At 34.5% G+C, this 288358-nt stretch overlaps 2 long non-coding RNA genes across 3 annotated transcripts; one reads left to right on the top strand and one right to left on the bottom strand.

Moving 5' to 3' along the window:
• The first annotated feature begins 54698 nt into the window (after nucleotides 1-54698).
• LOC127546645 (uncharacterized) lies at nucleotides 54699-128837 on the top strand. 2 transcript variants are annotated; one of them, XR_007950038.1, is made up of 3 exons: nucleotides 54699-54777; nucleotides 126928-126998; nucleotides 127744-128837. It is a non-coding gene; the product is annotated as an uncharacterized LOC127546645 (long non-coding RNA). The 2 variants fall into 2 exon arrangements; XR_007950037.1 differs by having other exon boundaries at nucleotides 127739-128837.
• A 7028-nt stretch (nucleotides 128838-135865) lies between these two features.
• On the bottom strand, nucleotides 135866-177185 carry LOC127546644 (uncharacterized). The gene is made up of 2 exons (XR_007950036.1): nucleotides 176989-177185; nucleotides 135866-136248 (listed from the first exon to the last, which is right to left on the bottom strand). It is a non-coding gene; the product is annotated as an uncharacterized LOC127546644 (long non-coding RNA).
• Nucleotides 177186-288358: the final 111173 nt, after the last annotated feature.

Below are 288358 nucleotides of genomic sequence, written 5' to 3'. Positions count from 1 at the left end.
ATGCTTCTCCCCACTATTCATAATTAAAAGAAAGAAAAGAGAGGCTATTCTCTGGAGCATACATGGAAACACACAGAAACGAATTACAAAGAATATGGAGTAAGAAAGGAGTCACAATAAATTTGCATTAGTAATAAAAGTAAACCTTAACAATTCATCAAATTTTAATATTTTTAAAGAACTTCACACACACGCACATACACACATATATACACACACCTGGATCTTACAACAACCTTATGATTTGGGCTTTCAAGTTAAGAGAATGTAGAAACTATCTAATCCATTTTAAATATGAGTAATATGAGATCCCAATAGTTTAAGTAATTTACTCCAGGACACACCAGCAGTAATTGATAAAACTGTGATTCAAACCCAGGTTCTTTGATGTCTAAAACAGTGTCTTTTCAATTCTCAAGGTAAGTTCAATTAGAAACAGGATATGAACCTATGATTTCATTTGGTATAGCAAATGTCCAGATGAAGAAGTTCCCTCTACCAATGCAGGTCAGCACATTCTCTGCAACTTATATATGTTTAGGCAAATGCCTAAAATAGAAAGGTGTTGAACAAATGGCTCATGAGTAGAGGGCACCCTACCACATTCCTGAAGGCAACCCATACCAGACTGAAATTTAATTGAATCAGATTATATGTAATTATAATATGACAAATTAATAAAAATATAATAAAACAATTTTTGCATTACATTTTAAAACTAAATGCATATGTGACATGCATGGATCCACATTTCTGTGGACCACCAGAGGCCCAGAGTACTGGGAGCATAAATCATTTGCTCAGGATTGGAAAATTAGCATAAGTCAGTAATTGGATTTAAACTCAGTTCTTTCTACCTTTAAGGCTAGTTTTCTATCTACCATGCCATACTGCTCCTTACAGGGGTGCTCTTATTATTCCCATTATATATGTTGGAAAACTGAAGCGTAAAGAGGATGAAACATTTGTACAGGGTCACACAGCTATTAAATGTCTGGGGCATGAGTTCAAACCAAGTCTTTTTGACTTCCAGTGCTGTACTCTATTATAATCTAGTATCTCAGGAAACCAATGAAATCATGACTAGCATTTATTGCCCTTTACAGTGATAGAAGAACTCTCTATTTTAGATCATTTCAAGTCTGTGTTGTCATGGATTGTAATATTCCTTTTAATAAATGACCACTGCCATCTCTCTTAAGATTGTAACAGTAATAGCATAGTTAATTACATGGCAATGTTTCCTCTGTCTGAAATAAAGGACTATATTAGTTTCAGTTTATTAATGGCATTAATAATTTATTGATCGATCTTCCATTCCTCATGGGAAGGAAAAAGAGACTCAATAAAGCATCCAGAGACATGTATGCTAGTCCCAGTTCTAAAACTGATTAATTATATTACTTTGAAAAAGTCACTTCTTCTTCTTTCTGGACCTCAGTCTCCCCAACTGTAGAATAAAAGATTTGGACTAAATCACATCAATTCACTTAAACAAATATCTCTTAACTGTCTACTCTCTTTTCTAAGCAATGAAAAGTTTTGAGTCAGAGGTGTGACATTTTATCTTCTATGTTCCAAGAGACTTTCTAGCTTTAATGTGCTAGGTTCTAAGTGCTATAGATTCTCTGAGTCAGGAATATCCTGCTGAGCACTAAGTTTACCATAAATTCTTTTGTAAAAGGGTCTTCAGGGCCGCCAATTAATAGGCACCAAAGTAAATTAGGACTTGGGGTAAAAGGGACAATTTTTAAAAACCCTTGACTGTTACCTCCTAATGGCCCATTCTTTCATTTGCCACATGATCTACTTGCCCAAGCTCAGTTTGAACTAAGGTCATATTTCTGTTAATTAAATTTGTGTGGGAGAGAGTCCCTTAAATTCTGCCACATTCATTTTCTCAAGAGGAAAAAATGCAATGTTATTGATTTCCATTTGCTCTGGAATTAATATTACACGCGTTAACCAAAATGGCAAATGGGCATGGCTATTTGCTGCAAAATTACCATCCAGGCTATAAGTTCAGGGCAAGTGGAGGATTTCTATTTGAACAAGGTTTGAATCAGGATATTGCTCTTGGATGATGTCTTTATCTTTCATCAAAATCAACAGAGAAAATTCTACAAACAATAATTCCACAGGGATTAAGCTCCTACTATGTGAATAATCCTAAAAAAATCTTAGAATAAGAACTAACAGACCCTCAGAAATGCTCAGCCTGTATCTTTCAGATTCAGGTACAGATTCAGAACTCTTTCTGCAATTTTCCTTCTTATGGTCATTCAGCTTCTGCCTGAAGAAATCTGCTTGAAGGTATAATGGTTTTATTAATTCACTATTTTCTGAGTGCACGGATAGAGGACGTATGTGACCTGATTCTTCCAAGATCGTCACCTCTGAGGAGATTGGCTTTTGGTCAATGCAGACCTATTCTAATTTGAGAAGACAAATCCTATCTTCTGTATCCCCTCCATGAGCATGAGTGTTCTTAAGAAGAGTTAACCTATTTGCATGGTAGGTGGGCGTATGTGTTCTGTCTGTTTTTGAGGACAGGAAGAATCTGGAAACAGTGGCAGAAAAGTCATGCTTGGCTTAATCCTCCAGAAATGTTCATTTCTCATTTATTTGCCTTCTGCCTCTGCCTCACTGCCACTTCAACTTCCCAGGGTATTTTTCGTTTTGTTTTGTTTTATTTATTTGTTTGTTTTCCAGATGGCCAAGAAGAACTACCTGATTCACAAAGAGATGCTGAAATGGCAGGAACTTGGCACATCTTCTGACAATGTACTTATGGGCACTGATACTCTGGTGGGACCACAGCCTGTTCTGAGGTGACAGTTAGATCATGGAAACAAAACAGAGCTGATACCCCACTATTAACCCCTCCATTCCAGTTATAGCAATACAGCCTATTCTTTGACATATAGCCCAATTTCCACCTCCTCCAGGGAATATTCCAAGGTCAAAATGACCTCTCATTCCCCTGAATTCCTATGGCTCTCATTATCCAACCCAGTCATTTAGCATGGACATTTTTCACAGGGTTGCTGTGAAGAAAGACATTTGTAGACTTGAAAATATAATACGAATCCAGAAGCACTTGCCACATGTTCCCTTGGTGAAATATCTTCACACCATAAAAATAAACTGGATTAGAGCTTGAAGGGACTTTATAGATAAGGGCTCTAAACATAAGGTTCACACATCCTTAGGGGATGTGGGAAGCTTTTCAAGGAGCTCTTGGACACATTTGGTAAATAACTATATTATTTCATTGAAATCAATCTTTTCATTTTAATGTATATATGCATTGTAAACTCTAGCATCTATTTTCTTTCAAACTGAACAGAGTAGGGGAAAGGAATGGAATGAGTATTTATTAAACACCTACTATTAGGCCAGACACTATGCTAAGTATTGTATAGATATTTTCTCATTTAATAAAGAAAGATTTGCTAAATGCTAATTTACATTGCCAACTTAAATTGCTAATGCCAATTTATATCATGCTTAAATTGTGCCAGGCATTGGCTCTTTATAATAATCTCATTTGATTCTCACAATGACCCTAGGAGGTAGGTATTATTATTTCCATTTTATAGGTAAGGAAATTGAGGCAAAAAAACAGTTAAGGGACTTTCTCAGGGTCACAAAGGTAATAAGTGTCAGAGGCTAGATTTGAACTCAGATCTTCATTTTTCAGAGAAGCCAAACTGAATCTCAGAAAGGACTTCTCCAAGATCCCAAAAGTAGTCCTCAATGTCACAATTGAGGATTCAAACCTTTTTCTTCTGTCTCTAAACCTACTACACATAACTACTTATGTATTAGGCTTATATCCCCATTTAGATTCTAAGAACTCCTTGAAGGACCACATTATCTATTTGTCCAGAGATTTACCCATAAAAGGCAGGAATGGCCTGTGTATATGGAAGAACTGGGTTCAAAGCCAGGCTCTGCCACTAAATAACTGTGCTACAATCTTCCCCCATCTAATCTTTCTTCATCTTTGAAACAGGGATACCATTATACTCATTATATTTCATGGGGTTGTTGCAGAAGGAAATAAAAGAATGAATATGAAACTACTATAAAACCATAAAGTTATATGTAAATATCAGCTCTGATTATTAATATTCTACATGTCCCCCCCGAGTAGCTAAGATAAGGCTGTTGTATATTAAGTTGGCTTAATAAATCTTGGTTGAAGTGAATATTGGTCAAGTGGCTGCATGCTGAATGCCTCTCACTTTTGATTCTGCCAGGAAAAGTGATAAAGTTGCTTCTCTTTGAAGCAAATGCCACACTTCTTACCTCTAAATGCCACTATGACTGAGAAAATATTTCCATTTAAATAACCCACAGGGATCAGCCTAGATTCTGTTGCCTGGTTATTTATGTATGTTTGTAAATACCCTCTGAAGCCATTTCACGCTGGTGGCAGCCCATTTAGGCTGAGTCTCTAGGTGGCCAAAGCAGATGGGCATGGGTAATGTGATCATTTCTGCTGCTTATGGATGGATGCCAATCAGCCAGGAAAGGTGAAGGGAGGGAGTATGTACTTGGGCCAGTCTCTTCAACTGCTCTTATTTTCAGTTTCAGGATAACTCACAGAAAATCAAATCAATTAAAAGTGATCTCCTCAATGGTAGAATTGTTCAAATGAAGGATGAAGATGATAGAGGGAAAATCATGTGGTCAGGCAAGAGAGTGAACTTTGGAATTATCCAATAACTCTTGTGAGGTGAAAGTTCTCTTAAGTGGAAGAGAGAGACCATGACCAGAATTCATGGTAAAATTTCATTGTGTGATACCTACCACTGTCAGTGGCCATTACCAACTGCCACTAACAGAGAGACACAGAGCCTGAAAGTGGTAATACCTGCCAGATCACCAGTCCTGCTTCCAATCCCATGCTCACAGTCAATATCTAAGGAAGCAAAGAAAAGACAAGCAATCTGGGAACTGCTTCTGAAGACATCACTGCCACATCTACAGAAGACCCAGCAAGTAAAGTTCTTGGTGCTGTCAGGTAGATCAACATCAGATATTTTATCAATGGAAATTAAATCCAAGAAAAGGCATTACCATCTACTTTGCTACTGCCCCCAAGGACCAGAGAGGTTCTTCTGACTTGCACCTGAAATCTTATGTGTTGTCTCCCCTTGTTAGACAGCAAGCTTCTTGAAAGCAAGAATTGTCTTGCTTTTTTATTGGTATCCCCATGATTAACATAGTGCTTTAAAAACAGAGGCTGTTCGTCCTTAGTTTCAAAGAGGACTTAAGGATGTGGAGTTATGTCTTGATTTGCAAGTGAATTGGATTTAAATGAGGCAGAGTTACACAAAGTTGTTGACCTCACTTTCTCTTCCAGTCACTGAAGTCTAAGTGCAAGACAAAACCCAAGATGGCAGGCAATGGCACATGTACAATGGAAGATCTTGACATTTTCACTGTCTGATCAAACTCTATAAAACCTGCTTCTTCTACCTTCATGGCCCTTGGAACAAATTGTTCTCATCTGCCCATTCTACTAGGGGTTAGACATTTCCCTCATTCACCAAATGAGTTTGAAACCTTCCAGTTACCTTTAACCCATTTTAACTCATCTGCTGATTGTTACACTGGGGTGTGGCTATTGCGCATACTATAGTTTCTTGGAGACATGATTGAGAGTTGGGTGAAAGTTGGACCAAATGTAGATGAACAGCCCTGAAAAATCCTTTACACTAGAAGGACTAGTCTTCCCTGAACAGTCCACAAACCTATTTGTACAGTAAATGGATAATAAATGATTCATTCATTTTTCATTTTACTTTTATTCTGCAAGACACCTCTTTTCCCTAAAATTCATTCCCATCTTATCCAGATCATATGTGGCTCTCAAGATCACTCTTTTTTCTTCCTAATAAGTTAACCTAAGTAATCTAACTTATGAAGAGTCTTACCAACAGAAATCCATAACCCTTTAAAACACTTAGTTTCCATCATGTCTGTCTCCAGTCCAGACAAAGGAATAATCTATGTGGTTGTTCTAAATAACACCACCCAATTGAACTGAATTTGTTCCAGGTGTCAAAAATTCTAGTTACATGTTAATCTGTTACTAATTAGCCTTGAATCTTTAAGCAAACCAGATTCTCATCTTGAGCTTAATTTTATTAGTTCTTAGAATAGGGATAATAATTTTTGCCCTGATTCATTCTAAGACAGGTTTGGGGTTTTGAAATAGGTATAAAAGCATTGTAAATTCTAAGTCACTTTAGAAAAAGTGAACTTATAAGGTTATAAATTGAAAGTAAGAATGGTAGCTAGGTGGCATAAATTTGACAAAGTATTGGGTCTGGACTCAGAAAGAACTCCAGGAAGAATACTTAACTAGCTGTGTGACTGTGTAGGTCATTTAACCTCAATCTGCCTCTTACCTCTAAAGTTTTCTTATCTCTAAAATGAGGACAATACAACTTTGATGGACTTGGCTCTTCTCAACAATGTGGTGATTTAAGGCAATTCCAATTGATTTAGAATGGACAATATCATCTGTATCTAGAGAAAGAACTTTGGAGACTGAATAAGGATAGAAACTTAATATTTTTTACCTTTTATTTTGTTTGTTTTTTTGGTCTATTTTTTTGTGCAACATGACAAATATGGAAATATGTTTAAAGGAATTGCACATATTTAACCTATATCAAATTGCCAGAAGTTTAGGGGGAAGGAGAAAATTTTGGAACACAATATAAAAATGAATGTTGAAAACTATCTTTATATGTATTTCAAAAAAAATGCTGAGGAAAAAAAAACAAAATAAAGATAACAGCATCTACTTCAGGATTGTTGTGAGGATCAAATGAGTAAACATTTATAAAGCACTTAGCCTGGCACATAATAGGCACTATCTAAATATTTGTTTTCTTCCTTCTTTGGTCAGCTACTTCAACTAACTTATGTTATAGAGTCATGACCTAGACTTTATAGATATTTTGACCTAGATTAAGGTTATACAGATTGCAAAGAAGCAGATCTGGGATTTGAACCCAAATCTTTCAACTACAAATACATTGCAATTTCCATAATATAAACTTTCACTACTTTTGTTTCATTTCAGGAATTAATTAAAGGTTCTTAACCAATATCAAATATGAACTAGAACCTAATACAATAAGGGAGAAATTTGAAAGTAGAGCAGAAATTTGATTAAATCTCCTTGGGGTAGGGTATAATTAAACTTGAGAAGTTGAGAGCAAGGAAGAAAAAGGGAAAGTTGACTCTCTAGAAGAGAGAAAACAAGAGCTACATTAAACTGAGAAGAAGAATTTGTTGGATAAAGGAACCACAAAATGGCTGCTGTGACATAACAAAATATAGAAAGTGATCAACAAATAATCAGGGACATGACTCTTTTCAACAATGAGGTGATTCAAGCCAATTCCAGTAGACTTGTGATGGAGCAAGCCATCTCCATCCAGAAAGAGGACTGTTCTCAGTGAAGGTGGATCACAACATAGTTTTTTTTTTCACCTTTTTGTTGTTGTTTGCTTGCTTTTTTGTTTTTTCTCACTTTTTTCCCTTTTGATGTGGATTTTATAAGAATTGTACATGTTTAACATATATTGGATTATTTGCCATCTAGGGGAGGGAATGGTGAAGAAGGGAGAAAAATTTAGAATATAAGGTTTTGAAAGGGTGAATGTTAAAAATATCTTTGCATATATTTTCAAAATAAAAAGCTATTATTTTAAAAATAAAATGAAATTTCCTTAAGAATAAACAAATAAATAATCAAGAGGAATCCCAGAAAATTTTTTTTCAATGGTAATTGAATGATCTTGAGCAAACTCAAGATAGTCTCATTTTCTGGGCCTTTCAAAATTCTCCTGGGCTCTCCTACTTCATATTCTTTACCCCTAGAAAAATGTTTTGGAAGAAAATATCTCCCTGGACACTTCAGTTTAGTACTTTCAACAACGAGCATTTGAGTTCTTGGGCTAGGTACTGATAATACAAAGGCAAAAATAAAAACTATCCCTATTTAAAATATACACTAAGTTAATATAAAGTCATTTGTGGTTGTGGGAGGGACAAAATGTCAACAATGGTTGGAAATATTAGGAAAGGCCTCCTATAGAAATTATGCCTTTGGGAACTTAAGATTCTATAAAATAGAGGTGAGAAGGACATGGCATATCCTATTTAAGGATAAGGGTTTGAAATTTCAGTGATCAACAACATCCCACACTATAAAGTAAAGGACATGCAGTTTCTAGTGTCTCCTGAATTACTGACTAGTGTGTGTTAAATGACTTCTGTTGTGTCCCTTTCTCTCTGTGCCTTGTTTTCCCAACTATGAAGATATAGGGGCTAGCACTTTGTTGTTGTTCTGTTGTTTCAGTCATTTTCAACTTTTAATGATCTCATTTGGGATTTTCTGCTAAGAAAAATTGGAGTGATTTGTCATTTCCTTGTCCAGCTCATTTTATAGATGAGGAAACTGAGGTAAATAAGATCCTGGCTTGACAAGGATACTTGACAAGTAACTATCTGAGACCAGATTTGAACTCAGGAAGAAGAGTCTTCCTGACTTCAGGTTTGGTGCTCTACTCATTGCTCCACCCAGCTAAAGGGAAATCAAAGGGAAAAGCAAGCAGATCAGGTTGTTGTAACACAGGATAACTGAGAAAGATTAAAGTGAAATCAATTTGGAAAGGCAAGAGAAAAAACAAGGTCTTTAAATGCTAGACTAAGGACTCTGTATTCTATCCTAGAAGCAATGGGGAGCCACTGAAACTTCTTTAGTATGTAAGGGACATGTTCAAGCCTGCAATCTAAAAATATCAATTTGGCAGTTGTATAGAGTATGGAATAGAGGTGGGAGAGATTGAAGGCCAAGATAACAATGTGGATGCTACTGTAGTATTCCAGGTAAGAGATGATGAAAGCCTGAACTACTACTATTAATATTAATAGCATTATTGTTAATTAGCCAACATTTATACAGTGTTTAGGATTTGTGAAGCACTTTAAATATATTAACTATTGTCTATGGGAGTTTTAAAAAGAAGAATGTTTATGATAGATAGAATCTCTCATTGTTGTAGAGGTAGAATCAACTGTATTTAGCAACTACTCAGCTAGAGGGGGTGAGGGAGTTGGAAAAGTCAAGGAGAATATCTAGAAGTAGAAAGTAGTTAAAGATCAAAAGCCACCAAAAGGCCAAGAATAATGAGGTCTGATGCTTACCTGTGTATACTTGGATTAAGTCACTTAACCCCACTGGGCCACATTTTTCTCACCTGTAAATTGAGGGATTGGACTAGAATGTCAATAAGCGTCCTCTTAGCTCTATAGCTGTTAGGAGAAATCACATACAAAGAGAAATTTTGATTGTTTGGGTCAGAAGTCAGAGATTCAGAGAGCTAGAATGCAATATCAGAAGTAGAAGACATTAAAGATTATCTAGTTTAGTCCTATCTCTTTACATTTGGGAAATATCAAACCCAGAGGGGAAAAAAGAGATATATTTAAAGTCATAACTTCTAAGTAGTGGAGAAGCTAGAAACCAGGCTTCCTGTGCTGTCCAACAGCTGATCTTTATTTCTCATCCCCATTTCCTCATTCTCACCCTAGGGGTTGGTCATGAATCACATTAAGCAGCATTTAGGATTTCCAGTCACATAGGGATCTCTACCCCTGCCCTGTGTTTAGTGCATTGACATTTCTGAATGCTGAATGAGAGACAGAGCTTTGAGAATGCAGGAAAACAAGAAGCAGCTTGAGTACCATATAGTGTGGCCCATATTCACTGAGATCAGAGAGGAACCTGCAAACAATCAGTTCCTCACCTCAGCTGTTGTTCATCTACTCAGAAACAATGTTAGTCAGGAGTGTGCAAAAAGATATATAATCTACTTCCCAGGATTCAAGAGATTATCCTATTTTGGACTTCCTCCTGAATTCTAGTTCTCCATCACTAACCACCTAATGGACATTTCCAGCTGGATGTATTATAGGCAAACCAAATTCAGTATGAACAAAATAGAACTCACTCATGATCTTTTCCCCAAAATTTACCCATTTTCTGAACTATTGTATCAATAATATCATCATCAGTGCCAACTTCTTAACCTTAGTAATATCTTTAATTAATCACTTATTCACGACACATATGCAATTAGTTTCCAAATACTGTCATTTTTTAACCACATTTCTCACATCTTTCCACTCACATAGCCACCACCCTAGTCCAAGCCTTCATCATAATAAGTTAAAAGCTAGCATTATTTTAATGTTTTAAAAGTTACAGAATACTTTACAAATATTATCTCAAAAGATACTTACATCAACCTTTAAAAGGAGGTGCTATTATAATTTCCATTTTACAAATGAAGTAATTGAAGCAAATAAAGAATTATATACTTGCCCAGGATCAAATACTTAGTGTTTGAGGTCTAATTTAAATTCAAACCCAGTGCCCCTTCCAATCACCTTGTTCTCCTTGCCTCAAATCTCTCCTCCATCCTGTACATGCCTCATACAATCACTAAAGTTGAGGTCTACTGTACCCCATTATTCAGTAATTTTCAGTGGCTCCAAATTGCCTCTAGATCAAATATAAATACATCTCTTAAGCATTCAAAGTTTTTCATACCCTGGTCTTTTCTTACTTCTCCCTTTTCTTTATCCATTATCTCTCCTACACACATTCTGTGGTCTAAGCACACTGGTTTTGCCATTTCTTACCCACGGTGCTTCATTTCATACTTCTTTTCTTTCTTCTGGTTGTTTATCAAGCCTGAAATCATTTACTTCCTTTATACTTCTTGGAGTTCTGGGTTTCCTTCAAACCTCAAATTGAGGCATTATGATCTACAAGCCTTTTGTAGCGGCCTTTACTTATTGTGCCTTCCATTCTGATGCTAGCATGATTCCATGTTTTATGTATCTTCTCTCCTATTAGAATGCAAATTTCATTGAGGTATTGTTTCATTTTTGGTTTTGTATTTCCAGGTTTTCCCATACTATGTAGTATATACTATATGTTTAATAAATGCTTATTAAGCGATTATAGAGTGCCCAATTTGTGAATGAGAGACTAGAATTCTGATCTTAGCTTAGCCACCAGCTAACTACTTGTGTAACCATAAGAAGTCACTTAATCATTATGGCCCTCAATTTCACCAGCACTCAAAAGGGCAAAACAACAATCCCTGCCCTACTGTTTCCCCCCACATCCCTTATGATCATCCTGAAGAAAAAAATGGGATATAAAAAGCATCTTGAGAAACTTAATAGTATTATGCAAAGCATGTGATCCACAAACTCCAATTTATCTACATCTCCAACTAAACATAACCAACATTAGTACTTGAAGAAGAGAGTTCCAAAATAACATTTTGTAACAGAAAATACTGAGTAATCTCTAAACTTATATCAGATTCAAGAGCTGGCAGGAACCTTAAACCACAGAATCTAAGTGTTAGAAAGAACCTTAATACATTGGAACCAGAAGAAACCTTACATTAATTAGAACAACAGCTAGACAGAATTTTAGAACAGAGAACATAAGAGCTGGAAGGGACTTTAAAATATAGAATGGTGAAATAGTTGAAAGAAATTTAGAAATTATTTTTACATTTCCCCATTTTATATGAAATTGAGTTCCCAACAGGGAAATTAATTCTGCCAGCATTATGAAGGTACTGACTGGCAGATCCTAGTCTTAGACTAGGTAGGTTATTATCTTAATTATGGATTAATTATTATAGTTCCAACTTTCACTTTTCCATCTTGAAGTTTGTCAGATGAATGCACTGAAAAACATCTTCTCAAAATTACTACCATCAAATCGGGTTCAGAATTCAACCAACCCACACCTGCTCTCCTTATGGGCATAAGGACCTGACATTTCCCAGGAAAGTCTCTTTGTACTTGCCACTCAATGTCATACTAGGATAAAATCTCTCTAACAAACTTCCTTGCTATCAATACAAGTGCCTTCATAGGATCAATCCAGCAGTTTATTTTACCATTTGCTTTACTACTGTCATTATTAGTTAGTACCCAGAGCAAATAGTGAATGACTAATGAAGTTTTATCTATGGGTACCAGAATTTTAATTTGCATGTATATAGAACATCCAGTGTGTGGGCTTTTTGTGTGGTCTTTCACTACTTTCATTTAATAGTGTGGGAGGAAATTAGTCGTTCCCCCCTCCCACCAGTGCCAGAAGCAACACAACAACAGAGATGAGCAATTGGATAGGGACAGATCTCCTCCAGCTCGGAAAAGCAGCAAAAAACCATATGGTTCAGACTGCACCTGGCATAGGCCTTTAAATAAAGGAAAAATTTCAATGGGCAGAGAGAGAGTGTCACACTTTGGAAGATAAGCACAAATCATAAAGGATGGAGAGAATGGGATGTGATTGAAAAATGCCAAGTTTTTCAGTTTGGCTGAAAAATAAACTTTATGAATAAGGATAGTGATTGAATTAATGCTAAAAAGTCAGGTTAGGTAGATCCTGCTATGGAGACCATTAAATGGTACTTTTAAAGATGCTAGAATTAGAGAGGAAGAGACATTAGAAGAGAGGCAGTTTTACACATATATATACATACATACATACATACATACATAGAGAATATTATGTGTCCATATAATTAGTAGCCTCTGTAATTATATATGTAATGTATTTTATTTATGTATTTAAAACATGCTAAGGACAACAACAAATAAGAAATGTAAAGAAAATTTTAAAAAATGCTTTGATCTGCATTTAGACTCCATCAGTTCTTTCTCTGAAGGTATATAGCAATTTTCATGATTATATTATTGAGAATAGCTAAGTCATTCATAGTTGAACATCGTGTATATTGCTGTAACTGTGTACAATGGTCTCCTATTTCTATTTACTTCACTTCCCATCAATTCTTTTAAATTCATGTGTTTTTTTTCCCTAAAAGTATCCTGCTCTCATCTCTTATAACACAATAATATTCCATTACAATCATATACTGCAACTTGTTCAACCATACCCCAATTGATCAACATTCCCTCAATTTCCAATTCTTTGCCAACAAAAAGAGCTGCCATAAATATTTTTGTACACATAAGTTTTTTTTTTCTTTTTAAAAATCACTTTGGGCTACAGATCTAATAATGGTATTGCTGAGTGAAAGGATATGCACAATTTTATATTCCTCTGGACATGGTTCCAAATTGTTTTCCAGAAAGAGTAGACCAGTTCACAACTCTGCCAACAATGCACTAATGACCCAATTTTCCCATATTCTGTCCAATATTTGTAATTTTCCTTTTCTGTCATATTGATCAATCTGATAAGTATGAGGTGGCATCTCATTATTTTATTTTCTATTTCTCCAATCAATAATGCTTTAAGGACTTTTCTCAAATCACTGTAGGTAACTTTAATTTCTTCTTAAAACTTCCTATTCATATATTTTGACCATTTTTAAAGACTTGTATTCTTATATGTTTTAGTTAATTTTCTATATATTTGAGAAATTAAGCCTTTACTAAGGAAACTTACTATAAAAAAATTTCCCCAGTTTCCTGATTTTCTTCTAATCCTTGCATTGATTTTGTTTGTTAAAAAAAAATAATAATTTAATGTATTTGTAATTATCCATTTTAAATCCTGTAATCCTATTTCTTGTGTGGTCACAAAATCTTCCCTTATCCATAGCTCTGACAGCTAAACTATTCCATGCTCCCTTGATTTGCTTATGATGTCATCACCCTTTGTGTATAGATTATGTCATTTACTCTCCTATCCATTTCCATTTTATGAATGAGTTCATTCACATTCATAGTTATTTCATAGTTATCATCACTACACATACACACATAAATACATATATATATATATATATATATATATATATCCAACTTTTTGCTTGTTTATCCTTCTTTCTCTTTCTTTTCATGCTGTCTCTCCTCAAAAGTATTTTGCTTCTGACCACCATTTCCCTCAAACTAATTTCACTTATATCAGCCATCACTTTACTTAACTCCCATATCCTCTTTCTTTATATAGGGCGAGATAAGTTTCTATGCCCAATTAAATACATATTATTCTTTCTTTCAACCAGTTTAGATGACAATATAGTTTGTGTTGCCTTCCTTCCCCCTCTATCTTCTCCATTGTAAAAGCTCTTTTGTGCCTCTTTTACAAAAGATAATTTGCTACATCATATCATCTCACTCACACTACTCAAGTGCATTCCTCTAGTAATTTTGTTTTTTTAAGATATTATCCTATCATAGTCAACTTCCACCTATGCCCTTTGCACTCCTAACTACCTTAATAAAAGACAAAGTTCCTAGAATTACAAGCATCATCTTGCCATGTAAGAATATTAAGAGTTTAACCTTGTTAAATATCTTGTGATTTATCTTTCCTGCTTGACTTTTTATGCATTTGAAAGTCAAATTTTCTATTCAGCTTGGCCTTTTCTTCAGGAATGCTTGAAAATCCTCTATTTCTTTAAATATCCATTTCCCCCAGGTAGGATTATACTCCATTTTGCTGAGTAGGTGATTTTTTTACTTTAATACTAGCTTCTTTTGTTATGCCACAGTTCTCTTTTATTATCCTGACTCAGTTTCCCTAATTATCCTGACTCAGTCCTGTCTTGGGTTTCCCTGCTTCTCAGTTCTGCAAAGCCTCCCCTCCCTCTTTATCAGAATACATGATAAGGATAAAAGATCTTATGCTTTAGAATATCAGAATGCCTCTCCCCATCCTAAGGTATTGAAATGTCAGATACTGTCTTATCAAGATGCCTGGAATTGGGTTGTAATATTCATGGAAGTTTTCATTTGGGGAATCTCATTAAAGAGGTTATTGGCAGATTCTTTTGTTTCTAATATAAGTTGTGGAGAATATCAGTTCAATTTTTCTTGATGATTTCTTTTAAAAAATGATGTCTAGGGTTTTTTTTAATCATTTTTAAATCAGCACTCTCAGTCCAATAATTCTTAAATTATTTATCCTCAATTTATTTTCCAAAATAATTGTTTTTCCAAAGAGATAGTTAATGTTTTCTATTATTTTTTATTCCTTTAAATTTTTATTTTTAATTTTTCCTGATCTTTCATGGAGCCATTTGCTTCCCCTTGCTAATTCTAATTTTTAAGGAATTTTTTTTTTTGGTGGCTTTTGTACCTCCTCTTCCATTTACCCAATTCTAAGCCCTTTTCTTCAGGGAATTTTTGTTCCTTTTTTTCCATTTGGCCAATTTTTGTTTTTTAATTATTTCATCTCTTCAGTATATTTTTGTAGATCTTATTCTCTTTGACCAATCCTTCTTTCTAAGGAGTTCTCTCCATTGCCTCATTTGTCTTATTTTTTTTAAGATGTTATTTTCTTCAATATTTTGGTATCCTCTTTGCCAACCTATTGACTCCTTTTTCATGATTTTCTTGCATCACTCTCATTTCTTTCCCCAATTTTCCCTCTATTTTTCTTATTTGATTTTTAAATTCATTTTGAGTTCTTTGGGGAATTCTTTTTTTGTTTGTTTGTCTGTCTCTTGTAGGACAGGGCTAATTTCAATTCACATTTTTCTTTGAGGTTTTACATGTAGCTATTTTGACATTGTTGTCTTCTTCTGAGTTTGTATTTTGATGTTTTCTATCACCATAGCAGCTTTCAATGATTGTGTTATTTTGTTGCTGTTGTTTACACATTTCATAACTTTTAACTTTATGTTCAAGTTGGACTCTTCTCCTGAAGTTGCACAGGCACTGTCTCAGGCTTTAAGGTTTTATGCAGCTATTTTCAGAGTTAATTCTGGGGATATGTGTCATTCTTTCTGCCTTAGAACTGTGTCCAAAGTCCCTATTTCTGCTAATGTTCTAAAACAATTAGCAAGTATTATCTGTGATGCAGATAAGCCCTATAAAGCCAGGGCCAAAACAAAGATGCCCATTATGACCACTATTATATCATATAGTACTAGAAATATTAGCTTTGGCAATAAAATAAAAGAAATTAAAGGAGTCAGAATAGACAATGAGGAAACAAAACTATCACTTCCTTAGAGAAGACATGATGGCATACTTCGAAAATAACAGAAAATCAACTAAAAATCTACCTAGCATAATTAGCAATTTTAGCAAAATTGCAGGATATAGGATAAACCCACATAAATCATCAGCATTTTTTATATGACCATCAAAGTTAGCTATAAGAGATAGAAAAAGAAATTTCTTTTAAAATAACTATCAACAATATAAAAAACTCAGAAGTCTAACTGCCAAGAGAAACCCAAGAACTACATAAGACAATTACAAAACACTTTTCACACAAATAAAGTCATATCTAAATAACTGGAAAAATATCAATTGGTCAAGGATAGGCCAAGCCAATATAATAAAAATGACAATTCTGCCTAAGCTAATTTACTTATCCAGTGCCAAACCAATCAAGCAACCAAAAATATTATTTGGTAGAGTTTTTAAAAAGTAGCAACAAATTTCATTTGGAAGAATAAAAGGTTAAGAATATCAAGGGAATAAATGAAAATAGATATAAAAAGTAGCCTTGAAATGTTTTTCTTTCTCAGGAAGTGAATCAACCTAGCTGAGTAGCTGAGTATCTTCATTAAGAAACACTATCCCCTAAGAATTTACCCTAACAATCCACAAAGGAAAAAACAAATTGATGAAAAAATATTATGTACAACTATGACATGAAATTGAGTTATTCAATAAGTATAAAAAAATTGATTCTGTAGGTGGTCAGTGAGCTGCTCCTAAAACAGAAGAGAAGGATGAGAGCGAGTAGGATAACCTTTAGGAAATTGTGTCATTCTTTTAACAATCTCAAATTTCTTCTTGATTCAGTCTTTTTTGACAATAATATTCTTCCACTGTTGCATTGTTCATAGTAGGAAGGGATTTAATAAATGTTTACTGAATTAAGTCAAATTTTAAGTAAATTTGTAGATCAGGGAAAGCAAATACCTACATAACCCACAGGGTGACTTTGGTTATATTATATCTTTAAACAAATCCCTTTACTTAAACTAGACTGTTCTTAGAAGACTTTTTTTCTTTTTTGCAGTTTTACTACCTCTGACCTTATGCTATTTTTTATTTCCAGAATGTTTTCTACTTTTTTTTTTCCCCATACTTTTCTAAATTCTTTCCATCCTACCTTTCAAAGCTTTCTTCAATTTTCACTTTAGGATCTATAACCCACAGTCACCACTCCCTCTTTTTTTTTTTTTTAATTTTTATTTAATAATTACTTTATATTGACAGAATCCATTCCAGGGTAATTTTTTTTTTTACAACATTATCTTTTGTACTCGTTTCTGTTCCAATTTTTTCCCTCCCTCCCTCCAACCCCTCCCCTAGATGGCAAGCAGTCCTTTATACGTTGGGCCCACTCCCTCTTTTGAACTCATATTGTGGGTAGACATTGACTGTACCATTCAATCAATTGAATACTAAAGCAGAAAGGGATTTACAATATAGAATATTAATGGTTCTTAGAATATAACCCATTGAAATTATTATGTGAGAATTTAGCAGTCACCTAACCCAACCCTATCACCCAAAACAGAAGTAAACTGAAACTCACACAGATAAAGGAATTTCCCCAAGGTCATACAATTAGTAACTAACAGATCAAGGTCTAGAAGCCAGTCTCCTGGATGCTATTTCTATGAATTTTTTACTTTTCCATATAGCCTCAAGTTGTCACTTACCACTTATTGCCTTGCATAGTTAGTTATCTAGCCAAATATATACATATTATTTCTCCAACTTCTCCAAAATTTGAACTGGGAGGAAATGAAGTCCCTATTCCTAAGGATATCATCAAGTGGAGCCAGAATGAATGACTACTTTTAATAATGCAAGAAAGATTTCTTCTTCAGGTCTGAGTTGTATTAGATGATGAAGCCCCTCACTCTGAGATCCTGTGATTTTAGACAGCAAATTCCTTGAGAGTAAAGACTATAGCTTGTACTTGATATTCTTAACCATTGGTATCGACAAAGGGCCTTACACAAAGTATACATTGAAGACTTAATAATTTGATTAATTGACTATCTTTCCTCCATTCATTCTTTCTCCTTTTTCATTTTCCACCCTCCCTTCTTTCTTTTTCTTTTTCCTTCCCTCTTTCTTCCTTTCTTTTTTCCTTCCTTTCCTTCTCTCTCTCTTTCTCTCTCTCTCTCTGTCTTGCTCTCTCGCTCTCTCTCTGTCTTTCTCTCTCTCTCTCTGTCTCTGTCTCTCTCTCTGTCTTGCTCTCTGTCGCTCTTTCTCTCTCGCTCTCTGTCTCTGTCTTTTCCTTCCTCTCTCTCTCTCTCTCTCTCTCTCTCTCTCTCTCTCTCTCTCTCTCTGTCTCTGTGTGTATGTGTCTCTTTCTCTTTCTTTTTCTCTCTGTATTTCTCTTTATATATATATATTTCTCTTTATCTCTCATAGTTGGGGATAAGTGACTTGCCTAGAGTCATACAACTAAGAATTAAATGTCTGAAGTTGGATTTGAACTCAGATCCTCCTGACTTCAGAACTAGTGCTATATTAATTATGCTATCTAGTTGCCCCACCAGATCTCAAATTATATTAAAAAGCAATGTTCATCAAAACTATCTGGTACGGGCTAAGACATACTAAGATATAGAGTTATGGATTAGTGGAATTGATTAGGTACAGAAGAAATAGTAATCAATGACCATAGTAACTTGGTGTTTGACAAATCCAAAGCTCCAGTCTGTGGGATAAGAATTCACTATTTGACAAAAACTGCTGTAAAAACTGGTAAATAAGATACAAACTAGGTATAGGCCAATATCTCATACCATGTACCAACATAAGGTCAAAATGGGCACATAATTTAGACACCAAAACCAGGCCTCTAAGTAAAGTAAGACTCCTAAAGAAAGAAGAAAATTAGCACAGTTATAGAGGAGTTAGAATTGTAAAATGCACATTGTTAGAGAAAATCAAATCCAATCCCATAATCTATAGACAGGAACACTGATAGACAGTATGGGGAATTGAAATTTTCAACCAAGTAGTTTGTAGGTAAAGGAGCCAGGAATCAAAACCAAGGGTTCTGACCAGAGCCAAAGGTTCCAATCATCCCTCTGATAGTTGCTAATCATATGACCTTGGGGAAATTATTTTGCCTCTTTGAGCCTCAGTTTCATTATCTGTAAAAAAGAAGGAATCACATTAGATGGTTCTGAAGTCCCTTCATAGCTCTTCCAATGAAAGACTAGTGTTCTGGTGGCGAATGGAAATTGAGGTATGCCCATTAGCTAGAGAGGGCTGAATAAGCTGTAGTATATGAATGTACTGGAACACTATTGTACATTAAGAAATGATGAACAGGCAGATTTCATAAAAAACTTGGAAAACTTATATGAACTGATGCAAAGTGAAAGCAGCAGAAGTAGGAAAACATTGTACACAGTATTAGCAGCATTATGAATTAAGAATGACTCAGCTCTTCTCAATAACACAATGATCCAAAACAATTATAAAGAACTCACAAAGGAAAATGGAATACAAGTGCAAATAAAGAACTGATGTACTGTGAGTGAAAATTGGAAATATTTTTCACTTTATTCTTTTTTGAATTTTTTTCTTTTGATCTGTTTCTTCTTTTACATATATGACTAATATGGAAATATGTTTTACATGACAGCACATTTTTAGCCTATATCATATAGAGTAATATTTTTGGAAGAAGATAGGGGTATGAGGAAAAGAGAAAAAAAATTAAGCTCAAAATCATGTAAAATGAATACAAAATGTCATCTTGACCTGTGATTGAGGGTGGAATGAGAAAATAAATACTATTTTAAAAAAGGAAAGCTTCCAGCAACAATGATTTCCAGGTAAGCACAAATGCTTCTCTCTCTGTTCTTGGGACTTAAAACAATCCAGACCTCAAAGTTGGGACTCTTTATAAGAGGATTAAAAAAGTGATCAAGTAAAGAGAAAAATCTGGTGAGAACTTTTTTTGGGGGAATAAGCAGTCCAATTTTAAGATGTCTAGTTATCTAGGAAGCTCTTCCTATGCACCTGTATTTATAATCTCCTGTATTCTATATGACCTAGGGAAATCTTATTTTGGACCATGCCATAAACTCCTGGTCTTAGACACAAAATATATCAAAAGTCTGAACAAAGATGATTCTTTGTCATAAGAAGGATACTGGAATTTTTGACAGCACCTTCAAATTTCTCTATTTTCTTTGGCACATTTGTGATAAGAGTCAAGAGATTCTATCACTTGATATTCATAGGGCTCTGATTGACCCCTGGGGTCTAGTAGCACAAGATTAACTAATCCTTCTTCCATTTTATATTGCATATCAGATCCTTAATGGTGACAATCATGTTTTCTGTTCCACACTTCAAATCTTTTCTTCTTCAGAAACAACTAGTTTCTTCAACTGCTCTGTATTTGCTGAATATTTGTATTTATATATTGGAGGAAATATAATTTTAGAGATTTGAAATCCAGCCAAATACAAACTGTGTCATCATGGGCAAGGCCTTCCCCTCTTTGAGTTTCAATTTCTTCATATCCAAAATGGGAGTAATTGTCCCTGAACTGATGACTTCCCAAAGCTATTGTGAGGATCAAATGAGATAATGGAGAAAGGTCTTTCGAAAGTGCCATTTAAATGGCAGCTGTTATTATAAGCTTGGCCCCATATAACCTTAGACAGACAGGTGACTTTTTATTTTATTATTTCTGTCCTTTGTAGGAAATGATGCCATTACCAGGAATGACTTCATTCGATTTTTGATAAGCAACAAGCCATCTTCCCATAGCTTCATTAAACTAGAAAGGATCATAGATATAGAACTGGGAAGGATCTTATATATTATCTACTGCAATTCCCCTCACTTGACAGATGAAGGAACTGGGGTTCAAGCTTAGTGACTTGTTCAAGAATACATAAGTATTACATTAAAGGAAACAGCAAAGATTCAAACAAGAAATGGTAATTCCATATTCATGGTTTTTTCCACCATAGCAATCTACTCTATTTTCCAGTTTTATGAGTGAGTAACTGAGAAGAAGAGTTGATTTAACCAATGCCTCATGAAACAGGAACCAGAACCCTGGTCTCTTGACCTCCATTCTGGTGTTCTTTTCCATACCACAAGCTCTTTACCATATATTCTGTAACTTCCAAAATGTCTCAGGATATTTTTAGAAGCCCAACGTGGCAACATCATACAAGAAAAGCACCAACTTTAGAGGCAATCAATCAAAAGCTTTTAATAAGTACTTGCTGAGCCTGAGCTTGAATCCTACCTCCTTAAAGCACCCTGTACTATTCAGGACTAAGTCATTTCTTCTTTCTGAATCTATTTCCTTGTACAAAAATTTTGGCCCATAATATTCCTATTATTTTACAAGGTTGTTGTGAAGAGCAAACTAAAAAAAATGCATATGATGTTTTTTCACCATATAAAGCTATAGATGTGTTAATAAATATTATGTAATATATAGCTACAGGGGATTGTGCCGGAGATAGAGTGCCAAGCCTGAAGTGAAGATGAGCTTTCCTAAGTTCAAATCTTACTAACAGATGCTTACTAACCAGATGACCCTGAGTAAGTCACTTAATTGATTTTGCCTCAGTTTCCTCATCTGTGAAATGAGCTGGAGAAAAAATGGCAAACCACTCCAATATCTTTGCAAAGAAAGCCCCAAATGGGACCACAAAAAGTTAAATGACTGAACAACAAAAACAATCAGAGGTATCTTAGTATTCTTCCACTAGGGTAAAAGAGAGGATTAAAAAAAAAAAAAAAGGAAACACCAATACTCATAGCTCTTTGTGAACCACACTCCCAAGTGTTATAACACAAAGCAGAGGGGAAAAAAAGAGCACCAAAGTTATGTTGCTCTTTGTAGAACACTGCCACAGGAGTCAGGTTCAAATTCCACCTCTGGTGATACCCGTGTGATCTCAGGCAAGTCATTTAACCTTGCTAGGCCTCATTTTTCTCATCTTTAAAATGAAAGGGTTGGACTAAAAAGCCTCCAAGGTGTCTTCCAGTTCTTAGTCTATGATCCTATGCTCTTATGATCTTTTTCTTTTTTTCCTGTTCCAAATAAACCTGTAATTTCATAGGTGTAGGGACCTCCTAGGAAGGGAGATCCTTCAATGCAAAGCATGGCATTGCAAAGCAACAACTGTTCTGAAATTCTGAGAATTGACCAGAGCACTGAGAGGTTAATTAATTTGCTAAGGGTCATATAGCCAATAAACTCCTGAGGTGAGAATGGAACCTCAGTCTTCCTAATCCTATGACCATCTGTTACATCATGCTGTTTCCATTATTGATTATCAAAATAAGAATAATCTAATTTGCATCCATTATGTCTTTCAAAGAAAAAACTAATAAATGTCCTATGAAATTTAGGTTTGTATCTGCTTGAAATAATTTTATTGAATTTAATATTTATCTACATTTAAGATATTTCTAATATAGAAAGTAAAAGTCCAACCAAAAATTGTTCTCATACCTTCCAACATGATTCTGTCCCAAGAATATAATAGGAATATTGAAACAGGATAATATTGTGATATATTAAAATATAGTTTAGGATTAACATTCCAGAATATATATCACTCAGTTTTTTTTTTTTTACTTCAACCACTATCCTTAAGAAATCCTTCCTACAATTAGTATCTTAACTTTGAATTTCCAAAGAGAAGAAATTCTCCCTAAGTGGGTCACTGTGCTAATCACTACCAGTAGGTAGAATGAACCCTTCTAGACAAAAGTTATGTTTGGTTATCACTTTTACTCTATTTTAAAAGAAGGCCCTCAACTTTTTTCTTGCAACTTTCCTGAAGGGATGTTTGGAAAGAGTTCTAGGGTAGATAAAAAAATTAATATTTATAGTAAAACAAAAAAGATTTTTTAAAAATATATTTCCGTATCTCATTCCATTCTCAGAGCAACCCTATAAAGAAGGTCAGGTAGATAGAGTCAGTTTACAGATTTTAAAATTGTGAATGAAAGAAGGGAAGTGTCACCTAAATTCACCCTACAATTTAGTGACAAAACTAGGATTCAAACTCAGGTTTTCTGACCTCTAGGCTCAGTTTCTTTCTACTATACCTCCTCAAGGAACAGGTTTCCTGGGCCAAAAAAAAAAAAAAAAAAGAAGTGATGTCAAACAAACAAAAAGTACCTAATTGACTGTGAAGGTCAATAAGGCATTTAGCAAAGAGATTGAAATAATATCTGCACTTAATCAATAATCAGACTGTTCTGACTTTGGTAAGTAATTGGACAAATCAGATGACAGGAACATCAACAAAAGTACCACCTTCCTGCTGATTGGCATGCAAGCATGTGATTCTGACCGGTTTATTTCAGGGTGATAAATTATGCAATTAGACATCCGTCACTACTGATATAAACGCTCTTGAAAATGATGATGGGTTTGTATCCCCCACCTAGCACATGTGGAAAATCAATTACGGCACATTTTTAATATGATGAACTGCTGGGGAGAGGGCATGTGGTTTTTCTCATTTTTTTCTTGGAATTTGACAAGTAATTATCATTCAGCTCAAGAGGGCCTGACACTATAACAAAAATGTCTGGGGCCTTGGAGATGGTTGACCCTGGAATATGGTATTCACTTCTGGCTGTCACATTTTAAGAAGGAAGCTGACAAGCTTAAGGGGCATAATGATAGGGATGAACTCAGAACCATGAGGTTGGCCACAATCCGACTCTGTTCTATAGTCTATGTTCTAAGCTGCCTTCCAACTCTGAAATTCTTTGTTCTATGTTCTAAAGCTGCTTTCATACTGAAATTCATGATCTCGTGTAAACTCATGGTCATCTTATCCATTTATCTGTGATTCATGGGATCAGAGGGCTTAAAACTTAAAATGACCCATGAGGACTATTTAGTCCAATCTCATTATTTTCCAGATCTAATTATTGTCATCTCTGAGGCTCTCCTTATGCTGAGGACCCAGAATGTTGATCCTAGGTTCAAAGTACTCTATGGGTCAATATATTGAATCAGAAACATAACTCACAAACCCTCTTTGATGAATTACTTTTACCACTAACCGGAGGACATGTTTTTTCAAAGCAAAAGCCATTTAGTGAAAGAATATAGTAAATGAATTGACAAGGAAAGTTCCCCCCAATATATATATGGAGAACACTAGATTACGATATCACCAAGTGGGCAGAACACACATAGAACATACACAAGCAGAGAACATGTATAGAGGCCACTCAAATGGACCAACATAATCAGGGAATATGCATTAAAAAGCACAAGTTAGAAACTCCTGTGGCCGTGGATACACTTATGGATTATATAAATAGAGGGATTTATGTGACCTGAGCAACTCACTACTCCAATATCACAAAGCTACTGATAACTTCTGATGACGTTGTTGTACTGCTCTCTGATCCTGTTTTTCCATTCCTCTCTACTGGGGTCTGGTCTCGACTAGACATCTTTGCTAGTCACATGATTTCCTAACTATTCTCTACATTACCATTTGCTGAGTTTCAGCTCTTCAGAGACATCTGCTGGACTATTCTCCAATTAAGTGAAATATAATTTTTAGGAAATCTTTCCATAAACTATTGCACCTAGCTAGGAAAAACTATCAAAGGTTAACTGGATACCAACATTTAAAACTGTTATTCTTTTAACTGCCATTGTCTGATGATGATCAAAAATCCATGTGCCAGACAATTATCTGACTCTGAGTTAGAAAACTTCTTAGAATTCCTATTTGACCCTTGATTAAGAACTTGTACCACTGTCACCAAAATGCTTTTCAAGGGCTTTCTCCTCTGACATGTACATCTACAGAAGGCCTCAGTGGAGGCATGAGTTGAGCCTTGCTCTTAAGAACTGCTTTGATTGCCATGAAAATAAACCTAGTTGAACCATACAAGGTCCATATTTTTATAGTATATATTTGCCATAAAAAAAACTTCTGCCTTCTGTGATGTATTTTGGCTAACACCAATTTTAGTTTCTTTACCTACATAACCTGTGCTTAAATGCCATTTTTCTGATTTCTGATTCAAAAAAGTCAAGTTCTTTGGTAAAGCTGATAATGAAAATATTACTGAAGCAGTGGATGTATTTATATAAAAACAGCTCAGTTTGCCTGTAGCAGAACACTGCTGCTGTTAGGAAGAGGTAGTCTCCTCAAAACAGCTTTGCCACACCTGGGGAAATTGCCTTTGCCATCCTGTGTTTGGGACAAAGATGGAAGTGAAACTTCCATGTGTTTAACAACTGCCACCAGAAGGTAGTTTCTCCCATATTTCTACAAAGAAGAACCAATGTTCACTGCACAACAAATCCTGTAGAAAGATCAGGAGTAAATAGATGCCTAATGTCAAAAACATAGGATCCTATTTTGAGCCTATGGTTTTTTGTCCTGGTTGGATTCCATCTGGAAAATTGGATGCCATATTTTGGGGAGCCCATTGGTGAGCTAGAGTGTGTTCAGAGAAAGGGCAGAAGGGAGGGGACAGAAACTATGCGATTTTAGGATTATTGAAGAAAACTATGAATGGAGAAAAGAAGAATCCTAATATCATAGATTTAGAACTGAAAGGGAACTAACTCATCTTTCATTTAGTTCACTCTCTTCATTTTTCAAAAGAGGAAATAGAATTCCAAGCCTGGTGTTAGAGAGATGGGTCTTTCTGAGTTCATATCTGGCCTCAGATGCTTACTAGCCTGGACAATTCACTTTATCCTATTTGTCTTAGTTTTCTCATCTGTAAAATGGACTAGAGAAGGAAATGGCAAATCACTTCAGTATCTTTGCCAAGAAAACTCCAAATGGAGTCACAAAAGTTGGACATAATTGAAAAAAATGACTGAATAATGAAGGCTGAGAGAAGTATGTGACTTGTTTATGCCCACAGAAATGATAATTGTGAGAAGTAGGATTAAAATCCAGTTTTCTTTCCTCTGTAAAACATATATGGGATATTATTCCTGCCTTCAAATGTCATCTTAGGGAGTTGACTGAAGCTCTTTAAGGCTAAGTAACTTGCTCATGGTCCTACTGTAACAAAGAGATAAATAGAATTTATTTCTAATTGTACCTTTGTAGATTCAAAATGATTTTTTAAAAATTCTTGACAGGTTTTAAAACAAAGAAATGGACTGGCTTGAGAGACCTTTAAGTGAAGACAGGATGGTCATTGATCAGGGGTATGACAAGATATTTCTGCTTAGGTAGATGGACTAATTATCAATGAGGGCCCTTTCAATTCTTAGATTTTATAAATATAGGGATAAAAATGATTCTAACACAATGAATCTGGGAGAGGAAGCAGAGATGTTCTGAGCATGAGTAACAAGTAATACATAAGAGAAATGAATGAATTAGATTAGACAGCACAATATATATCAAGGAGAAAATAAGAAGTCTTTCTTACATATATTAATAACCTATCTTCCATTCTGCCATTGTGTGCTAAGGAGAGGGGGAGAAATGACTTCTTTTCAAAACCAGGAAAATTAAAAACTCCTAAGATATGCTTATAAAAATGACATGTAAATGTTGAATCTAAAACCAACCTTCAACATCTCAGGGATACAATGAATACTGACTGTGTTTTGTCCAAAATAGGGTGAGTCCAACACCAGATCTGGAGTTGAAAGTCCTGAGGTCAAATCCTGACTGAGCTATTTAGTAGTTGTGCAATACTGGACATGTCAATGAAATTTCTTTCCAGGAAAGGTAAAATATCTGAACTGGAAAAGATTTTAGACCATAGAATGCAGACTGTCAGAGCTGAAAGACATTGAGTCTTGATAGCAGAATCAGATGAGTAAACTGAGACTCAGGAAGGATAAATGAATTACCCCAATATTAAGTAAGTAGAAAGTGAGATTCTAACCCAGATCCCATGGGCCAAGTTCATTGTCCTTTACAATGCAGCCCACAGAATATATGTAGCATTTTACAAATTTAAAAGACCTATGAGAATTTATTGGATTTTTAAAAATGCTTCTTTGTCCTCCCTTTCAACTGTATGTGCATGCTATATTTGCCATACAGTATTCTGAGTGAGTTTTCATTTGACAGTTTTCAAGTGGGAAGGGAGGAAAGACTCAGTGCTTGAGCAGCTCCCTATAGAAAGGAAATGAATCAGAGCCTATTGAATTGGCTCACAAGATGAACAGTCTTCACACAATTGGGTTATTAACCCAGAGAACCTGAGTAGGAATAAGAACTGGAGATGTAAATAGTTGAAGAAGAATAAATTACAGGGGAGTCTGAAATGCAGTCCTGCCTGACAGTGGTTTCATAGATCCCAAAGGTTGCAAAAACCACATTCTTGATACAAAAATCAGTTTCCTTTAAGGAATTCAGCCTTTTGCTTCTTATTTATTGAAGTTCAGATTCAACCAGAGAGTTCACTTGCCTGGAATCACGTAATAGCCAATTAGAATGCATATACTGTGCATTGCTTAACCTACTTCACAATCTAGTCTAGACTGGAATCATAGAAGGGATATTAGAACAGACATACAAAGGATCTTATGGCTGAAAGTAGCCTTGGAATGCAGAACACAGAAAGTAAGAGCTAGAAGGAGTTCCTTATTAATTTTAGGGCTCAGTCAGCACAGGTCATCACTAGAGAGCTGAAACCTATCAGTCAATTTACTAAGCATTACATGTCAGGCACTGTACTTGGATACTAGGAATGAAACAATACCAGCTTATAAGGGGCTCACATTCTAATGAAGGGAGAGGACCAGAGTTCAAGCCTCTTACTGCCTATGTGATTTATTTTTTTAAAATAATAATAGCTTTTTATTTTTCAAAATATCTGTAAAGATAGTTTTCAACATTCACCCTTGCAAAAACCTTGCATTTCAAATTTTCTTTCCTTCCATCCCATCTCTCTCCTCCTCTAGACAGCAAGCAATCCAATATAAGTTAAACATGTGCTATTCTTCTATACATATTTCCACAATTATCATACTGCATAAGAAAAATCAGATCAAAAAGGGGGGAAATGAGAAAGAACAAAAAGGAAACAAAAAAAGATGAAAATATTACGTGGTAATATACATTCAGTTCCCATAGTCTTCGTTTTGGATGATGATGGCTCTGTCTATTACAATTCTATTGGAAATGGCCTGAATCACTTCATTGTTAAAAAGAGCCAAGTCTCACCAGCCCTGAAGTCAAGAGAACCTGAATTCAAATCTGATTTCAGACACTTAACACTTCTTACCTGAGCAAGTCACTTAACCCCAATGCCTCAGCGAGAGAGAGAGAGAGAGAGAGAGAGAGAGAGAGAGAGAGAGAGAGAGAGAGAGAGAGAGAGAAGAAGAAGAAGAAGAAGAGAGGAGAGGAGAGGAGAGGAGAGGAGAGGAGAGGAGAAAAGAAAAAGAAAGAGCCAAATGTATTCCAGTTGATTATCACATAATCTTGTTGTTGCTATGTATAATCTTCTCTTGGTTCTACTCACTTCACTTATCATCAGTTCCTCTAAATCTCTCCAGGACTTTTTAGAATTAGCCTGCTGTACCCTTTGATCCAGCTTATATTCCAAAGAGATCTTAAATGAAAGAAAAGGACCTGCATGTGCAAAAATGTTTGTGGCAGCCCTGTTTATAGTGGCTAGAAACTGGAAATTGAATGGATGTCCATCAATTGGAAAATAACTGAATAAATTGTGGTATATGAGTGGTATGGAATCCTACTGTTCTGTAAGAAACGACCAGCAGGATGATTTCAGAGAGGCTTGGAAAGACCTACATGAACTGATGCTGAGTGAAAAGAGCAGGACCAGGAGATCATTATATACTTCAACAACAGTACTATATGATGATCAATTCTGATGGAGGTGGCTCTCTTCAACAATAAGATGAACCAAATCAGTTCCAGTTGTTCAGTAATGAAGAGAATGAGCTACATCCAATGAAAGAACTCTGGGAAATGAGTGTGAACCACAACATAGCATTTCCACTCTGTTTTTGTCCACCTGCATTTTTGTTTTCCTTCTTAGGTTATTTTTATCTTATTTCTAAATCTGATTTTTCTTGTGCAGCAAGATAATTTTATAAATATATATACATAAATTGTAAAAAAAAAATAAAAGAATCATTGTGCTGATCATTTTTATAGACCAATAATATTCCATTACATCCATATACCATAACTTATTCAGTCATTTCCCAATTGATGGGCATCCACTAAGTTTCCAGTTCCTTGCCACTACAAAAAGGACTGCTACAAACATTTTGCACATGTGTTCTTTTCCCTTTTTTATGATCTCTTTGGGATACAGAGCCAGTGACATTGTTACATCAAAGGGTATGTTCAATAGCTCTTTGAGTATAGTTCCAAATTGTTCTTGAGAATGGTTGGATCAGTTCACAGTACACCAACAATGCATCAGTGTCCCAGTTTTCCCACATCCTCTCCAACATTTATCATTATCTTTTCCTGTCATCTTTATGCCTATGTAACTTTTAACAATCTTTTCATCTGTCAAATGAGATGTTTTGACTAAATAAACTCCAAGGTCTTTTTAGCTCTAAACCCCGTGATACTATAAAACTTTAAAAAATAAACTACTCTATCCCTTATATTTTACACATTTAAAACAAACAAACTAAAATCTATAGATGTTTAACGTCTTCCCCAAGGCAACACAGGCAGAGTTTAACTGCAAATATGTTGACAAGAGTTCAAGGCAGAGAGAATGAATTCATTTTTCTGCCATAAAAGTTATGAGAAGACATGATTAACCATACAGATAACAAGCTCTCTGATGTACTTTGTATCTGGCCTCCTGATCTGAGTGAGCTCCTGGCCTGTCTCTGCTAAAACTATTTCCTACTTATGCCTTAAACTTTTGACTTTCATTACTGAAAAAGTCTAGGTGTTGGCCTGACTTGGCCTTCTGCTCATGTTTCAGACTTGACCTTCATTCCACTGATGGGAACTGTTCTTCCCCACTTCCAGCTAACCACTAGTGTATGGCCTGTGCTAGAGACCACAAGAAACTATGTGGTTCAGTGGATAGAGTGAATGGCCTGGAGTCAAGAAGACTCCTTGTCCTGAGTTCAAATTCAGTCTCAGAAACTTACTAGCTGTGTGATCCTAGACAAGTCACTTAACTCTGTTTGCCTCAGTTTCTTCATCTATAAAATGAGTTGGAGAAGGAAATGGCAAGCCACTCTAGTATCTCTACCAAGAAAAACTCATATAGCCACAAAGAACTGGACATGACTTAAAAACAACTAAAAACAACAAAAAAGCCATAAAATTCTCAGGAGGTTGGGATAAAGAATGAAATCACTTATTCTTTTAAATATTTTTTCATGGCGAGGGGAGGCTGTTATTTGTTTCTTCACCTTTCTTTCATATCAGATGTCAGGGAAGCATGACTGACATGACAGTAATTTTTAAAATGTGGCAATGGAAGAGGGAAAACTGAGCGATTTTTTTTTCCAGCAGCAAAAGAGATGAGGCTTTAGAAAGCAGGTGGACAGATAGAATCTGAAGGGCATACCAGAATCAGATCACAGTGACTGTGGGGAATTTGATGTCTAAACATTGAACTTGAATGTGAGAATCAGTTGCCACTCAGACTTCAAAAGCCCAAGAATCTGCCAAAGGTCAGAATGTCAAAATGTCAGAAGTACAAGGCAGCAATATTCTGTTTTCCCAGAGGCTTAGATCACTTTATTCCAGATACATTCTGGCCTTGGCCTGTATGGTCACAAGTGAGCCGTACTGTCTTCAGCTGACGCAAGTTTCTCTTTACTCAAGTTCATCCTTCATGCAGCTGTCAAATTGATCTTCCTAAAGCATAAGATTGACCAGGTCAACCTCTCCCCATTCAATCACCTTCAGTGACTCCCTATCACAAACTTCAGGATCGAATATAAAACCCTGTTTCATGTTCATAACCTGGCCCCCACCTACCTTTCCAGTTTTGTTGTACCTTACTCCCCTTTATTTATTCTGTTCTCAAGTGACATTGTACCCCTTGCAGTTCCTCAATTAAGACACTCCATCTTCCAAATCTAGGCATTTCCACTATCTCTGATGCCTGGAATATTCTCCTTCTTTATTTTCACCTCCAGGCAAAAAAAAAAAATGATAAAATCCCATCTTCTACAAGAAGTCTTTTTGGTTCCCTTTTAATGCTAGGGCTTTCCCTCTGAGATTATTTCCAATTTATCTTAAATATATCTTGTATGCATTTTGTCTCCTTCATTAGACTGGGACCTCCTTGAGAATGACTTTTTCTTTCCTTTCTTTTAAATGCCCACCTGTTAGCATCATGCCTGACACATAATAAGTACTTTAATGCATTACTAATCTGTTGACTGACTGACATAATTACTACCCTTTCTGCATACAAGTCAACAAAGTCACTCTAACCTCTCCTGCCCTCCCCCTTCTCTTTCTTCCATCTTCATCTACCTAAATATAGTAAGCAAGAGTCAGTACAATTCTTGGAATTACACATATTGATGGAAAGAGCCTTCACAGAGAAATCAGAATACTTGGTCTCTAGCCTTTGCTCTTCAGCTATTTAGACAAAATAGTTTATTTCTCTGGTCTCAGTTTTATCACCTGTAAAATGAGTATAATAATAAATTGGCCACCTGCCTTAAACAGTTGTTGGGAGAATAAATGTGATAATGCCCATGAAAATATCTTGAAATTATACTCCTCCACCAAAAAAAAAAAAAAAACAACTATATAAATATAAGGAATTGTGTTGTACAAATAAGATTTCAATTTAACTAATTAGAAACATATTTAGAGTCCAATGGCTAAGCAATACTCCCTATGGAAGAACAAGATGATTGACTAGTATATTGAAGACAGTACTTGGAAAATAATACACAGGAAAACAATGAAACCAACAGTTTTCTTGCAGCTTTTTTTTCTTAAGGTCCTCTAAAAGATTTCTCTAGGGTGGTTTCTCTAAGGTGGATCAATTAAAAAATCAACAGCCTTGACAATAATAAGGTAATGACAGTAGTTCTCTCCCATCCTCAATCAGCAGTAGGAATCACCTGCAAGCCTCTGACCTCTTTTCAACTATTTTTGACATCTGTATTTCTCTGGCTATCTATACATAGTAAATAATACAAAACATCAGAGGACATAGTCTCTATCCTTGAGAGCTCACCTCAGTTTCTTCCACATGGATTATGACTTAAAGTTGGCAGGGAATTTAATCATAGTAAAACTAAAAGTCAGTGAGTCCAACTCTTCCATTTTACAAATAATAATAGATAGCATAGCATTTTAAGGTCTGAAAAGTACTTTGCATATATTATCCCATTTCATCCTGATGAAGATATTAAGATTGAGAAATGGCAAGTGATTACTTCAATGTCATGCAAATGTTACGTGATAGAAAAGGGCTTCAAACTCAAGTTCTCCAACTTTGAATTCAATACCTGTTTGCCCGCAACACATTTTCCCCCAATTCTAAGAGTTCATTCCATTACTTTAAGTAATTTTTTTCTAACGTTCTGACCTTCCTGAAGGACACTTCCTGGCTTTCCTACCATCACCATCCTGACTGAATCTCTGTCTAGTTCTATTCTATATATGATTTGGGGGCTCAACATATGAACTTTTAAACAATTAGAGCCATTATGGAACTTAAAGGGGTTTCACAAAAGAATCATACAAATTAGTAATGCATTAAGCAATAAGTTTTGTATTATAACACATCTTAGAAGGCTTATGACAAATCAAAACTCTTGGGACAAGAACATGAAGAAAGAGGAGGATTGAGGATGGAAGATACAATGAGGTTGATCTCCTAGATCTGAAGTGTGACCTCTTCCCCTACAGGAATGCTCTTCAGCTGGATCCCCTCCCCTTTGCCACTCTAGTCTTTCCTGACCTCAGCCCTTACCCTTTGAGTCTTTTCAATTCTTCTTCATCTTCTACAATTTAGAGTGGGGAAGTGGAGAGATGACAGCAGCATCCTAGTCCAGATATAATGTTATGATGAAATGAAGCCCTTATAGATCATTGATTAGTTAACAAAATAAATCACATAAAAATTATCCAATCTCAGACACTATGTGATGTTGGGCAAGTCACTTAACTTCTCTTTGTCTAAGACAAAGTCTCTTAAACTGTGGATTGAGACCCCCATATGGGTTTATGAAATTATGACTTATTATAAGTAAATGTTTTATATTTCATATACCTACATACCCAGGATCAAGTAAAAAACTCAGGCAAAAAGGAGTCATTAAGTGGGAAAAGTTTAAGAAGCCCTATTCTAAAAGGCAAGGTGGCTGAGTGGATAGGATACTGAGCTTGAAGTCAGAAAGTCCTAGCTGTGTTATTATGTAATTCTAATTCTTTGCAACTCCTTTTTGGGGTGTTCTTGAAGTGGTTTGCCATTTCTTCCATCTCATTTTGCAGATAAGGAACACGTTTAAGTGCCCAGGATCACACAGGTAGTAAATGTTTGGATATGAACTCTTTAAGTCTTCCTGATTCTAAATCCAGTACTCTTTTCTCTATGTCACCTAGCTGCTACTAGCTTAATCCGCTAGAGAAGGAAATGATAAAACAATTCAATATCTTTGTCAAAAAAAAAAAATTGCCATGGACAGTGTGATCAATGGAATCACAAAGAGTTGACTACAAGTGAACAACAACCACAATGCTTGCTATATTATATATTTACTTATTTTGCTATATATTTCCTGCTTATATTTAAATCTGTTTCAGGAAGACTGGGAAGTTTTGCTAGTCATTGGACATGAGTTTGACATCTCTGTCCTTGACAACTTTTAAATAAAATGACTTGCCTGAGGTCACCTGGCCAATATATTGGAGACAGAACTTGAATCCAGATCTTCCCAGTTTTGAGTCCAATTTCCAACCACCAAGCCATATAACCTCTCAGTGTCTGGACTTGCTAATTTTACCCACAAGAATTTAAAAAATTGGAAAGAACCTTATCCTTAGCAAGTTTAATAACTCAATTCTTTCTTTTTTTCTTGTTTTCTTTCTTCCTTTCTTGTTTCTTTTTCTTTTCTTCCTTCCTTCCTCCCTCTATCCCTCCGTCTTTTTTTCTTTTTCTTGCTTTTTTTCTTTCCTTCTTTCTTTTCTGTCTCTTCTTTCTTTCTTTCTTTCTTTCTTTCTTTCTTTCTTTCTTTCTTTCTTTCCAGCTTTCTGCCTTTCTTTCTGTCTTTCTGCCTTTCTGCCTTTCTTTTGAATAATAATGCAATTTTTTTATTTTTTTAACTTGTAAAGCTTTAAAAAAAAAAAACACATGCATAGATTTTGTTTTTGCACTTACCCTTGCAAAACTTTGTGTTCCAATTTTTTTTCTTCCTCATTTCCCCCCACACCTCTCCCTTTTATGGCAAGTAACTCAATATATGTTAAACATATGCAACTCTTCTGTACCTATTTCCACAATTATCATGCTGCATAAGAAAAATCAGATCAAGATTTCGGACTTCCGGCCAAGATGGCAGAGAGGAGGCACACAGCTGTGTAAGCTCCGCACTTTCTCTCACTATCCATTTCATTACAAGCCTCTGAATTAATGCTTGACTGAAAAAAAAAAAAAGAAAGAAAGAAAAATCAGATCAAAAAGGGAAAAAATGAAAAAGAAAACAAAATGTAAGCAAACAACAAAAAGTGAAAATACTATGTTGTGATTCATATTCAGTCCCCCCAATACTCTCTTTGGGTACATACAGCTCTCCCCATCATAAGGCCATTGGAACTGGCCTGAATCACCTCACTGTTGAAAAGAGCCACATCCATCAGACATGATCATCATATAATCTTGTTATTGCTGTGTCCAATGTTCTCTTTAGCCCAATTCTTGTTCCTGGCAGGGGTGATTAATTCTTGAAGATAGGCTGTTTTTGGTCCTACATCATTTTATCATCAATGATATATCTGAGGTTCAAGATCAAATGATGAGATTGATGTATGCACAAAATGTTGGTATTCAGTCATGTGAAAAATTCACAATGGCCATTCTCTTTGCCAAACCGTAGGTACATTTAGGAGAAGAGATTACAGACAAAATGAAGAGATAGATGCCAGGAATGATAAATAAGAAAAAGATTTCGAAAAGTATATAGTTAGCAAGGAAAGAGGTTTTAACTATTAACAATGAGAAAGACAAGTTCTCTAATAGAATTCACAATTTACCAGGAGAAAGGAAATAGTCCATGAGGTAGGAGGATACTATTGACTAGCCGGCTAAATCCTAAAAGGTATTTAGCACCCTAATAGAGTTTGTTACCTATGAAAAGGAGAAAGATACCATGACTCATGGGAGAGGGATGGAAGAAAACAATACCATGAGACCAAAATGCCATGACAGGCTAACCCAAAAAGCATTCATCAAAAATGACATAAGGGGGACTTCCGGTTAAGATGGCGGAGAGGAGGCTCACAGCTGCATAAGCTCCACGCTTTCTCTCACTATCCACTTCATTACAAGCCTCTGAATCAATGCTTGACTGAAAAAAACCCACATATAGTTACCAAGAGAAGCCATCCTTGAGATCCGCCAAGAAAGGTCTGTCTTTACTGGAGGGCTGGGGCAGTTTTAGATTGGGCGCAGGCAGCGGGCAGCGGCAGTGAGAGCACGGGAGCAGACTGGAGAGGGGGTGGGGAGTAATCGCAGCCGTCTCTGTGGGGAGAGCTTCGCTACAGGTTTGGATACTTTGCTCCGGCAGCAAGTCAGCAGCCCAGCAGAGAAGCTAAAAACACCGGGGCTGAAGAACACAACCCCAAACAGCTGGAGTCTCTCAGGACCTGGCCGCCCCCCCTCCTTCCCGCCCCCACAGTGACTCAGCACACTTTGGGATCTCAGAGCGCAGGCGCAACACAGTCCTGCTAGTGCCTCACTGCTGCCCCCTGCAGTCTTCCATCTCATTTTGCAGATAAGGAACACGTTTAAGTGCCCAGGATCACACAGGTAGTAAATGTTTGGATATGAACTCTTTAAGTCTTCCTGATTCTAAATCCAGTACTCTTTTCTCTGTGTCACCTAGCTGCTACTAGCTTAATCCGCTAGAGAAGGAAATGATAAAACAATTCAATATCTCGATATTGAGGAAGCTCGATAACACACCCAGTCCCCCCCCCCCCAAAGAAAGACTCCAGTTTTTTCTGTTTTTCTTTGGTAGTTTGTCTTTGATTATTGGACAGAATGAGCAAGAAGCTGAAGAGGACTTTAACCCTTGACAGCTTCTATACAGATAGAGAGCAGACTCTAAATCCTGAGGAGACTAAAAACAGGCAGTCCCCAGGTGAATCCCCAAAGGAGGAGATCATCTGTTCCTCAGCACAGATGAACCTCATAGAAGTGATTAAAAAGGCTCTCACAAGGGAGCTAGAAGAAAAATGGGGAAAGCAGAGTGAGGCTTGGCAAAAGGAGAGGGAAGCTTGGCAAAAGGAGAGGGAGGCTTGGCAAAAGAGCCTGGAGAAGTCAGTTAAAGAGAGAGTGGATAAAGAAGTAAAATCCTTGAAAAATAGGATTAGTGAACTGGAAACAGAAAACAGCTCTCTAAAAAACAAAATTGGCGAAATGGAAAAAAATTCCACAGAACAAAAGAACTCAATGGGACAATTAGAAAAAGATTTTTAAAAAGTGAGTGAAGAGAATACTTCACTGAAAATCAGAATTGAACAAGTGGAATTGAATGACTCGAGGAGACAAGAAGAATCAGTCAAGCAAATCCAAAAAAATCAAACAATGGAGAAAAATGTGAAATACCTTCTGGGGAAGACAACAGACCTGGAAAACAGATCTAGGAGAGACAATCTGAGAATCATTGGACTCCCAGAAAAACATGATGAAAAAAAGAGCCTGGACACTATTTTCCAGGAAATTATCAAAGAGAACTGCCCAGAAGTCATAGGAACAGAGGAAAAAATAAACATTGAAAGGATTCATCGATCACCCACTGAAAGGGATCCTAAAATCAAAACACCAAGGAATATAGTGGCCAAATGCCAGAACCCTCAGATGAAGGAAAAAATATTGCAAGCGGCTAGAAAAACCCAATTCAAGTATCAAGGAGCCACAATAAGGATCACCCAGGATCTGGCAGCATCCACATTAAAAGATCGAAGGGCCTGGAATATGATATTCCGAAAGGCTAAGGAACTTGGTATGCAACCAAAAATAACTTACCCAGCGAGAATGAGCATCTTTTTCCAGGGAAGAAGATGGACATTCAATGAAGTAAGCGAATTTCATCTATTTCTGATGAAAAAACCAGAACTTAACAAAAAGTTTGATCTACAAATATAGAACTCAAGAGAAATCTAAAAAGGTAAAGATTGATCTTGGGAACTATATTTTGACTATATAGATGTATAAAGAATACATGTATACCTTGTTCTAGAAATTGATGTGGAAAGGACATTGTATCAGAAAAAGGGTAAAGTGGGGGTAGTACATCTCATGAAGAGGCATAGGAAACCTATTATATCTGAGAGAAAGAATGGAGGGGGATGAATATAGTGGGTATCTTACTGCCTTCAGAATTGGCTTTAAGTGAAAAATCTTAAGACATATTCAATCTATGGTAAAACTTCTCCCATCTCATTGAAAAGTGAGAAGGGAAAAGTGAAAAGGGAAGGAATAAGCTAAGCGGAAGGGAATACGGGAACTGGGAGGGAAAGGGGTAAGATAGGGGGAGGAACTCTAAGGCGGGGGGAGGGATACTAAAAAGGGAGGGCTGTGAGAAGCAAGTGGTGCTCACAAGCTTAATACTGGGAAGGGGGGGAAAGGGGAAAGAAGGGAGAAAAGCATAAACCGGGGTTAACAAGATGGCAAGTAATACAGAATTGGTCATTCTAACCATAAATGTGAACGGGGTAAACTCCCCCATAAAGAGGAAGCGGTTAGCAGAATGGATTAAAAGCCAGAATCCTACAGTATGTTGTTTGCAGGAAACACACCTGAAGCGGGGAGATACATGCAGGTTAAAGGTAAAAGGTTGGAGCAAAATCTACTATGCTTCAGGTGAAGTCAAAAAAGCAGGGGTAGCCAAACTGATCTCAGATCAAGCTAAAGCAAAAAATGATCTAATTAAAAGAGATAAGGAAGGACACTATATCTTGCTAAAGGGTAGCATGGATAATGAAGCACTATCTATATTAAACATATATGCACCAAGTGGGGTAGCATCTAAATTCTTAAAAGAAAAACTAAGAGAGCTGCAAGAAGAAATAGACAGTAAAACTATAATAGTGGGAGATCTTAACCTTGCACTCTCAGAATTAGATAAATCAAACCACAAAATAAATAAGAAAGAAGTCAAAGAGGTAAATAGAATACTAGAAAAGTTAGATATGATAGATCTCTGGAGAAAATGTAATGGAGACAGAAAGGAATACACTTTCTTTTCAGCAGTTCATGGAACCTATACAAAAATTGACCATATATTAGGACATAAAAACCTCAAACTCAAATGTAGTAAGGCAGAAATAGTAAATGCATCCTTTTCAGACAACAATGCAATGAAAATTACATTCAACAAAAAACCAGGGAGAAGTAGACCAAAAAATAATTGGAAACTAAATAATCTCATACTAAAGAATGATTGGGTGAAACAGCAAATCATAGACATAATTAATAACTTCACCCAAGAAAACGATAATAATGAGACATCATACCAAAATGTATGGGACGCAGCCAAAGCGGTAATAAGGGGAAATTTCATATCTCTAGAGGCCTATTTGTATAAAATAGAGAAAGAGAAGGTCAATGAATTGGGTTTGCAATTAAAAATGCTAGAAAAGGAACAAATTAAAAACCCCCAGTCAAACACTAAACTTGAAATTCTAAAAATAAAAGGAGAGATCAATAAAATTGAAAGTAAAAAAACTATTGAATTGATTAATAAAACTAAGAGTTGGTTCTATGAAAAAACCAACAAAATAGACAAACCCTTAGTAAATCTGATTAAAAAAAGGAAAGAGGAAAATCAAATTGTTAGTCTTAAAAATGATAAGGGAGAACTCACCACTAACGAAGAGGAAATTAGAACAATAATTAGGAGTTACTTTGCCCAACTTTATGCCAATAAATTCGACAACTTAAATGAAATAGAAAAATACCTCCAAAAATACAGCTTGCCCAAATTAACAGAGGAAGAAGTAAATATCCTAAATAGTCCCATCTCAGAAAAAGAAATAGAACAAACTATCAATCAACTCCCTAAGAAAAAATCCCCAGGACCAGATGCATTTACATGTGAATTCTACCAAACATTTAAAGAACAATTAACTCCAATGTTATATAAACTATTTGAAAAAATAGGGATTGAAGGAGTCCTACCAAACTCCTTTTATGACACAGACATGGTACTGATACCTAAACCAGGTAGGCTGAAAACAGAGAAAGAAAATTATAGACCAATCTCCCTAATGAATATTGATGCTAAAATCTTAAATAAAATATTAGCAAAAAGATTACAGAAAATCGTCACCAGGATAATACACTATGACCAAGTAGGATTTATACCAGGAATGCAGGGCTGGTTCAATATTAGGAAAACTATTAACATAATTGACTATATCAATAACCAAACAAACAAAAACCATATGATCATCTCAATAGATGCAGAAAAAGCATTTGATAAAATCCAACATCCATTCCTAATAAAAACACTTGAGAGCATAGGAATAAATGGACTTTTCCTTAAAATAGTCAGGAGCATATATTTAAAACCATCAGTAAGCATCATATGCAATGGGGAAAAACTGGAACCTTTCCCAGTAAGATCTGGAGTGAAGCAAGGTTGCCCACTATCACCATTATTATTTAATATCGTATTAGAAACACTAGCCTCAGCAATAAGAGTCGAGAAAGATATTAAAGGAATTAGAGTAGGCAATGAGGAAACCAAACTATCACTCTTTGCAGATGATATGATGGTATACCTAGAGAACCCCAGAGATTCTACCAAAAAGCTATTGGAAATAATTCATAATTTTAGCAAAGTAGCTGGCTACAAAATAAATCCCCATAAATCCTCAGCATTTTTATACATCACCAACAAAACCCAACAGCAAGAGATACAAAGAGAAATTCCATTCAGAATAACTGTTGATACCATAAAATATTTGGGAATCTATCTACCAAAGGAAAGTCAGGAATTATATGAGCAAAATTATAAAAAAGTCTCCACACAAATAAAGTCAGACTTAAATAATTGGAAAAATATTAAGTGCTCTTGGATCGGCCGAGCAAACATAATAAAGATGACAATACTCCCTAAACTAATCTATTTATTTAGTGCTATACCAATCAGACTTCCAAGAAAATATTTTATTGATCTAGAAAAAATAACAACAAAATTCATATGGAACAATAAAAAGTCGAGAATCTCAAGGGAATTAATGAAAAAAAAATCAAATGAAGGTGGCCTAGCTGTACCTGATCTAAAATTATATTATAAAGCAGCAGTCACCAAAACCATTTGGTATTGGCTAAGAAATAGATTAGTGGATCAGTGGAAAAGGCTAGGCTCACAAGACAGAATAGTCAATTATAGCAATCTAGTGTTTGACAAACCCAAAGCCCCTAACTTCTGGGAAAAGAATTCATTATTTGATAAAAACTGCTGGGATAATTGGAAATTAGTATGGCAGAAATTAGGCATGGACCCACACTTAACACCATATACCAAGATAAGATCAAAATGGGTCTATGACCTAGGCATAAAGAACGAGATTATAAATAAATTAGAGGAATATAGAATAGTTTATCTCTCAGACTTGTGGAGGAGAAAGAAATTTGTGACCAAAGATGAACTAGAGACCATTACTGATCACAAAATAGAAAATTTCAATTACATCAAATTAAAAAGCCTTTGTACAAATAAAACTAATGCAAACAAGATTAGAAGGGAAGCAACAAACTGGGAAAACATTTTCACAGTTAAAGGTTCTGATAAAGGCCTCATTTCCAAAATATATAGAGAACTGACTCAAATTTATAAGAAATCAAGCCATTCTCCAATTGATAAATGGTCAAAGGATATGAACAGACAATTTTCAGAGGATGAAATTGAAACTATTACCACTCATATGAAAGAGTGTTCCAAATCATTATTGATCAGAGAAATGCAAATTAAGACAACTCTGAGATACCACTACACCCTGTCAGATTGGCTAAGATGACAGGAAAAAATAATGATGAATGTTGGAGGGGATGCGGGAAAACAGGGACACTAATGCATTGTTGGTGGAGTTGTGAACGAATCCAACCATTCTGGAGAGCAATCTGGAATTATGCCCAAAAAATTATCAAATTGTGCATACCCTTTGATCCAGCAGTGTTTCTATTGGGCTTATATCCCAAAGAAATACTAAAGAAGGGAAAGGGACCTGTATGTGCCAAAATGTTTGTAGCAGCCCTGTTTGTAGTGGCCAGAAACTGGAAAATGAATGGATGCCCATCAATTGGAGAATGGCTGGGTAAATTGTGGTATATGAATGTTATGGAATATTATTGTTCTGTAAGAAATGACCAGCAGGATGAATACAGAGAGGACTGGCGAGACTTACATGAACTGATGCTAAGTGAAATGAGCAGAACCAGGAGATCATTATACACTTCGACAACGATATTGTATGAGGACATATTTTGATGGAAGTGGATTTCTTTGACAAAGAGACCTGAGTTTCAATTGATAAATGACGGACAAAAGCAGCTACACCCAAAGAAAGAACACTGGGAAACGAATGTGAACTATCTGCATTTTTGTTTTTCTTCCCGGGTTATTTATACCTTCTGAATCCAATTCTCCCTGTGCAACAAGAGAACTGTTCGGTTCTGCACATATATTGTATCTAGGATATACTGCAACATATAAAGGACTGCTTGCCATCTAGGGGAGGGGGTGGAGGGAGGGAGGGGAAAAAAAATCGGAACAGAAACGAGTGTCAATATAAAGTAATTATTAAATAAAAAATTTTAAAAAATGACATAAGGCATGGACAGATTTATAGGGGAAATTTAACTACAGGCTTTTAACACAATTTGGCTTTCTGATTTTGGGGGTTATCCATGATAGCCGCAGTAGATGGGATTTTAAGGTTGAACTAATCCCCATCAGTGCCCTTCCCTGCTTGCCTCACAGAATTATCAATACTTCAGTCTTTCTCTGACAACCCCACCTAGTGACTTAGGACTTCATCAATCAAAGCTGTGAATTGCTTCCCACAATCCATGTAGCATCCCCGGGTTAGCCCAATCATCCAGGCTTCATCTCCAGATTACAGCATCTGACAAATAAATTTACATTGTCCAAGGTGGGAAGAGGGGCGGGAATACAGTATATGTAAACTGTTTCCCGATTTGCTAATGCCTTTCTTTCCCTGAGAGATTACCTTCCATCTACTCTTTCTGTATCTTGTATGTACCTAGTTATTTATATGTCTCCCCCATCAAAAAATAAGCTTTGTGAGAACATTTTTTTTCCTTGCTTTAAATCCCGAGCATTTAAAACAGAGTGCATCACATAGAAAATGCTTTAAAAATATTTGACTGACTACAAATGATAATGGTAGGAAGGTATTGATTGAGTCTACCACCCCCAAGTCATTCTCAAAGATTTAATGGGGGGGGGGGGGGAGAGTGTGTTTGTGTGAGAGAGAGGGAGACAGACATACAGTGACATAGAGACAAAGAATATCGAGAACCACAGAAATGACCTAAAGAACAGCTGTGTGAAGTTCTTGTTAATAAACAAGTCTACACTAAAAGCATTAGCATTCTTTTTTCAGTTTTATTATTTTTTATTTTTTAATATTTTTTTTATTTACAAATATATGCATAGGTAATTTTTCAGCAGCGACAGTTGCAAATCCTTTTGTTCCAACTTTTTCTCTCCTTCTCCTCACTCCTTCCCCCAGATGGCAGGTTGAGCAATACATGTTAAATATGTTAAAGTATAAGTTAAATACAATATAAGCATATATGTCAAAAACAGTTATTTTGCCGTATAAAAAGAGTCAGACTTTGAAAGGCCTCATTTCTAAATTATATTTGAAAATTGACTAAAATTTACAAGAATTGAAGCCATTCTCCAATTGATAAATGATTTAAAGGATACGAACAGACAATTTCCACATGAAAGAAATCAAAACCATTTCTAGTCATATGAAAAGGAATGCATGCTCTAAATCACTATTGATCAGATAAATGCAAATTAAGACATTAACTCTGAGGTACCACTACACACTTCTCAGACTGGTAAGATGACAGGAAAAGATAATGACAAATGTTGGAGGGAATGTGGGAAAACTGGAACACTGATGCATTTTTGGTGGAATTGTGAATTAATATTGGTGGAATCTAGCCATTCTGGAGAGCAATTTGGAATTATGCCCAAAGGGCCATTAAAATGTGTATACCTTTTGATCCATCAGTGTTTCTACTGGGCTTATATCCCAAAGAGATCTTGAAAGAGGTAAAGGGCCTACATGTGCAAAAATGTTTCGTAGAAGCCCATTTTATAATGGCAAGAAACTGGAAACTGAGTGGATGCCCATCAGTTAGAGAATGGCTGGATAAGTTATGGTATATGAATGCTATGGAATATTATTGTTCTATTAAGAAATGATCAGTGGAATGATTTCAAAGAGGCCTGGAGAAACTCACATGAACTGATGCTAAGTGAAATGAACAGAATCAGGAGATCATTGTACATGGCAACAAGAAGATTATATAACGATCAATTCTGATGGGCGTGGGGCTTTTTTCAACAATGAGATAATTCAGGCCAATTCCAATGATCTTATGATGAAAAGAGCCATCTCCACCCAGAGAAAGAACTGTGGGAACTTAGGGTGAATCATAATATAGCATCTTTACTTTATATTGTTGTTTGCTTGAATTTTATTTTCTTTCTCATTTTTTCATTTTTGATCTGATTTTTCTTGTGCCACAAGAAAATTGTATAAATATGTATGCATGTATTGCATCTAACATGTTTTTACCATGTTTAACATATATTGGATTACATGCCATCTAGGGGAGGGGATTGGGGAAGGGAGAGGAATTTGGAACACAAGGTTTTTGTATGGGTCAATGTTGAAAAATTATCCATGCATATGTTTTGAAAATATGGATATAGCTTTCTAAGACGTCAAGTGCTGACTGAAGGAGTTTCCTTACCAGTTCTCTATACCAAAGAAATAAGAAGTACAGAAAAAAGAAAGAAAACAAACCAAAAAAGGATAATACAATGATATCCTTCAATCATTCAATAAATATTTATTAAGTAGTTACTATGTAGGTGCTGGGGATACAAAAAGGATCAAAGAATAATCTTTGCCCTTAAGCTTACAATCAAATGGGAAAATCAACATGCAAAGAAATATATAAAAAAGCAAACTATATGAAGAGAATATAGAAAATAATTACAGAGTAAAGGCACTAGAATACCTTTCATATTGATCCTTAAGTTTTCCAGAGTTTATTTGGATCAGAACAACTTCAGTTTCAGGGCCTGTTGACAAAGAAGTGGTTTTAGTCATTTTGATTCCCAGTTTACTGGGAATCCATATTAATGCCTGTGGGACCCTTGATTTAAACTAACAATCAAGTAGAGTGATTAAGCTGACATGAGAGAGGTCATATTAGAACTAGCCTCACCTTCACTCCAAGGGAATTGTGAAGTCTTTCATGGTTTGTAACTGTGTGGCTAGGTTTGTTCCTTATTATATTAATGACCCATAGCAGAAGACAGAGAGAAAAAAATCTAGTGGATGTTCAGAATATGAGGAATTGAATTCCCATCAATTGATTTTAGGAACTAAAAGAACACAGCATTGCAAAAGGGAGTAGTGTTGAAAGTTTGAAGAGGAGGGTAGAAGCTGATCTCTAGCAGCCCACTTAGTTCTTGGGGCATCCTGTCTTATGTAGTGAGAAGTCAAGGTAAAGAGAGTCTGAATAGTTTATTGGAAGTTCATTATCAGAGAAGACTATTGGGTTAATAATGCCTATTTAAAAGGATGATGGATATACTGTAAATATGGATTAAATTGAGGCATAAGTAACTATATCCTTTTGACTACAGGGAAATTATACCATTGAAGAGAAGAGCAAACAGATCTAAAGAAGTGGTCAAATCCAGTATCTCTTTTTCATACATCCTCACTATTATGTACTCAGTTATGAACTATGATTAATCATTCTCATCAGTATCAGTTATTTTTAATCATTTTTTTCAATTAACAAATATACCTCCCCCCCAAAAAAAACCTACAGCCAGATATCACCACATTGGCCATATCCAAAACTGCTTCTTCTCATGCTACACCAATATTAATAACTGCTGGCCTCCTGAGTGATCAGATATCTATGACCTAGATCAATAAGGCTTTTCTTCTCTCTGAGCACTAAATTATTCCTGAATTATGGTAAAGATACCTAAAAATACAAAAAAAAAAATAACAATACAAGATTTGGTTAATAGACACTATTCCCTCATTACAAAGGTCATGTGGCCTTCTTTACACTGTATTTTCTTCTAACTCCAGCCAATAATTTCAGGCAAATACTTGGAGCTATTTAGGGGATAGTCCCATTTAAATAAATTAGTGCCAACAATATGTCTTCTAGCTCTTGAATGGGATGGAATGGGGACGTTTGAATTTTTACTTCCAAGGAAAGCTTAGCATGAAGATGGTCATTATAACCACCTGAGAGAGGGCCTATGGATGATGGTTCAAAGAAGTCTGGTAGAGGGGGTGATTAGTCTTCCCCTCTGGAGGTGGAGCTGAGAAGGCTGGAGAGTAGGAATTATAAGCTGATACACACATTCTCTAGAAGTTCACATTCTGGATATATTACTGCCAAGGGCCTTACTTTACCAAGATATGGATTTTGACCATGGAAATACTTTACTACTAATTGACATTACAGTTTGGCAATGTATACAACTAGTTGTGGGAAATTTTCTTTAAAAAACTTGTGTTCTATTTATTGAAGTTTGTCAAAACTCAAAAGAGAACTTAAGGTGGAAATTGGTTGCTTTAATAGGACTGTAACACAGGCCTGGAGGTGTTTTATTTTGCTCTCAGACTTACTGCCAACAAATATAATGAAATTAAATAATCATTCTTGGAACTCTCAAGCTTTTCATAAAAATCTTCATGCTGGACCCGTGATTTTATTAGGTCAGGGAATTCCTAAGTGAGGAAACCTACTCTATCAATTCAGATAGGCAACTTCTCAGTAATATTTAGTCTTATAAGGCTGACGATAGTGGATAGAGAGAGAGGGAAATACAGAGACAGAGACAGAGAGAAACTGAGAGACACACAGATGGGAGACAGAGACACAGAGAGAGACAAAGAGACAGAGACAGAGAGAAACACAGAGACAAGAGAGCGAGGGAGATACAGAGACAGAGATAGAGAGAAACTGAGAGACACATAGATGGGAGAAAGAGAGACAGAGACAGAGACAGAGAGACACACAGAGAGAGACAGAGAGACAGAGGCAGAGAGTGACAGAGAGAAACACAGAGAGACAGAGAGAGTGAGGGAGATACAGAGACAGAGATAGAGAGAAACTGAGAGACACACAGATGGGAGAGACAGAGACAGAGAGACACACAAAGAGAGACAGAGAGACAGAGACAGAGTGAGACAGAGAAAGACAGAGAGAGAGAGAATCTCCAAGGTCCGTAGATGGCTCTGCCTTTTAACTGCTTTCCTTTTATTAATGCAATCATGCAATCTTGGTATTCACCTTCTCCCTCTGGAATAAGCCTTAAGCCTTCAGGGATGTGGGTGGCCCAGGTGTCTCCTTACCTTTACAATTAGCTGCCCTGAGACACATTAACCACATACATACTTGAGGTAAGAAATTCTACACCGTTTTTATTCTTGCAAACTAGAAAAATCAGAGGGTCTCTAGAGCCTTTGTTCTTTTTTGTAATTATGCAGTACTCGAAAGAAACAAATCATTATGTCAGAAAGAACTCCCCTGGATATATTTCCCTAAATTCTTTGACATGGGGACTAATTAATGTTAATGGGAGATATAATCATCATACTGATAGATAATATGATAGGTAAAAAAATAGTAGCTAACATTCAGATGGTATTTTAAGGTCTATGGACATACTTTAAATATCTAATTTAATTTGACCTTCATCAAGAAGAAACTGAGTCTGTGAGAGGTCAAGCGATTTGTTCAGAAGTATAGAGCCAGTAAATGTCAGATGCAGGACCCATGTCAAAATTTTCTTGACTTCAAATGTACTGAATCCACAATTCTATCTATCCACAACACCACCATGTTCAACAATAATGGTGAATACCATGCACTAGGAGAAAGGGTATTTAATGGACAATTTAGGGGACCCCGATCTGAATCCTAAGTCTGATATTTATTAGAGGCATGAGCATGAACAAATCATTTCACCTTTCTGAACCGCTGTTCTTTCATCTGTCAAATGCAGACAATACTCCTTGTATGACCCTAAAAAGGATGTTTTGATGAAGTTTTAAAGCTAGAGAAAAATGTTGATGATTATTCTCATCCTTATTATTACAGCTTCCATTTGTATAGCTCTTTATAGAAGATGAAGCACTGACCTCACAACAATCCTCTGAGTTGGCCAGCTCAGGTAAGATTTGAAAATATAAGTGATTTATCAATGTGACCACTTTCTAGTCAACCCAAATAATATTTTTTCTGCCCCTTAGGAGCTGCTCTTCTTGAATAGCATCACCATCATCACCACCCCCCCAAAAACAATTTCAAGACCTGGTGACCAGCTTTCTAGGGGTGGTTCTCAGAAAATGGAAACAGAATTTGTCCCCTACTCAGTGGAGAAACTGCTAGCTCTGAAGTCAGGAGATTCATGCTCAAGAATTGAAACTTTGATGGCTTTCCTTGGATGATGTTGGGCAAGTCACTTAAATCCTCACAAGCCTTAGCTTGCAATCATGACGAAATTCTACAGCTAAATGTCATTGCATTTTCCTGCAGTTACATTGTAGTGGCATTGTCTTTAAGAAACTAGTCACTTCCATGCCATAATGAGCTATGACAGGGGCATTCTATCATAGGAATACAGCTAACATAAGAATGTAATTATTCTCCCCATTTTGCAGGTGATGAAACTAAGACATAAAAAGTCAAAATTCTGCTGTTTTCTAACTGTAAGACTTTGGGGAAATTAATTTCTCTGGGCCTCAATTTCCTATTGTGCAAAATAAAAGAGTTGAACCTGATAGCTTCTAAGGTCACTTCTAGCCTAAATCTATAATCCTATGATGGGATTATCATCATGGAAGAATCAGGTTAGGAACACAGATTTCCTATGCAGGATCTTCTATTCCACTCATAGATTTTACCCACTTGAAACATGAGTTGAGATCTGTGCTGTGGAAATTCTTGTCTTATTCCATAAATTAAAGATATATATTTTTTAAAAGATTAGATATGGACTCTGCTTTCATGGAGCTTATAGTCTAGTAAGGGAGAAAGATACTAATGCCAATACAGATAATACAAGTGTATTAGAAACTTACAGAACAAAGTCTTTGTGCGGAGGTAGGAAAATAGGTCCTCAGAGCATCTGTTACATTTGGACATCAGGTTTCTAGTATATGGCAATGGGATATTTATGTAAAATAATTTGTAAAACTTAGTGCCTTCTATAAACATCAACTATTAATGTTTTATAGGTCAGAGAAAAGGAAAAGAAAAGAAAATTCCATCAGAAATAGGAAAGAAGGAAATAAGCATTTAATAAGTCCCTATTATGTGCCAAAAATACTGTGCTTAGCATTTTACAAATATTTCCCAAATATTATCAGCCACATTGACAAATGCTTACAATAGCTTTGCAAGCCGTATAAATCCTAGTATTATTATTCCCATTTTACAAATGGAAAATTGAAGCAAACACAGCTTAATGACTTGCCCAGAGTCACACACCTGTATCAGGTAAGTATCAGAGGTCAGATCTTACTGTTTCAAGCCCAGTGTTCTATTCAGAGAACCCCCTCTGCTTCAGGAATTGTTTTTCTGTGCAATTCTTACATCATAATTACCTCTCTCTTAACAGTTTCTTTGAACCGTTTTTGTGAGGTCTGGAGCCCAAACTTTTGGTTTTGGTGGCCTTGGGGTAGGTTGGAGAAGAAATATGAAAAACATACTCCCGGCCTGGTGGGAAAGAAGGGGATTTGTCACATATCAAAAGAGCTTGAAATGTAATCGGAAATTAACAGATGTTCATCTTGGCCCAATTCAGATCTATTGAGTACAATGCTTCATCTCCATTATCTATATCCCAACATGCTGTCACAAAATTCATACAACACTGTTTCATAATTAAAATCAACGATTATTCTAGTCAGGAAAGAAAATGAAGATTATTGCTTGCATGTGAGCTCTTTTGCTGTAATTATAAGCACCTGGGGGCAGGCATTAACTCACAGTTGCTCCTTTGCATATAGCACCTAGTACTTTGTGTGTGGAAATACTCCCCAGACTGTGGCAACAAAGAGAAATGCCTTCAGTTTAAAGATGGAAAAAGCTAAGAAGCCCACAAATATGACTATTTCTTGGCAATAGTCTCATGTGGTATAAAGAACATTAGAATAGAAATTAGGGAAGCTAAATTCTAATTCTAGCTTGGCCACATTATCCCTGAATTAATAGTTATTTAGTTCATTGCTGCCTTTTTTTTTTTTTGATAGATAAGAAAATCAAAAGATTTTCTGGTTTTTCCAGAAGGGGAAGAGACTGGCTGTGAAATAAAAGCAGAATCCAGAAGGTCTTAACTCTCAGGTCAATGTTCTTTTTACACTTGGTCCTTTGCTATTCCCCTTCCCAACTTCCCCACCCACCCACCACCATTTTTACAAGTGAAGAAAGGAGACTCAAATGAAGTGACAAAAAGGTCACAAGGCAAGTTAGGGTCAAAGGCATAATTAAAACCCCATTTTCTAGCATCCAAGTTTTGGTCAAAAGAGTCAATGAGAGCTTTCTGGAATGAATCACAACAGATTTTCATTATTGTTTTCTTATGAAGCATGAAAAGTTGCTTTATTAACTAGAACACAAAAATGCAGCCTTCCAGAGATTTCAGAATTCAGAGCAGAGTCCATTGCTAATTGCAGAAATAAATAACTGATGCATTCAGTTCCCTCCCCTTTAAAATTATTTTGTTTTTCTACTTTGCAAAACATATTCCAGTTACCTGCTGAGATGTAATTCGTCATTCACAGGGGAAGCCCAATTGTCAACCACAGTTTAGCTGGAAACCGTATCTTTTCCAACGTAAATGCTTGGATATAAGGGTAGATAAAAGGTATGCGATAAAAAATAATTAAAGCAGCTGTGTTTGAACAGGGGGACTTTTGCACAATCAGAATGCACTATTCCATGCAAATGAATTAAAAGCAAGAAAAATCAGAAAACATGACTGAATCCTAAATCAACAATCTAACCCTAAGGGGTAGAAGGTCCTGAAACCTTGGGGAGTCTTAAACTTCTGAAATAAACAAGGTAATGTGACACTCCTTCCTTGAGGGATATTGCTGTCTCCCAATGACTTCATATTGTGATTCCTGAAGTCTTTGTTTCATGTCTGCAAAGTGGTGGGGTAGGGAGAAGAATAAAGGAATAATATTCAGCAGAATAGAAAGAATCCTAACCTGATAGTCTGAAGACCTGAATTTGAATTCTGCCACTAATATGCTGTGAGAAGGAAGTGAAGAAAAGATGTCCTGAAAACTTTGTAATTAGATATTTCAGGGACATTTTTTTAAAGTATTAGTTTTCAAATATTTGTTAAAAAAAAACAAAACTCTAGATCAGGTCATGTTGTTTCAGTCCTGAATTCGCCACTTCCTAATCATCAATTAATCAGCAAACATTTATTTAATGCATACTGTGTTCCAGGCACTGTGCTAAGTGCTGAGGATGAAAGAGCAAAGAATGAAATCATTCCTATTCGCAAGGAGTTTACACTATAATGTGGGAGACAATAAGCATTTACAATGAACATATACAAAGAACTTAAATACAAGGTAGCTTCAAAGAGAAGGACAAATCACAATTTCTTTGAGCCTCAGTTCCCCTATCTCTAAAATGAAGGTGATGTTGTCTTTATTGCTAGTGAAATTGACTAACGATAAAAATGAACAAAATATTATTTATCACTGGGACATCCAATCCATTGGGGTATCTGGCCAACTTTGGTTTGTACCACAGACCAAGAGAATGCAAAGAAAATAATTTTTAAACCCAACTTTGTCTTCTGATTGGCCTGCCAGTACAACATTTGGACTTCCCCTGGCCAAGGCAAAGCAAAACCTACTGGTGGATATTTTAATGAGGAGGTGGGCTAAGAGTTCTCATCTCTTCCTTATTACTTCATCTTTGGAAGATGGGAGATGACTAGGGAAAGTGGGCTAGTAATCATCCAGCCAGCTAGAAAAACTGTGTTAATCAGGATCTCCCTGGCTTACTCTTCCCTTTGTAGATCCACTCATCCCCAACTTTATTTAGGGGAAAAGCAAAGACAAAAGGGCATGGCTCTGAGGGAGGATCTAGCTTAGGCTGGCTTCCATTTACAACAGCCCTGTCCAGAATGGTTAAATAGCAGATGCCCTGGACTGGGAATGATTACCTTATTCTATTATGCCCTTCATAAACTGCCTGTCCTTGAGAAGCAGAGTGTAATAAAATGAATGGATTCATAGACAGATATTGGTATTAAATAAGACAATCTAATATTAATTCTCCTCACCTCTACAACCAATATTGCAGAATACTTATGTGAGCCAAATGTGATGATTTCTGTAAGAATGTCACATAATATGAGCACAGGTACGAATGTAAACATATAAATGTATTATACACATATACAATGTGTATATGTGTGTGTGTGTGTGTGTGTGTGTGTGCGTGTGTGTGTATTTTTCATTATTCTCCCTTCCCATATATATGCCAATTTGGGGAGCATTTGACAATCTCTTATCCCCAACTTGTGGGATCTCTTTGTTTTTGTTGTTAAAGTGCAAGCAAAATAGAAAAACAAATAAGTGTTATTCATTACTTGGATGATGTGGAAGTTAGAAATAATGAGCATTGTTCAGCACATTCTGTCATATGAAATAATGCTATAGCCTGTAGATGAATTGTGTTTCTAGTTTCCAGTGACTCACATGTTCTGATCACAAGACAGTATCCATGTGTCCATCCCACATTCCTAAGGACAAAGATCCTAGTTCCATTTTTCAAACCCTTTTCTCATTTCATGTCTTCAAAACTTTCAGAGAATTGTGATTTAATTAATGGGTCACTAGGAGTGGAGCTTCTTCATGTAAACTGGCACCCTAGAGTGATTAATTAAAAATTATTATCCCTTACTAGATTAATTTGAATGAGGAAGGGACATTTGTCTCAAGAAATTGTGGACTGAAGAATATGTTTCTGTACCTTTGAGTATTTATAGGGAAAAAGGCACGTGAACTTTAATAAGATTGTGCTTGAAATACTGTTTAGAACCTCAAAATATCAGAAAAGAAAAGGAAGGAACAGAGAGGGAAAACAATTATAAAACTCTTACTATATTCCTAGCACTGTGCTAATTGTTTTTTACTAAATATTACCTTCTTTGATCCTCACAACAATCCTGTGAGATAGGTACTATTATTTCCCCTGTTTTACAGTTAAGGAAACTAGTACAAAGATTAAGTGACTTACTGAATCACACAGCAATAGTAGTAATAATAATAATAATAGCTAACATTTATATAGCAGTTACTATGTGCCAGGCACTGTACTTTACAAATATCATCTCATTTGAAACTCACAACAATCCTAGGAATTAGGTGCTATTATTATCCCATACAGATGGGAAAACTGAGGCAGACAGAGATTAAGTAACTTCCCCACAGTAAGTGGCTGGATTTGAACTCAGATCTAACTCTTGATCTAGCATTTGGTCCTGTGCAACATCAGCTGCCTCAGGACTTCAGAATATCAAACCTAGAATGTCAAAACCGAAAGGGTCTTCTGACATCATCTTCATTTCAGAAATGAGGAACATGAAGTAAACGGTTTGGCTGAAGTCCACAATGATTTGGTAGAGGCTGGATTTGAACTCGGCTCTCCTGAGAGTCCTCTGCTTTATCCTATCACCATTATACATCTATACAAAAGCTGTAAATTAAAAAAATAAAAAATAAAAAACATACAAACAACCCAAAGCATGCAAATATAAGTCTGATTGCAGCCCATTTAAGGGCACGTTGAAATTCTTTAAAAGACCTGGAACTTGTTCCCAAGAGATCACTCATTCGTTTGTCAAACTCTCTGCTCATGTACCTGCTTCTCTACCTTGGCCCCTTCCTTTCCCTTCCCTTCCCCCGCATGCCCCGGAAAACCTAAGTATTAATTGAAGAGTGAATTTGCTGCTGCCTTCCAGAATCTCTGCTGATGAGCTGTCAAAAGCAAAGGCACCGGGGACTAAATGCAACTGCCAGAAAGAAATGACATGAGGCTGTCAGAGCCCCAAGCTGTGGGGCTGGTGACTGTGTGGTCAGGGAAACCCGCTCTGGGGAGCTGACTCCACATTTAAAAGGGAGTCTGATTACTTGCAGAAAAGCAGTCCTCTGGCAGGTAGGATTAGGAAACACTAAAAAGGAAGGCAGATTCAGACCTGAGCCTGCCAGCCTCAGTTGGACGGGGTGATCAATGCTCTCCTGACAAGCACTTTTTTTTTTTTTTTTTTGCTAGGTATGCAATTCTTTTTCCCTTGGTCATTTTGAGTCCTTGGCCAGAGAAGGAGGCTTACTGATTTCAGAGGAAACTCTCACTTCCCAGCATTCTCTTCCTCCTAGTTAGAAAAAAGAAACCCTCAGAGTCCCACTTTCATTTAGGCATCCAACTAAAAAATCCTCAGCAGTAGCTTTCACCCCCAGAAACCTAATCAGCTTCGATCTGCCCAGATTCTCCTGCCTCTCAGAGGCAGAGACCAGTAGGATCGGGACAGGCGCTTGCTCCCCTGGTTCCTGCCCACTCCTGAGAAGGCATAAAAGTTGAATATTCTCTCCTAGACCAGTGCCTAAAGCACTGCCTCAGAGAAAAATACACATGCTCACATAAGAAAAGATCAGGAACTTCAGGGGTAAGAGATTCTAGGGGTTTCCTCTCCAGGAGATATGTCTAACTCTCCTCAACTTTCCCCACAATGCCCCAGAAACCTCTTCAGCTTGGAAGCTCTTTCCACCTCTGGACTTCACATATTCATGCCTCCCGTGTTTTTATCATTCTTTAGGCTTCAATTCTGACTCCCCGAACTCCTCTCATCTCCCATTTAATTTTTGACTTCTCACATCAGGATTGAGGGTAGGGACTGTCTTTCAGCTTTAATTTACATTTCCAGCCTTAGTACAATTCTTGGCACATAGTAAGCCCATAATAAATGCTTGTAAACCTAATGTAACTACTAAGTCCTTCCTTGCTATGTTCTAAGATTCCTTTATGAAATCATTTCCCTGTGATTCTGAAAAAGAATCCGTCATCATCATCAGAACCTGGGAATTACCAGGGTTATAGCTGTATGGAAAGGATAGTGTATTGCAATGGAAAGAACATAGACACTAGAGGATTCAAATTCTGACTCTTGTATTACCTATGTAACCAAGTACTACATGTTCAACTCCATATTGTTCACCCAATTGAGTAAGTTACTTAACGTCCCTGGGTCTCAGTTTCTTCATCTGAAGAATGTTTGACTTAGATTACATGGTCTTTAAATTCTACCCAGATTTAAATCTGATACTAAGAATAAGAAACTGAAGACAGCCATCTTTGATTGTCTACCTTGATGCCTCTTTTCTGTGGTTCTATTTGCAGCCTTTATTTAATTTGCAAAGTGCTGAGACCATCTGGGTTACACATCCCAGGTAGAGGCACTTGATATCTACCCTATTCTATGCCAACCCAATTATACTTTGTCTCTAATCCTTCAGAAAATCCCTCCTCATACATCTAGGCCAGTTCTCAACAAAATTGTGAGACACACTTTCTATACCCCTCAGCTCCACCTGTCAGCTCCATCCTCTGGGCCCAGAGTGATCTTGCTCCCTGGGGTATCAGGTGGGAAAATCATTATAACAGTGGTAGGTAGAAAAGACTATTACAGGAGAAGCAAATAATCCTATAACTGTAAAAGAAATTCACAGCAAAATATATATAGGAAGTTCCAAAAGTCTTAAATCATCTTTAACATTTAACAGCACATGTGATCGCATGTGTGTGTACATATGTGTGCGTTTATGTTTAGCAAGGAAGGGAAATAGATATATACAAAATGTCCCAAAAGTCTTAGTTCAGTTTTAACAGTCAATAACATCTATGTAAATGTGTGTGTGTGTGTGTGTGTGTGTGTATGTGTTCTTAACAAAGAGTGGAAGTAAATATATACAAAACATCTTAGTGCAGTTTTAACTTTTAATACCTTTGTGAGTGTATATATATATATGCACACACAGATAGAGATATGGATATATACATATATTATTTGCATATTTGTATATATAGATATAAGTATATATATATATAAGCATGTGTATATGTTTGTATATATGTATGATATAAATATGTACATATAGATATAAGTATGTATATATGTATGATATAAATATGCATGTATAGATATAAGTATGTTATATATGTGTGTGTGTATAGATATAAGTATGTATATATATATATGTGTGTGTGTGTGTGTGTATGTGTATTAAATATGGGTATCTATGAAATAGAGTTATTGTAAAGAAAGTACAAGCCATAAAGCTTTATGAAAATGTGAACTCCTTTCAATGTCTGTCTGCTGATCCATGCAGTGAAAAGAGAAATTGCATTAACATGAGACAGATGACTAGGTAATAGATTGAAAATTGTACTCATCCTTCAATGCATAGATTCATGAAAAGCCTTATCTAGGAAACCTGTTCAAAAATTCTTTTGATGGTATTCATTCATTAATATTTAAAGAGTTTTTAAAATTATACTGATGTTAGCTCATATTTAACAATCATGATAAAAAGATATAATTAATAATTTGATTTTGTAAATGAGATAGCTGAGCTTCAGATAAAAGTGATTTTGTTCAAAGGCTACTAAGTGACTTATACAAGATTAGCACTTAAAAGTTTGTTGGTTAGATTTGACTTCTGACTCCAAGGGTTAGGAGCATTCCCTTATACCATGCTGGAGTTATTGCCCTCAAGGAGAATATAGTCAAGTTTGTAAAGCAAGGTAAATCTTCATGAGCCCACATTTATAACAATAAGAGAAAGTCTATTTATTAAGAAATGTTGAGATGGGTGGTACAGATGTAAGTATCACAGATATGCTGAGGAGGCTGAATTAGGTAGAAACATACAGTCTGAGCCACTGAGATTAACTATCAGTTGACTTAGTGTCTTGTTCTCCCTGAGGGACTATGTCTTCTTGCCTTTTATTTATTGAGTACAAGGCTAAGCACATAGCAGCTATATAACAAAGACTGATTTTCTTAGAATCAATGGATTAGAGAATATTAAAGCTAGAAGAAATAAGTTGAAGGATATGGACTTTCAAAGCTGATGGAAATTTTTTTTTCATCAAAACCCATGATTTCCTTGATGTAAAGAACTCATGGGTAGAGCTTTTACTCTATCAATGCTTATGTAACTTTTACTTATAGAGAGTTTCCTGGGGGGAAATTAAGAGGTTGGCTTGCCCAAAGTCAGACAACCACTATGTGACAGGGAAAAGAATCTGATCCCAGGTGTGATCCTAGGACTCTGAGGCCAGCTCTCTTATCATAATGTCAGAATTCAGAATTGAACATTAGAATATAAAAAGTTAGAGTTATAAAGGAGCTGAGAAAAGAATGGAAAATGTCAGAGAAGGAAGGGATCTTGAAGAAAGAACAATGGATATAGCAGCTTGAAAATAACTTCAATTTCAATAAACAAGCATTTATTAAGCACTTATGGTGTTCCACGAGCTCTGCCAGATGCTGGGGATTCAAAAAGAAAAATCAAACTGTCAGTGTACTCAAGAGATGCTTTTTTTCAGAGAACATGTGTTTAAATCTATCTACCCATCTATCTATTCATCTCTCTATCTCTATCTCATCTATCCTTGCAAAATAAATATGTAATGCGATAAAGTATAAATGCTGCTAAGTGGTGCAATGGATAGAATGCTGGATCTGGAGTCAGAAAAAAACTGAGTTTAACTCTCCCCTAAAATACTAGCTATGTGCCTCTGGGCAAGCTTCAATCAACCTCAGTTTTCTCAACTGTAAAATAGAGATAATAATAGCACCTGTTGTAGCAAGGACAAAAATTAAGTAATCTTTGCAAATACCTGAAAACCCTAAAGCACTATTTGAATGCTGTATTTTAGAAATCTAGACTTTAAAAAAATCCATTCACTTCTGATATTCTATACTGTTTTTTCTTATATCTCTAACATCTTAAAATTCTAAGTAAATGAAATGATTCCAAGTAAATCAATTCAGAGATCATCTAGCCTTCCCTCCATTCTCATTTTAGAAAGAAGGAGACTGAGGTTGGAGTGCTAAATAACTTATCCAACATTATCCAAGGCTCTTCTAGTGGTATATGTTACAGAAGCATCATTACTACTGAAAGACAAAGAAAGCCATAATTCTGAGTGTATATGTGCAAAAGGTAAACACAGAAAGCACAAGCATGCATTTGTATGTTTGTGGCATATTTGTGTGTTTATTAGTATGTATGAATGTGCATCTACACATTTCTCTTTATATGTGTTTATGAAGAATCTATATACAGTACTTGTCAACCAATTTACCATTAGTATTTCCCAGAGTCTGGTAGAATCCTGGACCCCAACTCCAAATTCAGTAGTCCTTTCTCTACACCACATAGTGCTCAGTGAGAATAGGCTTGCTGGCCAACAAGGAAAAAAACCACAGACTTTCTTTTCTCCTAACATTGGAGCAAAAAACAGTTGTTGACTTACTCCAAGGTCACATAGAAAGTTTAAAGAGTGGAGGGAGAGAAGAAGTAGAGGGAGGTAGGCTTTGATGACTGGAGAAAGCTTTTTAAAAATTAACACCAAGAGATAGCCCCTGAGGCACCGAGCGGGACTGGTATAGAAAGCCATTCGGGTGTTCTGCTATGGAAATGTGGTCTCAAAGCATGCTTGTCCCTTCGCTGCACTCACCCTCTGCTTTTCTCTTTGCTTCCCCAAAGATTTCTTTGTAGTTCATCGAATCCCTCCTTTAAGCATTTAAAGAACTTGAAAGATAATGTAATTCTAAAGGTCAACCAACATAGCCAAGCTATGCCCTCAGAAAGCAGTTTCATAAAATCTAAAGCACATGGGGGAGGGGATCAAATGGGAAAGGTAAAGGGGGAGGGGGAATGTATTTCCTTTGTCCCCTGGTGTTCAGTTGCACTGAAGAAGGGTTGCTGCGGTGGAGTAATCGGCTTTCTGGTTACCATGGTAATCTCACCCTCTGTGCTGCAGTTAGCAGGTCTCCCAGCTCTGTCACTGCCTCTGCAGACAGGAGCCGCCCACCTGTGCTCTCTCTTCCACCTGGTGATTGGCCATTTGCTGAGCTCACAGCAGGGGTGGATGACTCTGTCCCTGCCTGGGGTAGGTGAACAGGAATGACATAAGTGTAAGACATAGGTCATGAGATTTATTTAGATAAAGACAGACAGACACAGACAGATAGATAGATAGATAGATAGATAGATAGATAGATAGATAATGGATAGATGATAGATAGATAGATAGATAGATAGATAGATAGATAGATAGATAGATAGATAGATAGATAGATGATAGATAGATAGATAGCACAGGAAAGGGAAGTAAGCAAAGTAATTTACCATAGAGAAGAGAGTAAATATAGAAAGACAACATGGCATGGAGGCAATTATAGGAAAATGGCACCTAAGGGAGGAAATGTGGAAGTTCATCACAGAGAGAAAAGCAAATAAGGAATGACATGATAAGAAAGTAATTGCAGGAGGATAAAATATGGAAGATAAATATGAAAGAACATAGAGAAGAGTAAATAGAAAAATATGAGGAAGGGGCAAATACATAGGAGTGGTGCAAGAAAGAGATGAACAAAAATTGAAGTTTGTTGCCAGGAGGTGGTAAATAGAGAAGGATATATAGTACAAGTGGTAAATAAAAAACATTGAGTACAAAGGCCCAGAGCTAGAGCAATCCTGTTAAATGAGGAATGGTGGCTCAATCCCTTTGTAGAAATGAGGGCTGTATCCTGTGGATTCATGGTGATCATTTTAAGTTCCAAACAATAATTTAGTACATTCTGCTACATGTTGGATAGCTTTATCATTGCACTTCCCCACTGCCATCATCCCAAACAGCGCGCGCACACACACACACACACACACACACATACACACACACATTCTTTGCACAAAACTGAGTAGATGGATGATCAATAAAATCTTACTGAATAAAATAGAATAGAAATGAATTGCTGAAATGAACTCAAAGTTCATGCAATGGAAAAAGCACTATGGTTTTTAGGGTCCTCATCTATAAAATGAAGAAATAGGACTGTGTGGCTCTGAAGTTCCTTCCATTTCTAAATCTATGAGCGTATGTTCTTGGTCTACGAACTGACTAATTTGAATCTATCCTCAGTAATCCACCACATGTTTGGTTGTGTGCAAAATGCAATTGTGTTGAGAGAAAAAATGGCATCCTTTGCAGTTTGCAGAAATTCTATCTCCAAAACCTTCTTCCTACCAGCCTACATATTTTGGACTAAAGTACCATCTCCAGATGTACTGATCACACCATGGAGAGAGAGTGTGTGCCCTCTGAACACAGCAATATTTCTTGGAACATTAGCTTCCATAGTTATCATCATGTGAGTTAGGAGGCCAGTTTTTTATCCACTTTCTCAGTATTTGAATTACTAGATCTCTAGGGGAAAAGAAATCATGCATGTGTTTTACCCAAAGTGATGAAATACATATCCAAATTTCCAAAGAGAAGAGTTGAACAGAGCTTTTCAGATTCCAAGTCCAGCAAACTTTTCATCAAATCATATTCCCTCTGTTCCTACATAATTTCCTGACCCTTGCCCACTGGAAAGTATACGCCATCACTGAGGCTAAATGGAAACTATTCTGACAATATGGCTTAAGAACTGCCCACAGATGCAATCTCTCTATACTTAGCATCTCATCATGGCTTCTAAATGTGATCAGGAAAGCCTAGGACCAATTTGCCACAAGTATGATTGGGAAGAGTTGTTTAGGGACTCTCAGCATATTATATTCGTCAGACCTCATTCAAGTTCAACTGCAATTCTGTTTGATGAGTGCTGTTCCAAAGGCCCGTAAAATATGATCCCCTAGAATTTAGATAATGACCTTTATCTAGTGCCTGCTTTTGCCACTAATGGATATAACTGAGCCCACCAGCCATTAAGGTTGAGATAAAACCATAGTTCAACTAGGTTCCTTATTAACTGAGAAATCACTGCATACTGGGTTCATAAATAGTTATTAGCCAGTTAACAGGAATTACAATCAAATTGTTACATTTACATCTGATGAATAGCAATGAGACTCATTCAATTCATATTCAATTCAACAAAAATTTATTAATCAAATAAAGAGAACAAGCTTTAACTTTTTTTCTATACCCAACCACCTACCTGTATTTTCACATTTTATTATTGTTATCATTATTATCATGGATTATAATAAAAACAGCTCATATTTCAAAAGTGATTTATACTTTACAAAGCACTTTCCTTACAACCATCTTGTGAAGTTGTTTAGTCACTATTATTCCTAATCTATTTTATAAGGGAGGAAACTGATGTTCAGAGAGGACTAATTACTTGCCTCAAATCACCCAGCTATGAAGTTTGCAGGGCAGGTAACATAATTACTTCCTTTCATATCTTTTGTTCAATTCTTTCAGTTATATCTCTTCATGATCCCATTTAGAAATTTCTTGTCAAAGCTACTGAAATGGTTTTCTTTTTTTAGCTCATTTTACAGATAAGGAAACTGAGGCAAATGGGATTAAGTTACTTGTCCAGGGTTACACACTAGTAAGTCTCTGAGGTCACTCACTCCTGACTCCAGAGTAGATACTTTATCCATTGCACATCAACCTGCCCCATCTCCATTTTATAGATGATGAAACATAGGCTTAGGGAGGGTTATTTCATTGATAGAGAGCTAGATGTTACCAGTTGCAGGATTTTGGACTCCAAGATCAGTGTTCTTTTCCATTATTACACTTTTTAGTCAGGCTCTAACAGAATGGATTTCAGTCCCACATCTGCTATTTATTAGCATATGTACCCATTTACAGGCAAAAACAATTATAAATAACAATGGTGATTTGTATTTAAATAATGCTCTGTGGCAACAAATTCCACATCTTATGGATAGCTGGATAGTAGTAATATTCCCCTAATGCTCCACCCCTTCCCACCTCCTACTCCACCCTCAAATGTCCTTCCCCCATTTATGGAAGAGAAAACTAAAACTCAGAAAGAAATGAATAATAGCCTGAAGGTTACATGATTTGAAGGTATTAAGAATGGAGTTTTAATGCAGCCAAGATTAGAAGGGAACCACAAAACTGGGGGGAGTAGGGGGATTTACATCCAGGGATTCTGATAAAGGCCTCATTTCTAAAATACATAGAAAATTGACTCAAATTTATAAGAATATAAGCCATTCTCCAATTGATAAATAGTCAAAGAATATGGACAGATAATTCTCAGATAAAGAAATTAAAGCCATCTCTAATAATATGAAAAGATGTTCTAAATCACTATTGATTAGAGAAATTAAAATTAAGACAACTCTAAAATACCACTACATACCTCTCAGATTGTCTAGGATGACAGGAAAAGATCATGATAAATATTAGAGGAGATGTGGGAAAACTGTGACACTAATATATTGTTGGTGGAACTGTGAGCTGATCTAACCATTCTGAAGAATAATTTGGAACTATTCCAAAGGACTATCAAACCGTGCATACCCTTTGATCCAGCAGTGTCTCTACTGGACCTGTATCCCAAAGAGATAAAAAGGGAAAAGCACCCACATGTGCAAAAATGTTTGTAACAGCCTTTTTTGTAGGGGCAAGGAACTGGAAATTGAATGGATGCCCATCAGTTGGAGAATGGTTGAAAGTTATGATATATGAATGTTATGGAATATTATTGTTCTATAAGAAATGATCAGCATGATGATTTAAGAAAAATCACTGGAGAGACTTACATGAACTGATGCTAAGTGAAGTGAGCAGAATGAAGAGAACATTATATACAGCAACAAGATTATGTGACTATCAATTATGATGAACTTGCTCTTTTCAACAATGAGGTGATTCAGGTCAGTTCCAATAGATTTGTGATGGAGAGGGCCATCTGCATCCAGAAAGAGGACAGTGAGGACTGAATTTGAATCCCATCATTTTTGTTTGATGTTTGTTGTTTGCTTGCTTTTTTTCTTTTCTTTTTTCTCTTTTTGATCTGATTTTTCTTGTGCAGCATGATAAATGTGGAAATATGTATGGAAGAATTATACATGTTTAACATATATGGGATAACTTGCTATCTAGGGGAGGGAGTGGGAGGAAGAGAGGGAGAAAAATTTGGAACACCAGGTATTGCAAGGATGAATGTTGACAACTGCATATATTTTGAAATTTTTTAAAAAAGCATTATTAAAAAAGGAATGGAGTTTTGATTGTAGGACTTCTGAATCTTTGGGGGATTTTTCTTTATATTATGCTCTAAATATCTGGCAAAATCAAAGTATCTCCATTTAACTAACTGTGTTACTTACTGTGTAACCATAGTTGTTTAGTCATTTTCAATTATGCCCAACTCTTCATGACCCCATTTGAGGTTTTCTTAGCAAAGATGTTGTTCTCTATCCATTCCATCATCTAGCTGCCCTGTAAGTAAAAAAAAAAAAAAAAAAAAAAAAAAAAAAAATCATTTACCTCTTAAAAGCCCAGCTTTCTTATCTGTAAATTTAATGTCTTCCCTGACTACCATTAGGTGGATAAAATCCTTGTCTGATATTATGAACATGTCATCTAGCTTCAGTTTGCCTCGGTTTCCTCAAATATAAAATAGCACCCTATGTCTCAGAATTGTAGTGATGATCTAGTAAGATAATATTTGTAAAGCACCTAGTATTGTGCCTAGGTGCTCAATGAAAGCTTCCTCTTTTCCTTCCTTCCTTCCTTCCTTCTTCTTTCCTTCTTTCCTTCCTTCCTTCCTTCCTTCCTTCCCGCCTTCCCGCCTTCCCTCCTTTCCTCCTTCCCTCCTTCCCTCCTTCCTTCCTTCCTTCTTTCCTTCCTTCCTTCCTTTTTTCACTCCAGTGTTCTTGTGGGGATCAAAGGCTATGAAAGGGCTATATAAATATGATCAAAAGGTATGCAAGCTAAAAGTCCCAGAGAAGGGAAATTATTAACATAGGAATCTCTACCTTCACTGAGATTGCTGCCACACTTCACACTTCAGGCAAATGAGCTATTTAGGGTCATGGTAACTGTACCTAAAGAAACAAAGGCCATTCCACACTTTGTCTAGCACGGTACCTGAAGACTGAATTTGATTTAATGAAGAGATACTTAGAGATCAAAGAATAGGGAAACAATATAAGATGCTCTGTGACATGATGCACTAAAAATGCTATGTGATTTTAGGGATGATATGATTCAATACATGGAATTGAGAAGCTCCAAATGTGGTTTTCTTTTTCCAAATCTCTCATTATAATCACAAATGAAGGCTTCTATAAAGTGTATCAGTTCATGCTTGAGCAATCTGTAATAAGCTAGGAGGTGAAGTGGTGGCAGGGCAAGAGTAGCAGTAGTTATGAGACTATTGAGGACTTTGGAACCATTGAGCTGGAAGGGAAAACAGATGCAGGCTTGATCATCTAGTCTAACCATTTTATTCTCAAAAAGAAGAGAAGTGACATTTTCAAGAAAGAAATTAGTAATCTGGAATTCAAATCCAAGTCTTCTGACACTAATGGGTAAGTTTTATCCCAACCCTTAGACTACATGTATAGTTTCAGAGAACACAAGATATATTATTGGTAGTACAACTAATTTATTGAACCAATATTTTCATCAATATAGGGAGATCCTGGTGAGGAAATCTCTCTGTTGAGTCAGAGGAAGACTTTTTCTGAACGTCTCTGAAGTTCAGTGTCACACAGGCAGTATGTAACAGAGTTGGGACTTGAACTTAGGTCTTCTTCACTCTAAGACAAGCTTAATAACAACTATACCATGCTACCTCATTGTTGTTGTTAATTGTGTCAGACTCTTTGTGACCCCCACATTTGAGATTTTCTTGGCAGAGATACTGAAGTAATTTGACATTCCCTTCTCCACCTCATTTTATAGATGAGGAAACTGAGGCAAACACAGTTAAGTGACTTGTCCAACATCACACAGTTAGTAAGTGTTTGAGGCCAGATTTGAACTGAAAAGATGATTCCTCCTGACTTCAGGCCAAGAGCTTTATCCACTGTGCCATCTAGCTCCCTTTGCTTCTCATTAGAAATAATGATTAATAATACTATTAAACCATGTTTATTAATTAATAATACTGGCATCAATAATCAGTTACTAATTAATGGTTAGTTCATTAATATGCATAATAATAACATGAAGTGATTCTTGATAATTCATTTAACTTCTCTCCTTTTATTTCCTCATCTTTAAAATGGGGGAAAATAACACAACTGAGGTAAGGTGTGTGAATGTGTAAAATTTTGCAAACTTTAAATCAATATATAAATGCTATGTACTACCTAACACTAAAAATTCCTATCAAATTAAGGCAGAGCAAAATAAGCAAAATCAAGAGAATAGTGACACATCACTACTGCCATATAAATGAACAGAAAAGAAAACAAAATCATATAATGGTTGGGTAGGGAGAAGGAGGTAGGATGGAATAAAGTTTCTGGAGAAGATTAATGAAAGATATCTCTTTTCTAATTGCAGAGCAGTGAAGTACTACTGGGACATAATATGATATGCATTGTCAGCAAGTCAACTAACATTTATTAATACTAGAGGGACAATTTTTCCCTTCAAATTTTATTTTATTATTGTTTTTGTTTTTTATTTTTAAAATATATGCAGTTTTCACACATTCACCTTTGCAAAACATTATATTCCAATTTTTTCTCCCTCCCTTCACCACCCCCTTCCTTAGATAGCAAGTAATCCAGTATATGTTAAACATGTGCAATTCTTTTAGATATATTTCCACAATTGTTATGCTGCACAAGAAAAATCAAATCAAAAAGGAAAATAAAATGAGAAAGAAAACAAAAAGTAAGCGAACAACAACAAAAGGGGAAAATACTATGTTATGATCCACATTCAATCCCCATAGTCTTCTTTCTGGATGCAGAAGGTTCTCTCCATCAAAAGTCTATTGGAACTGGCCTGAATCATCTCATTGTTGAAAAGAGCCAAATCCATCACAGTTGATCATCACAAAATTTTGTTGTTGTGTACAATGTTCCCTTGTGAACATTTTTACTATACTTTTACAATAATTTGCTATATGCTTGCCTAGCCATGCAAATGTACTTTAAAATACAAGCAATTATAAAGTGGTACTATAATTTTTCTTTGAAATATTCTTTTTTCATCCTGCTATCTCTATTTTATCTGCTACAAGTTGTGTGTGTGTGTGTGTGTGTGTGTGTGTGTGTGTGTGTGTGTGTGTGTGTATACATTCTTCTATTACCACAGCTTAGTCCTTCAAAGTATTTTGAAATTCCAGTCCTTCTTCTTTAAAGACTGTGCTAAGGATCAAACAAGGACACAATGATAGAATAACAGGCCTGCAGTAAGGCTTATCTTCCTGTATTTAAATCTGGCCTCAGACACTTACTAGCTGGGAATGTCACTCAACCTTATTTACCTCAGTTTCCTCATCTGTAAAATGAATTAGAAAAAGAAATGGCAACCCATTCCAGTAATTTTATCAAGAAACCTCAAATGATGTCACAAAGAATCAGAAGCAATTGAAAATTACTTAACAACCAACACAAAGTTCCACACAAGTTTGCTATATTTGATGTATTTTTTATGACATTTTTAACAGGATGGAAGGAGGAATAACCTTGAAAAATGGAGCACAAAACAACTGAGATGTAAAGACAAAAAAACAGTAAAACTATTTTTCCCCAAGGGTAACCCTGGAAAGTAATACAAATATTATTATCCCTATTCTACAGATAAGGAAAATGAGAATTTAAGAGGAGATAAATAATTTGTAACTAAGATAATGATTTGTCCAAAATCATTTTGGGTATTAAATCCCAACCCAGATTTATATCCCTACTAATTGTGATCAATAGAATTATCCTGGAGCTACCATCAAAAACCTAATACATTGCAAGACAAAAAAGGAAATAAATTCAATGTCCCTTAATACAGAAAAAGTGAGCCTTGAAGAGTAATAGACATTAAGGCAGTTGATCGAATTCATTGCAAACTATTGCTCTCTCTGGCAAGTGGGGAGTTCATTACCTACACTAAAAGGAAAGAATGGCTGGGGGAAGGGGAATCATAGACAAATAGAAATTTTGTCAGCCTGATGTTTTGCTGCATCAGTTGCTCTAGCACCAGCTAGACTGTGCTACCTTCAATATGATTTTATGCATAGGAATACATTTCCAGAGCAGTTCATGAGGCTTCATGGTGTCTTTCAAGTTAGTAGTAATAGTGTATCTAATGAAGACTGCTGCAGCTTTGGGAATGGCCCCTGTGGTACTATCAGCCGCTGACAGGCTGGTGCCCCATGGAGAAAGGAGTGACCCTTTCGAATGCAGCCAGAAGAACTGGGATTTTCTCTCTCATCTCTGCACAAAGTACACTCTGAGACTCAGAGCAAGTCACTCCCCTTTTCTGAATTTCAGTTTCCTTATGCTTTATTCTATGGCAATAGGTGTTTATATAGGCAAAGGCTTCCTGAAAACTGCTCAGTTCAATCCCTAAAGATGGCTGCTTACTTCTCTTACTTGTAAAAGCTGGCTTCTTTGTCCATCAGAGTTTGAAGGCTCATGATTAGATTTTAATATAAAATATTAATATTAATACCCATGGGAAAAGTAATTCTCCTTCCAGTGTGACTTCAAAAGGTCTTGGAAAACAAGAGAATGTGATTATATTCGGAGAGAGCTACCTGTACAAATCCAAAGCCACATTCTTGGAGGAGAGTGACCTATTGATAAACTTACTGGCTCTGGAGTCAGAGGCCATGCTTTCCAACCCTAGCTCTGATACTTAGTAGTTAGGCAACCTTTCGCTGGACTCAATTTCCTTTTTTGGTTTGTGGGTATAGGTATAGAGGAGATAGATGATTAGATGTCCCCCCATTAATTGATTAAGCCCCAGAAAAGCTGAAGAAAATGAAGAAGGCAAAGAATAAGCAAGTAAACAAATAAATGAGGTCTTAAGCAAAGTGTAAGAAGAGTGATTATTGCTCTTATGTATTTGTTTCCACCTCTTCGTGATCCATGGACCATACTGTCTAGGGAGTCTCCTTGGTAAAGATACTGAAGTGGTTTGACATTTTCTTCTCCAGTGAATTAGGACAAACAGAATTAAGTGACTTGAACAGGGTTACACAGCTAATAAGTGCCTGAAGCTGTATTTGAGGTCAGGTCTTCCTAACTCCAGGCCCATCATGTTATCCAGAGTCATCTAGCTGTCACAAGGAGATTGGTTGTTTTTCATTAATTTTTTACAAACTATTAAAACAATCAAATTTGATGAAATTTGAACAGAGTATTTTTTAACCTTTTTTTTGCCCTAATTTCTTTTGGCAGTATGTCTGGTGAAGCTCTTCCAGAATACTATTCTTCAATGCATAAAATATATAGGATTACAAAGGAAAACATACTGAAATATAATTATCAATAAAAAGAAAGTTGTCAATAAAAAGTTAAGAGCACTTCTTAAAAAGTCACAGACCCATAAAAGTACCATCCACAGTCATTGGATGTCTAAAAGATGAACCATGTCAATTTAATGAAAGCTAACAGCATGATTGATTATATCAATAACAAAATCAACAGAAATCATACAATTATCTCAATAGATGCAGAAAATCATTGGACAAAATATAACATCTATTCCTAATGAAAACATTAGAGAGTATAGGGATAAATGTAGTTTTCCTTAAAATGATAAATAGCATCTATTTAAAATCATTAAAAAGCATTATATATAATAGGGAGAAGCTAAAAAACATTCCCAAAAAGGTCAAGGGTAAAACAAGGATACCAATTATCACCACTATTATCAATATTATACTAGATATGTTAGCTTTAGCAATGAGGACAAAAAGAAATTGAACAAATTAGAGTAGGCAACGAGAAAACAAAACTATTGTTCTTTGTATATGATATAATGATATATTTAGAGAATCCTAGAAAATCAACTAAAAATGACTGGAAACAATAGTGTAAGTAAAGTTCCAAGATATAAAACAAACCCACATAAATCGTCAACATTTCTATGTTACCCACAAAGTCTAACAGCAAGAGATAGAAAGAGAAACCCCATTTAAAATAGCTGTAGACAATATAAAATATTTGGGAGTCTCCTGCCAAGATAAAACCAGGAATTATATAAATACAATTACAAAATACTGCTTACTAAATAAAATTAGATCTAAACTACTGGAAAAATATCAATTGTTCATGAGGAACCTGAGCAAATGTAATAAAAATGGTAATTCTATATAAATTAATCTATTTGTTCATTGTCATATAGATTAAACTACCAAAAGTACTTTATAGAGCTAGGAAAATGATCTGCAAGAACAAAAGGTCAAGAATATCAAGGGATTTAATAAAAAAATGCAAAAGGTGGTGGCTTAGTCATTCCAGATCTAAAACCATATTATAAAATAATTTCTGAAAATATAGAGAGAACTGACTCAAATTTATAAAAAATGCAAGTCATTCCCTAATTGATAAATGTTCAAAGAATATGAATAGATAATTTTCAGATGATGAAATTAAAATCATTTCTAGTCATATGAACAAATACTTTAAATCATTATTGATTAGAAAAATGTGAATTAAGACAACTCTGAGGTACCACTTCATATCTCTCAGATTGGCTAAGATGACAGATAAGATGATAAATGTTGGAGGGGATTGGGAAAACTGGGACCACAAAGCATTGTAGGTAGACTTGTGAAATGATCCAACCATTCTAGAGAGCAATTTGGAACTGTGCCCAAAGGGCTATAAAACTATACATACCCTTTGATCCAGAAATGTCACTATTGAGTCTTATTCCAAAGAGATCATTAAAAAGGGAAAAGGACTCACATGTAAAAATGCTTGTAGTAGCTTTTTTTGTAGGAAGTAAGGAGCTGAAAATTGAATGGATGCCCCCTAGTTGGGAAATAGCTGAATAAGTTATGATATATGAAGGTGATGGAATATTATTGTTCTATAAGAAATGATGAGCAGGGTGATTTCAGAAAAGCCTGAAAAGACTTCACATGAACTGATGCTAAGTGAAATGAGCAGAACCAAGAAAACATTGTACACACTAACAACAAGATTATGTAATGATCAACTGTGATGGATTTGGCTCTTTTTTAAAAAATGAGATGATTCAAAGCAGTTCCAATAGACTTGTGATGAAAAGTGCCATCTACATCCAGAGAGACAACTATGAAGACTAAATGTGGACTAGGGTATAGTATTTTCATTTTTTGTGTTGTTTTCTTTCTTGTTTTTTTTTTTCTGATCTTATTTTTTTTGTTTAACACTTGCTTTTTCCAAAAAATATGGAAATATATTTAGAAGAATTGCACATGTTTCACCTATATTAGATTGTTTGCTGTTTTGAAGAGAGGAGAGGGGAAAAGAAGGAGGAAAATTTGGAATCCAAAGTTTTGAAAATGTCACTGTTGAAAATTATCTTTGCATATATTTGGAAAAATAAAATACCATTTAAGAAAAAGAAGCTAGGCTCTCTAGATAATATTCCCTTTCCTATATCAGTGTTTTTGCTAGGTTGTATCCAATGTTTGAAATGCATTCCCTTTTACTCTGTTTAGTGGAATTTCCAGCTCCTTTCAAAGCCCAAATCACATGCTACTTTATATGTTTATCTTGATTATCCCAGTTGCTAATACTGCCTTCCAAATTATTTTGTAGCTGTTCTGTATCACTTAAAACATCTTTGCTAGGAATAGTGTTTTCTCTCAATAAAGTGTAATTTCTTTGAAGGTAGGCACCATTTTTTTTTGTTAGTATGACTATTAGAGTTTTTCAATAAATTAATATCTATGATTCTGGTTGTCATTTTATTAATATTATATCATCATTAAGATTTGTGTTTTAAAAATAGAATTCTTGATTTAAGTTTTTAAATGAATTATTAATTTAACTTAAATGAAAATTGAAATTAGGGATAGTACTTCTTCCACCCTAGGAAAAGATTCCCACTTTGATATAGTTTAAAGTCAAGAAATAGACTAGAAAAATAACAAATGATCAAAAAAGAACTCGATCAATCAAAGTTATAGTAGTGACAGGGAAGAAAACATAAACTCAGAAAATAACAATATCAAAATTGTTACATCCAAAGCTTCAAAGAAAGTGATGAAATAGTTTCACCACCCCCCCCAAAAGAATTCCTAGAAGTTCTCAAAAAATTTTTAAAATAAGAGAGATAGAGGAAAATTGGGGGGAAATGTGAGTAATGCACTAATCATTTACTCAGTAAAAAGGAATAGACACTTCATATTAAACAGATATTTAATAAAATGGAGAGTTTTCAAACATTTCTAAGGAAAAGATCACTGTGAATGGAGAAGCTAACTTTCAAATACAATAGTTTAGAGAAGCATAAAAAGCTAAACAGGAAAGAGAAATCATAAGGGGCTTAATAAAGTTCAACTGTTTATGCTCTGACATGGGAAGATGACATTTGTAACTCCTAAGAACTTTATCATTACGTGGCACATATACATAGCTACAGGGCACAGGTGTGAGTTGTCTATGATCAGATAGTATCTAAAAGAATAAAATTAATAAATGAGAATGATAGATGCACTGAGAGAGCTAAAATATGATAATTATCTCACATTAAAAAGGCACCAAAGCAAACACCTTTACGAATTAGTAGGGTAATTGGAGGGAGAGGGAGAGAAACAGAGAGAGACAGAGAGAGAGAGAGAGAGAGAGAGAGAGAGAGAGAGAGAGAGAGAGAGAAGTGGTACAATAGCTGTACCACCTTAGTAAATAATCACATTTAAATATTATTTAAGGCCAGTAAACTAAAGGAATCTCACTTTGATTCTTTACTTTCAAACTACACCTCTGCTTGGCTCTCCTAGGATAAACTGATGAGTTTTTGTACATATAAATCATTTTCCTTTATTTGTTTTTTGTTTGTTTGTTTTTTAATCTCTTTGTGATACAGACCTAGTAGTAGTATTGCTTGATCAAAGGGTATTCATGGTTTTATAGCCTTTTGGATATAATTCCAAACTTCTCTACAAAATAGTTGAATCAGTATACAACTTCAGCAATTGTTTGTTTTTTTAATTTTCCCATGTCATCTTCAACATTGCTTCTTTCCTTTTCTGTCATATTAGTCAAAATGTCAGGTGTGAGGTAGTAGCTCAGAGTTGTTTTAATTTGCCTTTCTTTCATTAATAGTAATGTAGAGCATTTTTATGAGTACTAATAGCTTTGATTACTTTGAAAATTTCTTGTACTTTTGACCATTTAATAATTAAGAAATAGTTCTTATTTCTACAAATTTGATTCCATTTTCTATATGTTTGAAAAATGAAGTTTATCAGAGAAACACGTAATTTTTTTCACAGTAATTACCAACTATGTATTTCCCTCCATCCTATTTCCCCCCTTTTTTATTTTAATCTCTCTCCTTTCATTCTATCCATTCTCAAAGGTGTGTTTCTACCAGTTTTTACATCCCTCAAACAGCCCTCTCTTCTATTGGATTCTTCCCTTCTCTTATTTCCTTCCCTTTTTTTCTTCCATGTATGGTAAGATAGATTTCCACACCCAATTGAGTTTGCATAGTATTTCCTCTTTGAGTCAATTCCAATAAGAGTAAGGTTCATGTGATCCTCTTTCCACTTCCCCCATTTTTCTTTCTATCATAAATTCTTTCAGGCCTCTTTTATGTCAGATAACTTACCTCATTTTATTTCTCCCTTTCCACTTCTACCACTGCATTATTCTTTCTCATTCCTTAATTTTATTATTTTTTTTTAGATAATCATACCATCACATTCATCTTACAACTTTGCTTTCTGTCAATGCATACTCCTCTAACTGCCCCAATGATGAGAGAGTTTTTAGGAGATATAAATATTTCCCATATAGTAATATAAACAATTTGACCTTATCAAATATCTTATTATTTCTTTTTTCTGTTTACATTTTAGGCTTCTTTTAGCATCTTGTATTTGAAAGTGAAATTTTCTATTTAGTGCTGGTCTTTTTTTCAGGTATGCTTGAAACTCCTCTAAATCATGGAATATCCATTTTTCCTCCTGAAGAATTATATTCAGTTTTGCTGGATGAAAGATTCTTGGTGGTAATCCTCACTCTTTCTTTCTGGAATATCATAATACTAGCCCTCTGATACTTTAAAATAGAAACTGCTGAATCTTGTGTTATCCTGACTGTATCTTCATGATATTTAAATTTCCTCTTTCTGGCTGCTTGCCATATTTTCTTCTTAATCTGGGAGTTCTAGAATTTGTCTATAATATTCCTGTAAATTGTCATTCGGGAATCTCTTTTAGGAAGTATTTATTAGATTCTTTCTATTTCTAGTTTATCCTTTGGTTATAAAATATTGTGGCAGACTTCCTCTGTTATTTCTTGAAAAATAATGCCTAGACTCTTTTTTTTTTTTAATCACAAGTAGTCGAATTATCTTTCCTGGATCTATTTTCCAAGACAGTTGTTTTTCCAATGAAATATTTCGTATTTTTTCTATTTTTTCATTCTCTTGATTTTGTTTGATTGTTTCTTTATGTTTCAGAAAGTTATTAGTTTCCATTTGTCGAATTCTAACATTTAAGAAATTATTTTTCTCACTGAGCTTTTGTACCTCTTTTTCCATTTGGCTAATTTTGATGTTTAATCTTCAGTAATTTCCCCCCTAAGACTTTGTGTACAAAAGAGAGGATAGGGATAGAATGTTAGTTTGAAGAAACAGTAAAAGTCTTGTTGAAATCTTTTTTAACAGTACAAAGAAGACAAAATTCTGAAAACAGTCAAAAGATAGTCCAGCACTCATTTATATATAGAAGAAATCTTAGCTTGTCATCTGATCTGTGATATTCTAAATAGTGTTCCCTGCTTTCTGCTTTATTTTGAAATTTGGTGTGGAGAAAATGTATTATCTTTAGCCTCTATTACCAAATGCATGAGCAGCCTTGTAGTGCAGTTGACAAAATGCTGGGCCTGGAATAAGGAAGACTCATCTTTTTGAGTTTAAATGTGGCCTCAAACACTTAGTTGTGTTGCTCTAAGCAAACTCTGCCTCAATTTAATCTAAAATGAGCTTGAGAAGGAAATGGCAAACCACAGGAAATTCCAAATGAAATCATAGAGTCAGACATGACTAGAACTGAACAACAACCAAATAAAGGATTTTGATTTTTGAAGAGATATTTTTTTTCTCTAGCTCAAAATATTACATAGCCTTCCTAATTGTGTGATCCTGAGCAAGTCACTTAACCCCAATTACCTCAGCAAAAAAAAAAAGTATAGCATCTTCCATATTGTTTCCCAGTCTCTGTTTTTTTAATGTTTTGTTCATTTTAAATTTAAATACATAAAAAACAAAAATAATATTTCCATGTACACAAAAAAACATAGAGAGAATTGAATATAAAATAATATATTTCCATTTCATGAAAACCTATGTAATAAATTTTATGTGTTGTTTCCAAAAGAATCCAACTTTTCTGTGCTTCCTTCTAGGCTTTTTTTGTTCTGTGCTGTGATTTTTTTTATTATATTTTTCCCTCACTCTCCCTCAGAAAGACTTCAATTAAATGTGTGTATGTGTGTGTTTAACACACACATGAGTCAATTCCAATAAGATACACATACATATATATGTACATACACACATATATAATGTATATTATATATAATATATATTATGTGTAATATATATTATATAATAATAGTATATGTGTGTTGTGCATGTGCCTGTGTTTATATACATGCATATCCAAAAATACGCAAATATATATACACACACATATGTAAAACTACACTCTGGATATTTCTATTTGTCTTTTTTTTTCTGGAGGTAGATTACATCTTCCTTCATAGGTTCAATTCTTTCTTTGTTTTTCTAAGTTAATCAGTTCATCATTTCTTGCATCACAACAATATTCCACCACAGTCCCATGACATAGTTTATTTAGCCATGACCCCACCTATCTATAGATTCTTAATTATTTTTGATCTAGGAGAGCCCTCATTGTTTGTTTGTTTGGTTGGTTGGTTGGTGGATTTGGTTTGTTTTAGTTTGTTAGAATTGGCTAGGCTGTGAAAGAACAAAATGACTTTGGCACATTTTCACAGAAATATGGTATAAAATGCTTGAGTATATTTCTATGCATAAACACACACACATATAATATATATATATATGAAAAATTGCATATTATAGTGAATAGAAAATTATCCTGAAAGACACTAAGACTGTGGACTTAATGTCACTCTCTGACAGATAGTGAGTGTGCTACAAAATCCTCTATGTCCCAGATAGTAATCTAACATTCTAAGCTGCAGAAGATCTGCTTATTGGTGCTGATGGTGGAGAAAACTTTTCTAAGTTTTTTCTTATATCAAGGAAATCACATTGATTCAGTGACACTGACTTCCTTGCAGTTCCTCAAATAAGACACTCCATCTCCAGATTCTGGGTATTTCACTGTTGTTTCCCATACCTAGAACACTTGCCCTCCTCATTTTAGTCTCCTAGCTTTCTTCAAGTTCCATTTAAAATCCTAACTTTTATATGAAAGTTTTTTTTCTGTTTCCCTTAATTCTGATGCCTTATCTATCAATCATCTCCAAATTATTCTGTTTATATCTTCTGTACAAATAATTGTACAATTGTACATATTGGATGGAGAAAAAGGCAGTATAGTGTACTTCTGGAGGTCCCTGTTCAGGCGCCAAAATGTAGCTTAAAAAGGCCAAGATCTCCCATTGCATCTTGGACAAATTCAGACATTCTGACCTGTTTTGCTATTGGATTCCAATAAGTCTGGAGGAGAAAATGAAACTCATGACTGCACTGTTGTGCCTCACTTAAATTCAATTTACTTGCAAGCTAACATATTGCCTTGACAATGTCATTGGTCCTGTTCAAGACTAAATGAGGAACAACAATTTCTCTTAAGCTGCTATTTGTGAAATGTTTTCCAAACTAATGCTAGAGAAAGACTCTTAAGAAAGATGCTTAAGAATTACAGTAATACTTTCTGAAGTCCCACCTACCCATCACTATTTGCAATCTTTTCCCTCAAAAGTCTGCATATATTCACAACTGGCTGAATTTAAAATGTGGAGAATAATTATGGTAAGAAAGAAAAAAAGGTTTATCCCCTATAACTGAAAGATGTTGAATAAACAGAAGTCTTTCTTTTTTATGAAAGCTTTTTATTTTTCAAAACATATACATGGACAATTATTTAACAGTAGCCCTCACAAAACCTTATGTTTCAATTTTCCCTATTTTCCCCCACACCCTCCCCTAGATGGCAAGCAGTCCAATATATGTTAAATATGGTAGAAAGATATGTTAAATCCAATATATGCATACATATTTATACAATTATTGTGCTGCACAAGAAAAATCAAATCAAATCAATAAAAAGAGAAGAACAAGAATAAGAACAAGAAGGAGGAGGAGGAGGAGGAGGAGGAAAAGAAGGGGAAGAAGAGGAAGAGGAGGAGGAGGAAGAGGAGGAGAGGAAGAAAAGGAGAAGGAAGAGGAGGTGAAAATGCAAGCAACAATGGAAATGCTATGTTGTGAAGCACATTCAGTTTCCATAGTTCTTCTCTTTGGGCAAAGGGCTCTCTTCATCACTGAACAATTGTGACTGGTTTGATTTATCTCATTGTTGAAGAGAGCCACATCCATCAGAACTGTTCATCATATAGTCTTGTTGTTGCCATATATAATGAGCTCCTGATTCTGCTCATTTCACTTAACATCAGTTCATATAAGTCTTTCTAGGCCTCTCTGAAATCATCCTGCTAGTTGTTTTTTTGTAGAACAATAATATTCTATAACATTCTTATATCATAATTTGTTCAGACATTCTCAAATTGATGGGCATCCACTCAGTTCTAGTTTTTCCCACTACAAAAAGGGTTACCACAAACATATTTGCATTTGTAGGTCCCCTTCCTTTCTTTAAGATCTCTTTAAGATATAAGCTGAATAGAAACACTGCTGGTTCAAAGGATATGCACAGTTTGAATAACTTTTTGAGCATAGTTCTTTTTTTTTAAATAACTTTTTATTGACAGAACCCATGCCAGGGTAATTTTTTACAACATTATCCCTTGCACTCACTTCTGTTCTGATTTTTCCCCTCCTTCCCTCCACCCCCTCCCCCAGATGGCAAGCAGTCCTATACATGTTAAATATGTCACAGTATATCTTAGATACAGAAGGTAGAAATAACCCAGGAAGAAAAACAAAAATGCAAACAGTTTACATTCATTTCCCAGTGTTCTTTCTTTGGGTGTATCTGCTTCTATCCATCATTGATCAATTGAAACTGAGTTAGAGCTCTTTGTCGAAGAAATCCACTTCTATCAGAATACATCCTCATATAGCATCATTGTTGAAGTATATAATAATGATCTCCTGGTTCTTCTCATTTCACTTAACATCAGTTCATGTAAGTCTCTCCAAGCCTCTCTGTATTCATCCTGCTGGTCATTTCTTTCAGAACAATAATATTCCATAACATTCATATACCACAATTTACCCAACCATTCTCCAATTGATGAGCATCCATTCATTTTCCAGTTTCTAGCCACTACAAACAGGGCTGCCACAAACATTTTGGCACATACAGGTCCCTTTCCCTTCTTTAGTATCTCTTTGGGGTATAAGCCCAGTAATAGCAATGCTGGATCAAAGGGTACGCACAGTTTGCTAACCTTTTGGGCATAATTACAGATTGCTCTCCAGAATGATTGGATTCGTTCACAACTCTACCAACAATGCATCAGTGTCCCAGTTTTCCCGCATCCCCTCCAACATTCATCATTATTTTTTCCTGTCATCTTAGCCAATCTGGCAGGTGTATAGTGATATCTCAGAGTTGTCTTAATTTGCATTTCTCTGATCAATAGTGATTTGGAACACTCTTTAATATGAGTGGAAATAGTTTCAATTTCATCATCTGAAAATTATCTGTTCGTACTCTTTGACCATTTATCAATTGGAGAATGTCTTGATTTCTTATAAATTAGAGTCAATTCTCTATATATTTTGGAAAGGAGGCCTTTATCAGAACCTGTAACTGTGAAGATGTTTTCCCAGTTTGTTGCTTCCCTTCTAATCTTGTTTGCATTAGTTTTGTTTGTACAAAGGCTTTTTAATTTGATGTAATCAAAATTTTCTTTTTTGGATCAATAATGGTCTCTAGTTCATCTTTGGTCACAAATTTCTTCCTCCTTCACAAGTCCAAGAGATAAACTATCCTATGTTCCTCTAATTTATTTATAATCTAGTTCTTTATGCCCAAATCATGGACCCATTTTGATCTTATCTTGGTATATGGTGTTAAATGTGGGTCCATGCTTGAGCATAGTTCTAAATTGCTTTTCCAGATCTATTTATAGCTCCATCAACTATGTATCAGTGTCCCAGTTTTCCCACATGTCCTGCAATATTAATTATTATCTTTTCCTTTCATCTTAGGCAATATGAGAGGTCTATAGTAGTATCTGAGAGTTGTCTTACTTTGCATTTCTCTGATCAATAGTGATTTTTGAGCACCGTTTCATATGACTAGAAATAGTTTCAATTTTTTCATCTGAAAATTGTTAATATCCTTTGACCATTTATCCATAGGAGAATGGCTTGAATTCTTATACATTTGAGTCAATTCTCTATATATTTTTAAAATGAGGCCTTTATCAGAACTTTTGAATGTAAAAAATGTTTTCCCAGTTTATTGTTTCCCTTCTAATCTGGTCTGCATTAGTTTTGTTTGTACAAAAACTTTTTAACTTAATATAATCAAAATTGTCCACTTTGTGATCAATAATGATCTCTAGCTCTTTTTTTGGTCAAAAATTCCTTCCTCCTCCACACATCTGAGAGGTAAACTATCACATGTTCTTCTAATTTGTTTATAATATCATTCTTTATGCCTAAATCATGAACCCATTTCAACTTTATCTTGGTATATAGTGTTAGATATGGGTCATTGCCTAGTTTCTGCCATACTACTTTCCAATTTTATCATAGTTTTTGTCAAATAGTGAATTCTTATCCCAAAAGCTGGGGTCTTTGGGTTTGTCAAACACTAGATTACTATAGTCATTGACCATTTTGTCCTGTGAAACTAACCAATTTCACTGATCAGTTACTCTATTTCTTAGCCAATACCTAATGGTTTTTATGACCACTGCTTTATAATATAGTTTTTGATGTGGTACAGCTAGGCCACCTTCATTTGCTTTTTTTCATTAATTCCCTTGAAATTCTTGACATATTGTTCTTCCAGATGAATTTTGTTGTTATTTTTATCTAAATCAATAAAATAGTTTCTTAGGAGTTTGATTGGTATTGCACTAAATAAATAGATTAGTTTAGTTTGTATTTTCATTTTTATATATTCACTCAATCTATCCAAGAGCATTTGATATTTTCCCAATGGTTTAGATTTGACTTTATTCTTGTGGAAAATATAATTTTGCTCATATAGTTCCCAACTTTTTCTTGCAGATAGATTCCCAAATATTTTACACTATCAACAGTTATTTTAAATGGAATTTCTCTTTGTATCTCTTGATGTTGGATTTTGTCAGTAACATAAAAAATGCTGATGATTTATGTGGATTTATTTTGCATTCTGCAACTTTTCTAACATTGTGGATTATTTCTAATAGTTTTTAGGTGATTCTCTAGAGTTCTCTAAATATACTATCATATCATCTGCAAAGGGTGATAATTTGGTTTCCTCCTTACCTACTCTAATCCCTTGAACTTTTTTCATCTCTTATTGCCAAAGTTAGCATTTCTAATATAATTTTGAATAATAATGGTGATAGTGGGCAATCTTGTTTCACTCCTGATTTTACTGTGAATGGTTCCAGTTTATGCCCAGTACATATGATGCTTGATAATGGTTTTAAATAGATGCTAAATTTTAAGGACAATTTTAAGGAAAAGTGCATTTATTCCTATACTCCATGTTTTTAATAGGAATGGATGTTGGATTTTATCAAATGCTATTTCTGCATCTATTGAGAAAAACATATATAGACAATTATGCTAGTATTTTTTCTAATATTGAATCAGCCCTGCTGGTTCCTGGTATAAATCCTACTTGATCATGATGTATTACCCTGGGGGTGACTTTCTGTTATCTCTTTGCTAATATTTTATATAAGATTTTTGCATCAATATTCATTAAAGAGATTGGTCTATATTTTTCTTTCTCTATTTTTATCCTATCTGGTTTAGGTATCAGTACCATGCCTGTGTCATAAAAGGAATTTGGTAGGAGTCCTTCTTTCCCTATTTTTTCAAATAGTTTACATAATATTGGAGCTAATTGTCTTTTAAATGTTTGATAGAATTCACATGTAAATCCATCTGGTCCTGAGGATTTTTTCTTAGGGAGTTGATTAATAGTTGTTCTATTTATTTTTCTAAAATGGGATTATTTATGTAATTTATTTCCTCTTTTGTTAATCTGAGCAATCTATATTTTTGTAGGTATTCCTCCATTTCAATTAGGTTATCAAATTTATTGACATAAAGTTGGAAAAGGAATTCCCAATTACTGTTCTAATTTCCTCTTCATTGGTGAAAAGATTTTGATTTTCCTCTTTCCTTTTTCTAATTAAATTAACTAAAGATTTATCTATTTTGTTGGCTTTTTCATAAAACCAACTCTTAGTTTTATTTATTAATTCAATAGTTTGTTTTTTTCCTTTCTATTTCATTAATCTCTCCTTGTATTTTTAGAATTTTAAGTTTGGCATTTGTTTGGAAGTTTTTAATTTGTTCTTTTTCTAGCTTTTTTAGTTGCAAGCCTAATTAATTGATCTTCTCTTTCTCTATTTTATGCAATTAAGCATCTAGAGATATAAAATTTCCCCTTATTACCACTTTTGGCTGAATCCCACAAATTTGGTATGTTGTCTCATTAATTTCATTCTCTTGGATGAAATTATTGATGGTGTCTATGATTTGCTATTTCACTCATTCATTCTTTAGGATGAGATTATTTAGTTTCCAATTAGTTCTTGGTCTATTTTTCCCTGGACTTTTATTTAATGTAATTTTTTTTGCATCATGAACTGAAAAACTCATTTACTATTTCTGCCTTTTTGCATTTGATCTTGAGGTCTTTATGTCCATATTTTGGTTTAATTTATCTAGTTTTGAGAGAGCAAGATTGAGATCTCCTACTATTATAGTTTTGCTGTCAATTTCTTCTTACAGTTCTCTTAACTTCTCCTTTAGGAATTTTCACATTATACCACTTGGTGAATATATGTTTTGTATTGATATTGCTTTATTATCTATGGTATCCTTTAGAAAGATATATTTTTCTTCCTTATTTCTTTTAATTATATCTATTTTTGCTTTTGTTTGATCTGAGATTAGGATGGCTTCCCCTGTTTTTGTTGTTGTTGTTATTGTTGTTTGTTTGTTTATTTGTTTGTTTTACTTCACCTGAAGCATAATAGATTCTGCTCCAGACTTTTACATTTATTCTGCATGTATCACTCTGGTTTAAATGTGTTTTTTGTAAACAACATATTGTAGAATTTTGGCTTTTAATCCAGTCTGCTATCCTTTTATGCTTTATGGGAGAGTTCACCCCATTCACATTAGCAGTTAAAACTGCTAATTCTGTATTTCCTGTCCCAAATTTCCCAAATTATATATTTTTTTCCTTTTCCCCTTTCCCTCTTCCCCAGCATTTTACTTATGAGCATCACTTGCCTCAAACAGTTCTCCCCTTTTAGAATCCCTGTCCCTTTCTTTTACCTTTCCCTTACTATTTCTGTTTTCACTTCTATTTAGCCTACCCCTTCCCTTTCTTCCTTTTCCCTCCTACTTTTCTATAAGGTGAAAACAATTTTCTGTGAAACCAAATATGTCTAATATTTTCTCTTTGAGCCAAATCTGATGAAAGTAAGATTCACACAATGTTCATCCCCCTCCTTTCTTTTCCTCAAGGTTTTCTTTGCCTCTTCATGAGATGTGATTTCTCTCATTTTACCTCCAGTATCCCCCTTTTCCAGCACAATGTCCTTTCTACTGCTAGTTTCTTTTTTTTATGTTATAACAGTAAAATCAAATTATGCATGCACTCTCTATGTGTACCCATAACATAAATAGTTCTTAAGAGTTTTGTTGTTGTTTTTTTTTTTTTTACTTTTTTATGCTTCTCTTGAGTTCTATATTTGGAGGTCAAATTTTTTGTTTAGCTCTGGTCTTTTCATCAGAAATAAATGGAATTCACCCATTTCATTGAATGTCCATCTTCTTACCTGGAAGAAAATGTTTACTTTTGTAGGATAGGTTATTCTTGGATGTATTTCAAGTTCCTTTACCTTTTGGAATATTAGATTCCAGACCCTTCAGTCCTTTAAGGTGGAAGCTGCTTGGTTCTGGGTAATTCTTATTGTAACTCCTTGGCATTTGAAATTTTTTTCTGGCTGTTTTTTCCTTGTTCTGAAAGATCTGGAATTTAGCCATGATATTCCTTGGAGTCTTAATTTTGGGGTCTCTTTAAAGAGGTGTTTGGTGAAGTGTTATTTTACCTTCTGATCCTATGATATCCAACAGTTCTCTTTGATGATTTCTTTGAAAAAAATAATGTCTAGATTCCTTTTTTCATCATGGTTTTCAGGAAGTCCAATCCTCCTTACATTGTCTCTCCCAAATCTATTTTCCAGATCAGTTGTTTTCTTAAATAGGTGTTTTACATTTTTTTTCTATTTTTTTCATTTTTTTGGTTTTGCTTAACTGATTGTTGATGTCTCCTTGAGTTATTCATTTCCATTTGTTCAGTTATGATTTTTAGTGAATTATTTTCTTCATTTACTTCTTTTTGTATTTGCCCAATTGAATTTTTAAATGAGTCATTTTGTTCTATTGATTTTTTACCATTTCAGAAATTCTACTTTTTAAGGAGTTATTTTCCTTTTCCATTTCACAAATTCTATTTTTCAGGGAGTTGTTTTCTTTTCCCATTTTGTCAACTCTAATTTTTAAGGAGTTATATGCTTCCATTTCACTAAGTCTATTTTGTAGTGAATTTTCTTCAGATAATTTCTGTTTTCTTTCCCAAACCCTCTTGTAAAGTTTTCATTTCATTTCCCCATTTTTCTTTCAGGTCTTTTTAAAAATCTTTTATAATTTTTTTCTGGGAGAGCCTTGTGCAATGGTGAGCAATTTATATCATTCTTTGGGGTTTCATCTGGAGACAAACTGCTTTTAGTTTCCTCGGGGTTTGACATTCATTCTTCTCTTTCACCATAAAAACTATCTATGGTCATAGTTCTTTTTTGTTTTTTTTACTCATTTTCTTAAAAAGTTGAGATGTGCTTTAGGGCAAGGGGGTTGTCCAAGCTTCCTCTACAAGTGACAGAGGCTGAACTGAGTCTGTGCTGACTCACTCCCCGTGCTGGGTGGGCATGGCCAGGTCTCCTATAATTGGGATTCACTATTTATCTTTTGTGTTTGTGTTGGATATTTATAACTTCTTTGCTAATCTACTGGCTTGCAACTAGAGCAGAATAGCCAACACTGCTGCAGATTCCTCCCTGTAGATTCTCTAGTGTGTGGAGCCCTCACCACCCCAGGTCTGCCCTGCCTGCACTGACATCTGTGCTTGCTCTTGGCTTGCCTCCCTCTGTGTCCGTTTCTGGTGATTTTAGAAATTATCTTCTGCTGGTAATTTGTTGCACTCCCAATATTCATGAATTCTGCCCGTCCTAATTTAATTCAGAGGCTGGATTTGGTAATTAGTATGAGTGTTGTGGGAGGAGTTCAGAAGAAATATGTTCTCTCCACCATCTTGGGTCTACTCCTAAGTTTTTCTTTTCCCTCTTTTTTTCTCTTTAAAATACATATCCATCTAGTCCTTGTAGCCTAAGAAACATTTTTACTCTAACCCTGAAACTTCCTGCAAAACTCCAAAATGTATATCCTGTCATATAACATACACTGTCAACTTAAACAGGACATTGTTCAATGATGAAACAAAGGTTTCCAATATTGGACAATTTCACATCTATGAAGTATTCCAGCAAACAAATACATGCCAATAAAAAATGTCAACATTACGGGTCTGCAAAGTGCCATAAGCATCTGAAACAATGATTATAATAGAAGCTGGAAATTCACAGAATCATAGAATTTTGAACATTGAAAGAGGCCCCAAAAGCTACCTACTCCAAATCAAAAAAGCAAGAATTTCACTCATACAGTTTACCTGGCAGGTAGTGATTCAGGTTCCTTTGAATTCCTCAAAAAAAAAAGTGATTCCACCACATCTTAAGGTAACCTGTTCTAATTTTGAATATCTCTAGTATTAGGAAACTTTTACGGATTCATCTCTCAGCTTCTTCCACTTATTTTTCTGAATTCTGTTCTCAAATTAAAATGCTTTTTCTATATAGGAATTCATCAGATACTTGAACACAGTTTTGGAGACCACTGTGAGTCTTCTCTAGAGTAAACATTCTCAGTTCTTTTAACTGATTATATGACACAGGCTAAAAGTCCAACTAAGTCCTGGTCACCCTCTTTTCTCTATTAATATTCTTCTTAAACTGTAATATTTAGAATTGAACATAACATGGCAATACAATATGATGAGGCCAAAATGCAATAGAATTATCACCTTTTTATTCCTGGAAGCTATGCCTCTCAATGACATGCAAGATTGCTTTAGAATGTCAAAAGAATAGTTCATATTAAGTTTGTAGTCCACTAAAACCCTTAGTCCTTTTTATCACACAAAATGCTCTCAAACCATGCTTCACCCATCTTGCACTTATGAAGCTGACTTTTATACTCAAGTGTAAAACTGTATATTTATCCCTATTGCTTTTCATTTTATTAGATTTGGTTTAATATTCTACCCTATAAAGATATTTTTTGGACCCTGACTCCATCATCCAATGTGTTACTTATCTTTCTTAGCATATAACTGGCTACATGGAAGATTAGTTTCTTTTCCCAGAACCCCTTAACTTCATAACCCTCCAAAATGAATTGTGTGCCAAATGTAGGGTAATTTTTAAGTTGAATCCAAAAGACAAAGAATAGAGAAAAGTGGTAAAGTAAAAAATTCTGCTGTATTAACACTAAGCATGCTACTTCTTAAAGTACGTGCTTAACTTCCCTATCCTCACCAGTATCAATATTCTTATATATAGCAGGTATACAACCTGATTCAAAGATTTGTACTTGAATTGAGGCCCTTCCCAGCACACACATTTCTGAGTCTCCTCTAGAATTTGCTATCTTCATGCTTTCTTCAGCCTACAACAAGTAATACTGGCATTCCAGTCACATGGGAAAGAAATTAGGGGGAAAGTACCCCCTAAATTAGGGATGCCCAAGGCAAGGTGTTCAATCCAACACTCTCTCCTCACATTTTATCCAGCCTGAAAAAAGCATCAGATTGATTTACCCTAGCTATGTGAAAGAAAGAAAGTGAAATCAGCATATTTATCTGTCCTAGACCTAAACAAAAGGTAACTAGAAACTAGCTTAGAGCCAAGCCTGTCCCATAAGAAGATAATCCCCTTACAATTTTTAATGAAAATAAGGCAGCCTTGTAGCCTAGTCTTGAGGGTACATCCAAAAGGAGAGAGAGAGAGAGAGAAACCATATAGTGATGGAATAAAAATACAAAAAGGTTGAAATCACATAAATTTCAAAAGAAAAAAGTGAATAAAATTCTAAAGCACAAACAGATAAATATAGATGATCTTAAAACCAGAAAAAAAGGGATGGGTAGTAAATCTTCGAAGAGAATACAAAATTATCTTAACAAATACCACCAAAATCTGTGAACTAGTTCTTGATAAATACTGATGCCTATGGACTCCCAAAAGAATATAAGAAAAGATAAATGAACTCCCAAGGGATTCAAAGAAGAAATTAAGTTAATAAAAGAAGACATTTTGCAAAGGATATGAATAGGCAGTTTTCAGACAAAGAAACCAAAGCTATCTATAGTTAAAAGAAAATAGTTCTAAATTTCTAGTGAGTAGAGAAATGTAAATTAAAACAACCCTAAAATACAAACTCACACCTAATATGACAAAAAAAAAAAAAAGGAAAATGTTGATGTTGGAGGGAATGTGGGAAAACTAGGACACTGATGCACTGTTGGTAGTATTGTGAATGGATCTAGCCATTCTGGAGATTAGTTTGGAACTATGTCCAAAGGATTATAAAACTGTGATCCAACAGAAAGCCTATAATCCAGCAATACCACTATTGGTGTGGTATCTATTCCTTTCCCAAAGACAACCAAAAACAAAGAGAAAGAATCTGCTTACCCAAAAATACCCAAGCTCTTTTTCGTGGTGGCTGAACAATTGGAAATCAAAGATATTCATCAGTTGTGAAAGGTGTAAACAAGTTGTGGTGTATGATTGGAAAAGAATAATATTGTTTTATTAGAAATCACAAGCAGGATGATTTCAGAAAAAACTGAAAAGACATTGACTGATGCATAGTGAAGAAAATATGGTATGTAGTAATAGCAATATCATTTGATAAAGAACTAAATAACTTGATTATAAAGGACTGATGATGAAGCATACTATTCATCTCCAGAGAAAGAACTGAAGCATGCTATTCTCCGCTTTCATTTTTTTTCTTTTATTCAAATCTTCTTGTACAAAAACTAATATGAAAATGTTTTACATACTTACACATGTTTGATATATATCTGATGATTGCTTACCATGTCAGGGAGGGAGAAGAAGAGGAAGATAAAGAAGAATGGGATTTTGAACTCAGAACTTTAAACATTTTTTTTAATTAAAAAGATGTGATAAATGAATATGAGTCAGAAATTACAGTCCTCAAAACAAAACTTTAAAACTAACTTAATAGATTAGAACCAACTGAATTTATAACAGATAGATTGAAAGAAATATTAATGCATTTGAAAAATAAGTGCTGAATTAAAGGATAATTGAGAAGAATAAAAGCAAATGGCAAGAACATTAAAAGAATATATGGATTTATACAAGCAAAAACAATTGACCTCAAAGCCAGAACTTCAGAAAGTAACTTAAAGATATTAAGTTTTCCTAAAGATCATATTTTTTTAATCTTGAATATCATGGTACAGGAAGAATAGAAGAAAACTATTTTGTAATATGGACAACAGAGCACCAATGAGAGAAGCTACAGAATTTCCCCAGAAAAAAAAAATTATATTTCAAACTTTAAAACAGATAATTGTTAAATTAAACAATTTCAATGACAACCAGTGAATTTTTTAAGTTGTAAGAAGAAAGGCCTTCAGCCATAAATGAAAGAAAAATTTAACTATGCAAGATTATTCCATAACCATGATAAATCACTGGAGGGAGTAAAATGGTATATTCTGAAAAGCAAAGAACTCAAACTAGAAACAAAAATTATATACTCTGTAAACCTGAACTTATGCCTCTATGAAAAAAATTGAACATTCAATAAAAGAAGATATATCCCTAAAGGGAAGAAGGAGATTGATATATATGAGCAAAATAATCAAGTTAAACAAACACCACAAATAATAGAAACACAAGAAGAGGTGAACAAGTAAGTTGCCAAAGAAAGAATAAATAATTAAACCAATTACTACATATTAAGAGAAATACAAATAGAGACAGACAGTGACAGAAACAAAGAGAGATGAAAATTAGAGGAAAAAAAAGACAATGGATGATCAAAGATTTAAAAATCCATTTTCCCACCCCATCCACTCTCACTTCTTGCCTTTTCAAAGTCAACACAAACTGTAGTCTTAAGCAATCATGGCCCCTAGGGGGTCATGGGAAGGTATGGCATTGCACTTATTAAGAGACTGGCATTCTTATTATTCAACACTGACTTGATACTTGTAAAGGTCAGAGATAAGGCAATGGGGAGGGAAAGGAATAGAGGATTCAGTAAATACACTCATCTTTTTCCCCTATGCCAGACTACAATAAATTTTATTTTTGTATAATAATTGATATTCCGTGTCCAGTGCTTCCCGATTCTCTTACTGAAGAATAGAATCCTAACATTGAGATATGAAGTTTCTATACAGTCTATAATTCTTTTGACTCCCTTTTTTCTTGCTCCTGAACCAAGTTTTCAAACATTTTTCATCATCACTATTTTATTCACCTTAGTATTGAAATCACTGAATTATTAAAATATATGCTGATTTAATGTGAGTCTTATTGAGTTCTTAGTGGAATTTCTTTACCTTCTCATTCTCTGCAACAAATGTTGGTATATAAACTAAAAGCATTTTCACAGTGGACTTTTTTCTTTTCACAAATATTTGTCATAAACAACACAATATGAAATGACTCAGCATTCCATGAAATTACTTTTCTCTTTGACCTTGGGTGAATGATGAAAAAAAAATCCAAGTATTCTTTTATTTTCCTTTCTAAGAAGAAGCTGTGAGCTATTCTTCCACTTAGCTGCAACTTCCTTTTGTCCTCCAGTTTCATTTTTAGTGTGTAAAAATCATTATGATTTGATTTTTTCCGTACTATAATATGTCCATTCTTTGGGTACTGGGAAAGAATTTCATATTTAGAACACCATTGCCTAAATTAATATTTGAAGGCCATCTAAAAACTAGTATAATTAGCATCATCTGCCCTGTTTTCTATCCTTTTCTTATTGTCATTGAAGCAGCAAAGATGGATGGGTGATTAGGGGTTGCAGTAAGAGCCAATTTTGTTTGCTTCATAGGTTGCCTCAGTGAAAGAATGAACACTAATAGTCTGTTTTTGCTAGTAAAGCATTTATTTAGCTCTGGTTTAGACTACTAATTAAACTTGTAGTTTGTTATCACTATGAAGCTCAAAGTCTTTCCAGGTTGATAGAACTTAGCAGTGTTTGTATTTTGCTTCCCTAGTCTTTGAAACCCTTATCATATCATGAAGAAACACTAGAATAGGAACTGGAAGATATTACAGGTATAAATCGACAATCTATTTTCAACATCTTTTCAATAACTGCATGTCACATTTTTGTAATTTTTTGAAATTTTATCATAAATGCAAAATGAGAAAAGGGAGAAACAAATATTGCCTTATACACAGCAGACTACAAGAGAGAATTCAACATAAAACAGTAAATTTCCTTTTCATGAAACCTCTATAATAAATACTACATATTATTTTCAAAGCTGCCTTGTTTCTCTTTGCTTTCTTGTTGATTTTCTTTTATTCTCAGTTGTTAACTTTTTACTTTATTTTCCCGTACCTTTCCCACCCACTATAAAAAAGTCACCCTACAACTAAGCATGAATTTATACATACACACACATATAAACATAGATATCTATAAACATGCACATATATGCTCATATACATGTATGTAAAAACCACACTATGTTTATTGCCTCCTATCATTTGTTTCTCTGAAAATGGATAGCCTCTTCCATCTTAATTTTTCTCATCATTTTCTCCATCACAAGAAAATTCCTTTCTTAATTTAAATAATATTTTCCTTCACAGGATCTTAGATGCTAATTTGAGTATTTGTAATAGAATAACTTGGTTGTTTAAAGTTGTTCTTAAAACAATACCACTATTACTGTATACAATATTCTCTTATTCTATTAATATTGTTCTTCATGATTTCATGGAGATCTCTCCATGCTTTTCTAAAATCATTGAACTTGGCATTTCTTATAACAGAATAATATTCTATCATAAATATGTACCAAAATTTACTTAGAAAGTCCATAATTTACATGTATCCCACAGTTTCTAGGTCTTTGCTATCACAAAGAGAGTTGCTTCAAATATTTTAGACTATGTAAGTTTTTTTACAATTTCCTGATTATCTTAGGAGACACACCTAATTAGTGATATCGCTAATACCACTAATGTATAGACTGTTTAATAAATGTATAGACTGTTTAATAAATCTTTGGGTATAATTCCAAATCTCTCCCTAAAATGGTTGGAATAGCTCACAGATTCACCCAACAATGAATCAAGATCCCAATTTCTCCATATCCTCTCCAACATTTGTCACTTTCCCCTTCTTGAGCAAGTATGATAGGAGTAAAATTATATTTTTAATTTGCATCTCTCCAATCAATAATGATTTAAAGCATTTTTTCATATTACTATAAATTGTCTTGGCTTCCTTAACAGACAAGTGCCTATTCACATCCTTTGACCATTTTTCAACTGGAAAATGACTTGCATTCTTTTAGATTTGACAAAGTTCTTTATATATTTGAAATATTAGATCTTTATCTGAGGAACTGTCTATAAAAATTTTTCCCAGTTTTCTGTTTTCCTTTTGATCTTGGCTACATTTGTTTTGTTTGTATAAAACGTATTTATTATAATCAAAATTATCCATTTTACATCTCACAATACTCTCTATGTCTTGTTTGTTTACAAATTATTCACCTATACATAAGACTGATACATTATATGTTCCATGTTTTTCAAATTTTCTTATAATATCTTTCTTTAAAGCTAGCTCATGTTTCCATTTTGACCTTATTTTGGCAAATAGTGTAAAAAGCTGGTCAGTGTCAAATTTCTGGCAGACTGTTTTCCAGATATCCCATTATTCTATTTTTTTAACCAACAAATGAATTCTTATTCCAAAAATTTAAGTCTTTACACTTGTTGAATACTGAGTAACTATGGTCATTTATTGCTGTAGATTGTATGTCTACTGTGTCCCATTGATCTACCTTTTTCTTTCTTAGGCAGTACCAGATAGTTTTGATAGTTACTGCCTTATAATATAAAATAAAATCTGGTACTGCTAAACATCCTTCCTTTACATTTTTCCTTTAGTACTTTTAATATTCTTGATCTTTTGTTCTTCCAAATTAATTTTGTTATTCTTTTTTCTACTACCATATTTTTTGTAATTTAATCAGGCTAGCATTGGAGATATAAAATTATCATTTTTATTTTGTTGACCCTGCCTGTGCATGAATAAATAATATTTCTCTTTTTTATTTAAGTTTGATTTTACTTGTGTATGAAGTTTTTATGGCTTTGCCTTATGAACTCTGTGTTTGTTTTGTTAGGCATATTTCCAGGTATTTAATATAATTTAAAGTTATTCAAATGGGGTATATCTAGGTATCTTTTCCTACAGGATCCTGTTGGTAATACATAAGAATGCTGGTCATTTATGTGGGTTCACTTTATATCCTGCTACTTTGCTGAAATTATTAGTTATTTCAATTAACTTTTTAGTTGATTCTTTAGGATTTTATCAAATATACTATCATATCATCTACAAAAAGAGATAGTTTTATTATCTCATTCCCAATTCTGATTTCTTCTATTTATTTTTTCTTCTTTTATTGCTACTATTAAGATTTCCAATACAATACTGAATAATATTGGTGACAGTGGGCATTTTTATTTCATACCCAGTCTTACTAAATGTGAATAATAAACTAGTTTATCCCTATTATAAATGACACTTGCAAAAGGTTTTAGCTAAATGCTTCTTATCATTTTAAGGAAATGTCTATTTATACCTATACTTCCATGTGTTTTTTAATAGAAATAAGTATTGTCCTTTACCAAATAATTTTCTTGTGTCTATTGATATTATCCATCACTTTTGTTACTTTTATCATAGTCCATTATATTAGTTTTCTTTATGTTAAACCATTCCTGCACTCCTAGTATGAATCCTGCTCAGTTGTAATATATAATCTATGTAATATATCATTGTAATCTTTTAGCTAGTATTTTATATATGATTTTTGGATCCATATTCATTAATGAAATTGGTCTATAATTTTCTTCCTTTGTTTTCACCTTTCCTGGTTTAGGTATTAGTATCATTCATATTGGTTTCATAAAAAGAGTTTGGTAGGATCATTCCTTTACTATTATTCCAAATAATTTATTTAATATTGGAATTAGTGGGTTTTAAATATTTGATAAAATTCAAATCCTATTGCTTTTTTCATGGGAAGCCCATAGAGCTATCTAAATATTTTATTTTCTCTTCTGCTAATCTAGGCAGTTTATATTTTTGTAAATAATCTCCCACTTTGCTTAAGTTTTTAAATTTGTTGGCATGTAATTGAGCAAAATAACTCCTTAAATTGTATCAATGTCATCTTTCTTAGTGGAATATTTGCCCTTTTATTTTTGATACTAGAAACTAGTTTTCTTCTCTCTTTTTATAAATCATATTAACCAATGACTGATCTCTTTAATGATTTTTGTAATACTAATTCCTAGTTTTATTTATTAATTCAGTGATTTTCTTACATTCAATTTTATTAATTTCATCTTTAATTTTTATGATTTCCAATTTAGTGCTTAAATGGAGGTTTTAACATGTTCTTTTTCTAATTGTTTTTTTATTGCTTACTCAGTTCATTGATCTATTCTTTTTCTCTTTCTCTTTTGTTCTATCAATAGATCTAAGCATTTAGAGATATACAGTTTCCTCTGATTGCTGTTTTTCATATATTCCATAGGTTTGGAAATGTTTCATTTTTGTCATTTTCTTTAATGAAATTACTGATTATTTTTTATTACCTGTTCTTAAACCCATACATTCTTTAAGATTAATTTGTTTAGTCTCCAGTTAGCTTTTTTCCTATGTTTCCATGGTCCCTTATTAAATATGACTTTTTTTGCTTTTCACTATGAAATTTTTGTGCTCTGATGTATTGTCAATCCTTGTAAAGATATCACTTATCTATTAGATTCTCTTCAGATATCTAATGTCATGTGTTATTGTTTATTAGGGGTTTCTGGGGGTGGGGGGAAGAGCAATTGGAATTAAGTGACTTGCTCAGGGTTTCCCAGCTAGTAAGTGTTAAGTGTATGAGATCAAATTTGAACTCAGGTCCTGCTGACTTCAGGGCCAGTGCTCTTTTCACTGTACTACCTAGCTGCCCCAGTATCACTTATTTTAAAAGAACATTGTTAAGAATTAAATACTATTGTAACGAATTCTATTCATTATACAGGAACCCTCGTCTGATAGATTGTGTGATTGCACTAACAGAAATTTATCTAAAAGCCCACAGATTTCAGTAACCATTCAGTAACTTTCCTAAGAAAATGTTACTTCCCTAATAGAATCTGGTTTTCAATGGATTTTAAAACTAGTTCATAAAAAACTCAGGGAAGATTGACCATCAACACATTTGGAGTATGCCAAACTTGCTAAAGCTGCCTTCTGACAGATAGAAATTTAATTCCTCTAAAATGAATGGCTACTTATTTTTTTCTAGCAATTACCCCAGGATAGAGATTCACCTTTAGCTGGCTTTTCTAGTGTAAATATTTTTCTAGTGTAAATATCCAACAATGAATTTTTGAAATGTCTAATGTAAATTTCAACTTTATTTTTTCAATTTTAAAATTGTTTATATATTTTGGGGTTTTATGATTTATATATATATATATATATATATATATATATATGTATATATATACACATATATATACATATATATGCTTATATGTATGTGTATATTCTATCCACCATCCTAAAGAACTCTCTTTTGTGACAAAGAAAAATAACAATTAATAAAAATAGTTCAACAAAAACTAGAAAACGCATTGAGTAAATCTGACATTATATGTGATGTTCCAATGTTGTAGTCCTCCAACTCCAGAAAGAAGGGAGGGAAGTTTAGTCACAAATTTCTTCTCTAGGGCTGTCTTATCATTATAATTTATTATCACTGAGTTTTGTTTTGCACAACCATTTACATTGTTGTAGTCATGTATACTGTTTCCTTGTTTCTATTATATCACTTGGCATCAGTTTGTGAAAGTCTCCTTATGTTTCTCTGCAATCATCATATTCATCATTTTATCTGTTTAGTCATTCCCTAATCAATGAGCATCTACTTTAGTTCCATTTCTTTGCTATCACAAAAAAAAAAGTGCTTTTATCAATATTTTGGTGTAAATGCGACCTTACCTTTTACTATTGACCTTCCTGGAACAAATGTCTTATCAATGGTATCTCTGAGTAAAAGCCAATAAATATTTTTATCATCTTCTTATTATAATTTCAAATGGTTTTCTGTAACAGTTGAGATAATACACAGCTCCACCAACAATGCATTTGTGTGCCAGGCTTTCCACAATCTCTGTAGCATTAGCTATTATGACCTTTTGTCATCTTTGACCATTTTCTATGTGTGAAGGAAAAGCTCAGATTGATTATTAACACTGCTCTTACTATTAATTATTGAGAGTTCTATTTCAGATAATTATTAATAGTTTACAATTCTTCTCTTGATAATGTTCATTTCCCTGTGAAGGGAATTATCTCTTATATGATCTGAAAGGAATTCAGAATTAATATTTCACAGAGAGAACTAGATAAGTATATGGTGAAGTAAGCAGTCTGTAGCAAGTAAGCAGTATATAACATATCAATAAGAAAATGAAAAATTATAGGAATAAGATATATCATTGAGGAATCAAGAAATAGGAAGAGAACATGGTTGGTCACATTGTGGGAGTGAAGAATGACAGGTAGACAGCCAGAGTGTTCAAGTGTTCGCATCCTTGAAATGGTAGGAGATAATGAAAAAGCCTTCCAGCATAGTAGATGGAATTTCTGTTTCAAATTTGCCATCAAAAAGAGCAGGGATATGCTGCAGCCAGACTGGGTTTGTGAGAGCTGATTGTTAAATTTTCAGTGTGAGAATTTACATGTTAGAAATCAATAGTAGCTATAAATCAACAATTGTTATTGTTTTTCTGAGTAGCTAGATTTAAGAAAGTATTAATATCACTGATTAAACTTAAGGGTTTGCCATACAACCTGTCCCCTTACACCCTCCTCCCAGCTTTTAAAACTTTATCAGTGTACCCTTGTATTATAGTTTTATAAACATTGCTTGAGCCCAGCAAGAGTAGAGTTGAAAGCTCAAAGAATAAAGTCATCACCAGACTGGAAGCCGATGACTAGAGGCTAATAATTTTCATGATAATCATAATAATAATGACATAATTATTATTATTATGGTTGATTAAGTATTTTAAATCCATTATCTTATTTGAGTCTCACTTCACCATGTATACTAGTCTCATAAGACAAGTAGGCAAAGACTGAGTGCCTCTTCTTCATTTAAGGGAGCATCAAAATCAATGAGATCACATTTCCATTTGGCTATCAATGAAAATATAAAACACAGTTGATCTGTAACATGATTGTTCTTGTCCTATCTTTTATAGCTAAGTAGGACAAATCTATTATTTGTCCCTTAAGATGGTACTTCAGATGATCAAAGTCTGATTGTTTTTTTCTCTTTCATTTTCTATTCTGGAGTACATATCCCGAGATCTTTAAATCATCTCATAGATCACGATTTCCAGTTTTTTCACTTTCTTGGTTGCCTGGATCTAGATATAATCCAGATTGTCAATGTGCTTCATTAAGTTCAGTGCATTAACTCAAAATTTATCTTATGGGAAGAGGTTAAAAAAGAATGATTAATTGTGTCATCTTGACATTCATTCTGCCTTAAGATTATGTTGGCCTGATTTTTTTTTCCCTATGGCTCTTATTGTTAAGATTGTGAGATATTGTGAGACTAAGGACTGTGTGAACCATACTGACTCCCATTTTGTGACTCAATTCTGGAGTTATCTCAGTTCTCCTATTGAATTGTAGGTCTATTCCAATTTTTGTCTTGTGAGAAAACTTTATTCAATTGTGGGAATTAGGAGAAAACCTGATTGCATTATTTGAAATTAGCTTTGCATGGCTGTGAAGCTGGACCACCTAATTTTTAGAGACTCTTAACTAAGAAGAACAAGGTTCTTGTTGTTATATTGATTTGTACCCTGGTCAGTTCCAATGATTGATACAAGAAGCTTTCTCATAAGAATAAATCTCAGGCAATCCATATGTCTTATATGAAAACTAGCTCCATACTGATTAATCAATTATTTTTTACATGTTCCTATGTTTACAGATGCTTGGATAGAGAAATATAACATCTCTTTTTTCTGAATTCAAGGAATTGCAAATATTCACTCTTCCCCTCCCAACTTGGAAAGTGCTTAATCTGTCCTCAAATTAGAAATAAAGTGACCTAATTTTGTGTCCTAGTTAATTGCTTTTCTTTAATTAATTGGTCCTGTTTGATTATTTTTAATGCATAAAAGTCTGTCTCCCCTTTATTCTAAGTCCAGCCCTAAATTGAGGAAAGGGCACAGTTTCTGGGCAATTCAAATGCATTGTTTAATAAATTGATATGCTTTGAAAATCAAACTGTTACTTAGTCATTTCATTTTTCACCTACAACAAAAGGAAAAAGAAACAAAGATATATCCTATGATAAATATTTTTTCCTTCTCATTTCCAACCATTTTGGAACAGATAAAAGGGCATACACCTGCATTCTCTTTTGGAACTGTAAACATTTGCATTACCATTCCTTTGGTAAGAATAGATTGAACACAGGATTAGGATGGTATTAATCCTATCAGGCTATTAAAGGGCTAGGATGTTGACTCTGCTACACTTCCAAGATACAGACCTCACCCCGACCCTTCACCCCATGTGGAGGTGGACTATACTAGTATAGTATACTAATGTGGACTATACTATTATAGAAGTAAAGGTGGTGAAAATCTATTGTGTTAAAATTTAAATAATGGAAATGTGAGATCCTGACTTTTTTCTGCAAAGAACTTGTTTCAGAAAGCAAGTACTCAAGAAGGGATTAGTGGAAGTGGGAGTGGGTAGAACACTGTGTAACCTATTAATCTTGCAGTCTCCAAACCCCCCAGATATTTATTTTACTTGTACTGTTGTCTAATTATACCTCCCCCATCCTATACTTGTCAAATTGGCTTTTTGAATCCCAGTGTGAGACTTTCACATTTATTCCTGATAAATAACATCTTGCTAAATTTTCTCCCCAAATTCCTCCAATCTCTGCCAGCTTTCTGCCATTGGCTAATTTGAAAATCATCACATCTGTGCTTTTATCAAAGTCATTGATAAAGATGTTAAACAGAACAGGATCAAGATCCAAAGTCTGTTCTTAAGGCCCTAAAAATTTCTTTCCAGTTTGACATTAATCCACGGAGTAGGGCAAATGTCATTATTCTCATTTTATATAGGAAGGATCTGAGGTTCAGAGTGAAATGACTTACCCGTGATCACATTGCTAATAAATGGCAGAATAAGAATTTGAATCTATGTTTCCTGGATCAAATTCAAAGTTCTTTCCATTAAGACATCCATATATTTTCCTAGTTTCTATAAAACTGCTAGGGAACTTCTGAAGTCCTAATGAAACTTTGTCTCCATCCTGAAAGAAAGAAAAAATTGTTGCTTTTCCTTCTTCTCTTTTTTCCCCAGACTATTAAATTGTCTCCATAGAAGGTAGGTAATGTTTCTATTACTCTTCTCTAGTACTATCATTCCTTGTCCCTACCATCAGAGGCAATAGTAATAACAAGTCCACTTTTTGTCATGCTTTATAGGTTACTAAGGATATTTTCAACAATAAACCTCTAAGGTTGGTAATGCAAATTTTATTCTCACTTCACTGAGGGGGAAACTAAGGTTGAAAAAGATGACTTATCTTGTGCAAGCTCATTACAATAACTTTTAAAATAATAACACATCTACATAGGCTTTAAGGTTTACAAGTAACATTTGCCTCACAACTCTGGAGGAAGAGCAAAATAATAAGAACAAATATAAAAGTCAAAACGCCATCTAATTCCAAATTCAGCATTCCTTCCAATAATTCTTAAATTGGAGTTTCATGAACTTAAAAATGATAATTTTATTTTAATATAATTGGCTTCTTTTATTATCCTGAATATTTTTTGTTCAGTTGTTTTTTGGTTGTGTCTAACTCTATGTGACTCCTTTTGGGATGACAAAGGGGCAGGAGTGATTTGCCACTTCACAGCTTATTTTATAGATAAAGAAATGGAAACAAACTGGGGTAAGTGCCCAATGGAGTCACACAGATAGGAAGTGTCTAAGGCCAAATTTGAACTCAGAAAGACGAGCCTTCCAGACTCCGCATCTGGTACTATATCCATTTTGTCATCTAGCTGCTACCTATTTATTTAACTTTATGAATTTAAAATGTGATTCTAAGAAGGGGTATATTGACTTTGTCAGAATACTAATGGAGTCCTAGACAGAAGAAAAGGTATAGATCCCTGCTTAGAGGAACAGCTCCTTTTTGGGAAAAAAAAAATAATTCTTAGTTTACATGACACTTAAAAAACCAGGGCAGTTTTTTTGCTGCTCTGATTTTGCATGTTTTACAATTTAATTCACCGGCTGGTTTATCTGTTAATGCCACTTCACTCACCAGGATAATTACTGAGTTGAACTGCAAGGATGTTATCTGATGCAAATTCATATATAAAATAGTCAAATATAATACATGCTGTAGAAGAAAATAGTAGAAACATGAACATCAATTTATGACCAATTTTAAGGACATCTTCTATAGAATATACCCTCCTAGGTCAGGAGACACGTGAAAAACATCTAGCCTCAGATATTGTACATCATAAAGTAATAATGAATATATGTGTTAATAGATATAAGTTCTATTTTTGCCTGGGATATTAATTAGCTGTGTGAGTTTGGCAACTCACTTCCCTTTTCTGGGTCTGTTTCCTCATATGTTTTAAAAAAATGAATTGAAATACCTGATGGATTTGAACTCTGTGTTCTATGTTCTAAACCTCATTCCAGGTCTTAGTTGTTCACTTATTTCACTATATCCAAATCTTTGTGACCTCCTTTGGGTTTCCTTTTTTTATTTTAAAAGTCTTAATTTTCAAACTCTATGCATGGATAATTTTTCAACATTAACACTTGCAAAACCTTGTATTCCAATTACTCCCCATCCCCTCCCCTATATGGCAAATAATTCAATAATCCAATATATATTAAACATGGTAAATATATATATGTATATATATATATATATGTTAGATCCAATACATGCATATATATTTATACAATCATCTTGCTGCACAAGAAAAATCAAATCAAAAAGGAAAAAAAATGAGAAAGAAAATATAATGCAAGCAAACAACAAAAAGAGAGAAAATGTTATGTTGTGATCCACACTCAGTTCCCATAGTCCTCTCTCTAAGTGTAGATGATTCTCTTCATCACAAGATCATTGGAATTGGTCTGAATCATCTCACTGTTGAAGAAAGCCAGGTCTATCAGAATTGATCATCGTATAATCTTGTTGTTGCTGTGTACAGTGATCATTTCACTCAGCATCAATTCATGTAAGTCTTTCCAAGCCTCTCTGAAATCATCCTGCTGATTGTTCCTTACAGAGCAATAATATTCTATAATATTCATATACCATCATTTATTTAGCCATTCTCCAACTGATAGACACCCACTCATTTTCCAGTTTCTTGACACTACAAAAAGGGCTGCCACAAACATTTTTGCATATGTAAGTCCCTTTCTCTCCTTTAAAAATCTCTTTGGGATATACACCTAATAGAAACACTGCTGGATCAAAGGGTATGCAGTTTGATGACTCTTTGAGGATAATTCCAAATTGCTCTCCAAAATGGTGGAATCCATTTGCTATTCCACCAAGAATGCATGTGTCCCAGGTTTCCCATATCCCCTCCAACATTTGTCATTATTTTTTCCCGGCTTCTTAGCCAATCTGAGAGGTGTATAGTAGTATCTCAGAGTTGTCTTAATTTACATTTCTCCAATCAATCGTGATTTAGAACACCTTTTAATATGACTAGAAATAGTTTCATTTTCTTCATCTGAAAATTGTCTGTTCATATCCTTTGATGTGAATATATATATGTGTGTGTGTGTGTGTGTGTGTGTGTGTGTGTGTGTATACACGTGTATATATATATATATATATATATTGGAGAATGTCTTGATTCTTATAAATTTGATTCAGTTCTCTATATATTTTAGAAACAAGGCCTTTATCAGAATCCTTGAATGTAAAAATATTTTTCCAATTTATTTCCCTTCTAATCTTATCTATATTGGTTTTGTTTGTACAAATTTTTTTTAATTTAATATAATCAAAGTTATCTATTTTTTTGTTCAATAATGATCTTCAAATCTTCTTTGGTCACACATTCCTTCTCCACAGATCACAAAGGTAAACTATCTTATGTTTTTTTTTTCCTAATTTGCTTAAAATATCATTCTTTATGTCTAAATCATGAACCCATCTTGACCTTAACTTCATATATGATATTAGGTGTGGATCAATGCCTAATTTCTGTCATAATCTTTTCCAATTTTCCCAGCATTTTTTGGTTATCTTATTTTTGTTTGTTTTATCCCAAAAAATGGGCTCTTTGGGTGTATCAAACTCTAGATTGCTATAATTATATGGTTATTGACTATGTTGTCCTGTGAACCTAACCTAATCCACTGATAAACTATTCTATTTTTTAGCTAGTACCAAATGGTTTTGATAACTGCTGTTTTGTAATACAGTTTTAGGTCTAGCACAGCTAGGCTACCTTTATTTTAATTTTTTTCATTAATTACCCTGAAATTCTTGATTTTTTGTTCTTCCAGATGAATTTTGCTTGGCAAAATTCAAGATTAGGTTCACAGGACAACATAGTCAATAACCATATAATTATAGCAATCTAGAGTTTGATACACCCAAAGAGCCCATTTTTTGGGATAAGACAAACAAAAATAAGATAACCAAAAAATGCTGGGAAAATTGGAAAAGATTATGACAGAAATTAGGCATTGATCCACACCTAATATCATATATGAAATTAAGGTCAAGATGGGTTCATGATTTAGACATAAAGAATGATATTATAAGCAAATTAGAAAGTTCCTTTGCTTGGCAGGTAGACTGCCAAATATTTTATATTATCGACAGTTATTTTAAATGAAATTTATGAAAAGATTATGACAGAAATTAGGCATTGATCCACACCTAATATCATATATGAAGTTAAGGTCAAGATGGGTTCATGATTTAGACATAAAGAATGATATTATAAGCAAATTAGAAAGTTCCTTTGCTTGGCAGTTAGACTGCCAAATATTTTATATTATCGACAGTTATTTTAAATGAAATTTCTCTTTGTAGCTCTTGCTGTTAGACTTTATTGGTAATATATAAAAATGCTGGTGATTTATGTGGAATTATTTTGTATCCTGCAGCTTTGCTAAATTTGTGTATTGTTTCTAGTAGTTTTTTAGTTGATTCTCTAGGGTTCTTTAAGTATACCATCATATTGAACTCTCCCATAAAGAGGAGGCAGATAGCAGACTGGATCAAAATATGTTGTTTACAGGAAACACATTTAAAGCTGTGAGATACATACAGAGTAAAGGTAAAAGGCTGGAGCAGAATCTACTATGCTTCAGATGAAGTCAAAAAAGCAGGGATAGCCATCCTTATCTCAGATCAAGCAAATGCAAAAATTGATCTAATCAAAAGAGATAAGGAAGGAAACTATATCTTGCTAAAGGGTAGCATAGACAATGAAACAATATCAATACTAAACATATATGCACCAAGTAGTATAGCATCTAACTTCCTAAAGGAGAAGTTAAGAGAGTTGCAAGAAGAAATAGACAGCAAAACTATAATAGTGGGAGAGCTCAACCTTGCACTCTCAGAATTAGACAAATCAAACCACAAAACAAATAAGAAAGAAATTAAAGAAGTAAATAGAATATTAGAAAAATTAGGTATGATAGATCTTTGGAGAAAACTGAATGGACACAGATAGGAATATACTTTCTTCTCAGCAGTTCATGAAACCTATTCAAAAATTGACCATATATTAGGACATAAAGACCTCAAAATTAAGTATACCATCATATCATCTACAAAAAATGATAATTTGCTTTCTTTATTACCTACTCTAATTTCTTTAATCTCTTTTTCTTCTCTTATTGACAAAGCTAACATTTCTAATACAATATTGAAGGGTAATGGTGATAGTGGACAATCTTGGGAATTGTTCTAGTTTGTCCCCATTACATATGATTTGTTTATGTTTTAAATAGATGCCACTGATCATTTTAAGGAAAAGTCCATTTATTCTTATACTCTGTAGTATCTTTAATAGGAATAGGTATTGAATTTTATCAAATACTTGTTCTGCATCTATTCAGACAGCTATATAATTTTTGTTAGTTTGGTTATTGATATAGTCAATTATGCTAATTGTTTTCCTAATATAGAACCAGCCTTTCGTTCCTGATATAAAACTCTACTTGGTCATGGTGTAATTTCCTGAGGATGACTTTCTGTAATCTCTTTGTTAATATTACATTTAAGATTTTTGCATTAATATTAATTAGGGAAATTGTTCTATAATTTTCTTTCTCTGTTTTCATTCTACCTGGCTTAGATATCAGCATCATATCTGTGTCACAAAAGGAACTTGGTAGGACTCTTTCTTTCCCTATTTTTTCAAATAGTTTGCATAGTACTCGAGTTAATTGTTCTTTAAATGTTTTGTAGAATTAATCTGGCCATGGAGATATTTCCTTAGGGAGTTGATTAATAGCTTGTTCTATTTATTTTTCTAAAATGGGACCATTTAAGTAATTTATTTCCCTCTCTGTTAATCTGGGTGATTTATATTTTTGTAGGTACTCTTCCATTTCACTTAGATTATCAAATTTATTGACATAAAGTTGGGCAAAATAATTCCTAATCATTGCTCTAATTTCCTCTTCACTGGTGGAAAGTTCTCTCTTTTCATGTTTGAGACCAACAATTTGATTTTCTTCTTTCCTTTTTTTAATTAAATTAGCTAAAGATTTATCTATTTTGTTGGTTTTTCTCATAAAACCAACTCTTAGTTTTATTTATTAATTTAATAATTTTCTTACTTTCAATTTTATTAATCTCCCCATTTATTTTCAGAATTTCAAATTTGGTATTTGATTGGGGTTGTTTAATTTATTATTTTTCTAGCTTTTTAAGTTGCATGTCGAACTAATTGATCTTCTCTTTCACTATTTTATGCAAGTAATCATCTAGAGATAGAAAATTTCCCCTAATGACCTTTTTGGTTGCATCCCACAAATTTTAGTATGTTATCATCTCATTGTCATTCTCTTAGATGAAATTATTGTTTGTGTCTATGATTTGTTGTTTCACCCATTCTGCATCTTGCTAAAGGGTATGATAGATGATGAAGTAATATCACTACTAAACCTCTATGCACTAAATGGTGTAGCATCCATAGTCCTAAAGGAGAAGTTAAAAGAGCTGCAAGAAGAAATAGTCAGCAAACCTACACTAGTGGGGGATCTCAACCTTGCTTTCTCAGAACTAGATAAATCAAACCACAAAATAAATTAAAAAGAAGTTAAAGAGGTAAATAGAATCTTTTGGGTTTTCTTGTCAGAGATACTGGAATGGTTTGTCATTTCCTTCTCAAGCTCAAGTTCCAGATGAGGATACTGAGGCAAAAAAAAAGACTTTGGTGATTTGTCCAGAGTCACACAACTAGAAAGTGTCTGAGACTAAATTCAAAGTCAGGTCTTCCTGACTTGAGGTCCAACCCTCTACCCACTGTTCCACCTAGCTTCCCCATTCCAATTTTATCAGTTTATTTTTGATACCCCTTGCAGTCTTGAAATTTTATAATTTTATGATCTGTTGAATTACTATAAAATAAATCAATGTAGTCAGAACCCTTCTATTATCTGAGCCTCTGTGAGTTCAATAGAAAGGTCCCTGGACTTTAGGTACCAGAAAACTTAGATCCTAGTCATAGTTATATAATGCCGATAATGACAAAAATAAGAATAACAATGATAATGAAAGAATGTTCCAAATCATTATTGATTAGAGAAATGCAAATTAAGACAACTCTGAGATACCACTACACACCTGTCAGATTGGCTAAGATGACAGGAAAAAATATTGATGAATGTTGGAGGGGATGTGGGAAAACTGGGACACTGATGCATTGTTGGTGGAGTTATGAATGAATCCAACCATTCTGGAGAGCAATCTGGAATTATGCTCAAAAAGTTATCAAACTGTGCATACCTTTTGATCCAGCAGTGTTTCTATTGGGCTTATATCCCAAAGAAATACTAAAGAAGGGAAAGGGACCTGTATGTGCCAAAATGTTTGTGGCAGCCTTGTTTGTAGTGTCTAGAAACTGGAAATTGAATGGATGCCCATCAATTGGAGAATGGCTGGGTAAATTGTGGTATATGAATGTTATGGAATATTATTGTTCTGTAAGAAATGACCAGCAGGATTAATACAGAGAGGACTGGCGAGACTTACATGAACTGATGCTAAGTGAAATGAGCAGAACCAGGAGATCATTATACACTTCGACAACGATATTGTATGAGGATGTATTCTGATGGAAGTGGATTTCTTTGACAAAGAGACCTAACTGAGCTTCAATTAATAAATGATGGACAGAAGCAGCTACACCCAAAGAAAGAACACTGGGAAACGAATGCGAACTATCTGCATCTTTGTTTTTCTTCCCGGGTTATTTTTACCTTCTGAATCCAATTCTTCCTGCGCAACAAGAGAACTGTTCAGTTCTGCAAACATATATTGTATCTAGGATATACTGCAACATATCTAACATATATAGGACTGCTTGCCATCTAGGGAAGAGGGTGGAGGGAGGGAGGGGAAAAATTGGAACAGAAATGAATGTAAGGGATAATGTTGTAAAAAAATTACCTTGGCATGGATTCTGTCAATATAAAGTTATTATTAAATAAAATAAAAGAAAAAAAGAATAACAATATATCATTTATACAATGCTTTAAAGTTCACAAAACACTTAGTAAATATTTTCTTATTTAATCCTTACAACAATACCGTGAGATAGGCATTATTATTATCCCCTCTTATCAGCTGAGGAAATAAGGCAAACATTAAGTTTAGTAATTTGTTCACAGTCAAACATCTAGAAAATATTTGAGTGTAGATTTGAATTCAAGTCCTCCAAACTCTAGACCTAGAACTCTACCTACTGCACCATCTGGCTGTCTCTATTTAGGGACATCATTTCTTTCCTGAGAAGGATTAAGATGTCATAGAAGTGTTCTAGACTCCAGAAACAATGATAGTGGTGATTATGATGATGATGGTAATGATGATGAGGAAAATGAACACTAAAGATTAGTGAGGGATTTATAGCAATGAATTCACTGGATACAATGGATAGTGACTTACCACAAGATGGAGACTATGACATAGCCAAGGAAATAAGTAGTGCTACTTGGTCAACATTCATCTGGATAGCAAACAAAATAACACTTTAACAAATACATTATTCTAATTGAATTTTTACATAAATGGAGAAGTACTTAATAGTGATACAAGATAGAGTCACTGCTATTAAAAATACAAAAAAAAAATTTCTTTCTTAACAATCCTGGGAAGGATTCTGGAAAGAAGGCATAATACATCAGCGAATTCAAAGCTCTCAACATTTCCTCTACAAACAAATTAAAATTATACTTTAAGGCTAAAGTAGAGCTATAAAACAAGTAAAAGTTGGGGTACAACAGCAGTCTTTTGGGGACAATCTAAGAAGATCTGAAGAAAGAGATAGGACAAAATTGTGGACCTATGAAGTATAAAAACCTCCAGGCTAGTTCCCCTGCAGCAAATAGTGAACCCTGGTGGTAACTTGAGTTGGGAGATAATCTGAGACCCAGTCAGAGGAATTTTCACCTCCTAGACAGGATTGGGAGTTGGCATCTGAGTCAAGGAAGATTGAAGAAACTTCTGCTAAGAAATGCAAGGTCCAGATGTGCTCTTAGCATCTGTCTAATGAGTGGGGCATGTAAGATGCTGGCTGTAGACATATAAGATGGTGGAATTCTTAGTTTTAGGTTCCAGACCAGAAGTACTGAAAAAAAAAAAAAACCTGAGATTAGATGTATCATTCCCCATGCCCAAGAAAAAGAGGTGATTATGCCAACAATCTGCTACAAATAAAAACAAACAATGAAAAGGCAAAGGACAAAGAACTCAAATATAGAAAGTTATTATGGGGAGGGCAGCTAGGTGATACAGTGAATAGAGCACCAGCCCTGAAGTAAGGAAGACCTCAGTTCAAATCTGGTCTCAGACATTTAACACTTCCTAGCTGTATGACCCTGGGCAAGTCACCTAACCCCAATTGCCTCAGCAAGAAAAGAAAGAAAGAAAAAAGGACAGAAAAGAAAAGAAAGTTATTATGGGGATAGGGAAGACCAGGGTTTATCTTTAGAGGGAGTACTGAAGTAAAAAAAAAAACCCTTTCCTATCCCAAAAAGTAATGTAAGAGGGTAGCCTGCCCAAAAAGAATTATTAGAAGAACTCAAAAAATATTTTAAAAATCAAATGAAAATGAGGATTGAAAGAAAAAAAAAAGATTTTGTTTTCTTTCTCAATTTTTTCCTTTTTGATCTGATTTTTTTGTGCAGCATGATAATTGTGAAAATATGCATAGAATTGCATATGTTTAACCTATATTATATTGTATTACTTGCTGTCTATGAGAGGGGGAAGGGAGGGAAAATTTTGGAATACAAGGTTTAGCAAAGGTGAGTGTTGAAAATTATCTATGTATATATATTTAAAATAAAAAGCTTTACTAAAAAGAGAAATATAAGATAAATATCAAAAACTAATTTCAAGTAACTCAATAAGGACAAACTGCTTATATTCTATACTTGGAATTATAAATCATATATGTATGATTATCATTAATAATTATTTATCTTGATTTCAAGGGAATTAATGAAAAAAAAATCAAATGAAGGTGGCCTACCTGTACCAGATCTAAAATTATATTATAAAGCAGCAGTTACTAAAACCATCTGGTATTGGCTAAGAAATAGACTAGTTGATCAATGGAATAGGTTAGGTTCAAAGGAAAAAACAGCCAATAACTTTAATAATATAGTGTTTGACAAACCCAAAGACACCAGTTTCTGGGATAAGAATGCATTATTTGACAGAAATTGCTGGGAAAATTGGAAATCAGTATGGCAGAAACTAGGCATTGACCCACACTTAACACCGTACACCAAGATAAGGTCAAAATGGATTCATGACCTAGGCATAAAGAATGAGATTATAAATAAATTGGAAAAGCATAGGATAGTTTACCTCCACAGACCTGTGGAAGAGGGAGGAATTTATGACCAAAGAAGAACTAGAGATCACTATTGACCACAAAATAGAAAATTTTGATTATATCAAATTGAAAAGTTTTTGTACAAACAAAACAAATACAGACAAGATTAGAAGGGAAACAATAAACTGGGAAAACATTTTTTACAATCAAAGGTTCTGATAAAGGCCTCATTTCCAAAATATATAGAGAATTGACTCTAATATATAAGAAATCAAACCATTCTCCAATTGAAAAATGGTCAAAGGATATAAACAGACAATTCTCAGACGAAGAAATTGAAACTATTTATAGACATATGGAAATATGCTCCAGATCATTATTAATCAGAGAAATGCAAATTAAGACAACTCTGAGATACCACTACACACCTGTCAGATTGGCTAGAATGACAGGGAAAGATAATGGGGAATGTTGGAGGGGATGTGGGAAAACAGGGACACTGATACATTGTTGGTGGAATTGCGAACACATCCAGCCATTCTGGAGAGCAATTTGGAACTATGCTCAAAAAGTTATCAAACTATGCATACCCTTTGATCCAGCAGTGTTTCTACTGGGCTTATACCCCAAAGAGATACTAAAGAAAGGAAAGGGACCTGTATGTGCCAAAATGTTTGTGGCAGCCTTGTTTGTAGTGGCTAGAAGCTGGAAAATGAAAGGATGCCCATCAATCGGAGAATGGTTGAGTAAATTGTGGTATATGAATGTTATGGAATATTATTGTTCTGTAAGGAATGACCAGCAGGATGAATACAGAGAGGACTGGCGAGGCTTACATGAACTGATGCTAAGTGAAACGAGCAGAACCAGGAGATCATTATATGCCTCAATAACGATACTGTTTGAGGATGTATTCTGATGGAAGTGAATCTCTTCGATAAAGAGAGCTTTAATTGATCAAAGATGGACAGAAGCAGCTACACCCAAAGAAAGAACACTGGGAAATGAATATAAACTGCTTGCATTTTTGTTTTTCTTCCTGGGTTATTTTTACCTTCTGAATCCAATTCTCCCTGTGCAACAAGAGAACTGTTCGGTTCTGCACACATATATTGTATCTAGGATATATTGTAACCTATTCAACATGTAAAGGACTGCTTGCCATCTGGGGGAGGGGGTGGAGGGAGGGAGGGGAAAAATCGGAACAGAAGTGAATGCAAGGGATAATGCTGTAAAAAAAAATTACCCTGGCATGGGTTCTATCAATAAAAAGTTATTTAAAAAAATAAAAATAATTATGTATCTTGAAGAAAGATTCAGGTAGAGCTGAGTATGATGTGATTCTAAAAAACAAAACCATGTAGGAAAAGGTGAAAAGATTAATTATGTTATACACATGAGGTGAAAGAGCAAGAGCTGATATAGAGGAATTACATGGAGGAGAAGGATTGGTAGTTCTGGAACCTTAGTCACATTAGGAATGAATTAAACAGAACTATACACACTTATGTACATACACATATACATACATACAAATGTGTGTATATATACAAATATACACATATATATGTGTGTATATAAAAATCTTCTAAATTTATAAAGAAATAAGAGGGGGAGAGAATAGGATGAGACATGTAGAAAAGTATGTAGATTAATGAGAATGGGATAAAGTGTATAAAGTAATAAGATAAGATGTATGAATTAATGGAAATGGGGTGAAAAGGGAGGCAAAGGTGAGGGTGAGGATAAGGAAGAGATACTTAGAGGCAGGTTAAGTTAAGTAAGGCAAGGTAGTAGATAGAAGTAAAGTAGAGGAGTCAGTGTGGATAGGAATTAAGAGATACACACAAAAGATGATAATGATAAGAAGTAGAATTTATTTTTTTTTAAAAAGCAAGGGTAGCAATCATTGATTTTAAAGTATGTTATATTTAAAATAGATTTATAAAAAGAAAAAATAGGGAAACTAATGCAGTGTGTCAACCATATTAATCAATATTGTTTTAGACTAAAATAATTATGCAGCATAAGGTTGTGGTGTAGGCAATAATGAGTAAGTGGATTTAGAAAAATTTGGAAAGACTTGAACTTGATGATGTTATCCACTTTTAGAGAAACAAAGAATAATGTAGTACAATCTTACATTGATGAATATGAATGTATATGTAGATATGATTATAGTTATGTATGCATATGTATGTATATATGTATATGTGTGTGTATCCATGTTTAGTTGTAGCCTTCTTGGGGAAGGTGGAAGAGAGGAAAAGGAAAAAGGAAAAAGTGCACAGAAGAGAACAAAGAAAACCTACAAGAAATCAAAGAAAAAATGGACAGCTCTGAGCATAATGTTTAGTGTTTATCATATGGATTTTCTTAAAATGGAAATTTATTGTCTCATATTTTGAACCCTGTGTTATGTTCTGTTATACACATAACAATGATTTTTTTGCATTTGTATTAAATCAATCAATTAATTTTAAAAAATAACAGTTTTGGTGAAGATCCAATAAAGATTTTGTGAGAAAATGTTAGAAAACTCACTGAAAAAAAATCACTAAAATTTTGGCATTTGCAAATATTTAGAAAGACATTATTAATTAATCAGAATTAAATGTAAGATGCTTGTTATTATTTATAATCCAACATAAAACAAACCCCTTAACTACAAATGCAAACTTTAAAATCTACTTGAAAATTCAACAAATAAGCTATATTGGAAACACACCATTCTAACAATTTTGTATATTAGTTAGCGTGTGACTCTAACATTGGCCCATAAAAATTAAAGAGTGTATTAATAGGTATTTTCAAACAATGCTCAAAACTCTAAACTATGTGGAATGGAAAGCTTTCAAAACAAGAAACTTATCAGAAGAAATAAAAACCATATAAAAAAGGAAAAACTGAATATCATTTCTTTGACTCTAACTACACCTAAAGATACTTTCATAAGTCTAAAGTGGATAAGTTTACATCCTAATATTTTTATTTCATTACACAATCAAGTATTTTATCCACCTACATAATAATCAAAGACTAAACATAAAAGAAAATCAAAAGAATCCTGATTTGTCACAAAATCATTTCTATCTGAACTTCCCTGAATATAAAAAATAGATGAAAGAATAATAAAAAAGATTCTCCAAAGGTAACATTAGCATAATTTCAAACAAAAAAAAAATGTCAACAAAGAGTTGAAATGTGGGTTTGTTTGTAGACACAGAAAGATTTGCAATGATGGCAATTTAGGATAAAGTTCTTGCCACTAGGAATGAGAGAAAGATTCCCCTTGTGGAGCCCAGTTTTTTTAAAAAATGCAAAGTACACAGGGAAAAAATAGTCAAAATTGAAACATATCATCCTAGGCTACAAAATTTTAGCACCTACCAAATACCTAAGAATACACAACTTAGTGGTTGAAATTTTACATCAGAAACTTACTATCTTTCATAAACTAACATCATAAAGCAACATCCTAAAAAACACACACCTTTGAAATTTAAATATAGATGATACTGGAACGCTCACATGATCACAGCCACAATTCTCACCCAGTATTGCCTGATATAACATTAATCTATAAAAATTAAGGACAATTATTATGGTTTCAATAAATATGGGCATAAAATATTGATAATCTGTAGGCTATCCCAAATGAAAAATCTTCAAAATATAAAAACTTAGCAAAAGAAAATCAAAACACATGGGAACAAGATACCATCTCCATCAACCTGTCTCTGTTAATTAAATTGTCCCAAAAATTCTCTCAGTAAACCTATAGAAGAGGATTATATATTTAAACACTTACCGATTCACCAAAATCCATCATTTTAGCATCTGTCTGATGAATATTATATATATGAAAGAATAATAGCAAAATGGCTCAAGACCATTTTATCTTAATTTAACTGATAAATATGAAACTGAGATCATGATTAACAACAACAAAAATAATAATGATTCATTGGGTTTTCATATTAGGAATTTTCTAAACCCATGAGATCATAGATCCAGTTCGAAAATAATAATAAAAATTTAAAATAACAACATTAAATCCCACTTGCTTTATAACTCAGTTTACTAAGCACCTGCTTCATATAATCCTGGGAAACAGCTAATGCATAGTGAAGGGAGAAATTGGCCAGTAAGCATCCCCCCCCCCCCCCGCCCCGAATTGTACTCAGTTTTGCCCTTTCTCATGGGACATATAGCATATGCACAAATATTTTCTGCCTGATTTCAATCCATTGCATGAAGGTTTGTTGAACTTAATTGCAGCCATGATAGCACAGGAGAAGTACTATAGGTTGGTAAAAACTTTCAAATTAACTTTAGAGAAAGAAAGGCTAATGGTTCAGGATAGGCTATTTGGAATTCAGGGTACATACAAAAGATTCAAACAGATATCTTTAAATCTCTTTCCTAGTGGAGGAAGGATTAGTTTGCCCCCCAAAATTTGATGATGACATGATATGTATTTATGGGATTTAGGATGATCTTAAAGGAATGCATATACTCAGAGAAGAGTATCCAATTAGCCAGTGAGATCAAATGATCCATCAAAGCCACCAGAAGTCTGATTGGCAACCACATTCATTATCAAAAACAATTAAGTTCAATAATAGTCAGAACAACAGCCAATTGACATGCTTGACCCAGTGCAGCAATGGATTGATTTGTCAACTGAAACATGAAGTTCTACAAAGATCCGTTCCAGAGAAGTATGAGAGCCATTCATCCGATACCCATGCCTAGTCCCCAAGTGAACTTGGTAATAGAAGAAAAGGAATACAAGACCTAAGAGCCACAGGGTACCCCTCAGGCCTATATGCCCTTATGCATGTACTTTAAATATAAGCTCATTGCTGCTAGGAGAGTATTTATTTAGAAGTAAAAATATATTCTAGGTTGGGAGATATTTTATAACCTCTGTCTTTGCTTTACCTTTTCATTTCATATCTCTTTTGTAAAAGTTTATTGATGTCAGTAAGTTGTTTAAAACTGAGAAATAGCAAATGATGGTTTCTGAGGGACTTTTCTAGAAAATACAGAGTTCTCAAGATTAGCCTTACAATCTTTAGGAAAGAGGGAATAAGCATTCTGACTTTGCAATATGCCAGTGGAAGTGAAAGTTAGAAAAGCAGCTCCAGAAACAGTAATACACAATCATTCCCATTTTATAGAAGAGTAAACTGAGGCTGATAAGGTGTGTTTAATTTGTCCAAGGTCATACAGCTAATATGAGGCAACTGTTAGGTATCTTCTGACATCAGTTTCAAGGTTCTTTTTGCTGTTTCCTTTGGGAGTTTAAAAGCAGTTTTTTCCATAGCCAATAATTTGCAGCTCCATTAGCTTTGGAGTAGCCTGGGGGCCTGCCAACTTGCTAGACAGAAAAGAATGAGGATGGTTTAGAAAATCAAAAATACACAATTGACTTTTTTCTATGCTTTTGTTTGCTTTTCAATCTGCAAATTTACACTTATAGAATTATAATTCTCTGGCCTCACATAGTATTGCTTGCAACTATTAGGTCCAGCTTAAAATCATGTAACTTGTAAAGCTCCCTTTCCACTCTTACCCTCTATGTTCTCTAACTTATATTTCCATCATTTAAAATGCAAGAGTCATATCATACTCCATTAGTTAAGTTAGTTAGTTACTTTAGTTAGTTAGCTGTCAGCTAACTCATAACACAAGTTATGAGTCTGTGCCTTAATTATCACCTTTCACCTTAGTTATGATCTTAGAGCTTACTTATGTAATACTTTAGCTATCAGCTTAAACTTTAGAAAGGATTCATATATAGCCAGCCGAGAGAAGTTTCTGAAAAATAACATATTAATCTAGGAAAATGAGAATATATTCTGTATTAATAGACCCTACAACTTCCTAGTTGCTGGTATAATTGATTTTCAGGTCATCCTTTCTTCCTCTATGATTTTAGTATCTGACTTCTAGACTTTTCCCACACCAGCATTCATACTTCATGAATTCACATTGATAATCCTAAAAATACTGGAACTTTCTAAGTCATCAGCCTCATTTTTCATGACATCTGTCTTCACTTTGCCTCTACTACCCATAAGAGTTGTCTATACCTTCATCATCACCACAAATAGTTCTGACCAAAAGATTAAAAATTCTGAAAAGTATTTTTCTCATTATAATTACCTATTATTCCACCTATTTTATTATCTCAACTCCCTTAATGCCTTCAACTCTTCCCTGTTTTCTGCTCCATTACCCATGTTTTGTCTTCATTCTCTTCTATTCACAGTCTTGGTAAAGACTGAACTGTATAAAGAATTTAAGAAATCCTAGTCTTCATAGTCCACACCTGGATCCCCAGTTTTATTTTTCTACTTTCCATGTCTTAATCTTCAATCCTAGGTTCCAGTTCCTATTTGCCTTCCTTATTCTGTCTCGCAAACCACCAACTACTCCTAAAATCCTAAAATTTTATAGATTGTTCCACTTCAAATCTATCCTTTCTAACAGTATGTGGGACCTCATGGCTGCAGGCAATCCTTTTATTTAGCTCTGATTGACTCACTATCAAACTCCCTACAGTAAATGTTCCAAGATAGCTCAGGTCTTATCTTAATGCCCTTTCCTTCAACAAATGACCTCACCTCCTACATGAAGAGAAGATTAAAGTTATTAGTCTCACATTTCCATTTCTCCCTCTAAACTTCAAAAACCTCTCTAAATCTTCACCCACCCTTTCTTTTCACTTTAGTTTTAGGGTATGAAGTCATTTTCTTTGCTCTGGTCTAGCCACAACCCTTCCACGTGTGCCCTTCATCCCATTATCTACTATTCTGCAAAAACTGACCAATCATATTAATTCTAATCCTGAAGTTGTTCATATTCACAGTCATTCCATGTCTGAAATTTTCTCCCACTTTGCTTTCATGTTATTCTTCCCTTTCTTCAATACTGAATGTGAAGTCTTTCCTGATGGCGCCAATAACCAGTGCCTTTTCCCGCTAGTCTACCTTTTATATATTTCATGTCTATTCTGCAATAGAATACATGTACTTACCACTTAACTTAACAATACATGTGCTATTTTCACCAATAGAATGTAAGCTCCTTGATAGCTTTTCTGTTTATATCTCCATTTCTTTGAATAGTGTTCAGTATGTAGTGGGTACTTCATTATTGCTTGTTAATATAGTTTTATGTTCTCTCTAACTAAGCCCAGGATCATGACACTAAGAGCTTTGGGAATGATGGTATCCCCTAGGTCACTGGATTGCTTCCAGCCCAGTCCTTGTAGCTCTCTTCTAGAGGAGAAATCATTATACAGAAGTGCACTTTCCTCATCACCACTAGCACAGCTACTGACTAATGGCCACCAATAGTTGAATAGGCAGAAGAGTACTGGTAGTGGCAGAGCCTCCAGTTCTACTTCCAAACTAGCCTTCAAAACCATCATCCAGGTGAGTGGTTCTTATGAAAAGAGACCTTATTATGACCACCATTTTCTTTTCTTTTCTTTTTTTAATTTACTTATTAGTTTTAACATTTATTTTTATAAGACTTTTATTTCCATTTTTCTCCATCCTTCCTCTTACTCTTCCCCAGGACAGCAATCTGATATGTTATAAATGTACACACATATTAAACATATTTCTACATTAATCATTTTATGAAAAAAGAATTAAAACAAAATGAAAAGAAACAGGAAAGAAAAAAGTAACCATAAAAAGTAAAAATATTGTTTCTTTTTTAAAAAGAATAAGAAAAAAAATGAATACAAAAGAAAACAAAAAAGAACATTGTCATGTGCCCAGCAGAACATCAGGGAGGATTCAAAATATATAACAACAAATTATATGTTTAAAAAATTACATACATACATATATACATATATATGTATGTGTGTGTATAAGAAGTTACTTTCTTGTAAATTGTTATTTTGTTTTCTGCTGCATACTCTTTTTACTTTATTTTTTCCCTTTTCATCCCCCTCATCACCCTCAAGTAGTCTACAGTTAAGAAAGGATATATTTAGGTATACAGATATAGATATATAAATATACCAACATACATACATACATATACCCCACCACACATACACATACGCATTTTCCCCCTATGGCTGCTGACCTTTCACTTTAATTCTGCTCCTTATTTTGCCTTGTTATTACTTAATCTCTCCCCACCTATGGATCCCTTCCTTGTCTTCTTCCCTCAGTCTTTGCTTCCCCATCGACCTGCTCTCCTCCGTATTTCTTTATAGATTTTGGGATGTGGCTGCCTATTTAACCCATTCCTGGTGTGAGTAGGTTTTCAGAACTACAAACGCTCCCCCCCCCCAAATGCCTCTGTGTCAATTCTTCCCTTGCACCTCATTTGTACAACATAATTACTATTTTTACCTTACTTCTATCCCAAGAAAATATTATGTTTCAATCTGCATTCAGAAAGCATACATCTTTCTCTGTATGTGGATAGTATTCTCCATTATGAGTCTTTTAGAATTGTGTTAGATCATTATATAGCTGAGAAGAGCTGTCTTTCAGGGTTGATTATACATACAATGTTGCTATTACTATATACAATATCTACTGATTCTGCTCACTTCTCTTAGCATCTGTTAAAGCTAGTTTTTTCCAGGATTTTTTGAAATCTGCATATTAATTATTTCTTACATAACAGTAGTTGTCCATTATATTCATATACCACAATTTATTCAGCCCATTCCCAATTGATGGGCATCTACTCAGTTTCCAATTTTTGGCCACCAGAAAGAGAACTGCTATAAGCATTTTTTGTACATGTACATTTGTTTCTACTTTTTGTGAACCTCTTTGAAATACTGACTTAATAAAGGTATTACTGAGTCAAAGAGTAAACAGTTTTACAACCCTTTCAGCATAATTCCAAATTGTTCTACAGAATGGTTGATCAGTTCACAACTCCATTAACAATGCATTAGCATTATAATTTTCCCTCATCCTCTCCAACATTTATTATTTGCCTTTATTACATTGCTGCAATATTAGTCAATCTGATAGGTGGTGTTCCAGAGTTGTTTTAATTTTCACTTCCCTAAATTCGATAGGGAATGTGAAGTTAGGTTACGAGAATTTGAAGAGATCTCAGTGTACAAATAAGAGGGGGGACTGAAAGAGATGAGGTGAGATCTTTCAAGACAATAGTGAAAATCGAGTAAGGCTTCATCTGTTTCAGAGTTTGAGTAGGCCTGAAGGACTTTAAGCATTGAGTCAAGGGCATACTTAAGTCCCCTTCCTGCTATTCTCCCACGACATCAGCGGCTCCCTATTTCAGTCAAATATGGGCAACTATGTACTTATTGGTCAAGTTCAATTTCTTGGGTAGTTCCGGCATTTAGAATGTAAGATCCTCAGCCAATAAGGATGAGGGTCAGTGGTGGGAGGGGGTATTTGCTTTAGAGATTAAAAGTGTTGATCCTGCCCCCAACGGTGCTTCCTCCCTTCGATTGTCTGCTCAATGGGTAGGACGCCCTTAAATGTATAATAAGCTTTGCTTTGCTTCTAGAGATCTCGCCAGCTTTTTTATTAAATGGTGACCCCTTACCATTTCTGGACCACAGAGTCCTGAATGGTGTTTTGGACAAGAGAAACTAAAGAATTAATCCCTAAAGCAAGTAGACAGAAGGCTTTGTTAGAGATCAGTTTAGCCCCTTGATCCCAACCTTTGGGGACATGGTCTAATCTGATATCTAAGTTATCTCAAATTCCTGAGACTCACCCTCTGTAGAGGTCTGCAGCAGTCTCACCTTACCATACCCTGTCAGGAATCTCAGTCATGTCCCTGAGGTTAAATTTTCCCTATAAAATCTACTTATGGGCTATCTCATGGGTGCTGCCTTCCTTTGGTCAGTCTGCCACAGCAGGCACTTTGTCTTGTGGTGTCTTTCCCCTTCTCTTTCCTCTATGCCATGTGGGATCTCCCCTAAATCCACTATGCTGCTTCCCAATCCCATTTCTCCTCTTTACAGCTAACTAACTCTTTTAAGGCATTGAGTCCCTTTCAGGATTTAGCCTGCCAGCTAAGGCCATACCCCAGCTTCATGAGGTATTCCCTTTCTACTGCATAATTGTGAGTTCCACTTGTTTTTCATGTGCTTTCTCACTCTATTTTGTAATTACCATTCCCAGTGTCTATTGTATACCTTCATTTTGTCTGTAATCTATTCCTCTAAATAAATTTACCTTTTGCCAAAAAAAAAAAAATTTCACTTCCCTAATCAATAGTAATTTAGAACATTTTTCTTTATTTAAATATTTTATACATGTATATTAACTTAATACATGTTATACATGTATATTAACTTTTAGCATACATTTTTATGAATTATGTTGAGAGAGAAAAATCAGAATAAAAGGGGAAAACACAAGAAAAGAACCAAAAAAAAACAGAAAAAAGAAGTGAATATAGCATATATTGATTTACATTCAATACCCATAGTTCTCTTTCTGAATGCAGATGGGATTTTCTATCCAGTTTATTGGTATTGCTTTCATTCACTGAATCACTAAGAAGAACCAAGTCTTTCATAGTTGGTCATTATACATTCTTGCTTTAACTGTATACAATGTATTTCTGGTTCTGCTTATTTCACTCAGCATCAAATCATATAAATCTTTCTAGACCTTTCTAAAATCAGCTTGTTTATCATTTTTTATAGTGCAAAAATATTGCATCGCATTCATATACCACAAGTGATTGAGCCATTCTCCATTTGATGGACAAATACTCATTTTCCAATTCTTTGCTACCATAAAAAGAGCATCTACAAACATTTTTGCACATGTGGGTCTTTTCCCCTTCTTTATGATTTCCTTGGGACCCAGACCTAGTATTGGCACTGCTAGGTCAAAGAGTATGCACAGTTTTATAGTCTTTTGGGCATAGTTCCAAATTGCTCTCCAGAATGGTTGAATAAGTTCCCAACTCCACCAACAATGAATTAATGCCCCAGTTTTCCCACTCCTCCAACATTTATCATTATTTTTTCCTGTCATCTTAGTTAATCTGAGAGATATAAGATGGTACCTCAGAGTTGTTTTATTTTGAAATTCTCTAATCAAGAGTAATTTAGATCATGTTTTCATATAACTTTAGATGTCTTTGATTTCTTCATTGAAAATGGCCTATTCACATTCTTTGATCATTTATCAATTGGGGAATGACTTGAATTCTTATAAATTTGACTCCATTTTTTGTATATTTTAGAAATAAAGTCTTTATCAGAAACACTAGCTATAAAGATTGTTTCCCAGATTTCTGCATCATTACCATTTTTCAACCAGCTGTCACTATGGAAGGGAGGCCAGTTTGTTTGAAACAGCAATGTACCATGAAGGAAAGAAAGTATTTGCTAGGCAGGTCAGACCACCACTACTGCCTTCACCTCTATGACCCTGATAGATACCGCCCAGGAGTCTGAATGAAAGAGCTCTGGGAATAGCAGTGCTTCTGGCCTAGTGGCCACAATCTCATCCTGAGAAGATGCAGCCTGCAAGCCTGTTCCTGAAAGTGCTAAAACTATAGATAGTGCAAATTCAGAAAATAAAGTTTTTGTTACCAAAATCATTGGTATTGTCAGATGGTTCAAAATCCAATACTGATATGATTTTATCAGTTAAAATAACAATAAAGAGGAGATATTACTATCTGTTTTGTTATAGAACCCTAAAGATCATGGAGCCTTTCAATTTGGCCTGTAATCATAACTTTCCAGATATGTGATCTCTTCCATTAGATTGTGAGCTCCTTAAGAACAGAAATTGACTTTTCTACTTGTACCTCTAGCAATTAGTAGTGTTGTTGTTGTACAATAGTAAGCTTTTAAGAATGCTTCATATTTTCTTTCTGTCTCTCTTTGTATGTCTATCTCTTCTCTGTATTTCTGTCTGTCTCTGTCTCTGTTTCTCTTTCTCCATCTATCTATCTCTCTGTGTCTCTTTCTGATTCCATCATCACTTTGCTACCTACCATAACATGTAGTATCTTACCCTGTAACTAGTCTTGTATATACTCTCCCTTTCACAGCAAAATTTCTAGAACTCCCCATTCCTTCATAATTTGTCTTTCAAAGCCACTACTGGAAACTACTGAGTGTATAAAATATTTAGGAATCTATCTGCCAAGGGAAAATCAGAAACTTTATGAGCAAAACTATAAAACGTTTTCCACACAAATTAAGCCTGATCTAACCAACTGGAAAAATATTAAATGCTCTTGGATTGGGCGAGCAAATATAATAAAGATGACAATACTACCTAAACTAATCTATTTATTTAGCACTATACCAATCAGACTCCCAAAAAACTATTTTGATGACCTAGAAAAAATAACAACAAAGTTCATATGGAAAAACAAAAGGTCAAGTATTTCAAGGGAATTAATGAAAAAAAAAATCAAATGAAGGTGGCCTAGCTGTACCAGATCTAAAATCTTATAAAGCAGCAGTTACTAAAACCGTCTGGTATTGGCTAAGAAATAGACTAGTTGATCAATGGAATAGGTTAGGTTCAAAGGAGAAAACAGCCAATAACTTTAATAATATAGTGTTTGACAAACCCAAAGACCCCAGTTTTGGGGATAAGAATGCATTATTTGACAAAAATTGCTGGGAAAATTGGAAATTAGTATGGCAGAAACTAGGCATTGACCCACACTTAATACCGTACACCAAGATAAGGTCAAAATGGGTTCATGACCTAGGCATAAAGAATGAGATTATAAATAAATTGGAAGAGCATAGGATAGTTTACCTCGCAGACCTGTGGAAGAGGGAGGAATTTATGACCAAAGAAGAACTAGAGATCACTATTGACCACAAAATAGAAAATTTTGATTATATCAAATTGAAAAGTTTTTGTACAAACAAAACAAATACAGACAAGATTAGAAGGGAAACAATAAACTGGGAAAACATTTTTACAATCAAAGGTTCTGATAAAGGCCTCATTTCCAAAATATATAGAGAATTGACTCTAATTTATAAGAAATCAAGCCATTCTCCAATTGATAAATGGTCAAAGGATGTGAACAGACAATTCTCAATGAAGAAATTAAAACTATTTAAAGACGTATGAAAATATGCTCCAAATGATTATTAATCAGAGAAATGCAGATTAAGACAATTCTGAGATACCACTACATACCTGTCAGATTGGCTAGAATGACAGGGAAAGATAATGGGGAATGTTGGAGGGGATGTGGGAAAACAGGGACACTGATACATTGTTGGTGGAATTGTGAACACATCCAGCCATTCTGGAGAGCAATTTGAAACTACACTCAAAAAGTTATCAAACTGTGCATACCCTTTGATCCAGCAGTGTTTCTATTGGGCTTATACCCCAAAGAGATACTAAAGAAAGGAAAGGGACCTGTATGTGCCAAAATGTTTGTGGCAGCCCTGTTTGTAGTGGTTAAAAGCTGGAAAATGAATGGATGCCCATAAATTGGAGAACGGTTGAGTAAATTGTGGTATATGAATGTTATGGAATATTATTGTTCTGTAAGGAATGACCAGCAGGATGAATACAGAGAGGACTGGCGAGACTTACATGAACTGATGCTAAGTGAAATGAGCAGAACCAGGAGATCATTATATACCCCAACAACGATACTGTTTGAGGATGTATTCTGATGGAAATGGATCTCTTCGATAAAGAGAGCTAATTCAGTTTCAATTGATCAAGGATGGACAGAAGCAGCTACACCCAAAGAAAGAACACTGGGAAATGAATATAAACTGCTTGCATTTTTCTTTTTCTTCCCGGGTTATTATACCTTCTGAATCCAATTCTCCCTGTGCAACAAGAGAACTGTTTGGTTCTGCACACATATATTGTATCTAGGATATACTGTAACCTATTCAACATGTAAAGGACTGCTTGCCATCTGGGGGAGGGGGTAGAGGGAGGAAGAGGAAAAATCGGAACAGAAGTGAGTGCAAGGGATAATGCTGTAAAAAATTACCCTGGCATGGGTTCCGTCAATAAAAAGTTATTAAAAAAAAAAAAAAGAAAAAAAAGTCACTACTGAAATTGTTCTAAAGGTCAACAATGGCTTGTTAGTTATTCATTCTGATGGGTCTTCTCTCAGACCTCAGCTCCCTTGACCTTTCTGGGATGCCAAACATTGCTGACAGTCCCCTTCTCTTGGATACTTTTTTCTTCTTGGCTTCCATGTTCTCGTCTCTCCAAGTTGTTCCCCTAAGCTTATGTCTATACTTATTCAGTACCAATCAAGAGCTTTTTATCTTTCTTCCTCTCTCTTCAAAGTCAGTGCCTCCCTGCCCAACCCTTCATCACTTCTATTCCAGACTATTGCAATAGAATATTACCGTTGTTTTTGTTTTTGTTTTCCTATTTCCAGTCCACCTGCTATTCAATTCATCAACCTATGGTTGCTAAAATAAATTTCCTAAGATGATCATACTTCTGTTCAAAAACTTTTAGCAGTTCCCTGCTGCCCCCAGAAGAAAATACAAATTTCTTAGCCTGGTATATCAATTCCTCCATAATCTGTTGCAGAATTATTTGTGCTGCCTTTTTTAAAACTGATATCATCTCTCTTTATATTGCCTATATTTACTTTAGACTCCTTCTCCTCATCCCCTGCCAAAAAGTCAAACTTTATAACAAAGATTTTTTGAAGATTTTAAAATCTCAACAAAATCAATTGATATATCAAAAAATATCTGACTTTCATGCAGTGTTCCACACTTAAACACCTCCTTCTTTCAAACCATAGGGCAGAGGAGGTATCTTCTTCTTTGAGACCAATCTTGGTCATCATAATTTAGCAATATTTATTTTTCATTATTTTGTAGTTCTTTACATTGTTGGATTTGATTATTTCCTTTTGCATCAGTTCATCAGTCTTTCCACGATTCTCTATATTCATCATGTTCTTTATTTCTTACAGCACAGTAATATTCCATTATATTCATGTGGGACTATTTATTTAGCCCTTTCCCAGTCAGTGGATATCTTATTTGTTTCTAGCACTTCACTAACACAAAAAGCAATAGCATAAATATTCTGGTACATACAGAGACTTTCTTTCTGTCAATGACCTTTTAGGGGATATAAATATAATCTCAGGGTCAAAGGGGAAGGCATGGCAAGGATGACCTAGGGTTGACAATTTGGCCACTTTATTTGCATAATTCAACTTACTGTAGAAAATGGCTTTGCCAATTCTGAGCTCTACTAATAATATGTTAATGCACCTCTTTTTTTCTTAACTTTACCAATATTGATCACTCCCTTCTTTGATCATCTTTGCCATTTTTCTAGGCGTATGGTAAAACGTTGGGATTTTTTATTTGCATTTTGTTTATAATTAGTGATTTACAGCTCTCTTTTAGATGGATGTTCATCATTTATAATTCCTCTCTTGAGAATTGTTTGTTTTTAATAAGAGTTTAACCATTCCTTTCCCCATTTATTTCATTTAAATGACTCCCCTCCATTTAAAATGAACTATTAGCTGTTCCCTGAACTTAACATGCTATTTCCTACTTCCTATGTTGATGCATTTTCTTCCCTCTATCTTGTTTTTTTCTTTGTCTCTCTTCTCTCTCTCTAACTTCTTCTTTCTCTCCCTCTCCCACACAAACACACAAATACACACATATCATTCTGCTTGAGTTCCTAGCATATTGTCTTGCACATAGCAAGCACTCAATAAATATTTCATGCAAATTAAATTAGGACATTTTTTTCATCCTTTTGTGAAATTCTCTGTTTGAAAGTCCTACAAAATGACTGAAGTTTCCTAGTTTCATATATCTCACCATTAAAGTGATAAAGAGATATTCTCTTGTGAGAATACCCAATAATTCATGGAAAATCCTCTCTAGTATTTTTCATTTCTCTCCTGCTTTGCACAACATGTGCTGTTTGTTGAAACTGAGAATGGAAAATTAGAATAAATACTTACTTTAATTGTTCCCCTAATCTTTACTTGTCATCAGTATCAATCCCAATTTTGCCACAAGGATCATGTTCTAATGCATTAGTTATATACTTGTTCTTTGAATTAGGGCAAGACAGGCTACTGTTTCTTGGAATTTCCCCATAGCCTTCAGTCCTTTAGTGTTGTTTTGAGAATCATGACATATGAAATTCTTCTTCAATTTTGTTAATTCTAAAATCCTCAACTCTGACTCATAGAATGCCTTTACTATAAAAATGTCCTCCCTGTGACTAAAACTTAGATACTCTGTCTTCTATGGAAAACAAGCTTTTTGATAGAATTTTTAGGTAGAATTCAATAGCTCAACAAGTTTTGTTATGGTCTATGAAATAAACTGTTCATATAATCCCAAGAATCTGCATGAGGCAGTGATGAGGTGAATTCCCAACATCTTCACTGGAAAGTTTATAGATAACTTAACACCAGGATGAAAAATTGTATTGACACAGGTATCAGAACTTCTCCTAGTGGCTTTTTGGTCCTCAAATTTGCTACTAATCTGTCTTTAGATAGAAAGGATTAACTATTAAGGAAGCAAAATTAATTCATGAGTTAATACAACTGCTTCTGGAGGTATTAAAGAATTCTCTAAAACTCCTTATCAGCTGACTTCCTACAAATATATAAGATTTAAAAGGACATGAGATGAACTATTTGAAGAAATGTTAACAATATGAATGGGAACATTTTAACTCTAAATAGCATCTTTCAATAAGAATGTTGCCTTTTAACACCAATCTTAAAAATTCACACATACATACATAGACACATACACACTCACCTGGATTTTTACAACAATACTATGATTTTGGGTTTCAAGCTAACAGTATTCCAGGTATGAATGGCCTTATTCTCCCCCTTAATTTTTCTGTCTGTGTTTTAGAAATTGGAGACTTTGTGAATGAAAAGGAAAAGTCTAGGAGAGTTCCAGTTTGTGAGAGTTTCATTGACAGACATCCTAGTGATTGTGGATTTTTAGTTATTGTGCGTTTTTAGTGTATTCTGCCCTCAAAAATGCTGCCATTCAAGCCCTCAACGTGCTAGGTATGAATGGATACTTCCTAAAAGCAAAAAACATAAGGACATTTTAAACACTTTCACTGCCATTCTTAATTTTTTTTGATCCTCCCAGAAGCTCTGTGAGAGAAATAGGATTTGCCTTATTATAAACATTTTAAATAGAATGGATATTTTTGATTTGGTCAAATGCATTATGGTTTTAAATATATATAATCCATTTGCTAATCAACATGTCAGCAAGTATATCTGTCCATTACTCTTAATATAAGAATCATGAAATCCTAAAGTAAGTGACATCAGAAGTGATCTAATGCATTCCAATTTTATCCTCTTGGCAATTTCCCCATTGGATGGTAGTATAATTTGTGCTCAAACCTATCCAATTACAGAGTACTCACTACTTCATAAAGCATCACAAAATCTTACATAAAAATTAGAAATCATCTTGTTCCTCTTCTAACTAAACTAACTAAAATATGAATTCCCTCTAAAGCATTTCAAAAAGTTAGCCACTCTTACTTTAAAATTACCCATTGAAAACCAACCCTTTCAAGGCAGCTCTTCTATTCCCCAAAATCTCTTAATCTAGACTGCATAATGCAGTGAATTGAGAGCTAGCATTGAAACCAGGAAGACCTAGATTCCCATGTCTATTCCATACTACCGTGTTACCTTGAATAAATTATTTATACTCTCAGTGCTTTGGGTCAGGACTTCTTAAACTTTTCCTACTCTCCACCCTTTTTAGCCCAAGAAAATTTTACATGAGCCTGTCTTGAATTTGAGCCATTCTGGCACGCACAGTGAAAAGTACACATATTGTATATTCAGAAGCAAGACTGCAATAAAGTTACATGATTCAATACAGGCAAGCACTGCCAGAAACACCTCAGATTCATTAGGCATCTGACTTTGAATTACTTTTTAGTCATTGAATTCAGAAATCCTTTAATGATGACAAATTTTTCACAACTCCACATTCAGTTAAGCAACTTTATATGGGCTTGTGACCTATGGTTTAAAGAGCTTTGTTCTAGACCAAAGATATTGAAAGTCACAAAGAGAGGACTTCCAGAATGCAGCAGGAACCAGATTAAAATATAATTGGGAAATATTTAACAAAATTAATAAAATATACAACATAGATAACATAAAGATGTAATTTTCTAAGTCAAAATTTGTCCAGAAAATATGTTTCTATTTAAGTATGACATCTTTGTTAGGCAACTCTAAAACTGTAACTTAAATGGAAAGGGCTGAGGTACATTGAATAGGGAATTTCCTTACCTAATAGCTTCCTTTACTAATGAAATGACACATGTAGTATGTATTTCTCTCTTAAGATCCTATTCCTTTAAACAGGAAAAGGAAATGAAATAAGCCATTTTCAAATGAAGAGATACAAAGTCTAAAACATATAAAATTGCTCTAAATCATCTTGTTGATAGTAATATTGAGTCATTTCAGTCATATCTGACTCTTTATGACCTAGCTTGGAATTTTCTTGGCAAAGATTGAAGTAGTTTTCCATTTCCTTCTCCATCCCATTTTATAGACAAGGAACTGAGGCAAACAGCATTAAGTGCCATATAGTATCTGAGGTTGTATTTGAACTCATGAAAATGAGTTATCCTGATTGCAAGCTTAATGCTCTATCTACTGTGCCACCTAGCTGCAATCTAAATCACCACTAATAAAAGAAATGAAAATCAAAACAAGTCTAAGCTTTCATCTCACAGCCAGCAAATTGACAAAGATCACAAAATATGGCAATAGTCAAAGTCGGAGGGACTGTGAAAAGGCAGACATAATAATACCTTGCTGATAGAGCTGTGAATTGAATAAATCATTTTAGCATTCTGCTTAACAAATGAGTAAAACATCCATATCTCTTTCATTCAGAGATCCCAGTGCTCAGGATATACTACCAAAATGACAAAGGAAGAAAAGAAATCCCACATATACCAACATATTCACAACAGCATGTTTTATGGTATCAAAGAACTTTAAACAAAGTAAATATCTATAGCTAAAAGCTTCTAAATTAATTGCAACATGTTAGTAAATTCTTCAATAATAATCTCTGGAGCTCAAAAATATTTTTTCCAATAAAGATCTTCCATGAACTGAGTCAAAGTATGATTCTCTGCACCTGCTCTTCATTGGTCTAGTTCTTTTCTCTGGAGCAAAGAAAGCATATAATCCATTTTTCTATGATAGCTTCTCAGACATGTCAATACTAATCCTGCTCTTCCTGACTTTTGTTTGACCAGAAATTTTCATTGTCTATGTTGAAGGGCAAAACTACAACCTTCCTCTGAGCAAGGGTTCTACATGGGAATTCAGGCCTTCAGAAGTCTTGGTGGGGTCAAAGAAAATAATGGACAGTGAAAAAATCTTACACAAGGAAGGGGTTTAGTGATGGTATAAAAGGTATCATTATCATTCTCACCCTCTTTCCTGAAACAGTGAGTTTTTCTCTTCCTGAAAAGAAACCATAGCTCAGTGTGGCATTTAGAGCGTTGGAAGGAGATGGCATTGGTGGCAATATCTGAAGATGAATGGCCATAATACCATAGCTGTATTAAACTGTCATAAGCAATATTCCCATCAGGCCTGCAGATAAAATACTGACTTAAAGCAATGCCATGCTACTGAGTTCAAGACCCTAAATTATGCCTGGGGTTGGCCTGTTGTTAGAGAGGAAAGATGAATGCCAAGGCATTAACCACACCATCTGAAGCTATCAAAAATGTCAGAAGAGATAAAGAATGCTGATGTAGACCTGCATTTCAAACTTATATATTAAAAATGTATCAGAACATGAGGCAGGGAGAGTTAGTGGATTACTACTTGTTTCAGTTTTCTACAATAATAATATTAGCTTACATTTGTATAGTACTTTAGAGTTTACAACATGGTTTTTAACAATAGTGCTGCAAAGTAGATAAAATAAGTATTGTTCTTATTATTTTATTAATAAAGTACCACAAACTCAAAAAAATAATGTGACTTGCTGAAGACTCCACAGCTAACAAGATGCGGTGTCAAGAACTCAGAACTCTTCACTCTGCGCTGACCTTTTTGAAATCCAATTAATGATTTCATTAAAAACGGAAGGATGCTTTTTTTTTTGTTTTTCCAGATCAGAAAGCAAAAAAAAAGAAAAGAAAAGAAAAGAAAAAAGAAAACAGAATTATTTGTTGTCTTCAATAAGTGAGTAACATCTCTAAACTGAGTTTGGGGTTTTCTATTCAGTGAGACAGGTATCCTTGAATTATGCATAATCACATAAGTACAAATTCAGGGTTTCACAATTTAGATTCAACTTACCTTCCTATCCTTATTTCATATTATGATCTTTCTTGGACATTACATTTCAGTCAAACTGAACAATTTGCCATCTATGCTTTCATATTGCCTGTGCTTGCCTCCATTCACATCTAAGTTCATACCATCCCCTATGTTTTGACTGTTTGTCTCCCATCTCCCTGTGAAAATCTTATCCATTATCACAACATAGTATTTTCATTTTTTGTTGTTGTTAACTTGAATTTTCTTTTCTTTCTCATTTTTCTCTTTTTGATCTGATTTTTCTTGTGTAGCATTATAATTGTGGAAATATATAAGAAGAATCATACCTGTATAACATATATTGGATTATTTGCCATCTAGAGGAAGGGAGGGAGAAAACAAATTTGGAACGCAAGGTCTTGCAAGAATGAATGGTGAAAACTATCTATACATATGTTTTAAAAATAAAAAGCTTTATAAAAAGGAAAACCTTATCCATTCTACACAACTCTGTTTAGAGCTTTCTCTTCCTTTACAACTTGCATTATGTCCCAGATAGAAGTGATCATAGGACCATATGGTATAAGACCTAAAGAAACAGATCATACTTTGGGTCCAAAAATATTTGAAATGGTTTCATTAAAACTGGTTCTTTTCTTAAGTACAGGAAAGAAAGAAGTCTAAGAAGATTAAAGGAGAAGAAAGGATCAAAGAAACTTCTACCTGCCTGTAGAATAACTTTGTTTTATCTTGCCATTAGTAAAAGTATAAAGCTAATGACAGATTTCATCATCATGAAGGCTCATAAAAACTAGGAATCGGAAAAAAAATCACATTGAATAATATCAAGTAGTGTAGGAGAGAGATGAATTTACAAGTTAGATATATTAATTCTGTATTGGAATTGCCAGGGGGTGAGTGATCATGAAGCTGAAATAATTGCTAATTAAATTTGGGCAAAATGGGCAAAAAGCCAGGTGAGTGTCCCTGCCTTCCAATGGGTCACCCATTGACTATCATTCTGGGCCCTGATTAAATTTTACAAAATGATTAAGTGATTAAACTTTGAGTCACTCTGAAATAAACCATAGCTCATCAGCACTAAGCCATAGTTCACCATTCATTACAGACTCTCTCCTTTAACAGGGAATTCATTTGGGCTGAAGGTAGGAGTGGGACAGCTACAGCAGAAAAGAGTTGAACAAGTCTACTTCTCTGAAACTAGCATTTTTTGTAGACATAACACAACATATCAGAATTTGGTTTTATAGAATCTTTAATTAATCCAAGTGATATTATAGATTTCTAAGAGTAGATCCATAAAAGAAACAGATTTTTCCACAGTTAGAAAATAATACAATGATTGGAAACACCATGATGTTCAGGGTCTTAATACAGCTGGGGCTCAAGGAATAGTTCTGATCATAGTTGAACTTTGGTACCTTAGAAGAGGGGTAGAACAGGTATACAATGGATTTTCTAAAAGTTTAATGAGATTTTGTTGTAAGATGCTTTGGGGAAGAAAAATGGAATCAAAAGACCTGGATATGAGATATAGTTTCACCATTTAACTCACTACAGGATCAGGAATGAATCACAATCATTCTGAGACTCAATTTCATCATATGCAAAATAGATACAATTTTGAATCTTTTATGACCTACTCTTGCAAGAAGATACTCTGTAAACCATACAACGTAATAGAAATAATGGTATTATCATCACTTGTCATTTTATTATTGTTAACAATAAAAATTAAAATGAAGTCAAGAAGTAATTCTTTTACATCAATAAGAAAGGTTTGGAAAGGAAACTATAAATTTATTATATAGTAAAAAGTTCCCAAATCTAATCTATGGAGAGCCATTGAATTTATTTTCAACCATTTCAGATGGAGGTTAGGAATACTTAGTGATAAGAAATCTTGATTCAAAGTCATAGGACCTGGTTTCAAACCTCAGTTCTGGTGCTTCTTATCTGTGTGACCATAGAAAAGTCACTTGACCTCACTGGACCTCAGTTTCCTCATCTTTTAAAAAGAGAATGTTAGAGTAAGGTTCCTTCCAGTTCTTTATCTATGATCCTATGATAGGATCATAGTTATAACTCAAATGCATTATGGTAACGAAGCCCTTTCCTCACAATAACATACTTCATTAAATTGTATATCATGACCTCATTTTACAAATGAGAAAATTAAGACTAAAATATTTCAGGCCTCTCAAGCACAGTCACACACTAAGTGGAAAAGTCAGGATTGGAGTTTAGAGCTCTTAACTATGAAACTGCTTCTCCTTACAATGCACCACAATGCCTAGAGTGACCATGAAGAAGTAGCCTAGCTGAAAGCTTAATATATCAGACAGGTAGGCCAGACCTTTGATAGCCTTTAATAATTCTTCTATTATGTTTTTGCATAATTTTTAAAAAATCATTTTATCTCTTTGTGGCACTATTGGAAAAGTCAGTAGTGAGTGGAAATGAAGGAGAAGAAGGGTTAGACTGGGAAAACATGTCCATGGTATCACATTCCTGATGTCATGCACCCCTTCAAAAAAGGATAAACAACAGCAGTGGCAAGGACATTCTGATGGGGGTTCCTAGATGAGAATGTGCCCAGTGGGATATAAACTGAGATGAGTAGTCCACTCCAGCCAGCAGCTAGTTGTCTTTTAACCTTAACCACAATAAAACCAATGATTTTGCCAAAAGTGCCACTCCACCACCCCCCATTATTTATTCTTAAGTCCCAGAACCTGGAGTTTAAACATATTTACTAGTCATCTTGATGTGGTTAGTGGCAATGAAGAGAGTTGTAAGAATTGAGGTTGGTGCAGGTGCAGGTCCAAGAATTCAGGAACCCAAAAAATGACAGAATGACATTTGATGAATGACAGAAAGGAAAGTTTAATGTTGACTAAGAAGGGGCTCTCTTAGCAGGCAAATTCCTAATGAGGAATTTTGCAAAGAGTGCATAAACAGACTCCTGTTTTATGAGCAAATCTTGGCTAGGGGCTGGGGGCGGGGGGGAGGAAGGGGGATAGTTTGAGCTTATTGTCAGACCAAGATCTCCAATTCAATGAAATCATTTTGAAGGCTTTTTCCCAGAGTCTGGAATTTCTTGAAGAGGATCCAGGTCATCCCTAAAAGATCAATGGAGGGTGATTTGACCAAGATCTCCAATTGAATGATGCCACTTAACTTGGGAAGGGCTTGTCTGGGAAAGTATGCTTTTTCCCACATTTTTTGGAGTCTGAGACCCTGAATCTAGTTTCAGGGTTCACTCCCATCAATCTGACTGATTTAATGTATTTCTTTATTACCAGCAGAGGTAACAAACCAACATTCTACAATCTGAGGGATTTCTGACTCTCGTTATACCATCTTATTTCTTTTCTTATTATTATTCAGTTGAAGAATACACTTAGCTTCAATCAATATTCCTCCCACCCCTTCCTTTCACAGATTCCCTACCTACAATGCTTCTGTTCTCTATCTCTCTCTCTCTCTTCTTTCAACTTTTTCCCTCCCTCTAATTCTTTAAAATCTCTTCAATATAACACATTCATTTTCTCCATCATTTCTTTTTAGCACCTGGATTTTTAAAAGAAATTTTCTCACCACATAATAAAGAAAAATTCTAAACTAGATAGGCAGCAGAATACAATGAAAGGAACATTGAATTTCCTATTCAAGAAGAAAATTGTGTTTTGGTCCCGGCTCAAGTATAATCCTCCCCACGATTTGGGGCAAACAAATATATCTTTACTCAGATAACATTTCCTCTTCTGCAAAAAGATAGGGTTGAACTAAATGATATATAAAGACCTCTTCCATTCTCACATTCTTTATTCTAATGTCCCTTCTAACTCTGATAGTCTACGTTAAAAGATCTCTTCCAATTTTATACCCTAGACTATCCCCCACCTAGAGAAAGAGTAGGTGGTTAAACATACTGGATGATTGCTTATCAGCAATGTTGAAGAGGAAATTCATCAGTCACGAAGGGACTAGACTAGTTGATTTTTGAGCTCCAATTAAGCCCTTAGATTCTGGGAGACAGTCTCTGTGTTTCATTATTCCCATTATTACACTTGGGGTAGAGGGGGATGGTTAAGAAACCTTCTTTGCAGATGAGGGAAATTCTCCAAGAACAGCTCTCCAATGACAGACGCTGTAGCAATGAGGATAAGAAAGAACACAAGTGTGTTGTGGAGGAGGAAAAACGCAATTCAGTTCCAAAAAGGATGATCTTTCAGCTGAAGTGAGAATTCAAAAGTCATGCCTAAGAGACAATTGGACTGAGCACCCTGAAGCTTACTCCAGTGGGCTGATGAAGAGGGCAAATGAACACATTTCAATTCCTACAGCAACTGGCCATCCCTCTTTCACTAAATCACCTTGCATTGTTATTTATCTAGAAATTATACTTGATTGCTAAATGAGTGTGTAGATAGTGATGTCTCTTCCTTGATTTGCTCATGACTAGTGACAACCAGGCATTTAATAACTATCAAAAAGGATACTGTATTCAAGGGGATAGATTTCAGTAAAGATTGAATTAGGCACTGTGGTCAGACCACTTACTGAGCAAGGAAGCATTTTGTTCTAGCAAATAAAATCGCTGTTGTGAAGAAAAAAACAGAATTTCAAATAAATAACTTAAAAGGTTTTTCCCAAATTCAACAACTGGGTCTGTATAAGTAAGCAAACTTACCTGTGTCTTAACACACGCAAGCTGCCATTCTATTGCTTTTCTTTTGAGCCATTTCCATTGTGATAATCTAGAATCACTCCTCCTAAAAAATTTTCTCCAATTATTTCTAACATTTCCCCCCAGAATCATACAATCTTAAAACGGGAAGAGAGCTCAAGGGTCATTTAGTCCAATTCTTATTGGAAACAATAATAAAATCCTGACATATACTGATTCATTTTTCTATTAATCCTATGACTTTATTTTTTTTATTTGACAATTATTTATTCTCTCTGTCCTAACACTTCCCACACCCATACTAAAGAAGAACAAAATTCCTTGCAACAAATAAGCATAGCCAAGCAAAATAAATTCCCTCACTGACCAATATCCCTACCCCTAAAAAAGTATGTGCTATTCTGCATCTTGAATCCATTACCACTCTGTCAAGAAGTGGATAGCAGGCTTCATCATCAGTGTTTTGGAATCATGGTTGACCACTGTATTCATCAGAATTAGATAAGTTTTAACTAACACTTATATAGTACTCTAAGGTTTACAAAACATTTAACATGTGTCATTTCATTTTATCCTTATAAAAAGTGCTATTAATACTCTCATTTTACAGATGGGGAAACCAGGGCAGATTGAGGTTCAGTGATTTGCCTGAGATCAAAAATGTTATTAAGTGCATAAGGGAGGATTTGAACTTAGCTTTTCCTGACTCCAAGTTCTATGCTCTTTCTATTCTACCACCTAACTGCATCTTTTTTAATAATAGCTTTTTATTTTCAAAATATATGCAAAGATGGTTTTCAACATTCATGCTTATGCAAAACCTTGTGTTCCAAAAAAATTTACCTCCCTTCCCCATATCCCTTCCCATAGACATCAAGTAATCCAATATATGTTAAAAATGTGGAATTCTTATATATACATACATACATATATGTATATATATACATATATATATATTCCTACATTTATCATGCTACACAAGAAAAATCAGATCAAAAAGGAAAAAAAATGAGAAAGAGAAAAAAACAAGCAAACAACAACAAAGGTGAAAATAATATGTTGGAATCCACATTCAGGTGCTATAGTCCTCTCTCTAGATACAGGTGTTTCTCTCTATCACAAGTCTATTGGAACTGGCCTGAATCATCTCATTGTTGAAAAGACCCAAGTCCATCAAAGTTGATTATCATATAATACTGTTGCCAGGTACAGTGATAGCTGGTTCTGCTCATTTCTTTTAGCATTAGTTCATGTAAGTCTCTCCAGGCCTTTCTGAAATCATCCTGTTGATCATTTCTTACAGAACAATAATATTCCATAACATTCATATACCATAACTTATCCAGCCATTCCCCAAATGATGGACATCCACTCTGTTTCCAGTTACTTGGCCCTACAAAAAGAGTTGCTACAAACATTTTTGCACATGTGGATCCTTTTCCCTTTTTTATGATCTTTTTGTGGGGATACAGGCCCAGTAAAGTCACTGCTAGATCAAAGGGTATACACAGTTTCATACTTATTAAGGCATAGTTCCAAATTGCTCTCCAGAATGGTCGGATCAGTTCACAACTCCACCAACAATGAATTAGTTTCCCAGTTTTCCCACATCCCTATCAACATTTACCATTATCTTTTCCTGTCTTAGTCAATTTGAGCAGTGTATAATGGTACCTCAGAGTTATCTTAATTAACACAAATTAACATAATGGTGATTATAAGTATTTTATATGACTAGAAATGGTTTTAATTTCATTTGAAAATTATTTAATTTCATTTGAAAATTATTTATTCATATCCTTTGACCATTTATCAATTAGAGAATGGCTTGTATTCTTATAAATTTGAGTCAATTCTCTATATATTTTAGAAATGAGGGCTTTAGCAGAACCCTTGGATATTAAATTTTTCTCCAGTTTTCTGCTTCCCTTCTAATCTTGTGTGCATTGGTGCTGTTTGTAAAAAAAAAATTTAATTTAATATAATCAAAATTATCCATTTTTCATTTCATAATGTACTCTAGTTCTCCTTTAGCCACAAGTACTTTCCTTCTTCACAAATCTGAGAGGTAGACTATCTTCTGTTCTTCTAATTTGCTTATAGTATCACTCTTTATGTCTAAATCATGCACCCTTTTGACCTTATCTTGGTATCACTTGTTTCTTTGGTGTCCTTATGTTTATTGAAAATCCTTTATGTATCCTTATAGTATTGTTATTATAGAAAATGTTCGGTTCATTTCATTCTGCATCAGTCCATACAAGTCTTCCAAGGTCCCTCTGAAACCATCCCTTTCACTATTTCTCATGATAGGAGAGAAGTCCTTTACATTCATATGCCATAATTATTTTTAGCAATTCCCCAAATGATGGACCCTCCTTGAATGTCCAGATCTTCAACACTACAAAAAGAGTTGATGTAAGTATATTTATACATAGGCCTCTTTTTCTCCCTGTTTTTAATTCCCATTAGATAAAGGATAGTAATGATACCACTTAATCCTTCTTGAGGAAGCCCGTTCTACTTTGTACAATTCTGTTTCTTAAGAATTCCCTTCTTTGTCTGAGATGAAATGTGTCCCTATTCACTTTCCCTCTTCTCCTCTGTTTCTAATAGTTCTGCTCTCTATAACCAAGCTGAAAAATTCCAACTAGACAGAGATGGGAGGGTGTTATATGGACAAGAAGAAAAGAAAGAGTGGTGTAGAACTGGTATCCCTGTTAAGGAAGAGGGATATAAATCACAATCATGTGTCTTAGCCAAGCCAAAAGTCTAACATAGAAACATTATTCTAAAATAAAATGTAATCCAATTGTATTTCAAATTGGATGAGCACATTTCAAATAAAATTGATCATTTACAACTTATAGAAACACTAGTTTCAGTCAAAATGAACAAAACAAGATCATCTATTTAGAGTTGGACAGGACCTTAAAGTCAGGTAGTCTTGATTGTGCTTGTAAATGTTTAACTGCCCCCCAAAAAATGCATTGTGTGATATGCTTTTCAATTTGATCTGCTAATTTTATTAGCTTTCTCTCTGTCATGTATTTGTCTAAACAATCAACAGACAATAAGTGATTTTTTAAAACATTTAACAAAATGTAAATGGTCACATTGAAAACTTAACAATCAATAAAATAGTAGCTGTTATTTTAACATTTAATAAGTTCCAAAATGTAAATGGCCACACTGAAAATTGTACAATATAGGTCTGGAGAGCCAATTTCAACTGACTTCAGCACACCTCTATACTTAGTGCTAATCCCCACATTTTTCAGGAAAGAAAATTGAGACCCAATGCTGTTGAGTGAACAGTCTCTCAAGTTAGAAAATAATGGGTTAAATATAAGTAGCAAAGTGAACTTAAATTTGTTGAGAGAAATTAATTACAAAATGTATTCCAAAGCCAAATAGTAATAATTTGAGGATTACCTATATCTATTTTTAAAAGACTTTATACCTCTTCCCTTCTGTTGTCTTAGCTCACCTGAGCCCTAAGTCTTATAGCAATTTTCAAGTTTTCAAGTTAATTTTATATTCATTATCTTATTTGTTCTTCACAAGTTTTATAAATTCAAGAACACCTATTTTGCTTATTAGAAAAATGAGGTTCAGATAGATAAAGTGCAATGAGTAACACTGTTTTAAATAAATACTAAAAAATTCGACAATTTTTAGTGTTCCTCTTTTGTGTTCTTGTCTAAATAACAAATCAAAAAATAATTCTATATTCTGTACCCCAGACTTCTTTCCTATGGATACCTCCTTTTTCATTTTTCTTTCAAATATTGTTTTCCCCCTTTAGAATGTAAACCTCTCCAGAAAAGGGTCTGTCTTTCTTCTTACCTGAATTTGTATTCCCAGAATTTAGCAGTATGTGACACACAGTAAGTGCTTAAAAAATACTGGTTCGCTGGTGGTTTGCTTGAAATCATGTAGCTAATTATGTAATGTTTAACATTTGATTTCAGATCTTTCTAAATCCAAATCCAATGTGTTTCATTATACTATAGTGTTACTGTGGATATTTAGAGTGGATTATAATCTGAATTATTTCAAATTCAGAAAGCCATTTGGAAGTTTGGAAACATTTTATTCACATTGCTTTTCCTGAAATAAGCCATACAATGACAAAAGAAAATGCCCAAGAGATGAAAAGAATATGTAGCATGGCTTTTGCAAGTATAGTGAGACTCCTTCTTGGCATCTGTCTGCACCTCTGGAGTTATTTACAACCTCCAATCCATCCTGGCACATTTTCTGTTCTCACCATGGCAACCAAGGAGAGTTATCTTCAGTGCTATGGTTAATCTGGCTGTTGCTTGTTTCTCAGCTGTGAATCTCTCATTTCCTCTCATTTCATGGGCTCCAATCTTCAAAACTTTAATTCATTCATTCAAGAATTTTCCTTGATTTGTGATCAGAGATCTCATCAAAAGGGTCTCTGTACAAGATCTGAAAGAAGAGAAAAAGTGGTACCACTAGTTAAGGAAAGATGACCACCCCCAAGAGCTCCGGATTTGTAGCCAGAGGATCTTCATTTGAGTCTGAGCTCTGCTATTTGCTTCCTAATTGAGTTTAGGTGGATGACATCACTCTTCTGGATCCTGTTTCCTGATCTGTAAAATCCAGAAATTAGATAGGTTACTTTTAGATGTTTTTGAAATCTAAATCCTATGATCCTTTAAGAGACCTTTAATAGAAATATTGCATTTTAGTCCCTTTCAAAGTTTAAATGCATCATAAAATGGTAGCATCAGGAAGACTCAGATTCACATCGAGAAGTGTGAATTTTTTCATATTATTTGATATTACTTGATAAGTAGTCATCCAATTTTTGCTTCAAAGTCTCAAGAAATCTCATTTTTTGGAAAGACAGGCCTCATTGTTAGAATATTTCTAATTAAAATGAGTCAACAACTTCCACTCATTTCTCCTAGACAGAAAAAAAAAAATTTTTAAAGCCACACTTCCCCAATACCCTCTCACATATTTGAAGAAATGACTATGTACCTACCCTGTTTCTCTTCTTCAAGCTAGGCAACTCCAATTTCTTCAATCCCTGTTTTTGTGGAATAGTTTAAAAACCTCTCCAACTTAGTCACTGCTAGAAGTGTTCCAGATTGTCAATATCCTTCTTAAAATAGGATGCTCAAAACTGAGGTCATGCTATGTCCAGATTTGTACCAACAAGCATTTTCTTAGTAAGGTACATACTTGAGTACATAATTGTGCACTTGAGTAACTCTGTGACCATATATCTGAACATTTCTTTTCAAAAGAATCCATCTATTTCAAAGAAGTGGAAATTTCACTCAATTTCTAAGGAAATGCTTTCTTTTTATTTGCTCAAATAGCCAAGTGTCTTAAATTCCTTTTCACTGAAGAACGAAGTGCACAATAGACAGGATTTTTGAAGTGGAAAGACTCCAAAGATTACCTAGATCTCCTTCCTTATGTTTGCAGATGTGGAGACTGAGGCCCAGAGGCATGTCCAAGGTTAAACAGTTAAAAAGTGATATAATAGAATTTCCTTTCAGGTTGTTGACTCCAAATTCAATTTCCTTTCTACTCCTCCACATTGCTGGGATTCTATAACTAATTCAATTCAACAAATGTTCACTATATCATCTAAGGTACCATGCCAAATGATAGATACAAACATGAACAGCACTCAGTTCCTGCCATCTCAGTTTACAACCCACCTTCATTTAGTGCCTTCTGATTACAATTTCCATGGAATCTATGTGCTGAAAGTCTATGCTAATGAAATGTAAATTCTAGCAAGTACCTTGAAACTGAAAATGCTTAAACTATGATCTGGGTAATCATTCTTCATCTAAGGCCCAGCCTAGGTAAATTCACCAGTGCCTCATCACCAGATTACTTGAAAAAGATGGATATTTCCACCTACTTTAACACTATCACTATGTTTTAGTCATGTCTTTTGTTTTATAATTACTTCATCACTAGTAAAGGATCTTTCCATTGTTACAAAAAAAAAAAAAAAAAGTAAGCAAAAGCAAATAAAATAATGTTTTACATTTCCTCCTGCATCTCAAACCCACAGCCCACCATCTACCCATGGCAAAGAGGTTCTTAATCTCATCTCCGAGGGGTCAAAAGTAAGCATAATAATGAATCTGCATTAACTTTGTTTAATATTCTTTTAATTTCAAAATACTGATGTCATTCTGTGTTTTTATCCTAGCTTTTCTTCCTTCACTCTGGCTCCATTCATATAAGCCTTCCCATATTTCTTTGAATTTCTGGTATTCATTGTTCTTTAAGCCACAATAAATATTCCACTTACGTTCATATACATAATTCATCCAGTAATTTCCCAATAAATAAACACCCACTTCATTTCTAATTCTTTTGCTACCACAAAAATTGATATTGCAAATACAATGGGGAGAGGAGGGTAGGTGGGAAATCCTGAATTCAAATATAACTTCAGCTACTATCTATGTGACTCAGGTCAAGTTGTTTAACTGCTGTTTTTGTTGCCTTATGTATAAAGTGGAAATAATATAGTACCTACATACTAGGATTTTTACGAGAATAAAATGAGAAAATATTTGTAAAACATTTTGCAAGCCTTTAAGAACTATATAAATATTAATATTTATTGTATTATTTTTGTCCAGTAGTAGGATCTCTAGATCAAATAGTAAAGACAATTTGATTCTTCTCAAATAATTCCAAATTGCTTTCAAAAATAGAAAAATTCACAGATCCACCAACAGTATGTTTTAGTGTGTCCAAATTCCTGCAGTCCTTCCAACATTGACTATTTCTGTTTTTTTGTCATCTTTGCCAATTTTCATAGCAATTTTTAATGGCTATCTTCTAAGTTACAGAAGAGTTGGGATATATAATTGTTGTGCCATAGTTCCCTGTTATTGTCCTGTCTCAGTTTCCCTAAATGGTCCTGCCTCAGTTTCCCTAAATTTCCCTGCCTCACTTTCTCTAAATGGTCCTGCTTCAGTTTCCCTAAATTGCCCTGCCTCACTTTCTCTAAATGGTCCTGCTTCAGTTTCCCTAATTGTCCTGCCTTGGTTTTTCTAATTGTTCTGCCTCAGTTTCCCTAGTTGCAACCCACCTTTTCTGCTTATTAGAACTGAGATAATTAGGGCTGTGGAGATCTGACATTACAAAAGATAAAACTCCACATGTCCTATGTCAGATACCTAATTGGTATCCTCTAAGTCCAGACTTCTTGGCTCTAGTTGCATATTTCCTTAACTCCCAGTTAGTAAGAATTTATGGTCCTACCCCCAACCTGTCAGAACTGGATTGATGATCCCTGCCTGGAAATTCCCGCTCACCAGAGTTTGAATTCCACCTCCCTTTGTGTACCGAGATATATATATACACATACACACACACACACACACACACACACACACACACACACACATACACACACACACACATACATATACCGAGAGAAAGAGAAAGAGAGAGACAGAGACAGAGAGAGAGACAGAGAGAGAGAGAGAGAGAGAGAGAGAGAGAGAGAGAGAGAGAGAGAGAAACTCACATTCATGGCTGCATTCTTTGAGACCAAAGTGTCATTCAGCCCTGGGATCAAAAATGGATTCTTTTTGATGCCAGTAAATCTCTCCCTCTCAGAAATCCAAATAAAATATTAAAAACTCTCTGGTCTCTATCTTGCCTCAGTTTCTCCAGCATTACATCATATTTATATCGATAAAACGTCATACCTTAAATATTAGCATATTTAAGTTTTTCTTATACATCTATGATCCCACTTATTTTTCCCAGCATTTCTAAGAGGTAGCTATTATAAATATCATTATCTTTATTTTGCAAATGAATTAACCGAGTCTCTGAGAAGTCAATTGATTTCTTCAAGATACATGGGGCTTGGTTATAATTATGTTAGGGCTAGAATTTGAGTTTGAATCTTCTAACTCTACATCTAATGTCTTTTTTCCCCCACTCTCTATGGACTCTTTAAAATATATGCTGACATTTGTCTCAAATGATATTGCATTCAGACAGAAAGGTAAATTAATACTTATGTACACAAATTGGATAAGCATTAATGAAGAAAAGCAGTTTTAGCACCTGACATCAGTTGTGTAGCCTCTTCAAGAGTAGTCTTACTCTTTACTGAAATTCACACTTGTCAGCTATTTGCCATCTTATCCACAGCCCTTCCTCAGCTTGAACTCTAAGTTTCCTTAATTGGCATCTTCAGTCCCCTGTTCTGTGCCTTGTAGACGGTTTGTATCCAATGAAAGGATTATGGCACATCTCAACTGTTCAGTTTGGCCGCCTTAACAATCCATCTGGATTGATTCAGCTGTGGTGCATCTGGGTAGATTGATGATATGCCAAGTCAGCACAAATATACTAGGTTAGTCTTTCCAAGGTCTGGTTATTTTTGCTCTACAGACTTGGCTGTAGAATCATAAAACTGACGTGGGGGAGCCTCAAAGTTTAAACTTTCAGACAGTGATTTCCATTGTAATTATTTATCAAAGGCTCCTAAAGTGTAGTGGAAAATGCTTGATTTGGGGAGTCAGAAGTCCCAGCTATGAAGCCCACCTTCCACTACTGACTATGTGAATTTGAACAATTTTTTCTGCCACTTTAGGGTTCAGTTGCCTCCTTTGCAGCCTGAAAGATGTTGCACTCAGTGAGCTTTAAATACCCTCCCAGCTCTAAAATTAGGTTTCTAAACCCTTCATTTTTCAGGGAAGAAACTGAGACCCCAAATTGGTAAAGAGACTTGCCCAGAGTCACACAGCTTTTCCCATTTGTAGGTCGTAGACTAGCATTGATACAGGCAGGAGCAGTTGAAACTGCTAAATGTATACCTTCTAGAACATAAGATTTACTCAAATTCCTTATTCTAGGTGATGGGCAGTGAAGTATTCCCTTTTGTCACAGCTGGAGCAGGGAGACAAACTGCTTCTCTCCATCTTTGCATCATTTTTCTCCCTCCCCTCCCCCAACTCCCTAGGATTCCTAGCTCAAGGGGGTTTATTGCCTCCAGCTGAGGTTGCCTAGCAACTGAATTCAGTAGCTTCCTGCTAGACAAAGGCTTTTCCATCCCTTTCTACGGCAGTGTTAATGCTAATTGTTGTCCAGGGAACCGTTCCAACTATAGATGCTAAGAGATGCTAGGATGGAATCTGGGATTTAGGATGCCCTTAGGGGCCAAGAGTGACCCTCTAGTCAGGCTGTAGAATGGGGGAAATTAGCTTTTCAATTCCAGGCCTCCTGTATTATACCCCTCTGTCCCCCTCCGGAATGCAGAGGCACACACTGGGCCTTCCACATCCCTTCTGCAGAGGCAGCTATGGTCCAAAGATTTAGGACTCAAGCATCAGACTGTGTTCCTATCCCAATTCTGCTATTAGTTTCTCCTCTGAAATAGGGGGGATATATTACCTACCTAATTTGTTGTGGGGATCAAATAATATAATGATGTATGTTATGCTACTTTTAAAATGTCAGGGGATTGTTATAAATGAATATAATTATTATTGTTGAATAAACTAATTTAAACAGCTAATATGCAGTGGTCATGTGAGATCTCATTTGTTTTTTTGTTGCTTTTTTTGTGGCACCTCTGGCAGGTAAGGGTAAATTCAAATAATTTCACAAAGAAACATGCACAGAGATAATTCTGGTTGAAATTCATATAGCAAGTTAGAACATCCTTTTGTCACCCTGGCTTAGTGTCAGCAAAAATTAGACATTGTATCTTCCTACATTGCAAGGTCATGAATGCCTCACTAGGCATGAACCCTATTGGTTTAATCTTAGGTCACATTTTTCTCACTAAAATTTGGCTTGAATGAAAAGGGAATGTGACCTTTTCATTGTTTGGCTATATGTATATATACACACTTACACACAGATACATATAAGATCCCATAGACATATGGGTTTACTTTGATTTTTTTCAGTTCACAAAATCTCATTTTAAGGATATGGTTTACAAGCAGGGAGAGGAAGAAAGAAGTGGAAGAAAATAGCTTATATTCAGGCCAATGCAGAATATAGATGGTATTTTTACCTTCAGATACTTTCCTTTAACCAGTCTGATCTTGCAAAATAGCTTGGTCATATCAAGCTCATTTTTCAAAGTGAGCATAAATAATGGTCAAGGGAGTTATCTATGTTTACATAATTAATCAATGATTGAAACAAAGACTAAAATATCAGATATCCAAAACCTGACCCAGATAAATTATATCCAGTGATATAGTCTTAGGTTCGATCTAAGAAAGGACTTTTTTGTCAATGGTGGTTTATTTGTTCCTAGGATGGATTACTAAGAAATGCTCTGAATGATTAGACAACCTCCATCTGTAGCAGGATAATTTGAATGTAGGTTAGCTCTGAGGAAGAGTATTGGTAGATATGACCCCTTCCATCTTCAGGATTCTGCCACTCTGGGTTCATACATTTTTCTCTCTTCATTCTTCATCAGAGTGACAATTCAGTACATAAAAATCTCAGAGTTGGGAACAATAGTACAGGTCTTGCCCCCTGACTGGGGTCCACTTCCTCACTGCCTCAGTTCATGTCACCATCCATTTGAGGCCTTCCTTAATCCCTCAACCTATGCTTGACTACCAAAATGACTTTGTATTTATTTTGAATGTATTTTACATTTACTCATATGTATGTAGGCTTCAATAAGGAAGGCCTTAGTAAACAGGTCCAGCCATACATATCTCCTAGTTGTGTGATCCCAGGCAAGTCACAATCTATGTTGGTCTCTGTTACTTCATCTGTAAAATGGAGATAATAGCATTTACCTTAAAAATTATTATAAGGGTAAAATTAGGTAATATTTCTAATGTGCTTTATAAATTTTTAAGTATATAAATTCTAGCTTATTATTATTTAACCTGAAAGAACATAAACTCCTTAAGGGGATAGTGCTGTTTAGTTTTTGTTTTTCTGTTTCCAGAACATAGCACATCACTTGATTTGTAATAGATTCTCAATACTCTGCAAAGCAGTGACACTGGACTTGCTGTTTCTTGAATGGAATAGTCTATCTCCCAACTTTGGGCATTTTTCCAGTGCCTCTAATATTCTCTCTCCTCCCATCTTCCTCCTAACTTCTCTGGCTTCCTTGATATCCCAGCTAAAATCCCACCTTTATCCATTTCCTTTAATGCTCCTTTCTAAAATTTATTTATTTTTATATATCTGGCTTGTAACTACCATTTGTATGATATGTATATCATCTTTCCCATTAGATTATTAACCCCCTGAGGAGAGGAACAGTTTTTGCCTTTCTTTGTATCTCCTGAAGTTAGCACAGAGATGCTGCTTAATAAATGCATGTTGACTTAATAAACATTTGCTGGCTAATTGATTCAAAACACTTTCCCCACAATAATCCTGAGCAGTAGATAGTCTAGTATTATATTTTACACACAGACTGAACTTCTGAGAAATCAAGCAACCTGCTTAAGGTCCATTGACTAGGGTCAGTTGTAAGACTGGAACCCACTACTCCTGAACAACTTTAATCATCTAGTGTCCTGGGAATTGAAATCATTCCTTTTTTCCAAGCCATCTGCTCTCAGGACCTTATTTAAAAAGTAGATGAAAGGATGCTAGAGTAAATAGAAACTCTTTCAATAAATAGGGGCAACTCTGTCAAATACTTTCAAATACTCAGACTTTCAGGGAAATGTCTAGTTTATTTATCAATATTCAACATATCAATATTATTCCTATAAAATGAAGATATAATTCTTAATAGTGTTAAATATATAGACACACAAGCCTTACTGTTAAAAGAGATGATGGTGGTGATGATAATGATGAAGATAACAGCTAACATTTATATGGCTCTTAGACATTTCCAATGTGTTTTGTATGTATTATTTCATTTGTTCTAACCCCTCCAATAAAAGTGTGAGATAGGTGCTATTATTATCCCCATTTAAAAATTATGAAAATGAAGTTGAGAGATTGTGAATCGCTCAGGATGATAGTACCAGTAAGTGTCTGAGTCAGGATTTCAACTCAGGTCTTCTAAGATTATCAATCAACACCTTTCTTGTGCCTCATTGTGCATATTTTAACTTGATATAAAATCATCTTCTGGGTCCAAAAACAGAGAGAGAGACAGAGAGACAGAGAGAGATAGAGAGAGACAAAGAGAGACAGAGAGAGAAAGAGAGAGAGAGAGAGAGAGAGAGAGAGACAGACAGAGACAGAGACAGAGACAGACAGAGACACAGAGAGATAGAAAGACAGAGAGACAGAGACAGAAAGACAGAGAGAGACAGAGAGAGAGAGACAGAGAGAGACAGAGAGAGACAGAGAGACAAAGAGAGAAGAGAAAGAAGGGGAGGGAAAGAGAAAGAGAGATAGAGACAGAGAAAAACAGAGAAACAGAGACAGAGAGAGACAAACAGAAAGAGAAAGTGAGGAAAGAGGAGAGAACAGAGGTAAGAAGAGAGAAGAGTGAGGAAAAAAGAAGAGAAAATGAGAAAAGTGTGAGGAAAGAGTGAGAGAGAAAGAATGAATGCAAAGAGAATGGGAGAGAGTGGAGAAAGGAAGTGAGAAAAGAGGAGAAAGAATAGCAACTGAGAGAAATAAAGTCACAAATGAAAAGATGCAGTCAGAGAAAGGGATCACTATTTGATTAACACAATACAGTCAAGGCCTTTATTGAGCATGCAGGCTGCTTATAAGTGCATATTGCTTCCGTCACAATTCTACTGAGAAGATCAACTGAGGTAGAATATGGAATGGAAAGCACTTTATAGCTGGAAAGAGTTATCTAAACATGAGCTGTTGTTCTTATGAGGCCCCCAACAGCCAAAGTAGATGTCTCCTTCATTTTGTGTTGCCTTTGATCAATGTTTGTGCTTTCCCCCCTCAGCAGATGCTACCTGTTTTGCACTCTGGCTAATGTCACTCCCGTCAAGAATGTTGCCAAATGCAATGAGGTGCGACTGACACGAGGAAGGATGATGAGCAAGGAGAATGGCAGGTGGTTGCATTTCCTACTTGTAGAATTTTAATGAATCAAGGAGCTTCCTGATGTGTTACATCTGTACTTGCCACTCGAGAGGGCTGGGAGTTGAGAGAAAGGAGGGGAGCTTGGAATGGGAAATAAGAGGCCCACGTATCATTTGAAGTTGACAGCAACCTATGTGCAAAGCAGCACAGTGAAAAGAACATTGAAGAGATTCGATTTCAAATTTCAATTTTCTGCCACTACCTTGTTATGTTACCTTAGGCCACTCAAGTGGCCTTCTTCACTAGGTCTCAGTTTCTCCCATCTGTATAATGATGAATTTGGATTAGGTATTCTCTAAGATTTCTTCCATCTTTTACATTCTATGTTCTTATGAACATAGGTCCCTTTTGGCAATTGCATTCTATCTCAGTGCTTCTGGAGTCCTTCCAAGGCTAATACTTTTTGTGCTAAAGTCACTTTCAACTCCAGCACTTCCAACTCCATGTCCTACCATACCATCTTCTATGTTCAAAACTTCCTGCTAGCTATGACTGTCTATGCTATAAGGTCCTCTGACATTCTATGGCTTAGAATTGCTTCCAGCTCTAATATTCTATGAATTTTTAATATTTGATTTCAGTTTCTGGTCTGCTGGGGCAATCTTCCTAGGTCTCTGTTTCCTCAAGTAACCTGTCACTTACTTGAAGGAAGAACTTCTGTTCTATTTATAAGTCATTTTATGCCACAGAGGACTTAGCTAGCACAGTACCTTGCATATATTAGGTGCTCAATAAATATGTATTGATTGATTGGTCTGTTAAATTAGGATAAAAAATCCTCAGTTTTCTCACCATGAAATGGGCTGAATAATATATTCACATGAATAATATTATGAGAATCAAATAAGATAATGTATATGAAAAGACTGTTTTTAGCTACCAGTACTCCATGGATATAAATGATGCAGTTCCTGCCCACATGCCCCAAACAGCCAGAGATAACTGTTCTTACCTTCAGGAGTTTCTACCTTAAGTTTACACCCCTGACCTGTGGGAATTGTCTGTGATGAATCTGGTAAAGGTAACAGAGTTCCCAGAGCAGCAGAGGACCACAATATACTTTGTCCTTCCTAAAATCTAGCCCCCAATCCAAGTCTGTTTCCAACTTCAAAGTCTTATCTCTTAAGTACAGAATCCTAGAATTGACAGCAAAGTTAAGGTCATCTTGTCCAATGCCTTCTTAAGAAAGAAGTTAGCTCTGTCACATCCCAGGCATTCTCCTATTTCTTTAATGACATAGCTTTCTTTTTAATCTTCCAGTTATGGGAAATCTAGTTACCTCTAAAGGTAATCCATTCCTTTTTCCAACAACCTAATTGCTTGAAGATTCTTTATTTGAAAACCACCTCCCTCTAACTTCTACCATTTCTCTTGGTTTTGCCCTAGGGTGCAAAAGCAAAAGACATCCAGACATTTATCTAATCCTTCTGCAAAATAAATCTTGAAATATTTATTCCATGGTAGATTTGTGCTTCAAAGAGAAATCCTTCTCTGGATATCTACAGGTTTTAGTATCCCTCCTAAGGCATGATAGAACTAAACATACAATTTGGAATTATCCCCAAATGACAACTTAACTGCATACCATCTGATCCAGCAACACCACTATGAGGTCTATATTCCAAAGAGACCATTGAAAGGAGAAAATGACCTATATGGGCAAAAAATTATAGCAGTTCTTTTCGTGGTGACAAAATATTGGAAGTTTAGGGGATTTCCATCAATTGGGGAATGACTAAACAAGTTGTGATATATGAATATATTTATGGAGTACTACATCAAAGTTTTTACCATTTTAAGAAGAGAGAAGACAAAGGGAGAAAAATATTGAATTCAAAATTTTTCAAAAATGAGTGCTAAAATTGTTTTTATATATAACTTGGGGGAAAATAAAATACTATTTTAAAAAAGAAAGAAAGCTAAGCACAATATTTAGAATGGTAATACTCATGATGAGTTTGTCTGGAAGGGAATTCTACAGGCCAAATGGCCAACCTATGGAAGGAAAGAAATCAATTGAGTTTAATGAAAACAACAAGAATAATAATACTGTCAGCACCATAAGAACTGATTCTAGTCCTAACTTCAATGAGATACTTATTAGCCTTGTTACTCTAGGCAAGGCTCTGTGTCTCAGTTTCCTTATCTGTAAAATTAAGACAATAGTGTACTAATTACGTCACAGCTATTTTAAAGAAAGCATTTCGTAATCTGTAAATCTGACCTATTATTTTGATAGTTTAGATCAGTTTTCAGCAGTGTACAGGCTGATTGCCACCAGTAAATAGCTGCCTTGTGAGACTATTGCATGTTCCCCAATAGAAAGTCAGTTTAGAAACAACCTACTCAGAGGCATCATTTTATAGATGGAGAAACTGAGACCCAAAAAGAGGAGATGGATTTCCTATGTTCTCATATTAGTCAGTGATAGAGGAAATATTTAAATTCAAGTCTTCTGACTCTGATTCCAAGTGTGTTTTTTCTACTCCACTACACTATTGGTTTCCTGAATATAGGCATGGACCCCCAAGAGTTACAAAATCATTGCAGGAATTTAGCAATACATATATAAACAAACATACTTTCTGTAGACTGAATAAATAATATGTCTCCCTTTTTTAGTATTTATATAAATGCATATAAATACTTGGATAAATAGATAGGTCGTATATTTGGTCAAGTCACTTATTTAATCAGTGTGAAAAGTACCCTCTTCTAAGGAATATCATTCATTCATCTATAATTTATAGTTTGGGGAGTTGCCTTGGGGTACTGAATGGTTAAATTCATGATAATTAAGTAAGTACATATTAAACACAAAATTTAATCCCATATGTTCCTGACTTTGAAGTTCACTGTCTAACCATGCTAATACATGTTGGCAAATGTTACTTCACAAATACATGTTGTTCATTGTAAAATGTATATAGATGCTTTTTTGCTTAAAAAGTTACAAATACATGCAAAATCATTATTTTGGCATTATTATATATTAACAGAATTATGTTAGCCATTTTTCATTGTCTTTGTTCTCATTCACTGAATACTAATAAGAAAGGTAGGCTCACAGGAGGAGACCATATTCACAAATTTTGTTTATCATAAAGAGATCCTCCTAATTGAAATGTTACAGAATGAGTGAAACAGATTACATTTTTAACATATTACTTTCTTAACATTCCAGATTGAGAGAATGAAGTAATGAGTAGATTTTTCCTAAATCATTCTATGATTATATATCTATATAAGAACAATATTAAATTGCAAGATTTCCAACTGCCAGGCTAAAGTTCTGTCCCCTTAAAAACTGTCCCCTCTATCAGAATATGCCCAGAACAGTCTTATATTACATTGGAGTTCAGTGGGCTTAGAGAGCAAAAATAACCCAGAATTTTCTTCTGCTTAATGTTAATGAATTAATTCTTTTTTTTGCTTTATGGAAATAGTATCCCAAAAATCGCAATAATTCATAATTGTTGTCATTAATAAACTCGGTTGTTATTTCCCTAACTGAACTCTGGAAACTTAATTATTAGGATTGTAAACACAATCTAAGGAGAGAGGAAAGCATGAATATTCAGTGGTACCAGCAACTTCAGTTAGTGGCCCACTATGGTTATTAATATTACTATTAATTTAGTGTGGGAAGGATGCTCCAAATATGACAGTTCGCCTCAGAGATCTCTGAAAGCAAAAGAATACCCACCCAAGAAAAATGGTATCTATATTACATTCAACATAGATATTATTCAATCTATTAATCTATAAACAAGCAATAATGTTTTATAATTGTAGATTTAGAGATGAAAAGGATATAAAAGGTCATTTAGTCTACCATCCTTAGTGCTGAGATGAGAACAAACCAAGGATCAGAGAAATTAAGTAACTTATCCATGTCACACAAATAGTAAGTACCAGAATCAAGATTCAAACCCAGATCTTCTGACTTTGTCTATTCCTCCTTCCACTGTACCATGCTATTATACCATTATCATCATCATCTTCACCATCATGCAATATTTTGTAATTGGTCAAGTGTTAGATCTGAAATCAAATGATCGGGGTTTAAATCTTATGCCTGTGACCATATGTGATCATAAACAAATTACTTAATCCCTCTGAGCCCCAATTTCTTTATCCACAAAAAAATAATTATAATGCCTACCCTGACAGGGTAGATGTGGGTTCAAGATAATGCATTTAGAAAACTTTGCAAGCTTCAAGAGCTATATTACAAGCTCTAAAAGACAAAAATAAAATAATGTTCCACATTTGCATGCCATACATTATCCCATTTGAACTTTCCATCATGACCCTGTGAGATAGAAAGTAAAATCATAATTATTTTCATTCTATATAGATTTGGAAACTGATGTTCAAAAAGAATTGTGTCTGTTGAGGTTGGTGGGGAATGTAAATATAATTGGGTTTGACTAGAAAAGGAAGAATTGATGGAACTGAAAATTTAGATTTTGATGCCTTATAGGTCATGCCCTTGGGTTCATAATTTTATTTCACCTATTTTTTATCCTCTGAATATTCTATTAATGAACCAAACTTGCTCATGAGACTACTGATATTATTATTCCTGAAATGAACTTACTCTTCACTTTAACCTCCTAGAGACCATGGCTTGCTTTGAGACTCAGTTCAATTATAATTTTCCACATGAGAACTTTTCTGTTCCTCCCAATTAGCAATATCTTACCACACCAAAGTTAAATTCAGTGAATTTAAAAAGTATGTAAGAAATATTTACTATGGACCAAGAATTGTGTTAAGTATAAGTGTACAAATACAAAAGCAAGATACTCAAAAAAGTGGATAAAACACAGAACAGCAGGAAGATAGCCAATTCCATGCCCTATGTCTGTTTTTCACATGTTTTATCCAAATGTATATTTTGTTTCCTCTTTTAAATATAAATTCCTTGAGAGCAGAGACTAGTTAATTTTTTTCTTTGTATTCCTGATGGCCACAATTGATATTTAATTACTACTCTTTGCTTAATTAATTGACTGTTGTGTGTTTTCATGGCTCAGTGTTAAGAATTATGGACAACCGTCCAAGAGATTTTATAGCCATGTGTCTAGGAGAATGAAATCTTAATTGAGGGGTTCTTTTGATTTATAAGCACTATGAAGAAGGTGAAAGAATCACAAAATCTCAAAATTGGAGAGGACCTCAGAAGTCATCTAGTTCAACTCATATCTGCAGAGGAATCTCCATGATGATATTCTTGAACCATACATCCATACTCTGCTTGAAGATCTTTGTTAGAGATAAGGAAAATGTTGTTTCATAAAGTGTACCATTATACTTCTAAGTGTGTCTCATTGTTAGGAAGCTTTGTTTTTCATTAACTGAAATCTTCCTCATAGCAATTATTACCCATCAGTCTTAGATCAGTCTTTTAGTATCCATCATCTACTTCCAAGCTGTTACATAGGACATCTTCCATATTAGGGCACACTATAATCTCATCTATGCTTCTTAGAGTTCCTAGTTTCCTTCAACTTAATCCCACCTTTTACGTGCATCATTTTATTCCCCTCCAGATATTAATGTCTCTCTTACCTAAAAATAGCTTGTGTATTTTGCATATTTTTATAAATGTCTTGCTATCTCTAGAATTTAAACTATTTGAGAGAAAACTGATTTCTTCTTTACATGCTTCACATGAAAAATTGACTAATTATATGATCCTTACCATTTTGAACTCATACTGCTGATTTTTTTAATCCAAATATAGGATGATCCACCATTACTTTGATATTTTATCCTATTGGACCCAGAACAGAATAAGAAAGGGTATGCTAAATCTCATCCAGGAAACTGTAGTATTTTCAACAATCATATTTAACTTCTCCATGACATACATATTCACAAAAATATTTAAATACTAATTTTCCCAGGAATACTAAATAGTCATAAAAAGTGCAACTCCATAATCACCAAAGCATTAGAACTGCAAATGACTCAAAAGGCAGTGGAGAGACTTAGGTCAAGGAATAGTATGTTATTAACAATGACCTGCATACAAGAAATCTCAGGGATATCAAAAGGATATATATTTAATTATTTGTTATTGAGTTATTTCAGTCCTGTCAGACTCTTCATGATTTTTTTGGATTTTCCTTCACAAAAATATGAATGGTCTACCTTTTCCTTCATTTTATAGAAGAGAAAACTAAAGCAAACAGGGTTAAATAACTTCTCCAGGAGTGCACAGATAGCAATTGTTTGAGGCAAGATTTGAATTCAGGAAGTATAAATCATCCTGACTCCAGACTAGGCACCCTGTCTACTGTGCTACCTAGCCACCCATGATAAACATAGTAAGCATTTATAGAATACTTTGACATTAGTAAAGCATATTACAAATATTATCTCATTTGATCTTCATAACAACCCTGAGAAGGAAGTGTCATTAGTATTAGTACTATTTTGTAGATAAGAAAACTGGAGTTGCAGGACATGAAGTGATTTTTCCAAAGTCACATAGCTAGAAAATATCTGAACTCAGGTCTTCCTGACTCCAGGTTCAGCACTCTATCTATACTACCACATAGCTGCCTGATGACTATATCCTTTCTAGTATCCTGCATACAAGAAATCTCAGGGATATCAAAAGGATATATATTTAATTATTTGTTATTGAATTATTTCAGTCCTGTCAGACTCTTCATGATTTTTTTGGATTTTCCTTCACAAAAATATGAATGGTCTACCTTTTCCTTCATTTTATAGAAGAGAAAACTAAAGCAAACAGGGTTAAATAACTTAGATATATCCTATCTAGAAAGGATATATGACAGATGAATAACATGAGAGCTTTTACATATGAAACCTAAATGAAAACCTCCATAAGAAGCCAAGATGGTAGAGTACAGGCCAGGACCTAGCTGAACTCTCTTAAAAATTCCCTCTAAACAATTTTAAAATAGTGTTTCAAGTGAAATTTTGGAGAGACAACAAATGGTCAGTGGGGAATATTTATCCAGCCTAAATCAATATTGGATGTCCACAAGAGGAATTTGTAACATTGGGGTGGTATAGGTCAGAGCACAGTAAGAATACCAATGTTAGGCTTTGAATACAGCAACAACTAGAGTTGCAGCAGCTTCAGGAGCTCTCAGCCCAAAACCAAAAGGGGGATTGGAAAACTGGTCAAAAAGAGATTATAGGAAACTCTGCTGGCTCTGGTTGCAATTGGCACTGACTAGCAACATTATTGCCTATAATCAGTTTTGGATTTGGGTAGAATAGTGTTCCTCCTGATACCATGACAGATCTGAAGAAGATACCAGGATGGAGGTTTACCCCATGGGATGTAAATACCTCCAGACTGATTCAGCTGAAACAGCAAATGGTACCTTTTCAGGACGGAAAGGAAGGCTTGTGACCAGTTATCCTAGTCACAATTCCATTTAATCTGCTGAAGGCCCAGAAGAGGAAGCCACAGGAAAGCAGAGGCCCTTCCAAGGTAAAGACCAGAATATATTCCAGGAGATCGGTGAACACACCTCTCCAACAATAATACCACCTTGGAAGCACCAAAAACTTTCAGACTACCAGCACTAGCTTTGAAAATAGAAAAATCCTGAAGCTTATCACAGGAGAACTGAACCCAAATTTAACATAAAGTTCAAAATAAAGAGATAGACTGGAAAATAAGCAAAAAATGCAACAACAACAAAAATTGTGACCATAAAAAGTTATTATAGGTGACAGGAAAGACCAAGAGATAAAATCAGAAGATAATAATGTGGAAAATATCTAGAGAAGATTCTATGAAGATGAACGAAGTCAGAAAATTCTAAGCTCTCCATATTTTCCCCACAAACAAGACAAAATTACACCTCAGGGCAAATTATAACACTAAAAACAAATAAGAGTTGGGGCAGAACAGAGTTCTTCCTGAGACCATGGCAAAAGATCTGAATAAAGATATCAGGATGGAGGTTTAACTCAGTGAGATGGAAACACTTCCAAGCTAATTCTGCTAAAAAAAAAAAAGCAAGTGGCAAGCCCTGAGCCTAAAGGGATTGAGAAGTAACCTTGGCTCCATCCATAAGAATTTTCACCTCCCAGATAGTGTGAGGAGGTCTGTGTCTGAATCGGGGAATATTGCTAATGAGAAATGCCTGGCTTAGTTGTGCTTAGCTGTGCTGGAATGAGCACACACCTGGGAAGTACAATGAATCAAGAACACTACTAGCTATGGGCACTTAATGAGGGCATAGTTCTTGGTTTTGAGTTCCAGGTCAGAGGGGAGAGACTTGAGACTAGAAGCACCATTCCCCATATCCGAAAAGTAAAGTGATTATACCCACAATCTACTACAAATTAGATAGATAGATAGATAGAAACACACATACATACATATACATACAACATATGTATACATATATTTATTTATATATGTGTATATATATGTATGTATGTGTACATATTCACAGGCAAAAAAGAAAGAACTCAAAGAAAGTTACTGTGGGGATAAGGAAGACCTGGGTTCATCTTCAGAGGAAGATACTAAAGCAAAAAAAAAAAAAAAAAAAAAAACCTCTCCTATCCCCAAAGAGTAATGTTAGATGGTCACTTGTCCACAAAGAATTCATAGAGAAACTTTAAAAACACTCTTAAAATAAGATGAAAGAGATTGAGGAAAAACTAAACATGTATGAAGAACAATACATGAAAAACAAGAAGATTATAAAAAGAAAGTCAACCAAGAAGAAATGTGTATCTAGAATCTTAAGGAAGAAAATGACTCCTTAAAAATAGAATTAGACAAAGGGAAGCCAGTGAAGCTATATAATAATAAAATAATATAATAAAAACAAAAAATGAAAAATGAAAAAAACAGAAGAGAATGTGAGATGTCATAAGAAAAACAACAGATCTGAAGAACAGATGAAGAAAAGAAAACATAAAAATAATTGGACTAACTGAAAGTTACAATAAAAAAGAATCTTGATACAATAATACAAGAAATAAAGAAAAATTTCCTGAAGTTTTAGAACAAGAGTGGGAAATAGAAATAGAAAAAAAATCACCTGAAAAAGATACTACAAGGAAAACCTACAGGAAAATCATAACCAAATTTTGTATTTCCTAGATAAAGAAGAAAATATGAGCAACAACAACAACAACAAAATCAAATACAGCAGAGCCACAATTAGAATCACACAAGACCTAGCAGTGGCTACATTAAAAGATGACAGGTTTTGTAATGCTTTATATCAAAGAGCAAAAGAACTCATGTTGTGACCAAAAATATCATACCCGGTAAAGTTAAGCATAATCCTGAACAATGATAACAACAAAAATGAATAGTCAATAAATCCTGAACAATGATAACAACAAAAATGAATAGTCAATAAATTGCCAAACTTTCAAGTTTATTTTGCAAAAACTTAATAGAAAATTTGTTATATAACATCCAAGAGAAATATAAGTTAAACATCAAAAACCAAGTTCAAGGGAATCAATAAGGACAAACTATTTTTTTTTGTTTTATACATGGAAATGTAAACCACGTCATTAGTAATTGGGTATTTTGAAAGAAAGTTGGGGTAGAGTTAAGTATGATGTGCTTCTAAAAAGTGCAGCCATGTAGGAAAAGATAAAAAGAACATTTATGTTATATGAATGAGGTTCAAGAGGAAAAACTGAAACAAAATAATTAGATGAGGGAGGAGGATTGGTAATTTTAAAATCTACTCATATCAGGAATGAGTTAAAAAGAGAACAATACATACAAACACACACACACATACACACACACACACACACACACACACACATATATATGTATATATATATATATCTTCTAAATTTATAAATAGGAGGAGGGAACAGTATTAGAGATATAGAAGGGTGTGTAGATTGATGGGAATAGGATAAAGAAGGAGGGAAAGGTTAAGAAAGGATCTTTGGAGGCAATGTAGGTTAAATAATAGCAAGGAAAGGTAGCAGATAAAGTAAAAAAAAAAAAAAGGAGTTAGCAGGAATAAGAAATAAGAGATACACACAAATATAATGATAATTTCCATGAGCAGAATTATTGGGCAGGGAAATAGGGATAACAATCATTGATCTCAGTCAAAGTTAGACCCAAAATAGATTTAATCAAGAGCGAAAAATAGAAAAAACTACACTATATATCAGGCATGTTAATCAATAGTTTTAAAATAACTAAATAGTGTAAGATTGGAATATAGCTGTGGTATAGGAAATGAGTCAGTGTATTTAGAAAAATATGGAAAGATTTGGACTTGTGAAGGAAAGGGTTTTATATCTTCAGAGAAACAGAGGAAAAATAAGTGCAGTACAGCTTGTATAGAATATATAATTTTATATAGAGAAAGAGATCTATGTATCTATATGTATATATGTATGTGTGTATGTGTATAATGTCTGTTTATCTGTGATTAACTGTAGGCTTCTTGAGGGAGGCATGAGGAAGAAAGGGAGAAAAAATCAAGTAAAAATTGCACAGCAGAGAAAAAAAGAAAACCTAAAGGAATCAAAGGAAAAAATGACAGCTGTGAACACAATATGAAGCATTTATCATATATGGTTACTTGAAATAGAAATTTATGTCTCATATTTTTAATCTTTCTTATAATCTGTTGTATACATGGAAATGCTTATTTTTTCTTTCTTTTTTCTATTTTGTAGTTTAGTTTTAAATAAATAAATAAAAATTTAAAATCTCCAAGCAGAGCATAAAAGAAAAATGCTAATTGGGCCCTTGGTCAGCAAGAATTCCTGGAAAAACTTAAAAAGAGAGATCAAAGTTTCAGAGGAAAAAATTGGAAAAGAAATTAAAATGATGGAAAAAATATGAAAAGAAAATAAGCAATGTGTTAAAAGAACCACAAAAAATACTAAAGAAAATAACACTAAAACACAAAATTGGCCTAATATTAAGAGAGGCACAAAAAATTCACTGTAAAAAGTTGAACAAGCCAAATGAAAGAGGAGATACAAAAATTCATTGAATAAAAGAACTCATTAAAAAGCAGAATTGGCAAAATAGAAAAAATAAGTACAAGAGCTCACTAAGGAAAATAATTCCAAATAATTAGAAATAGGCAAGTGGAAGTTAAAGACTCAACAAAACATCAAGAATTCCCCCAAAACAATGAAAAATAGAAGAAAATGTAAAACATCTCATCAGAAAAGCAAATGACCTGGGAAAATAGATCAAGGAAGGATAATTTAAGAATTACTAGACTATCTGAAAACCATAGGAAAAAATGCAGACATCATATTTCAAGAAATTACAAAGAAAAACTGCCCCAATAGATTCATAGAACAAAATATAAATTGAAAGAATGCATCCACAATTTCCTAGAAGAAATCCCAAAATGAAAAATAGGAATGTTGTAGTCAAATTCCAGAGTTCCCACATCAAGAAAATATTTCAAAGAGCCAGAAGGAAACAAGTCAAATATCATGGAGCCATAGTCAAAATAACAAAAGATCTTTTAATTTCATATTAAAGAAGTTGAAGACTTGGCATGTGACATTCCCAAAAGCAAAGGGATTAGGATTACAACCAAGAATCACATACCCAGAAAAAATTAGCATAATTCTGCATGGTGGATGGGGGGAAGGGAGAATAAGGGCAGCTAATAAAATAGTGGACTGCCAAAAATTTTTATAAAAGACCAGAGCTACATAGAAAATTTGACTCTCAAATATGACTCAAGAGAAGCATAAAAAGGTAAACACAAAAAAGTAATCATAAAGAACTCAATAAAGTTAAACTATTTGCATTCCTATATGGGAAAATGATATATGCAACCCCTAAGAAATTGTATCACTATTAGAACAGTTAGAAAGAATCTACATCAACAAGAGGGCATGGGCATGGGATCAATTATGTTGGGATAATCTCCAAAAAGAAAAAAAAGTGAGAAAAAGGAATGCCCTAGAAGAAGGGAGAAAGAAAATGTAGAATGGAGAAATTTTATCACATTAACGTTATTAAAGGAAGAGTGTTTATGGTGAGAGGAGAAGGAGATGAATGCTTGAACCTCACTATCATCATAATTGATTCAAAGAGGGAAGAATATCTATACACACTAAATTGGTATAGAAATCTTTGAGGATAAAAGATATGGGGAGAGGGAGGACGACAAAAAATATGCAATCTGAAAATTATCAGAACAGCAGGCTAGTTTTTGAAAACACAGGAGAACTAGAGATCAAGATGCCAATATTTGCTGGAGTATAGTATAAGAAAGCCAGGGAATTATGGGACAGGGAAAGAACTATCTCTGCTTCATTAACTACACCAAAGCCTTTAATTGTATGAAAACAATAAAATATGGGAAGTTTTCAAAGACGTAGGTGTACCAGATTATCTTATTCGGCTGCTATAAAACCTATATGTAACTGAAGAAACAACAGTTAATATGATAAGACTGTATATGTAGTTATCTTATTCATTTAACTTATATATATACAGAGTACGTTACACGGCATACCAAGCTAGATGAATCAAAATCCAGATTTAGGATTGACAGGAAAAATATCAACAATCTCAGATGTGCAGATGATACTATGCTGAGGCAGAAAGTGAAGAATAATTAAGAAGTCCCTTGATGGGGTTGAAAAAGGAGTGTAAGACCTGACTTGGCAATCAAATAAATTAAGATCTTGGTAAATGGTCCCATCACTTCCTAGAAAACAGAGAAAGACGATATGGAAGTAGTGTCATATTTATATTCTTTGACTCAAAGATGACTGCAAATCATGATTACACTATGAAATTAAAAGACATTTGCTCTTTGGAAAAAAAGAATTTGGCAAATTTGGATAGCATATTAAAATGCAAAGACTTTCAGACAAAAGTCCATATAGTAAAGATTATGTTTTTTCCAGTAGTAATGTATGACTCTGAAAGGTGGTTGATAGATAGATACATATATACATACACACACACACACACACACACACACACACACATATATATATATATATATATATATATATAAAAATACATACATGTATTTATTTTTTTAAAACCTTTTTTAAAAATCTATTTATTTGAAAAAAGAGTAAGAAAAAAAGAAAAACAGAAAAGGAATACAAAACAAAATAAAGCAAAACAAAAGACAACATTGTCATGTGACAAGTAGAACATCAGGAAGATTCAAAATGAATAACAACACATTACCAGATCGAGAAAGTATATATATAAAGAAATTATATTCTTGTGATTATTATAACTATAATAATTATAATATATTATAAGTATTATATATATATTATATAATATATATGAAGAAATTATATTAATGAATGTCCACTTTTTCTTTACTTCCTTGAAATTGTTCTTAAGTTCTCTGCTGTGTATCTTATTTATTTTATTCTTTTTTCCCCTTTCATCCCCTCCACAATCCCCAAGAAAGCTACATTTAAGAAAAGATATATTTATATATACATATGCACATATATACATACATACACCAACTCACACACACGTAACCCACATACACACGTGTCTTTTTTATCCCTAATGACTCTTAAATAAATTCTGCTCAATAACTTGCCTTGTTATTACTTAACTCTCAAGGATCCCTGCCTTGTCTTCCCTCACACTTTGTGTCCATCCCACCCCTCTTATTTTTTAATAGATGTTGGAGGGCACTATATCCTTCATGGTGTGTGTGTATATATATATATATATATATATATTTATAGAGAGAGAGTTTCCTATTGAACCCATTCCCAATGTGAGTAGGTTTTCAGAACTACCAACCCTCCTCCCCCTCTAATGCTTCTGTGTCTATTCTTTCTCTGTACCTTATTTGTATAACATGATTCCTATTTTTACCTTAACTCTGCCAATCTTTCTTTTGAGCTACCCTATTATTGAAGGGAATCTTAAACATATAATATGCAATTCCCATGAAAAAAACCATAAACAATTTGTTCATGTTTAAACAGCTTTTCCATGTTAAATCCCTTAAATTTAATCTTTGATATTTACTTTCATATGTTAAATTTTCTGTTACGTTTGGGTTGTTTGGTAGAAAGTCTTAAGAATTTGCAAGTTCATTGAAGGAACATTTTTTCCCATTCAAAATTATAGGTAATTTTGCTGGATATGAAATTTTTGGCAATAGGCCTAGTTCTTTTGATTGTCAATAGACATGATTCCAGGACCTGGGTCTTTTATTGTAGTTGCTGATAAGTCTTGTACAATTCTAATTGTAGCTCCAATGTATTTGAATTATTTTTTTATTGTTTCTTGCAAAATTTTCTCTTTAATCTGAGGGTTTTGAAATTTGGCAATAATATTCCTGTGTGTTTTTCACAAAGAATGCCTATGAATTAGTGATCAGTGGATTTTTCTATTTCTACTTCCCTTTCATGTTCTGTCACTTCAGGACTTTTTTTTTTGATTATTTACTGTATTTGTGTCAAGATTTTTTTAAATCACAACTTTCTGGAAGTTCAATTATTCTTATATTTTCTCTTCTTGATCTGTTCTCCAGATCTGTCATTTTTTAATAAAATGTTTCACATTCTGTTCCATTTTCTCATTCTTTATAATCTGTTTTGTTATTTCTTTCTCTCTTATAACTTCACTGGCTTCCACTTGCCTGATTCCAATTTTCAAAGAATTATTTTCATCTTTGAGACTCTGTACCTCCTTTTCTAGTTGATTAATTCTTTTATTATAATTTTCTTGTTTTTCTTGGATTTTTTTTTAGTTTTTCTTCAATGTCTCTCATTTAATTTTTAGTTTATTTTTTGAATTATATAATTTCTCTCTGGGTAGGGAGCCATTTCACATTACTCTTTGAAGTAAAAGCTTTTTTTAAATTTTTTTTTAACTAAAGGAGATTTATATCTCCTCTGAAGATGAATCCTGGTCTTCTCTTTTCCCATAATATGTTTCAATGGTGGGGTTCTTTCTTCTTTGCCAGTTCATTTCTCTAATTGTGAGTGAGGGAATCATTTTAGCTCTCTTCTCTGACTAGGAACCCCAAACTAAGAACTCCACCCTCCTACAAGTGCTTCCTTGCTCCACTATTTCTATACTCACTGGTGCTGATTCCTTCTTGCCAAGGGTGCTGTCTCAGCAGCTTATTGTTCAATCAGCTGAGGTTCACTCAGTCCTCCAAAATTCATACCCTGACTCAACAGTCCAGGAAGTGAAAGTCTCTGTGTTCCTGCTGAGGCTTCAACCATACCTAGCTAGTCCAAGAAGTCTCCACTTGATATTTCTTCAGGCAGAGCTAACCAGAAGTGTTTTTACCTCAGACAGGTTAATCCCCTGCCCAGGGTCTTTTTTCAGATCTTCCTGGGTTGTATCAGGATGACCTGGGCTCTGCCCCAAGTCTTTTTGATTTTTTTTTTCACCAGTCTATGTTTGCCCTAAGGCACAAATTTGTTCTATTTATGGGAGAAATTTGGAGAGCTTGAAATTTACCAACCAACTCTGCCATCTTTCCAGAATCCTCCCCCCAAAATCAACATTTTCTAAATGGTGAGCTGGGAAAGACTTTTGAAAGACCCTTGGAAAGCAGGAAATTAAATCAATAAATAAAAGAAATTAATTCTGGCCATTTAGGTGAAGGTCAAATATCAAAATTGAAGTTTAAATAATTTGGTCACATAATGAGAAGATGGAACTCATTGAAAAAGACTCTGATGTTGGAAACAATTGAAGGCAAAAGGAAAGGAGGACAACAGAGGATAAGATGGACAGATAGCATCATGAAAGCAACAAAAGTGAGCTTGTACAGGCTTTGAGAGAGTAGAGAGTAGAAAGGTATGAAGTGTCATGATCCATGAGGATCACAAAATGACCATGAGTAGTCATGGCTAAATGATTGAACAACAGCAATAGTAAGAGGAAGGATCAATTAAAGAAGGCATTGATCAGAAGCAAAACAGACTTTTGAGAAGGGACAGAATAAAGAGAGAGACAGAGGTAGTAAGACACCAAGAAAGAGATAGATAGGGACAGAGACAGAGTAAAAGAGAAATATAAAAAGAGAAAGAGAAGAAAATAAGATTGTGGGAAATAGTTATTAATCATAACTGTGAATGTGAATGGGATTAGCTAACCCATAACATTGAAGCAGATAGCAGAATGTGTTAGAAACCAGAACCTAACAATATGTTGTATCCATATTGCAAATAACATCCTTTAAAAAGAAAGACAATTAAAACAAAGGTCTGAAAAGAATCAATTATGCTTCAGCTGAAGTAAAAAGGCAAGGGAGAAATCATGATTTCAAACAAAGCAAAAGCAAAATTAAACCTAATTGAAAGAGATAATTAGAAAACTACATTTTGCTAAAATGTAGACAACGAAGTTATATTTAAAATTTTACAGCAAGTTTTTCTGATAAAGTCCTCATTTTTCAAATGTATAAGAAATTGTTACATTTATTAAAATAAGAGCATTCCCCAACGATAAATGGTCAAGAGATATGAATCATCAGTTTTTAGAATAAATCAAAGCTATCTCTATTCATATAAAAATGCTTTAAATAACTACTGATTAGAGAAAAATCAAATTAAAACAACTCTGAGTACCACCTCAAGCCTATCAGAAATGATACTTCCTGGAAGGGATGGGGAAAATAGGTACATTATTGAATTGTTGGTGGAGTAATAGAGTGGCCCAGCTATTCTGGAAAACAATCTGGAATTGTCAAAAAAGGGCTATATACATAACCTTTAATCCAGGAATACTAGGGTCTGTATTCCAAAGAGATTAAAGAAAATGGAAAAGAACCTATATGTACAAAAATATTTATAGTACCTTTTTGTAATGGCAAAGTATTGAACATAGAATGAGCGCTCATCAATTATGGAATAGCTAAGCAAATTATGACGTGATGAGGTATTATTGTGCTATAAGAAATAGTGGGGGGGGGGAGTGTTCAGAAAATATGAGCGAGATCCATTTGAACCAATTTCAGCAAAGTGGAGTGAAAAGAATCAAGATATCATTGTGAACAATAACACCAAAGTTGTAATGATGATCAATTGTGAAAGACTTGGATCTTCTTAGCAATACAGTGATCCAAGATAATTCCAAAGTACTCACAAATGTTATCCATATCCAGAGAGAGAACTGATGAATTCTGAGTGAAAAATTGCAGCATAATTTCCTCATTTTTTGCTTTTTTGTTATGTAGCTAATATGGAAATATGTTTTGGATAATTTCATGTCTATACTTGATTTCATATTGTTTATCTTCTCACTAAGTAGGGGATGTAGGGGAGGTAAGGGATGTGGGGGGAAAGTGGGAGAGAATCTGGAACTCAAAATTTAAAAAGAAAAGAACATTCAAAATTTTAAAAAGAACATCCAAATAAAAAGTCACTTTCAGGATACCTGATAGATTCTCTGTGGGTAATTAATAAGGAAATATGGAAAAGATTCATTCAAGATGAGACCAAAAGAGGCAATCATACCCACATCAGTAAGATGCACTGAAGTATTGATAATTACAATTTAAACTGTGTCCTCTTAAATTTGACCCATCATTATAGTCTAGGAATAACTTTTGAATCCTGATTACATCATGCAACAAATTAATTATCTTTTCTCTTGTTCAGAAACTTGAAAAGCATGTCAATTATGCCTTCATTGAAGTCATTGATAAAAATTTTGAATAGAATAGGAACAAAGACAAGAGCCCTAGCTCACTCTGTGGGAGATTCCCTTCAAGTGTTTGGCCTGTGATGTTTAATATCTTCATCAGCGATTTGGATAAAGGGAGGCTTATCCTCCCTCATCTTATTTGAATAAAATGGGAGTCTTATTAAATTTTCAGATGACACAAAGCCAGTGATGGTGGCAAGATAGTTAGCATATTGAATGAGAATGATATGATTAAAAACCATCCCAAAATGTCTCAATAGGTTAGAATGTTGGGTCAAATTAAATAAAATTAAATGTGAAAAGAAATTAACTTATTACAAAATCTCAGTGTCACCTCCTTTATAGAACTAGTGCCAGGAACAAGCCCTTCTGGGCCTCAATCACCATGTCTGCAAAATGAGGTGTTTGGACTTCTGAGATTACTCTTAGCTCTTTATCTATGATATTATGATAATAAATAGAAAAGGGCTATGAAAAGTTTAGCAGGTTTAACAGTTAACAGGTTACATAATCATTTCCAATTTATTACGGGTCCTATTTTCACAGCATATTTCCCATCTTTTCCCTTCTCTCCATTCATGAGGCCATCACACTAGTTTAGACCATTATCACTTCTCCTCTAGACTACTGAAATAGTTTCCCAATTAGAATATTGGTCCCAGTTCCTTTCCAATCCAATAACCACATAATTGCCAAAATAAATTTCTAATTTTCCTGAAGTCCAAGTCTAACTACTTTACTGTCCCTGCATGAGAGTGTTCATTTCAATAACTCCCTATTGCCTCCAGGATTAAACACAGACACCTCAGCTCTATTTTTCAAGCTCTTCATAATCTGCCTTTAACATGCTCTTCTAGGTTTATTTCATTATTAATCATTTTTACATATTGTAGGTTCCAGTCAAAATGGCCTAATTTTTATTTTTCAAAGTTCTGACATGCCATCTACTATTTCAGTTTGCACAAACTAATTTTACGCTAAGAATCCATGCTTTCCTCACCTCATCCCTCTTAAAATCCCTGAATGGCAAAGTTTTCCATTGCATCCAGGGCCATCTCCAGTCATCCTGACTATATCTGGCCACCAGACCCAATTGGCTCTGGAGGGGAAAGTGAGGCAGGTGCCCTGGCACAGCCCTCCCTCACTTAAATACATTTCACTGGCATGTCATGGCATCACCTCCCTGATGACAACTTTCTTCCCTTCATGTTCTAACTGCACTGTAAGCTTTTCTGAATACCCCGAGTTGATAATTATTACTCTCCTCCTCCTGAAATAGTTTTCTGGATACATGTTGCATCTTTTCCTCCTTCCTTTCTCATAGAATATAAACTCCTTAAAGGCTGGGACCCACCCACCTTCCTTGTTTTTTGGTCTTTGCATTGACATAATCTAAACAAAATGTCCTGGACATTTTAGACACTTTAAAAATGTCATTTGGATTGTATTGGATTGCAATAAAAACCATGTCTCATAAATCTTATGGCTTACGGGAGTTAGCCAGTGGGTAATATCTAATGAATTTAAGGGTTTCTTATAGTGAAGGAGAAGAAAGGGATGTGTGATTCAGCAAGGCCCCGCAGGAAAGATCTGGGAGAAAGACTAGGTGGAAGCAGGAGGCTGAAGAGAAAGTCTGAAACAACACGTTCCCCATGGGAACTGGAAGCATCTTGTACTTTGGAAAAACTTGGCAAAGTTGGGGGAGGCCCCTCGCCAGATGAATACAAGAGACATTCTTATCCCCAAGGAAGATGGCAAGTTACAGTTTACTGAGTGGAGAGTACAATCGGTGAGAGTGAATCTCGCCTGTGTGGGAGGAGAATGAAAAGCAAAAGAGAGAAGGAGGAAAGGGGAGAAGGATTGGGGAGCAGGGAGTGGGTGGGGGAAGGAGAGAAAAAGGGAGCAGAGCCCAATCTTGAACAGGCGGGCTGGAAAGAAAGGCTGAGCTCTGTCAGTGTGACTGTTGATTTCACAAGACAACACACTCACCCATACAGAATCCACCAACACACAGCGATACCTCAACACTTTCACCAGATATATACATACACCATTATTTCAAACAAATACAAAGATATCCTATAATTCTAACCTGAGCCCAGGTATGCGCCACTCACACAGATAATCTATAGCATATATACACACCAGAGCCCCCAAACCATACACCCACATTGCATACAAACCTAAAGCTCTCTCATACACACACGTGAACACATGTAACACACTGAAGTTAACTTATTTTCCACTCTTCCTACACAACGTACCATATACTATATACCATAAACATACCACAAACCCTCCTCACTCACCCCAATCCTTAGAGCTTTCACACATGCACACCCCACATATGTCTGTCTCCTCAGCCCACAAAAAATACCTTTTAATCTTCCTTGATGCACCAACTCCAACAATCCTATAGGCTTTTCATAGACATATGTCTATGTGTATATATACATAATCTCTCTGTGGTCCTCAGCCTTCCCAAATCACTCACTACCCACCAAAAACAGCAAAAGTAGAAAAGTTGCTGACAGCAGAAGGGAGATAATCATAGAATCTTACAGCTTCAGAAGAGATATCAGAGGTAACCCACTGTAAAACCTACCTGAGCAGGAGTCCCTTCTAAAATATCCTCAATAAGTGATCATCCTTCCTGCATCCAGGGGTGAGATGAGGATCCCATGTCTCTCCTTTTTCTTAAAGAAAGAAGCAAAATATGGCAAGCCAACTAGAAGAAAAGTAGAACCAGGTCCATTTCATAAAATGACAGAATAATGTCTAGCACTTAAAGCAAATTATAGATTGTATTCAACAGATATGTGGCTGAGGAAGGTCAGAAGGCAGAAAAATAGCTTCTCAAAATTATAAATTTTGGTAAGATTCTGTTCAAATGGACCTTTATTAAATGCTTAAATGACCCTTAATTAATATGAGGAATCTGGGGCAAATAATTTGCCTCAGGTCACACATCCTATGATGACAGCCAGAACTAGGAGGCATAGATGCCAACTTTTAACCTAGTACTCAACAAACCATACTGACTCCCTTAGAGGCAATTGGCATTGATCAAAAAGCATTTATTAAGTGTCTACAATATACCAAGCACTATGCTAAATTCAAGAATATGAAGAAAAGCAAAAGACCATCCCTATTTTCAAGGGACTCACAGTCTAAAAGGGGAAACAAGATTTAAACAAGATAAACTGGAGATAATATGTAGAGGAAATGTATATTAGGGAATATCAGGAAAGACATTTTATAGAAGACAAGATTTTTTTGTGGGGGGATATATTCTCATTTATTCTTTTTATAGTAAAAGCTTTTTTATTTTTAAAATACATGCAAACATTTTTCTCCCTCCTTTTCTCCTTCCCCTCCCCTAGACAACAAGTAGTCCAGTTTAGATTAAACATGTGCAATTCCTCTAAACATATTTCCACATTTATCATGCTACACAAGAAAAATCAGATCAAAAAGGGGAAAAAATGAGAAAGAAAAAAGCAAGCAAGCAAACCGTAACAAAAAGAGTGAAAATGCTATGTTGTGATGCACCCTCAGTTCCCACAAGCCTCTCTCTGGTTCTCTCTATCACAAGTCTATTGGAATTGGCCTGAATCACCTCATTGTTGAAAAGAGCCAAATTAATAATCACATATTCTAGTTGTTGCAGTTTTTCTTGGTTCTACTCATATAGAAGACAAGATTTTAACAGACACTTTGAAGAAGACAGGGATGCTAGAGGCAGAGATGATGAGAGAGAGTATTCTAAGAATACTGGATTTGAGAGTTCAAATTTTACACTTAAAACTTATTGCCTGCAAGAACTGGAGCAAGTTTTTGAACTTTCCTGGACCTATTTTCTCATTTATAATATGGAGAAAATAAATTAGGTGACATGTGTGTGTGTATGTGTGTGTGTATATATATATATATATATATATAATATATATATATATATATACACACATACATACATAAATATAAATGCATATATATAAATGTGTGTAAATATATACAAATATATTATGTATATTATTGTAGTTCTAAGGCTTCCTCCAGTTCTAGAGCTATGATCCTATGTTTTCCTGTGCCTTAAATTTCTACATAAATGTAGATTATTATATATTTTCTATATGATATTTCGACAACTTGGGTTATTTCTGGACTTATTTTACATCTTCTGATAGACTGTAGCTCTTTCAGGGACTAGGCCCTCACTTTGATTTGATTCACCACACCCAACATAGTGTTAGTTAAGGACAAAATGACTCAATACATATTTGTTATGGATAAATTAATGAATAACTAGGTAGAAAATCAGAAAATGTGTTACAATGTTTGAGTAGAAAAAGATTTTACAAATTAGAATATTTTTTTAAAGCTGACATTTCTATATTTCCAAAATACTTTACATCCATTGTGCTGATTCCCAAACAATCTTCTCAGGCAGATATGAGATTCTATGGAATGTGACACAGAGAAAGAAAGGATTCACCCAAGATTGTGCAGCTAATAAAAAGCAGAATTGGTAACTTAGAACATAACATGTTAGATCTGAAAGAGACCACAGGCCTTATATATCAAAACAAAAAAGAACTTTAAAAACCAACCCCCTCATTCTTAAAATAAAAGAAATTTCAAGTCAAAAAGGGGAAAGCACTCTAGGTATCCTGACTCCTAATTTGCTACTCTTCTACTCTATATCTAATTACTATACTTTTGTCATCACACTATCTACTGGGGGAAAACTAGAATTTTGAGAAACATTTCCTGTTGTTCAAAATCAATCATTTTTTAAGATCACCAAATTTTTTTCAGTATCTTTCTTCCCCCTTTTTAAATAATTCCATATAACAAAATATTTTTAAGAAAAAGGAGGGAAAAAAGCAAAACTGATCAATACATCAAAAATGTTGAAAACAAGTGCAATATTCCATACCCACTGTCCTCTTGCCTCTGCAAAGAATGAAACAGAATTGTATTTTATATCTCTTCTTTTGTGCCATGTTTGTTGATAATAATTTTATACTATTTGGGTTTTCATTTTCTTGTTGTGTTTTACTATTTTTCCCTTTATATTGTTGTTGTCATTATTTCCTTGGCTCTGCTTACTCCACTCTGCATTAGTTCATGTAAGTTTTTTCATGTCCCTCTGTATTCATCACAATCTTCATTTCCTACAGCACAATATTTCATTACTTCATTATCACCACACTTTGTTTAATCATTCTCCAATCAATGGACATCTAATTTGTTTCTAATTCTTTACTATCACAAAAAAATTACTTCTATAAATATTTGTCTATATTGGGACTCCTTATTGATGGCTTCCTTAATATATAAGCCCAGTAATAGAATCTCTGGATCAAGAGCCATACACATTTTATTTACTTAATTCCAAAATACTTTCCAAAATGGTTTTACTAATTCATGACTTTATCAAGAACACACAATTTAATGTCTATCTTCCTACAATCCCTATAGCATTTACTATTCCCATCTTTTACCATTTTTGCTCATTTGCAGAATTTAAGGTAAAATCCATAGTTCATTTTATTCCCATCACTTTACTAGCGCTGAATGTGCACTCCTAGATGACAATTTTTTGGAATTTCTCATGGACATAAAGAATACTGCTCCATTTGGCTGTTGACACAGACATGACAGGAAAGAGCACTAAAAATGTAGCCAAAGATTCAGGATGATAATTTCTATGTTGTTTATTCAACTTCTGGAACTGAAGTCCTTGGTCCCTGACCAAAACTCACACTATCTTAGAGAAAGCCAATTCCTAGTTATATGCTGGCTTGGAGTTGTGGTTTGAGCAAAGAATGAAGTCCTGGTGACTTCTCTACTGATGTAGCCTATTCACTAAACAAATGTTTACTCAGTTCTTTCAATGAGTATGCTGCATGGGATACCTAAAAAATAAAATAAAATTCTTAGAGTTAGAAAGAATTTTGGAACATAGAGTGGTTTAGTTAAAAGAAAACAGAGAACAAATAAAATTAAAGATAAACTAGCTCACTCAATGTGCCCATAATAAACTTTTAAGTTTAATCTACATTTTAAACATTTTCTTCATCACTTTCTTAAGTATAGACAGCCAACCAAACAATAAACCAAACCCTGATTTGAGTTTACCAATTTGTAAATTCTCACACTGAAAAGTTAACAATGGGCTCTTAAGAGTCATTTCAAGCTAGCCCCAACATACCTCTATTCCAAATCAAATTTCATCTGAGATGCAAGTTTGGGTACTTGAGATAATCAACTATCTTTAGCCCTTTCCACTAGTTGCAAAAGGACATGTCCACATGTTCCATAAAGCAATGCTTTTAAAAGACTAAAGGCTTGCTACCCTGAAAGCTCATTAAGCTAAGAAAATTTCCTTGATGCCTCCTTTATGGTAAGTATAATAATATACATTCTAAAAAGAAAAAAACTATTCAGCGATAGCAAGAACTCTCAAGGTCATTTCACAGATAAGAAAACTAAGTCTTAGAAAGGTTCAGTTTATTTCCCAAAGTCACATAGGAAAGGAATTATAGGGCTGGATTTGAATACAGGTTTTCTGACTCCTGGCCCATTGGTGTTTGCAGTGTTCTACACAACTTTTGAATTTGGAGCCCATTCCCTGAAATGAAGCCAGAACCAGCTTTGAGTTTTATTTAGCCAACTGAAAGTTTTGGAATGGAATTGTACTTGTGATATGGCACTTGTTAATTTCATCTGTAGGAAATAACTGCCAAGTGTCCATCTGGAACTAGCTCCATGGCCTTTCAGCCCTCATTCCTAAGAATCCTCCTCTGATGTACAGCTTCCAAAATTCAGCTGGCCAAACCTAGTCAAGTGATATCATTGTAGTTTCCATGTCTTCTCACTCTTCAAGACAATTCAAATGCCCCCTTAACAATAATTCAAAATGTATCAGGAGCCTACATGTACAAGGTCTAATTCAGTGATGAGGAAAATATAAGTAATGGAGGAAAAATAAGATGTGGTCCTGATCCTCAAGAATATGCTTACATTCTGTTTTCTTGAGTCATTCTCTGTTTTAATATTCTATTTTCTAAAATTCTTTCTAGCTCTGACATTTTATGTTCTAAAATAATTCCCAAGATGAAGAAAGTCCCTTCTAGTCTGAGTATTCTATGTTCTAAGGTCCCTTAGTTAAGTTTACTACCAAATTCTTATTTGATATACAGTAAGAGTCTTCCAAAATGAATCACAAAACTGCATGACAGATGGGAAAAATAGCTTTGTTTTTTTGTTTCCTTATAGAAAGAAGCATTCAACTGTGAACCAAAGAACTGAGAGGTGGGTTGAATTTCATGATTTACAAATAGCTTGATATAAACCAAGTGGGATATCTCTTCCCAGGATCATGGCTCAGAATCTATAAAGACAGAAAGGAAAGGGCCAGTAGAATTAGCTAGGAAGTAGGGATCAAGGCCAAAGATATAGATATAACTGCACATCTGATTGATGGTTTAGTTTTAAATCACTGAACAAAGAATCTGTAGACCAGGATTCAAGTCAAAGCTTTGATATTTGATAAACTTACAATATCCTGAGCAAGTCACCTTCCTTATGTGACCTTTAGTTTCCCTATTATGTAAAATATAGATGTTTAACTCTGCCTCGCTCATAGGATCAAATGAGATAATGTGAATCAAAAAAATACTTTACCCCCATAAAGTGCTATAGCAATGGGAGCAATTATTGTTATAGACAAGAAGCATTATCTTCATATAGCAAGTACAGCACATTATTACATTATGTTCCATTATCCATTAGTTTTGCAAAGCTGCCAAAATCATTTTTATCATGATGCGTAAGTGCTGGTATTTGAGCTGCCTTCCTCTTTCTTTCTGAGTTGAATGTCTCTTTTAGATGAAGAAAAAAAAAAAGACTGAATCTTTTCCCCTGTCTGTCATGCAATTTTCTGATTTTTTTTAAAAAGAGTCTCACTGTATTTCAAATACAGGTTGAGTATTATTTGAGGTCAAGTTCTCCTGCTGGCTAACAGACATATTGGCTGGGAGAGTCACAATACTGTGAAGTACTATTTAGCACCAGTTTGATAGACCAGGAGCCAACAATGTAAAGCCTTTGATGAAGGGGATGGCAGAGAAGCCTTGGTCTGTGCAAGCAAACTATATAGGTGCCAAATCTGTCTATCATCTCCTTCCTCCCCCTTCCTCCACTTACCCACCACCACCACACACATATTCATCCACTGAGGGAAAAATTGTGAAGTTTGTGAAATTTATTGTTGATGCCCCTCCAATTATCTCTACTACCTTTCAGTCTTTTCCTACTATTACCAATCACTTCCTCCCATGCTTATTCTATTTCCTGTTCCTACTGAACTCTTACTAAGATGTTAACTGAAAATCTACAACTCATCTGTAAATCTAATTATATGAACTCCAAGGATACTTCCAGATTCATTATTCTGTAATTATAATTTTAATGTCACTTCTGTCATTCTATGTTCTGCTCTAGGGTCTTTCCTATTGTTCATTATTTGTTCCATGCTCCAGGGTTTCATCTGTCTGTAGAATTTTGTGTTGTATGTTAAAAGATCTCTTCCAGTTCTGATAACCTAGGCTCTAAAGTCATTTCTATTGCTGACATTCTGCATTCTCTATTCTGACTTTCTATGTTCCAAGGTCTTTTTTATTTCTAACATTTTGATGGACTATAATAATCAGAAGGTATAATGAATTTTGCAGGCTGAGAAGAGAGCATCTCATTCTCTCCATGTGAAATGTTCAAGTGGTCTAAACAGCTTTTTATTGGAAAGACAATGTAGATCTTATGTTTAAAACATATAATCATATAGCAATAGTGTCTGGCACCAGAAATATATTTGTTTGTTGACTTTAGGAAAAAGAAGACTGGGAGGGGGTAGTAGAAAGGAAAAATGGTCTGTTTTACAGATTAGGTTATTAGGAGTGGGAATTGCCCCTGGGCAAGCAATGTGTTCATTTAAAATGTAAATGAACCTCTACCATCCCTCACTCTGTATTCTCCTTGTCTCTATTACTTGAAATCAAATAAGGTTTTATGTTGCTAAACAGTTCAGTTCACAGCAGGTTACTCCTACCCCATATGCTTATAGTTGCTTTGGTCAGAGAACTCTTTCTGGCTTCTTGTCAAGAAGAGAAAGTCACCTATGTGATTTCACTTTGTGAAAACAGGACCAGGCAGCAGTCTCCTGAGAATGATGGCAGCAATAGGTTGGAAATCAGGAATATTTTGTTGCAAATTCATGCTAACTCTTAAACAGAACATATGAGTGATGAGGTCCTGAATGGTGAGTATGGTGGGCCAAGAGAAATTGGAATACTGGAGCGGACAAGGAGAAAGCACTGAGAGGGATCACTTTAGCTAAAGTCCCACCCTCGGGGGAGGTTATCCAGTTATAAATTCAAGTTATGTCAAATCCCTGAGACCCACCCCCTGTCAGATCATGAGCAGCCTCACCTTGCCATGTCTTATCAGAAATCCTGGTCAAGTCCATGAGACTAAATTTTATCTGTAAAACAGCTTATGGCCCATGGCTTCAACACTGTCCTCCTTTGGGTTAATCCACCACAGCACTCTGCCTCATGGTGTCTTTCCCCTTGTCTCTCCTCCATACTATATGGGTTCTTCTAATCCCAATATGTCTTACAGTGTCTCTCTTCTCCTATCCCCACTTCTTTTCCTTACAACTAACTAACTCTTAGGGTGCTAAATCTCTTTACAATTTATCCTGCCAATTAAGGGCATGCCCCAACTTCATGTAGTATTCCCTTTCTAACTAAGTAATTGTGAGTTTCATTAAAGAACTTGTATTTTAGATGCTTTCCCACTCTATTTCATATTTACTATTTTGGTATCTATTAAATTGCTTCATATTGTCTGTAACCTCTTTCCTTAAATAAATCTACCTTTTGCCAAAGAGAATGGCCATTGTGAATTCTTCACATGACTGAACCCCAACATTTGGTGCTTCTGTTAAAGCTCATCATCTAGTGCCTACATCATCTGGTGCCTACACCAGCCACATCATTTGGAATGTTGCATTCTGTTTTGGGAACTACATTTTTTTAATTAAAGATTTCTAATTTTCAAAAGATAAGCATGAATAATTTTTCAGCATTAACCTTTGCAAAACCTTGTGTTCCAATTTTCTCCCCTTTTGCCCATCTCCTCCCTTAGTTACTAAGTAATCCAATATATGTTAAACAGTAAAAAATATATGTTAAATCTAGAATATGCATACATAGTTACACAATTATCTTGCTACACAAAAAAATCAAATCAAAAAGGAAAAAAATGAGAAAGAAAATTAAATGCAAGCAAACAACAAAAAGAGTAAAAATGCTATGTTGTGATCCACACTCAGTCACCGCAGTCTCTTCCTGGGTATAGATGGCTCTCTCCATCATAAGATAATTGGAACTGGCCTGAATCATCTCATTGTTAAGAAGTGCCACGTCCACCAGAATTGATCATATAATCTTGTTGTTGCTGTGTACAGTGATCATTTCATTCAGCATCAGTTCATGTAAGTCTTTCCAGACCTCTCTGAAATCATTCTGCTGATAATTTCTTATAGAACAATAATATTCCATAACATTCATATACCACAATTTAGTCAGCCATTTTCCAATTGATGAGCATCCATTCAGTTTCCAGTTTCTTGCCACTACAAAAAGGGGCTGCCACAAACATTTTGGCACATACAGGTCCCTTTCCCTTCTTTAAAATCTCTTTGGGATATAAGCCCACTAGAAACATTGCTGGATCAAAGGATATGCACAGTTTGATAGCTCTTTGGGCGTAGGGAACTACATTTTGAGAAGAACATTGATCAGCTTAAGTATATGCAGAGCAGAATAAGGAAAGGACTGAAGAATGAGTCATAGAATGATCAGTTGAAAAAACTAAAAATTTTTAACCAAAAGAAGATTTGGGGAACCATAAATTAATGTCTTCAGGATTTAAAGTTGGAAAGGAACTCTAGTTCAAAGCCTTCATTTTCCAAAATGTAGAACTTGAGGCACAGACTAGCAATGTCTTGCCCTAAATCACATGAGTACAAAATAGCAGAACTGGATTAGAATCCCTATTCTCCAACTCCAAATCCAGCACTTTTTCCAGTATCATAAAGAACATGCATTTCCTTCCAATATTTAAAAAAAAAAAGTCTTGTGAGAAAAGGATTAGATTTGTTCTGCTTGGCTTGAGAAGGCAAAACTAGAGACAAGGGATGGGAGTGACAGAAGGGTTAAGTTCAGCTCAATGTAATTAAACTTTTTCTAGTAATAACAATTAGGCAAAAGTGGAGTAGATGACTTCAGGAAATAATGAATTCTCCCTTATAAGCTCTTCAAGGAAATGCCAGATGATGAATAACCAGGTATATACTGTAGTGCAGAAGTTTGCTCAGAGTTGAGTTGGAGTAAAAAAGTCTCTAAAGTCTCTTCCAATTGTGAGGTTTTGTTATTATTTTTTTTATTAAAATTGTTTATTTTCAAAACATATGCATAGACAATTTTCAATGTTCACCTTCATAAAACCTGGTGTTCCAAATTTTTTTCCTTTCTTTCTTCTCACCCACTTCCCTAGATGGCAAGTAATTGAATATGTTAAACATGTGCAATTCTACACATATTTCCACAATTATCATGATGCACAAGAGAAATCAGATCAAAAAAGGAAAAAAATGAGAAAAAAAGAAAAATGCATACAAAAACAATTAAAAAGATGAAAATATTATGTTATGATCCACTCTCAATCCCCATAATCCTCTCTCTGAGTGCAGATGGCTCTCTTCATCGCAAGATCATTAGAACTGTTTTGAATCACCTCATTATTGAAAAGAGCCACATCCATCAGAATTTATCATCATATAATCTTGCTGTTGCTGCATACAATATTCTCTTGGTTCTACTCATTTCACTCAACATCAGTTCATGCAAGTCTCATCCTGCTGATTGTTTCTTACAGAATAATAATATTCTATAACATTCATATATTATAACTTATTTAGCCATTCTCCAACTGATGGGCAGCCACTGAGTTTCTAGTTTCTTGCCACTATAAAAAGGGCTGCAATAATCTGTTATTATATCAAAGAGAGAAAAAAACATCCTTTTTCTGGTCCTCTGGTTTCTTGTGTCATGTGAAAAGAGGGAGATGGACTATGGATCTTAAGGAGTCTTTTGGAAATATTACTCTCTACTAGTACTCTCTACTAATGAGAGCAGAGTAGAGTAGAACTATAGAAAGCCTTTTAAAATTAAGCTTGCTTGACATACTTTATGATTCAAAAGAGAAAGAATCATAAAATGTAGAATGTTGGATAAGGAGAGAATCTTAGAATATTGAATATAGTTTGCTAAAACTGGAAAAGATCTTTTAATAAGTCTGTAGAATATCATATCTAGATGGGTTATTAGAGATAATATAATTTTCTCTTTTTATTGCTAGTATTTGAGAAGTATGGGGCAAGAAATTCCTTTTACCCAGCTTCCTAAGTCTCTCCCATTTTCTGCTATAATGCAGAATTCTACCAGTAAAGTTTCACTTATTCTGTTATTCAAGACTGTTTTCCTACAAACCTATAAGTTCCCTTAGGAGGGATAAGCTTTATCAGCTAACATCTTGGACATTCAGAACAGTGAGACAAAGTTGGGGCAAAGGATACAGAAATGGAAACTACTATGTGAAAGGGAAGCATAAAGAAAGCCTCTTTATAATTATGCTTTAGGTTACATTGAGCCAAATAGAAGTATGGGAAAGTTAATTCAAGTCTTTACTATATTTTGTCTCAACTATTACAATAACTTCTCAGTTATTTATTCTGTAAATTAATTTTTCTAAAGCATAGATCTGAGCACATATTTTTCTGATCAAAATCCTTCACCTACTTCAACTACTCATAATTACTTAAACCCAAATCCCTTGGGTCTGACAAGACTTTTTTATTTTGGACAATTCTTTGCCTTTTAGAAATGCCATGCTCTACCAATATTAGATTACGTGCTAGTCTAACCAAAACAAACGACAAGCTAACATACCTCACTTTACATCCTCTGTACTTTTTCTTATTATATTTTTTTGTATCTCAAGAAGTTTCTCAATTTAACCTACTGACATTCAAGACCATAATTCAAGGACTAACCAATATTATATTTTTCCACAAAATCTTATGTATTCTATCCAAAGAATTTCAGTCCATGAATACTTAAGATATTAATGAAGCACTTCCTATTCTAAATAATGAAGCATAAGCCTATGAAATCTTTGAAGTCCCTTCCAAATCTGAGGTTTTATCATGTCCTGAATCCTCTTTGCATATTATATTTCTCCTATTCACATCTCATGATCTATTTTATGATTATCTTATTTGTCTTATTAGTCCTATTTGTGAATATGTCTCATCTCCTCTCAGGGCTTAAAAGGCTATTTCTTCTAATTTCTTCTAATATGAGGCTATTTCTTATATATCTTTGTCTGTACCCAACACAGTGCCTTAAATAAAGTGGTTGCTTAGTAAATGCTTGTGAAATGTATACAGGATAAACTAATTATATTAATCAATCAATAAGCATTTGTTGTTGCTCAGTCATCTTTTCCCACTCATATTTCATTTTGTGATCCCATTTGCAGTTTTCTTGCCAAAAATACTGGAGTGGCTTGCCATTTCCTTCTCCAACTCATTGTACAGATGATAAAACTGAAGCAAATAGGATTAAGTGAGTTGTTCAGAGTTACACAGCTAGTAAATATCTGAGGTCAGATTGAAATGAGGAAGACTCATCTTCTTGACCCAGGACACTCTATCCACTGGACCAACTAGCTGCATTTAATAAAATATCTATTTTTGCCAAGCACTTGTAGGACACTGAAGACAATAGAGATAAATAAAACATTGTCGCTGTCTTCAAGTACCTTACATCCTATTGAGAGAAATAGCATATATACACATCAGTATACATAAATAAGTAGCACATTATATATTTTATGTATATATGTATTTAATATATATACACATATTTTTCAAAAAATACATTCATGGTGATGTAAGCAGGGAAAGGCATTAGCATTTGCATGTATCAAGAAAAAACTAGGAATGACATTTGGACTGCTCTTTAAAGGAAGCTGAGAATTTTAAGAAAAGGAAAGAGTGGATTCCAGGCACAAGGAACAAAAAAAGCAAAGAGATAAAGAATAAAATGCTGCATGTGAGGAACTACAAAAAGACCATTTTGGCAAAATCATAGAATATGTGAAAGGTATTAATGTAGGGAAGAGACTCTTTGGGCTACCTTAAGATCTCAGCATGATCTCTCAAGGTAATTCAATCAATATCACTGAATGTTGGATCTAGAAGGGATGCCAGTTCTGCAGATGAGGAAATTGAGAGGTAAAAGATCTTGTCCAAGACCACATGGCTAATAGAGAGTGAGTTGGAATTCAAATCCAAGTTCTCTTACCTCAAATTCAGGGTTTTTCCCCTTCTGCTCTCTGCTACCAGCTGAGATGCAATTTGGTACATGTATATAGAGTTGAACTTTAAATTATTTTTATTCCCTGAAGAATAAATATTTTTGTCAGGGAAATGTCAAGTGGTTAGCAATGTCACCCCTCACAGCAGTCACTCACAATATCCTGAGGGACAGAAGAGGCCGGATGTACCAAAATACAGCTCTGTGTTAGCTGCTGGGCTCTGCCAAGTGCAGATTTCACACTGACTCATGTCAATCCTCCTTTTCCGGTTATCATTTCCCTGATGATAATGTTTTCTAAATATGTCAGGTTCACGATGTTTCCCAAATAGGGTGCCCTATTTGAATTGCTATCTAAATACTTGCCGTTCTAAGTCTTCTGTTTAAACAAACAAAGAAGTCACTGGAGAAAGGAGAAATCCTTGGCATGGAAACTGGGCTGGGCATGCTTAGTCAGATAGAAAGTGTAATGTAGCAACAAGACCCCTTCATTTGGTATAAAAAGACCTAAATTTGAATCCTGACTTTGCCACACTACCTGTTTGAGGATGGAATTTCTTTAAATTTGCACTTTCTGGACTTCCAGGAACCAAGATGGTGGAATAAGCCATAAATTGTTATAATCTTCTCATATTCAATTCTAAACAATCATAAAATAGCACCCCAAAAAAGTCCTGAAAGACTAGAACCAATAAAAAGACAAGGTGAAACAACTTTTTAACCCAAGACATTTGAAAAATTGTTTTAAAAAAAAGTCTGTCTCATTCAGAAAAAAGGAGAAGGCAGTTTCAGATAGAAAGTGCCCCAGCAAATCAGCACAAGTCCCACTTCAGCAACCAGCAGGAGATCCTGATATTCAGTACAGTGGAACAGGCAAATGCCAACAAAGGACATATCATATGCCTCAGCATAAGCAGAGGAATGAGCAGACTCCATTTCTAAAAAATTAGCATGTGCTTCAATGTAACTCTGGGTAAACAGGCAACCTTTAGTAGCCAGATCTCTACACTTCCACAGGATAGCCTAGGGAAGCAGGTGAGCACCAATCTTACAGGTGCCTTAGAAAACAGGCAGTGGCCAGACAGCCTCAGAGAAGCACAGAAACATCCCACCAGCCTCAACACACACTGGACACTAGAACTAGGACCCAGGCTCAGACCCAGGCAAGTTGCCAAGCTTCTCTTGGTATCAGTCATCCCTAGTCTACTCCCTCAATGCAACACCAGGCATGAGTCCCCCCTCCCCATGGCTGCCTAAGACAATGCTTCTAATAGCACAGGAAGAGCACTCATTTTTTTTTATTATAGCTTTTTTTTTTTTTTACAAAACATATGCATGAGTAATTTTTCAACACTGACCCTTGCAAAACCTTCTGTTCCAAATTTTCCCCTCCTTTCCCCCACTCCCTCCCCTAGATGGCTAGTATGCCAATACATGTTAAAATATGTTAAATATATGTTAAATCCAATATATGTATACATATCCATAAAGTTATCTTGCTGCACAAGAAAAATCGGATCTGAAAAGGAAAAAAAACTGAGGAAAACAAAAATGCAAGCAAACAATAATAGAAAAAGTGGAAATGCTATGTTGTGGTCTACACTCAGTTCTCACAATCCTCTCCCTGGGTGTAGATGGATGTCTTCATTACTGAACAATTGGAACTGGTCTGAATCAATTCATTGTTTAAAAGAGCCACATCCATCAGAATTGATCATTGTTGCCACGTACAATGATCTTCTGGTTCTGCTTACATGACCATCAGTCATGTAAGTCTCTCCAGGCCTTTCTGAAATTATCCTGCTGGTCATTTCTTACAGAACAATATAGAATAATATTCCATAACATTCATATACTACAGCTTATTCAGCCATTCTCCAATTGAAGGGTATCCATTCAGTTTTCAATTTCTGGTCACTACAAAAAGGGGCTGCCACAAACATTTTTGCACATACAGGTCCCTTTCCCTCCTTTAAGATCTCTTTGGGATGTAAGCCCAGTAGTAACACTGCTGGATCAAAGGGTATGCACAGTTTAATAACTTTTTGAGCATAGTTCCAAATTGCTAATAGAGCTCAAATTTAAAAAAAAAAAATTTAAGAGGCCAAAAATATGAGCAAAAAATGAAACAAACAAGAAATCTGATTGTACAAAATTATTATGGTGACAGGGAAGATCAAGACACAAACTCAGAGGAGGATAATAATGTTGCAACCCCTATGGGAAAAACCCAAAAGAAAAATAAGAAGTAGTCTAAAATCTAGAAAGAATTTATGGAAGAGGCAAAAAAAGAGAGCTTAAAAATAATATAAGCAAAGTAGAAGAAAAATTGGGAAGATAAATGAGAATGGTACAAGAGAATTATGAAAAAAAGAGTCAACAGCTTGGGGAAAAAAACAACTTCTTAAAAAGTAGAATCAACCAAATGGAAAAAGAAGTACTAAAGGCAACTGTGGAAAACAGCCCCTTGAAAGTTAGAATTGGAGAAGTGGAAATAAATGACTCTATGAGGCATCAAGAATCAGCCAAATTCAAAAGAATGAAAAAAAAAATTAGAAAAAAAAATGTAGACTAACTTATGGAGAAAAAAAAAATTGACCTGGAAAATAGATCGCTGGAGAGACAATATCAGAATCATTGGACTACCTGAAAACTATAATCAAAAGGAAAGCCTAGAAGAGTACATCTTTCAACAAACTATCAAGGAAAACTATTCTGATGTCTTGGAACTAGAGGGCAAAATAAGCATTAAAAGAAGTCACTGGTAACCTCAGAAAAGAGGTCCCAAAATAAAAACTCCAAGCAACATTCAAGCCAAACTTTCAAACTATCAGGTTGAGGGAAAAAAATGCAAGTAGCAGAAAGAAATGATTCAAATGTCAGGGAATCACAATCAGGATTCCACAGGACTTAGCAACTGCAACATTAAAATATCAGAGGTCATGCAACATGATATTCTGAAAGTCAAAGGAACTTGGACAACAACCAAGAATTACCTACCTGGAAAAATTAATTATAATATATTAAGGGAAAAATGTCATTCAGTGAAATAGAAGCCTTTAATACTTTCATAAAGGAGAAAAGAATTAAACCAAAAATTTGATCTCTCCAAAATCAAGACTTGTCAAGTACAGGCTAGTTCCTTGGAGGGCTTGGGGTCAGTCAGAGTCAGGATAAATTAAAGTTCTTATTTTTAGGAGGAGAAGTGAAGGAGACAAACTTCCACAAGGCTTGCCAAAGATGTATCCTGGATTCTCGAGTCCAGAGCCACCAGCTTCTCTCCTCCTCATCTTGCCACAATGTGACCCTCTTGCCCCTTTGTCTGCCCTCCAATCCTTGCCTATGATTATCTTAACACCAAACATTCAGCAAGCACCCAACAATGAGAAGAACCATTTATCCAAATATATACAAATAGAGTCATTGTTTCACATGGAATAGGTTATTAGCCTTAAGTGTTCTCTTGTCTGATTCAAGCATACCTTTTCAGAGTTTCAGCAAAGACACAAAGACTCAAGAGAAACAAACAACAAAAAAAAAAAAAGCATGAGGCATTCAATGGAGCTGAACTGTTTATATAGCTACATAAGAAGATGATGTTTCTAATTCCTAAAAATTGTAACACTAATAATATAGTTTGAAGGAATTTACATAGACACAGGGTGTGGATATAAGGTGAATTTAAGGGAATAATAAAAAAATTAAGGGATGAGAAAGAGGAGTATACTAGATGCAGAAAGAAGAGAGACATGGAATGGAGTCAATTATTTAACATAAAGAAACACAAAAAACTTATTATAATGGAGGGAAAGATGGAGGAGTGGGCTTTGGGTATCACTTGAACCATACTCTCATCAGTACTTGCTGAAAGAGGGAATAATGTAAACAATCAGTTGAAAACAGAAATCTATTTTACCCAACAGGAAAGTAAAAGTAGGTTAAAAAAAAAACACTACTAAGGGAAAGGGGGGAGGGGTGATAGGAGATAAGGTAGTGGATAGTATTAAAAAAAAAAAAAAAAAAAAAAAACAAGACTAAGGACAGAATGGAAAGAGAAAACAAACGGATATATAGGGGAGAAAATAGGATAAAGGGAAATACAGAACTGGTAATCATAACTGCTAATGTGAATGGGATGAATTCCATAAAATGGAAGCAATTAGCATAGTGGATTTAAAAAAAAACAGAATCCTTAGCATGTTGTTTACAAGTAACACGTTTGACATGGAAAGACACATACAGAGTAAAGGTAAAAGGCTAGAACAGAATTATGCTTCAGCTGAAGTAAAAAAGCAGGGTAGCAATTCTGATCCCAGAAAAAGCAAAAGTAAAAATAGATCTTATTAAAGGGAATAAGGAGGAAAAGTACATCTTGATAAATGGTACTGTAAATAATGAAGTAGTAATGATGCAAAATGTGTATGCACCAAGTATAGAACAGGCAAATTCCTAGAGAAGATATTAAGCTAGTCACAGGAAGAAATAGACAGCAAAAATATATTAATGGGGGACTTCAGGCTTCCCTTCTCAGAATCAGACAAGTCTAATCATAAAATAAACAAGACACTACAGAGATTAATGGGATTCTAGAAAACCTAGATATGATAGATCTCTGGAGAAAATTGAATAAGGACAGAAAGGAATACACTTTTTACTTGGCAGTACTTAACAAAAAATTGACCATGTATTAGGATATAAAAACCTCACAATCAAATGCAAAAAGGAAGAAATAGTAAATGCTTCATTTTCAGACCACAATGCAATAAAAGTTATATTTAATAAAGAGCCAGAGAAAGACTAACAACCAATTGGAAATTAAATAATCTAATTCCAAAGAATGAGTGGGACAAACAATAAATCACAGAAACAATCCATAATTTCAAAAAAGAAAATGACAATAATGAAGCAATATACCAAAATCTATGAAGAATATGAACAATTTTCAGAAGACAAAATTAAAGCCATTTGTAGTTAAATGAGAAAATGTTCTAAATCCCTACTGATTAGAGAAATGCAAAATAAGACAATTCTGAAGTACCACCTCTCAGATTAGCTAACATAACAGAAAAAGATAATGATAAATGTTGGAGGGGATGTGGGAAAAGTGATACACTAATGCATCGTTGATGGAGTTGTGAAATAATCCAACCATTTTGAAGAGCAATCTAGAACTATGCCCAAAGACAAAAACTGTGCATATCCTTTGACTCAGCACTTGGGTCTATATCCCAAGGAAATCTTACAGGAGGGAAAAGGACACTGTAGCAGCTTTTTGTGGTAGCAAAGAACTGGAAAATGAGTAGATGACCATCAATTGGGAGATCGCTGAACAAGTGTGGTATATGTAGGTAATGGAATATTATTGTTCTATAAAAAAATGATGAACAAGCTGATTTCAGAAATGCCTGCAAAGACTTACATGAACTGATGTTGAGCAAAACAAGTAGAATCAGTAATACATTGTACACAATAACAGCAAGAAGTGTGATGATCAACTATGAAAGAATTGATTCTTTGTAGTGGTTCAGTGATCCAAAGCAATCCCAATAGACTTTGTACAGAAAATTCCATCTGCATCGAAAAAAAATCTAAGGATACTAAGTGTAAATCAACACATGCTATGTTCATGGTTTTTTCTGTTTTTTTTTTCTCTCTCCCATGGTTTTTTTTCTTTTTGCTCTGATTTTTCTCTCCCAGCATGATTCATGTGTGTTAAAAATAAATAAATTTATTACCAAAAAATTACAGTATCTCATTAAAATGTGGACAGGCCATTAGAAAGGAAAGGACCTTAGAATTCATTTAAGCCAATCTCATCTTTTTTACTAAATAGAAAGGAGGAAACTGGGACCCAGGTTAAGGAAATCACTTACCTAACACCAGCAAGTAAATCATTCACAGGTCCAATCAGTAACACTGAAAAAAAAAAAATAGCTAATTTCGCAGAAGTCAAATAAGATTCCTGTCTATCAATTTATTCTCCAAAGTGTTCATTTTAAACAAATAATGGTTCCTGACACTAAACAACTTATAATCTAATACAGGGGGAAAGACATACACACACACACACAAAATATAAGGTGCCAGTTATACAAATATGCATAATGTGTTATGCCACAGTTCTCTTTAACTGTCCTGACTCAGTTTTCTTGTACAAGTTTCCCTTGTCTCAGTCTCCCTAATTACTCCCCTAAGCTGTAAATCTCCCTCTGGTCCATGAAGGCTGAGGACCAATTACTCTAAGGTTATAAATTGTTAGCCCAAGCAAGATAAACAAAAGAGTAGATCTCCTGATTATCTTCTGTCCTCAAGAATTTATTATATCCCTCTAAAATATTCCAAGATATTTCACTGGCATCTTTCTCTCTGGGTATTCAGACATCCTGTCTCTGGGTTTTTGTTTTTTTTTTTTTTTTTTTTTTTTGGTTTATGGCCTTTTCCAGCTGGACAGGGGCTTTCCTGCTCTTTCCCTCTTCTTTGTCTCCAGAGGTATATAAAAGTTAGAGATTCTCCCATTCAGCACTGGATAATTTGAGACGAGAATCCTGTCCAGTCAATCTTACTCTCCCATTAATAAAATATTAAAAACTCTCTAATCTCTCTCTTGCCTCAATTTCTCCGGCATTTCAAATGTAGGACAGAATACAGAAAGTGTAAAAGGAATATCCAAAAAGAATTGTGTTTGATGATCTTGAAAGACTTCCAAACTCTAAGAATATTCCATGTTCTCCCAGATCTACAAAATATCCTAAGAAAAGTGCTGAGGAAACATAAATATACTTGCAAAGCATTTTCCAAATCTTGAAAGTGAAAAAAAATGAACATTGCAGAGTTACAAAGGACAAGCTTGGGACCACAGTGAAGATGAAAAAATCATATACAACTCCTTTGTAGAGACGAGAGATCAGTAATGTGAAATATGACATATATTTTCAGACTTTTTAATATATTGATCAGTTTTGCTGTGTGACATGGGTAAGTTATTTAACCTTTTAGTCTCAGTTCCTCATCTGGGAAAATGAAGAAGAAAGTGGTAAACTACTCCAGTATCTTTGCCAAGAAAACTCCAAATGGGATCACAAAGAATTGGACTTGACTGAAAAATGATATAACAACAACAGCTCAAGAAATCTCTCCACCTGTCTCTAGGACAGCTAGATTGCTCAATAGGTAGAACATTAGGCTTGGAATCAGGAAGCTTCATCTTTGTGAATTCAAATCCAATCTCAGATACTAACTGTGAGACCCTGGGCATGTAATTTAGCCCTGTTTGCCTCAGTTCTTCAAATGTAAAATAAATTGGAGAAGGAAATGACAAATTACTCTATTGTCTTTGTCAAGAAAATTCCAAATGGATTGTCTAAGACTTAGACACGATGAAATCCTGAACAAATATAACATTAGGATTGGAAAAGATCATGATAGGCTTGAGCAATGAACCAATTTTTTTAAGCTCTTTGCTTTTTTTTCTTTCATTTTTATTAGTCTATGACTTTATCAGTATAAGGAGTTCCTTGTGAATAAAATCCCCACTAAAATGTAGATCAATCCCTTAGCTGCAGAAGAGGGTCTAAGAGTGTTGCCAGACACAAGACATGAAACATCTTGTTCACAATCATCTAGGATAGGTCAAATATGAGCCTTGAATTCAGGGCATCTGGCTTCTGAGGTCAATTTGTGACTGATGCAGTTTGAATGCTTTCAATTCCTGGTGGTCATGGGGTTAGTGGCAATAAGAGAACTATTACAATATCCCCTTAAATGGTCGCAGGTTTAAAGGTGAAAGAATTCACTTATTCCCAAATTCTTAGTTGCAAAATGAAAGTTTATTTTTGGATAGAAATCAATTTGCTAAGGGACTGACTTCTATAGTGGCAGAGAACTATTGGGAAGAGAATTTTATGCTAAGAGAATCAGCAGGAAGGGTCCTGGCCATCTACAAAGAGCTTTGCTCTAGGAAGCTGTTATATTAGGTATCTTGATGGGTGCTGGGACAGCTGATCAGACCAGGATTCCTCAATTGAATGAGAATTTAGAATTCCTATGGGAGTTGATTTGCCCCTGGATAGTATTACTTCTCTTATCCTGGGAGGATGGGTTCTGTCTCTACTCCTTGGAGACTGGGATATCCTGATCTCTGAGATCAGAAAAGGGGACACAGTCACTAAGAATGATAATCTTAAGGGACCACAACTTCTGTAAAAGGAACGAACCATTTCCCTCGCTCTTCATGACCAAGGCTACAAGACTTTAACCGTGCTGATTAGATTAATAGAGATATATAAATATGAAGGCTGATACTGAAGAGGGGATCCCGAAACTCTGAAAATCCTTAAAGGAGAAAATCTCCTTCAACTCTGCCTCAGTGAGGAACCCAGCCCCTTACAACAGTTTCATCTTTGTTATCTGGGTGGGGTCAGCTCAGTCCTGAAACTCATTGAATTCAATTCGAATTCTAGCTCAAGCTGAAACCCATGGAGGAGCCAACTTGGCACTCCAGCCATGAGCCCATTCAGCTAAATCTCTCTTTATAAAAAGAGCCAAACTAAAATCCTCTCTTTGCAGAGGTTCCAAACATGCTATGGATGCCATGCTTGGGATGCCAAGGGCTTTTGTCCACTGGAATACTCTTTCCAGTGCCATCCTCTCTTTATCCTCACCTACTCCCTAACCAGACTTTATGCCTCTGTCAGGATTTCTAACCTTACTTCCAAACCCCATAATAAAACCAAAATCTAGGTTTTGGGGTTTGTAAATTCCTTTACAGAGAATCTGTGCCATCAGAAGGGGGTTCATCAAAACTCCCTATTCTTGTGCTGAATCCCAAGGGGTGTAGGAGAGCCAAACCTCTCCATTTGGTACCCTGAACCCTGAACTTGCCACTGGATCTTATCATTTAACTCCCTGATCACCAGATACCCTAATTTCATTTTGGTTCCCAAAATCTAAACCTCATAAATACTATGAGTTTAAAAAATCCATACTGTGCATGCACAAGCTATAGGAAGCTTAGAAGATAATAGAATATGTGAGAAAAGGGGGGAAAACTGATATTTTTAATCCACTGCAAGCATGTAGATTAGCGATATAATGGAGCAGCCTGTAATGTGGGCTGCATAAAGATGTCTAGGGTCCAGAATGGAAGAAGCCAGAGGGCCTGACCTGTTCAAACCCCATCTGGCATATTCAAATCTGTTCTATGTACCACATTTAGAAGGAACATTGACAAACCTGGTATGTGCTTCTGAAGAGAGTGACTAATTCAATTTCCTCATCTTCAATTAGCATCAGTTTCTACTCTTTTTAGTGATCTCTTATACTGCTAGTGCCCTCCCTAACTATTTGAATTTATTCTTTTTATTTCAGTTGAATTTATTCTTTTTGTATTCATTCTTTATATACTTGTATAATAACTTATGCTCCCTGTTAAATCAAGTCAATAAGTATTTATTAAGAACTTATTACATGCCAGAAGCTATGCTTGATACTAGAGATATAAAAAAAGGCAAACAAAATCCCTTCTCTCAAGAGCTCACAGTTTAATGGGGAAGACAATGTGGAAAACATTTGATATATATATGGGAAAAATCGGAAGTAATTTCAGAGGGAAGGCATTAATATTAAATGGGACAGGGAAAGATTTCTTGTAGAAGGCAAGATTTTAATTGTGACTTGAAAAAAAACTAGTTGGAAGACAGAAAAGAAACTCCTTTAAATTAGGGCTCCTTTTAGTCTTTGTATTTGCTTTCTTAGCTCTTAGCATAGTACCTGACACAGGCAGTGCTTAATAAAAATACATTGATTAATTCAAATAACAAATTCACAGAACAGTAGAATCTTAGCATTAGAATGGATCCAGGGAGTCATTTAGAAATTGCTTCTGGTGAGGGAGTCCCTATGCAATCCAAATTCTGCTTAAATATTTTCCTATAATTTTCACTATTGAATTGAATTGGGCATCCAAATTAATTGAAACAATGATATATAAGAATACAATTCAAATTGTTTTTGATTAGAAGTTCTCAGTCATTGTAGGTCTTCTAGCAAAACCTTGCTTTTGGTAGGGGTTAAATTAAATGTCCTTTGAGATCTTTTCCACTCAGAGAAATACATAGTTCTGCGAAATGTAGATCAAATTTCATCAGTGCTATGAAGGTATAACCAGTGTCAACTAGGTGGGAAGGGTAAGAGAGTACGAATATGGAATCTCAGAGAGACTTTAGTTAAATTGCTGTCATAAAAGTAGTCTGTTTGAATATATAGGAATATATGTAAGTATTGGGAAGAGTTTGAGCAAAGGGGCTAGACATGAAGAAAGCCACTGCCATTAAAAATATATACTTTTACCCTTTGTTTTAGGATTATCAAAGAGTGTTTCTATGTGGACTGACAGATTGAATTATTAAATTAAATTACACACACACAAAATAAATCCTATGTGTAGGACTTTTTGCTCAGCATATAGTGAAATATAACACTGACCATACTCTTAAGGTATTCACAATCTAATGGGAGAGAAAGTTAAATCAGGCACAATGATAACTATAAGGCAAAATGTGATAAAGGTCTCATTGTTTGAATATATAGGAAATTGAGTCAAAGTTATTAAGCATATAAGCCATCTCTCAACTGACAAATGATCAAGGGATATCAAACAGATAGTTTTAGAGGAAGAAATCAAAGTTATCAATAATCTTATGAAAAATGTTCTCAATCACTAATAATTAGAGAAATGCAAATGAAAATAACTTTGAGCTTATCACTTTACAACCTATCTGTTTGGCTAAGATGACAAAAAAGAAAATAACCAATGCTAAAGAGGATATGGGAAAATAGGTACACTAATGTGCTGATGGTAGAGTTGTGAACTAATCCAACTCGTCTATAAAGCAATTTGGAACTATGCCCAAAAGCTATTAAATTATGCATGTATTTTGATCCAAAAATTCAACTTCTAGGTTTATATCCCCGAGATTTTATTTATTTAAAAGACCTATGTATATAAAATATTTACAACCACTCTTTTCAAGTGTAAAAATTTAGAAACTGAAATGATGCTTATCAATTGGGGAATGCTTAAACAAACTACAGAACCTAAACATGATGACTGCAATATAAAAATCTAAATACAAGACAGATAGACTCAAAGTATAAGAGACTTTTTTTCTCTTTATTTTTTCTTGTTTTGCTTTAATACACCAAGGCTAATGTGGAATTTTGTTTTGCATGATTTCATTATTTGTAATATGTTTTATATTTCTAGTTTTCTTAATAGGTGGGAAAGGAATCAGAGGAGAAAGAAATCTGAAACTGATTTTTTAAATTAATATTTAAAAAAGAAAAAAAGAGTACTAGATTTGGAATTGGATGACCCAGAATTTAATTCTGGCTCTGCTACTTAGTACTTGCATGATCTTGGCCAAATCTGTACTCTCTGGGACTGTTTCCTCCACAACTGGGCATGTTAGATTATATGAACTTTAGCTTTAAATATATGATTCTAAAAAAGAAAGAACAGGTTCACAAAGTATTTTGGGAATAAAGTATCAGGATGAAGAGATCAATTTTAGCTGGTAGAAATTAAGAAATAAATCATGGAAGAGGTATCTTTCTAGAGATAAGTTTTAACATTCAGTAAAAATTTTCAACAGGGGAAGGAAAGAATATTCTAGGGCAGAAATTCTTACATCCCTTTGTCAATCTGATGAAGCCTATGGGACACTTCTCAGAATGATTTTAAGACTAATAAAGTAAAATATAAGATTACAAAAGAAATAAATTATGTTGAAATGTGGTCATTAAAATATCTCTCAAGTTATAAGCCACAAGTTATGAAAGTCTGGTATAGGGAATTGTTCAGCTTGTGGATTGAAAAATACTACCCATTTACTTTAGCATGCTTTACATGAAATCTAACAACCCTGAGGTTGGAAGAAACCTTACAATTTACCTAGTCCCATACTCAGATTTACTCAAGAAAGTGAAGTTCAGAAAGATTAAAGAATTAGTTCAAGGTCATAATTTATTTTTAAAGTGGGAAAGTTGAAAGACAAATTCTAATTTTCCTCTTGCAACTTTGGGGCAATTTTCCTTGTATCACTCTAGATTACTAAAAAAAAGTTAGAAACAAATTTTAGAGGATCTTACATGCCAAGTTAAATTTTATTCAGTAGATAATGGTTTCATAGTTTGACATAACTTAAAACCAATCCCATTTTTTTCATCTCTTAGACTTGTCATCTGGGCCTTCTAGATACTTAAGAGTTTTTATTTTTATTTATTTTTCCAGTAAAGTAAAATGACCACTAAATTAGGATTCATGGACCTGAGTTCTAGTATCAGCTCTCTTACCACTAACACAGTATAACCTTGGGAAAATGATTTTTATATCTTCACTTCTATAATTCAGCTTCTCATTTTCTAAATGGGTATCTACCCTAATTTCTAAAAGTTAGAGAGAGATGAATAAATGGATGAGTAGCTAGGTGCAGCAGGGGATATAGGGAAGGGCCTGAAGTTAGGAAGATTTATCTTTTTGAACTGACACTTATTAGCTGTATGACCCTGAGCAAGTCACTTTCCATTGTTTGCCTCAGTTCCTCATCTATAAAATAAGCTGGAGAAAAAAATAGCAAAACACCATAGTATCTTTGCCAAGAAAATCCCAAAATGGTATCATGAAGAGTCGGACCCAACTGAAACAACTGAACAACAGATAGATAGATAGATAGATAGATAGATAGATAGATAGATAGAGCCAGCAAGTCTCTAATAAATAGTTTGATATGCCAAGCACTGTGGTAAGTGCTAAGGACACAAAAAAAAAGTGACTTAAGAAATCTCCTGTCTAACATAACAGGTGAAAGAAAATATAAAAAGAAAAGATAGCAAGGGAACAGAAAGAAGAGAATAAAGTATTATGGTTTGGAAATAGTGGCAAGGGAGTGACATAGAAGCTTGTTCTGAGGCAGATAATGTTAAAGGTCACCTATTAATGACCAGGAAAGTTTAAGTATGAGGGGAAGGGTTGTTGGATAGAGTACAGACAATATACTTCAGAAATGATGGCCATTAAGTGGATAAAAAACTATTGTGAGTAATGAATGAAATAATTAATGTGAAAGATTTTATTTGTAAATAGTACTTTATTTTTTCCAATTACTTGTAAAGATAGTTTTCAATATTTAGTTTATATGATTTTGCGTTTCAGATTTTTCTCCCTTCTCTCCTTCCCTCCCCCTTTCCAAGAGGAAAACTAGTTGATATAGGTTATACATGAGCACTCATGAAAAAATATTTCCATCTAGTCATGTCATGAAAGAAGAAACAGGACAAAATGGAAAATCCATGAACAATCCCTTCCCCAAAAATAGATGAAAACAATGTCCCTCAATCTACATTCAGACTCCAAAGTTCTTTCTCTGGATGTAAATAGCATTTTCCTTCATGAATCTTTTGAAACGGTCTTAGATCATTATATTACTGAGAAGAGCTAAGTCAATTCTAGTAGATCATCTCACAGTTTGCTGATTTTGCTTACTTCGTTCAGCTTCAATTCATGCAAATCTTTCCAAATTTTTTTTCCTGAAATATATTTTATCATTTCTTTTACGGCATTTATTTGATTTATTTATATAACATTTTCTCCCAGGTTCATTCAAAAACAAATTTTTACATTTGTTTTTAATTTTTTTTAGTTCTAGGTTCTCTCCCTTACCCCATTCACAAATAAGAAACCACATGTGAAGTTATGTAAAACACTTCTATAAAAGTCATGTTGTGAAAGAAAACATAGATGTCTCATCTTAATGAAAATAAAAATCCCTAAAAAAATTAAGTTTAAAAAAAGAGGGATAAAGAAAGAAAGAGAGAATGTTTTAATCTTCATTCAGACACAATCAGTTCCTTCTCTGGGTATGGATAGGATTTTTCTTCATAAGTCTTACAGAGTATTCATGGATAATTGTACTATTGAGAGCACTAAAGTCATTTTCAGCTGGTCATCATTGTTATTACTTTTTAACAGTACATTTCACTTTGCTTGAGTTCATGAAAGATTTTCCAGGTGCCTTTTTTTTTCAAGAGTACCCTGCTCATCCTTTACCATAGAACAATAATATTCCATCACAAACACAACACAGTTCATTGAGCTGTTTCCCAGTTGATGAATATTCCCTCAATTTCCATTTTTTTTGCCCTGAGAAGGAGCTGATAAAAGTGATTTTTGTACATATAGGTCATTTTCCTTTTTAAAAAAAAATATCTTTTGGTTTTCATGCCTAGTAGTGGTATTGTTAGATTAAAGGATATGTATGAATTTATAGCCCTTTGGGCACATAGCAAATCTTTTGATCATTTATCAATTGAGGAAGCTCATCATTTTTAATAGCACAATAGTATCCCATAAAATTTATATTCCACAACTTTTTCAACCATTCACCAAATGATGGACATTTCCTCAGTTTCCAATTCTTTTCCACCACAAAAAGAGCTGCTATAAACATTTTGTATATGTATATCCTTTGTCCCTTTTTTATGATTTCTTTGGGATATAAATCCACTTGTAATATTACTGCTCAAAGGGAGCACATATTTTGATTGTCCTTTGGGAAAGTTCCAAATTGCTCTCCAAACTGGTTCAATAAGTTCACAACTCTACCAAAAACACATCAATGTTCAAATTTTTCCATATTTTCTACAACATATTTTTTTCTTTTTCTGTCATTTTTTTCTGTCATATTAGCCAATCTGATAGGTATGAGGTGTTACCTCAGAGTTGTTTTGATTTGCATTTCTCTAATCAATAGTGAGTTAGAGCATTTTTTCATAAGATTATAACTCTGATTTCATGTGAAAATTGCCTACTCATATCCTTTGGCAATTTATCAGTTAGGGAATGGTTTGTCTTCTTATAAATTTGGCTCAGTTCTCTCTGTATATATATTTGATAAATGAAGCCTTTATTAGAAACACTGGCTATAAAAACCACTTCTTATCTTTCTGCTTTCCTTGTAATTTGTACTGCATTGATTTTATTTTGTAAAAAGTTGTTTTTTTTTAATTTGAGAAATCAAAATTACCTATTTTGCATTTCATAATGTTCTCTATTTCTTTTTTGGATCTAACAGGTAAAATTATTCTTTGGTTTCCTAATTTGTTTATGGTATCACCCTTTATGTCTAAATCATGTACCTATTTTCACCATTATCTTGGTATGTAGTGTGAAATGTGGGTATGTGCCTTATTTCTGCCATACTATTTTCCACTTCCCCTAGCAGTTTTTGTCAAATAGTGAGTTCTTATCCTAGAAGCTGAAGTCTTTGGATTTATAAAACAGTAGATATCTATAGTCATTTACTACAATGTCTTGTGTACCTAATCTATTTCATTGACCCATCACTCTATGCTATATAGTTTTGATGATTGTTGCTTTTTAATATAGTTTTAGATTAGTATGGTTAGATTATCTATCTTTGCATGTATTTTTTCATGAATTTCCTTCATCTTCTTAACCTATGAATTCTGTTATTTTTTTCTAGCTCTATAAAATAATTGTAGTTTGGCATGGCGCTAAATTTATTTAGGTAGAATTGACATTTTTATTATATTTGCTGAGCCTACCCATAAGCAACTGATATATTTCCATTTGTTTAGATTTGATTTTATTTGTGTGAAAAGTGTTTTGTAATTCTGTTCTTATAGTTTCTGGATTTATATTGCCAAGTAGATTCCCAAACATTTTATGTTGTCTAATTATTTTAAATGGAATTTCACTTTCTATCTCTTGCTGCTGAACTTAGTTGCTAATATACAAAAATGTTGATGATTTATGTGGGTCTATTTTATATCCTGTGATTCTGCTAAAGTAAATTATTTTGAGTATTTTTAGTTGATTCTCTAAGTATATCATCATATCAACTGCAAAGAGTGTTAATTCTGTTTCCTCATTACCTACTCTAATTTCTTCAATTCCTTTTTCTTCTCTTGTTGTTACAGCAAGCACTGCTGTTGTTTATCCTTCATTCTCAAAGAGGACCATGACATCAGGGAGATGATTAGGGAGGACATGCAAATAAATTGGATATTTTTTTTTCCTAAGGAGTTCATTCATGGCTTGCTCAAATTATTTTTTTCTAAAATGGAGTTATTTAAATATTTTGTTTCTTCTATTAATCTGGGCAGCTTAACTTTTTACATACTCATTCATTTCACTTAGATTGTCAGATTTATTGGCATGCATTTGGGCAAAATAGCTCCAAATTATTGCTTTAATTTCCTCTTCCCTATCAGTGAATTCACTCTTTTCATTTTTCATACTGGAAACTTGATTTTCTTCTTTCTTTTTTAATCAAATTAACCAGAGGGTTGTCTGTTTTATTGGGTCTTTTTTTTTCTAAAACCAGCTCTTAGTTCCTCGATAGTTGTTTTATTTTTTTTTTATTTTATATTTTATTGATCTCTCCTTTAACTTTCAAAATTTCTACTTTGGTATTTAACTGGGAATTTTAATTTTTTTCTAGTCTTTTTAGTTGCATTCCCAATTTATTGATCTCCTCTTTTTTTCTATTTTATTCATGTAAGCATTTAAAGAAATAAAATTTCCCCTAAGCCCTACTTGGCTGCATCCTATAAATTTTACTATGTCATCTTATTGTTGTCATTTTCTTTTAGGAAATTATTGATAGTTTCTATGATTTGTTGTGTAACCCCCTCATTCTTGAGGATTGGATTATTTAGTTTTCCATTAATTTTTAACATATCTTCCCATGTGTCTTTATTACATGTAATTTTATTGCATTATGATCTGGAGAGGATGGACTTAATATTTCTGCCTTTTTGTATTTGATTGTGAGTTATTTGTGCCCAGTTTTTTTATGTAGGTATCATGTACCACTGAGAAAGAGGTAATTTCCTTTCTATCCCCATTAAATCCTCTCCAGAGATCTATTATATCTAAGTTTTATAAAATTCTATTCACTTCCTTAACTTCTTTCTTGTTTATTTTGTGGTCAAATTTATCTAGTTCTAAGAGGAGAAAGTTGAACCCCACCCCCACCCCACAAGAAGTATAATTTTGCTATTTCTTTCTGTCACTGACTTAAATTTTCCTCTGATAATTTGGCTGTTATACAATTTTGTCCATACATTTTAGTATTGATATCAGTTCCTAGTGTATGAAAGCTTTTAACAAGATATAGTTCCCTTCCATACTCTTTTAATTAGATCCATTTTTGCTTTTGCTTTGTCTGAGATCAGGACTTCTGCTTCTTTTTTACTTCAGTTGAAGTATAATATATTCTGCTTCACTCTTTTACGTTTATTCTATGTGTGTGTGCTTCTTGTAGACAACATATTGTAGCCTTCTAGTTTTTAATTCACTCTAATATCTCTTTCATTTTATGGGAGAGTTCATCCAATTCACATTCCCAGTTATGATTACTGTGTTTTCCCTTCCATCTTATTTTTCCCCTATTTACACTTTTCTCTTTTTCTCCATTCACCCTATTCCTCATTAACAGGGTTTCGCTTTTGGTAAACACTGTTTCCTTTCAATCTTCCCTTCCTTATCATGCCCTCTTATTTTCTTTCCTTCTTTGCCTTCTACCTCTCCATAGGTAAGATAGATTTCTTTACCCAACTCAATCTGTATGTTATTCCCTCTTTGAGCTAAATCCAATGAGAGTAAGGTTCAAACAATGCTTATTCCCTCCCTTTTTTGCTCTACTCTAATGTCTATTCCATGCCTCTTCAAAATTTACCCCATTCTCCCTCTCTTTTTCCTCTTCTTCCTATACAATTCTTTTTTTCATCCCTTAATTAATTTTTAATCATTACATCAAAGTCAACTTCTACCCACAATCTCTAAATATTCTTCTTCTAATTGTCCTAATATAGATAACATTTCTTAAAAGTTCCAAGAATCATCTTCTCATGGAGCAATATAAACAGTTTAACTTTATTGGCTATGATAAGTTAGTTTTTCTTTCCTGTTTACCTCTTTATGCTTCTCTTGAATCTTGTATTTGAAGATCAGATTTTCTGTTCAGCTCTGGTCTTTCCATCAGGAAACTTTGAAAGTCCTCTATTTCATTGAATATCCATTTTTCCCCTGAAAGATTCTGTTCAATTTTTCTAGGTATTAATTCTTAGTTGTAATCCAATCTTTTTACTTTCTGAACTATTGCATTTCAAACCCTCCAATTCTTTAATGTAGAAGCTGCTAAATTCTATGTAATCCTGGTTATGGCTCCTTAATATTTGAATTGTTTCTTTCTTGGAATTTTCATTTTGATATTTCTTTTAGGAAATTACTGGTAGATTATTAGAATGATTATGCTCTTGTTCTAGGATATCAGGGAAATTTCCTTCAATAATGTCTTGAAAGATGTTGTGCAGATTCTTTTTTTTTTTTTTTTTAATCATGATTTTCAGGTAGTTCAATAATTGTTAAATTATCTCTCTTAGATTATTTTTCAGGTATTTTCCCATGAGATATTTTATATTTTCCTGTATTTTTTCCAGTGTTTTGACTTAGCTTGACTGATTCCTGAAATCTTTTCAAATCATTAGCTTCTACTTGCTCATTTTTAAGAAATTGTTTTCTTCAGTTAGCTTTTGTACTTCATTTTCCATTTCTATTTTAAATTGTTTTTTTTCCAGTGTTTTTTTTTTGCCAATTTGGCCAATTCTAGTTTTACATGGTTGTTTTCTTCAGTCAATTTTAGTGCTTTTTTTTCAAGTTATTGACTCTTTTTTCTTACTCCTCTTATATAACTCATTTCTTTTCCCAATTTTTCTTCTACCTCTTTTACTTGATTTTTAAAACCATTTTTCACTTCTTCCAAGAGAATTCTTTGGTCTGAAACAAATTATTATTCCCAATTTAAGTTTTACATCTAGACATTTTGACATGAATGTCTTCTTCTATGGTCAGGGCTCTTTTTTATTTTTTGCTCATTTTTTCAAAAAAAAGTTTAATTCTGCTCCTAGGATAAAAGTGGCACTGTCTCAAGTTTCTTGTTCTGGGGGCTGAGGTTCTGGTCACTAGCTTTATACATTAGAGCCTCTGGAACTGGTAATTTACCTATTGCACTAACATTACTTGGTACCTGCTATATCCTGGGTTCCAGGACTGGATGTTTGCTTGTGGTGCTGGGATTAGTGGCTACACTGCTGGCTGCTTATTCCAGACATTAAGGACTTTGTTGCTTATCTATGCTGTGGCTATCAGCCACCTGCCAGCTTACCTGGACACCTACTGTGCTCCCCTTTCACTCAAGTGAGACAGATCTTTCCTTAAATCCTTCTAAGTTATCTTACATTAGAAAATTATTTCACTCCATCTTTGAATGGCTCTGTGACTCCAAAATCCACTTAAAGGCTTGATTCAATGGTGTTTTTAAAGGAAACTGGGGAGAGCTCTGCCAGCTTTCTAGCTTCTTTCTGAAATCTTATCTCCATCCCTCAATAAGAAAGATTTTAAACACCCACAAGGTATTATGTGGATATATGTCCTTGAGTTCAAAATATCTGTGCTTTAACTGGTATAGATATGTCCTTTGTTGACCTCTCCATGTCTTTTTTGTCAGTGACCATGATTTGCTATGGTTATATTTTCTGATAGTCAGTTTTCTGATAATGAGCTTCTCTGCACATAGCTAAGCTATTCCTGGGAAAATACTCATATGTCATCATAAGGGCAACTGCTCAAAGTCAATCTGACTCAAAAAAATACCTTATATCCTTGGAATTTTCTTCTCTGTGTTTCTGGGATATTGGAAATAAGAAATTGGAAATTTGTTGTTGTTGTTCAATCATTTCAATCATGTCTGACTCTCTGTGGTTCCATTTGGGGGTTTGTTGGCTTGACATTTCCTTCTCCAGCTCATTTTACAAATAAGAAAATTGAAGCAAACAGGATCAAGTGATTTGTCCAGGATCAAAGAGCCAGTAAGTGTATGAGGCCAGCTTTTGACTAAAGTCTTCCTGTCTCCAGGCCCAATATTCCTTTCTCTGTCACCTACTTACAAATAAGAAAACAAAGATTAGAAAAATGAAGTGAATGCAGCTAGTAATCAATGAGGTGGAACTCAAATGTGGGTTCTTTGATTCTAAATCCCTAGATTCTTAATGGCTATATCAGAGCGATCACATAATATTCTAATACAACACAATATCTCTTGACTTGCCAAAATTTATACTAACCCAAATCAGGCTTCAAAAGATCACTTCTATATCAGAATAAGCCATCAAATGAAGACTTCATTGGAGAATACAAATGAAAGGAGTCATTACTAATTCTAAGGTAAAACTATCCATGTAAAAACACAAGAACTTATCACCTCATATATTTTCATTTTGAGGTAATATATGAAGAAGGAAGAATATTTGATTTGGAGTTTAGTAGAAGACCTTTTTCAAGTACTGCCTCTGATATTGACTGTATTTGACCTTGGACAATTCAAAATCCCTCTAAGCCATCCCCACAATATATATTTCATATTGTTGTTAGGAAGTTATTAGGAAGCTTTCAGGAATAATGTGCTTTGAAAACTTTAAGGTGCTACACAAAGGCTAATTATTACTGTTGTAGTAATCTTGTGAAACATAAAGGACAAATATTAATAATTACCAGTTTACAAATAAGTAAATTGAGACTTATAAAGGTGAAATAACATGTTAAAAGTCATTTCAGACCCAGGTCTTCTGATTTTTGTTTTTTCTTTTGTGTCTCACATTAACCCCATAATATCTACTAAAGTTCTACCTTTCCTACTTCATAAGTAATCAAATCCAATAGATGAATCTAATATTCTCAACTGAAACCTTGCTTTTCTCAGTCTTCATAGTAAAGTCCCAATTTTCTGTCAAAGATTTCTTTCATGAGTTTTCAATGCTGTGTTAAGCCTCAGGTGCAGGTGGTCCAGGAATAACTTCTTGGAAGAAAAGAAAATAGGAATTTTTGCTTCCCTGATTTGAGTTTTGATAAAGCAATTTTGTTTGGTAGAATTGGTGTCAGCACACTGACCTGCAGTCACAACACATTTGTGTCAATTTACTCTACAAATCATCTCTAATGTCAACATTTTCTTCCTGTGCCCAAATGCTCTTAAGCATTATAAATCCCTACTGCAAGAGGAATAAACAATAGAGACATTGAGAGGGACACAAAGGACAGAATGGATATGGCAGACAAAACCTGAGGATTGAGCACTATCATTCAGTAGAATAGGATAATGAAAACCCCCCTCTGTGTTCTGTGTTTAAAAATGTGATGCCTACAGAATCAATAATTAGGTCAGATCACCCAGAGTACAACCAGTGAATGTAATAAGAGAATAGCATTGATTGGTTTTTACATCTGTCTGTGATTAACTTGCTTTATCAATAACCTCTTGCTCTGATTCAGTCCATAAAATATTTTATTCTTTCACTTTGATGCAAATGATTGCCTGCCGGGTTTCTGTTACTGAGATGAGGGCTTCTTAGTATTGTCATAGATTGAAACTGTAAACCAAATAAAACATATATTTTTTTCTTTTTCTCCATTCTATCCATTGCCTTTATCTTTCTTAGCCCCAGATGATTAGTTATATGCTAGAAAGAGTCCCAGAAAACTCTGATTCCAAGCAATTCAAAAACTGTAGCTATGTGTTTCTGAATTTCCCCCCTCTGATAAACAATTTCCCTTTCTGTGAAGTAAATTTCCACTAGGCTCTCTCACTCTCTTGTTCTCTTGCTCTCATGTTCATTCTTGCTCTCCTTTTCTCTCTCTCTCTTTTTCTCCATTTACTGCCTCTCTTTCTCTGTCTCTCTGTCTTTCGTACATGTGTGTATATAAATAAATATATATAAATAAAATGTATGTGTACAATAGACATATATATTCCTATGATTTAATTATTGAAAGAATTCCTCATGAGGAAGCTAAATGAGCCACTCCTGCCAATTTCCCAATTGAGAGCCATTGTACATAGAATGTGAAAATTAAATCCATAACCTTAGCAAACACCTAATTCAAATCCTACATTTTATAAACAAGGAAGCTGAGAGCTCAAAAAGGTGATGTGACATATCAAAGTCACATAGCTAATGAATATACCAAATTCCAGGTATTTGGAAAAAAGGGTCCTACTGAATTTTGGTATTAGAAAGAGGGAGACATGCATATGATGAAGTTTAACATGAAAGAACACTGATTCATATCCAAAACATTTTTTCTTTCTATAAGTACTTATTTACTGGGGTTTGTTGTCAGGCTTTGATTAAACACACTGATCACTGGCTCCTCTCTGTTAACAAGGTTGGCAATCAGTCCTCTCTAAAGAAGGCTGATTGCCCCATTGTTGAGGTCTAGATATTCCAGATGGCTTTATACAGATTTCTGGTTCTTGGCCAGCACCATGGACAGTGCCACCCACTCACACACAATAGTCTACAAGTTACAGAATTACAGTACCTCAGAACAGGGATAGATTTTGATGATCATCTATTCTCAGAGTAGGTATTCCTTTTACAATGTACAAGATAAATAGACATCCAAGTTTCATTTGAAACCTCCAGGGATAGGGAACTTACAGCATATTAAGGCAACTGATTTCACTTTGGCAGAGTTCTAATTGTTAGGAAGTTTTTCCTTATGCTGAGCCAAAATAAGTCTCTCTGGAACTTCCACTCAATGGTTCTAGTTCTGCCATCTGGAGCCAAAGAAAACAAATCAATATATCTTCCACATGACAGTTTTTCAGCTGTCTGGATACCACATCCCTCCTCCCTAGCCCCATGAAATCTCTCCTGTAGGCTAAATTTACCTAGTTCCTTCAACCAGTGTTTGGATGGAATGATTACAAGTTCACATCCCATATTGGTCATGCTCCTTTAGACATGTTATTAAACAGATTATTAAATTATTAAATTTATTAAAGCTATTTATTTATCTGGATTTATTAAATCCAGGTTATTAAATCTTTTCTAAATTATGATGCCCCTACTGAACATAAGACTATAGAAGAACTTTGACAAGGTCAGCAAGAGGGCAGAATGACAATCAACTCTCCCCTTCTGGTCTATTCCAGGATTATTTAGGATTATTTGCTTAGAAAGAGTTAGCTTTTGAAGTGAATTTCCTTCTTCCTTCACCATTTAGAGTTAAAATGGCATTTTCAGATTTGGCTCACACATTTCATTTTCTTTCAACTCTTCTCTGAGCAAAGTTTCCAGATTTTTTGATAAAGCACAGGAGGCAAGGACAAAAACTTATCAGATCTCAAGAGAACTACAGTCTTGGCATCACTTTCCTGAAACACACACACACACACACACACACACACACACACACACACACACACACACACAGGTGATGGCTTGTGAGTCATTGTTTATTGTGATGAAGATAGAATATTTTATTATTTGTTGTCATCATCATCATCATCATTATTTTTGTTATTTTTATTTTTACCACTGTCACTGCTGCAGTAGAAATGAGGCAAAAGTACCCTGGTCAGGGTATGGGATCTGAGATAGATAACTAGCTGCCAATCAGGACATGACTAACAGAAATATTCTACTCTGTACTGATAGCCCTTGTTAAAAATCCTTTGAATGGCTTACCTTCTCTGCAGTACTGATGGAATATTGGATATCCCATTGTTCTATCATAAAGGTATAGAATTCTTAATCTCCCACAGAGAGGAAAAATTCAACCTGCTTAGGTAGATAGATCTATAATGTCCTCTAGTGGCTATTATTTAAAGAAAAGATTCAGTTCCCCAACTGACCTATTCATATCATCACAGAATTATAGATTCATGGAATTTTACTGCGTAAACATAATTCCATAAGGCTTTCAGTTATATTCTAACTCTTATTTACCATGCTTTAGAATCTTAATAGCAATAATATTAATCCACATTTACATAGCATTTTATGATTCACAAAGCTTTTTATTCATACTACTCTTCCAAAATATAGTTTACATATTACTCTTTTCCATTTAATAGAGCCTTAGAAAAATGAAATTACTTACCAATAGTCACACAATCATCACCTTGCCACCACTATCATCAACATTAGGGGAAGAGGGGGAAAGAATTTTCTGGAGGCATGAATTCCCTTTCCTTCCTTTGATCCCCACATTTTACTATCAGGTTCAAAGTCAGAGTTACAAACCCAAGTCTCCTCATCTTCAAATTCAAAATCAAATCTCTCCAATAATATACTAGTATCCTACTCTATCATGTTACCTCTCCTGTGAATTCATTTTTTATTAAGTCTTCGCAATCATTCTTCAATACAATCCAAATCTACCACTCTCAATGTTAGAAATAAAGAGTTTACTCTGATTGAATTTTATATAAACACTGTGAGTTTAATGAAGTAGCTCTCCTCGTGCAAACCTACAGAAGGTCAAGAATGTCAGTCTTCTGTTTATTTAATCCATTTTATTCCCTACTAATCCACAGCCACATACAGTATCCTTGAACAAAACATGCTATCTTAGGTAAGTTTGTCATGAGGTGCAGTGGTGTAGTTGTAGAACTGTGGACTAAGGTCTCAAATACTCTTTTTCTAGTCTTGGCTTGATCAATAACTTTGGGAGCCGCATTATAGTTTTGGACCTAAATTTTCTTATCTGCAAAATGGTAGAAAGTAAAACTTCCCCTACCTCCCACACAGGATGGTAGTAATGATCAGATGAGATGATTAATGAGAAGCACTGAAAAACATTAAGTGAGATGTATATATAAGGGATATTTTTACCATAATGTGAAAAAAAGGCTCCAAGTACATATTCTATTGATGGCATAATAATAATAATAACTCTATTATTATCTTTTGGTGAACGATGTTGCCATCACCTTTTTCACCATTGTCATCATTATCAGGATCATAATCACCACCATTATCACTTCCATCAATGCAATAAGTATTAATGTGAAGTAGCTACTATGGTGTTACGAGCAAAAAATCCTTGGAGTCATATTCTCATATGTCCTTATCTTTCCTTTCATCTTTGAGCTACTAGTAACAATCACTTTGAAAAGCAATATGCCTTCTGAATACTATTTATAAAGACACACCAGATGAATAGATAATGCAGTACCCATCATAGTCAATGGAAGATAAGAAGCTATGCTCTATAGAGGAAACGTATAGGTCTGGTCAGTTGGATGTCTTTAGAGTTTACCCTCTAACATAAGCAAGATTCCAGCCAAGGAGGGATATTTAATTCATCAGGCATCAGAGTGATGCATTTTTATGTAAGCTACATTTTTGGTTGGTTGGCCAAAAGAAGCCCAATAAAAATTGCATCAAGTTTGAAGTAGATTGCTGGTGGATGGCCATAGTCTCCACACTGACTTGGCCTTTTGCTGCCTGAAAAAACTGAGCCTCATCCAGCCTTGTCGGCTTCATAGAGAAGCTTATTTGGCAAAATCCCAAACTGTCAGAGTATAAAAATTTGTAAAGCTGTAAAAGATAGAAAAGATGGCCATTCAGACAGTATGAAGTAGTTGAAATGCAAACTAGGATGACAGGGAAATGAGGGTGGGAAAGAGATATTTTCTACAGGAGATGAAAAGCAACACAACAAAATCTCAGGATTTGGAATAAGATGACAGATTGGATCCCTGGCTCTACTCCTTAATGCCTACCTACCTTGGATAACTGACTTCCCCTTTCTGAACCTCAGTTTCCTCATCTGGAAATACAAGAGTTGGACAAGAATATTTTTAATGTCTCTTCCAGCTTTAAATTATATATTCTCTAACCTGGCACCTCTCACAGTAAATTGGTGTGTGGCAAAAATGGTTGCATAATTTACCAAAGCAAATCCTAATCCAACCTCCACTAAGGGATCCATCTCTACTAAAATTCCTAAATCCTCTTTATTGGGGAAATAGAAATAGGAAGAATCAAATAACGTTCTTTGCTTGTACCAGCAGAGTTTGTCATGAAGGCAGTTGGAAAGCAATCCTGTTTCGACTTGTAAACTCGATGTGGGAGTTGCTAAGAAAGAATACAGAAGGACCTTCAGCTGGTGTTTTGTTTTCAAGCACACATGTAGCTTCTATTTTAAGGAAGAGCACACTGCCCTCTAGTGATCTATGGAAGCCATTACAAAGTTGAAACATGGAGGCTATTAATGTAATTCTAATAATAATTCAATGATCTTAAGATACTCCCTGCAGCAAAGGCCATCTCTTTCACATCTATGATCTCATGATGACAGTCTCTGGATGCAAACCACATAACCTCACAGGTTCAGAAGAATCATAATTTGAATTGACCTGAAGGAAAGATACATGGGGGGAGAAGTAGACTGTAACCAACTAATAATTGCTCATGAGAAATGATGTAAAAGATATAATAGAGAATCTGAATGCCTGAAAAGCAATTAAGCCAGTCAGGTAGTAAAAATAAGAAATGACAGATGGACAGCTGTCAACTATTACACTGTTACTTATGAAATATTGAAAAGAATCAAAGTAGTAATCCCTCTCATCCTACCCTTCCAAAATGGATCTTCTAAGATAAAGGTGTCAAACAGGTAGACCATGGGCTGCTTGAGGCTCATAACTCTCCTGAGTGTGGTTGAGCCAAATTAAAATGTAATTGGGAAACATTTAACAAAATAAATAAAAGTACAAAGGAATATAGATAATATTGATATGTAGTTTTTCTAAGTCAATATGTGCCCAATAGGTATCTTTATCTATAGTTTAGTGGCTCCAATGTCTAGATGAGTTTGATATTACCACTCTTAACATTTAAGAAAATATATAGATAAGGAGGCGCAGTTGAGATGGCACTGTTAGAAGAAAAGCAGTACCAGAGTGAGCACATAATACTTCATGTAAAGAGTTATCATTTCTGGAGCACTTTAAATTTTACAAAATGCTGTGAAGCAGAAAGTGAATGTTTTATTATCCATTACCAGCTTCTTTCTCAGATCTAAAATTTCATTGATATCTGAAATGACTTCCTCAACTAATGCAGTTTAAGCTTCTTTTTATGTGTTGCCTCCCCTCAATAAAATGTAAGCTCTTCGAAGGCAAGGATTGTCTTTTTTTCTGCATGTATTTGTATCCACGGTGTTTCTAACTCAATGTCTGGTACATGGTAAGCACTTGACTGACAGACTGACAATTTTTCTGCAGTTTTTAGTCTTTGAGAAATGTGCCTTGGGACACTTGAGAAATTAAGGTTCTTGTTCATGCATACTTTGCAGTATGTATTTATTCGTCAATTTATAGTCTTAGAGAAATGAATAGCCTGAGGACCCTGAAAAAATTAAATTCAATGTTGCATAGGCAGTACATAACAAGAACCTGAACCTGGTCTTCCTGACTACAAGCCTGGAGTTCTATCTAGTATAATATACTGCACCCATCTCCTTTTTTACATATGCTAAAACTGAGACTGAGAAATCTGATTAATTGCCTAAGGTCACATAGAAGTGTCAGAGGCAGGATTTGAACTCAAATTTCCGGATTCCACTTCCAGGACTCTTTTTAATTATACTTCACTGCTTTCTGCTTTGGTTTGAGTAATGTTATTAAGTTGTGAGAATAGTAATAATAATTCACATTTCTATTCTACTTTACAATTTGCAAAATCCTTTTCTCACAATAACCTTGTGAGAGAAAGGCAGAATAAATATTAATTGTCTCCATTTTATAGAAGAAGAAAATGGATCAGAAACATGAATTCATTTGGAGAAGCTAGTGTGATTAATGAGAGACAGAGAGAGAGAGAAAGAGAGAGAGAGAGAGAGAGAGAGAGAGAGAGAGAGAGAGAGAGAGAGAGAGAGAGAGAGAGAAACGAGCTTGAATTCAGATTTTCTAATCTCATGCTATTTTGTCCCAAGCATTTAGAAAAGCAAAATTCATCTCATCAAGGTCAGGGAGGTAGAGTGGCTTTGGCTACCTATACTTCCCATAGACATGGAGCCGGAAGGTTTCAAAGATCTAGTTAAAGTAGGAAGAAAGTGATTTAGAATATTTGAAGAATCATGAAGAGGCTTCTTTGTCTCAAAATGTAGCCCTCAGTGACTTTCCATCATAACTGAAATTTTCATCATTTAAGATGCTCTTTGATTTAAAGTATAGAAGACTTCAATTTTAATTTAGTTATTGCAGATTTTATAAATTTGTGGAATGTCAGAGGCAGCAAAAAGTTTAGAACACATGATAGAACACTGCTGTGCTGTAAGAAATGATGAGCATGTTAATTTTAGAAAAACATGGAAAAACTTGAATGAAATAATGAAGAGTGAAATAAGCAGAACCAAAAGACTGCTGTATGTAACAACAGTAATATTGTTTGAAGATGAAGTGTGAACAACTTAGTTATTTTGAGTATTATAAATATTCAAGTCAACTACAAAGGAAGATTCTATTCACCTCCCGAGGAAGGACTTTTAAGTAGAAGTATGTATAGTATGATTTTTTTGGGGGGAAGGGGGTATAGTATATGTGTGTATATATATTATATGTATACATATATATATACATAAATATACATACACATATGTGTGTGAGAGAGACAGAAAAACAGAGAGAGACAGAGAGAGATAGAGACAGAGACAGATGTTGTCCTCTAGTGCAGGTTGGGGAGGGGGAGGGAAGTAATTTAGATCTTAAATGTAACAAAACCAAATTAAATTTTTAAAAATTTAATTTAAAAAATTAAATCATACATAGAATGTCATAACTATACAAGGGCCTATGGAAGTAAAACAAATCCTCTAGTTTGGCAGGTCCCTTTTAGATATATCATATGCCATAGGATGCCTCTGTTCCAAATATTTCTCTCTCCTCCTGCCTATCTTCTATGATAGAATCTTTTATGTAGAAATATCCAGCCCAATGGCTGCTATGAGGTGATTCTTTTAGTCTATCTGGAATTTTCCTGCTTAATGATTAGAGGCAAGAATACAAGCAAATATTGCTAAGGCTCTACCCATTCTTTTAAACTCCCTCAATCTCATCTGTATTTCTAGCAACCCTGACATGTGAGATATGGATTCCAGATATCCCCTTACTAAAGTAGGAGATGGGAACAGAGCCTGAATTGATATCCCAGCTATGGCCTAGAAGTACTCCTTTATTCTCTAAGGGCATAGAGATGCATCTTTATATTTCCAGTGACATTTACCCAGTTGTATCCTAGCCCTTCTAGCAATTATGATTCAGTTTTATCTGTTTCTCTAGTGAGTGATATCTTGCAGTCTTCTTTGTCCTGAAACTTTCTTCCTTTGACCCTCTCTTCCATATTTCTGAGTGTTTCAAGTAGGGTTTTAAGCTTTTCTTTGTGTGAGTTCAAATGTATCTGTAATAAAAGCTTATTAACTTTAGCATCACTCATTTATCTGTCTCTTTGTAAAACCCCCAAAGTCCCAAAGGCAAATGAACAGACTAGAACAAAGCCCTGAAATATAGACTATAGAATATCAATATTGGAGAGAACCTTAGAACATAAAATATAGATCATCAGATCCAGAAGGAATCTCAGGACACAAGATATAGAGTATCAGGGATTAAAAGGACTTTACCACAAAGTGTGTTAAGAGAAAGAGCTTTAGAAAATAAAGCAAAAATGTAGAGATAGAAGGAGATTTTGAATACAGGCCATACAAATTAGAACTTTAAAACTAGAAGGAGCCTTAGATCTCACAGGTTTAGAGAAGTGAGGTAATTAGACACAAGTCACACAACAAAATAGTAGAATAAAAAGAAGCAGAATTTTGTCTTACAACTATAAGTCCATTACCTGCCCATCATACCATGCTATATGGGGTTTACAAAGTGTTCAAAGATTTAGCACCTCTGGTATAAAAGCTGTGGAACCCTTTTAAGGGCTATTCATCTACCTTTGGTATCCATCTGCCACTCAACTTTTACTTGTGGCTTCAAGAAGCGTAGCATGCACAGTAACCAATACTAATAAAATTTTTTAAACTCCATTGAGGGTAACCAACAGGCCTCAAATATTTCAGTGAGTTAGATGCTTACCCCAAGCATATGAAAACTTCTCCCAGGGAAATGGGCAGATGAGAATAATTTGTTCCAACAACCACAAAAATAGCTGAAGTGAGTGCTATGGAGTGCTTACAGACATTAAAGATGCCATGATCAAACACTGCATCCCCAGCCATTGTTAGTCATCCTAATTTTTGTCTTGCAAATGGATTTTGATGACTCTAGAAGTGAGAGTAAAGTTGATGACTTTATGCAATTCTATTTCACTTAAATCCATTTCACACATCCCATCGGTCCTCTTTGGGGAAAAAAAAAGGCATCTCCAGAGTCTTTAAAATACTATTTCTCCTTGGCATTGTTTTGGCATTGCACCTTAAGAGCCCAGAACTTTTCTATCAGACTTGTAACTAAAACTTTCATGTACTGTTTCCTCCATTAGAATGTGAACTCCTTAAAAATAGGTATTATCTAAGTAGCACAGTCGGTAGAGCACTGGTTTTAGAGCCAGGAATACCTGGGTTCAAATGCAGCCTCAGACACTTACTACCTGGGTGATTCAAGGTAAGCAACTTAATCCTGTTTGCTTCAGTTTCCTTGTCTGTAAAATGATCTGGAGAAGGAAATGGTAAACTACTCCATTATCTTTGCAAGAAAGCCCAAATGAGATTAAAAAAAAAAAAAAAAAAGTCAGACAGGACTAAATGACAATCTATTTGTATGTCAATACACTGACTTTTAGTATTTTGCATTACCTAGCAAGGGTCCTCAAACTTTTTAAATAGGGGCCAGTTCACTGTCCCTCAGACTGTTGGAAGTCCAGAGTATAGTAAAACCAAAAACTTTGTTTTGTGGGCCTTTAAATAAGGTGAGGAGGATAAAAGTCCTCAGCTGCTGCATGCTGGGCTGTAGTTTGAGGACCCCTGGACAGGAAATATTTAATATATGCTTTAATCATTCATTATTCATTCATTCATTCTGTTTTGAAAGCATCTACCTTTGAAGGTATAGGAAACCTCTGATTCTCATGGAGGATTATTTGGCTGAGTCTAGGTTATGTTGATCTAAACCATACCCCAGAACTTAGACTTATGAAAGGGAATATAGGTTTAGAAGTTAGAGAGAAGAGGACTAGAATAGAATCAAGAATTTAAAGAAAGTGGCTACATGTAGGCAGGTGCCTTTGGGTTCCTGAATCATGGCAGGGTGGAAAAGGAATGGGTTACACAATCTTGTGTTTCCATGAAATGACACCATCTTCCCTACCTCAAATCCAGCACATCTCAGAAATGGCAGGCGTAGAAAGATAGGGGAGCCTCTCAACCCAAAAAATGAGTAAAGCTTGGGGCAGTAAAAGAACAGTATGAGTTTCTAGACCCAGGGTCTCTAGGTATCACCAAGTGTTTCCAGATAAACACTGAGTTCCCGATCAGTATCCAGGTTTTGAACACAGCTTGTAAGGGAGAAGGAAAGGGGTTCTATGAAAGCTCCTGAACTCTGCCTTATGGAGAAAAGAAAGGTAAACTCTAGGCTGTGGAAACAGAATGACCAAAAGAGTTTTAAGATTCAATGAGCCCAAGAGCAAACTCAGTATTTCCCTACAAATATCTTGTGTAAGTCTGAAAAGAAAGGGCTTGACTCTGGAGCAACTCCAAATACAAAATTTCCTTTCACACTGAAATCTCTATCTCCAGTACTCCATCAATTTCTTCTAGTACTGCCCTCTGGGACCAAGAAAAACAAGTCTGATCTCTCATTTCTATGACAGCCTTTCAAATACGTGAAGACAGCTATTCTCTGGGAGAAAACTTCCAAAGCCTTCAATGGATCACCCAACATGATCTTTTGGTCCTCAACAATCCTGGATATACTGTAGCTAATAAATATTCTTTCTAAAGTATGAAGCCTGGAACTAACCACATCATTCTAGATATGGTCTGACCAGAGCAGAGTATGGGATTATCACTTTCCTCAAGGTTGAAGTCAAACTTTTATTCATGCAACCTAAATCTCTCTAATAATAATAATGTCCAAGGCTATACTACTTACAAAGTACTTTTTCATAAAAGTAGATAATGCAATAATTAGTGACTGGAACACTGCATTGGTAGCTTAAAAGATGTGAGTTCTAATTCCACTCTGAATATATACTAGTAAGATAACTGTAGGCAAGGCACTTACTTAATCTCAATGGGCCTCAGTTTCTTCATCTGTAAAAATAAGAAAGTTGGCTATAAGGACCAACTTGGTCCCTTCCAAATCAAAAATTATGATTGCCAAGAAAAGGAAACAGTCTTGGGAAAGTTAAGTGGCTCCCCCCAGCAGAGTCAAGATTTGAACCCAAGTTTTCTATCTCCTGCTCTGATGTTCACAGCATGTATTGTGCCTGTGCTCTCTGGAATAAGCAGCATTTCGAATTTGGTAAGGAATGCAGTACAGATGGAGACAAACCACTTGGGGGAGAAGAGGATGTATTTAAACTGAATTATTATTATTATTTTCCCACTTCACATACTCTACATCTGGAAAAAGTGATCCAGTTAGTGTAATGGGATAGACATAGGGCCATAATCATTACTTTTAAATAGGCGGGAGGAATTATAGTGGCATTTAATTACCAAGTAGAAGCCTGTGGCTGTGAGTCAGGAGACCAGGGGTCCAGTACTGCCTCCACCACTGAGTCAGTGAATGACCTTGAACGAATCATTACATATTCTCATGCTTTCTTTTTTTCTTCTGCAAACTGGGCATACCAACCTTTTTGTGATTTAACTCCTATCATTGTGAACAGCAATGTTTATATGGTTTACAAAGTGTTTTACTGAACACTTCAAAGTAGTAATGTTGGTATTAATAATTCTACTTATATAGCTAGTAAGTGGTGGAAACAATATTGGACCCAAGTTACTTTGTACCACAATGATAATGCTAATAACTCAATGCTGTAGTTGTCCTTTGCTTTTAAGTATATAGTTATAATGTTCTAATGCTAAAATTCTTTTCAACTCTGACATTCTGGGTTGTACATTCTAATAAAGTATAATTCTGTGATTCCAACAATATCTGAGCTTTTACTAATCTCTGAAATCAATGCAGTCTGCGCATCTTATAAACAGACAACTGACACTTCCTTGGCGAATATCCAACTCTAAGATGAGCAAAGTTTGTTCCTTTGTAATTCTTGATGTTCTTATTTTATATTTTTTTTTCTGGAAAAATGTCCTACCTCCTCTATCCTGATCCCAGTAAAGAAATACTCTATATCACTGATTTCATTTAGTGGTTCAAGAAACTCACAGGGGTTTACAACAATGGTACAAAGGATTCATGTAAAAATTCTTTAATAATGTCTTAAGCAGTATGTAATTATAGGATATTAGTAATATTGTATTAAATTGCCCCAGGAGTTCCCATCATGTTATTGTTGTCATTGCTGTTGAAAGTTTCTCAGAAGAAAAAAATATTAGGAATCACTCTTTTAGGGCAAAAAATATCAGAGGAAAGGAATCGTGGGGGAACAGGTCATGGAAAGCAGAAAGGCTATAGATTTGAGAGGCTATAGGTGTTAATAGAAATCTTTAACAACTTCACAATTTTGCAGACAATATAATTTTGAAGGTCATAAAATTCTGGAGTTCTTAAAGTACAGAACATAGAATTTTAGATGCCCCATGCCTAAAATTATTCTCTCTTTTCTTGAATTTGCTTGAAGCAATGTTTCTGGATTTCTCTTCTATCTCCATCACATACTCTCTTGTATTTATATTTGTCTCTGTATCTTCCCAATAATAAAATGAAAGCTCCTTGAGGAAGAGTGTGTTTTTCATCCTCTCTCCTCAGCATGTAGTACAATAACCAAGTATCTGGTGCTTGATTAATCTTTTTGATCTAAATTAGAGCTTGATCATTTTTCACATTTCTACCTCCCTCAAATACAATTTACATGCAAATTAAGACATCACTTCCTGTTGTCATTTGTCCTCTTCAAGAATGAAGGATGAACGACAACAAGAGATATTGAAACATAAAATATATAATCCTAGAACTGTCCTTATTTCTATTCTATACATAGGATATTCCATCTTCTATCTCTTTGACTTTTCACTAGTTGGCCTATATATCCAAAATGTACTCTTCACCCCTTTCATCTCGCAGAGCACCCATCCCTAATGCTTAATTTCTTCATGAAGCCTTTGCTGATCTTCCCAGCAGCTACTTCCCCCCTTTCCAAACTACTTTGTATCTAATTTATTTGTATTCATCCATTTTGTACATACTGCATATATTTATCTACATATACTTTTATTCTTCATTAGAATATAAAACCCTATCAAATAGGAATTGCTTGTTTTGTTATATTTATATCACCAACATCTCACATAATATCTGGCACTTAATAGATGCTATATAAATATGTTTAATTGATTGATTAGATATTATTATTACTTCCAATATCTTATATTCTTTGTTATAACATTCAGTTTCTTACATTCCTTTCTAATTTTTAAACATTATATTCTAAGTTTTAAAGTTCTTTTTAGCTCTGACATACTTTGTTATAAGGTGACAGTATCATAGACTTAAATTCAGAAGAATCCCAAGAGGTCCTTTCTAACCCTGACATTCTACGTTCTAAAGTTTCCTTCCAATACTGGTCTATGTTGTAGGGATCCTTCTCTGACTCTGGCCTCAGATTTACTCAATATGTGCCTGCTCCTACATATCCTATTACTCATTATCTAATCCTCTTTATTTGGAACACCCCTAATAGAGGCTTCTGTATTCAATCCCCATGCCCTCTTATTAACCCAGTTTTCTTTCCTATGATCTGAAACAAAACCATGACTAATATCACTCCTCTGGCTCTTATCCACAGGGACCTTTGTTGCCTCTTCTGGCAAATGCACTGACTGAGAACAAAGAGGTAATTAACTCACTCAGGTACCATTACTTCTCCCAAGGATAAAAGTATATGCTAGCTATTTTGGGGGGATGATGATATTTTCCTTTATTGGAAACAGGAATTTATCTTTGGAGAGAATAATCATGTCAAAATCTCCCATTCTAAACTTGAGATTCAGGGAAAATCAATCCATCATTCATCTGTTGAGATCTCATAATGTGCCTAGGACTATATCAAACACAGTAAACCCTACAAGAAACAGAAGCAGAAAATCTCATTTTTAGAGGGGGCCTTAGAGTTAATGAAGTTCCCTATCCTTTGTAGAATCCCTGGCATTCCCAAAAACTTGTCCCACAGCCTTTACTTAAACAATTTCACATTTGAGGAACTCACTATCTCTTACCTTAGTCTACTCCACTCTCAGCTAGTTCTAATTATTCAAGTTTTCCTTTATATTGATCTGAAATCCACTTCTGTATAACTCCATTCCCTCTGTTTTTACCATCACTGCTCATTCTTTCTTCAAGTCAAGAAAAGCAAACTTAGCCCTCTTCCACCTGAAATCAGAAAGAGTGCATGTTACCTTGCCATTCTGGTCACTCTCTTGCATGTGCCCTGGAAATTGTCAGACACCTTGCTAAAATGCCACAATCAGAAATAGACACAACGCTCCCTTCAGAATCTAATGAGGTTAGAGGTTGGCAGAATTGTCATTTTGCTTGTCCTGAACACTGTTAAATGGTTTAAAATCCCATTACTTTGATGATAGGACAAATTTCTCCCACCTGCAGCACTGCAGGGAGGCAATGAAGACACATGAGAGGAGCGAGGGACCAGAACAGAGTCCATATCCTGAACCATTTTTTAGGAATCAGGGAGATCAGAAGGAGAGTAGGATGAAAGTCAAGGAGGTCAAGAGACAAGGTCAAGAAAAGAAGTCAAGATTAACAGATCAAAAACTAACACAGGGAAATCTGGACCAGATTATCTAAGATACACTCTAAGACAATTGATGCTGATAGCATGCATATCTAGTAGGAACCATAGAACAAAGAACACAGAGATTACTTACAATATAAAATAGAAGGCTTAGAATATACAGAATGTTGAAGCATAAGGAAGACCTTCCAGATTATCAAACCCAATTCATTTTACTGATGGAGAAACTTTGGTCTAGAATGTGACTTTCCTAAGATCCTGAACATACATAAACTGAGAGCCAGGGACTTTCACAAGGTCACTGTGCTAAGTCACTTCATATAAAAAATACTCACTAAATCAAATTTAAAATTAAATTTTCCTTTTCACCATTCCTTAATGAAGAATCAAGAGAATGTTATGGTTCTGGGACAATGATCTATTATAAGAATCCAAAAGTATAATAAGGGAAGCTCATTTCAACTCTCCCTTGCTGGGGGATGGTAGGGTGAGGGTGTATTTAATTCAGACTCCTGAAAGCTTTGGAGAAAACATGAGGGAGGTGAGGAGGAGTATAGAAAATAGACCTAAAATAACTTGGCTGTTTTTAAAGTTGTCATTCGTTGATTTAGGGTTTCTTCTCTAAATGCATGGGAGTACAGTAAAGATTGATTAGTGATTTATGCATATAAATGCAAATGCTTATGCATATTAGGTGCCTATGGGGAGGGGGCATTCACAAATAGCTATGCTTCCCAACTGTCACTTTTGTCAGACTCATTAGTAGGAGGGAAAAGTTGAGAACATATAATTGAAATTTAGGTTCATCAGGATCAAAAGGTCAGATTACTGCGTTTGAGTTGAATCTCTGCCAGTTCCTTCCTGGCTATGTGAAGTGGAGCAAATCATTTGACCTCTCTTGGTCTTACATGACTATTTGTGTGACCTTGAGTACTTTGCTTAACCTCCTGAGCCTATTTCTTCTCTAAAATATTCTGTTTTATACTGTAAAAGAAGGGTGTTAAAATCTCTACGTTTCTGAGATCTGTAATCCCTTGCCATGTCTAACACTCAGAGCTATTATGAAACTCTATAGGAATAATGCCACAGCTGAAAAATATTCTGGAAAGGTGAACTATCATTTTCTTATGAACCAAACATGCATCAGGCATCATGTTTTTAATGCCTCTGTTCTTGACCTTCCTGATGATGTAATGGCACTGGTCTAACTATATATGAAGAACTTTCAAACATTTAAAAACCATCTGAAAATTAAATGGAATATCCCTGAAAATTATGAGATCACAAAGAGAAACAATTCCATTGAGGTAGAAAAAGAAAAAGCAAAAAATTCTCTAAAAAGACTGATGTGGATTTATAAGAAATGTGATTAAGTCTTTGTAGTCATGTCCAACTCTTTGTGATCTCATTTGGAGTTTTCTCAGCAAAGATATTGGATTGGTTTGCCCTTTTCCATGTTATTTTACAAATAGGGAAACTGAGGCAAACAGGATGAAGTGACTTGTCCAGAGTCACAAAGCTAGTATCTGAGGCCAGATTTAAATTCAGGACTAGCATACAATCCACTGCACTACTCAGCTGACCTGTTAAAAATTAATACAATCATCCCAATTAGCTTTTTCAAAGGAATTTAAATTTTAAAACAATTAATGAAGAATGCAAATATTAGAAATGATTCTCCAAGCATAGTGTCAGGTTTGCTGAGTTCAGGGTTCAGGGAAAGGAATGTTTCAACAAAAATGTTTCATTTTGGTTTTGGCAGACTTAAGGGAAAGAGGTGCACCAAAGAAGGGAGAGGAGTAGTGAAGAAGAACTGGATGTGATAATGATAATTAATGATAACTGCTCTATTCTTCTTTATACTCAGCCTTCAACTGTCTAGCCTCATGGCAGTCATAGTGTTGTATTCTCTCAGAGCTGACATGATAGATATGAATGGGAGCAGGTGCATCCAAGATGTTCAAAAGCCTGGTGAGAAAGCAGGAGGTGCTATATCCCTGGGCCTTATCTCCTAGCAAACACAAGCAGAGCCTGACAGAGGCAAAGTAAGGAAGTAAAAGGCAGTGTGCTTTGAACAGACAATTTTCAGACAAAGAAATTAAAACCATTCCTAACCATATGAAAAAATCTCCATTCCTAACCATATGAAAAAATCTCTGCTCTAAATCACTATTGATCAGAAAACTGCAAATTGAGACAACTCTGAGATATCACTACACACCTCTCAGATGGTTTATAATGACAAGAAAAGATCAGAATGAATACTGGAAGGGATTTGGGAAAACTGGGACTCTAATACATTGTTGGTAGAGTTGTAAATGGATCCAACCATTCTGGAGAGCAATTTGGAACAATATTCAAAAAAGTTATCAAACTGTGCATTCTGTAGAGACTAATATGAACTAATGCAAAGTGAAGTGAAGAGAACCAAGAGAACCAAGTGGAACCAAGAGAACATTATACACAGCAACAAGACTATGTGATGATCAATTTTGATGAATGTGGCTTTTCAACAATGAGGTGATTCAGGCTAATTCCAATAGACTTGTGATAAAGAGAGCCATCTGCACCCAAAGAGAGGACTGTGGGGACTGAATGTGGATCACAACATAGTATTTTCACTTTTTGTTGTTGTTTGTTTGCTTTTTGTTTACTTTTTTAATTCTTTTTCTCTTTTTTTTTTATTTGATTTTTCTTGTGCAGCATGATAATTGTGGAAATACATATAAAAGAATTGCACATGTTTAACATATATCAAATTACTTCCTGTCTAAGAAGTGGTGAAGGGAAGGGAGGGAGAAAAAATTTGGAACAGAAGGTTTTACAAGGGTAAATGTTGAAATCTGCATATATTTTGAAAATAAAAAGCTGAAAAAAATGTAAAAAGTCATGTGCTTTTAGGTATCTAGAAACCCAGGCAAGAGCTGCTATGTCCTGGGGTCTTACATCAGACTGCCCAAGAAAATATAAAAGCTTAGCCAAGAAGCCAAAAGTAGGGACTAGATTAAATGACTCTGATGTCCCTGCAATTTTGAGTCTTTGATTCTGAGAAATAATGAACTCTCTGTTGATGAAGATATTGAGGAGAAGCGGTGATGCTGTGGAAAGGCTCTACACTGAAGCAGGGATTGTATTATGTACTGTCTGAGGCCCCTTCTAATACTTGGCTTCATTGATCTTATAAAAATGACTAACTTGCATATATTTTTCATTGCATCCTTAATGCTTAACTCAATGCTTTTTCATAGGAGACATTTATTCAATTAATTTAATTTAATCAATATCTGTAGAGTAAAAGTGGTTCTGGGGTTCAGGGTATATCCTCAGGCCAGATTGCAAACCATAGTCTTAGCACAATGGCAGATGAGTTAAATAACACAAACCAATAAACACTATTTGATGATTTTATCTCTTTCCTCCCCTTTCCCAATTGAGAGCCACCCCAGAGGAGTTTTTGGGATGTTCCAGATGGCTCTGCTCCATGCCAATACTTTTCATTATGTAAACTTTCCATCTGACAGCTCATGAGGAACATGTCACATCTTGAAAGAGGAGAATTTTCATTAACTGGCTAGTCCCTGCCAAATGGAATCAGTTTATCATGTTGAAGTCTGGCAGAATATCAAACAGCACTCCTCTCCCCCTGTTCCCTGAGTAGAGATCCCTCCCCACTCCTCTCTACTCCATTTAGGAGAGCAGAAGGCAGAACTAGGGCCATTGGGTAGGAGTTATGGAAAAACCAATTTCTACTAAATATAAGAAGCAATTTTCTAAATGTTAGAACTCTACTAAAATATAATAAATATGCTTCCTGGGGAGTGAGGGAGCTCTCTGTAACTGAAGTTCTTCAGGAATGCTCAGTGGACTCATTTTAGGGATGCTGTAGAGGAAAAGTCAATGCTTGAAGTGTTTGACTTTAGAGTCAGAAAGAGCTGAGTTCTAATTCTGCATCAAACCTTGCACACCCAAAGTTGTGTGACCTGGGACACATTATTTAGTTATTTTCAGGTTTTGTTTTGTCATCTAAAATGAGATAAATGTTATATATAATATATATAACAAATTAGATTAAAAATAACATTAGATAAATAATTAAATTAGGTTAATAATAACATTTTCTTAGTGGGATAAAATAAGATAATGAAACTTTAAACATTCTAGAAATGTTGGCTATGATGACATCAATAATTATTATTATTTATCTATCCATTAGATAGAGGACTAGGAGAGATGATTTTGAAGGATCTATCAAACTCTATGCTTTGGTGGAATTTGAAGTGAATCTAAGATTTTTCCTTTAATAGGATTTCTGAATACCAAAAAACTTAACTATCAAAGGTGTCTTCCTTGGCTTCATTGATCTTATAAAAATGACTAACTTGCATATATTTTTCATTGCATCCTTAATGCTTAACTCAATGCATTTTGCCTATGGGTAGAATCTGCTGAAAGTCAAGTATCATCATAAAGGATGCTACATGCGCACTATTATTATTTTAATGATATAAACAATAACCACAGCAATCATAATCATAACAAAAAATAGTATAATGAAGAGATTTGTCCTCTGAGTCAGGAAGATATATAAAATCAAGTTTAAACTCAGGATTATCTAGACTGTATGATCCTGAAAGTTTGCTTAAACCTCTCAGAGCCCCAACTAAGCTCCACAATTTAAAGAATAGTTTCCAATTTGCATTAATAGAGGAACTATCTTCACTGGGTCTTCCTTAATCAGTGAAATCACAGACCTGCTTATCCCTTCACCTAATAACAAGAACAACAACAATAAAAATAATAATTATATTTATGTAGTATTTTTTTTCATTTTCATTTGATTATCAGAGCAATCCTCTATGTAGACATTTCACAGATTACAAATTTGAAGATTAGAGCATTTAAGGTGATTTGCTCAAGGTTCTTCTCAGCTCTGACATTTCACTGTCTATAGTCGCTTTGTACTCTCCTAACCTCTCATGTATTCAGAAATGCATCCTACCTCTAACCTTCATTTCAAAGTTCAGTGTGAGATCTTTAGGGTGCTAGGCTATGTCCCATTATGGCTGCAAAATTCATTGTTCTAAGTTGCCTTCCAGCCCTGATAGTAGGAAAGAAGTAGACCCAAAAAGCAGAAGAATAATGTTCTAATCCAGCCTCTAACACTAATTCACTTTATTCCCAAATAGTAATTTTTGTTGTCTGACCCTGTTTCCTCATCTCTAAAATGGATTAAATTGTATGTTCTATATCCAGCTCAAACATTAAATGGTTCTTTACAAGTTAGAATGTTGAAGTTAAAGTCAATAAGAGCTAGGTTCAAATTGGCCTCAGACACTAGTTATTTGATCCTGAATAAGTAACACCTCAGATTCTTCTCTGTAAAATGAAGGACTTGGACTAATAATTTCTAAGGTCTCTTTCCTTAGGTCATCTCTAAATCCATGGTCCAACCATTGTGAGTGCTCTCTGGACTAAGAATGATGATGATGATGATGATGACGATGACGATGACAATAATAACAACAGCAGCTAGTATTTTTGTAGTGCTTTAAGATTTGAAAAGTACTTTAGCTCATTTGATCTTTACAATAATCTTGAGAAATGTGACTTTATTATTCCCATATACTTGACAAAACTGAGGGAGGAATAAATTAAGTGATTTGCCCAGGATTACGCAGATAAATATCTGAGGCCAAATTTAAACTCAGGTCTTCTTAACTCCAGACCCATCTGGGCATCTTAAAACTAAAAGGCTGCTTCAGATCCTTCACAAAGTTCTAAGGATAACCCTGAAATGTTGGGTACCTCCTCTCTAAAACAATTAGCTCAAGAATTTGTTCTAAATTCCTCTCAGTAGTGAGTTAACGGTGATTAGCATCCTAATTTCATCTAACCAAAAAAAAAGCTGGTAATTGTTTAACAACTCATTTTCCAGGGGGTGGGTAAAGGTATGCATGACATACTTTTAAATTTAATCTGCATTATTAACATTTTCTCCAGCACTTTCTAAATTATAGATAATCAACAAAACAATAATTCAAGACTGATTTTTAGTGTTTGTTGTTTTCCAAGGTGTAAATGTTCACACTGAAGATTTGATAATCAGTTCTCTCAAACTGGTTACAGCTGACTCCAGCACATTCCTAGTTTAATCAAGGAACATCAGTTTTTTATAAAGATATATTTACTTCAGGAACCATAGCAAGAATGTAAGAAGTTAATAGCTAGCATTTATGTAATACTTTAAAACTTAAAAAGCATTTTACATGTCGATTCAGATGATCTTCACTATAAACCCTTGAAGCAGACACCATTATTATTCTTTATAAATAAGGAAACTTAGGTTGGAAAAGGTTGTTTGACTTACCCAGCTAATAAGGGTGGCAGGATTAAAACCCAGGCCTTCCTGTACTTATCATTCTCTATCCCACATGGAAAATTGACTCAGTCTTAATAATTTATATAGCAACTATTACGTGCCGGGAACCTTGCTAAATGCTTCACAATTATAATCTCATTTCATCCTCACAGCAACCCTGGAAAACAAGGTGATATTATTATTCTTATTTTATAGATAAGAAAACTGAAGCAAATAGCAGTTAAATGACTTGCCCAGAATAACACAACTATTAAGTGCCTGAAGATGAAATTGAACTCAGATCTTCCAGATTCTAGGACTGGCACTCTATCCACTGAGCTATTCTACATAGTAGACTTTCTATATAACATTGATCCTGCCAAGTTCACATCCAAATCTGCCATCACTATATGGGTCTCAAAGGTCACTCTTTGCTCCTCATTCCTCAATTCATCAAGGCTGAGTTGTTTGAAAGACCAGCAAGAAGTAGACCCTGAAACTCCTGAATGATTCACCATACTGTTGTTTTGAAACTCACAAGATCAGAGCCTCTAGATTAATGTCCTTTACCCAATACAAAAAGAATAAGCATTAAAACAAAGGCCCATTTCTCTAGAAGCATAGATTAGCCTTGGATGGGGGGGGGGGGCGGGAGAGAAGAATGTGAAGCCTCTTTCTCTTTCTAGCTTTTTTTTTTTTACTCCCTGGATGCTTTTAGTAGGAAAAAGTAAGCCAAGGAAAAGTAGAACTTAGAGATAAAAGAAACTGACAAATGCCCTTTGAAGGTATCTCCAGGTCTGGTTCCATAATTAAAGCCAAAGAGGCAGTTACTTAACACAAAGTTGGCAGTGCACGGTTATTCAAACTCATGACTTCAGACTGGATTTTTAAAGTTGTGAATTGATCCAACCATTCTGTAGAGCAATTTGGAACTTTGTCCAAAGGGCTATCAAATTGTGCATACTTTTTGATTCAGCAGTGCCACTACTGGGTCTGTAGCCTAGGAAATCATAGAGGAGGGAAAAGGACCCACGTGTGCAAAAATGTTTATAGCAGCTCTTTGTGGTAACAAAGAATTGGAAAATGAGTAGATGCCCATCAATTGTGGAATGACTGAATAAGTTGTAGTATATAAAAGTTATGGAATATTATTGTTCTATAAAAAAAGATCAGCAGGATAATTTTAGAATGTCCTGGAGAGACTTACATGAACTGATGCTGAGTGAAACAAGCAAAACCAGGAATACATTGTACAAAATAACAGCAAGAATGTGCAATGATCAACTGTGGAAGGCTTGGTTCTTCTCAGTAGTTTAGTGGTCCAAAGCAATCCTTAATAGACTTTGGAGAGAAAATACCATCTGCATCCAGAAAAGGAACTAAGGAAACTGAATGTAAATCAACACATGCTATGTTCACTTCTTTTTTCTCTCCAATGGTTTTTCCCTTCTGTTCTAATTTATCCCAAACATGATACATAAAGAAATATGTAATTAATAAGTTAATCTACATGTATAACTAGAAAAATGATACAATTAATAATAATTAATAATGATGATGCAAAATAATAGAACTAGAGCATCCTTAAATAGCCTTATTGATTCTGGGTAATTCCATGGTCACTCCAAGCACACATTGGGGAACATAGCCCACTAGCTAATTCCAAAGAAGAAGGTTACTTAACACAAAAGGCTCTAGTCTTGAAGCATGTCTTTTAATTATATCCGTCATAGACTTCATTGGCTTGGACTTCCATCACCAACCATATTTGTTGAGCAGTCACCATGGACAGAGCAATGTCTTAACAAGGTTTAGAGAAGCTTAAGGAGACAAGCAGTATAGTAAAAAGTTTGGAAACTATGGCAGACAGGAATCAATTCTGAGTCCCAGTTTTCTCATCTATAAAATGAGGAAAATTAGACTAGATTCTGAGGCTCTCCTCATATAGATCATACCTATGATCTAATCATCACTGTGATTTGTTCTTATTTAAAATCAGGAAAACAAAGCTTGCATGTTAGGCATACAAAGCAATTTTTTCAAATACTACATATAAATTGTGTTATTATCATTATTATACCTGTCTTATACATCTAACCCCACACATACATAATCAACTCAGACTAATCACTTAAAATCAATGAAGGTAGTCTGCAGTGACATCTGGTGGTTTTATACTCAAAAGCTTTCTTTAATAGCTTCAAATAAGGACAATACAAATGTGTTTTTGTTTTTTGTTTTTTTACCAGACTATGGATACTAAAAATGCTTAAAATCAAAGAACCATATAATTTAGATTCTCTTCATTATACTTCAAGTATAAAGCAACATGTTCATAATCTTCAAGTATTTTAAAGGAATAAAGAAATAAAGAATAAATAAATAAAATTATTACATAAATAAGAAATAAAGAAAACTGAAATCAAGCTTCACTGTTTATTAGTTATGTAGTTTTAGGAAAACTCCTTTGCCTTTCTAAGTCTCATATTGTTATAAGATCAAATTTTTTTATTTTTATTCTCAGATCCAAATTCTCTCTCTCTCCCTTCCTTTCTTCACCCATTGAGAAAGCAAAAAAATTACAATGCTCATTATACATATGGAAGTCATATAAAGGATTTCCACATTAATCACTTTGAGAATAAAAAAACAGAAAAAAATTTAAGAAATATGTTTCAATCTAAACTCAAAATCCAACAGTTTTTTCTCTGGAGGTAGATAGCATTTTACATCATGAGTCTTTGGTAACTCTCATAAATCACTGGACTGATAAGAGTAGCTACGTTATTTTTTTATAAATGGTTATCATTACAATATATCTAAAGATATTTTCTAGATATTCTCTAGCTATAGAACACTATTTCTTACCTACAGCTCTATGGAAATGATTTGCCATTATTTTAAAGCTCTCATCTCCTGATTCTGAACCTTCCCTTATGCTCATAGTATAATCAGAGTTATATAAATATGGATCAAACCTTCATCCATTATATTCTCTATCAAAAACAAGGCAAAGTTATAATGAAATAGAAAATAGAAAATGACAAAATAAATAAGGGAAAATCAAGAGAATCATTATGACTCCCCATACAGAAAGAACTCAGTCTTCCAGGTTGATAGGATAGGGAACTAACAATCCTCCAACACTCCTAGGGTTGCTCTGGAGAACTCAGTGTTGATTCCCAACAACTATCAATGCCTTACAGATGCCCCATTCTGCCTCTGAATCTGGATTTCCCTCTTACTATGATGAGCTGATACTGACATCTGCTGGACCTATTATTTAATGCAGTTTCTTCAGGCTTTTATCCCCCTTTTTTAAAACTGGCCAGGCAAATATGCCTGGGTTACTCAACACATGTTCAGTTTTCCTGCAAGTCAGACCCATGGCTATACTAGGTGAGCACAATAAGACCTTTAGTCAGCTGTCACGACCTGCTTTATGATTATCTCATCCCCTTCAACTGAAAGCTGTTCAGCATTCAGTTGTGTAAATTACTTTGAAACTTCAAAGAGAAATTTTATGACATTGTAAAAGAAGGAAAGGATTTGGAGAACTTAATTCTTTATGACTTTCACTATGACAAAACCCCTTTATCAATATTTAAAACTGATGATTCTTACTCTATGTCCTTGCTACTACAACAAAGGTCCCTTTTCTCTTGAAAGGTTTTTAATCATTATCATTGAGAAAGAAAAGAGATAATTTTCCTAAACATGGAAACAACTATAGTGTGATAGAAAGAAAAATCAGTAAACTTGGGTCCCAGTTCTTACACTAACCCACAACCTTAATTAAGCCACCTGCCAAAACTAGAAAAAAACCTAAGAGAGCATGATCACTGTCTCCAAACATCTGCAGGATTGTCAATGGAAAGAAGAATTAAATTTTTGTGCTTGGCTCTGAATGATAGAATTATTCTTTGTAGAAGACAAACTTCAGGAGATAAAATTAGCTCAATGTAAATTATTTATCTGTTATATGTCAGTATTACCCAATGGTTCTGCCTTTGTTGGGGTAACCCACTTCACCCCGAGTAATGAAGTCAGGCTGAAAGCCTGTCTCCAGCATCAAATGAGACAGACTAAATAAATGGCTTCTTTCCCCTAGGATGTCCACAGACAAACACGTTATTTGGAACATAATTGATGCTTAAAAATGAGAATAAAATAAAATGGGTGGCATCTGCATGCAACCCTCCTTCCCAGTTCAGACAGAGGTACTCTCCCAGGTACTTGTGATATAAATCTCTGACTTCAGGAGGATATCAACGGGCAGATTTATTTTCATTTAAAGAAAATGATTTTGATTCTCTTCATATGAAGCATAGTTTTGTTGACAACTGTTGATGTGTAATTTGGGGGTACTTCTTATAACTCACTTTTTTGTCACTCCCATTCTCCATTCACCAGTGGGCAAGATGATTATAATACATCTTCACAGTATCTCAGTTTCTTTTAAGACTAGCTTGTGGCTCAGAAAATTACCCAGAATTTCAAAAGCATGGTGCAAGTTGGCTCTCCTCTGGTCCATTCTCTTGTGTTTTCCTGGACACCAAAAAAGAATGTTTTAGTGGCATTCAGTCTCCTGAATGAGGGAATTAAGGCAGCATCCCATTGCTTGATACTTTCTGGGACTGAGTTCATAGGTATGTAGTAGGTTTTCTTTAGGTAATGACTCAGTTTAGTGATGCAATAAGAGGTCTAACCTTGGAGCCCATCCCTGTAAGGGAGAGCTTATCTCCTCTGTATATATTTTGTATGTACCTTTCTTTTGCATATTGTCTTCCTCATTAAATTGTAAGTTGCTTAAGGGCAGAAATTAATTTTGCTTTTCTTTGTATCCTCAGTATTCCTGACTCATCATAAATATTCAAATGATTGTTGATAGATTAAATAATTAATTATGAGTCTCTATGTCATCTCCAACTTCCTATGTTCCAAAGCACAAGATCTTTGTCCAAATATCAGTGACTATACTGTAAAGACTACAGAATTCTTTTTGATGGCATTTTTCGCAGTTAATCTACAGGCATAGATAATATTGATTAAATACTCCCTACATGCCAGAACTACTAAATCACGGTGGTCCAAAAGGCTTAGTGCAATTTTGAAGCTTAAACTGCATATAAAGACTTTTCACTAAAAATAAAAACATCTCTAGCTTCAAGGAGCTTCTACTTTTTCAGAGTAGACAATCTGTATGTGTGTATCCTAAATACATAATGATTTTTCTTTCCCTCTCCTTCTCCCTCTCCCTTCCTCCCTTTATCTTTCCCTCTTTCCCTCATCCTCTCTCTCTCTCTTTTCCTCACCCTCATTTTCTCTCTCTCTCTCTCTCTCTCTCTCTCTCTCTCTGTCTTTCTCTCATATCTTTTCTCTCTCCCTTTTTCTTTTTTCTCTCTTTTCTTTCTCTTTCTCGCCTCTCTTTTCTCTCTCTCCCTCTTTCTCTTCTTCTTCTTCTTCTTCTTCTTCTTCTTTCTCTTCTTTTTCTTCTTCTTTTTCTTCTTCTTCTTCTTCTTCTTCTTCTTCTTCTTTTTTCTCTCTTTTCTTTCTCTTTCTCGCCTCTCTTTTCTCTCTCTCTCTCTCTCTCTCTCTCTCTCTCTCTTCTCTCTCTCTCTCTCTCTCTCTCTCTCTCCACTTCCCTCTCTCTTTTACTGTCTTTCTTTGTGTGTGTGTGTGTCTCTCTGTGGCTCCCTCTCTCTTTGTCTCTCTTCCTACTTCTCTCTCTCTCTTATGCTCTTTCTCTTTGTCTCTCTATCTTGCCCCCCCCCATCTGTCTTTAAATCTACATATACATATATGTATATTTAAGTATGTATGAATGTATGCATACATATATATGCCCAAAATAAATAGGACATGATTTAGAGAGTTTAACTGGGGATAAGAGTGGGAGACTCGGAGAAGACCTAAAGGAGGTGTTTGTTGCCTAAACTTGTTTTAGAAAGAAACCAAAAATCTTAAGAGATAGAGAAGAGAATGAATGAGCACTCCAGAAATAAGGAAGATGTGCAAAGGCATGGAGATGGAAGATGGTGTATAGTATGTGAAGAACAGAAAGAGAACACATTGGAATGGATTACAGAACAAGTGAAGGAAAAAACTATCTAAAAAGGCTAGAACACTAACTTGGAGCTAGATTGTGAAGGATTTCAAATACTGATAGCTTTAAATCAACAACTGAAGCTTCTAGCTGATCTAATATCTTCATTGTTTTTCATGTTCTGATTTCTCTTCAAATGTGAGAATACTGAGATAACAACAACAATGATTAACACTTAAGATTTGAATTTTTCTGGTTTTTCTGGATCTTTACATTTGATTTTTACTTTATTTTTTTTCTCAATTACATATAAACAAAATTTTTAACATCTTTTTTAATTTTGACCTTTAAATTCTTTCCCTCTCCTTCCTCTTTCCCCTCCCTGAAAAGACAAGAAATTCGATATAGATTATACATGTTGAGTCATGCATTGTAATGTTTTTACAAATAACATTTCATTTTATCCTCACAACAACCCTGGAAGGGAGTTCCTATCATGTTCTCATTTTACAGTTCAAGAAACAAAAGTAGACAGAGATTAAGTGACTTGTGTGACAGGATCACACAACTGGGAAGTGTCTTAGGCTGGAATTAAATTCAGATCTTGACTCTATAGTCAGCTCTCTTTATTGTGACAATCTAGCTAAAGTAGCCCTTGCTACCTACCCCAATGGTTTGCAACCATTTTGAGGAAAGTTTCTAAAAACTCTCTCAGACTAAGAACCTCAGTAATCATCTTAAAAAATGTTAGTCAATAACTAAAGCAACTGCATCATGGAATACCATATGGTTTGGGGTTCCATAACCCTTTATCTTCCTGAACAGAATGACTCTACATTCTGATTCATTTTCTATCAGGATAAGTACTCTGAAATTAAATCTACTGGATAGTCAATGAGGTTTAGAGGATAGAACATGAAGCCTGGATTCAGGAAGATTCATCATCCTGAGTTCAAATCCAACCTTAGAAACTTACAGTACTTAGAAACTACTGTGATCCTGAGCAAGTCACTTACATGTTTGCCTAAATTTCCTCATCTGTAAAATGAACTGAAAAAGGAAATGGTAAACTACTCTAGTATCTTTACCAAGAAAACCCCAAATAGGCTCATAGGGAGTTAGATATGACTGCAATGAAATGAATTTGCACCATTCTCTCTTTTGGCATTACAGTCCAAACTGCAAGAGATGTCTTGGAGTTACACAGAAGCTTTGAATTTCATAAATTCAAGATACTCTCTCTGTCCATCATTGTATCTATTTTCCTGACCAACTGTACAACAAACAAATATCCTTATTATATACCCAATAATTACGTCCAGGGGGATTCAGCAGATTAAGCAATCTCCAGTTCATTTGGGTGAGTTTAATGTGATCCACATGGTCAACAGGTGCCTTTGATTGTTGGCCATGCTCTCCCATAAAGCATCCATAGGAAATCTATATTCTGTGCTGAGAGTCCCCTTAACTCCTGATATTATAAGTATGTCATTGGAATACATGGTCTGTATATTAGCTATCTCACACTCATCAATGATTGGCCTATAGATTTATTTGGTCATATATCTATAAAATCATACAATCTACTTTTCCTTCCCAAGTCTTCATTAATAATATGTTATAGCTTTTCATGGTAAACCCATGGTACTCCATTATTTTTGAATCATTCAGAACCTCAATTCTTCCTAGACTTGATATTATATGTCACACTATCACTAGAAGCATATTGATATTTAAAATATAGGCCTTTGTTTCAAGAAGATGCTCATACAATTTCTAAAAGAAGTTGGACAAAGCAGAAGAGACATAGAGAAAATCCATACTAGAACCAATACAATTTTGAAAGAATTAAAGAATTGATTCTAAGGGTATTTGAAAAAATATAAAATAGCAAATGCTTATTATAAAAATTATCAAAATTAGGCCAACCAAGAATATATCAATACTTGTGACACATAATGCTTCTTTATATGCTTTACATTTTTTTTCTCTTGTGAGTATTCTGTCTATGTACTGAGGGTATCAGTAATGAATGTATTAGAATGAAAAGGTTGGCTTTTACGTATTCTATGGCAACTAATATTTTGAGCAACACAATTGACTGAAAAGTATAGATAATACAAAATCCCACTGTTTATTATTTGTTGGCTATAAAGTGTAGGTATTATTAACACAAAATACCAACTCCCCCAAGAAGGTATCTCTTGTGCATATATTAAAACCATGTACGATTTCCTGAAAGGTGTAACAACACTCTTTCTTATTGTTTGCAGTAAGCAAGCTATAAAATAGGGAGCTGTATGTTCCTTAAAAATGATTACCAATTTTGAAGTGAATGTCCAGGACAGAATCCAAATAAAAGAGGGATTCTCTGTGAATGGTGAGGTCTACATGTTCTTGTTTGTTGTTAACATTATATGTTTGCATTGAACCCTGGAACATTTCAAAATCTCCTAAATAAGATCCATAACCACACAAAAGTTTCATGTCCTAAATATCTAAATGGGAATGTAAAATTCCCATTGTTCAAACTGTATCATATGATTAGAAAATCAAGTCACTGAGCAAGTCCATCCATATATAAATCTTGAATAGCTGCTGGAGATACATTGTGTCACTTAGGTGCTTAAGCAACTTATCCCTCCTGTATATGCAACAAACTATAAACACCTTATTCCAGCAATGAGGCCCTTAATAATCTAGTTCTAACCTACTTGTATTATTTAATTTACCCTATTATTTCTTCATTCATGGAACATTCCAGTAAAAAAAAGTCTATAGAAGCTTTTACCTATATTGAACATCTTATCTTATACTTCCACAAATTCACAAAACCCAAACTCTGTACCTGAAATTATCAATGAGCACAAAGCATGTATATGTGTGTATACATACATATATAACATGTATATACAAATATATCATATGTGTGCATTCACACACACATATATGAACATATATATTAAATGACTTGCCCCAGGAGCTAGTAAGTGTCTGAGGTTGTAGTTGAACTTATAAAGCCCAGTTCTATATCCATTGTGTACCTAACTGCTCATATTTGTGGACATATATATGTGTGTGTGTGTGTGTGCCTGTGTGTCTGTGTATGTATACATGTAGATGCTATTTGTACATTTATGTGTGTGTGTACATAAGTATGTGTGTATACGTATAAATAGCCTTCCCCAATCTCAAATATTCCTAAAACATTGCTTTGCTCTTTCCTTAGCCACATTTATATTCTACTTTCTATTATACTCATTTGTATTTGCATTTTTTCCAGAAAAATGTAAGTACCTTGAAAGTCAGGGCTGTTCCATTTTTTTGTCTTTGAGCACCCAGTGATTCTTCCAGTGTTTTATGTGTAATAGGTACTTCATAAACACTAGAACTTTTTCTTTTTTTATTTTCATAATAATTTTATTACTGCCTTGTCCTTCATGAGTATATAATGTTTTCCAGGAGATGGAGCCCATTCTCTTTGTTAGCTCTCAAACTTATATTTTATTCGTGTGCTCCAACACATCCCATAGAAGGTAGTAATCAGAGGCTGATACAGATTTTGAGACCTTTAATGGTACATTTCTAGAAGCTTTATTATTTGCAAATCTCAGCAAAACTTAGTTCACTTCTTTGAATAGAAAGTGGGTAAAACTCTAGTGTTTTTGTTGTTTTAATAATTTCATCATACTTGCAACATAGAATAGTTCCAATAGATTTTCTCCCATCTCTGATTCTCTTACAATCACCACTGTCCATTTTCTTACATGTAATCCCTGGATTCCTTTTTTCTGCTTGGATTCCCAGAAAAGCTATTCAGGTTGAAAATACTCTTCGGGCATGAATTCATGCAAAACTATAGCTCTGAAGATTCACTAATGTGTTTTTTTTTCCCAATTAAGCAGTGGGTGCAATTAATTCACAGCAAAGTCATTTAACAAAGTAATAAGTATTTTTGTGACAATAGACCAGTTCTCCCCATAGATCTGGAGTACTTTTTCCTGGAGAACATACACTAAATATGTTTATAGTGGCTATGCCTGGAGATCATGTGAGAGGAGTACATAACAGAGGTGGGCAATATACATCAATGAGAGGGACATAAGCACACACATAAATGTGCACGTGCACACACACACACACACACACACACACACACTATAATAGACAACTAGATTGCTTAGTGGATGGAGCAATGGACCTGAAGTCAAGAAGATCTGAATTCAAATATATTTTTAGACATTTTTTTATCTAAGCGAACTGGGAAAATCTCTTAATTTTTCCTGCCTCCATTTCCTTATCTGTAAGTAGGGAAAATAATAGTATCTCTCTCTCAGAGTTGCTGTAAAGATTAAATGAATTAATACTTGGAAATACACTTCGCAAACCTGAAAGTGCAAGAAAAACAATAACTATGATGAAGATAATGATAGAAATTAACATTTGGAGAGCAGTTTAAGTCTTACAAAGTCCTTGATATGTGTTAACTCTTTTGATCTTTACAACAATCCTGTAAAGTAAATGCTATTTCAATTCCCAATTTTATTGTTGAAGAATTTAGAGATTAAACAATTTGCACAAACTTAAACAGCTTGTAAGCATCTGAATGGGGATTCAAACTCAAGTCTTCCTCATTCCAAGTCCAGCACCCTATTCACTGTGCCATCCAATGGCATGATGGTGGTGATGGTGGTGGAGGTGATGGTGGTGGAAGAAGGAATACATAGAGGAAACAATGTGTCATGTGCCAGGATGTGTATATTGAGGGACTTCTTATAAGCGTTTTAGTATTTTCTTTTGATGTCATTATGATGCTCCTGTTAGATATGTATATAGTTTCTCCTAGGTATTATTCTACTGCTCTTCTGACCACTGCTGTACGGTATTCCATTAGTTCCTTGGTCCTTGCTAGGCACTGCTCTACTGAATCATTTCAGTGCTTCTCTCCTCATGGAGTTTCTAGCTCCAGCCAAAATCCTCAGGACCACCAAATGATTATCTCAGCTCTATCAGCTAGGATATGATAACTAAAAAGCTTAAGAAGGGCAGGTTGACAAATCTTCTAAGAGTCTGAGGTCAGGAGATTCTACATCTAACCAGGGAGTTGCTATTCAGCATTTCAGTTGTGTCCAACCTTTCATGATCCCATTTGGGGTTTTCTAATAGAGACAGGGTAGTTTGCCATTTCCTTCTCCAGCTCATTTTACAGATACAGAATTAAATAACTTGCCCAAGGTTACACTGCTAGTAAATGGCTGAAGCTGGATTTGAACTAAAAAAGATGATCCTTCTTGATTCTAAGCCCACACTGTTTTATCCACTGTGCCACCCGAAACTACTGAGGAAGAAAAAGCCAATAATCTTCCCTCAGATTAAAATTAAGCTTTTTTCTTTTAACTCTTTGTTTGAAACTCAGTATTTGAAACTCAGTATAAATTCATTGATAAAATCTAATGGAGAAGCATGAAGGGAAATCATGAAAAATACACTTTTATAAAATAAAAATAATTTAAAGAAAATTACATTCATACCAAGGGCATTTAAGGATTGTGGAATAAAAGAAATAGAAGAATAATGGAAAGATCTATAATGACTTTTTAGTGGGTTTTTTTGCCTAAAGAATAATATAGAATAATAATTTCTACACTCGGACTCTAACATCATAATCATAAATGTTCCTATTTTGGAGGAAGAATGTTACTAATGAAAACAAAGTTAGTTCGAAAAATCAACTGGATTAGAACAGAGAGAATGATCAAGTCAAGTGACAATTTTAAGAATATTGAGAAACCAATTCACAAAATATTTGAAAAATATTAAAAAATTCCAAGGGAAAAGAAAAAACCTCAGAGCTAATTAATACCATTTAAAAAAAGAAAAAAGAAACCAAGAAAATATTTTAAAATACTCAACATTTTCATGTTTATCTATCCTACCTACATACTTTTTTGTAAATTAAAGGAGATATGAATTATCTGAAGCACAAAGCAGGCAGATATATGCTCAAAGGTGTTCACCACCATCATGGAGAAGATCCAGGATGGAGTCCAAGAAAAAGAAAAATTCCCTATAGACAATAAAGTTCTCGAAATGATCCTCTTTGTGAATGAGATTGTGTTGGTTCAACTAGAATAGAAAAATGCCAGTCTCTTTAAAGACACCCATAATCAATAAGTGATTTTGGCACAAAATAAGAGATAAAACTATATCATTCTGCTGATGAAATGATAAGTTATTTAGAAAATCCTAGGGAATCTGAAAAGATGCAAGCCAAAACAATTTTTCAGCAAAATTGCATGCTACAAATTAAGTCCAAAAAACAATAGTGTGTCCATATAATAAAAACAAAATCCAATAGTAAATAATTGAAAGATAAATATCACTCAAAATCCATTAAATATTTGGAGATCAATCTACCAAAGCAAGCAAAATTCTTATATATAATTTAATCACAAAGTTTTCTTTAAATAAAGAACAACTTAAATAGCTGAAGGAATATTCAGTACAAATTATTGGATTGGTTCAATATAACAAAAATGACAATACTGTCAAATTTAATTTGATGTTTTGGTGCTATACCAATCAAACTATCAGATATACTTTGCAGAACTTGATAAAAATAATAAAATATTATGAGAAACAAAAGATATAAAATATCAAGAAACAAAAAAGGTAAAATGAAAGAAAATAGCACTTGCAGATCCCAAGCTATGTTATAAAAAGAGCAGTAATTAAAAATATTTGATATTAGTTAAAATTAGGAAAATAGTTCAATGGAACTGAATAGACAAGAGAATTGAGAACAAAAGTAGAACTCAATTCTATAGTGTTCAATAAACTGGAAAACAAATTACTTAGGAAGAACTCCCCATTTTGATATTTTTTTAGTAAAAAGCGAAAACAGGTGTGGTAGAAATTAGGCTTAGATCAGTACTGTACACTATATTACACCATAAGTTCAAAATGAATACTTAACCTTAATTAAAGAGTATATCTTTAAAAAATAAATTAAAAAAAACAGATCATAAATTTTCATGTCATTTAATCAAACAAGGGATAGAGGCAATTACAAAACATAAAATAGATAACTTTGATTACATGAAACTGAAATGTGTCTGAACAAATAAAAACAGTTCACATAGAATAAAAAAGGGAAGTGGTTGAATGAGGTACAAAACTTCATATATCAAATTCATCAGATAAAGGTTTAGTATATAACATACTTATACAATTAAACAAAAGCCATTACCCAATGCATAATAGTCTAAGAACATGGACAGTCACTCAAAATACATGAAAACTATTTAAAATCATATGGAAAAATGCTGCAAAAATGAAAATAAGAAATATATACAAAAATAAAGTAACCCAGACATTTAACCTCACACCCAAAAATTGGCAAAGGTAACAAAAGGAAATAAAATTCAATGTTGCAGGGATTATTAGATCAACACACTCGTGCTTTGTTGGTCAAGTTTTGAATTAACATAACTGTTTTGCAAAAATAATTTGGATATATGCAACTGAAGTAATTAAAATCTCCTTAACCAGAGAATCTATTACTACTAGAGTCATAATCTAAAGAAATCATGAATGAGAAAAAATGTCACTATATATTCCAAATATTCATGATAGGATTTTTGTGGTATCAAAGAATTAAAAGCAAAGTAGATGCCCATTAATGGAAGAATGACTAAACAAATCACAGTACATCAATATAACAGAATATTATTATTCTAAAAAAAGTAGGGCGCATGATAAATATAGAAAAACATGGAAAGATTTATACAATCTAATGCATAATGAAGTAAGCACAGCCAAGAAAACATTATAAAAAATGACTATAACAATATAAATAGATAAAAATGGCTACAAAGCAATCAAAAATGAATGTTGCAAAAGTACAAGAACAAAAATGGTTCCAAAAAAGAGATATGAGAAGACATCTCCAGTTCAATCCTTTGCAGAGGTGGAATTTCTACTGCTATAGAACATATTTTTTACTTTTTTATGTATTAATTTGGTTTCACCAGTTTTTTCTCTTTCTGTGTATCTTGTTTTTATACATGTATATGTATGCATGTTTATGCATACATATGTGCATATGTGTGTTACATAAATGCAGATACATGGTTTATAATATATACTTAACATTATACACATACATATACACACATATATCTCCCATTATTCAGTCTTTTCCCTTACAATTTTTCTTCTTTCCTTTTCTTTCCTGCTTTTATCTGGCTATTTAATTTCTCCCCTTTTTTTCCCCTTTTAGTTAGTCAAGTAGATTCCTCCTTCCTCTTCTCTCATTCAACTATTCCTGTTCTTCAGTTGGTGGAGGGGATCCTTTTTTATTTCACTTTTATGCCCCTTTCCAGAAAGAATGCCTCTCTTGTCGTTATCTTTCCTCTCTTTCTGTGTATCCTAGAACTTCTGGCTCATGATCGCCATCATTACATAATCCCTTGGTATTCTGTCTCACTGATGGAAATAAAAGGTCATTCTGGGCTCTGGTTAGGCCAGGTCTTTTAGATACAATGAAGTTGACAGAACTGACACCATTCTATGGTAGTACCATTTCTCTTTATGTTTCTGATTATGCAGCCCTCCTATGATATATACTATATATTGCCTCAAAATTTACACCCTGGCTCCATTCTTTCTCCCAAACCCTCATGTTTCAATTTTCTTCAGGAATTTCATCTTCCCCTCTCAAGGTAGGGAAAGTAGTTTTTTCCATCACAAAATAACCCAGAAAACACCTAGCACAAAGTTTGACCACCAAAGCAAGACCTCTGTCCCCATTTTTCAATTTTCCTGCCTCTTCCTTATCTATTTTCATGAAGGTTCTTCTCTTCATAGAGTTCCTTTCCCCTAATTGTTAGCCCTGGATTTGACTCAGTTATATCTCACATGCTCCTATGCCACCCACTCTTCTCTCATTCTCTCTCCCATTTTATAATGTAGTCTTATAATTTTAACAGTTGATTTACCTGTAGACAAGGCATCCAAAAATTCTAGGCACCAGGAATAACACTGTTATTCCCACTGTTCCATCTTTCCAAGTGCCTCTCTTCATTATAACTTCTACATGATTTCCACTTTCATACCTATCTTTTTATGTAAATTTAGTGGGAAAAAGGTATCTTAGTCATCTCTTTGCTATCACTCTTGTTGTTGTTATCCTTGGCTACAGCACTCACATTGATCACTTTCTACATTTTTATTCTCTGGTTTATTTGAGAAGCAAATTATCTTACTAACTTCATGTAAAAATTTTTCTAAAAGTGATTCAAATAACTATTATTGAACATCTATCTTTTTTATTTATGGTTAAGCTCAAATTTGCAGGATAGAACATCCTGAACTGTATCCTGAGTTCCATTGCTCTCTAGAATACATCATTCCCCTAATTCCTACATATTCTTATGTGTGCAGAATATATCAACTTGTGTGCAGAATATATTATTTGATTTTTCCTTTTGTATTTGAAAGTGTTTCTCTTCCTCACTTGAGAACTTCTTTTCCTGAATTGAACTGTCATAATTAATATTTTTGTTTCTTAGAGTTTGTTTTTGCTTTTCCCCCTGGAGATGGACTATGAATTTGTTAATATTTCATTTTCTATATTCAGAAATGCTGAATTATGTCTTGCATTACGGTGTCCAAGTGTTGTTGTTATTTTTAGTTATCATATTCTTCTGGAAGACCCATAATCTTTAGGTTACCTCTATTCATCCTGTCTTCAAGATCAGTAGATTTTGCTTAGAGAGCATTTTCCTTTAATGCTATAGTTTTTGCTTTTCTTCTTCTATATTGTTCTTCATTTGTATGTATTTATAGTCTTTTTTTTTTTTTTTTGGTTTTGCAAGGTAAGTGAGGTTAAGTGACTTGCCCAGGATCATACCGCTAGTAAGTGAAAAGTGTTTATAGTCAAATTTGAACTTGGGCCCTCCTGACATTATGGTCAGGGTTCTATCCACTGCATCATCTAGCTGCCCCTGTGTATTTGCATTCTTGATCTGTTGTTCTTTCTTTTGTTTCTTTGATGGGACTTGCTATCATAGGTTCAAGTTTTTCTGTCCTGTCAATTATTTTTGCTAGATAGGCCTTCATAATTCTCATTATCTTTTAAATTATTTTGGAACAATGTGTTGTGACTCCTTATTCTCTTCAGATTTCTTCTCTGTCTCTTCAAGTGTTGAATCATTTATTTTTGTTTTGTAGTTTTTATTAGCAGATGCTTGAACTTATTTACTATAACTGGAGACCATATTTCCTTCTACTGTTAATATTTTCCCTATCAATTTATCTGCTTATGCTTGAGATCTTTGAGTTTTTTCCTTTCTGAGAACTTTGGTAATTTCAGTCTTTTGATTTTTTATGTCACCCTTTTGCTCACTTTCTGATTCCTTCCCCTTTGATGGTAGTATCACCTAGGGCTTAATCATTTCCACTTCTTTCCACACTGGGCAATTCATGGTTAACCATTTTAGATCTTTGACACAAATGACTTTTGAAGGGACAGAACCAGTTCCATCTAAATGTTTGCCTCTTTCCCTCAAGCCCCACGATCTCCTGACATGTTTTCTCTATTCGTTAGTTCTTTGACCTGGCAATTCAAAGCCACACTGTTGCCGTTAGAACTAGGGATGATTTCTGTCATTTGGAATTTGGGTCTCTGAGTCTCTGGGAGGAGGAAGGCAGATTGAGATGCAGTTTTCAGTTCTATTAAAGCCCAGACATGTTCTGTCCCTTTCTTCTTTTCCACTCTCCTGCAGAGATCCTTTGCAACAGAATGCTGTCATAGCACTGGCCACTAAAATCTATCATACTTCTTTAGTGGGAAGCCCACATTTCTGCAACATTGGAAAAAAAAGGGAAGGCAGACTGGGATATGGGACTGGGTTTCTTGCAAGCCTGTGAGTTGAGTCATTTACTGTAGCTTCAATGCCAGTAGCATGATGGATAGTGGGGATGAAAAACAGTATGTGAACTCAGGGTAGGAATCAGTTCAAAGGTTTGTTTGATGAGTTGACGGTATTCTCTTTTTGGGTTTCTGATGTTCTAAAACATGAAGATAACTGAAGTTGCTTTATCATTGGAGCATAAGTTCTTTTTTGAGAAGTTTGAGAGGACATCATGATCCAAGAAAAAAGTCTGGTTCTCTACCTTTTGACTACATAACCCAAAATCCCTTATTATTTCAGTATTTTAATTTCAAATTATATAGTCCTCATTTATTATCTTTCCAGTTGATTTTTTACTATTTGGACCTCTGGGATAGACAGAAGATATCTTTTCATGCTTCAAGAGCAAGAAGTAAATCTATTATTCTCATATCATAAGATATTCAGGTAGCTTTTTGTCTTCAGAGAGAAGGGATGAGGAGACCAGTGTCAGTACATTGAGAAAGTCAAAACTCATAGATGCTATTATCTTATAAAAACTTGGAAAAATTTTTTTTCCTTTCTAGGTATCATTTTTTACTCCTGAAAATAAAATTATATTTGCCCTGCCATTATTCCAAATTTATGATGGAAAGCAAAAGAGACAAAAAAATGTGAAAGTGTGTTATAATCAGAAAATATTATAAAAGTATGTGATTTTTTCATGGAAATCCATTTTAGTCCTTTGAATAGGTATTTCTTACCTGACTAGGTGGGACACAGAGATTCAAGTTCCAAAAAGATATAAACAGACTAGAGCACTGGGATTAATCTGAGGATATTAAATTCAATAAGGATGAATTAAAGTATTAGATACAAAAATAAATTTTATAAGTATAAGATTTGTGGTAAAGTGTGGACTCATGTCTGTATGAAATTTTTTGTGAAAAGGACCTAAGAATGTTTAGTATAGTCCATGCTCTTGTAAGTTAGTGGTATGATATGTAAACCAGAAAATTGAATGTTATTTGGGACTGTGTTATTGCATTGTTTCCAGGAATAAGTCATTATTGGTCCTTCTGTATTCTGTAGCTTTCAGACTTTACTTGTTTATTATGGACAATTTTGGGCACCACAGTTTAAGAATATTGATAAGTTGAAGATCATCTAAATGAAGCCAGGGTGATTCGTAGAAACATAGTATAGCACAATGTGGATAATCTCCCAACTCACATTCACATTGGCAAGTCAGCTTCTCAGAGTTCAGTAACCTCTTTCATCCTTAATATATTAGCATTAATATCAAGAATATGGGGGTATTAATGTCTTTCTAAACACTATAGAGCATGAGTCCTCATGGTTATGTTTTCTTATGATTATCAATTGAGGTCAATTAGTCAGTTAGACTTAATCTAGCCAGTAAACCCCAAGATACCCTCAGAGGGTTCAGAGATGAAGAGCATCTGTGGATAAGGGAAGTAGGTTCAATTTTATAGAAGAAAAAAAAATTGCCAAAGAGGCAACAAATCTCTTGGTTACTAGAAATCCTTCTCTCCTTTGTGCAAAACTCATGATCTTCCTGTAGGCATAATGAAACTTTTTTCTGTTAAGCTCTTGTAAAATTATGAAGCTTCTTTTCTTCAATATGTACAATTTGTCCTGGGGTCTCAATGCATAAAATGTTACCAGTTATTATTAATGTAAGAATGCTGCTAAGATATTGATTTTAAAAGTCCAAATTTTGCAGTCTTCTAAGGTTCACAAGGACTTGGAATTCAAGACTACAGTTCTTAATCACCAAAAGATAGGCTTAGCTGGGATGGCTATCTCCTTTCTGCATTCAGACACTTAAAGCTCTGATTTCTGAATTGCCTTGTATTTTATACAAAACCAAAAGGAGATGACATTTAATATATTTCCCAAATTTGCCTCCCCAACAAATCTTCTTATGATATAAATTCCCTTAAGACCAGGCCTGTGTCATTTTATCTTTATTCAATAAGAAGTATAGGATCACAGCATATAATAAGTGATTTATAAAATTGAATGGAATAGAATTAAACAGAAATAAACATGGACCAGTTAGCTTTTATATAAATTCAGCAAGCCCTTATTAAGTGCTTTCTATATGGGCTTCTGCTGGATATACAAAGCAATAATAATAAGAATGATAATAAAGCCTGCACTCAAGGAGATTGCATTCTACTGGAGCTGGGAAGGAGATACACCATGTATGCAAATAAGTAAATATGTTATGATTTGATAAATAAGAGACTACTCATCATTACAGGGGATCAGGTAAAATTTCTTATAAGGAAGACTTACAAGTCTAGCTCTTGAAAGAAGCTAAGGTTGTTAAGAGGAAAATGGAGGTTGAGGTGGGGAAAGGAAAGAGAGTATGTTCCAGGCATATGAGACAAACATGTTCAAAACTACAGATGTTGAGTTCAGGTAACAGAAAATACTCATTTTGGATAGACAAACGAAGGGACATAATGGGAGAAAAAATATGGGCTACATTATAAAATTTCAGCAACTTAGAAACCTTAAGCTATTTGATAGAATAGCCTCAAGCCAGAGAGGCATCAGGCTTCTGGGATAAAACCTGGATGAAGGTTGTAAACAAACTCACACTATAGCTTCAGGATCAAAGAAGGGGCCACTCCCAATAAGAATGAACAAAGATATGAAATGTCCCTAATGCATTAGTGCAATTTTAAGCTTTTAATAAGAGAAAATTATATTAAAATTTGGGACACTCTGTATTTAATCTAACCCTGAATACTGACGATTGGACTGGTAATTATCACTGTTTCCTTCCAGCCTCACTGAGGAATTACTGAAGAGTTTTATTTATTTATAGATCATTGGAGATCATGCAGGGTTTGTCCCAATGAACTCTGTTCCTATAGCACATCAACTTAGCCAAGCCTTTGCAGGTTAGAATATTTTCCTTAATGACTGAGTGTCCCGGGCACTGATCTGGGGATGACAGGATTCATTTTCTGCCATCTTAGGCAGTTCATATCTTTATTAGAACCTTATCTAGTCTATTTCTGACTGTAAGAGGTATATATCATAAATCTCAACTATGGAGGGACTAGGCAGTAAACTGAGAGCTTAAGAGAGAATTCAGTGCCACTCATCATTGATGCTCTTAGGCAAGCCACAATTCCTTTTACTGTCCATTTCTCAACACCAACGACCTACAAACAGTTAATACTACTCATAAAGCTCGGATGCAACAAAATATGAATCAATTCTTTGCTATTTTACTTCATTTTGACCCAATAATTAATATCAAGAAAAGTGAAATTCTCCACCATCCAGGACATATCATACATATGGAACTATCACTTACAGCAAATGGAAAAATTTTGAATATTGTGGATAAGTTGCGGAAAAGATTCCTTGGTGGTATACTTTCCAGTGATGTACACATAACTACTGAGGCTGACACATGCATTGACAGAGATAGCTCAGTGTTTGGGAGGTTCTGAAGGAAAGTGTGGGAGAAAAAAGATTTTTTTAGACTGCCTACCAAACTGAACATCTATAGCTTTTGTGCTAACTTCATTGTTATATGCTTATGAAACCTGGACAGTCTTCCAGCACCATGCCAGGAAACTGAATCACTTCCATTTGTCTGAAGAAGATTTTGAAGATTACCTGGTAAGATAAGCTACTGGACACTGAGGTCTTTTTTCAAGCTAAACACAAGGATTTAAACTATTTCAGTGAGTGCAATGACAATAGTCTGGAAACTTTGTTTAAATGTCAAAAGCACACTTGCCCAGAACACTATTTTACAAAGAAGCCATTCAAGGCAGGTGCTCACATGGAGCATAGAAGGGCCAGTATTAAATAAGTTCAGATACAGGTAGAGTTCAATACAATTATTACTTGAGACCTGCTCTTCCTGTATTCAATACTGGCCCTCTATAGTGGAGATCAGAAGAAATGATACAAAGACATTCTCCAGGTCTCTCAAAAGGACTCTGGAATTAATTGTAAGATATGGGAGACCCTGGCATAGGACTACCCAGCATAGCGTGCCTGAATCAAAGAAGTCACTGTGCTCTATAAGTGAAGGAGAATTGTAGTAGCTCAAAAGTAGGAAGGGACCAGGTTATAAGCAAGACTTATAAATCTAGCTCTTGAAAGAAGCTAAGGTTGTTACGAGGAAAATGGAGGTTGAGGTGGGGAAAGGAAAGAGAGTATGTTCCAGGCATATGAGACAAACATGTTCAAAACTACAGATGTTGAGTTCAGGTAACAGAAAATACTCATTTTGGATAGACAAACGAAGGGACATAATGGGAGAAAAAATATGGGCTACATTATAAAATTTCAGCACAAAGTTAGAAACATCTCTCCTCCGAATGTTCATATGGACTATTTGTGCCCAACCTGTGAAAGAGTCTTTCAAGCTCATATTGCTCTGATTAGCCACAATTAGATACATTGTACTTTGATCCTAACAGAATGATGTCATTTCAGCTTTCTTCAAGAATAAAAACAACCAACCAACAGGTTATCCAGCTCTCATAGAGATAATCAAACTGAATGAAATAATACTATAAAGTGTACAAAAATTAGGCACAAGAAAACATTATGGTCAATATTGCTATTGCTTAGAAAGTAGTGGGATAACAAAAAGTTAGCCTAGAAATCAGGAAATTCTGCGATCAAGTTCTGCCTTGGACATAAACTGATCATGTGACCCTATATAAATTATTTAATCTAGCAGTGCTCTAGGTAATTCTTTTAGACTATACGATATCCTAACTTGTTAACTTGTATAGTATAGGAAAGTTTCCTCACCCAAGGGACCCTGAGATCAAATAAATCACAAATCTAGTTCTTATCCTTGTTATTCTTACTTACCTATCACTGATGATGCATGAACAATCAAGCAACTTGTGTTTCTTAAGCACCCACTCAATAAGTTGATTTATATTTTAAAGGCCATCCTAACAGTCCCTTCCTACTTATCCATTCTCCTTACATCTTGTTTCCCTTCTCCTAAGAGTCTGTAAATTTGTCATTCTAGCTGTTCCTCTCGAAGACACAGCATCTTCCAACTCTGGGAATTTTTACTGGCCATCCCTCACACCTGAAATACTCTTTTTCATATTTGTCTCATGGCATCCCTGACTTCAAGTACCAAAATAAAAAAATCCCTCCTTCTGCAAAAAGCCTTTGTCAGTCTTTCTTAAGCTTTTGCCTTCCTTTTATTGATTTTCTCCAGTGTATTCTGTAACATTTCGTTTGTACATTGTTATTTGTGAATTGTTTCCTTCTTTAGATTGTGAGCTCCTTGAGGATGAGAACTGGGTTTTTTCCTATTATTTGTATCTTGAATACTTAGCACAATACCTGGCATATAGAAGATGCTTAATAAATTCTTCATGAGTGTTGACTACTATATATCAAACACAGAACACTAAGTACTAGAAATACAAGCATGTAATTAGGAATTAAGTGATATAAAGAACAATTAAGAAAAAAGAAAACATTTAATTATAGATTTCATAATCATGTGAATCTGTACAACAGAAGATCCATCTTACCTTTTTCTTAAGATTGTAAGGCTCCTCCTTTTATAGTGAGTATTTTATATTCCAGATTCTAAGCTGCCTTCAACTCTGACATTATATGATTTAAGGTCCATTCCACTTCTAAAATTATATGTTTCCACAACCACATTTTGGCCTTTGTTTCTCTGCCTTTTGCAAAATGTAACTTTGTAGAGACATTTTTCACTGACAGAGATCTGTTGTCCTTATCCTACCTTTGTACTAAGTATGTTCCAAAAGCTTTTGCCAATTCTTGTAATTCTTCTGTTGAGATTTCATTGCCATGGTAATTGATTGCATTGTGATAAACCTGAGGTATTAGGAAGAGACTCAATAAACAAGCCATAACTTCTGCAGAGTTCTGGGAATGTCTGTTATGTTTTGGGACCCCAGCTTCTACTCAAAGCACACAACTGAAGTAAAAGGAAGCAGGTAACTTTGAGAAGTGGGATCCAGGGTTGAAGCCTCTGCTTTTATCTAGTATGCCACTGAAGATCCTGGAAAATAATCAGAGAAGTGAGGAGGTTTAATACTATGCACTTTCTCTTCTCTTATCTCAATTCCTCCTTAGGTTGTTCAACTGTAAATTGAGAGGGTTGAACCACTTGTCCTCTAAGACTCCCTTCCAAACACACACACACACACACACATACACACACACACACACACACACACACACACACACACACACACAAACACAAACACATAAAGGTGACCCAGATCCATCCACTATTCACTTCCAGATAAGATATGCAAATAGACTAAAATTTATGATATCTCAGGCAAGAATACAAAGACCAGGTACCCTCAAATGCTGATTTCTTCATTGCTGCTGTAGCCAAAATAAAACAAAAACAAACAAACAAACAAAAAAGACAGGAAAATTTGACAAACAAGTTGCTAGCTAAGAAAAGGGTACCTGAAAAGAGAGTTCTGAATTCTAGACCTCAGTTTAAGATATAGGCAGGAGTACTTGACCAGGAATGAAGTTCATCTGATGATGACCAGTGAAAATGTTATTGCCTGGGGACCAATAAATATGATTAAGAAGAATTATGTTGCTCTCCTTTCAAATTTCATTTCTCACTGCACCTCTTCATACACCCTTCACGTTCATTTGTAAACCTTATACACAAAATTCCATCTCCTAGCTTCATGCTTATGTACTGGGTAATCTAGCCTAGAATATTCTTCTTCCTCATTTCTATTTTGTAGAAGTCCCGGTTTCCTTTGAAGCATATTTCAATCATCAATTTAATGGACACATTAATTGATGTACTAGTCTGTATACACCATGGTAAGTGCTAAGAATTCAAAGACCAAAAGGAAACAATCTCTGATCTCAATGAGTTTGCCTTCTAATAGAAGAGAGAACATGTACACATATAATAATATACCAAATATATATAAAAGATAATATGTTGCTGTTGAAGTTGTTGTTAGGAGAGTGCATCTGAGAGATCCATGAAGAAGGTGCCACTTGAGTTATGTCCTGAAGGATTTCAAACAGTGGCAATTCTCAGTCTACAGACAGCCAATATGAAAAGCATAGAGAAAGAAAATAGAGTGACTTATGTGGAATAGACCTGGAATATCTGATTCATAGAGGAGAAGAAAGAAAGTATAGTTAAGAAGATCAGAAAGTGAGAAGTGAATAGGTTATGAAGAGCTTTAAATGTCAAACAGATTTTATATTTCATTGCAATAAGGAACTATAATATTTTAATGAATAGAGATGTGGTATGATTAGATGCTTTAGGAAAACCATTTTGTCAATTAGGAGCAGGAAGGATAAATTAGAATGTGAAGTAATTTGAAAGAACCCATTGGAGGATATCGCAGTCCAAGTAAGGGGTAATAAGGGTCTTTATTAGAGCAGAACCTATGTGGATAGAGTGGAAGAGAAGGATGTAAGAGAGAAAATAAAATGACAGAATTTAGCAACTGATTGTCTATGTGGGTGAGTAAGAAAGACAATTTGAAGATGAACCCAAATGACTAGAAAGCTGGTAAAATCCTCAAAAGTGAAAGTTTGAAAGAGGGATGTGTTGGTGGGGGAAGTATAATGAGTTTTGCTTGGTACATGTTGAGTTTGAGATGCCTACAGGATATATAGTTTGAAAAGTCTATTAGGCAGTTGATGATGTGAGAAAAGATTGTGAGAAAGACTAGGGCAAGATATATAAATTTTGGAATCATCTGCATAGATACAGTAACTGAATCCATGGAAACTAATGAGGCCACCAGGAGATGACATAACATTTCTAAAGGGAGAGAGAGAAAAAAGAAAAAAGGTATTAGAAAGAGCCTTTGGAGTACATCTACAATTAATGGGAATGATTTGGATGGTGAATCAGCAAAGAAATCTAAAAGGAGTAGTTAGGCAGGTAAAAAGAAAAACAGGAGTACAATATCATAAAAACCCACAGAGTAAAAGGTAGTCAAATAGAGGCAAATATAGCCAAGAGGTGAAGAAGGAGAATTGAAAAGAAATCTATAGATTTGATGATTTGGAGGTCATTGGTGACTTTGGAGAAAACAATTTAAATTTAGTAAGGAGACTAGAATGGCTAAATTCAATTAACAAACATTTGTGTTCCAGGAACTTTCCTATGAAATGCTGATACAAAGACTTAAAAAAAAAATAACAAGAAAGAAAGTTTCCAAGTTATATATTATAAAAACCTGACCAGAGGTCATCTTGCCTCTACATGAAGACCTCAAAGGAGGGTGAACCCATAGTCACTCAAGGAAGACTATTTTCCTTTTGATTAGCTCTAATTGATAGGCATTTTTCCCTATCCTAAATTTACCTCTTTAAAATTTCCTTCTATTGTCCTTTGTCCTTTGGGAATAAACACAAATTTAACCATTCTACATCACCACTTCTTAAACCACAGTTTTCAGGACCTTCCAGAGTTTGTTCTTCTCCAAGCTAACCCTACCCAGCTCTTGCATCTCGTATACATAGATTCCAGGTTCTTCCCTATTCCGTTAACCTCTTCTAGATGTTTCCTAGTTTATCAATTTCTTTAAAACTATTATGCCCAGAATTAAATATAATACTCCAGATGAAGTCTGATGAGAGCATACAGTATCACGCTCACCCCCTTACTGCTGGAAGCTATGTTACCTTAATGCAGCCTAAGATTAAATTAGTATTTTTTGGCTGCCACATCAAACTTCTGACTCATATTGAGCTCGCAAGCTACTAAAAACACAAAATCTTTTCCAGACAAATCACCATCTAATCATCCCTCTCTATTCTTGTACTTGTGAAGTTGATTTTTATTCAATTTTAATACAATATTTGTTCCATTAAATGTAATCTTATTTGACTTAACCCAGTGTTTTTAGTCTGTTAATCTCTTCTTGGATTCAGACTTCATTATCTTCCTTTTCTTCTTTCTTTATTCTATTATTCTATCTAGTTATTTATCTCCAACTTCCTAACAAAGGCCAAGCCTCTCCACTCTAGCTCAAATCCTTTTTTTTTTCCAGATTGAAGCCTCATTTCTATTTCCCTTAGGAACATTTCATTGTTCCTCCCAAACCAGAAAATAGAGTAGTCTTTGAGTCCACTTCTCATTCTCCATAAGGAATGAGATCAGGAGGTAAATTTACTACCATAGTTAACATTGAGACTCATAAATCAAGGGATATGAACCATAAGTGTAATGCAGCTATGGAAAAGGGCTTTGTTTCTTTAAAAAACTAATTAAATAAAAGGAATGGCACAGCAGTATGCTATGCTTATATGAGAAAAAGTTAATGAAAAACAATATAATAAGGATTAATGGTAGGAAAAACAAAAGAAATATTAAGATGGAAATAAACTACAGACCACTCAGGCAGCAAGAGAAAAGAGGTAATAAGAATTGAGAAATAGAACATAAACTTAGCATGAAGGCAATATATAGCAATTATAGAAGACTAATATTTGGTGGCACCCTCTCTATTAAAAATAGAGCATCTGATAAATTTGTGAATTATCTTCATGATAATGGCAAGCTTCAAAAGGTGACAAAATTAATGAAGGCAATTGCTCTTTTGTATGTTTTATTAATGCATAAGGAGAAATTGATTGCTAAACAAGACATTATAGGATATTTAGGAAGAAATAAGTACTCTGTCTTAGGATAAGAGAATAGATGTGCTTGTGCTGCTTAATCCCAGAAGGGAGAATGAAGGTCAGTTTATGGAAGCTTTGGAGATTTGAACTCAACATAAGAAGAAACTTTTCCTTACAAGAATTCTTCAAAAATAGAATTGGCTTCCCAAAGAGACGGTGAGTTCAGTATCACTGAAAGTACTTAAACAGAAGTTTGGTGATCTGGGAGTGCTATGAAAAGGATTCTTGTTCAAGTAAAAATTGACTAGATGACTTATATTGTCTTTATAACTCTGAAATTCTCTCTCTCTCTCTCTCTCTCTCTCTCTCTCTCTCTCTCTCTCTCCCAATCCCCCCTCTCTCTCTTTCTCTGTCTATGTGTGCCTGTGTGAATGTGAATTTAGTTTTGAAGTTTGAGAAGTATAAAGGGAAGTGCTGCAGAAGAAAGGGAATTCTAAGCATAAGGAATGACCTAAGAAAAAGTTCAAAATAAGAATAAAGAGTGAAAGGGAAGTAGGAGAGCTATAAGAAAGCTTAGAATATATTCTTCAGATTTAAAAGGAATCTTAGAGTATAGAGTCCTTTATATACATTGTTTAAATCCCAAATTTTTAAAGAAGAGAATACTGAGGTACAAATGGCCACAGTATTTTTTCTTACACTATACTAAGAGAAAGGTCCTCTTTAATAGCCTTTGTAAGAGTAAAACTGGAACTTTAAAAAATTGTCTTTATTATAGAATAAACTGAAATATCAAAAAATGCCTAAATCTAAAAAATAAAATGACTGTCTTGGGAAAAAAAAAAAAAACAATAATGCCATTTCTGCAACTCTATTGGTTGCCCTCATTTCTGCAGCATGATTTAGTAGACAGGACACTTTATCAAGAGTCAAGAGAATAAGAAAATTACTTTATTTTATTCTTCTCTCCTCCTCTTTCCACATTCTTCTCCCTGAGCTTTGGAGAGAATGGGAAACTGTAGTCAGGGTTCCAATTAAACTAAGTGAGTAAGGCAACCTTGATTGTAGTTCTATTCCTGTCACTTACTGATTATGCCAAGTGTACTTGGGTAAATCACATTTCCTCTCTGCTTCTCAGTCTTTTCAGCTAGTAAGTGAGAGTATTGGTCTACATATTATCTCTATGATTCTGGTTTGATATTCTGGATTCTAAGATCTCATTTAGCTGTGATAGGTTTTAAGGTTCTGTCTAACCCTCCATATTTTTTCTATTGAAATGTGGAAAGGATGAAGGAAAAAAAAACAGCAAGATATAGCCTGAAAAGAAGTCTGTCTGCAGACATTTTCAAGAGTCATTAGTATGCTAAGATACAGAACAACAACAACAAAAAAAAAAAAAAATTAATGAGTCCAAACAGCTAAGATTGGCCAGGAAATCCAAAGATAAGTGATAATTAAGGAATCATAGCAAACAGAATGAATGGCTTTCAATGTGCAGTGTCTGGAACTCTTGAGACCTTTATGTTCCTAATACCATCAGTCCAATCAGTAAATTGACTATCTTGGTTAAATACAGTTGATTAGTCACCATATGGGCAGAGCTTTTGCCTGTTGGCTAAGTTCTCAGAACAGGGCAGGGAATCTCATTTTCTGGGCTTTAGGGTAGATCTTGTTGTCAATTGATTATGTGACCATATACAAGTCACTCTCCCTCTCCAGGACTCAGTGTTCTCTGTATACAAAGAGCCATCAGCACATCCAAAAACAAGACAGACATACTATCAGGCTAACAATCAGGTCATTGATTTCTTTAAAGACAAAATATCTTACAAAGGCTATTTGCTAAGGTATAGAGAGCTAGAATCTGAATTTTTAGTGAGAGTACTTATCAGTTAAAATCATGGATCCTTAAAGCAAACTGATAAAGCAGAGTTTAATTAACCACCAAGTACATATTTTAAGTAGGTCAACTATTCAGAAATACAGAATATATGCAATGAACGGCTTTCCTTGAACATTTAACACCATGTTCACTAATGCTTGTAAATGTCATTTTCTTTTTGTTCTTCAAGGAATAGCCACTTATACATAATTAAGCTACAGATTTCTTATCCAAACATCACCTCATGTTTGGGATGTTTTGCATTTGTATGTTTTAATCATTACTATGATTGCAACAGTGACTTTCTTCCTATCTAATAATAGGTTTCTCACTTTTCTTTCCCCGTTTATTATATTTATATGCAGAAATATTAGTGTAGTCTATGGGCCAATCAAGTTCTGGCTCTGGGTATAACAAATGCAGGCATAATAGGAACATATTCTCTCACAAAGTCTCTGGATTGGGTCTTCAGCTAGGGAAAGTTAGAAATATCAATAACTTGCTTGTTTTACTCTCTCAAGATTCCCCATTAAGTATTCCAGCTAAAGAGATACCAATTATGGGAAAGAACAAAAAATGCAAAATGAATTCATAACTGTACCTTCCTTCCAGAGGGCATCAAACAGCCCTTCCCTCTGGTGAATCTAACTTTCCGTTGGGGTTTATAACAACTAAATGTAGAAATAAAGGAATATCCATGTGCATAGTTAGCTACTATGCTAATCCTTGTTCCTTTTCAGAACTACATAGATAATAAAGTCTCTCATATTACAAATGTGTCTTTATTTCCTTTCCTACCTTTCATCACTGAAACTCTGAAGATATATCCTCTTTCACTCATCATGGCATCCATTTATTTCCATGGAATGAATATGCAGACCTTTCTCCAGACATAAGTACTATCCCCAATCATCTTTTTCTGATTTTCTTTTTAAAAAGACAAAAATCAAAGGACAATTCAGCCTTTTAAAATGTAACAATCAAGTTGATGATTCTCACTGATGCCATTGCAGCTTTGAGCCTGTAAACTTTATTAACATCAAATCGAATGCCTCTACCATGCTAAGAGATAGGTAAGGACATAGGATAAAGTGAATCCTCACTTTAGATAACAAACAGTGAAGGGAGAAAGCCTGAATCTTTTAGCTCAAGCAGACCTATTACATTCTCCTTGAAGTTAAGAATTTGTAGTTTCTTCAAATGATAAGTAGCATTTTCTGCTTAATGCAATATGATTGACATTATTGATCATCATTCTTAATCTGGTATCCAGGCAATCTGGTATCCAAATAAAGGTCAGAGAATGTGTTCAGTAGTATAAACCATCATCATAGGCATTACAGCTTAATTGGTAAGAATAGGTACTCCGTTATTACTCTATTCAGGAAATATATTTCAAGCTTCTTCCCCCACCTCACCCCAAGCTCTTCTGCTCCAGAACCTGCTGCTAATATTCTTTTAGTCACCGTGGCCATGTTGCAAGTTTCTATCATCCCCAACTAAGATGGAGATAAAACTATCATGTTTAACCAATGCATATGTTGCCATGTATCTACTTGGGAAATGCATTTGTGTAATCACATCCTATCTGTTTGCCTGGACTTAGAGTTTCTTTGCTCTGATTCACTGCAATAGCATAAAAGCTTTTTATTATTATTGAGTACCTAGGTAGATGAGGGCATTCACTATAACAAGGGGCCCTAGTACTAGTCTCTAGATTCACTGGACACAAGAATATCCTATCTAGGGTCCATTAAACAACTGAACTTGAAGGTATCCTTTTCTCAAAATCTATTGTCCCAGACTTTACTGAACTGATTAGAGATGGCAACAGTTGTGGCCTGTACCTCTACAAATACAAAGATTATTTTTCACTGATTATTTAGACAAAGGAGGCCTCTGTTATTCTCCCTTTTCTCATTGGTTCTAGGATAAAGATATTATAAACTCAGTTCTTCTCACAACTGGAAATTGGAAGCCTTCTTATTCCATAATTATTTGGTGTTTGAAGATAATCTATTTTGTAAGACTCCAAATCACAGCTTTTACTTACAATTAAATATCTAGGGACTGGATATGGAAGTCACCAACTATCTCAATTGCACCCATGAGTTAGAATCTCCTTTGTACTATCTCTGTCTATCATGATACTATCCTCAGCATCACTTTCTTAATGCCAACATTTTCGCAATCATTCAGGTTTAATTATGGGACAGAACAAGTTACTCATAAGTCATTGAATAGTTTTAAGGGCTTTACCCTGATACAGCAAGAATGTGCAACAGCAATATAGAAAAAAATTCAATAATTAGGTAATTGTGCAAATATGTGGTGACATTCATGGTCTCAACACCCTCTGAGTCTGAGACCCCATCCAGGTCAGACTCTTTTTGACCTTAGATGACCAGGAAGTTGTATGAAGGAAATAGAGGGCAATTGGGTCTTGAGAACTACTTTATTTCACTGCTGGTTGGTCACTCTGCCTCAAGTCTCTCCTCTCCTTAGCCCATTCTCCACTTACTTTTAAACTCACTATCAAAGCACAGACCTGACCATGGCATGTCAATAGACCCTAATGATTCCACATCACCTCCAAGATCAAATATAAAATCTTCTAGTTGATATTCAAATGTCCTTCACAACTTAGTTCCTCTGCTATTTTTTCCATCTTTTTATGCCTTACTCCTCCCTAGATGTACTCTTCAGTCTGGTGACACTGGCCTCCTTTTTATTTCTGGCACAAGAAACTTAGTCTGCTGACCCTGAATATTTTTTACTAGTTGTGTCCTATGCCTGGAATACTCTCCCTTATTTCTGTCTCCTGATTTACTTCAAGTCCCCGCTAAAGATTTCCTTTTAGAAATCTTTCCTAATTCACTCTTGATTTATAATGCTTTTCTCTCTTCCAGTGATATTCATTCCAACACCTTTTATGAATCTAACTAGGTTCTTGTCTTAGTCGTCTATTGCTATTGAGTCCAAAAATCATTCTCCTCTGATTTACCTCGATAATATTGTATGCCTCTATTACAACCAAGTGGGAAATGAGCCCAAATTTGGTTTTGTATTTTGTTTCTTTTTTTCTGGAGCCAGACCTAATGGAACATTGTTCAAATGTTGAAGCCAGCCCAAGAAGAATTGCAATATTTTATGACTAAAATTCTAAAAGCACAAAGATAAACAATTTTGAGGAGAAAAATGGAATCTGCCTAAAAAGCTCCCTATCTCCCTACTACTCATTTAATATCATTTGATTATCTTTCTCTAATATCTTCTCCATTCTAGCATCAGATGAAAAGGCACCCCTTAGACAAACACTCCTGCCTGCATCATTAGTTTCTTTTCCTACCTTCTTCTCCAATAAATTTTCCTGAGTATCTTACATATAGTCAATAATTTTTAGTATCTCCCTGCCTATTGATCTCTTCCATGCAAATATGTCCATCTCTCCCTCATCTTTACAAAAACTTCATTTGATTCTACCAGTTCTACTAGATGTCATTCTATATCTCTCTGTAGCTAACCTACCTCTTTAAATCTGTTGGTTTTCAATTAACAAAATTCTATTTTCTCGACCTCCCCTTTCCCACCACTGAAGAAAGAGGGAAAGGAAAAAAAACACGTTTGTCTAATACACACATTTAAGCAAAGAAAATTTCTGCATTAGCCATATCTAAAAAATATATGTATCAGTTTGCACTATGAGTCCATCGCTTCTCTGTCAGGAACTGGGAAGCATGAGTCCTCTGGAAAAATGGCTGCTCATTTCATTGATCGGAGTTTGTTTTATTTGACCTCAGCTCAGATTAAAGCAAAGAAGTGAGTTTGGGAATTCATAAGAAATCAGTATTCAGGAAGTCTATATAAATAAGAGCTTTATTATACACCACAGCAAGCAGGGAAACAAAAGCATACACACACACACACACACACACACACACACACACACTTCTCCCCAAAGATGGAGGAAATCTGCCATGAGGAAGATAGAAACATACATACATATATATCTTAAGTATAGTATTGGTTGAGAATTTGCAATGAGTGCCAAATGTGGGAAAGGACATTCCCTATCAGATTCAGATGTGGTGGACAGTTCTCAGGGTTGCTTATTCACATGAGTCTTGAGGCTCTTGTAAAAGCATTTTTTTTAATTGGGATTACACACTAGAGTAGGATCTAGATTAGCTATTTAAGGGCGCAGAAATGAATGATTCAAAACTCATGCAGCTAGTCAAGGTTATGCAAGCATAACACAGGAACAATGGAACACAACACTGGAACAGTAGGAAAGTACAACCTTTCTGTCTTTGAGTATAACCTTTAGGCATCAAGAACACATAATTTAAGGGACTTCATGTTGGCGTCCTGTCATCATAAATATAACGTCAGACAACATAAAATTTACAATTATCACATATAACAAAGAAATCTTATGTCTTTTAAAGTTCTGATTTTCATCACTTCACTCTATCAGTTCATACAAGCATTTCCAGGTTTCTCTGAAACTATGCACTTCATATTTTCTTATGGAATAATAGTATGACATTAGATTCATATGCCATAATTCATTCAGCCATTTCTTAGTTGATAGATACCCCCTTAGTTTCTGGTTGCTTGTTATTACTCTGAAAACTACTATAAATGATTTTTGTACAAATCTTCTTCCTTTTTATTTTGTTTGAAGTGTAGGCCTAGTGGTGATATATGTGGGTCAAGAGATGTGCAGTTTATTGACTTTGGAGTCAAAGTACCAAGTTATCTTCCAAAATAGTTGTTTAGATTTAAAGCTTCATCAACTGTATAGTAGTAAATGCTTGCTTTCTGACAAACTTTTCACCACTTGTTTTTGTTATAAACCAATAGTGGATGGTGAACTCTCCGGATAGCAACACTGAAATGGCTAGTTCATCAATACTAACAGATACCTGATATTGGTATGGGGTCTAACTAAGGGAACTGTGGGGAGGGAAGAGGAATTTCATATGTTGGCATTTATCAAATCCATTAAAATAGGACAGATACCAGCATGAGTTTTTCAGGTGACCAAGTGACAAAAATGCTCATCTCACTGATACATTCAAGCACAAGAGAGACCAGCATAATGCCAAGGTGAGAGAAAAGAAGAGCCAGACCAAATCTTTTTTTTCAAAAATGTTTTGGAGTTTCCAAAGTCTCCTGTGGCTACTTCCTGTTCTGTGGACTTATTTTTAATAATGCTGTTAATAAACAAAATGTTTACTGTAATGTTTATTATAGCATATAATGTTAATAAACATTTAATAATGTTTAATAACTTTAAAAAATGTTTTATGAGAATGCAGCTAAGATCTGCCTTCTCACCCTCTTACCTCAATCCCTTTCCCAAGTTAAGAATATGAAAAAACAAAACCCATTTCAAACACATATAATCAATCTGATTTCCACAAGTAAATTCAAATCAAATTTCCGCATTATCTATGTCCCAAAATTGTCTCATTCTATAGTCTAAATTTTTCACTTCTGTATCATGAGGCAGGTAGCAACTTTCATCATTAATCCTCCAGAATATTGTTTGGCTATAACATTAACAAGTGTTGAATACAATCATATTCTGCATTAGACTCATAACTTGTTTATTCATTCCCAAATTTATGGGCATCCTGTAAATTAATGGAGCAAATTATATATGTGTGTATATATTCCCAGATTCATCTCAAAAAAAAATTTTTTTTTGTACAGCGTTGGAGTTTGTTTTGTTGAAAACTAATCCCTCCCTTAATCTGATCTCCCTATAATTGCCACTCCTTCTTCTCCTATTTCTCTGTTCAATACTTTTATACTTAACTATGTATCATGTATGTGGATATGTTGTCCCTTTTTTGACCAGGTCAGAACAGAATGAAATTCCAGTGTCAGCCACTCCTCACTGACCTTCTTTTCTTTTTTTGTATAAATGAATATTTGTGCACATGAATATGTGAAATAATTTTCCGTTACTTTCCTTTCCCTCTCCTTCCCACCAATGTATTCCTTTTCTCCCCTCATCCTCATCTCTTGCCACCACCATCACAACCTTCTATTTATCTTGTCAGAATACAAGCATCACTTTTCAATAATCTTCTCACTATGACCCCATGTGAATATTATGTTTTGTATTCCCCTATTAGAATGTTAACTCCTTGCGGGAAGGGACCTTATTTTTTGTTTGCTTCTGATAGTGTCTCCAGAGCTTAAGCACAGAGCCTAGTACATAATTAGTATTTAATAAATATTCTATTTGTCTACCTCTCTATCCATTTACCTACTTACTAGCTTTTGATTCTGTACATCAGGAATGTGCAGACAGGATGCTTCTGCATTTTACATTCTATAAAATACCCTTACTTTGATGGAATCCAGTATCTAGAGGACAAAATGGCCAATGTGCCCAACTTCAATGATACCAATTCCAGTGATAAGATTGAGCTCCTCAAGCACAGGTGTTTTGTGCTTCTACAAGGTGGGAGGTACATCCCAAAGTAAGAGTGTCTTGATAATGGATAAAAATATAACATCCTCAAAAACTCATAGACATGCTAATTGGCAGTGGTCACATAATGTATGAAAGCAGTTATCTCTTGCTCCCTAAAGCAGGCAAAGGGTTCAGAAATATTGTACCATGGCTCATTGGAACCCAGGTCAGCTATAGCTAGCTCATGTAGTTGCCAGGAAATAATAGGTCAGGTGCAAATGTTCTATAGACCTTCTATAAATGTTAAGGATCACAATCCAAACAAATAAATTTAGAAGACTATCTTTGAGATCACTTATGGCTAACATCTCTGCCAAGCCTACAATTACAGACCATGTCTCCAGATCATGGACACAAAGGACCTAGCCCAAGGTAGTCACAACATGGACCTAGAAGTAATTTATAGTTAAAACCTACTCTTCAATCTATGCACGGCTTCTTGATTCCTCACTGGAGTTCAAAATACCTACCTTTGGTCTCTTGTAACAGTGAGATCTATTAATGGACCTATTTATCACTGAACCAGCAGGAGGAAGCTCAAAAAACCAGGTTTATGTATGGATAATATTCTAATAAGTGAATAGATTAGAAGAGAAGAAAAAGAAGAAATAGACATGAGGGACAATTTTTTTTCCAGGATATCCTCATAAGTCCTATTCTAAGTATCAGTAACCCATTATTTCTCTAACGGAAGTCAAACTTTAGCTATGAAGACTGTCCATTGTAATTAATGAAACTGCTGGTTTATCAGCAATTTCAAATAATCATTTTCTGAACCTGCTCTCTTTTTTTATTTAAAAAAATTAATTTTGGACCTGCTCTATTAATGAGTCTGCAAGCTCACCAATAGTATCTAGATCTTATTAGTCATATCTAGAGATAATTTAAAGTTGCACATTTCTCTTAAGCCCTAAACTTTATTTTTCAAGCTCCATAGAAACAGAGCTAGTTTTCACAAAAACTGTAAGCAACAGCTAGACTAAGCCTTCTTATCTGGTCCTTTTTTTGCTGAGTTTTTATACCCAGCAAATACCTATTCTACTAGAAAACTTGATTCTTCAGATTCGATGACTGTAGGGGTAAACATTTATACAAACAGCGAATTTCTTGTTTCTAGTGATAAGGTCATTGTTAGACACTGGGAATTCTTGAGAACCTTCCTCAGTTTTCTTGAATCCCGTGCGTTTTTAAGATCTCCTGATATTGATCATAAACTGTCCACAGCCTATCCTGGTGCTCTTTTCTTGCTTCATTCAAAAGCATCAGGATACCTTCCCTGTTTTTCTTGTTTGGATATGACTTAACACCACATCCTTCAACACTTAAGCACTATAAAAATGAGCAATACATTTCCAACATGTGGAAGTCCCAACATTTAATTATTAAAACTAGAGGATCTAATCAAGGAAAACAGGAGGTTCTTAATGGAATAATAGTTCAAATCCAAAGGAACCCCTATTTATGGTTCAGTTGTAGAATTAATGGATCTATTCCTCTTCAAGATGTTGATACTTTCTGAGTGGGAGAGCTCAAGTCAGATCTAGTCACATAACTTATAGAAATATAGATTGTGAGTCCTTCCCTGGTATTTTACTTACAAAGGGCTGGTATAGAACATATAGTACTGGGCTTGGAATCTAAAAATTTCCAAGTTCAAATCCTGACTTGGACATTTACAAGTTGTATGGTCTAGAATATCACTTAAATTTTCTTAGCCTCAGTTTCCTCATTAGGCAGCAATAGCCTACCTCACAGAATTATTGTGAGATGAGGATCAATAATATGATAATGTTTTATTTATTTTTTGTTTACTTTTAACATTCTTTTTTTTTAATTTTGAGTTGGGAATTCTCTCCCTTTCTCTTCTCTCTTCCTCCCATATTGATAAGGCAAGTAATATGATATCAATTATACATATGAAGTTATGCAAAACTTATTTCCATATTAGCCATGTTGCAAAAAAAAAAAAAAATCAAAAGCATAAAGTGAAAAGTGTGCTTCAATTTGAACTCAGTGTTTGTAAGTTTTCTCTGGAAGTAGATAACATTTTTCGTCATGTATATTTTGAAAATGTTTTAAATCATCATATTGATTGAAGTAGACAAATCTTTCACAATCGGTCATCATAATAATATTGCTATTGCTGTACACAATGCTCTGCTGATTCTGTTCACTTCACTTTGCATCAGTTCATGTCTTCAGAGGTTTTTCCAAAATCATTCTGCTTGTCATTTTATGTGGCATAATATTATTCCATCAAAATCATATCACAACTTATTCTCCATATGGGTGATTCTCTATTTTCAGCTCTTTGTCACTGCAAAAAGCTCTTCTAAGGAAATGATATTTGTAAAATGCTTTTTAAATAGTAAAGTACCGTTCTCTAAATAAGATGGGGAATTACCAAAACCTTCACAATATCTACAAATGTTGTTGCTATTATTGTTGTTCTTCAGTTATTTAGTCATGTCTTACTTTTGGTGACCCCATGGACCATAGCATACCAGGCATTTTTATCCTTCACCATCTCTCAAAGTTTATCCAAATTTATGTTTGTTTTTTTTTTTTATAACATTAGCCATCCATTTTGTTTTTACTCTCCCCTTTTCCCTTTACCTTCAATCTTTCCCAATGCCAGGATCTTTTTTACATGGAGTTATTTCTCAAAGACCTACACATATCTTTGTTCCCTTTTATGGAAATCAGGAAACAAGAATTTTGGAAGAAAATGCATAATTAAAATGCCCATCAAGAGTCAGTAAAAGTATTTCAAAGAGCAAAGGAACTTAAAATTCCAAACATAAATCATTTATCAACCAAAACTGAATATAATTTTTCAAGGGAAAAAAATAGATATTCAAGGAAATAGAGAGCTTTCAAGCATTCTTCATGAAAAGAGCAGAGCTGAATAAAAAATTTGACTTTCAAATATGATCCTCAATAAAAGCATAAAAAGGTAATCAAGAAAGGGAAATAATAAGGGACTTAGTAAGGTTAATCTGTTTCCATTTTTACATGGGAAAATGATTTGTATAACTCATAAAAACTTTCACATTATTAGGGCAATTAGAATGGATATATATAAACAGCACAAGTATAAGTTGAATATGAAAGGATAATATCAAAAAAATAAAATTAAGGGGTAAGAAAGGAATGTGCAGGGGAGAAATGGAAAAGGGAAAGGTAGAATGGGATGTTGGAATCTTTACAAAGTGTAAAGTCATTAGAGTTGATAGAGACAATAGTTACCTTAGTATGGTTCAGTATGATTGATCTAATCCTACAAGGAGATGTTATGGGCCAGAAAACACAAGGTACTAAGTAGAACTGATAGACAATAATGCTTGTGCTCACACCTTTAGAGAGCTCATATAAGCAAGAAGTATATAAGTACTCATTGGAATTCACACCTCTCTTGAAGCTTTTAGAGCCAAAGAGCACTCTGGGAGGAAACCCATAATCCCACTCTCTCACATCCCACAATTCCTCTCTCAGAGAAGGAGCATAAATAGAGCTTCAGTGAGCCAGTCAAGAGAGTTCAGCTGAATTAAAACTTAAGAGGGGAGCGTCAAGTCAGTTCAGGAGAAGTCCTCTCTCAGAGGCGCAACCAGATTCACTTCATCTCACACCACTGTGGTGACTGGGCTCCTGCACTTCCCCCACTGAGACCAAGCTGGTCTGAAAGGCTCTCCAGAAAGCTGCCAGCCCCAAGTGAAGGAGGCAAGAGAGATTCATTCCATTTTCCACCTGGCTGGCTGCAGGCTGAAAGACAAACCTTTGGATTTGGAGACATTCCGAGGGAGCTCTTGGAACCAAGCAGAAAGACAAGCCTCTAAGAAAAAGTAACCGGACTATTTTGGAAGGAGAAAATTAGCATTTGCATTTCATCACCTGGCTACATTTTGAGGTGATTATTACTTTCAACTGCAACTAAGGCTGCCTCCAGAAAACCTCCCCAAGAAATCTGCTCTCAGAGAGAACCATTATTATTTTAAAGAAGAAAAGCACCACATTTTGGTTCCCTGAACATGGGACTGACAGACCCTTCAGTGGATTTCAGTGGAAAAGCTCCGATCCTGATCCAGTGGAAAAGTCTCCTCAACACGGAAATTAGGGTGAGTACAACAAAGAAATTTTGTTAAAAGAGTTAAAGTAGAATTTCATCTAAGATGGGACAGATGTTTAGAAAACAGCCTTCTGTTTCTGTACAAGGAAAATGTTTAGAGAGCATTGTCAAAATTATGGAAAGCCAAAGTTTGATTATAATTTTGGAGCAGATCACTGAACTTTTAGAAATCGTTGAGAACATATGTCCTTGTTTCTCTCTGGAAAAAGAATTGGATCTAGACGAATGGAAATTAGTAGGAGAGGATCTTTGTCAATTCTGTAATAAAAATCGACTTGACTCAATTTCCAAAGATATACTTAATACATATAATTTAATACAACTGGCTTTAGGAAATTTTATAAGTATTAAAATAAGGGAAAAGAAGAAACAGCAGCAGGGAGAGATGACAACTAAACTAGGTGAAAAGGATGAACAATCAGATAAGAATTTCACAACAGGAGAAATTAGATCATTCCACATCTCATGACCCTCTCCCCTCAATTAACCTTTCATGGGTGGAGGAAGAAGGGGGAGGGAGAGAGGCAGAAACACAGTCAGCTTCTCCTGTAAAGCAGAATATGACAAGATTAGAAAAAGCATTAAGTAAGGCAAAAAATGAAGGAGAAGACATATTTGAATTTATAAATGCATATCCTGTGATTGAAAAGCTTGACTCTTCAGGTCAAAAAGAGAGAAAATACACTCCTTTTAATTTGGAAAAAATTAAGGATTTGAAAAAAGGTTGCACTCTTTATGGGGCTACATCCTCTTATGTTAAGATGTTACTAGATAATTTGTCTTATGAAATCTTAACCCCAAATGATTGGAAATCCATAGCGAGGACATACTTAGAACTGGGATAAAATTTGTTGTGGCTTTCAGAGTTTCATGAATTATGTAGAATTCAAGCCCAACGCAATAGGCAAACAGGAGCTATCGTACAAATTGCTTTTGACCAACTAGCTGGTGAAGGTCAGTATGCAGAGAATTCAGAATAGATTTATTATCCCATACCAGTGTATGAGCAAATTTCTAAGGCAGCAATAAAAGCTTGGAGTTCTCTCCCTGGACAGCAAGATGGAAGTAAAGTTTTCACAAAAATAGAGCAAGGTCCCAATGAACCTTTTGCTGATTTTGTGGGACATTTGCAAACAGCTGTAATAAGTGTTTTTATTAGGAATGGCTGTTGGATTTTATCAAATGCTTTTTCTGCATCTATTGAGATGATCATATGGTTTTTGTTTGGTTGGTTGTTGATATAGTCAATTATGTTAATAGTTTTCCTAATATTGAACCAGCCCTGCATTCCTGGTATAAATCCTACTTGGTCATAGTGTATTATCCTGGGGATGATTTTCTGTAATCTTTTTGCTAATATTTTATTTAAGATTTTAGCATCAATATTCATTAGGGAGATTGGTCTATAATTTTCTTTCTCTGTTTTCAGCCTACCTGGTTTAGGTATCAGTACCATATCTGTGTCATAAAAGGAGTTTGGTAGGACTCCTTCAATCCCTACTTCTTCAAATAGTTTATTTAGCATTGGAGTTAATTGATCTTTAAATGTTTGATAGAATTCAGATGTAAATCCATCTGGTCCTGGGGTTTTTTTCTTAGGGAGTTGATTGCTAGTTTGTTCTATTTCTTTTTCTGAGATAGGAGTGTTTAGGATATTTACTTCTTCCTCTGTTAGTTTAGGCAAGCTATATTTTTGGAGGTATTCTTCTATTTCATTTAAGTTGTCGAATTTATTGGCGTAAAGTTGGGCAAAGTAACTCCTAATTATTGCTCTAATTTCCTCTTCATTAGTGGTGAGTTCTCCCTTTTCATTTTTAAGACTAACAATTTGATTTTCCTCTTTCCTTTTTTTAATCAGATTTACTAAGGGGTTGTCTATTTTGTTGGTTTTTTCATAGAACCAACTCTTAGTTTTATTAATTAATTCAATAGTTTTTTTACTTTCAATTTTATTGATCTCTCCTTTTATTTTTTGAATTTCAAGTTTAGTGTTTGATTGGGGGTTTTTAATTTGTTCCTTTTCTAGCATTTTTAGTTGCAAGCCCAATTCATTGACCTTCTCTTTCTCTATTTTATTCAAATAGGCCTCTAGAGATATGAGATTTCCCCTTATTACCGCTTTGGCTGCATCCCATACATTTTGGTATGATGTCTCATTATTATCATTTTCTTGGATGAAGTTATTAATTATGTCTATAATTTGCTGTTTCACCCAATCATTCTTTAGTATGAGATTATTTAGTTTCCAATTATTTTTTGGTCTACTTTCCTGTGGCTTTTTATTGAATGTAATTTTCAATGCATCATGGTCTGAAAAGGATGCATTCACTATTTCTGCCTTACTGCATTTGAGTTTGAGGTTTTTATGTCCTAATATATGGTCAATTTTTGTATAAGTTCCATGAACTGCTGAAAAGAAGGTGTACTCCTTTCTGTCCCCATTACATTTTCTCCAGAGATCTATCATATCTAATTTTTCTAGTATTCTATTTATCTCTTTGACTTCTTTCTTATTTATTTTGTGGTTTGATTTATCTAATTCTGAGAGTGCAAGGTTGAGATCTCCCACTATTATAGTTTTACTGTCTATTTCTTCTTGCAGCTCTCTTAATTTCTCTTTTAAGAATTTAGATGCTACACTACTTGGTGCATATATGTTTAATATAGATACTGCTTCATTATTCATTCTACCCTTTAGCAAGATATAGTGCCCTTCCTTATCTCTTTTGATTAGCTCAATTTTTGCTTTAGCTTGATCTGAGATCAGGATGGCTACCCCTGCTTTTTTGGCTTCACCTGAAGCATAGTAGGTTTTGCTCCAACCTTTTACCTTTAACCTGCATGTATCACTCTGCTTCAGGTGTGTTTCCTGTAAACAACATATTGTAGGATTCTGGCTTTTAATCCATTCTGCTAACCGCTTCCTCTTTATAGAGGAGTTTACCCCGTTCACATTTATGGTTAGAATGACCAATTCTGTATTACTTGCCATCTTGTTAATCCCGGTTTATGCTTTTCTCCCTTCTTTCCCCTTTCCCCCCCTTCCCAGTATTAAGCTAAACAGCTGTAATAAGAACTATTGGAGATAATGCTGCCACAGAAATAATGACTCGACATCTGGCTAAGGAAAATGCCAATGAGGTTTGCAAAAGAATTATAAGGGGACTAGACAAAGATGCTCCTTTAGAGGAGATAATAAGGCGCTGTGCCACAGTGGGCACAAATGCTTATTATACCCAAACTACGATGAATATGCAAAGACAGGGTCCTTCTTGGCAAAGGAATTTTAAAGAAACTCGTAGATGCTTTCAGTGTGGAAAAGTTGGACATTTGAGAGCTCATTGTACATATGGAGATAGAATGAGAAGACAGGGTGAGAGAATAAAACCCAAAATACCATGTCCAAAATGTAACCAAGGCTTTCACTGGGCCTCTGAATGTAGTTGACTTAGGAAAATGAGAGGAGGGGCCCAGCTTCAGGACCCCAGGTGGGGCAAGATGGCAGCTGAGATTACACCCAGAAAGTCTTTAGAAATTCGATAGTAAGATATGATCAATCAGCCAAAAGGCAAACAGACGAGGAAGGAGGTCCCAGAGATTCTCCTTTCATCCTGTTCACTTCTACCTCTCAAGGCCAAGAATAAAGACTAAGGACTTTTGCTTATCCTGACTCCAGCTGATTCTGAGGTGATTATTACTTTCAACTGCAACAAAGGCTGCCTCCAGAAAAACTCCCCAAGAAACCTGCTCTCAGTGAGAACTATTATATTTTAAAGAAGAAAAACACCACAATGGTATAAATTATTTTCCATAAAAGAAACAACAAAAAGTTTTTACAATGAAGCAAAAGATAGGGGAGGGGAAGAGGAATGAATAAACCTCACTCTCAACAGAATTGGCTCAAAGAGGGAATAACATATACACTTAATTGGGTAGAGAAATCCATTTTCCCCTACAGGACAATAGAAGAGGAAGGAAATATGAGAAGAGAGGAGGGTAATAGAATACAGGGCAGATTAGGGAAGGGATAGTCAGAAGCAAAAATTTTTTTTTGATATGGGACACAGTTGAAAGGAGAGAGAATAGAATAAATGGGGAAATACAGTTAGTGATAGTAATTGTGAAAAGAATTTTCAAACAAGTTTCTCTGATAAAGGCCTTATATTTCAAACATATGGGGAACTGAGTCAAATTTATAAAAATAAGAACCATTCCCTGATTTATCAATTGATAAATAACTAACAGATATGAACAGTTTTCAGATTAAGTAATCAAAGTTATTTACAGCCATATGGAAAAATATTCTAACTCACTATTGTTTAGAGAAATTCAAATTAAAACAATTCTGAAATACTACCTCATAGCTATTAGATTGGCAAATAGGTAAGAAAAGAAAAATAATAAATGTTGGAAAGAATGTGGGAAAATTGAGTTATTAATGCACTACTAGTGGAGTTATGAACTGATTCAACCATTCTGTAGAGCAATTTGGAACTATGCCCAAGGGCTTTAAAAATGTGCACACCCTTTGACATAGCTATACTACAACTAGATAGTCTGGGGTGAAATCTGAAAGAAATTTGGTCCCACAATTGATCTAATAGTAATAAATAGTGACACTAGAAAGTACCACTTATCTCAGGATAGACAATCCATTCAGCAGTTGCAATCATAATAGATGGTAAGTAATAAAAACAAGAACAAGAATAAAAATCATGATGATAGTGATTATAGACTTGATATATGCTTTGTCTTATTTTTGCAGATAGGAATGCATTTATCAGAAGATCATAGATTTAGAATGAGATGGAACCTCTGAATTCATTTTGTCTAATCCTTTTATTTTACAGATAAAGAAACTAAAGTCAAGGGAAGTTAAGTTGCCTTTTCAAGGTTTGCTAATAGTAAACATAAGAGTCTAGGCTTTGAACTCCTGTCTCCTGACTCCAGAACTAAATCAATGTGCTTTTCACTGTACTATAGCATACTATCACATCAAACTACATCAGTCAAAAACAAAAGCAAAAATGCAAAATACCCTCTAACAAAAAGGAAGGCAGCACAATATAATGGGCTGAGGCTCGAGTTGATGCACTGAGGTCCCAAGCACGTGAGGCTAAATAATAATTGGACCATAATCTATTAATATATATGCACTCTTTGTGCAAGTCCTGATGTGTTGTATAGGAAATGACGTTTTTGGTGGGTGGAGGCAAGGGAGTGGAAAGGGAAGCCGAAGGAGAGACTGCTGGCTGGTGTCTTGACACAGCTGCTCGCATTGCCTTTGTAACGGCCCTTCAGCTCAGATCTCCCCCTGCTAGCTGGCTTCCTGTTGCACTGCCCATATTGCTATCACAATCTTTCTTGCCCATATTGCTATCGCAATCCTTTTTCACCTCTTCACTTCAATAAAGATTGAAGATTTTTCCCTTAACCTGAATTCCTGACTCCAGATGATTTTAAATATGTAGTCATCACAGCACAACACATCATAAAACATATAATCTTAGAGCTATAATAGGATTTGTGCCAAATAACACAGCATATATGAGCTGGAAATGTTCCAAGAGTGATTGTGATTTTTACAGGTTTTAATAATCACTTTCAACCTCTGAATTTTACCAAAGAAGAAACTTAGACCCGATAATTGTGCCAAATTAGCAATTGGTGACATAGTCATAATTCAAGCCAGGATCTCCTGACTTTCCCAAAAATGTATCACATAGCAGCTGCTTCAAAAATTACTTGCTAACAAAATGAATAAATGGAAGGACTAAATGGCAGTAGTTTGAAAGAGAATAAATAGCTTAATAATTCAACACTATTAGAAAAATGGGGGGGAAAGCACTTCCCTTCATAATTAGAAGGAAACCAAAGCTGTTACCATGGCTGCCAATATATTCTAAATAATGATGGATTCTGAATAAGTGGCCTAAGTTGTGTGCTTCTTTACAACAAGATATTTATCAGAATGTTCAAGTTGAGTCTGCAACCCACCTCAGGACTTCAGAATGGGCTCAAAATGGCACAGAAGTAGGGGTGGGATATCTTGTTGAAGTACAAGTTGAATTGGCTGGCTTCTGAATTTGCTTTTAACATGAAGCTAGTGTGATTTTGTGTGATCATCCCTAAGGGAAAAATTCAAAGCAATGAGAGTTGCAGAGGCAGATTTGGAATTAATATTTGTAACTGATATTGTAAAATATTTCTTAACAATTACAGCTGTCTAAAAATAGATTGTGCTTCATTTAAAGATAATAGTTCACCTCCACTGAAGATTTTTAAGCAGATCATGGATGTCTATTTGCTGCAAGTTTTGTAATAGGTCTTCCTATTTAAGAATTTATTCAACTTTATAGTAATTCACACTAGTCAGATCAGCCCCTTACATTCAGAAGGAAAAGGGCATGCAGAAAAGATAAAGAGAGACAGAGAGAGAGAGAGAGAGAGAGAGAGAGAGAGAGAGAGAGAGAGAGAAATGAGAAAGGAGTAAGAAGAGAGAGAGAAAGAGAGAAGAAGGAGAGGAAGAGGAAGGGGGAGAAGGAAGAAAACTTGATTGACTGATAACAGTTGGAGAAAGAATTCTAGCAGTCTATTTACAGAGCTGAATGCATTATGGCACTTGGGTCAAATCAGTGGATGATGCAGAGGAAAGTTAATTGATAGCTCTGTAACCTTAGCCAAACCTCTCTGAGCCTTAGTTTCCTCATCTGTGAATGGGACAGAGTTGGACTAAATGACCTTTAAGATTCCTCTCAGCCCTAGATCTATAATCCAATGATCTTCTGAACATGAAGGATAAAGTGATCTCTTCTTGCGTCATCAGCAAGTGAAAAAATTTGCCAAAAAAGTTCTAGGGGCTTACACAGAAGGTTCAGAGAATCCTAAATTTTAAAACATACTTCAGAAATCACTTGGCACAGTTCTTTAAGCAAAGCAAGTATCTACTTTAAGAGATTCCAGCTCAATGCTCATTTGATTCTCTGTTGTGCTTCCCTTAATACAAACCTCTGTGTACAATTGTGTTTGCCTTCTCCCAGGAAAACTCTTTACACTTGTCTTTAGTTAGAGATCATTTTTCAAAATTAGACAAAATAGTGAAGACAAGACCTTCCTGAAAATACAGAAACACTAATCCATTTTTTGTGTATCTATGAATTGGTCCAATTCATAAAAGCAATTTGGAATTATGTCTTTTAAAGTGATGAAAATTTCAACAACAATACTATATGATGATCAATTCTGATGGATCTGGCCATCTTCAGCAATGAGATGAATCAAATCAGTTTCAATGGAGCAGTAATGAACTGAACCAGCTACACCCAGCAAAAGAACTCTGGGAGATGACTAAGAACCATTAAATAGAATTCCCAATCCCTATATTTTTGTCCGCCTACATTTTTGATTTCCTTCACAGGCTAATTTTACAATATTTCAGAGTCCAATTCTTTTTGTACAGCAAAACAACGTTTTGGACATGTATACTTATTTTGTATTTAATTTATACTTTAACATATTTAACATGTATTGATCATCCTGCCATCTAGGGAAGGGAGTGGGGGGAAGGAGGGGAAAAATTGGAACAAAAGGTTTGGCAATTGTCAATGCTGTAAAATTACCCATCCATATAACTTGTAAGTAAAAAGCTATTAAAAAATAAAGTGTTGAAAATGTACCTTTAACCTTAAAATTATACTTCTAGGAAGAGATCCCAAGGAAGTTAAAGATAAATGAATGTCTAGTATACACCAAAATATGTATAGCACCACTTTTAATATTGGCAAAACCAGGAAAGAAAATTAATTATCATCTTTGAGGCAGGGTAAATAAATTGAAGTCCATAATTGAGGTGGAATATTGCTATCTTAGAAGAAATTGTGAACATGAATGACACAAAGAAACATGGGAAGACTTAAACAAACTGAAACAAAGTGAAGAAAAAAGAACCAGGAGAATAATGTGCACAGTGATTGTAACAGTGTAAATAGAAAGAATAAAAAATAAAAACTACATAGTCTAAGATTAGCTACAAAGAAGATAAATGAGAATGCATGCAACCCTTTTGTTTGCAGAGGTAGGAAAAACCTAGGGTGTGGAATATTACATGTAGGTAGAGAGCCACAAATAGTGGGGGAAACTCTCAGTAAGGTGTAAGACCCTTCAGCCCAGAAGGAACCTGCTGAAGATATCTGGCTCCGCTCTCCATCTTTCTTTAAGGAGTCTCACCCTTCCTGAAAAGTCAAGGGGAGGGGATGTGACCACCTATATTCTACTTGAAGCAAGGGATATTTATAGTAAAGATGCATTTACATATCAATAGCAAGGTGCTTATAGTTAGCAATAGCCCATTGTGCTGTGATGTAATGGTGCTATAGTTAGCACATGTTCAGTGTGCTATAGTGATGTAATTGTACTAAGGTATTTAGGGGCTGAGGGAACTGGAAATAAATGGACTCCATCTTTAACCATCCTCCTAGGTCTCTTGCTTTATCACTCCTCTATTAAGAGCAAGGACTTGGGCTGGTTCTGAGATTCTCCAGAGAGCTAGTCCGGATGGTATATTTTGGCACCACAGCGTGGGGGCTCTAGAAAGCACATTACACATGTATGGTCAGATTTGATTAAGGTTGATTTAATCTGCTAAATTGCTTTTTTCTCTTCTTTTTTATTTTTGTTATAAAAAATGGCTCTCTGGGGAGATGATGGAAAGATATGCTGAAAAATTAAAGTGACAAAAAGGCAAAATATAACAATTTTTAAAACTTAAATCCTGTGGGCCAGCTAAATGGTACAATGGAACCAGCCCTGAAATCAAGAGAACCTAAGTTCAAATTAGGCCTCAGACACTTAATACTTACTAGTTGTGTGAACCCTGGATAAGTCACTTAACCTCAACTGCCTTGCAAACAAACACACAAAAAAAAGTTAAGGCTTTCCTGAGAGGTTCTAGGACTATATATTGACTTACCTTATGACTGCAACTTTCATTTATGTACTGCCTAAATGTTTATAAAGTACCTTTTCCAAGTATATAATATAATATTATAATATAATATTGGATTTTGCCTGAGACTCTGGCTAAGGGGCCATGTTTCAATTCACTTTTGCCATTCAGCTTAGGATTCTCAGTCTGAACAACACTACAATGAATTAATCTATCTCTGCTAAGTTCAATACATGCTTTGGGAATTTGTAGTTTTTGGAAAATTTAGATGTCATTTTATTTTCTAGATTTAATAAATGGAAAAAGCAGCAGAATTGAGATCAACAAGTTCCTGTTTCATTCATCTCTCATAACTCCTTAGAATTCTCATAAAAGATAATGCAAGTCATGGAATGTCAGAGTTGGAAGGAATTAGAAAACCTAAACAAATAAAGTTAGAGCTAGACAATTCATTAGAGATAATTTAATTCAATATCTTCATTTCATAAATAGAGAAAATGACTCCTAAAAAAATGAAGTGACTTGTATAAGATCACAAAAATAGTCATATTATTAATTTCTAGTGGTAGTAGCATGGAAATAAGAATAAGTACAATATTATAATATTAAGTGATGAAATGACTAATATGTATGCATGCTTTTGTCATTTATTAAAATAAATTTTTATTTTTATTCTGATCTTAAACATCAAGTGGAATGGGTATTTGCACACACATAATAGAATAGAAGAAGATCCTAAATTAAGCCCCAGATCTTTTGGGAACAGCTTGCTGTTCTTTCAAAATATATAAGTTAAATTGTAGTCTTCAAAATTGTCTTGCTTATTATCATACTGTCATTGGAATATGAAAATACTCTCTTGATTTCCCTATAAAATCATATATCAATCTCTTTGATTCCATTTCCTCATTAAGGACAATGTTGTAGAAACTTCCTGACAAGTATAGCTGTCCAAAAATTTATGGCATAAGATGCCTTGGGAGGTGGTAGATTCCTTCCCTTTCTCCCCAACTTGAAGATCATCAAGCACAGGCTGGACTACTACTTGGTGAGTGTGTTAAAATGGGCAATATTTCTGTATATCAATTGAACTAAGTGGCTACTGAGGTCTCCTCCTATTCCTAAATTATATTATTCTGTGTGATTTTGCCATGCAGAAATAGTTCCAAATACCACTGTAAAAAGTGGATACCAAAATAAAGGGATATGTTGACATATTTTCGTTTTTACCTGATTTCTTGACAGTTATACACTTTATAATACACTTAAAGACACAACCAAGACAAGAATATTTCTCTTTTGGAACAGAAAATATAGTATGAAATGGTAACCTTCCAATACCTTAGTGATTCATATGAATTTTATTCTTGTTCTGTAAATAATCCAAACCACACAATAGCACTAACATTGGTAATCTCCACTTATCTTCTCTAAATATGACAAGATCAATTCTATCCATGCTTCACTTTATGTCTTAGCTGTCTTCTGTCTAGCCACCTCATGACACTGTACCCTTCCCTTCGTTTCCAATTATAGGACGATAATCAAATCAGCAATGTCATTGCTACTGGAAAGGTTATGTCAACCTACTTCCTTGAGGCTCTACTCTCCTTCACAGTAGCTTTCCAAATCAACATATCCCTTCTAGGGCACTTCTCCCAGAGAGATGTTATTTCCTTTTATTAAAATGTATGCTTTTTAAGGTCAGGGGATATATGTCTTTGCTTTTGTATTTGTATGCTCAGTGCTTAACAAATGAGAAGATGAAAAATATGTTATAATTGTTCATTCACCATTCATTCATTCAAAAAATGCCCAGTAACACACTCTGATATATGTTGTGGCAACAATGGAACAATATATTCCAAATGTGGTAGCTCCACAAGTATGTGCAGAGAGTATTCCTGTGCCATTTACTTTCTATGATAAAAATTAAAGGATCAATCTTAGGAAGTACCAACACACACTCTGGACATGCCTATGAGTAGCTCTACTATTTTCCATTGCAGGTCAAATTCTAGCACCCTGTTCGTTCTAGTCTGATGTTGAGATGTAATGAGGCATTCACAAATCATTGAACAATGTTTGTAAAATATATTTGCTTTGCTCTAAAAGCAGATATGCACAACAAATTTATAGAGGTCATTAGCTTCCATAGTTTTGCATATCCTGTCCCCATCTCTATATATGGAAACACCTAGCAAGTAAGTCGAGTCATGATGACTAGTGTGTTCCTTAGACTAGCTCCATGTGAATGGTACTTTTAAGCCCCTATGTAATCAAAAAGCTGAAACAAGGGAGGAAGGAATCAATTATATTCTCTTAGGAAAAACTAATGCCTATTGGAAGCCCACCCCCCACCAACTAGATAGCACAGATAGTAAAGTACCGAGCTAGTGCAGAATCTATTATGCTTCAGGTGAAGTTAAAAAAAAAAAAAAAAAAAAGCAGGGGTAGCCTGATCTCAGATCATGCAAAAGCAAAAATAGATCTACTTAAAAGAGATAAGGAAGGAAACTATATCTTGCTAAAGGGTACCATAGATAATGAAGCAATATCAATACAAAACATATATTCACCACATGGTATAGAGTGGAAATTTCTAAAGGAGAAGTTAAAAGAGCTGAAAGAAGAAATAGACAGCAAAACTATAATAGTGGGAGATCTCAACCTTTCTCTCTCAGAACTAGATAAATTAAACCACAAAATAAATAAGAAAGAAGTTAGAGATAAATACATTATTAGAAAAGTTAGGTATGATAGATCTTTGCAGAAAATTGAATGAAGACAGAAAGGAGTACACTTTCTTCTCAGCAGTTCATGGAACCTATACAAAAATTGACCATATATTAGGACATAAAGACCTCAAAATCAAATGCAGAAAAGCAAAAATAGTAAAAGCATTTTTTCCAGATCACAGTGTAATCCAAATTACATTCAATAAAAAGCCAGGGGAAAATAGACTAAAAGGTAATTGGAAATTAAACCATCTCATCCTAAAAAATGAATGAGTGAAACAGTAAATCATAGACACAATTAATAATTTCATCCAAGAGAATGACAATAATGACATTCATATGTTGTGAAAATTTATGGGATGCAGCCAAAGTGGTAATAAAGGGAAATTTTATATCTCTAGATGCTTATGTGTATAAAATAGAGAAAGAGAAGGTCAATGAATTGGGTTTGCAACTAAAAAAGCTAGGAAAAAAGCAAATTAAAAACCTCCCAATCAAATACCAAACTTGAAATTCTAAAAATAAAAGGAGAGATTAATAAAATTGAAACTAAAATAACTATTGAATTAATAAATAAAACTGAGTTGGTTTTATGAAAAAAAAACAAAATAGATAAACCTTTGATAAATCTGATTAGAAAAAGAAAAGAGGAAAATCAAATTGTTAGTCTTAAAAATGAAAAGGGAGAATTTTCCACCAATGAAGAGGAAATTAAAGCAATAATTAGGAGTTACTTTGCCCAACTTTATGCCAATAAATTTGAAAACCTAAATGAAATGGAGGAATACCTACAAATATATAGATTGCCCAGATTAACAGAGGAGGAAGTAAATTGCTTAAATACTCGTATTTCAGAAAAAAAGTAGAACAAGCTATTAATCAAATCCCTAAGAAAAATTCCTCAAGCCCGTATTTGTTTATATATGAGTTCTACCAAACATTTAAAGAACAATTAACTCCAATATTATATAAATTATTTGGAAAAATAGGGAATGAAGGACTCCTACCAAATTCCTTTTATGATACTGACATGGTACTCATACCTAAACCAGGTAGGATAAAAACAGAGAAAGAAAACTATAGATCAACCTCCCTAATAAATGTTGATGCAAAAAATTTTAAATAAAATATTAGCAAAGAGATTACAGAAAATCATCCCCTGGATAACACACCATGACCAAGTAGGATTTATACCAGGATTGCAGGGTTGGCTCAATATTAGGAAAACTATTGGCGTAATTAACTATATCAATAACCAAACTATAACAAAATAACAAAAACCATATCATTATCTCAATAGATGCAGAAAAAGCATTTTATAAAATCCAATACCCATTCCTATTAAAAACACTAGAGAGTACAGGAATAAAAGGACTTTTCCTTAAAATAGTAAGTAGCATCTATTTAAAACCATCAATAAGTATCATGTGTAGTAGAGATAAGCTGGAACCCATTAAGATCAAAGGTGAAACAAGGTTGCCCACTATCATCATTACTATTCAACAATGTATTAGAAATGCTAGTTTTGGCAATAATAGATGAAAAAGAGATTAAAAGAATTAGAGTAGGTAATGAGGAAACCAAAGTATTACTTTTTGCAGATGATATGATGGTATACTTAGAGAACCCCAGAGAATCAACTAAAAAGCTATTAGAAATAATTCACAACATGACCAGCAGGATGAATACAGAGAGGCTTGGAGAGACCTACATGGACTGATGCTAAGTGAGATGAGCAGAACCAGGAGATCATTATACACTTCGACAACGATATGGTATGAAGATGTATTCTGATGGAAGTGGATTTCTATGACAAAGAGACCTGAGTTTCAATGGATAAATGATGGACAGAAACAGCTACACCCAAAGAAGGAACACTGGGAAACGAATGTGAACTATTTGCATTTTTGATTTTCTTCCCGAGTTATTTTTACCTTCTGAATCCAATTCTCCCTGTGCAACAGGAGAACTGTTCGGTTCTGCAAATATGTATTGTATCTAGGATACACTGCAACATATTTAACATATATAGGACTGCTTGCCATCTTGGGGGGGAGAGGGAGGATGGAGAGAGGGAGGGGAAAAAACGAAACATAAGCGAGTGCAAGGGATAATGTTGTAAAAAATTACCCTGGCATGGATTCTGTCAACACAAAGTTATTATTAACTAAAATAAAATTTAAATTAAAAAAAAAAGAAATAATTCACAACTTTAGCAAAAGTGCAGGATACAAAATAAATTCATATAAATCATCAGTATTTTTATACATCACTAACAAAACCCAACAGTAAGAGATACTAAGAGAAATTCCATTTAAAATAACTTGTTGGTAGTATAAAATATTTGGGAATCTATCTGCCAAAGCAAAGTCAGGAACTACATGAGCAAAACTACAAAACACTATCCACACAAATAAAATCAGATCTAAGCAATTGGAAAAATATCAAGTGCTCTTGGATAGGTCAAGCAAATATAATAAAGATGACAATACTACTTAAACTAATCTAGTTATTTAGGGCTATACCAATCAAACTCCCAAGAAACTATTTTACTGATCTAGAAAATATAACAACAAAATTCATCTGGAAGAACAAAAGATCAAGAATTTCAAGGGAACTAATGAAGAAAAAAAAATCAAATGAAGGTGGCCTAGCTATACCAGATCTAAAACTATATTATAAAGCAGTAGTCATCAAAATCATTTGGTACTGGCTAAGAAATAGATTAGTTGATCAGTGGAATAGGTTAGGTACACAGGACAAAATAGTCAATAACTATAGCAGTCTAGTATTTGACAAACCCAAAGATCCCAACTTTTGGAATAAGAATTCATGATTTGACAAAAACTGCTGGGAAATTTGGAAACTAATATGGCAGAAACTAGGCATTGACCCACATTTAATACTGTATACCAAGATAAGGTTGAAATGGGTTCATGATCTAGGCATAAAGAATGATATTATAAATAAATTAGAACATAGTTTAGTGTACCTCTCAGACCTGTGGAGGAGGGAGGAATTTGTGATCAAAGAAGAACTAGAGATCATTATTGATCACAAAATAGATAATTTTGATTTTAATAAGTTAAAAGGTTTTTGTACAAACAAAACTAATGCAGACAAGATTATAAAGGAAGCAATAAACTAGGAAAACATTTTTGCATGCAAAGGTTCTGATAAAGGCCTCATTGCCAAAATATATAGGGAATGGACTCAAATTTATAAGAATTCAAGCCATTCTCCTGTTGATAAATGGTCAAATGATATGAACAGACAATTTTCAGATGAAGAAATTGAAGCTATTTCTAGTCATATAAAAAGGTGCTCCAAATCAATATTGATCAGAGAAATGCAAATTAAGACAACTGAGATACCACTATACACCTCTCAGATTGGCTAAGATGACAGGAAAAGTTAATGATGAATGTAGGAGAGGATGTGGGAAACCTGGGACACTGATACATTGCAAATGAATCCAACCATTTGCAAGAACAATTTGGAATTATTGTCTAAAAGTTATCAAACTGTGCATACTCTTTGACCCAGTAGTGTTACTACTGGGCTTATATCCCAAAGAGATACTAAAGAAAGGAAAGGGACCTGTATGTGCCAAAATGTTTGTGGCAGCCCTCTTTGTGATGGCTAAAAACTGGAAACTGAATGTCTGCCTATCAAATGTAAAATGGCTGAATAAATTATACAATATGAATGTTATGGAATATTATTGTTCTATAAGAAATGACCAACAGGATAACTTCAGAGAGGCCTGGAGAGACTTACATGAACTGATGCTAAATGAAATGAACAGAATCAGGAGATTATTGTACATGGCAACAAGAAGACTATATGGTGATCAATTCTGATGGACATGGCTCTCTTCAACAATGAATTGATTCAGACCAATTCCAATTGTTCAGCAATGAAGAGAGCCAACTGCACCCAAGGAGAGGACTGTGGGAACTGAGTGTGGACCACAACATACCATTTTCACTCTTTCTATTGTTGTTTGCTTGCATTTTTGTTTTCCTCCTCAGGTTTTTTTTCCCTTTGTAGATCAGATTTTTCTTGTGCAGCAAGATAACTGTATGGATATGTATACATATATCAGATTTAACATGTATTGGAATATTTGCCATCTAGGGGAGGACATGGGGAGAAGGAGGGGAAAATTTGGAACAGAAGGTTTTGCAAGGGTCAGTGTTGAAAAATTACCCATGCATATGTTTTGTAAATAAAAAGCTATAATAAAAAACAAAATTAGAATGGGTCATTTGGGGAAGTAGTAAGTTCCCCCTCTAAAAATCTTCAGATGAAATATAAATAATGGCATATTGGGGATATTACTGCAGAGAGGATTCTTATTCAGGGATAAGTAAGATTCAATTACCTCATTTTTGTTGTTACTAAAAAAATGCAATTGTGATACTAACTTCTTTCCATTGTTGTAACATTTTGCACTTTCTTCTCATGGCTTCTGTGGGGAAGGAGGTGGTGAAAGTATCAGAACCTGGATTTAAGAGATCAAGGTCTCCTGACTATAAGTTCAGATCTGTTTTAAACCAATAGAGTTGTTTTTCACAAGTCCACCTTGTGTCTTTAATGAGAACAATTTAAAACAATTTTTTTTCTGGATCCAATTCTGACCATAATTCTATTGCACTAGAAAGTCCCAGAGTGCTGCTTCTTTAGAAATAGTCATTAATATCTTATTTCCTTTCCTTTTCCACCTCTCCAGATATTTTTCCAATAAGGTCAATACCCTGATAGATTGGGGACAGCAACTATGTGAAAGATATTCTAAGAGCAACCTTCTTTCTTATTTCAATCTGTCATTTTCCATCCCTTCTTTGCCTTCCATTTCCCATTAAGTGGGTCTTTCAGGAAATTTGTAAGATTTATTCCACTCCCACAGAGATTTATGAAAATTAAGAACTTAAAAGACATAAGAATAAAGAACATAGATTATCAGAACTGGAAGATAGTTTAGGATATAGAACACAGAATACTAGAACTGGGAAGAACTTTAGAAAATAGAATATAGAGTGTCAGACTTGGAAGGAACCTTAAATAAATGATGTTACAACATAGAATCCATTATGTTAGAAATGGAATGGCATATTGGAGATCTTAAAGAATCTTAAAATATAGATCATAAAATGTTGGAGATGGGAAGGATAATTGAGATAAATTAGTCCAAACCCCTCATTGTATTCATAAGGAAATTGAGGCAAAGTAGGATAAGGAGGTTAAGTGATTTTCTTAAGGCCTTATGAAGTATTAGTGATGAAGCCAGAGCTAGCATCTAGATCTGACCCTCAGTCATAAGCTTTGCTATGTAATTCTCTCTTGATGTATCATTCAGAATTCTTCATCAAAAGAAGAAGCAACAAGGAACAATCAGAGTTGTAGATTTAAGGTTTAATTATGGGGGGCCCAGGAAGGAAAAGCATAGAGGGAATGTTTGGAGAACAAGTTTACAAAGGTTGGGGAGGCATATTAATATCTCCCAGGTCTGTGGGTGGAATTCTGAACAAAAGTGGTGAACATAATGAAATCTGGAGTATTGGCTTAGCATTACATTGTACCCTTGGGTTAGCCTTTGAAAATGAGGGAAGGGATAATTGCATTTTTATCCCATTCAGAATAATGGGCTTCTGCCCAGAGCAGCTGTTGCTCTTATTAGGGAGTGACAAGGGGCAGGGGGAGGAGGAGGTTGTAGAGGGAGAGATCAAACAGGAAGCCCAGTCCTCAATTTCTGAGAATCTGAATCAATTTGAGTTCAATAATGGTATTTACAGGTGTTTTTTTTCCCCAACTTTGATTTTAAATACAAGGTATCCTTTTATTGAACCTAGCTTTCTTTCCATCCCTACCTCTCCATCCCTCAGATTCAAGGGGTGTATGCATATGTGTGTCTGTGTATCTGTGTGTGTCTGTGTGTGAGAGAGACAGACAGACAGAGAAAGAGAAAAAGACAGAGACAGAGACAGAGAGAAAGACATGGAGGAAGGGAAAGAAAGAGAAAGAGGGAGGTAGAAAGAGAAATCCCTATAATGTAAAAAACTCAAAACTAAAACCATTGATTACTAAAGTTGAAAGAGAATTTGAAGCTGAAAAGAATTGTAAAAAATAGAATACAGGATGTCAGAAGTAGACAAGATTTTAGAACATAATAATAAATAATATGGATATAACATGTTGAGTCAACTAAGTAACTCAGTAAATTACAGCACTGCAATTCACTTAATCTCTATCTGCTTTACTTCATCAGAGAAGAAAATGACAAACTACTCCAGTGTCTTTACCAAGAAAGCCACACAGTGAGTATCAGCATGCTATGGTCCATGGGGTCATGAAGAACCTGATATAACAGAAAACAACAATATAACACTTTACTAACATTTTGCTATTCAATCACACCGCAACCCTGAGAGATAGGTGTTATTATTGTTCCCATTTGAAAGATAGAGAAATTGAAGGTCAGAGAGATCTTTTCCTTTGTATTGCCACATGCAGAAAAAACATAGCTAGCCAGTGCCAAAGATAATACTGAAACATTGCTCTCTGCTGATTTTGGCTAGTACATTTTCTATGATGCACTATCAAATAGATAAGGAATATTAAATCTAGAATGTCAGAGTTGGAATAAACCCTATAATATAGTTGGGAACAGTAAGAGACAAGAATGCAAGTGAGGTCAGGAGATTAAAGGAACACACATTAATTGTTTCAATGGAAAGGAAGAGGCAGGGAACATCTGATTCATGTGAACCTGTGTGATCTTCCCTTGGAGAAGTAACCTTAAGAGATAACCTAGTCTTTGAGAACTGAAGAAAAGACTTGAAAAAGAGAAAAATACATTTTATTGATCCATTTCTATTTCTTTATTTTTTGAGTTTTTCCAGTATCTAGTTCACAGCCACAAAACAAATTATTCCACTTGAATTCTCTAGGAATCCTCACTTCTAACTCACTGTTGGACCTTCAGCAAATCACTTAATCTCTGCTTCTTAATTTCCTCATTTATCCTATGATAGCATTGGACTAGTGTTCGAAGAGTCCTTCCAGCTTTCAGTTTCTATAATTCTGTCATCCTGCGTTTGAGCCACATCCTCTCTATTCAGAGAGACAGAGACAGACAGAAAGAGAAAGAGAAAAAGAGTGAAAGAGAGGGACAGAAATACAGGCAAAGACAGCCAGACAGAAACACAGAGACAGAGAGAATAGAGATTTGATAATTATTAAACAGAGAGAATAGATAAATAGTTAGATGAATAGATAGATAGGCATGTAAATAGGTAGCATTTATTTAGCGATTTATGATCTTCAAAGCATTTCAAATGTATTACGTCATTTGATCCTAACAATATCCCTGTGAAGAGCTATTGTTACCATTTTACAGATGAGGAAAGTAAAGCTTAAGGGAAATTAAGTGATTTGAACAGAGTCACCAAGTTAGTAACTGTCTGAGGAGGAATTTGAACGCAGATCTTCTTGGCTCCAAGTCCATCACCATCAATAAAGCAATAGATAGATGTATGGATAAACAGACAGACAGATGGACATATAGATAGAGAGATATCTAATGAGTGAGATGACATGTAAAACCTATCTACATTACAACCTACATACCAGATAGACTGAAGATAATCACCAAAGAGAAGGAACAATAATTAGAGGAAAATCAGGAAAAACTTCCTGTAGAAGATAAGCTTTTTGTAGAACTTGCAGGTTATCAGGAAACAAAGAGGTAGAGATGGTGGGGAGAGCAATCTGGGCATGAGATCAGGAACTAGAGGGACTTATTTGAGAAACACAAAGGGAGTCAGTGTCAGAATAGGTAGAAAGATATAAGATTTAAGGAAACTAGGTAGGTGGGAAGGGGACAGACTAGGAAGGGTTTTGAATGCCAAATCAAAGCCTTTGTATTTCTCTATAAACATTTTTCCCCCTGTGGAGATAAACAAGGGGCAATATGTTAGATATAGGGCATTGTGAAGAGAGGTACAGAGAAAGGAAAGCAAAGGAGATATCCTAAAAATAGAAAATATTCCAGTTAGACAAGAATACAGGAAAGAAATATTTGAGGTAAGCCTGGAAAGGTAGGTTAGAACTAAACTATAGAAAGCCTTAAATGACTGACTGAAAAGGATGGATTTGTTTTTCACTTGGCAATCAGGAACCACTCAAATTTTTAAAAATAAAATGGGGCAGCTAGGTAGCACAGGGGATAGAACACTAGCCCTCAAGTCAGGAGGACCTGAGTACAAATCTGGTCTCAGACAATTAACACTTTCTAGCTGTGTGATCCTGGGCAAGTCACTTAACCCCAATTGCCTCTGCAAAAAATAAAATAAATAATCAAAAAATAGTCTAGAAGAGACCATTTCTCATTTTATGGAGAAATAAACTGAAACCCAGAGAAAGTAAGTGGCATTCCTAAGATGGCACAGGCAAATAAATTGTCAGAAGATTTGAACATTGGCCCTCTGACTATAGAGCCAAGGTATCTTCCATTTTACTGCCTCAGAAATAGAGAGGAATCTTAGAACATAAAATACTGTAGCTAGAAGGAACCTTAGAGAGTATTTAACAACCCTTTCCTTTCTCAAAAAAGAATGATGAAACCTTAGAGAGGACTTTATATTTACAAAACCCCTCCCAGTTAGTAACAGAGACCAAATTACAATTATGAGGGACAATTTGGAATATCATATGAGATATAAGACCTGAAATTAGGCACACCTAGGTGCAAATTCCTCCTCAAACATTTTCTACCTGCGAAAACATATGACAAGTCACTTAATTTCTCATGCCTATTTTAAATTTAAAATGAGATATGGACTTAATTGATTTTATTGCATCTTCTAGTTATACCCTTGTTTTTTAATAGTATTTTATTCTTCCCATTCAAGGACATATTTAGTATTCATTTTTACAAGATTTTGAGTTTCAAAGATAGTTTATAACATATGCTATCATTATATAAAACATATTTCCAAATTAGTCACAATTGTGAAGGAAGAAACCAATCAAAAAGGAAAAATCAAGAAGAATAAAGTAAATGAAAAAATATGCTTCAATCTACATCCCTATGTTCTTTATCTGGCTACAGATAACATTTTATGCCATGTACTTCTTGTGAATCATGTTTCTGAGAACAGCTGAGTCAATCCGTAGTTGAACATTATACAATGTTGCTGATACCATGTACAATGTTTTTCTGGTTCTCTTCATTTCACTTTGCATCATTTTTACAAGTCTTTACAAGTTTTTCTGAAGTCTGCCTGTTAATAATTTCTTATTGCACAATAGTAGTCTATTATATTCATATTCTACAGCTTACTTAGCCTTTCTCCAATTTATGAGCACCCTCTCAATTTCCAATTATTTTGTCACCATGAAAAGGGCTGCCATAAATGTTTTTGCACATTTAGTTTTTTTTCCCTTTTTATTACCTCTTTGGAATACGATTCTAGTAATAGAATTTCTGGATCAAAGGGTATATACACAATTCAGTTACTTTTTGGACATAGTTGCAAATTACTTTCCAGAATGGTTGGATCAGTTAAAATCTCCACCAACAATGCATTACTAAAACAATTTTCTCACATCTTCTTCAATATGTATGACTTTCCTTTTTTTTTTTTTTTTGTTATGTTGACCAATCTGATAGATATGAGATGGTATCTCAAAGTTATTTTAATTGCATTTTTCAAATCAAAAGTGACTTAGGAAACTTCTTCACAGGTCTATAGATAACTTTAATTTCTTCATCTGAAAACTGCCTGTTCATATTCTTGGACCATTTATCAATTGGGGAATAGCTTGTATTTCTAGAAATTTGATTTAGTTCCCATGTTTGAGAAATGAAGCTTTTAACAGAATTTGCTATATTGTTTCCCAGCTTTCTATTTTCCTACTAATCTTGATTGCATTGATTATACAAAAGCTTTTTATTTCAATGTAATCAAAATTATCTATTTTATATTTCATAATACTCTCTATCTTTTGTTTGTTCATGAATTTTTCCCCTTCCCATAGATCTGACAAGTAGACTATTCTTTGCTCTTGGTGTCACCCTTTATGTCAAAATCATATGCCCATTTTGATCTAATCTTGTTATATGTTGTGAAATGTTTGTCTGTAGCTAGTTTGTGTCATTGTTTTCCAGTTTTCTCAGCAGTTTTTGTCAAATAGTGAGTTCTTCTCCCTAAAGCTGGGATAAAGCATTAGATTAGTATGGTCATTGACCACTGTGTCTTGTGTACTGAGTCTATTTCACTAATCTGGCATTCTATTTCTTAGCCAGTACCAAAGAGCTTTGATTATTACTGAATTATAACATAATTTGAGATGTGATATTGCTAGGTCATATTTATTTATATTTTTTCATTAATTCCCTCAATGTTCTTGGCATTTTGCTCTTATAGATTAATTTTGTTGTTATTTTTTCTAGTTCCATCAGATATTTTTGTTAATTTGATTGGTATGGCACTGAATAAGTAAATTTGTTTAGGCAGAATTGCCATTTTATTACATTAGCTAGTCTACTCATGAGGAATTGATAGTTTTCTAATTGTTTAGATCTGATTTTCTATAAAAAGTATTTTTAATTGTGTTTATATAGTTCCTGGGTTTGTCTTGGTAGGTAGATACTGATGTATTTTATATTGTTTACATTCATTTTAAATGAAATTTCTCTTTCTATCTTTTGCTATTGGGCTTTGTTGACCATATAAAGAAATAATGATGATTTATGTCAGTTTATCTTATATGCTGTAACTTTATTAAAGTTGTTCATTATTTTAAGTAATTTTGCAGTTGAATCTCTAGGATTCTCTAAGCATACTATCAAATCATCTTCTAGAAATAACAGTTTTGTTTCCTCATTGCCTGTTCTAATGTCTTTGATTTTTCTTATTGCTATAATTAGCATTTCTAGTACCATATTGCATAATAAGGTTTATAATGGGCATCATTGTTTCACCCGAATCTTATTGGGAAGGCTTCTAGATTATTCCCATCACAGATAGTGCTTGCTGATGGTTTTAGACAGATATTGGTTATCATTTTAAGGAATACCACATTTATTCCGTTGCTCTCTAGTGTTTTTAAGTGGAATGGATACTGTATTTTGCCAAAAGCCTTCTTAGTATCTGAAAGATAATCATGTCTGAGGGTTTTGTTGTTGATATGGTTAATTATGTTGATGGTTTTACTAATATTGAGCCAACTCTGAATTCCTGGTATAAATCTCCTCTGATCATAATACATAATCCTTGTGATATATTCTTATAATCACCTTGACCTCACTAGTATTTTGTTCAAATTTTTTGCATCAATATGAATTCAATATTATCATTCATTCATCAAATTGGTCTATAATTTTCTTTCTTTATTTCAGCACTTGCAGATTTAGGTATCAACACCATATTTGTATCATAGAAGGGGTTTGTTATATTTATTCAAATATTTCATATAGTATTGAATTAATTATTCTTTAAAATGTTTGGTAAAATTCACTCATGAAACCATCTGACTGTGAGGTTATTTTCCTATGAATTTTATTAATGGTTTTTTCCATTTACTTTTTAATATGGGGTTATTTCCACTTTCTATTTCTTGACTTATTAAAATGGATGATTTATATTTTCATAATATTTTCATAAATATTGATCATGTCACTCAAATTGTCAGATTAGTTGGCATATGACTGAGCAAAATATTTCCTAATTATTGTTTTAATTTCTTCTTCACTGATGGTGATTTTACCATTTTTATTTTTGATACTAAAAGTTAGCTATTCTTTTTTCTTATTTAATCAAATTAACCAAGGCTTTGACTATCTTACTGTTTGTTCATAAAATCAGCTTCTAGATTTATTTAGTAGCTCATTTTTTTTTACTTTCAATATTATTAATTTCACTTTTGATTTTAAGGATTTCCAATTTAGTGCTCAACTGGGAATTTTCGATTTGTTCTTTTTCAAGTTTTTTTAGTTGCATATCCAATTCATTGATCTGTTTTTTATATATATTTTATAGATGTAAGAATTTAGAGAAATAAATTTTCCCTTAATTATTGTTTTGGCTGAATCCCATAGATTTTGGTAGTTGTCTCATTGTTGTCATTCTCTTTAATGAAATTATTAGTTGCTTCTATGATTTGTTCTTTGACCTACTTATTCCTTAGGATTAATTTTTTTTTAGTTGCCAATTAAGTTTTAATTTACCTTCCCACTGACCTTTGTTGAATGTAATTTTTATTTTATTATTATCCAAAAAGAATATAGTTAATATTTCATCTTTTCTACTTTTTATTTTGAGGGTTTATACCCTATCACATAGTCTATTTTTGTATAGATGCCATATGCTACTGAGAAAAAGGTTTATTTCTTTCTGTTCCCATTCAGTTTTATTTCTGCCATATCTAATTTTTCTAAAATTCAGTTTACCACCTTAGTTTCTTTCTTGTTTATTTTTGGTTGAATTTATCAAGTTTGAAAGGGGACAGCTGAGATCTCCCACTAGTATAGTTTTGCTGGTTTTTTCTTCCTGTAATTAACTTAAGAATGTGAATGCTAAGCCACTTAATACATATATGTTTAATGTTAATATTGCTTCATTGTCTATGGTACCTTTTAGTAAGATGTATTTTCCTTACTTACCTCATTCAATTTATTTTACATTTTCTCAGGATTGCTATATCTGCTTTTTGTATTTCAGCTGAAGAGTAATTGATTCTGCTACAGATCCTTACCTTTACTCTGTGTGTCTTTCTCTGTTTCTTGTAAACAACATATTGTAGGATTCTAGTATTTTATCCACTCTGTTTTTTGCTTCCATTTTATTGGCGAGTTCATCCCATTCACAATCACAGTTATGATTACTACCTATGTATTTCCCTCCATTCTATTTTTCCTCCAATTTATCCTGTCCTTTGCCCTCCTCACCAGTGGTTTATTTCTATCTACTACTTCCCTCAGTCTCTTCCTTCCTTCTACATCCAGGGTACTCCTTGTTCTCATTATTTAATTTTTTTGTCATTCCCTCCAATTTATCTTACTTCTATATCCTCTGTTTATGTTTATTTCTCCTAGCTATATTATCAGTTTTTAAGAATTACAAATGCCATCTTCCTTCATACAAATATAAACAGTTTAGCTCCATTGAATTTCATGTTTTCTTTTCTTATTTTACGTGTTATGCTTTTCTTGGGTCTTGAAATTGAAGGTCAAATTTTTGGTTTACTTCTACTCTTCTTTTGAAAACTTGAAATCCTACTATTTCATTCAATGACCATTTTTCCCTTGATTTATTATAATTAATTTTGCCAGGTAAATGATTCTTTGTTTTAGTCCTAGTTTCTTTGCCTTCCAGAATATCATATTCCATGACTTCCAGTTCTTTAATGTTGCAGCTGCCAAGTCCTGTGTAATTCTGGTTTTGACTCCCTGATATTTAAATTGTTTCTTTCTGGCCATTTGTAATATTTTTTCCTTGATCTAAAAATTCTGAAGTTGGACTATAATATTCCTTGGACTTTTTATTTGGGGATCTCTTTCCTGAGTTGATTAGTAGGTCCTTTCAAATAGGATTGAAGGAAATACACAGATAGTATACATAATTGTGAATGTGAATTGGAAGAACTCTCCAATAAAATGGAAGCAGGTAACAGAGTAGATAAAAAATCAGAATCCTACCATTGAATCCTTTCAATTCTTTGTCCTCTGGTTTCAGGACACCTGGATAATTTTCCTTCATGATTTCTTGTGAGATGTTGCTAGGTCCTCCTTTTGATTATGACTTTTAGGTAGTCTAATGATTCTTATATTGTCTCTTCTGGATCTATTTTCCCAGTCAACTGTTTTTCCCATGATGTATTTTATATTTTCTTCCATTTTTCATTCTTTTGAATTTGTTTGGATCTTGATATCTCATAGAGTCATTAGCTTTCACCTCATTCTAACTTTTTAGGTGTTGTTTTCCTCAATTAGCTTTTGTACTTTTTTTTTCTACTTGGCCTATTTGTTTTCTTCAGTGGATTTTTGTATATTCTTCTCAATTTGGCTAATTCTTTTAAATCCCTTTTCCAAGCTGTTAACTCTGTCATAATTATTTTCCATTACTCTTATTTCTTTCCCAACTTTTTTTCTTATGATTTTTAATTTCCTTTTTGAGCTCTACCATAAGTTTTTTCTGAGCATGAGACCACTTCCAATTTTACTCTGGGGTCTTGTCCATAGGTGTTTTGACATTTTTATCTTCTTCTGAGTCTGTCTTAAGTCTTCCCTGTCAGCATAATAACTTTCTATGGTCAGATTTTAGTTGTTGTTTTTGTTTGCCCATTTTTAGGGGGGGGGTTGCCTTTTTCCTTCTTAAAAAAATTTAGATCTCTTTCTGAGGGTGAATGCATATTGTCTCAGGTTTCTTGTTCCAGGGGTTGCTGGCCCTGTGTATTTGCCTGGTTTTGCACTGATGTTACATTGAGATCTCTCAGGGACTTTTGTGTCTGATGCTATGGTAAAATGGTGTGCTAGGAAGTGGTTGGTACTTCTGGAGACTGTAGTGGTCTGTCAGCTTACCTGGTGCTTAGCTGAGGTCCTACTGGTTGTGACTGGTACATACTGAGAAATGGTGCAACATTTCTACATTTCCCAGGACTGTCATTTAAGAATTGAATGAGGATTTGGTTTTCAGAGTTGCATTCAAAAAAATCAAAGTCAGATAAATGAGATTGAAACCTAAGAAATAAAACTTAAAGATAAGGCTGACGTGGAACAAAGGAAATGAAAATTATAGAAGGAATCCACAAATTAAAATAAGAAACATATTATTAGTAATGTAGAAGGAATATATGCATACCCAAAGAAGAGTAAAAGAAAATTAAGACTAGAGTCACCCAAAAGTGAAGAGCAGTTGTTATTAGGGGAGGGACTATTTGTACCTTTCTAGAGGCAATTCAATTTTGAATAAGGGTATACCATTGGTAGAACTGTGAATTGATCCATTTTAAACCACCTTTAATAGTATAAAGGTGACTCAACCACCTTTAGTAGTATAAAGGTGACTCAGTCCAGTCACATAACACCTTCTTTCTGGAGAGTTACTGTTCTGTCCAGAGCTGAGTGGTAGGAGGGCCTATTATTCTGCTCTACTATTTCCAAATAGTTTAGGAAGGGAGACTGACAGAGGGGCAGACAAAGAGACAAAGACAGAGAAAGACAAAGAGAGACACGGAGAGAAAAAGACAGAGACAGATATATAGAGACAAAGAGTCAAGGAGCAATGGGATAAAATGAGTTTTAGTACTTTTCCCCATATGATCTTCAACAAAAAGAAAACCAAAAAACAAAGATTAAGCAATCTCAGGAATTAGTTTAGCTCCCAATTTTTGGAAGAGTTGTTCTAAAAATAATTTCAAATTCCGCTAAGAAAATGATTATAATAGTCATACACAGAGACCCCACTGTTAGACTTTTCTCCAAGAAAGTCAAACCTATATATATGAAAGTTTTTATAGTGGTACTTTTTATAGTAGCAAAGAATTGGAAACAAAGCAAATACCCCATTAATTCAGGGAATTATTAAATACATTGTAGTACGCAATTAAAATGGAATATTATTTTGCTAAAAGTAATTTTTTAAATGTGAAGAATATCAACAAGGGAAGGCCTATGTGAATTGGTACATCGTGAAGTAAACAGAACCAGAAAAGCACAATGACTACAACAGAGTAAATGAAAATAAAGCAGCAATAATAAACTTTTTTAAAAAGCTATTGGATAATTATAAATACCAGCCTTATTCTGGTCTCCCAAAAGAGAGGGAAAATGTACCTCTCTCTCTTCTTTGAAAAGAAGAACTCTAAGTATATAATATTCCATGTACTGTCAGAGTTGTAGCTTTTCTGAATTGCTTTTAGTTCTTCCTCTTTTTGTTCTTTGTAATGTAGAGATAGAGATGGAGGGATAGGAACAATTATTTTGCAGCTATCCTCCAATGTTCTAATAGTGGAAAGACTCCAACTCTTATGTAAGGAGAAATAAAATATCAACAAACTATGCAAGGACATAGTAAAAAAGGTGGTTTCATTCCTGTGGCAACAACTACAGTTTTCCTTCCATATTACCAAAGTTAGGGGCATAGCATCCCCCATGATCTGAAAAATCTGATAAAAATTTTGTAGCCTTGTCTTCATGTTAGAAAAGAAGTCTGAATTATTATGATATTAAAAGACAAAATAAGTTGATATTACTCAATCCTATACAAATATTTTATTCATTTCTGTGATTCTAAACTTTTTGTGTTATCTGTTTTTTGCAGCTTCTGCAAAATTCCCCCAAAATTCCCATTTAATTTCTTATGCCCTCCTGTGATATATTGAAAACATGATGGGGAAAATTATGATGCAGAAGGGATAACTGTATTTGTTGTTCATGATCAAGATATCTTGCAGTATTTTCCTAAAAGTACTTCTTTAACAGTTGTAAAAGTATTTGGTCTCTGACGTGTCTGCTGTTCTTGAATATGGAATGTTTTCTTATTCTGATAATAGATCTTGTCATTTACAATCCAAATACTTTCCCTTTTTCCCTTGACTTCATCACACTCCTTTCCTATCCCTCTAAATTGATACAATGCTATTCATTGGTTGTATATTTTAAGATACATTATTGTGTGGAAATAACATAATAACAGGGAACTAAGGACATTTTGAATGAGAATAATTTATTGGCTGATATTAATTAGTCATAGCAAATCTTCAAATAGCCTTCACCACAATGTTTTCTATTTAATTCTTCTTGATATTAGACTTTTCACATAATAGTCAGATATTGCCTTTCCAAAGTAAAAGAGTAATGCAAGAAGAAGGTTCATTATTAGCCTCACTTGTATCCTATATTCCCTTAGATCTGTTAATAAAGTAGCCTTATTCAGAGTCAAATACTATGTGAATGACAGCCAAACTTCATTGAAAGAGTTGTGATCTCAGTCTGTGTTCCAGGAATTGTCCTTCTGCATACATCTGATTTTGATTGTCCAGCAACAAGATCAAACTTTCTGGTAGGCTTTGCTTTGAGAGGTAGTAATAATAATAAGCCACTTTTATCATTTTATCAGGGCTTCAATTTGCTCAAGAATCTACCATAGCTCTCTAATTTTCTAACATCGCTCCCCCCTCCAATATTTAATTTTTAAAAATCCAGATTTCTCACTTTGATTATCTAAGTTCTCCACAGCATGAATCACCATAGCTAGCCAACTTTATCTGGCATTCCTCCATAACATATACATTCTACTACAGATAGTTCTGTATTTTCCTTTCTATTCCTGAAAAGTATCTTGATGCCTCCATGCCTTTCACTATCATTCTTTGTTCTAACATTCCGTGTTCTATGTTCAAAAATACCTTCTAGCTCTAAAATTCTGGAATCTATGGTCATACCCAACTTTTACATCTATATTTGGAGCTACCATTTGTACTACATTCTATGTTCAATATCTTTTTTAGTTCAGGAATTCTATACTCTTTTTAAAATGTCCAATTCCCTATTCCCAGTAAATTGATCTCAAATATAACAAAGAGAAATTGGTCATATTCTTTCCTCTTTTTAGAATAACCACTGCAGGTTCTCCTTTAGCTCAGAATAATTACAAACCCTGAAATTAATACAGAGGTTATGTAGCAAGTATTTGTGATAACTCCCAGAAATAAATAGTTGGGAGCTCCAGGGATAAATCAAAGGGCCAATGGGGAAAATATAAAATGTATCTGAGTTAATATTTCCTAATGTCTTTGAATTCTCTCTTCAATTGTTCTTGAAGAAAATTCTAATATACTTTCAATGCTGTTTAAAATATTTATTTTTTTATATTTTAAAACATGTTTTGGTAAATATCAAACTTTTTTCTCCCTCTCATTTCCCCCCACTCATGGAAGAAAATACTGAAGAAAAGAAGGAAGGGTGGAAGAAAGAAGAAGAGAATGAAGAAAGAAGGGAGGGGAGAAACAAATAAAAAACCTTTTGTATTATGTAAGTATCAACAAGGAAAACAAATTTCCATTTTGGGAGCATCCAAAATCATTTCTCGTGCTATGTGTAAGACCATTATCTCTTTGTCATGAGGTGAGCAGTGTCGCTAGATCTTTTTCTTCATCTTCCTCTTCTACTATTATGATCACTCCTAGTACTACTACTAATACTCCTCCTCCTAGTACTATTACTACTACTACCACTATCACTACTACTATTTTTACTACTAGTACTACTGCTACTACTATTACTATGTGGTTGTTTAATTGTGTCCAATTCTTCATGATCTTATGGATAAGAGCAAGCAGATGACAGATAGGATTTTCTCAGCAAAGACATTAGAGTTGTTTAATATTTTCTTCTCT

The sequence above is a fragment of the Antechinus flavipes genome, chromosome 2, assembly GCF_016432865.1.
Source record: "Antechinus flavipes isolate AdamAnt ecotype Samford, QLD, Australia chromosome 2, AdamAnt_v2, whole genome shotgun sequence".
In the NCBI taxonomy this organism is placed as follows: Eukaryota; Metazoa; Chordata; class Mammalia; order Dasyuromorphia; family Dasyuridae; genus Antechinus; species Antechinus flavipes.
Note: the sequence above shows the minus strand (reverse complement) of the source record. Positions and strands in the feature narration are given on the sequence as shown.